The sequence below is a fragment of the Macaca nemestrina genome, chromosome X (genome assembly GCF_043159975.1).
Source record: "Macaca nemestrina isolate mMacNem1 chromosome X, mMacNem.hap1, whole genome shotgun sequence".
In the NCBI taxonomy this organism is placed as follows: domain Eukaryota; kingdom Metazoa; phylum Chordata; class Mammalia; order Primates; family Cercopithecidae; genus Macaca; species Macaca nemestrina.
In genome coordinates this window covers 138417988-138691525 of record NC_092145.1, presented here as the reverse complement: position 1 = coordinate 138691525, position 273538 = coordinate 138417988, and the positions used below count along the sequence as shown (strand labels likewise).

The 273538-nt window shown below is 40.6% G+C and overlaps 1 protein-coding gene across 2 annotated transcripts; it reads left to right on the top strand.

Annotated features, from left to right (window-relative positions):
* The first annotated feature begins 32607 nt into the window (after positions 1-32607).
* On the top strand, positions 32608-255490 carry LOC105478221 (phosphate regulating endopeptidase X-linked). Of its 2 annotated transcripts, XM_011735347.3 has the most exons (22): positions 32609-33466; positions 38795-38863; positions 47000-47161; positions 77935-78021; positions 79030-79256; positions 92636-92704; positions 96195-96311; positions 99156-99239; positions 101174-101319; positions 113743-113836; positions 116712-116840; positions 137946-138047; positions 174173-174250; positions 184442-184545; positions 198759-198817; positions 221699-221753; positions 227270-227337; positions 229830-229960; positions 234606-234671; positions 235666-235770; positions 252897-252973; positions 255388-255490. In XM_011735347.3, exons 1-22 carry the CDS (start codon positions 33349-33351, stop codon positions 255488-255490), a joined length of 2250 nt encoding a protein of 749 aa, XP_011733649.1. In that variant the 5' UTR covers positions 32609-33348. The 2 variants fall into 2 exon arrangements, with proteins under 2 accessions (XP_011733650.1, XP_011733649.1); XM_011735348.3 differs by lacking the exon at positions 252897-252973 and having other exon boundaries at positions 32608-33466; positions 255388-255477.
* Positions 255491-273538: the final 18048 nt, after the last annotated feature.

The window sequence follows — 273538 nt, the reverse complement described above, 5'->3', positions numbered from 1 at the left end:
CTAAGTGATTCAGACTGCTCCTGTCTGTTCATTGCTAAGGGACAGAAACACTCCTTGGACTTGGTCACGCACACAGCTCTACACTACATTCCATGTCCTCTTATACTTTCTAGATGTTCTGTCTTTCTCCAGTTTAAATTTGGCACCTGAAATTCCCCCTCTGTCCACCTTCCCATTGCTAAGAGGGAACTTTTGCCAACATGTCCTATGCATTGCATGGTCCCTTCAGTGTTTCTATTTTATAATCCTCATCCCATATCTATTGACCATGTATGTTTACTTTTTATTATTATACTTTAAGTTCTGGGGTACATGTACACAACGTGCATGTTTGATACATAGGTATACATGTGCCATGTTGGTTTGCCACACCCATCAACTCGTTATTTACATTAGTTATTTCTCTTAATGCTATCCCTCCCCCAGTCCCCCCCATGACAGGCCCCGGTGTGTGATGTTCCCCACCCTGTGTCCGAGTGTTCTCATTTTCAGTTTCCACCTATGAGTGAGAACATGCGGTGTTGGGTTCTCTGTCTTTGTGACAGTTTGCTGAGAATGATGGTTTCCAGCTTCATCCATGTCCCTGCAAAGGACATGAACTCATCCTTTTCTAGGGCTGCACAGTATTCCATGGTGTATATGTGCCACATTTTCTTAATCCAGTCTATCATTGGGTTGGTTGCAAGTCTTTGCTATTGTGAATAGTGCCACAATAAACATACGTGCACATGTGTCTTTACAGTAGCATGATTTAAAATCCTTTGGGTATATACCCAGTAATGGGATTGCTGGGTCAAATGGTATTTCTGATTCTAGATCCTTGAGGGATTGCCACACTGCCTTCCACAATAGTTGAACTAATTTACACTCCCACCAACAGTGTAAAAGCATTCCTTTTTTTTTTTTTTTTTTTTTTTTTTTGAGACGGAGTCTCGCTCCCTCACCCAGGCTGGAGTGCAGTGGCCGGATCTCAGCTCACTGCAAGCTCCGCCTCCCGGGTTCACGCCATTCTCCTGCCTCAGCCTCCCGAGTAGCTGGGACTACAGGCGCCCGCCACCTCGCCCGGCTAAGTTTTTGTATTTTTAGTAGAGACGGGGTTTCACTGTGTTAGCCAGGACGGTCTCGATCTCCTGACCTCGTGATCCGCCCGTCTCGGCCTCCCAAAGTGCTGGGATTACAGGCTTGAGCCACCGCGCCCGGCCGTAAAAGCATTCCTATTTCTCCACATCGTCTCCAGCATCTGTTGTTTCCTGACTTTTTGATGATGGCCATTCTAATTGGTGTGAGATGGTATCTCATTGTGGTTTTGATTTGCATTTCTCTGATGACCAGTGACAATCATTTATTCATGTGTCTGTTGGCTTCATAAACGTCTTCTTTTGAGAAGTGTCTGTTCATATCCTTTGCCCACCTTTTGATGGGGTTGTTCTTTTCTTGTAAATTTGTTTGAGTTCTTTGTAGATTCTGGATGTTAGCCCTTTGCCAGATGGGTAGATTGCAAAAATTTCCTACCATTCTATAGGTTGCCTATTCACTCTGATGGTAGTTTCTTTTGCTGTGCAGAAGCTCTTTGGTTTAATTAGATCCTATTTGTCTATTTTGGCTTTCGTTGCCATTGCTTTTGGTGTTTTAGTCATGAAGTCCTTGCCCATGCCTGTGTCCTGAATGGTATTGCCTAGGTTTTCTTCTAGGATTTTTATGGTTTTAGGTCTAACATTTAAGTCTTTCATCCATCTTGAATTAATTTTTGTATAAAGTGTAAGGAAGGGATCCAGTTTCAGCTTTCTACATATGGCTAGCCAGTTTTCCCAGCACCATTTATTAAATAGGGAATTCATTCCCCATTGCTTGCTTTTGGCAAGTTTGTCAAAGATCAAATCGTTGTAGATATGTGGCATTATTTCTGAGGGCTCTGTTCCGTTCCATTGGTCTGTGTATCTGTTTTGGTACCGATACCATGCTGTTTTGGTTACTGTAGCCTTGTAGTATAGTTCAAAGTCAGGTAGCATGATGCCTCCAGCTTTCTTCTTTTTGCTTAGGATTGTCTTGGCAATGCAGGCTCTTTTTTGGTTCCCATGAACTTTATTTTTTTCCAATTCTATAAAGAAAGTCATTGATAGCTTGATGGGGATGGCATTGAATCTGTACATTACCTTGGGCATTATGTCCATTTTCAAGGTATTGATTCTTCCTATCCATGAGCATGGAATGTTCTTCCATTTGTTTGTGTCCTCTTTTATTTCACTGAGCAGTGGTTTGTAGTTCTCCTTGAAGAGGTCCTTCACATCCCTTTAAGTTGGATTCCTAGGTATTTTATTCTCTTTGAAGCAATTGTGAATGGGAGCTCACTCATGATTTGGCTCTGTTTGTCTGTTATTGGTGTACAGGAATGCTTGTGATTTTTGCACATTGATTTTGTATCCTGAGACTTTGCTGAAATTGCTGTCAGCTTAAGGAGATTTTGGGCTGAGACAATGGGGTTTTCTTAATATACAATCATGTCATCTGCAAACAGGGACAATTTGACTTCCTCATCTCCTAATTGAATACCCTTTATTTCTTTCTCCTGCCTGATTGCCCTGTCCAGAACTTCCAACACTATGTTGAATAGGAGTGGTGAGGGAGGCCATCCCTGTCTTGTGCCGGTTTTCAAAGGGAATGCTTCTAGTTTTTGCCCATTCAGTATGATATTGGCTGTGGGTTTGTCATAAATAGCTCTTATTATTTTAAGTTACGTTCTGTCAATACCCAGTTTATTGAGAGTTTTTAGCATGAAGTGCTGTTGGATTTTGTCAAAGGCCTTTTCTGCATCTATTGAGATAATTGTGTGATTTTTGTCATTGGTTCTGTTTACGTGATGGGTTATGTTTATTGATTTCAGTATGTTGAACCAGCCTTGCATCCCAGGGATGAAGCCAGCTTGATGGTGTTGGATAAGCTTTTTGATGTGCTGCTGCATTCAGTTTGCCAGTAGTTTATTGAGGATGTTTGCATCAATGTTCATCAGGGATATTGGTCTAAAATTACTCTTTTTTTGCTGTGTCTCTGTCAGGCTTTGGTATCAGGATGATGTTGGCCTCATTTATAAAATGAGGGAGCATTCCTTCTTTTTCTATTGGTTAGAATAGTTTCAGAAGGAATGGTACCAGCTCCTCCTTGTACCTCTAGTAGAATTCGGGTGTGAATCCCTCTGGGCCTGGACATTTTTTTGGTTGGTAGGCTATTATTGCCTTAATTTCAGAGCCTGTTGTTGGTCTGTTCAGGGATTCAACTTCTTCCTGGTTTAGTCTTGGGAAGGTGTATGTGTCCAGGAATTTATCAGTTTCTTCTAGATTTTCTAGTTTATTTGTGTAGAGGTGTTTATAGTATTCTGTGATGGTAGTTTGTATTTCTGTGGGATTGGTGGTGATATCCCCTTTATCATTTTTTATTGCATCCATTTGATTCTTCTCTCTTTTCTTCTTTATTAGTCTTGCTAGCAGTCTATCAATTTTGTTGATCTTTTCAAAAAAACAGCTCCTGGATTCATTGATTTTTTTTGAAGGATTTTTTTATGTCTCTATCTCTTTCAGTTCTGCTCTGATGTTAGTAATTTCTTGCCTTCTGCTAGCTTTTGAATTTGCTTGCTCTTGCTTCTTTAGTTCTTCTAATTGTGATGTTAGGGCATCAATTTTAGATTTTTCCTGCTTTCTCTTGTGGGCATTTAGTGCTATAAATTTCCCTCTAAACACTGCTTTAAATGTGTGCCATAGATTCTGGTGCATTGTGTCTTTGTTCCCATTGATTTCAAAGACCATCTTTATTTCTGCCTTCACTTCGTTATGTACCCAGTAGTCATTCAGGAGCAGGTTGTTCAGTTTCCCTGTAGTTGAGTGGTTTTGATTGAGTTTCTTAGTCCTGAGTTCTAGTTTGATTGTACTGTGGTCTGAGAGACAGTTTGTTGTGATTTCCGTTCTTTTACATTTGCTGAGGAGCGCTTTACTTCCAACTATGTGGTCAGTTTTGGAACAAGTGCGATGTGGTGCTGAGAAGAATGTATATTCTGTTGATTTGGGGTGGAGAGTTCTGTAGCTGTCTATTAGGTCCGCTTGGTGCAGAGCTGAGTTTAAGTCCTGGATATCCTTGTTAACCTTCTGTCTCGTTGATCTGTCTAATATTGACAGTGGGGTGTTAGAGCCTCCCATTATTATCGTGTGGGAGTCTAAGTCTCTTTGCAGGTCTCTGAGGACTTGCTTTATGAATCTGGGTGCTCCTGTATTGGGTGCATATCTATTTAGGATATATGTAGCTCTTCTTGTTGAATTGAACCCTTTACCATTATGTAATGGCCTTCTTTGTCTCTTGATCTTTGTTGGTTTAAAGTCTGTTTTATCAGAGACTAGGATTGCAACCCCTGCTTTTTTTTTGTTTTGTTTTCCATTTGCTTGGTAGATCTTCCTCCATCCCTTTATTTTGAGCGTATGTGGGTCTCTGTACATGAGATGGGTCTCCTGAATACAGCACACTGATGGGTCTTGACTCTTTATCCATTTTGGCAGTCTGTGTCTTTTAATTGGGGCATTTAGCCCATTTACATTTAAGGTTAATATTGTTATATGTGAATTTGATCCTGTCATTTATTATGTTAGCTGGTTATTTTGCCTGTTAATTGATGCAGGTTCTTCCTAGCATCAATGGTCTTTGCAATTTGGCATGTTTTTGCAGTGACTGGTACCAATAGTGTTTCCTTCAGGAGCTATTGTAAGGCAGGCCTGGTGGTGACAAAATCTCTCAACATTTGCTCATCTGTAAAGGATTTTATTTCTCCTTCACTTTTGAAGCTTAGTTTGGCTGGATATGAAATTCTGGGTTGAAAATTCTTTTCTTTAAGAATGTTGAGTATTGGCCCCCACTCTCTTCTGGCTTGTAGGGTTTCTGCAGAGATATCTGCTGTTAGTCTGATGGGCTTCCCTTTGTGGGTAACCTGACCGTTCTCTCTGACTGCCCTTAACATTTTTTCCTTCATTTCAACCTTGGTGAATCAGACAATTATGTGTCTTGGGATTGCTCTTGATGAGGGATATCTTCGTGGTGTTCTCTGTATTTCCTGAATTTAAATGTTGGCCTGCCTTGCTAGGTTTGGGAAGTTCTCCTGGATAATATCCTGCGGAGTGTTTTCCAACTTGGTTCCATTCTCCCCATCACTTTCAGGTACACCAATCAAACGTAGATTTCGTCTTTTCACATAGTCCCGTATTTCTTGGAGGCTTTGTTCATTTCTTTTTACTCTGTTTTCTCTAGCCTTGTCTTCTTGCTTTATTTCATTAATTTGATCTTCAATCACTGATATCCTTTCTTCCACTTGATCAAATTGGCTGTTGAAGCTTGTGCATGTGTCACAAAGTTCTTGTGCCATGGTTTTCAGCTCCGTCAGGTCATTTAAGGTCTTCTCTACACTGTTTATTCTAGTTAGCGATTCTTCTAACCTTTTTTCATGGTTTTTAGCTTCCTTGTGATCAGTTTGAACAAGCTCCTTTAGCTCGGAGAAGTTTGTTATTACCGACCTTCTGAAGCCTACTTCTGTCAGCTCGTCAAAAGTCATTCTGTGTCCAGCTTTCTTCCATTGCTGGCGAGGAGCTGTGATCCTTTGGAGGAGAAGAGGCGTTCTGATTTTTAGAATTTTCAGTTTTTCTGCTCTGGTTTCTCCCTATCTTTGTGGTTTTATCTACCTTTGGTCTTTGATGTTGGTGACCTACAGATGGGATTTTGGTGTAGATGTCCTTTGTGTTGATGATAGTGCTGTTCCTTTCTGTCTGTTAGTTTTCCTTCTAATAGTCAGGTCCCTCAGCTGCAGGTCTGTTGGAGTTTGCTGGAGGTCCAGTCCAGACTCTTTGCCTGGGTATCACCAGCGGAGGCTGTAGAACAGCAAATACTGCTGCCTGTTCCTTCCTCTGGAAGCTTTGTCCCAGAGGGGCACCCACCTATATGAGGTATCTGTCGGCCTCTCCTGGGAGGTGTCTCCCAGTCAGGCTACACGGGGATCAGGAACCCACTTGAGGAGGCAGTCTGTCCGTTCTCAGAGCTCAACGCTGTGCTGGGAGAACCACTGTTCTCTTCAGAGCTGTCAGACAGGGTTGTTTAAGTCAGAAGAAGCTGTCTGCTGCCTTTTGTTCAGCTATGCCCTGCCCACTGAGGTGGAGTCTATAGAGGCAGTAGTAGGCCTTGCTGAGCTGCAGTGGGCTCCACCCAGTTCGAGCTTGAGCTTCGCAGCTGCTTTGTTTACCTACTCAAGCCTCAGCAGTGGCAGATGCCCCTCCCTCAGCCAGGCTGCTGCCTCGCAGTTCGATCTCAGACTGCTGTGCTAGCAGTGAGCAAGGCTCTATGGGTGTGGGACCCACTGAGCCAGGCACGGGAGAGAATATTCTTGTCTGCTGGTTGCTAAGACCTTGGGAAAAGTGCAGTATTTGGGTGGGAATGTCCAGTTTTTCCAGGTACAGTCTGTCCTGGCTTCCCTTGGCTAGGAAAGGGAAATCCCCTGACCCCTGGTGCTTCCCAGGTGAGGCAACGCCCTGCCCTGCTTCGGCTCACCGTCCTTGGGCTGCACCCACTGTCCAACCAGTCCCAGTGAGATGAACCAGGTACCTCAGTTGGAAATGCAGAGATCACCCATCTTCTGCATCGATCACGCTGGGAGCTGCAGGCTGGAGCTGTTCCTGTTTGGCCGTCTTGGAACGGAAGAGCCTATGTTTAATTTTTTAATGTCTGAAGAAGATAGTGTGCCTTGGAAAGCATACAGACACCTGGGTTTGGGTTCTGACAGCCACTTAAGAACTGGAGATTTTTAACTTTAGTGAGGGCAGGGGCAGCAAGAACTTCAGCCCAAGTCCAGTTGGCAAGAGCTAAAATGGAAGCTCTGAAAGCCACTGGGTCCCTCTTTTGCCTTTGATGCTTCGTGCATGTAGTAGGCACTTAGTCAATATTTCCAACCTTGGGAGATTGAAGCGCACTGTAAAAGGGAATTCTTAGAATTGCATTTTCCATGTAGAACGTGGAGGAAACAGGTTGGCTGGAAGAAGTTACCCATAGTTGGGCTTGTTGATGAAGAAAAGCAGTCTGTGATAATAAAGGGAGAAGTCCCTGCAAATTCATTTTGCTCAAAGGAGCAAAACTGTCTACTTGACACTAGCAAAGGTGCAGTCCTGGTAATGGTGAAAGTGCTGTGTTGGCGAAAGGGGTCTTCAAAGTCCAGGGCTTGACACTGAGTTCCTTCCTGGTTCTCCTAAGGGCTGAGGAGGAGTAGAAACTTGAAGATGTACAGTGGTCAGGCTGGAAAATGGACAAAGTGGGGGATCTGTAGCCATTTTGACTGTCAGCCATTTCTATGACTGAGTCTTCTCTCTTTTCTCCTTGTTTGCTCTCCACTGACCTGAGTCTTGAATATCTTAATTCCCCACCCATTTGGATGGAGTTACTGCACCAGGTCTCCACTTGGATCCAGGCCAGCCCACAGAGGACTGTCTTTGGCTCAGGTGCAGACACCAGTCTGCAGAGGCCAGGGTTTAAGACCACACGACTCATTTTGGTTGCTTGTGTTTAGTTTGAGCCTGGCCCTTGGCTCTCACTTGATGAATCTACTAAGGGTTTGTGCATCAAAATAATTAGGCATACTGGTAAATTATAAACGTTTGAAAAATTGGAAATCATGGCCAGGCACGGTAGCTCACACCTGTAATCCCAGCACTTTGGGAGGCTGAGGGCAGGCAGATCATGAGGTCAGGAGATCGAGACCATCCTGGCTAACACGGTGAAACCCCCTCTCTACTAAAAATACAAAAAATTAGCTGGGCATGGTGGTGGGTGCCTGTAATCCCAGCTACTCAGGAGGCTGAGGCAGGAGAATTACTTGAATCCGGGAGGTGGAGGTTGCAGTGAGCCGAAATCGTGCCACTGCACTCCAGCCTGGGCAACAGAACGAGACTTCGTCCCCCTGCAAAAAAAAAAAAATAGGGGACACAAAGGGGGGCTCTTTTTTACTTTTCAGTGGCAAGTGGCTATGGGAGAGGGAGTGCTGGAGTTAAAAAACTAGTACTTAGTAATCATAATGAAGACTGAATCAGGCAGTAATCATCCATTGGTGTTAGATAGTAAGGGAAATCTCAGCAAGGATCATATTTACATGGCTTTAAAGTATCTCCTACAGATTGCTTATGAGTTGTGTATCAGTTCCCTGTTGCTCCTTTAACAAATTACCAAAAACTTATTTCCTTAAAGTAACACGAATTTATCTTACAGTTCTGGAGAGTCAGAAGTTCAAAATGAGTCTTAGAGGGCTAAAATCAAGGTGTTGGCAGGGTTGGTTCCTTCTGGAGGCTCCTGGGAAAGTCTGTGTTCTTTCTATAATTTCAGTCTCAAAGCCAGCAGTGGAACAGCTTCAAGTCTCTCTGCTCCTGTTGTCACATTGCCTTTCATCTCTGACTCCTGTGTCCCTCTTGTAAGGCCACTTGTGATTACAGGTCCTACCTAGATGATCCAGGATTCTCTTCCTGCTTCGAGATCCTTAACCACTTCTGCAAAATCCTTTTGCCATATAAAGTAACATTCTTATAAGGTTCTGGAGATTACATGGGGTGGGGTGGGGTGGCGGGGCAGGGGCATTTATTTCACCTACCGCATGTTGCAAGATAAAAGTAACTTTACAGTGCAGAAATGGGACAACACCTTGACCAGGTAATCAAAACCAGCATCCACAAGGGCAGGTGGACATCCTGTGCCTCCAGAGGTGATACTCTGAGAAGGGTCTATCACCACCTATGCAGTATTTGGCTTAGGATCCATTACCTGAATCAAATCACGAAACCTGAGATCCCCAAAGGAGGAATGTTCTATTAAGAAAGAGGCCTGTTACAAAAGTATTAATGTCAAAAAAGACAAAGGCTGTGAAAAGATTCCAGATTAAAGGAGGCTAAAGAGACATGGCAACTAAATGTAATACCTGACCCTATCCTAGATACTGTATTGGAGGGGAAAAAATGCTGTAAAGGACATTGTCAGTTGACAAGTTAGAATGTAGTTTAATACAAGTACTGTATCCTATTTATTGAAGTTCTTATTGCAACTCAGCTTGAAGTTATTTCCAAGTAAACTGTTAAACATTATTTTAAAATAGGGGGAGGGATTATTTTGGCAGTTTATCTCCCATCTGCCTGAGGGGCATGCTGGCAAGACTTCTGGACACAGAATTGAAAACCTAACAACAATAAGGCTCAAGGGACCCTCGTCACACCCAAAGGAGCATTCTTCTGCTTTACAGTGTAGCCCAGGAGGCAGTAAGATGGCAAGCTCCTCAGGCAGCAGAAGTCCTAGTGGTTAAATTATGTCTTTGAGGCTTTCTGTCTGCTACACGAGAAACCAAAGCTGCAAGGGCTCCCACCAGAGACCACGGAGGCCAGAGGAGCAGAGTCTGCCCATGATGTCTGTGGTAGAAAACAAAAAAGGGAGATAGGAGCAAGAGAATGGTGTGGCAGCTGGCTGTACAGCTGCACTCCAGTCCTGCTGGCTTAGAAGTAAAAGGCCCCAGGGAAAGAGCCTGCTTTAAAGACTTCCTGAGCGGGAGCTGCTGCTAAGACACTGTAGAGGTTGAAGGGTTTTCTTTTTTTTTCTTTCCTTGAAGTGTGTGGCAGAAGGGAGGGATGAGTGGGTTCAAAGACTTGACTTAATGCAAAGAGCCCCACATTGTAATATTTCAAATTTGAAAGTAGGATCTGATTAAAAAGGTGTCCAATTAGTTTTACAAGGAAAGTGCCCAAGGACTTCAAGAGGTTCTGTTGGAACAGTAGTTGTCCTGCTGTCTAGAAGTAGGACTTGGCCGGGCGTGGTGGCTCAGGCCTGTAATCCCAGCACTTTGGGAGGCTGAGGCAGGCAGATCACTTGAGGTCAGGAGTTCAAGGCCAGCCTGACCAACATGGTGAAACGCTATCTCTACTAAAAGTACAAAAAATTAGCCGGGCCTGGTGGCGGGTACCTGTAGTCCCAGCTACTCAGGAGGCTGAGGCAAGAGAATTGCTTGAACCCAGGAAGCAGAGGTTGCAGTGAGCCGAGATTGCGCCACTGCACTCCAGCCTGGGCAACAGAGTGAGACTTCATCTCAAAAAAAAAGAAAAAAATAGAAGTAGGACTAGAAAACCTAGGGCAGTGCTTCTGAAACTTGAGTGCATGTGAAAATTACTTGAGGATCTTGTTAAAATACAGTCTGATTCAGTACTTCGGGAGTAGAGCCCAAGAGGCAGCATTTCTCACAGTCTAATTAGTAGATGTTGATGCTGCCAGTATATGGACGACACTTTGAGTAGTACTGAGCTAGAGTAATGGTCAATGGAAAATTGGATGGGTCACTTTGCAGAAAAATGAAGACAGCTGTTGCATGAACCATTGCTGAATTTAAATGTAAATATCAACGTACTGCTCTAAGTGGCCTTGAAAGCGATAGTGTTGCATTAATAATTGCCAAAATGAGTGTCTGTCTGATTTCCAAGGGTTGGAAATGTTCTCATGGATATGATTAAAAAGCCAATTTGACACCACCCCAAGCAATGTACAGATTCAATCCAATCACTACCAAAATACCAATGACATTCTCAACAGAAATAGGAAAAACAATCCTAAAATTCATGTGGAATCACAAAGGACCCCAAATAGTCAAAGCAATCCTGAGCAAAAAGAACAAAGCTGGAGGCATCATGCTACTGGACTTCAAAATATACTACAAAGTTGTAGTAGCAAGAACAGCATGATACTGACATAAAAACAGACATCAACCAATGGAACAGAATAGAGAACCCAGATATAAATCCACACACAGCGAACTCATTTTCAACCAAGGTCCCAAGAACATGCAATAGGGAAAGGACAGTCTCTTCAATACACGGTGCTGGAAAAACTGGATAAACATATGCAGAAGAATGAAAGTAGACCCCTATCTCCAAATCAAATCAAAATGGGTTATAGACTTAAGTATAAGATCTGAAACTATGGAACATCTAGAAGAAAACATTGGGGAAATGGTCAGGATGTTGGTCTGGGCAAAGACTTTTTGTGTAAGACCTCAAAAGCACAGGCAACTAAAGCAAAAATAGAGAAATGGGATTATATCAAACTAAAAAGCCTCACAGCAAAGGAAACAGAAAATTAAAGAGACAACCCACAGAATGGGAGAACATATTTACAAACTAATGATCTGACAAGGGGTGAATAACTCAGAAAAAAATCCATTCAAAAGTGGGCAAAGGACATATCCTCAAAAGAAGACATACAGATGGCCAACAGGCATGAAAAAATGCTCAGTAGCACTAATTGTCAGAGAAATGCAAATCAAAACCACAATGAGATATTATCTCACCCTAGTTAAAATGGCTTTTATAAAAAAAGGAATAATGGGTGCTGGTGAGGATGTGGAGAAGGGGAACCCTCCTACGCTGTTGGTTGGAATGTAAATTACAACAGCTGCAATGGAAAAGGGTATGGAAGTTCCTCAAAAAACTATATATATATAGGTATATATATCTCTCTCTATGGTGTATCTATGGTATATATCCAAAAGTAAGGAAATCAGTATATTTAAGAGAGATTTGCACTCCCATGTTTATTGCAGCACTATTCACAATAGCCAAAATAGGGAATCAACCTAAGTGTCCATCAATAGATGAGTGGACTAAATGTATTTGTACACAGTGGAGTATTATTCAGCCATAAAAAGGAAATCCTGTCATTTGCAGAAATGTGGATGGAACTGGAGGTTACGTTAAATGAAACATGCCAAGCACAGTAAGAGAAATATCAAAGTGGGAGCTGAAAAGGTAGATCTCTTGGAGGTAGGGAGTAGATTGGTGGTTACTGGAGGCCAGGAAGGGTGAGGGGAGGGGATGGAGAGAGGCTGATTAATGGGTACAAATGTGCAGTGTGATAGAAGAAATGAAACCTAGTGTTTGATCAGTAGGGTGGCTGGTTTATAATTATCGTATATTTCAAAATAGAAGAAAATAATTCTAAGGTTTCTAGCATAAATCAAAGATAAATATTTAAGGTGATGGATATACCAATGACAGTGATTTGATCTTTACAAGTCATGTGGACTTTCTAAATTATCACATGTACCCCCATAATATGTACATCTATTATGTATCAGTAAAAATAAGCACTAAAGAAAGGCAATTTGATGAACCATTAATCTGGGGCTTCCTTTTAAGCTCTCTACTCCCCAAAAGGCATGGATACCCCCAGCACTTGAAAAATTACAAAACAGTGCTGGTGGACAGAGACCCATTAGGAGAGACTTTGAAGCAACAAGCAGTGAAGAAATGATCAAGGATTCTGAAAAGGTGTGGACTCTGTTAATGTTGCAGACACTGCCCTGACAGCTAGAAGGTTCTAAACACAAGAATAAGGGATTATATCCTTTATTCGCCTAAGCATGCAACTTACTGAAGTCTGGATTGTGCTTTGATTTCGTGACTTTAGGTAAGTTTATTTCTGTGGAGAGTAAAACTGGAACTCACTTCACTTTGTGCTTGAGTCTTTTGTAGGTTTATTGAAAATACAAAGAATAATAAGGGGAAGAATTAGAGGTTATATGATTCTATCCTGATGCTATACTAGAACAGCTTTCGGCAGCACTTATAGATCACTTTTGCTGTAGCGTCTGTGTAAAGGGTCATAGACAACGTGTGGGATATGTCCACGGCAATGTGTAGAGGAAAGAACACGTGGCGCAGCCTCTTTAGCAGCAAAGAAAAATAAAAGCCACAGGGCACTAGGAGGGCTGCTGGAAATAGAAGCATGAAGGGGAAGTTAAGACTTAGTAAGGTGAAGTGCACAAGTTTAAGGGAGGGCAGGGCTGGAGGTGATTTATTACAAGTATTTTATACAACACTGAACTTTTAAAAGACACTGCAAAGCCTAATACTGTTTAACCCTGCTATAGCTGTATAAAAAATAAACTCTTAGGTTTCTCCATAACCAAAAAGCCATCAGGCTCTTTGAATCTTATTCCCTCCCCTAACTCCCCAAGCTAGAAAGATATCTGGGTTGGCGTTATAGATTGAATTGTGTTCCTCAAAAAGATGTTGAAGTACCAATCCCCAGTACCTATGAATGTGACCTTATTCGGAAATAGGGTCTGTGCAGATGATAAGATGGGGTCCTGAGGTTGAGACCTTATCCAATGACTGATGTCCTTGTATTAGTGGCAAAACAGCAGTTACTTTTGTACTAACCTGATAAAGGAAATTTGGACGCAGAGACATGTGCAGAGGAAAGATGATATGAAGACACAGGGAGAATATCATCTACAAGCCAAAGAACAGCTGAGGCTACCAGAAGCTGGGAGAGAGGGATGAAACTGATTCTCCCTCACAGCCCTCACAAGAAACCAACCTTGCTGATGCCTTCATCTGGGACTTCCTAGCCTTTAGAACTGAGACAATTTCTGTTGTTTAAGGCACCCAGTTTATGGTACTTCGTTACGGCATCACCAGGAAACTAGGACAAATGGTCTACCAAATAATTAGACAGCAGATGGAGGAAGGTTTGTGTATCAGTCAGCTGTCACTGCGATAATACTGCATAGCAAGCAAACTTGAAATGTCAACAGCTTCTAGCAACAAGTGTTGATTTTTCTCCTCAGCCATCTGTGGGTTGTCTGGGGTTCAGCTGGTCTAGGCCGGGCCCTATTTCAAACTGTGTTAGGTCCAGGTTTGCTCCACATGTCTCTCATCCTCCTTGGATCATTGGCTACCTGAGACATGTTCTCACAGCGAAAGGCACGGAGCACAAGAGGACGGGCACAATGACACAAGCACATGTCAAGCCTCTGTGTGTGCCATGTCTGTCATTCCACTGGCCATAGCACACTGCATAGCCAAACCCAGGGCCAAGAGACAGGGCAGTACCCTTTGCCAATCACAAGTCAAGGAGATGGATGATAGGGGAGTGAATAATTGGCAAAGAGATTTCAATCTACCACATTTGACTCCTGAATGTATTGAAGAGGCCAGGAGTTCAAGACTAGCCTGGCCAAATGGTGAAATCCCATCTCTACTAAAAATGCAGAAATTAGCCAGGCGGGTTGGAGGACTCCTGTAAACCCAGCTACTTGGGAGGATGAGGCATGAGAATCACTTGAACCCAGGAAGCAGAGATTGCAGTGAGCTGAGATCCTGCCACTGCACTCCAGCCTGGGCGACAGAGCGAGACTCTATCTCAAAAAAAAAAAAAAAAAAAAAAGTTCCTTTCTCAGGGATAGCAGCAGTCTAGCTTGACTCTGACAATCGTGAAGAAGACTAAATCCTGTAGCCTGGTATCACACTTTAAGTGAAGCATTCAACAGATGACCTTTTATTAGCAAAGAGATGTTAAAACCTTTGCGAGAAATAACCAAAAGCACTAATGGGCATCTTATATGTAAAATAATACTCCGAAGTGCACAGACATCCTACATTGTATGAGATGCTAACGTTTGTGGTTTCCTAGAAAGAACATTGTTCTGAAAAATGAGGAAAGGTGCCCTCTGGTGAACATATTCTTTCGGTAGTTAGAGAACCTGAAACACAGCCGGGCGCGGTGGCTCAAGCCTATAATCCCAGCACTTTGGGAGGCCGAGGCGGGTGGATCACGAGGTCAGGAGATCGAGACCATCCTGGCTAACATGGTGAAACCCCGTCTCTACTAAAAATACAAAAAACTAGCTGGGCGAGGTGGCGGGCGCCTGTAGTCCCAGCTACTCGGAGGCTGAGGCAGGAGAATGGCGTGAACCTGGGAGGCGGAGCTTGCAGTGAGCCGAGATCGCGCCACTGCACTCCAGCCTGGGTGACACAGCGCGAGACTCCGTCTCAAAAAAAAAAAAAGAGAGAGAACCTGAAACACACGCTAAATTGTATTCCATCCTTTGACATGAAAGTCAAGCGTTACAAGGCAGTGTTGTTCCTTCTCTCCAGTCCTTGCTTTTAGTAGTAGAATCAAGACCCACTTGAGAAATCATCCTAAATTTCCAGGCATAAAAGTCAATAGTGTTGTCTGTTTACTCTGTTGATTGTTTTTTCGGTTTTCTGTGTGTGTGGGGGGCGGGGGCAGGGGCGGGGTGTGTTTTGAGATGAAGTTTCACTCTTGTTGCCCAGGCCACCATGTCCGGCCAAGTATCAGGTTTCAAACGTTAGTGTAAAACCTCAGAATTTATACCAGTGCAGCCAAACTGCCTACTATGTTGTGCCACTGCTGCCTTTACAGAGGCCGGGCGTGGTGGCTCACGCCTGTAATCCCAGCACTTTGGGAGGCCGAGGTGGGCGGATCATGAGGTCAGGAGTTCGAGACCAGCCTGGCCACCATAGTGAATCCCCGTCTCTACAAAAAATACAGAAAATTAGCCGGGCATGGTGGCGCATGCCTGTAGTCCCAGCTACTCAGGAGGCTGAGGCAGGAGAATCGCTTGAACCCGGGAGGTGGAGGTTGTGGTGAGCCAAGATCAGGCCACTGCCCTCCAGCCTGGGCAACAGAGCGAGACTCTGTCTCCAAAAAAAAAGAAAAACGGATGGCAGAATCTGGAAAAATACTAATGGCCACACCCACTTCAGTATTTACATTTACCAAAACAGTTATACAAAACTGCTTTCATTTTTAAGACCTATTTAATTTCCCCAAATGCTCATTATTTTCCCTCCAATTTCTCCGTGTCCCCAAGTTCACTGGGTATGTTAGATAATAATTAAATGAGGGTAGTAAAGATGTTAGATGTCCTTGATGTATCCTGGAAGGACCCATTTAAGGGAAGATAGGGTGATCTTCCATTTGTATGTTAAAAATGGTTAAGGTTAGATATTTACTTTAAGTAGCTCTGTAAGCTCTTGAAGGGTAGGGCCCATGTCCTGTTGAGCTTTGCATCCCCAGGGTTGGGCAGGCACACAGGACCCAGTAAAAAGAAAATGAAAATATAAACCATCAAAAAGATGAGGCCGGGCGCGGTGGCTCATGCCTCTAATCCCAGCACCTTGGGAAGCCGAGGCAGGTGGATCACCTGAGGTCAGATCTGGCTCGAGACCAGCCTGGCCAACAGGATGAAACCCCGTCTCTACTAAAAATACAAAAATCAGCCAGGCGTGGTGGCAGGTGCCTGTAATCCCAGCTACTCGGGAAGCTGAGGCAGGAAAATCGCTTCAATCTGGGAGGCAGAGGTTGCAGTGAGCCATATTGCGCCACTGCACTCCAGCCTGGGCAACAAGAATGAGACTCCGTCTTAAAAAAAAAAAAAAAAAAAAAGATAATATGAAATATAAGTCATCAAAAAGATGACATATCTGATGGTTTGGCTATTGGAAGACCCAGTAAGATACCAAGGACTTAACAGGGGATTCAACATAACAGTAATAGTAGTTACTAATTTATGTTTCAGCTTGGCACAGATGTATGGAGAAAGAAATCCACATGAAAAAGATGATCAGCCGTCTCTTTCATGGAACAAATGCATTTAACTAGGCCTGAATTCACAGGCCTTCAAAATTTGGAAGACTGATGTCAATATCCTCATGGAAGAATCAGAACGCCACAATAATGTTACTAGGAGAAAGACAGTGGAGAAGTTGGAAAATATTCACATTACTATAGGGTTTTGTTATGTGCCAAAGAGCTCCTTTAAAACATGCAGCCAGCCACTGAAGTCACTGCATGTGAAGGGCTAAAAAACAAAAACTGTTAGAAATTATAAAGGTACTTGGCAAAATTTATCAGAGGTGACCTACACCTGTGCCCTTTTCCTATATTACTACCCAGTGCTTGGCTCCTGGATTTGAAATTTGTAATTCCTTTAGGAATGGTATCTCCTTGTACACTCATTTAAAAAAAAAAAAAAAAAACCCACAGTTCTTCCAGTAGCTTCCATCTTCCCACATGTCTGCATCTCCAGGCTTCAAATTTATTATATGTTGTTAAATTGCTTTTCAAAATGGTGTAGCAGTTTACACTTATGATTAGGGTTATGAGGGCTGAAAGTGCTCCATTGCCAATACTTGACATTGTAGACTTCTAAAGTTTTGCGTCTCTGCGGGGTGCAGTACAGATGACTTCTGTAATCCCAGCACTTTGGGAGGCCGAGGCGGGAGGATTGCTTGAGCTCAGGAGTTCAAAACCAGCTTGGGTAACATGGCAAAACTCCGTCTCTACAAAATATACAAAAATTAACTGGGTGTGGTGGTGGGCGCCTGTAATCCCAACTACTCAGGAGGCTGAGGCATGAGAATCGCTTGAACACAGGAGGTGGAGGTTGCACCACTACACTCCAGCCTGGGTGACAGAGCGAGACTAAATAAATAAATAATTAAATAAATAAATAAATAAATAAATCTTTGCCAGTCTGGAATATGAAATGGTCATTTCTTGTAGTTTAAATTTTCATTTACCTGAAAATGAGGCTGGGCATATTTTTATAAGTTAATTGGCCAGTGTTCCTCTTTGGAAAAATGCCTGCCTTTTGTCCGTTTGGCTATTGGGCTTTGATTTTCTTATTGATCAGTTGTACTTTAAATCTTCAGGACAATAATCCATTGTTGCCTGTATTTTTGTTACAAGTATCTACTCTCAATCTGTAGTGTGTCTTTTTCATTTTCAGTAGTATTTTTGGATGCACAGAAGTTTTTTATTTTGATGGAGTCAAATTTGTCAGTCTGTTTTCCTTTATGATATGTGTTTCTGTCTTGTTTTAGAAACCTTTCCCTAACCTGATCTTCTATATATATTCTAGTGTTTTAAACTTTTGCTTCTCGTAATGAGGGCTGTCATTTGTCTGGTATTCCTTTCGGGGTTGGGGGGCCTTTTAAAAGAAGGTAGCTGAAAGTAGAAGCGAAAAAAGGCAGTAGCTGCCATATTGCATTGATCACTTATTGCAACCCCATTCAAAATGATTCCCTTCTAAGTATTTCCAGAATCTGACGTATTTTCATTTCACCTCTGAAAAAATAACCATGGTGAGCCGAGATCACGCCACTGCACTCCACTGGGTGACATAGTGATACTCTGTCTCAAAAACAAAACGAAACAAAACAACCTTGGATTAAGTGCAGTGTTGTACCATTTTTCAAAGCATAGCCAAAGCTAGTGTCCTGATGATTAGAATATGTTATTAAAACAAAATGCATTTTAAAAAAATACTTTCAGAAGGGCATGCCTTGTCAGTCTTGTCTTTGCCACTAAATGCTGGGAGTTCTTTGTATGTCTTTCCCTACCCAGTGGGATTTGGATGGAAATATCCAAGATCTTCTATCTGGACTTTCTGATTCTCAGATTTCAAAATTTATAAAGGTAACACACTGGGTTAATTCACTTCCATGGAGAATGGACTCTGATATTTTTTTTTTCTTTTTTTTTTTTTGAGATGAAGTCTGGCTCTGTCGCCCAGGCTGGAGTGCAATGGCGCGATGTCAGCTCACTGCAACCTCCGCCTTTTGAGTTCAAGTGATTCTCCTGCCTCAGCCTCCGAAGTAGCTGGGATTTCATGCATGTGCCACCGCGCCTGGCTACTTTTTGTATTTTTAGTAGAGACAGGGTTTCACCATATTAGGCAGGCTGGTCTCAAACTCCTGACCTCAGGTGATCTGCCCTCCTCGGCCTCCCAAAGTGCTGGGATTACAGGCATGAGCCACCACGCCCAGCCTACAACTCTTGATATTCTTTATTCCAGAATAACTCTCAATGTTACATAGTTCCTGAGGACAAAAAGGTGATCATTTATTTATTTAATACATTATGGGTACTTCCTATATTTCAGGCCCTGGCATGGGTACCAAGTGAAGCAAGATGATGAAAGGCCCTCAGGAATGTCCCCCAGTCTGAGGAGACTAACGCACAGGCATAAAACAGTGGGCTGCTGTCTCCTGATGCTGCATGGTGTGCCCCATGGACATTTGAAACAATACAAGTAACTATGTAAAATGGCCCAAAAAGGGCTGGGTGTGGCAGCTCATGCCTGTAATCCCAGCACTTTCGGAGGCAGAGGCAGGAGGATCACTTGAGACCAGCCTGGGTAACATAGTGAGACCCCCATCTCTACAAAAAATTTAAAAAATGACCTGGGCGTAGTGGCACATACCTGTAGTTTCAGCTACTCAGGAGGCTGAAGCAAGAGGATTGCTTGAGTCTGGGATGTCAAGGCTGCAATAAGCCATGATTGTGCCACTGCAGTCCAGCCTGGGCGACAGAGTGAGACCCTGTCTCAAAATAAAATGGCCAAAAAGGGACAGAGGAAGGAGAGAGTGAGTGCTTTTAAGCACTCGAACGGAAACTCTGATGGTTAGGTGGAAGATACAGTCAAGGGATAGCTGTATATTTCCCAGGTTTCTTTTTTCCTTTTTTTATTCATCATCCTTTTAGATAGAAATGTTTAGGGGAAACAGCAGGGAAGGGCTGCCAGGAACATAGCAATTTGGTTTACCAAGATCATTATATTTAGTACTTTAATGTCTAGCTTTTGAGGTGGGGGTGAGGGGTGTTGGATTTAAGAAAAAGTAAACAGTTGTTCTTAATTATACCATACCATGAGACTTGGTGTGCTAGCTTCAAACAAAATAATACAGTCTTTTCACCATTACAGGAACCTCAGTGACTAAACAGAATCGATCATCTGAGTGGTTATGATTGGAAGTTATTGCTGTTAAATAATGCTAAGCCTTCGAGACAAGCAGTAAACTCCAAATGGAATTCATGGCTAATATCAGTGAGGCAGTCTACTGTGTAATGTAGTATTTATTACCTCCTTTGGAAGACAAATGATCTTTTCAGTTTGCATAATGTATTACATTTTTGAAATTCATATATCATCTGTGTTTTATGTAATAATAATATAAACGTTCCTAGAATTTGACATGTTGAAAAACATTGTCTCCTTAAATGAACATGCATAAACTATTTAAGAACCCATAACTCAGGTCTTTTCCTTTTTGCTTTAACTGTAAAGGCCCTAATTTGCAGTGGGTAGCTCATCCTCACTCTCCTTCCACCTAAGATCTGTATTTCCCTGCTTAAAAAAAAAATTCTTATAATTTAAATATAGTATTTTCAGTGGGAAAGGATTTAATATCGTAAGCTAGGGGATAAGGAGCTACAGTTTTGCCCTAGCTCTGGGCAAGAGGGACCCTGCCCTGGGTCCTGGCTTCAAGAGGGCTCCACTCTGGCTCTCCTGGGGCTATGCCCTTCGCCATGGAGTGAAGGATCTGCAGTGCCAAGGGGATGTGCCTCTGTCCCCTTCTAAAACACACTTTTTATCTCTGAGACTAGAAATTTTCAGTTTAAACTTGCTCAGAGCTCACATCCAGGGCCCATGGGGGTCTCTTTCTCAGCTTGTCATCCCATCGTCCTGAGGGAAGACTGTGGCTGGGCTCCCATGCATTGTCAAGGTGCTGCTGGGATAGGGGAAGTGAAAAAAGAAAGGGGGTGGGCCAAGGACTGGGGCCCGCTCTCCAGCGTGTTTCTATCTGAAACTCCCAGGAGTCTGAGAACTCTGAATTGGAATCTGGCCTTCCAGGTGGGTATGAAGTTTATTTCCAAGGTAGGAGGAGAGAATGTATTTGATTGAACAGTTTGTAACCTGATTTACAGCTTTAAATGGTATGTGGCTGCCCCTCCATCTTTGTTCATGGGTACGGTTCGCTCAGACCCATGTAATGGTGAGCATGGGGAATTATATTATAGTTTTTTAGAAATAGGGACAATGAGTACTCATTAAGCTATGTTCGGAAGAATAATGGCAAATTTATTATGTCAAACAAGCTCTTTTAGAGTTGAGGTCTTTCAAATGCATTACAAAACTGAAAATAATCAGTCAAAATTTGAAAATCGTATCTTAGTTCCCGTCCCCCATTTGTAGACGATGCCCTATTTTATGTCCATCCATCTTTTTTTTTTTCTTTTCCACTGAGTATTCTATTGGCAGAAAGTTCTAGAGAAGTGAGATATGTCTTGATTTGAATAAAGCTAGGCTTGGTGAACCCAGAGAATACTTGACATCAAGGAATTCGATAGTAAGTTTTTATGGCAACCCATCAGAGGAGATGTGAACCACACCTGGTAAACACTATTTTGAAAGAAAGGATTTCCTTCTCATCCTTGACCATGACTAGTAACTTCAGAGTCTGTTATTGCTCCTCTCTTTTCCTTTCTCTTCATTCTGGCTACACAAATCACATACTGAACCTAGCCTTTTCAGGCCAACTTTGGTAATCTCATTGTAATTTCAGTTGCATTCATCCTGCAATGTTAAATGCTTTCTCAGTCAGGTCCCAGAGGTATAAAGCTGTTCAAATTGTGGTCCCAACCACCAAGTGGCTGAAAGACTGGACACCTGCTGTCCTTACTACCAATAGAAACACAACCAACTACAGTTAGAGGTTGACCAGGGTCTGCAGTGAAGAGCAAGAGACCAAAGAAGAGATGATGTTTTCTTTTCTTTTCTTTTGAGACACGGTCTCACTTTGTCACCCAGGCCAGAGTGCAGTGACGTGATCTCAGCTCATCCCAATCTCTGCCTCCTAGGCTCAAGCAATTCTCCTGCTTCAGCCTCCCGAGTAGCTGGAATTACAGGTGCATGCCACTACTGCCCAGCTAATTTTTGTGTTTTGGGTAGAGATGGGGTTTCACCATGTTGGCCAGGCTGGTCTCGAGCTCCTGACCTCAAATGATCCACCCACCTTGGCCTCCCAAAGGTGATGTTTTCTTAAATTGTGGTAAAAAATACTTCCCCTCCCTACCTCTTTTCTCCTCTTCTCCCCCCAACCCCTCTCTTGTCCTCTCCCCTCTCCTTTCATTTCCTCTTCTTTCCATTATTTCTTCATCCCTTCCTCTTTTCCTCCCCCAATAAGTCTGGACTGAATACCTCCCATAGGCATAGACAGCCCTGAATAAGAATTTTAAAACACAAGCAATAGGAGACATCTATAGGCATATCTGTGGGTGACAAAACACATGAAATATTAAGAAACAGAACAATAATAATGCCTGCCATTTCTTCAGAAACCATTTTAAGCACTTCATAACTGTTAGTATCATAGTTTATTATTATCTCTCATTGCCAGATGACAAAATTGAGACCCTGAGAGATTAGGTGATTTTTTCAAGGTCACATAGCAGTAAGTAGCAATGCTAGGAATCCAATCCAAGGAGTTTGTTCCCAAATACCAGGTATTTAACCATTGTCACACTGCACTATCCTGCCTGGCAGCGTGGAAACATGTATGAACGTGAATCAACGTATATGAACATGAATGGTACAGTTAGGAGTTACAAGAAAAAGAGAAGGGAGCTCTGTTAGTATTATGTGAGAAAAGCAGAAACCGTTCTAGGTATTTCAAACAAAAGTGTATTTAATGCAGGGAATTGGTTTCAAAGGTAGTAGAAGGGCAGAAGGAACAAAGGAGAGGATGTTACCCAGAGTTCGGTGACTGCAAAAGGTTGCTACTTGCCCTTAAGGCTAGAGAATCAAACAGGGAAAAGGAATGTGGCCTAAAGTCCACATCACGCCTCGGAGGCTGCTGTTGCTGCTGCTGCTGCTGCTGAATGGGACTCCAGGAGCCACAATCCCACTGATGCTACCAGAGTCTGCAGTCATCTGCAGCCATGTGCCCCTGCGGCTGTCACATTTGTGGTCTTTATGTAGGATCCCGGAGTTTCCTGCTGGAGCCCTGGATAAACCCAGGATCAGGAAAGAAAAAATAAACCAGGCTTCTACATTCCTCCCATTTTTGAATTTCCTATTAATGCCTTCCCTTGACAGAGTCTAACAGAAACTGAGCTGGCAAGGGAGCCTGGAAAATGTAGTTCATGGGCTTCCAGCTGCCAACCATACATTGAACACACTAGAAGGTCACAGTGGGGCTGAAAGCCGAAGCATATTCAACATGCTCAGTGTTGCATAAGAAAACGTGGATACAGGGAAGAAAAAACCATTTCACTGAATCTTAAGATTCAGTTGATTGTAAGATGTACCATAATACCGCCATAATACCATTGAGAGAAAAATACCATCAAATTATGCCACATCACCACTTACGAGGTACATTCTACTTCTAGAAATGTTAAAGCTTGAGAAAAGTCCCTCTTAAAATTGATGAGATATAGTAAATGTCTGATCTCAACTTACATGTGGACTAACGGGGCAGCCTTCTGCAGAGACTTGTAATACAACCAGACATCCTGTGACCCGGTGGCCTTACTAAGAAGAGGGGTCTGGGAAGATTTTCTCGAGGAGGTAAAATCTGAGCTGAGTCTTAAAAGATGAACCTGAGTTTCCTAAAGAAATGGCTTTCCAGGCCAAAGGAGAAATGTTTTCAAAGCGCAAAAGGCTGGCTAAGCTTTAGTGCATTTGAGGACTTGAAGAGGTTTAGAATGACTGGTGTGTAGGGTGTAAACTGAGAAGCCGTGCACAGGTGAGCCTGGAGGATTGCGTGAGCTCAATCATGCAGGAACTCAGTGTGAAGCATTTTTACATTTTCCTAAAAACTGACAGCAGCCACTGAAGGATTTTAAGAACATCGAAAGTCCATTTGAAATTTGACTCAGGACTGCAATTCAGTTGGTTCGTACCAGTGTGGCTGCTGCTGTTGTGAAATAGTGAAGTATCTCCTTACTAGCTATGGATGGCTGCTCCTCTGGGCCCCCTGCAGCCTCATCCATTCCACCCTGTCTCCTAGAACTCTCCAGATCCAGCAACTAAGATAGTACCTGGCACAGTAGGTGCCACTGAAATGGGTCCCAGTCCCCTGGTCAGTGCCATGCCATGGTGGTTGTTAAATATTTTGAATAGCATCACCGTTTTCACTACATAAGTTTGATGTTTAGTTCTGTTGGTTCTTCAATCCACTTTACCATATTGCAGAGAGATTTAATGGTTGCCCTATACTAGTGGTTCTCAAAATGTTGTCCCCAGACTAGCAGCATCAGCATCACCGTGGTTAGAAATTCAAATTTCAGTCCGGGTGCAGTGGCTCACGCCTGTAATCCCAGCACTTTGGGAGGCCAAGGCAGGTGGATCACCTGAGGTCAGGAGTTCAAGACCAACCTGGCCAACATGGTGAAACCCCATCTCTACTAAAAATACAAAAATTACCCGGGCGTGATGGTGGGCGCCTGTAATCACAGCTACTCAGGAGGCTGAGGCAGGAGAATTGCTTGAACCCAGGAGGCGGAGGTTGCAGTGAGCCATGATTGCGGCACTGCACTCCAGCCTGGGTGACAGAGTGAGACTCCGTCTCAAAAAAAAAAGAAAAGAAAAAGAAAAAGAAATTTAAATTTCAGCCCATCTCAGACCTACAGAATCAGAAACTCTAGGGATGGAGCCTAGCAATCTGTTTTTTGATTTAATTTAGTTTAATTTAATTTGGAGACAGGGTCTCACTGTGTCACCCAGGCTGGAGTACAGTGGCACAATCAAGGCTCACTGCAGCCTTGACCTCCCAGGCTCAGGCATTCCTCCCACCTCAGCCTCCTGAGTAGCTGGGAATACAGGAGCTCACCACCACACCCAGCTAGTTTTTGTATTTTTTGTAGACGGGGCTTCATCATGTTGCCCAGGCTAGTCTCAAACTCTTGGTCTCAAGCCATCTACCTGCCTCGGCCTCCCAAAGTGCTAGGATTACAGGTGCAAGCCACCATGCCTGGCCACAGTTTGTGTTTTAACCAGCCCTCCAGGAGATTCTGGTGCCCACTCAAATTTGAGACCCACTTCTCTAATCCCCTTGTCCTCATAAACATCTAGGTAAGCCATCCTTGAACAACAGGGTGTTATTAATCAAGGGCATACAAACTTCTATAGGTTAATAGTCTAACCAATGAGTAGGGTGAGTGTGACCAGTTTAAGGATACAGCAAGTAAACACTAGTTGGATGAATAGTTATTACATTTTAAAATCGTTATGCAGTGGAGTGCTTTGGAAAAGGTATTAATATTATGGGTTTGGGAGCTGTATCAATCATGTTTTTTTATTTTCTATATTTTATGATGTGTTGACATCTTGGCGCCTTGCAGACCCAGGGAAGGTCTGTCCCTCCCAGGGTTAGCTAATTCCTAGAGATAGTAACTGACTTGCCTGTGAGCATGCCTTTGATATGCAAATCAACCAATCCATGTTCATATACCCCCCACTTCCTTTTACCAGACTCCTGCAGTGAAGGACCCTATACCCCTACCTCTCCACCCCACATCATCCCAGGGCTAGTTACCAGAGCACTGGAGACCACTCTAGAGACCAGAGCCTGCTGAAATTATTCATGCTATCCACCCAATCCTAAACCTGCTCAGCTCCTTACCCTGCCTTGCCCATTCCTTTCCTTGAAAACCACAATAAAGTGCCTGTGGTTTCCCTTTGCTCCTTCTGCTCCCTGATGGTCCCACATATGGCCCTGTGTGGCAAGCCATTGAAATGGGAGAGTTCCTTGATTCCCCTTGCAGGATATGAGACAGGGGTGTGACTTGCCTGTTTGGTTACCCCCGCATTTCAGACCCCTTATGGGAGGGGGAGCATGCAGATGGGCAGGTGCAGGAACCAGGGTGAGTGCTTTTGGGCTCTGGCCCCACGGCAGCATCTATGGGTGGGTGTTTGTGACTCCCGAAGCCCAAGTGGGCATGTGTTACAGTGTGTTCCTTTAGCTTTGCCATCTGCAGATGGCTTGTGTGTTAATCAGCTCAGTGGACCCTCTGCCTTATCACAAGGGCAGGGGGCGAGTGTGACAGCCTTCTGTATCCCAAGCTCTTGCCCAGTGTCCCAAAAGAATCGGATCACACGTGGGCTTGAAGGTTGAGTGCAGGGTTTTACTGAGTGATGGAGGTGGCTCTCAGTGAGATGGATGGGGAGCCAGAAGGGGGGATGGAGTAGGAAGGTGGTCTCACTCTCTTCTCTGACTGCCCCTGGCCGAACGCCCCTTGGCATCCAGATGTCCCTCCTCTTCTCTCTCTGCTGCGTCGTTCTGCCGTCACTGGTCTGCTGGTCTGCTTGCCTCCTCCTCCCTTTGCTTGGGGTTCTTCTGGAGCTTGGGGTTCAGGGTTTATATGGGGCCAGGGTAGGGGATATTGTGGACCAAAAGGCACCTTTTTGGGCGTGAAAATAGAAATGCCTGTCCTCCTTGGGGCCTCTGGTCTTCATGCTTGAGGGTGGGGCCTTTATCAGGGAACTGCCCTCTTGTACCTAGTATTTCCCTGTCTCCTGTCTGTATCAGCGTGCCTCGAAACTGTGAGTAATAAACCCTTTTCAAGGGCTGTCTCCACGTTTGTTATCTTAACCATACCAGATTAAAACAAAGTCCAAGTACATTTCAACACAGGAGCCACATAGATTTGAGTTCCAACTGGGCTCTATCATTTACCCATCATGTGACCTTTGGAATATAACTTATCCTCAGCTGGCTCCAGTGTCCTTATCTGCAAAAGATTCCTATGTTGTAGGACTGCTCTAAGGACTGATGATAATACACATAAAGTGAGCAGGCACTGAGGAAATAGTAGCTGTGTGGAAAGGAGGTGAGAAAAATCAATGGATAAAATCCCCCTTAAGGCTCAGAAATGAGCAAGTATAACACATGGATAGATAGCCTCTCCGATGTATATATCCTTCCTCATGTTCAATTACTAGCAGCAACACATCAGGAGATAGTTCGTGTATTGCTATTTTTGTTCCTCAACTGAAAAATGTCCCCCCACTGCCATATTAAATGATGGCTGCTGTTCCTGTTAAGGAAATAAAACCTGATAATTACTATTTTAAACAAGAGAATTAAAGGAAGCATAGTTTATCACTCTGCCTCTGCTCAAGTGTCACTTTGAGATGCTACACCCACCTTCACTAATTAGCTGATAAGCAAACTTATCAAGAACCACAGCAGAGAGACAAGAGGTTGGAATTTGAAACCATTCTGGCCTTAAGACAAATTCTGGCCCTGTGACCTTTGGCAAATCACTTAATAGCTTCAAACTTCAGTTTCCTTATCTGTAAAAGGAGATAAGGACACCTACCTAAGGAAGATGTTTAAAAAGATCAGATACAATGTAAGTAATGTATCTCATTAGTGAAAGGCCTGGGATTTGAACTCCTCTAGTCTGAAGGACCTGCCAGTAAGTAACAGAGCCCACCACAATCCCCAGACCTGAGCTTTCACTATTTATTTTCATAGCTCTTCTCTCCCTCTCCTCCCTTCCCTCTTCCCTCCTCCCTCCTCCTTCCAATGGATGGATGAAAACATTTTTCAGAATTTGAATCATTTCCTTCTTTCTCACTAAAATTATGGCCCACATGGGATTTTACTGCTTGAAACAGAGGACCCTGCACATCCAAATAATGACCAGATGCACTCATGTCTAGCATAAAGACGGCTTCAGCTGTCATCCCGGCCCATTAGCAGCTTGGGCCGTTGTTACTGGATTCCGTTACCTCGGGATAAATCATTGTACCTGTGAGTCCTGCAGGGAGAGTGGTAAATGCCCAGGCAAGTCCCCTCTTGGGGTGGGGCTCGGCGCATCTGGAAGCCTTCCTGTTGTCCTGCAAGCTGCCCATTCTCGCAAACATTCTGGAAGTCTTCCCAACGAATCTACCGCTCAGGGATTTCTGCTTCTCTGGGCACTGACTGCCCTTATGGTCAGGCCTGCATGCTTTAGGGTTATGTGGCCAAGTTGGGTTTCCTATACAGTATTTTCATCCCTGTTGACCAGTCCAGAACCTCCGGCATGAGTTCTTGGTCTTGCTTCACAAGGGTTTGCACAGGGCTAGGCACCTGAGAAATGCTCAAAAAACTTCTGTTGATTCATCGATTGATCCACTGAATGTCCAAGATAGTCCTGAATGTTCTTAATTGAAATAGGTGGGTGTACAGCAGACTACTAACAGACTTACCTTGCATAATGACTTTTCAATTAACTAATTTTCACAGCTCTAGAATTGTTGTAAAAAGTTTTAGAATAACGTCCCTCCCCTTTTATTTCCCAGAATAATGACTTCTCACTCCCAAACACACTAAATTGTATGCTAAATCATAATATTGAAATCATAGTTTCAATATTACAGTTTCAGGCAAAGACACATTCACCAGTTTCCCTGACACAGCAGTTTCTATTCAAAGACTCTCGAATGGAACAATTTTGAGTTACAGGTCAAGTGTGGATAAACATTTTCTTTTATGTGCCATGTAGATGGCGTGAAGATGTAGCTTTTGTTTTGTTTTGTTTTGTTTTTTTGTTTTTGAGACAGAGTCTTACTCTGTCACCAGGCTGGGGTGCAGTGGCGTGATCTCGGCTCACTGCAACTTCTGTCTCCCAAGTTCAAGCGATTCTCCTGCCTCAGCCTCCCAAGTAGCTGGGACTACAGGCACGCACCACCACATCCGGCTGTTTGTATTTTTACTCGAGATGGGGTTTCACCATGGTCATGATCTCCTGACCTCATGATCCGCCCACCGTGGCCTCCCAAAGTGCTGGGATTACAGGCGTGAGCGACCGCTCCCGGCTAGAGGTAGCATCTTTTACTACTCTTTAGTGCAGAGGTTGGTAAACTTTTCCTGTCAAGAGCCAGAGAGTGAATATTCTAAGCTTTGAAGGCCAAAATGTCTCTGTTGCAAAACTACTTAACTTTGCTCTTGCAGCATGAAAGCAATTATGCACAATCTACAAATAGGTGTGACCTTGTTCCAGTAAAAACTTTGTTTACAGGCCGGGCATGATGTTTCACGCCTGTAATCCCAGCACTTGGGAGGCCAAGGCGGGTGGGTCACCTGAACCCAGGAGTTCGAGACCAGCTTGGGGAACATGGCAAAACCCCATCTTTACTAAAAATACAAGGATTAGGTGGGCGTGGTGGCGCACCGCCTGTAGTCCCAGCTATTCGAGAGGATGAGGAAGGAGAATCGCTTGAACCCGGGAGGTGGAGGTTGCAGTGGGCCAAGATTGCGCCAGTGGACTCCAGCCTGGGCAACAAAGTGAGGCCCTGTCTCAAAAAAAAAAAAAAAAAAAAAAAAAAGTTGAAAAATAAAATGCTTTATTTACAAAAACAGGCAGTGGACCAAATTTGGTCCATGTACTCTTGTTTGCAGACCCCCGCTTTAGTCCTGTGAGCACCTATTATTTCCCTGTGCTTTGAACTTCTTTATTTTGCCCTAAAGGGTTTTTTTTTCTTTTCTTTTTTTCTGTGCTACTTTAAGTGTGGTTTATTTTGAGGGCAAGATTATCATCATCTCCTAAAAGGTTGAAAAATTAATGCAGAAAATGGCACAGAATGAACAATGTACCTTATAATGAGTGATTCTCCCACATCCTTTCCTCTGGCAATCCCGCCACTCTCAAGTTTTCCTTTATTCCTTTCGTGAATAAAAGAAAGCTTCATTACATTACATTACACAAACTATGTTTATTTTCAATATTTCAACAGTTCTATATTACTTTTATAGACTTGTTTTCATTGTTCAAGTAATACATTTTAAAATTACTTATTTTAATTTTTAATGTTTGTGGGTACGTATCAAGTGTATATATTTGTGGGTGCATGAGATGTTTCAATACAGGCATGCAATATGAAACAGTCACATCATGGTGAATGTGGTATCCATCCCCTCAAGCATTTATCCTTTGTGTTACGAACAATCCAATGGCAGTCTTTCAGTTATTTTAAAATGTACAATTAAGTTCAATGAATACATTTTTCTGTCTGTGTTTGCGTATCTTAGTTTGGGATAGAACACATCATAATTTTCCTATTACAATTAATGAAAGTAATTTTTTGGTTTAATGGCATTTCACTCAGCAGTTGACCGTTCAGGAATGAATTCCTGTTGGTAAGTGATGGGTAGGTCTAACTTCAGGGGAATCCCCAAATTCCCCTCACCTCTGGGGGAATTGCAAGTTCAAGGCAGGTGAAGGCTACTTCAGCTAGGAACTCACGGCCACTATTCAATGTGAGTGGGGACGCTGAAAGTTGTGAAGAGATTGGGAGGAGGAAGGAAAGAGGAAAGGAGTGAGTCCTGGTGTCGTGCTTGGGTGACTGTCCTCTCGCTGTGCACAGGAAGCTTTGTCAAGCTGCAGACATGCCATGTATGGCAAAGATCCCATCTCCCATCTATCCATTTGTGATTTTCCCATGCCACCTGAGGCCATTCCTTGGTTTCAGTGTCCTTATTTGTAAAACAGAGTTAAAATACCTTTGCTATCAAGTATGTAGATTTACCATGAGGTTAAAGCAAATGTTCTATGCCTATATGAAGTATCATTGTCAGCTGAGCATTTAGAAGGAATAATTAGGGCTTAGCATGTGAGGTTCCTGAAGCTGAAGCTGGTTGTTTGTTGTTTGTTGTTGTTGTTGTTTTGAGACGGAGTCTTGCTCCGTTGCCCAGGCTGGAGTGCAGTAGTGCGATCTCAGCTCACTGCAACCTCTGCCTCCTGGGTTCCAGCTAGTCTCCTGCCTCAGCCTCCCAAGTAGCTGGGATTACAGGCATCTGCGACCTCGCCCGGCTAATTTTTAAACTTTTAGTAGAGTTGGGGTTTCACCATGTTGGCCAGGCTGATCTCGAACTCCTGACCTCAGGTGATCCACCCACCTTGGCCTTTTGGTTTTTTTTGAGACACAGTTTCATTCTGTCACCCAGGCTGGAGTGCAGTGGCGCCATCTCAGATCACTGCAACCTCCACTTCCCGGGTCCAAGCGATTTTTGTGCCTCAGCCTCCTGAGTAGCTGGGATTACAGTCACGCACCACCACACCTGGCCATTTTTTTGTATTTTTAGTAGAGATGGGGTTTCACCACATTGGCCAGGCTGATCTCGAACTCCTGACTTAGAGTGATCTGCCCACCTTAGCCTCCCAAAGTGTTGGGATTACAGGTGTGAGCCACCACTTCTGGCCCTGAAGCTGGTTTTTTGTTTTGTTTTGTTTTTGTTGTTGTTGTTGTTGTTGTTGTTTTCGAGACAGAGTCTTGCTCTGCTACCCAGACGGGAGTTCAGTGGCATGATCTCAGCTCACTGCAACCCGCCTCCTGGGTTCAAGCAATTCTCCTGCCTCAGCCTCCTCAGTAGCTGGGATTACAGGCGCCTGCCACCACACCCAGCTATTTTTTGTATTTTTAGTAGAGACGGGGTTTCACCATGTTGGCCAGGCTGGTTTCGAACTCCTGACCGTGTGATCCACCCGTCTTGGCCTCCCAAAGTACTGGGATTACAGGCGTGAGCCACCGTGCCCGGCTGAAGCTGGTTTTTAAGAGTTAGTGGCTAGGGCTAACTTGGATGATTTGTATTGCTCTTATTTCTCCCTTTCACTGTGAAGGGTCAGGAAATGTCGATGCTGGAGCTGCAACATTGAACATGGTTCCTGACCTTGTGGAGTTCATGGTCTAAGATGTATTCTAGAGTCAAGTCCAAAAACTCTTGGGAGAATCTCATACTAGGGGCCAAAGGCCTGCTAAGATGTGTTATGGAATAACAGCAACAAAGTAACATCAACAACCAATGAGCACAGGATAACTACAACACACCATGATGTCATAACTTGGACAAAGACATGATCCCCTGACTTTGGTGCAACATGAAATGAGCAGAAAGTAAGGTATGTTATGGAATAAGCCCCAAAACTTGAGAGAATTCCATGCTAAGGGCTTAAGCCCTGACCAAGACAAGCCAGACAGGATCACGAATGTGTGGCCGTGTTATACTGAGCTCATCAGCACCTGCTGAGCTCCTGTGTCACCTCTAAAGCCATGTGCACAAGTTTTGCATTGAGATAATTGCTCTACCGGTTTCTAGGTATAGTTGAATTCTCTACCCCCACTCCCACTGCCCTATGACCTCCAGCAAAACAAAAGCAGGTAGGTAGTAATTGTGTTGTGAATTAATGATATCTATATCTTTAGATGATAAAATCTATATCATTTCAATGGTAGCATTGGAATATCAGTTGCCCTTCCCCATGAAGAAAGCACATTGTTATTGTTTAAATCATTATCATAATAAAAAAATCAAAGACCCAGTCATTCATCAGTCTTTCCAGTGAAGTCAACTGCCTTTGTTTTTTGTTTGTTTATTTTTGAGACAGGGTCTCTGTCACCCAGGCTGGAGTGCAGTGATGAGATCTGGCTCACTGCAACCTCCACCATCCAGGCTCAAGCGATTCTCCCACCTCTGCCTCCTGAGTAGCTGGGACTACAGGTGCTCACCAACATGCCCGGCTAATTTTTGTGTTTTTAGTACAAACAAGGTTTGGCCTTGTTGGCCAGGCTGGTCTCGAACTCCTGGCCTCAAGCAATCCCCCTGCCTTAGCCTCCCAAAGTGCTGAGATTACAGCCGTGGGCCACCACGCCCGGCCTGAAACCAATTGCCTTTGAATTCATCCTGGGGAATCTGCTGAAGTGGACACTTTATGTAAACACAAAAACATCCTAATGAATGGCTGCCTCAGTAGGAGTGGCAGACAAAACACATGGTGCACTTTTCATCAAAAACATGCAAGGAAAAAATTTTTCATCATATCTTTTGTAGTTGCTAATAAACTTAATTCACGCACTTGTGTTTTTTTGTGGGTTTTTTTTTTTTTTTTTTTTTTTTGTACAATTCTTAGTACCACAAAGAGGAAGTGCTTTTTCTCCTTCCTTTAAGAAAAAGTTCCAGTTCAAACCATCAGCCTCTGTAGGTTGTCTTAATTGCTACTTTGCACTGCACTGGACTATGACTGATTTTTGGCACATGCTATCATACACAAAGTTCCTAAAATAAAATGCTCCAGGATATCCTAGGAACTCTTAGAAGGCTTTAAAAAGGGACTCACACACTGAAAGAATATCTTTGATGAAGACAATTCAGGCAAGCAGAATGATTCTTGCAACAGAATTACATGATTAATTGAGAACCTGAAGTGGGTCCGGTGAATCCTGGCCACCTAACTTATCATGATTTGGGGGAGTTTCACGAGAATCCAGTTTTGATAAAACAATTGTTTTTTCCTCCCCAAGTGACTATACATTTAAATAGCTAAAACATCTGTTCAGCAACATAGTAAAACATGTATACTCGGAACGCTTGAGAGAAAAGCCTGCCAAACAATCGGTTGAGAGAGAGTTTGCTGAGGGAGAGCACCAAGATAAAGCAACGTTGTTTGTTTTGTCTAGTCAGGGGGAAAGCCAAGGCAACCAATATTTTGGTTTTTATAATTTTCATTTGTGAAGAATTATTTGAGAAAGGGTGGCGAGGGGAGATTTCCTGACGGGAGTTTTTTAAGCTGTCCATTAGTAGAAGAGCAAGAGAGCCTTGGATGTCAACGCCTCACTCTTGAGACCAGCCACCAAACCACGAAAAGTGACTTTCCTCTCGTGTGCTCTCTACGGCCCTTCTGATGGAAGCAGAAACAGGGAGCAGCGTGGAGACTGGAAAGAAGGCCAACAGAGGCACTCGAATTGCCCTGGTTGTGTTTGTCGGTGGCACCCTAGTTCTGGGCACGATCTTGTTTCTAGGTAAGTGGAGTGCAGGAGGCCGGGGGAACTGGGTGTGTGTCGAGAAGTTTCCTTGTGCTTTATTGTAGCAAAACTTGTCATAACACAGGTATAGGGCTGTTTGCCTGCGTTCGTAGGTGGTGCATCTTTAGTTTCTATCAAATATGCAAATGATAAAGAAGCCTTTTTTAAGGAGCCTAAATAAATAAATACACCCAAGTACCAAATGTATAGTCCAGAAGGCAAAGTGGGTGTAAGTGGCTTCGAGTAGCTGGCTGATTCTGTTGCATTGGGCGGAAAAATTTTTATGTGGTACATTTAGCAAAATAAGTGTTTATGAATTCATAGTCACATAGTTTCATTTATATTTTGAGGAAAGACTTTACATTGTGATGAAAATCATGCTGGAGTGTCTTTCCATTTGACTTTTATTAATGTTTGCTTGAACGAATCATGAAATTTAATTCACAAAACACAAATCAGTCCTTTAAAGTGTACTTTTAATGATATTCTTCAATTCCTTTCTTATCCAGTGACTCTGCTATGCAATTTGCTTTACAAATTAATATGAAGGAAAACAGAGGTTTTTCCCCCAGGATTTGAAAGATATTGTGATTCAGTTATTTTAATGACTCTTGGTGAGAATGATGTACCCAGAGAGTATATAGGATGATAGAAGTGTATTCCTATGAAAAAGAATCAAATATCTTGGAAAGGAGTGAAGGATTTTCTAAAATTCTAGGCTTGCTGAACCCTTGACTATTACCATTTTAATTTTTCTCATACAACCCGTAATACTTCATTAGCTTGAACGTTATGTAGGAATGAGGAGATTCTAGGTGCAGTTTGAAATGTAGCAAACCTGGAAACCTTCCTTGGCATATACAGGATGCAGGAGGCCATGTTTATTTTGGCAGGGGTAAACCAGTAATTAAAAGAGGTAGGGTTGTGTGGTTGAAAACTCTGCTAAAATGAGCAAACCATCTTTCCCTGTTTTCTGTGGCTGAAGATTTAGGAAATTAGATGGGTTTATTGCTTTCTGGTAAAGCTAAATCTCCTACTCCTGCAACTGAATCTGTGGCTCTTGAAAACTCTTGTGAGATTTCTCAGTACTTCGGGTTCAGATAAGTGTCCTCTGCTGAAATTCAAAATGAGAGGGAAAATTCTATGGGCCATGCCAAAAGACTACATGCTATGTGGAACGTGACTGCAAGGTTAGGTTTTGCAAATGCTCCCAAACTTAAAAATCCAAATAATTATTTTTTATGTAAAAATACGTACTCTTTTTAACGATATTACCACTGCATGAAACTTTTACAAAGCTCTACTTTTATGATTACATCCTGAGGCCGTGGCATATCCGTTGAAAGATTCTCCATGGCAGCAAATCTTTGTTCTTTCAGAGAAAATTATTCTTAGGAAACAGTGTCGATGTTCTTAGAGCAAAGTAAAATTCATCAAGCCAGACACTAGTATTATGGATAAGGAGGCCTGCATAACATATGAAAGAGAACTTTCCTGCGTGCCCAGTAACCTGGCTCTCACCTTGACTTTCTAAGAGGAGCTCAAATGATGTTAGAGAATAAGGGCAAACTAAGGCTGTGGCCTCTACAACTTTGCTTCTCAAAATGGGGTCTGTGGACCAGCAGCATCAGCATCACTGGAGAGTTTGAGCTCCACCCCAGACCCGCTGATCCACAATCTGCATTTTCACAAGACCCCCAGGGGATTGTTCGCAAATACAGGTTTGAGAAGCATTGCTTCAGGTGACCACATCTATTTGGATGTATACATTCAGGGATACTTCTTTTTGTTAAATATTTCTGCGCTATTTTAGAATCACCCCCTTACCCCCTCTCCCCATCCCTCTCCTCAACTCTGCCACCCACCTCCACTCTGCACCCAGGCAAAGCGCTTGTCTGACAAGCTCCAGGGACCTGTCCGGCAATGCTCTTCATGACAATATTCTAGTTAGGGTCGTCTTCTCTTCAGGGGGCTTCCTGGTTGACTTTGTGGTATATTTCTCTGCCTGTCCACATTCACTTACATGCCTGCAATTTCTAGCATCCCTTCTTACCTCGTCTTTGTATCTGAGGCTCCGGGATAATCTTTTCTCGAAACCTTAGTGCTTCTATAGTAAGAGTGATTGCCAGTGGCCTTGCGGTGGCTTCAGAGAAGCTACAGGGCACCGGAATGGAAAACATATATGCCTGTAACCAGTTTATTTATTTCCAAGTGTCCTTTCTTCTTCTCTTTCCCTCTCTTTCCTCCCCACAATCTGTTTCTCAGATGCACTGGCCCGCAAACTTTTTCTGTCAAGGGTCAGATAGTAAATATGTTCGACTCTGTGGGCCATACGGCCTCTTGCAACTATTCAATTCTGTTGTTGTTGCACAAAAGCAGCCACGGACAGTATGTACGCAAATGGGCATGGCTGTGTGCCAAGGAAATCTGATTTCTAGACACTGAAATTGGAATTTTATATACTTTTCATGTCATGAAATATTATTTTTCTTTTTATTTTTCCCAACCATGAAAAAAATGTAAAAGCCATTCATAGCTCATGGGCTGTACAGAAACAGGCAGTGGAGTGGGCCTACGGGCCATAGTGTGCTGACCCCTGCTTTCTGGCCATTCTTATGCTCTTGATCTGTGGATGACTCCACTGCATCCTGAGGACATTTCCTCTGGTTACAGAGAAATCTACAATGAGAAACCAAACTGCTATTTACAGGTATTTTTCAAAGCTCCTAACCATTCAAAAGTAACATCTTAATTTTTATATTAAAAATATTTTCTTTATTGTCTCTATTTCATTCACTTACACCTTCACATTATCTGGGCTTGTTGATCTTCATTTATTTGGAGGATTTTAAAATAACCCCATCCATGGAGATAATGCTCTTCCTTGAGGGGTTGGGTCTGTCAGTGTCCCAATTAATTATATACACACACACACACACACACACACACACATATATATATATTTTGAAACTGAGTCTCACTCTGTCACCCAGGCTGGAGTGCAGTGGTGCGATCTTGGCTCACTACAACCTCTACCTCCTGAGTTCAAGCAATTCTCCTGCCTCAGCCTCCTGAGTAGCTGGGATTACAGGCACGCACCACCACGCCCAGCTAATTTTTGTATTTTTAGTAGAGATGGGGTTTCACCATGTTGGCCAGGCTGGTCTCAAACTCCTGACCTCAGGTGATCCGCCCACCTCGGTCACCCAAAGTGCTGGGATTACAGGCCTGAGCCACCGTGCCCGGCCTAATTAGTTATATTTAAAACCTTCCTTCTACTCATCGTTAGATAAAGATACCTGATTTTACTTCTTCAAGGTTTTGGGTCAAGAATTATTTCTCATGAAAGGAATAAATCTTTAATGATTTTATTAGCTCTTTTGTTTTTTAAAATAAGGCTAAGATCAAGAAGATATTGTCCAGAATTATAAAAATATTATTATTATTTACAATAAAGCTTATTTTTGCATTATAAAAAAAGAACACATGCTCACTAAAGAAAATTAGATGAACATATAAAAATTGACTGTTGGGGAAAATTCCCCCTGAGGTTCTACCACCCAGGCATAGTGGAATATTGCACACTAATCTTTATGCTGCCCATATATATATATTTTTACCTTTTTTTTTTGCTTTATACAGAAATCAAAACATATCTTTTTGCTAAGAAACTTATTTTCTTAAAAATAGGACTGAGATGGACTGGGCACAGTGGCTCACGCCTGTAATCCCAGCACTTTGGGAGGCTGAGGTGGGCGGATCACGAGGTCAGGAGATCGAGACCATCCTGGCTAACATGGTGAAACCCCGTCTCTACTAAAAATACAAAAAATTAGCCGGGCCTGGTGGCAGGTGCCTGTAGTCCCAGCTACTTAGGTGGCTGAGGCAGGAGGATGGTGTGAACCTGGGAGCTGGAGCTTGCAGTGAGCTGAGATCGCGCCACTTCACTCCAGCCTGGGTGACAGAGAGAGACTCATCTCCAAAAAAAAAAAAAAAAATAGGACTGAGATGTTTCCTAGGCAGTTTTCTTGAATCTATAATGTAACACAATGCAAAGAGGCTGCTTGGAGGATGGCAGCAGAGAAAAAAGCAAAGGAAAAGAAGGCTCCATTTACAAAAACTTGCCACACTGGCTAGTAATCTATAGGTCTTCCATCTCTAGCAGAAATATAGGCACAGCCAAGCTTTCTGATCCTTCCACAGAGGGCCTTGGTCCCCATTCACCTCCCACCATCCCTCTCCCCATGGCCACATCTCCAAATGATTCATTGTTTCTGCTCACAGAGCACAGCAAGAATGAATTCCCCAGAATTTCCTCAGCTACCACAAATATTTTTGAAATCTTAAACTCACATCTGCTAATGCCCAGGTGCTACCTGGGGTTGACAAATGGGCACCCTTCTGTACTTCTGCAGAAACCTATTTAGATAATGTTGCCAGCCAGATGGGGACATTAAGCCATTGGTGAAAAGCCATTTCAATTTCAGACTTTTTTTTTTTTTTTTGGAAGAGGGGAAAGGAGGAAATAGCTGGAAGCTTGTTCCACAGAGTTGCAAATGTCTGGTAGCTAAGCTGGGCCTGGTGGGCGGAGGGTTTGTGGGGTTCAGGGCAGGCGGAAAATGACTGTTGCTACTAATAGGTGATTGAGATATGTTCAGCATATTCTTTACCCCCTACTCCTTTTTTGGTCCATATCTGTATGGATGGTTTAGATAAGATCCAGAACTCTAAAAGCCATACATGCTAGCTTTCTATTTCCACTCTGATTGCCTCCAAATGACATAGTTTAAGTTTCAATTTTCCCATCTTGAACATGGGCATGGAGTTATAACCAATAGAGTGAAAGTATGAGACTTAAACCACTGATAATTGGAGGTTGAAACGACTTTAGAGAGTATCTCGCCCAGTGGTGCTCATATTTGAGCATTATCGGAATCACCTGGGGGGCTTGTTAAACTGCAGATGGCTGGGCCCCACCCCCAGGTTTTCTGAGTCAAGATCTGGAGTGACTTTCTAACAAGCTCCCAGGTGCAGCAGCAACAGCTGCTGCTGCTCTAGAGACCACACTCTTAGGAGCTCTGGTCTAGTTATACTTATCTTACATATGAGAGAACTGAGTTTCAAAGCAACCAAGAGTCTTACCAAGGTTATGTAGCTAGCAACTAGAGTCTGGTTTCGTGACATTGAACCAACTGGGTTTTGGAATACCGTGTCAACACTGAGAAGGATGAACTGATATCAAATGTGTTGCATATGTTTCCGAGGGTGGTTTACCGGATGGCGGTCTGCTACAAGTCAGTCATTTATTTTGGTCTGTTTTTTCAGTGAGTCAAGGTCTCTTAAGTCTCCAAGCTAAACAGGAGTACTGCCTGAAGCCAGAATGCATCGAAGCTGGTAAGTCACAGTTTTCCATCCTGTGTCAAGTTATAATTATGGTACCTTGGGAAGTGGAAGAGAAGACAGGTGGTATTTTTAGTATTCTGTTTGCTTGAGGTTTACCAAGTACGAAATGCAATTTTGAAGAAATTTTAAGTTTATTTTCAAGTTTTGGTGCGAAATAGTGGATCTTAGGTTTCCTGTTTTCTTTTTCCTTGCAAAAAACAGCTGTGGTGTTCTAAGCGTTGTTGCAAGGGAATCAGGAAAGGGGCTTGGAAGGCTGAATGGCCTCTCTTAAGACCCACAGGCAGAGAACATTGGTCTCCCTATGGCTCCGCTGGCTATAGATTCCTCTTTAGCTTAAGCAGTTGCATATTTTCTGGTCTGTGGGTCTGACTTGCCTGCCTCCAAGCAAGGCTCCTTTGTAAATAAATCCATGCTTCCATTGCCAGTGGGAATCCTTTTTTTCTTTTATTTTAAACTGAGACGGAGTCTTGCTCTGTCGCCCAGGCTAGCGCGACCTCAGCTCACTGCATCCTCCACTTCCTGGGCTCAAGTGATTCTCCTGCCTCAGCCTCCCTAGTAGCTGAGATTACAGGTGCCCACCACCACGCCCGGCTAATTTTTGTATTTATAGTAGAGATGGAGTTTCACCATGTTGGCCATGCTGGTCTTGAACTCCTGACCTCAAGTGATCCACCCGCCTTGGCCTCCCAAAGTGCTAGGATTACAGGTGAGAGCCACTGTGCCTGGCTGGGATCCTTTTTTGTGTCACACATTGCAAGTCAAACTTCTCTTGAGGTGACCAGGCTGTGTATCAGTGGGTATCCCAAGGTGAAGATGACACTTAAAGTTGCCGCAGTTTTGACAGTGTCTTATCCCATCGAACACATGTCTGGAGTCGCCCCAAAAGCAGCGACAGGGAAGTTCCCATGAGGGAGTACCCCATCCCGAGATGGGGCCAGTTGGGATTCCAAAGAAAGAAGCACTCAATAAATGCCAGGGCAGCCGGTCAGTCCAAAGCATTTATTAGTGCAGCTTATGTTGAAAGTGCTGCAGTGTATCCTCAAGACAGTGAGAGAAAAGGGGTGTTCTACTTAGGGTATTAGGGTGTGAAGACTATATGACGGTTTAAGGAATTTGGCTCAGAGCCAGTACTGGTTTCTTTCAGTGTTTTGTGCATCAACCTCGATACCTTTATCAGTGCCTGGGAATGTCCAAGGGTCCAGTTTGGGCCTAAGCCTGCTGGGAAAAACCTGCAGCTGGAATTAGCCGGGCATGGTGGCTCATGCCTGTAATCTCAGCTACTTGGGAGGCTGAGGCATGAGAATTGTTTGAGCCCAGGAGGCGGAGGCTGCAGTGAGCTGAGATCGTACCATTGCACTTCAGCCTGGGTGACAGAGGGAACGTCTATCTCAAAAACAAAACAAAACAAACCGGCTGCTGGCTGGGTCACAGAGTGATCAGGGTATTCTGTCATTTTTGGTTAGCACACCGAAAGCGGCGGGGCGGGAGGAGGAGGGATACCTGGGGGTCCCACACACAGCTATTAGATTTCCCTCCTAAATCAGTGTTAGGGCCTAGATTTGAGGGAGCCAGATTCCAGCCCTCACCCTCATTCTTTAAGTGGGCAGGGACACTTTTTTTCAAAAGGAAAGTCATCAAACAAGTTAAGCATGTGGCCCTTTCACTTTCCTCTTGGCCTTAAGAGGTTAATGAACAAATTCACCAAATATTTGTTGCACATCAGGTACTGAGTTAGGTTTTGGAGATAGAGCAGTGAACCAGGTATGGGAAGAAAGACAATACGGCAATTAATACAAGAAGAAAATTATGAAACCGGGCGTGGTGATACACGCCTTTAATTCCAGCCACTTGGGAGGCTGAGGCTTGAGCCCTGGAGTTGGAGGCCAGCCTGGGCAAATTAGTGAGACCCCGTCTCTAAAAGAAAGAAAGAAAGAGAAATATCAGTCAGTGGAACACGTTACAGAGAAAATTTAACACATAGAACAATGTGATAGCAAGTGACAGGATGGCTAGATTGAAAAGCCTGAGGACATGACCTTGAAGGTGACCTTTGAATGATGAGGAGGGAAATGCTGTGTGAAGACTGAGGCAAGGGCTTTCCAGGTGGGGGGAACAGATGGGGCAAAGGGTGGATAGAAGCGTGGACTTGAGGAACGGGAGGAGCTTTTGCTAGGTGAGGTGTAAGCGATGAGGAGTCAATGGGGGGGCCCAAGTGCCAGTGAGTTTGGGCTTTCCTTAAGTACACCCAAAAGCCTCTGGAGGCTTTTATGAAAGAGAGTACATCTTATGAGCATTTCAAAAGATGTCTCGGTGGAGGGCTCCATTAGCAGGAGTCTTTCCTGATGGAGAAGAGACCATAGGGAACAAGAAAGAAGAAGGTGACTCAGGTAGGTTTATTTCCATATGCCAGGTGAGAGGCAATGCTGCCTTGAATTCAAGAGATGGAGAGGGAGAATGGGGGAAGGATTAGGAGGTAGAGGGCCTATTGAAGGATTCGATTTGGGCTGTGAACAAAAGCAGACAATTGTGGGTGATGCTTAGATTTTTGGTGATGGTTGGGCAGTGGTGTTTGTTGAGATGGGAAACACTTAGGTGAAAGAGTTTGTAAACTCTGAGACCTTATACAAAGGTAGTGGCTTAGATAATTGTGTTAGTAGAGTTCTTTTTTTTGTTCCATTCTTAAATGATCAATATATCTGTTTTAACCAGGCTGTGTGTTGAGTGACTTACAGGCACCATCTCATAAAACCTTCAAAAGATCCCCGTTGAAGTTGGTGCTATCACCATCCTCACTTCCAGATGAGGAAATGGAGGCTTCTGGAGGCTAAATAACTGCCCAGGGTCTCATCCTGAGTTAGTAGCAGAACTGGACTTCGTGTCCATGTCTGGCTCCTTTCCATCTTTTCCTTGGTGATATGGGGCCATGCCAGGCAACTCTTTTTGGCCCTGGAACCATCTGGGAACTCCCAGGCCCTTTCCTGCTGCAGGCTTGAGTAATTGACCTGGGGTTTTCTCCATTGGCGAGAGGATGTCATGGAGTAGGGTGAGAGAGCAGGCGGAACTATCAGGACAGGTTTTAGAGTTTATGTCACCCGGTGCTTTGGCTGTGGTAGGGTTCTTGCAGATGTGTGAAATGGGAATTTTTGAGCTCATAAATTTTCAACTTGAGTTTAGAACACATTTTTTTGTATGGAAGGCCACTTATTTTGTGAGTTTTCGTTCTGTATTATACATCATCATAATGCAAGTGTAAAACTTACAGCCTCCTGCCAGCTAGTGTGTTTTGCCTTGCTGTCCTGTTTTTAATTTTCACATTGGCAAATGGCTTTCTAATGTTGAAAAAATATATACTGATTTTGCTGTTTCTGTAGTGAAAGGCTCACCAAAGACACAGTTCTCTTTAGTGTAGCATGAGCCTCAGTGTGCCCAGGGGTCTGCAGAACAGCTGTTGAGTACACATGACAGGAGAATTGCGGCCAAGCCAGGGCCTTAAACAAGAGGCTGTGCGTGCGTGGGCGTGCGTGCTGAAAGTTCAGAAGGCTAGAGTGTTTGATCGCCTTCTGGACCATTTCTGAGCAGGTGCCAACCATTTCTGAGATGCCTCCTCTCCTTAACTCTCCTCTTCTCTGTGTCCTCTTATTTTAATCCCTCTTTCAAAACAAGAGCTGTACGAAGAATGCAAAGAAACAAGGAAAGGGCATGCATGCTTATGATCGCAGATAAGGGTAGACAGAGTGACTGGGTGTGAAGCATGATCTAGCTATTTACAAGCCACATGATCCTGGGCTAAATATATAGCCACCCTAAGCCTCAGTCTCACCACGTGTAAAATGGGAATAACAGTTTTTACTTATACTAGTTGTGAGAATAAAAGAAAATAATAATAGACTGGGCCCGGTGGCTCCCGCCTGCCACCCCAGCACTTTGGGATGCTGAGGCAGACAGATGACTTCAGGCCAGGAGTTCAAGACCAGTATGGCCAACATGGTGAAACCCCTTGTCTACTAAAAATACAAAAATTAGCCAGGCGTGCTGGCACACGCATGTAACCCCAGCTATCTGGGAGGCCGAGGCAGGAGAATCACTTGAACCTGGGAGGTGGAGGTTGCAGTGAGCTGAGATTGCAGGTTGAATCTGCACTTCAGCCCTAAGGGGGAGGCTGCAGTTCAGCCTGGGCAACATAGCGAGACTCCGTCTCAAAAAAACCCAAAAAATTAAAAAAAGAAAAAGAAAATAATAATGGTAGTAGCAGTAATCTAGGTTCACAATGCTAATTCTGAACCCCAAACCCAGAAAACATTGTAACCTTCAGTTGGCAAGATGGGGGCCTGATCTCAATTCCTGTGATGGCAAAATTGGATCTTAACTCATGTGAGGCTGCTTCAGATTTCATTTATCCTACTTATAAGAATATGCATATGTTTCCCAATGGAAATATTAATGCACTTGCTTCAGGCCTGCCACTCCAGCCATTGCTGAAGTATTACATGATCGGTGGTTATATGCAATGTATTTTTTTTCTAAAATCTGAAAAATCTATGAGCTCTGAAACATATCTAGCCTCAAGAGTTTCAGATAAGTGATTGTAGAATTATAGTTCCCAGATTTAGCTGAATACACACATACATACAGGATGCTCAGTGAAATTTGAACTGCAGATATACAATGACTACTTTTTTTGGTGTATGTCCCATGGAATATTTGGTACACACTTATTCTAAAAAGTGGTTGTTTATCAGAAATTCAAACTTTACCGGGCATCCTGCATTTATACGGTAATGTGCCCAACACTATTCTAAGCACTTTACATATATTTAATTTGCATCATGATTCTATGGGGTGCTATTATTATCCCCATTTTCAGGTGAGGAAACTAAGACGCAGGTTAAATCACCTACCTAAGGTGTCTTAGCTGCTGCATAGTGTTTCTGTCATTCAAACACAAGTGGTCTGGCTCTAGAGTTTGCCATGATATCATATTGCTTAAAAAGGGCTTAGCGTAGTTCCTGGCAAAAAGGAAATACTCAATATTGGTGATTTTATTATTGTTAATTATTATTATTACTACTCTCTCCCTTCATCCTTGATTAAATCTAAAGACAGAGGCTGGTATTTAGGATGCCTCCACCTCTACCACATAAACACCAGCTGGAGACTGTGTGACAATTAACCTTATATACAATGACTTGGAAGAGTACGCAGCCTGAGCTTTCACAGATTTCCTTCATCATCATATTTCTTTTATTAAAACAAGACTCTGGGTTTTCTCCACGGAGCTGAGTAGGGGGAAATGCGTTTCGGTGTCTTGACAACTATGGTCCCTTGCAATTTGAAGTCACAGTTCCCCTGCAGAAAGTGCAGCCCTGTGCCCCGCTGTGAGTTGTGAATGATGGATTGGGAGGCTGAAGCTAGAGTTTTCTCACTCAGCAGGCTTCTTTCCAAATTCAATGTGAGTGATGTATTCCCCAACTTTTGTATCAGGGCCAAGGTCAGAGCTGACCTTGCAGTTTTTCTAGGTACCTGCAAGAATACTGGCGAGATGGAGAGGATACATTTGAGGGTTGGGGGCAGGGAAAATTTGAGAAGGAGGCCGGAAAACAGTGTACTTATGTGGATAAAAATGCGTGTGAGGGCTCCTCTGTGTAACTGTAAATGTTGTGTGGGACTGAGACGTGTGATCCATGTCTCTGAGGTGTCACATAGCAGATTCATTCTGTGGCTGCATACAGTAACTGTATATATAAATATATATGTATAAATACCAACCAAAAGAAAGATTTTGTTATGTCCTAGCACATTTGCACATTAAATATTAATGATAAAATAGTAGCAGTAAGTGAAAATGTAATTAAAGACAACTGATGCTAGTTCTGAAGCATGAAAATGTTAAGCCAATTTGAAATTTATCAAACTTCCGAGTCTTTTTTTTTTTTTTTTTTTTTTTTTTTGTAGAGATGGAGTTTTGCCATGTTGCCCAGGTTGGTCTCCAACTCCTGGGCTCAAGCGATATGCCCACCTCAGACTCCCAAAATGCTGGGATTACTGGCATGAGCCACAGTGTTTGACCTCTAAACCAATTTTTGGCTAGTTTTTTTTTTTTTTTTTTCTTTTGTGTTGTTGGGGGAGGTTTGAAAATGGTGGGGATTTTGAGGGCCTATAGAAATTAGAATGTTTTTATATTATTCACTTCATTGAAGACAAAAGGCTGTTTGAAATTTTTGTAGAAAACCTAGGCTGGAGAAATATCTAGCCTTATTTTTAAACCTGAAGGAACCACACATGTAACCAAACTGTAAGATATGTATCAAAATTTACACAGATTGTACTTTTTTGGGGCAGTTCATTCATATTTAGCTGAAATCTCATTGGGTTTTCGTTACTTCAAACAAAAATATATTCTGGCATTATTTAAAGTATGAAAATTGCCCAGAATGTCATCTTTCCAATGTCATTAAAATATTGGCTAGTTTTTAAAAAGTCAGTTGGTACATATCTTTGTGCTAGAGTGGTAGCCAGCAATTGTATGGCAGTTGGAAGGGTGTTGGAGTTCAATATTGGGAATTTTGGAAACTTCTCATTTTGTAATGAAGGGTTTTCTTTTAAAGCTCATGGTTACGTATTTATGCACACATCTCCTACCTATGGGCTGTCTTCTATATGTAATTGTGTATGGGCTTATGAAAGAGGAAAAAAAAAAAGGTAGATCAGTCTATTGTGTCTTTCTGTTAACTTATACACATACTCAGTTCTACCGCTAGACCTGGGTCCCTCATTTAGAACACCCTACTTTGGCCCTCCTCTGGCCATGCCTCTCCTCCAATCAAGGCGTCTGTGGAGCCAAGTAGGCAGCCCTTTCCTTCTACACCCCAGAATTCCCTGCCCGATGGCCCCAAGCTCCCTTCCAGGATCTGTGTGGGTCTCTTCTGGGGCTTTATTTCTCTGAGAGCTACACTGAATATCAAGGAGCTCAAGAATGTGAAAATATATTGTAAATATAATTTTTAAATATTTAGCTAGATGACATATGGACTTCTGTTTCCATTAGCCTTCACTGTGAGGCAAACCACCCAAACTATAGAGGCCTGGAACAAAAATCCTTTGCTATTTCTCATGATTTTGTGTGTTTGGTGGATGGTTTCTCTGCTGATTTTTGCCTAGGCTCATTTGTGCAGCTGCATTCAGCTAGAGGGGTGCCTGGACTGGAAGGTGAATGATGGCCTCAGTCAACGTCTGGCAGTTGTGCTGGCTTGGTTCTTCTCTATGTAGCCTCTTGTCCTCCAGGAGGCTGCTTCAAAGGGCAGCTAAAGGGCTCCATTCAAAGGGAGTTAATATGGAAGGTGCAAGGCCTCTTAAGGCTTAGCTTTGAAACTCACAGAAAGTTACTTCTGCCAATTCTGTTGGTCAAAGCAAGTGACAAGGTCAGTCCAAATTCAAGGCAGGGGAAATAGACTCTACCACTTGATGGGAAGAGCAGCAAGGTCACTTTGCAGAAGGACAAGCAGGATAGAAGAAAGAGTCACAGTTATCTTTGCAAATAATTGACCACACACTCTATTTGTATTCCTGTCCCATACCCCACAGATGTTAGGGATGATCCTGCAAAAGCTGGTAGTGATAATACCACCAAACTTTTATCCATTCACTTTTTTTTTTTTTTTTTTTGAGAGACCGTTTCACTTTGTCACCCCAGGCTGGACTGCAGTGGTGCGATCTTGGCTCACTGCAAACTCTGCCTCCTGAGTTTAAGCAATTCTCCTGCCTCAGCCTCCGAGTAGCTGCGATTACAGGCATGCACCACCATATCTGGCTAATTTTTGTATTTTTAGTAGAGATGGGATTTCACCATGTTGGCCAGACTGATCTCAAACTCCCGATGTCAGGTGGTCCACCTGCCTCGGCCTCCCAAAGTGCTGGGATTACAGACGTGAGCCACTGCGCCCAGCCTGTCCATTCACTTTGAATGTAGTCATTTCATATAGTGAGGTAGATTCAGAGAGTTTTTTTAAGGGGAAATATAAATGCCAAGGCTTGGAAACTGGTTGATATGAAATCGTTGTTTAATTTGGAAAAGAACAGTACACAACATTCAGTGCTTATCATTAATCCTATGATTTTCTTTCTAAATAGCTGCTGCTATCTTAAGTAAAGTAAATCTGTCTGTGGATCCTTGTGATAATTTCTTCCGGTTCGCTTGTGATGGCTGGATAAGCGATAATCCAATTCCCGAAGATATGCCAAGCTATGGGGTTTATCCTTGGCTGAGACATAATGTTGACCTCAAGTTGAAGGGTAAGTTTCTACTGGGGTTTGGTGATACACTTTACAGAGAGCAATATTTGACAGGAAAAATATAGTTTGGGATTTGAAGCATGACTTCTCACTTTTTAACTATGCTAAATTCATTTCCAAGAATTTTTTAAATGAAAGGTTGAAAGGAAAGTTTGCAGAATTTTGATCTCCCAGATCTCAACATAAGACTAATGTAGGTTGTTATGTTCATGTTTGGTAATAGTAAATTCTGCTGAAGGATAAAGAGCATTTGATTGAGATTGCAAGCAAAGGAATAGTTAATGAAAATTGTATCAATATACTCATTTGTCTGTCGTATTCAGAGCAAACTTCATTTCTTGCTGATTGTGTCCTGGATTTTCATGGCTTACAAATTGTACTTAACACCTCATCATCTTTTGACATCACTTTTGAGAACTCTGGATGACCTTGTGGTTGTCATATTGTTCCTGTTAACTTCTAAGTTGGCTCTAGGGAGATTCACTTTTCTCCCATGGCCACTCTAGCAATGACAAGCTCACACACACATACTCACACGTGCATGCACACAAACATACATATGTGCTCAAAGAAATCCCCCCGCCCCCCGCCAAAGTTGGAAATGTCTATTATTGGAGGATATTCTGTTAGCATTGGATCTAATTTTTATGCTAAGCTATTGGAGAAGGCCACTTCAGGAGGGAAGTAGGAAGATTTCAAAGGCAGATAAGGTAATTGTTTTGAGAAGGCAAAAATAGTGGTTTTTTTTTGGCTCTTTTTGACAACTGTGAGTTACACCATGTAACTTGCATTCAGTAACACCTACAAAGAACTCCTGAGAAGTTATAAAAATCATTTTCCCTTCCCATTTACATTTCCCCAAGATTTTAAATACTTGAAAATTAAATATATATCATTTTACAATAAGTAAAACTCTTGGCAAAATAAATAATTAGATACCGATTGTCAATTATGAGGAAAAATGTGCTTAAATGTCACAACTAGATATAAATCACATGGATTTAATATTTTCTATTAGGAGACCCAAATTCAGTCTTGGTAAATTATAAATGAGAATTTACAAGGATGTCAGGGTTTTCTCCTAAACCCAAAGGAAGATTCTCATACTATAAAATCATAAATAAGACCTTGAGGAGTGAGTTTACTAATACTTATTTCCCTGTAGGACATTCATTCATGTTGGTCTGATTTACCATTCTTGTCCATTTCCTATTTACCTTATCTTGCTTTTCTTACTCAATAGACAGATGTGTACACACACATGTGCACACACACACGCACAGTCATGCGTGCAGAAACATTACTGAAGGATAAGAAAACTGCAAGATTTCCAGACATACGCTCCTTTTGCATTAGTTATAACCCAAAGATTTCTATCTTCAGGACATGAAGTGGTTAACGATAACTTAAATAACTTTTCAGGGGTGTCTGGAATTTTAACATAAAAGTTAAAATCAGTATATCAATATGCTTTGTTTGAGGAGGGTACTGTCTATAGGCTCCTTCAAAATCAATAGAAATGCGAGTAAATTGTTTAGCACAGGGTTTTTGTATTTACTAGCTTCCTTTTAAAAATCAAAAATTTTATTTCCCAGCTCCATTGAAGAAATAAAAAGAGAGCAAAAATTAAAAGAAAGGTCGCTCATAAATCCATCATAAGAAATAACTGCTAATAAAGCAGTTGGGGATATTTCTTCCCAGGTTTTGTTGCACGTGTGGGTCCATATGCATAACTTCATATGCACACCTATATATTTTAAAAATTAGCTGATATTATGTGTACTACTCTAACTTATTTTCAGAAACTATGCATTCCTCATAGACATAGATTATGTCAGTAGATACCTTTTCTTTCTTGCTTTCTTGCTTGCTTGCTCTTGTCACCCAGGCTGGAGTGCAATGGCACTATCTCGGCTCACTGCAACCTCAGCCTCCTGGGTTCAAACAAGCGATTCTCCTGCCTCAGCCTTCTGAGTAGCTGGGATTACAGGCACTTGCCACCATGCCTGGCTAATTTTTGTATTTTTAGTAGAGATGGGGTTTCACCATGTTGGTCAGGCTAGTCTTGAACTCCTGACCTCAAGTGATTGGCCTGCCTCAGCCTCCCAAAGTGCTGGGATTACAGGCGTGAGCCACCGCACCTGGCCAACTTTTCTTATTATAAATAACACTGTAATAAACATCCTTGTGTATACATCTTTATGTCCTTATCTAAATGATCTAAATATATCCTTAGGATAAATTCCCAGAAATGGAATTACTGGGTTGAAAGAGTACTCTAGATTTCTTTTTTGATGCATATAGCCAAATTGCCTTTTAGAAAGTTTCTTTCAGCTGGGCACGGTGGCTCATGCCTGTAATCCCAGCACTTTGGGAGGCCGAGGCAGGTGGATCACCTGAGGTCAGGAGTTCAAGACCAGCCATGGCTAACATATCAAAACCTAGGCTCTACTAAAAATTAAAAAATTAGCCGGGCATGGTGGTGCCTGTAATCCCAGCTACTCAGAAGGCTGAGGCAGGCGAATCGCTTGAACTGGGAGGCAGAGATTGCAGTGAGCCGAGATCGCGCCATTGCGCTGCTGCCTGGGCAACAAGAGTGAAACTCTGAACTCTGTCTCAAAAAAAAAAAAAAAAGTTTGTTTCTGGGTCTTTATATTTCTTTTTTTTTTTTGATGTTTTAAAGGATAACTTTTTCCCATCAACTGCTTTCTGTGGTATAAAGTAGAAGTCAGCAAACCATGGCCAGTAGACAAAATCCAGTCCACTGCCTGGAAGTTTTATTGGAACACAGCCACATCCATTCACTTATGCATTATCAATGGCTGCTTTTGCCCTCCAGTGGCACAACCGAATAGTTGCCATGGAAACTGGATAGCCCAAAAACCCTAAAATATTTACTGTTTGACTTTTATAAACAGTTTGCCAGTCCCTGATGCCTAGTATAAAGTAGAGCTTTGAATGTATGTATTGGATTCAATTGGAACTGTCTAATTAGTTGATAGCTCCTTGGTAGCTTCTTTGGATTTCTTAGATAGTTAATAATAAAGGTAAGAAATACTAGAACAGGCTGAGCGTGGTGGCTAATGCCTGTCATCCCAGCACTTTGGGATTACACAAGGCAGGTGGATCACCTTCAGGTCAGGAGTTTGAGACCAGCCTGGCCAACATGGTAAAACCTCGTCTCTACTAAAAATATAAAAAAATTAGCCACGCATGGTGGTTCACGCCTGTTATCCCAGCTACTCAGGAGGCTGAGGCAGGAGAATTGCTTGAACCCAGCAGGCAGGGGTTGCAGTGAGCTGAGATCACACCACTGCACTCCAGTCTGGGCGACGGAGTGAGACTTCATCTCAAAAAACAAAAATACCAGAACAGTGTTGAATAATAGCAATGATAATGGGTGTAAGTTTCTTATTCCTTGCTTGGGTGGTAATGCCTCCAGTATTTCCCCTGAAAACATACACTTTTTGTTTGTTTGTTTTAGATAGCTATTCTTTTTTGTGTTCTGTTGTTCCTAGTTTGCAAAAAGGTGCTGCCCAAGAAAAATGCCTCTTTGCCATTTATCAAGAGACTCAGATAGAGTCTCTCTTTTACCTTATCTTGATTTACCCCTGCTCAACTAAACTTATAATTTTGAAATAAATCCTGCCTATTAATGGTTTGTATTTTTTTAAGACATTACCAGAATTGAAGAAGCTAGCATTTTGTTTCACACATTTGTGTCTATATTTATGATTCATATTGGTTTGTGATTGTTTTGTGTACTAGGTTTGTCAAACTCTGTTATTAAGATTGTGCTGGCATAGTCAAACAAAGTGGGAGGCTTCCTCCCACATGTTTCTATGCTCTGGGAAAGACATAATTCAATAAATCCCAAGTTACTCTATGACAAGCACTGTAAAGGCCAAATTCACAAACTGGTTGTGGGGTTCTTGTTTCAGATGTCAAGAAGGAGAGCAAATGGTGGAAGAGGGTCTCTTAAAATTAGTGTCTTGTAACAAAAATAGGTAAAATATAAAATAGCTGGACACAGTGGCTCTTGCCTGTAATCCCACCACTTTGGGAGGCCAAGGTGGGTGGATCACTTGAGGTCAGGAGTTCAAGACCAGCCTGGCCAATGTAGCGAAAACCTGTTTCTACTAAAAATACAAAAATTAGCCAGGTGTGGTGGCAGGCGCCTGTAATCCCAGCTACTCAGGAGGCTGAGACAGGAGAATCGCTTGAACCCAGGAGGCAGAGGTTGCATTGAGCCAAGATCGTGCCAATGCACTCCAGTCTGAGTGACAGAGTAAAACTCTATCTCAAAAAAACAAAAAACAGCTGCATAAAATATCTATTAGATTTATAAACTTTTTATTTTGAGATAATTCAAACTTTGAGAAGTTGAACAAATAGCACAAGGAACATCTATGTACCCTTTACCCAGATTCCCTGATTATTACCATTTACTACATTTATTCTATTATATATATACTTTCATTGTCCATCTGTAAATGTATATATAGTGTATCATCCTCTACATATACATTTATATACTTTTATATGTATGGGCGGATGGTATATGATAAAATATATCTATAAATGTATAGATAAATACCGATATAGATACAGATGTATAGATTTTTTTCTGAACTCTGCAGGTATGTTACAGATGATTACATATTCCTAAAGTGTATAGAGGTTTTCAAATGTCAAATGTGCTAAAAATCTTACTTCTTTTCCTGAAACACTGAATCTTTAAATTTTAATATATTCTACATCTATCTGTGTGTCTGTCAGTCTATCTACCTTGTCATCCAACTATCTATTCATTTATCATTCCATCCAGGTAATACAGGCTCACTGTAGACCAACCGTAAAGAAACAACAAAAGAAGTATACTTCACCACCCAGCAGTAACAACTTTTTAAATGCAAATATAGACATAAAATTACATATCTCTTCTAAGGGACCATATAATACATTCTATTTAATTAATTTATTTACTTATTTATTTATGACAGAGCCTTGCTCTGTTGCCCAGGCTGGAAGTGCAGTAGCACGATTTCAGCTCACTGCAACCTCTGCCTTTTGGGTTCAAGTGATTCTCATGCCTCAGCCTCCCAAGTAGCTGGGATTACAGGCATGTGCCACCATGCCCAGATCATTTTTATATTTTTAATAGAGACGGGGTTTCACCATGTTGGCCAGGCTAGTCTCAAACTCCTGGTCACAGGTGATCCGCCTGCCTCAGCCTCCCCAAGTGCTGGGATTACAGGCGTGAGCCACCACACCCAGCCGGATATACTGTAATTTACTTAATCAATGCCTGTGTTATTGAGGTTATTTTTAATGTTTTCTTCATTGTAAGCCCCTTGGAGCATGAGTTTAGAAACATTGAGCTGGATTTGAATCCTGATTCCCTTTCATTTTCCCTCTGTATCACTCTGGGCCAATTACTGACCTCACCTAGTTCAGTTTTCTTATCTTTAAAATGGAGATAAGAATACACATATCCGGGCATGCAAAGGCATACAGAGTGGTGTAATAGACCTTGGATTCAAAAGGGGGAGGGTGGGAGAAGGGTGAGGAATAAAAAAACTATAGGGTGCATACAAAATACACTACTTGGTGACAGGTGCACTAAAATCTCAGACTTTACCACTATCCAATTAATCTACATAACCATAAACTACTGGTTATGTACCCTAAAAGCTATTGAAATAAAAAATATATATATTTGGAAAAAAGAATACCCATATCATAGGGGCTTTGTGAAGATTGAAGGAGATGATTTATATGAATTACCCAGTCCAGTTCCTGGCACATAGCAGACCTTCCGTAAATATTTGTCCTTTGTTCCTCGCTTTGTTTCAAAGATAGTTCTAAGATTCATGAAGTAATGTCTATCAAATGCTTTAAGTTTTATTCTGGTCTTATCCTTTGTGTAAATACCATGTGCTTTCAAAAATATTGAATACTGTCAAGATATTTTTCCTCACTCTTGATAAAAAGAGAGAACATCCCAAAATAAAACCCAGTACTACCAATCAAAAAAGTACCATTTTCTTAAGGCTGATAGAAAACACACAGATACGGCTGTCCAATTTGTGAAATAAAATGGACTTGACAGACCTGGCTGATGAAAAATTGCCCTCTACTGAAGTGAGCAACCTGGCTTTGTGAATTTTTTTCTTTAAATGGCATATAAGACTCAGATTCCTACTTGGAAAATAAAATTACTTCTTATTCTCTCCAAGAAGTGAGATTTTTTAAAAAGTCAAATATAATCAGATGTTTGTCTTAAGATCCACATTCTGTAACCCCCCCCAAATTTGTCTTCATGTGACCATGAAGAAGACACAGCATGCATTGCTTATGGATGAGCAGATGGAAATGTAGCAAATGAGCACTTATGAAACATGAGGCAATGAATGAGCTAGAACACTTATGTCACATAGAAGACAGATGACTCAAGGTACAGCCAGATCAGCTCTATTACGGAATAGCTATCTTTGCCAATATTTTGTGAAGAAATGCAATATATTATTTTCAAACACAGCTTCAGCAGAACAATAAGATGAAGTAGGGACTCTGCATTAATGAACAGATAGAGATGATTGTGATTCATAGACCATTTATTTGTAAACACCTTCTGACTGAGATTCAAATAGTTCTCATAATTAAACACCCCCCACTCCAAATAATCTTTTTTTCCTAGCCAAATCATCTTTTGCAGACAATGGGAAACTGAAAACTTCAGTTCCTATAAAGTCATTTAGTAATTAGGAAGTTCAGATTATTGAAGACAGTGAATTGTCATTTTCCTTATGTTGTATGTATAGTAGAGCTTTGACTTCATAAAGTTCTTAATTTTTAAATTATTTTAGTATTATTATTATTTTTTGAGATGGAGTTTCACTCTTGTTGCCCAGGCTGGCATACAGTGGCGCCATCTCGCCTGACTGCAACCTCCACTTCCCAGGTTCAAGTGATTCTCCTGCCTTGGCCTCCCTAGTAGCTTGTATTACAGGCGCCTGCCACCATGCCCAGCTAATTGTTGCGTTTTTAGTAGAGACAAGGTTTCCCCATGTCATCCAGGCTGGTCTTGAACTCCTAACCTCAGGTGATTTGCCCGCCTCAGGCTCCCAAAGTGCTGGGATTACAGGTGTGAGCCACTTGCATCCGGACACTTCATGAAGTTCTTTGAAACAAATATCAGACTGGTAAATGTGGGGATGCAGCGGGGAAGTGCTAAGGACCAACCATCCATTGTGGTGGGCTTTTTATTACCAGTGAAAACTCAGCCTCTGTAGTTTTGAGTGAGTCTCCTATGTAAACTGGGGTGCACCCCCTCAGAGAAGATGCCCATTTTTCTCAGAGCATGCTGGCTCTTTTTCATGTGGCCACACAGGAAGTAACCAATTGCCAAGTTACAAATACATCACTACAGTCCTATATGTGCAAAGGGGTGCTGCATGAAGATTTGGGCCTGTATCGAAGACTTTTGGAATGTGAGATGAAATAATTTTACTTGAAAAGTTTGTTGTTGTACAGGGTTTTCCTGTTCTCATACACCATTTGAGTATTGGTAGGTGTGCATGGTGCATGGAGTGTGGGGAGAAGGTAAGAAGTTGTCAGATTAGGGCCGGGGGCGGTGACTCATGCCTGTAGTCCCAGCACTTTGGGAAGCCCAGGAAGGTGGGTCACGTGAGGTCAGGAGTTCGAGACCAGCCTGGCCAACATGGTGAAACCCCATCTCTACTAAAAACACAAAAAATTAGCTGTGCATGGTGGCGAGCACCTGTAATCCCAGTTACTCCAGAGGCTGAGGCAGGAGAATTGCATGAACCCGGGAGGCAGAGGTTGCAGTGAGCCAAGATAGCACCACTGCACTCCAGCCTGGGCAGCAAAGTGAGACTCCAGCTCAAAAAAACAAAACAACAAAAATAAACCTAGTGCTAGATATGAAATATTCCCAGCACAAAATAATGATAAATGTTTGAAGCAATGGATATCCCAATTACCCACAGTTGATCATTACATTGTATGCTTGTATCAGATAATCACATGTACCCCATAAATATGTAAACTATAATGTATCCATAAACATTAAAAATTGGAAAACTGGAAAAATATAAAAATAAGTTGGTTTTTTTTTTTTTTTTTTTTTTCCTGAACGCCCTGTGGAAGATGTGAGTGTATCTCTAGGATATGTTCTCTTTCTAAATAGCTAAATGAACTAAAGAGGCCATCAGAATGACTACCGTGTGTAAAAGCTTGTGTTCTGGTAGTTCTGACAGTCAGCCTGTCAGGTTTTCTTTTTTCTTTTTTTTGGAGTGCTGGAGTGCACTGGCATGATCTCGGCTCACTGCAACCTCTGCCTCCCCGGTTCAAGCAATTCTCCTGCCTTAGCCTCCTGAGTAGCTGGGATTACAGGCACACGAAACATGCCCAGCTAATTTTTATATTTTTAGTAGAGATGGTGTTTTGCCATGTTGACCAGGCTGGTCTCAAACTCCTGACCTCAGGTGATCCGCCTGCCTCTGCCTCCCAAAGTGCTGGGATTACAGGTGTGAGCCACCACTCCCGGCCAGGTTTTCTTCTTATGTGTGCTTTTCCACCCTCAGTGCATGTCCTTGTCTTACTTTTTGACTGTTGTCTGCTCTTAGCCTTCCATTTTAAGATCTGATCTCTTCCCCTATTGCTTTAATGTAGCTCCTCTGTCATTAGTGGTTTCTACTACAAATAAGTTGGGTATGCTTGGTAAGAACCAGCTCTGTTCATTACATTTGTTCTAAATTGTATGATGTTCAGTTGGGGTAAATTCACTGCTTCAAATAGATTGAAATGCACAGCATTTTGATTGTACTAACTGATCTGTGAAAATAGTCGTATTTACCAAGCATTTACTTTTATTCCTGGCACTAATTGCTTTCAGCCATAACTAACAGACACCCCAACTCAAACTGGCTTAAACAATAAAATATGCTGACTCATGTAACCAAAAAGTCTAGTAATTATGTAGACTTCAGGTAAGGGCTGATCCAGCAGCTGAATATTAAGGATCACATTTTTTTTTTCTTTCTCTCTCTACTCTGACATCCACCATGTCATATTTCCTTCTAAGTCTGTTTGGTCATGAGATTGTTGCTAATAACCAGAATTTATACTTCCTCATTCATATCTAGCAAGAGGCATTGTGTTAGACAGAAGGGATACAGAAGTATAAAGATTAATAAGGTCCCCTAGGCTGGGCGGGGTAGCTCATGCCTGTAATGCTAGCACTTTGGGAGGCTGAGGTGGGTGGATCACCTGAGGCCAGGAGCTCAAGACCAGCCTGGACAATATGGTGAAACCCTGTCTCTACTAAAAATACAAAAGTTAGTTGGGCGTGGTGGTGGGAACCGTAATCCCAGCTACTCGGAGGTTGCAGTGAGCCAAAATCACTCCACTGCACTCCAACCTGGGTGACAGAGCGAGACTGTGTCTCAAAATAATAATAATAATAATAATAATAATAATAATAATAATAATAAGGTCCCCTAGTCTATCCTAATGGAAATTACAATCTGCACTTCACGAGTGTTCCCATAGGTACTGTAATCAATGCTCTAGAGCTGTCCTGCTCAGCATGGCAGCCACTAGCCACTGTGGGTTTTGAGTACTCAAAAATATGGCTAGGTGGAATTGAGGTGTGATGTAAGTGTAAAATATACACCAAATTTTAAATACTTCATTTTTTAAAACGAAAGCACTCTCATTAATAAATTGATGGTTTCATTTATAATAAGTAATTGCATGTATAAATAATATTCTGAGTTATAGTAAGGCAAATAAGATATACCATTAAACATCTCCCCTGTTTCTTTTTACTTATTTAAATTTAGCTACAAGAAAATTAAAAATTACATACGTGGTTTGGGTAATATTTCTACCAGAAAGCATTGCTCTATAGCCCTGAACAGGCTATTAGCAAGGTGAACTATCTGGGAATAACTCAGATGGATTTCAGTGCTAGAGAAAGCTCAGAGAACACCTTGATTTAAAATAGTCCTCTGGCTGGGTGCGGTGGTTCACGGCTGTTATCCTAGCACTTTGAGAGGCCAAGGTGGGCAGATCACTTGAAGCCAGGAGTTCGAGACCAGCCTGGCCAACAGAATAAAAAACAACAACAAAAATTAGCCAGACCTGGTAGCACATGTCTGTAGTCCCAGCCACTCAGGAGCTGAGGTGGGAAGATCACTTGAGCTGGGGAGGCCACGGTTGCAGGGAGCCGAGATTGCACAACTGCACTTCATCCAGGGCAACAGAGCGAGACTCCATCTCAAAAAAAAAAAAAAGAAAAAAATAGTCCCCTACCCAATCTCCAATTCCTTTGTATTTGTGTCCTTTGTGGTCCTTATAACCATCTGTAATGATCTCATTTGTGTACATGCTTGCTGTTCTTCTCACTTACACCGCTCCTGTAGATGTTAAACTCCGTGAGAAACTCCATTTTGGGTGTCACTGTGACTGCAGCACAAGCATAGTGCCTGCCATAGGAGGTGCTCAGTAAATACTTCCTAAAGAAAGGAGAAAAGGAATGTGCCCTCTGTGGTTGGCTGAATGCAGTTGTGGGGGCAGCTGACTGGGTAGAGAGGAGTGGCTTTTTCTTCTCCCTTTCACTCCATCTCCTCCTGTGCCCATAGTCCCGGAAGACTCTTGAGATGCAACCGGGACTTGCCCCTGAAAGGAGGGGAAGCAAAATCATCAGTCATTTTCCATTTGTGTTCTGGGCCTCAGGAAGGCAGGACAGGGACGTGGGCAATGAGACAGGCCTGGGCCCTTCTAAGACTCTCTGTTGGTGGGATCTGATGCAAGCTACATACAAGAAAAATAACTTGCAGGATGTGGTTCAAGTTTGGGTTCTGAAAAAAAAAAAAAAAAAAAAAAAGATTCTGCCACTTATCAGCTGTGTGGCCATGGGCAAACTACTTCTTTCTGAGCCTCAGTTTCTTATCTGGTAATATTGTTGGACAAATCCAATGAGATGTGTAGAAAGTCTTCTACAGAAGGTTCCATAAATGGAATCTGTTACTGTTAATTTCACAAGGGTTAAATTAATGTTTTAAAAGCCCTTGGCACATAGTAGATGCTTAAGAAATGTTCTCCAGTCAAATAAAAATAACTTATAAGAAGACCTTGACATCACTATTAAAATAAAATGTTGTGATCTAGTTTTTTTTTCTCAAACTCCCCACATGCCTCTAAATAAGGAAGCTGATTCTGAAAAAAGCAAGGCTGGAGATAAAACATAGCAGATGAGGACATTTGTACATATTCCCAACTTTCATTGCCAGACCTTGGTCATGACCCTAAACCCTGGACAGTTTCGATAATCTAATTGTCAGATAACACATTCATTGGAGGCCATGTGATTTTTAAATCACTCCTACAGGAAGAGAAAGAAGAGGAAGGGGAATTGGTAAAAATAAGAACAAATATTCTCTTATGCTTCTCTAGAGCTTCTCTGGATGTCACTTAAAAAAACTGCTACCAATTTCCCGTTTTTTTTTTTTTGGAGACGGAGTCTCACTCCACCTCCCCGATTCAAATGATTCTCCTGCTTCAGCCTCCCAAGTAGCTGGGATTACAGGCGCCTGCCATCCCACCTGGCTAATATTTTAATTTTAATTTTAATTTAATTTATTTTTTTTAGACAGAGTCTCACTCTGTTGCCCAGGCTGGAGTGCAGTGGCGAGATCTCGGCTCACTGCAAGCTCTGCCTCCCGGGTTCACGCCATTCTCCTGCCTCAGCCTCCCGAGTAGCTGGGACTACAGGCACCTGCCACCATGCCCGGCTAATTTCTTGTACTTTTTAGTAGAGACAGGGTTTCAACATATTGGCCAGACTGGTCTCAAACACCTGACCTCAGGTGATCCACACGCCTCGGCTTGCCAAAGTGTTAGGATTACAGGTGTGAACCAGCGTGCGCAGCCCCAGTTTCCCTTTGTTCTCTCTTCTTTCCCATCCCTAGGAGATCCTTAACTTAAGTCCACAGTCTTCCCACAAGAGGGCTGTCAATAAAATTCAGGTACTTGGATGGGAAAAATTGCACCTTTATTTTCACTAACCTCTCACAGAATTTTAGCATTTTGTTTACGAATGTAGGCAACAAACCCTGGTACTATTAGCAGTGCCTGTGACTTTGTTACCAACAGCAATCATGGTTATTTTTCTACCTTACTGCAGATGTTGCAGGTATCTTGAAATGTTATGTACATGTATCACTACTTCAAAATTATAGTAGTTCTCAGACTTATTAGGGCTTGGTATTTAATGAATTAATCAAATAGCATATATAAATAATTTCACACAGTAAAAAATGTTTTGCTGTGTTTTGAAATACCTGTTTTTCTTTGTAAGCCTATGTTTCTTACGCACTTAGAAACATTATTCTCAGAATGGTCCATAGGTTTCAACAGACTGCCCAAGAGATGTAGGCAGAAAAAACCATTAAGAACCCCAGTGTATATAAGGATTGCTGGAGCAAGATTCAAGAAGGCATAGTTTTATTTAGCTCCAGCTTCTTGATCCATCTTAATTCAGGTGCTGGGAGTGGCATTGGCTATTACATGGCCTCATGGGTCCACTCATGCCCAAATCTTTGAGTACTTCACTGTCTAGACTCCCTGGGTAATGAGAATGTTACTGACAGTTAATTTGTGTTTATGAGGGTATTAGATGAAACTGGGGTTTGTGCCAGTACCAACCCTTGAACTGATTAAATGCAGGCTTTATGATTGTCTATGCCATGGAACCTGTATATTTTCAGGTGAAATTACTAAGGCTTGCCATGTGCTTATCATGAAAGCAGGGCATTAAAGGTCAATTCTGGGCCTGGCAGTGTACAACTGTAGTCCCAGCTACTCAGGAAGTTGGAGAGGGAGGAATGCTTGAGCCCAGGAATTCAAGGCTGTAGTAAGCTAAGACTGTGCCACCGCACTGCAGCCTGGGTGACAGAGCAAAGCCCTGTCTCAAAAAAAAAAAAAAAAAAAAAAAAAGGTCAATTCTTATTCAAAATGATATAGCTTTTGCTGTGATGTAGTTAATAATATTTGTGAACAGTGCAAGTGATTGAAAATAGTAATACACCAAGTAGAGTGTTTATTCATAAGTAGATACATGGTATACAAAAGAGCTAGCTTGTTATTCAATATTGAAGACAGGGGCTCTTGATTGAACTTAGAAGGTTGGAGAGTAAGGGAGTGGGGGAACTGCAAACCTGGAGGTGCTAGGAGCTAAGTTCTAAGGGTCAGACCCAATATATATAGCTTGGCTTTGTTGGAAGGAAGGAATGAACAGGGCCCTTGGTGAGAGAAGACAGGAGATAAAAGATGTTGAAATCCATTGGCGAGATTTTTGACTTGCAGCAGGGAATGCTAAGGTTTCTGAGAAGTGGAGCAACAGCCTGCAAAATGCTATGCATGGGAATATTGGCTGAAAAAAATGAATGGGAAAGCAGACAAGGGGGCATTTTTGTAGCATAAATATTGCCACACATTATGAAAAGTTTCCCGTGAGTTAGCTTGAATGTTGTAGGAGGAAAGAAACATTTCACTTTAGAAGATTGTGGACTAAATTTAGGTTCCTTTGACTAAATATAAGTTCCTCAGCATGACTAATGACACAGGATATGTGCATCCTGAGAAAGACATATACACCCACAATGACACTTCTCCACCTGCCCACACCCAGGTCCTGTTTTACAAGGTTGGTATGTTTAAGTGTATTTTACTTTGCAGTTGTTCAGAAGGATTGCATATTTTTGAAAAACTATTTCCTGAAAGAGGATGACTGTTTGGAAAGGAAAGAAAAATCCTAGCTGGCTTTGGTGGTAACAGTTGGGAGGCATACCCACATGAGCTTTGGTGGTAACAATTCCTGAAGCTTCTCCAAGGATCCACGTGTTCCTGCTGTTGGTTGCCAGAAGCCAGAATAATAATGGAGCTGAGAATATGGGATTTTAGTGAGAACTTCCAGGGGCATCCAGATTTCACAGCAGAAGCAGATGACTCAGATGTCCTGCACCTTAGAGAGATAGGTGAATCCCTTACCTTTACCATACACTGAGTTGATCAAGGGCAGAATGGAAGCCCTATAAAAATTAAAAAGTTGTTTGCATGCTAGCATTCATAGTGGAACCGAGTTGAAAATTTTATCCTTGTATTCCATACTCTCTGATTAGATGGTTTCAGCTGTGCTCTCACCCCCAATTCTGAGAACTTTTCAACTGTGACTGAGGTGTGGATGGGTCAAGCATCTTTACAATGTGACAAAATCCCCATTTCTCCTCTGATTTACTACTAATGGGGAGATATTTCAATTCATTACTGTGAAGTGAGCCTTTAATAGATTTAAAAAATTGTAAGAGTATATCACCTAGGGAAGGACCTAACAGGGCTGGGCACTTTATTGAGGTGACCTTATTTAATAATATCATTAGTTATCATTTATTGGACTCTGAACTGAGCTCCCAACAGGTAAGATGTAAGATTTATCTGCCTTTTACAGATGAGAAAACAGGCACCAAGCAGTATAACTAGCCCAAGGTCACACGGCTGATATGCAATTGAGCCAGGATTAGATTTGGCCCATTTGACCTTTACCACCTGGTAAAAGCCCTGAAAACTAGAAAGGTGATATTATTCCTGTTTTACAGTTGTGCAAACTGTGGCTTAGAGAGGTGTATTAGTCTGTTTTCACACTGCTACAAAGAAATACCTGTGACTGCGTAATTTATAAAGGAAAGAGGTTTAATTGACTCACAGTTCTGCATGGCTAGGGAGGCCTCAGGAAACTTACAATCATGGCAGAAGGGGAAGGAGGCATGTCTTACATGGCAGCAGGTGAGAGAGAGTGAGCAAGAACAGGGAAAATTGCCTTGTAAAACCATCAAATCTCTTGAGAACTCATTCATTATCAGGAGAACAGCGTGGGGGAAAAATGCCCTCATGACCTAATCACTTCCCATGAGTTTCTTCCCTCAAAACATGGGGATTATGGGGATTAAAATTTGAGATGAGATTTGGGTGGAGACACAGAGCCAAACCATAACAAGAGGTTAAGTAATTTACCCATATTCACACAGTTAGTGACCGATAAAGATAACTTCCAGAGTGGTATTGTCCAATAAAAATACAATGTGAGTCACAAATGCAAGTCACATGTGATTTTATGTTTTCTAGGAGCCACATTTTAAAAAGTAAAAATAGTAGCAGTTGGAATTATATATTTTATCTAACCCAATATATCCAAAATATTGTCATTTCTACATGTAATCAATGTAGAAAACTTATCCATGAGGCATTTTCTCTTCTTTCTTTTCTACTAAGTCTTTGAAATGTGGTGCATATCTTAAACTTACAACACTTCTCCATTTGGACCAGCCAGATTGCAGGTACCCAGTAGCCTCACAGGACTACTGAAAAGAACAGTTCTAGAGTGGTGGTTCTTGACCCTGGCTGTGCAGTGGAATTACTAGGAAGCTTATAAAACACAGATGCCTGAGGCCCATTCTCAAAGATTCTCATGGAATTGATCTGGGGTGCTGCTTGGCTGTTAGGATTTTTGTTTGTTTGTTTGTTTTTTGAGACAGAGTTTTGCTCTGTTGCCCAGGCTGGAGTGCAGTGGTGTGATCTCGGCTCACTGCAAACTCCGCCTCCCAGGTTCAAGCGATTCTCGTCCCTCAACCTCCTGAGTAGCTGGGATTACAGGTGCGTACCACCATGCCTGGCTAATTTTTGTTTTTTTAGTAAAGACGGGGTTTCACCATGTTGGACAGGCTGGTCTCGAACTCCTGACCTCAAGTGATCCGCCCTCGGCCTCCTAAAATGCTGGGATTACAGGTGTGAGCCACTGCGCCTGGCTAGATGTAAGGATTTTTAACCACCTCCGTCCCCACCAGGCGTGCCCAAACTAACTGAATAGAAAACTGTAACCTTTGTACATTGGCTAAGTTTCTGTGAGTTTTCTGAGATAAGAACCATTCAAAATGACCACTCTGGCAGTATGCTTTGCTAGTTGACATTAATGAATGCCAAGCAGTGCCCTAGCTAATTTCTTAATTTCTCTCCATTTACATTCCCCAACATGTTGACCAAGTCCCCAGAATAACATAAGAAAAGAAGAGATTTTTTTTTCTCCTGCTGATTTACACATTGGTCTGGATACATACCACTGAAAGTAGATTCAGACATAAAATTTTACTCTTTTAATTGGGGTCAAAGGTGTTGGTGTCAGCCTGGAATCTCTGAGCTGTGGAGAAGAGGAAGCTGGGGTTTGAAAGCTGCAGGTGGCTGCCAGAATGAGACAAGTCTAGTGGGGAACGCGTGGGAGGTGCTGGGTGAAGAAAGGAGGCATTTGTGGTTCGCCTGAGGTCTGAAGGCTGCACAGCCCGCTGTGTCTCAGGACATTCACAAAGCTGCCCTCGCCAGAGGCCTCGTGTCCACCTTCCCACTGGACCAAACTTTTGATTCTGCCCCTGAACCCTGGATATGAAACCCAATACTCAAGAATTAAAATGTCTCATCTCACCCAGAGGTTCAATTGCCCTTAAAATGCTTTTGAAGTCATTTGGAATAATTTCTATATTGGCTTCTTTCCTTTAAATCCAAATATAACTTCAATATTTCTGACATATTTATTACTTTCCAGAATGAAAATACTAGCTCTTCTGAAGTGGTAGCTATTTAGTTATATTCAATTTTGTTAGTTATGTTTATTTGACTTCAAATTAAGCCGAAGAATATACAAACACTGCAGAGTCTTCCACAGCCTTACCAAAATTAATACTGTATTTCATCAAATCAAAAATACTGTCAACTGTAAGATGTACCATTGTTTCACATGAGCTAAAGAGTAAGCTATTACACGATGCTTTTTTATCACTTGGAATTTTATTTTGTGTTCATTGAAGTTCTTTTAGCCTTACTTAGACATTACTTTTAAAAAATATTTTAACTTTTATTATAGGTTTGGGGTACATGTGCAGGTTCATTATATAGGTAAACTTGTGACTTGGGGGTTTGGTGTACAGATTATTTAGTCACCCAGACACTAAGCATAGTACCTGATGGTTGTTTTTTTTTCTGAACCTCTCCCTCCTCCCACCCTCCACCCTCAAGTAGGCCGCAGTATCTGTCGTTCCCCTCTTTCTGTCCATGTGTTCTCATTATTTAGCTCCCATTTATAAGTGAGAACATGCAGTATTGGCTTTCTGTTCCTGCATTAGTTTGCTGAGAATAATGGCCTCCAGCTCCATCTATGTTCCTGCAAAGGACATGATCTCATTCTTTTTTATGGCTGCATAGTATTCCGTGGTATGTGTACCACATTTTCTTTATCCAGGCTATCATTGAGGGGCAGTTAGGTTGATTCCGTGTTTTTGCTATTGTGAATAGTGCTGCAATAAACATGTGTGTGCATGTCAGACATTAATATTTATCATTGTTTTACATCCATTAAAAAGGAGAACAAAAGTAAAAAGATTGCTTGAAGTACTTCTAAAATTTCTTCACAGAGTCTCTATGATTTAAAATCATCAATGTTTTTGTTTTCTCACAAAATATTGTGCTCTCTGTCTCTCATCAAGAACAGTGGCAATTCAACATTTCTTGAAAAAGTACTCCCTAACTGCCTCAGGGATTTTTGTCCAAGATGGCCTTTTTGGATATGCAGTAAGTTTTTATTTCATTGCTAAGTCATGATGAAATTTTCCTGAAGACATTTTAAGTGGCAATTTACCAGCCATGTACCCGACTCATTTGAAATGCCAACACTAAGAATGGCTATGATCAAATTCCTGTGTGGACAGGCAATGGTAACTACATTGTGACTATGCCTGGTGGATGGTTCGAAGATGGATTCCAATTTCAGTGATGTTAAGATGTGAAATAAATGTGCATCTTAAAACTGATGAAATATGGCATGTAAATTATATTTCTGAGAATCCAGGCTTTCCAACTGCTTGTCACATTCACCATGCTTATTTGCTTTAAACAATTTCGCTGAGACTTGTGGGATTCCTTGCCTCAGCATACCTTCGCTTTAGTGTACAATGGTATATAAACAACACTCCCTCACTTCCTTCTTCCACTTACTCCAATTTGTAGCTACAAAGCTGTACTTTTGCAGCTTTGTAGTTCATCTCAACCTTTAATGTACATATGAACTACCTGGGAATTTTGTTAAAATGCAGATTCTGATTCACTAGGTCTGAGAAAGGACCTGAGAGTCTTTAGTTCCAGAAAGTTCTCAGGTGATGCCCATGCTGCTGGTTTGGGGACCACACATTTAATAGCTAGACTTTAGTATGTCTAAGGACATAGTATGTCAGTGAAGAAATTCAGTACCTCTCCAGGGTACATGGATGTTTAAATTTTTCTTCCATTTGTATTATTATTTTGATGAAAACGTATATATTGCAAATTTCTTTGCCTTGCATTGGGTAAATGCAAAGACAGCAGGAATTTTGTATGTCTGATCTTACGGTACAGGGAGAGAGATTTTTTCCCCCTTAATTTGTTTTATGAAAGATTTGTTCATTTTCTTTTCCTTTGCTTTCTTTCTCAAACTTGGGAAACGAATTTATTAGGAAATCTGCATGTAATTGCAGATTAATAACCTACCCATTAATACCACATTAGTTCATCATGATTAATAGCATCTATGTGAATACTTAATGAATTTGTAATGATGGACTATTTGCTTTAAAGTATCAAGAGAATATTCCATGTAAAAAGGCACCACCCGTAACAGGAAAATTAATTATATGCTGTTTGGATAATAGCTTGTCACAAACAAGATATGTTTATTTGGAAAGCCTCATTGGTATTGATATTTGCACAGTGAGAGGTACTTTTTAAAAACATTCATGAATCGTTTAATTTGCAAAATGAGAAGGAAATTTTATTTTCATGAACAGTTAAAATAGGTGTAGGGACTGATATTTATGAAAGAGAGCAGCACAAACACAAATATGTGCTAATATACTCACAAGTTTGCCTGTGTCACTAGGCAGAAAGACTTCCTATAGTGGCCATTTAGATTAAGTTCCGAATTGAACTGCTTCTGCTACCCACTGGTCTATTCTAAATTCATAAGTCCACTTCCTCAAGGCCCAAGCATTTCTTTTTTCTTTTTTCTTTTCTTTTTTTTGAGACGAAGTCTTGCTCTGTTGCCAGGCTGGAGTGCTGTGGCACAATCTCGGCTCACTGCAACCTCCGACTCCCTGGTTCAAGCGATTCTCCTGCCTCAGCCTCCCAAGTAGCTGGGATTACAGGCACACGCCACCACGCCCAGATAATTTTTGTATTTTTAGTAGAGACGGGGTTTCACTATGTTGGCCAGGATGGTCTCGAACTCCTGACCTCGTGATCCGCCTGCCTCGGTCTCCCAAACTGCTGGGATTACAGGCGTGAGCCACCGCGCCCGGCCGGACCAAGCATTTCTTGATACTAATTTTATTTCTTTAGAGAATCATTTGTTTTCTTTATTGTCTTCACTCTAATTCTGTGATGTCAGCAGTCACCATTGTTTATTTCTGTCTTTGCCCTATATCTGAGGAAGTGAAGGTCAAGAAGATTATGTGACTTGCCCAAACTGATCCAGCCATATAATTTGTCCCCCACAGATTATGGGTCTCTCATTTCAAATGTCTCCAATTTTAACCACGGCGGAAAGAGTTGCAAGCGCAGAGACTCTGTCCAGCTGGTGCCTTTGAGGAAACCCAAGAAGCCCAGTGCGATTGGAGCTCTGAGTTGGAAGGGAAGAGGGATAAATGACAAAACTGAAGAGAAAGGTGGGGGCAGAGCATACAGGCTTTTTAGGCCATGTAAAGATTTTAGACTCTATCCTAGGGCAATGGGAAGGTGTTTGTAAATGTCATGTCGAGGGATGCAATGAGCAATATGCTTTGCTAGAGCGTGCTGCTGTCTGTGGAGAATGGCTTGGAGGAGGTAGCCGACACATGGTGACCAATTCATGCTTTTCCAGCCTCATCACACTGACCTGTTTTCTAGCTTGATATCCAAACGAAGGTAGAGTTTGACTTCCTTGTTACAGGAAATACCAAGGCATGATTGTTTATCCTTTTTTCTATTTTCTCCTTAGGTCAACATGAAAGATCATTGCTGCTTTTTTGTTGCCCTTGATTTCTTTGAACTTAGGAAGGTATTTTGTCAAGCACCCCCACTCATGGGGCAAAATCCTCCAGGGAAGCCATGGCAGCTGCTGGTGGGCATGGTAGTTAGCACTCGTTCTACCAGCACTTTTGCCCCTTTGGGTTCACTGCTTGTGCCAAAGGTGCTGTTGCTTCCCCGCTTTTGGGGGAGATGATTCTGGATAGAGAAGGAAAAGAAAGGCTTACTCCTAATCTCTCACTGTCAGAAACCCAGTTCTGGAGGAGTTAGTCTCCCTCGACCACACATTGTGGTTTGAACAGCCAGGAATAGAACCCCTCCTTCTCTCACCTCCTCACAGAAGGTGGGAGTGAAAACAGGGGTTAGTTGGGAAGTGGCTTTTTAAACCTATGTTTACAGTGTTTTGATGCCACTTTCATAGACGAGGGAGGAATTGTCTGAAGCTTAGATTTTTTAGGATTTCAGGGATGTGATGTTTATCTCTCTTCCTCTCTTGAGGGTGTGATATAAACTGGAATTGAAAATAGATAGCCGGCTGGGCGTGGTGGCTCATGCGTATAATCCCAACATGTTGGGAGGTTGAGGTGGGTGGATCGCTTGAGCCCAGGAGTTCGAGACCAGCCTGGGCAGCATGGCAAAACCTCATCTTTACTAAAAATAAAAATTAACCAGGCACTGGGGCACATGCCTGTGGTCCCAGCTACTCAGAAGGCTAAGGCAGGAGAATCTCTTGAGCCCAAGAGGCGGAGGTTGCAGTGAGCTGAGACTGCACCACTGCACTCCAGCCCGGGCAACAGAGTGAGGCCCTGTCTTGGGGAAAAAAAAAGAAATACCCTGTATGGTATTATTTCTTTCACTTTGAGAGTCTTTCTGGCATACTGTTGATATTTTTTCCACTCTTGAATCTGTGAATCAACCCTCACATCGAACTCCTATTGCATTTTACGTTTAAGAAAGGAACTTTTTAAAACTGAGGTTGGCAGAACTGAGAACTAACTTAGACCTAAATGGGCCAACGCAAGGAGAGTGTTTCCAAAACAAAACAAAGTGTTTAGTGTCCTCCTTGAAGAATGTTGACACCAAGTTAAAATGGAGCTGCAGAGTAAGGAAATCAGTAAAGACAGGACAAAAGCTCCTTTTTTTTTTTTTTTTTTTTTGAGATGGAGTCTTACTCTGTCACCCAGGCTGGAGTGCAGTGGCGTGATCTCGGCTCACTGCAAGCTCTGCCTCCTGGGTTCACGCCATTCTCCTGCCTCAGCCTCCCGAGTAGCTGGGACTACAGGTGCCTGCCACTGCACCCGGCTAATTTTTTTTGTCTTTTTAATAGAAACAGGGTTTCACCGTGGTCTCGATCTCTTGATCTCATGATCCACCCACCTCGGCCTCCCAAAGTGCTGGGATTACAGGTGTGAGCCACCGCGCTGGCCAAAAGTTCCTTTTTTGATTTGAGATAGGGTAGGAATGGCAGAGGTGGGAATCTGGGCTGGTGATGTTTCCTGGGATTGCAGGCATCAAGAAAGACCGGTGAGTGCTGTTGGTTTAAAGTAGTGATTATCAAAGTGTATTCCCCTGACCTGCAGCATCAACTTTACCTGGCAATTTGTTAGTAATGCAAAATCCTGGGCCCCACCCCAGACCTACTGAATTAGACACTCAAGTTAAAACACAGCCATTTGCATTTTAACAAGCTCCCCATTTTTTTTTTTTTTTTTTTTTTTTTTTTTTTAATTTTTGAGACGGAGTTTTCTTGTCACCTAGCTGGAGTGCAATGGCACGGTCTTGGATCACTGCAACCTCCACCTTCCGGGTTCAAGCGATTCTCCTGCCCAGCCTCCCGAGTAGCTGGGAGTACAGGCACCCACCACCATGGCCAGCTAATTTTTTTTTTTTTTTTTGTAATTTTAGTAGAGATGGGGTTTTACCATGTTGGCCAGGCTGGTATCGAACTCCTGACCTCAGGTGATCCGCCTGCCTCTGCCTCCCAAAGTGCTGGGATTACAGGCATGAGCCGCCGTGCCTGGCCTAACAAGGTCTCTTGATTTTTCCAGTGTACACTCAAATTTAGAAACCACTGGCTTAGACTAGAGCAAAATGTGAGGTCAAGCCTTGAGGACCAGCCAACTTTGTTCTGTTCTAACCTCACTAGGCCTCCTACCTCTGGTTAGGTGCCTCAGGAATCTGTGTCCCTGGTCAAAAATAGGGTGACAGGACAAAAGGAGTAGATGGCTCGTCACAAAGTCATTCCACCACTGCAAAAAGAAGTTATGATGTAATCAGGGAAGGTCTTTCCTTCAGTTATGGTGGAGAGATCTGTCGGGGAATTCCATGAGGGCATAGCTGCCTCTGGTTTAGCCACTGGGGGCCCACTCTCACAGGAAAGCAACTTGCAGAATTTTTCTGGGTATCTGATGGTTGAATTAACCGGAGTCAGAGACCTGAGTCCAAATCCAAGCTCTAACCTTTACTAACTGAGTCTCCTTGGACAAGTTCTTACAGTTTTCTTGCCTGTAGAATGGAGTTATGATATATGTTTCTTAGGATTGCTGGGAAGGTTAATTGAGGTTGTGTATTAATATAATACACCTGGCACAGAGCTGGCGCTTAAAAAATGAACACTGTCATTACTGGTCCTTGGATGTCTTAGGATTGTTCAGGAAGGACCATTGCAGGGAGTATATAAACACACATGGCTTTTTCCTTGTAACGTTAAGATGGATAAAATAGGAGTTAGAGGCCAGGTGTGGTGGCTCACATCTGTAACCCCAGCACTTTGGGAGGCCAAGGCAGGCAGGTCACTTGAGGCCAGGAGTTTGAGACCAGCCTGGCCAATGTGGTGAAATCCCGACTCTACTAAAAACACAAAACAATTAGCTGGGCTTGGTGGCAAGTGCCTGTAATCCCAGCTATTCATGAGGTTGAAGCAAAGAATAGCTTGAACCCGGGAGGCACAGGTTGCAGTGAGCTGAGATCATGCCACTGCACTCCAGCCTGGGCGACAGAGTGAGACTGTCTCAAAAGAAATAGGAGGGAGAAAAAATATATATAATTAGAGTTAGTAGTAAAAATGTGATATGAAAAAACTGAGGATAGATTTATTTTAAACCTCACGTTTGGCACAGACCTTACATGGAATGATCTGCTAAGATACAAAATATCTAAATAGGAAAGCTATTTATATTGAGTTAAAACATCAGATTGGCAGATTCATTGTAATGCTATGCTATCAAAGAATAATGCTAAAATTGAAATTATTTTGAAGTCTAACCTTGATAATTATAATTCTTACAAATTCACTTATAAGTGAACATAATAAAAGAGTTACCTTCTGTTAGAGTTTTGTAGTATCTAGCAATTTTATATAATTAATTTCATTATGGACAAAGAGGTCTTTTGTGTTAAAAGGGGACATTTTTGTGTTATTTGGTAACCCATGATTTAGATTGATTTAGAGGATATTAATCTCCTTAAAATCATCTCTGCACCTTTTTCTTAAGCTGATGCTTAATCAACAATTATCATTTATAAGATGATCATAAAAAATGAACAGAGAAAATAATTCTGACAGCTTCTATCCCTATATTTAGGTGGGAGTTTTCTAGAGGAATGAGAAATATCAACTCTTATTGGCTTTTCAGTATGTCAAACAGTTAATCCCATGCTTGACTGGCCGTGGGGCTGAGGAACCGCCAAGCTGAGCGTCACACAATTCGTGTAAAAGTATATGAGAGTTACAGGATCCACGGACCATGACTTAGTTAACTTGAATTTTATTTTTTAATGAGAATAACAACAAGCTTTGCAAGCTGATTTAGAGTCTGCAGGTTTAACTGCATAAGGGTTTAATACCTTTAACACCCACGCAGTGTGAGTTAGAAAAATGAAAATTTTCAGTATAGTAAATAAACTGAGGAGCCTGGAAACCAAATTGAAATCTGTAGCCTAGAAAATCAACAACGGCTAAAAATAGTAGGATTAGAGGCAACATTCAACCGTAGACCATCCAAAGGTAGTTTTTAAGTACCACCAAAGGTGAAAGCAGGCCATGATATAAGTTTTTAAAAAGTGTGGGTCTAGAGAACATCCTGTTCATTATGTAGATGTGGAAGCTTAAAGTATAGATTTGGTTTTCCAGAGTTTTAATTTTCCATGTTCTTTCTTTCACCAGAATCAGAGGGCACTCCCTCTAATTTCCAAAAGAGAAATGTTACCGTAATCTGCCCGAAATTGAGAATTTACCTTGGTGACATTGATGTGAAGATTTTAGAATGCAATTGCTGGCTAGGTGTAGTGGCTCATGCCTGTAATCCCAGTGCTATGGGAGGCTGAGTTGGGAGGATCACTTGAGGCCAGGAGTTCAAGACTAGCCTGGGCAATATAGCGAGACCCCCATCTCTACAAAAATAAAAATAAAACAATTAGCCACGGCATGGTGGTGTGCACCTGTAGTCCTAGCTACTTGGGAGGTTGAGGTGAGAGGATGACTTGAGCCCAGGAGGTTGAGGCGAGAGGATGACTTGAGCCCAGGAGGTTGAGGCTTCAGTGAGCTTTGATTATGCCTGTTCTCCAGTCTGGGTGACACATAAGACCCTGTCTCTGAAAGTACCCATTAAGCAAATCAAGCAAATGTCTCCGGGATTCACTGGTCTCTTAGCAAGTAGCCAGAGGACCCCTTTTAGAATAGGCACATGGAAATATTGTAGGGTCAGGAGAAAGAACACAAAGGAGGGTGCTTTTTAAGAGTTCCTGTGCTCCTGAGCCACTTCATTCAAATGTCAGCTCAACATCAAGGTTCTTGGTAGGTTGTTGCTCACAGACCTAAAACTGCATATGTGGAGTTTTTGAGAAATGTATTAGGTGGATATGTCTTAGATATTGTAGAAACTTTAAATGATTGGCCTGAGCTCCAGATGGCTGTTATGAACTCTTGACTGAGCAGGGTACTATAAAATCCTCAAAGGCCTCATCCTTCCTTTGGAATTTCCTTTTTGTATTCTAGAGCACTCAATAAATGTCCTGTCTGAGCAGCAGAATTGAATTGAGTAAGGATTGATAGTCCTCCTTCAGCTTCTGAGCATAACTAAGTATTTTTTTCTCCCCAGTATAGAAGACCAGAGCATTGGGAATGGATGATAAAGCTGAGACAATTGATGAAAATAAAACTTAGGTACCCTTAAAACTGGCATTCATGAAAACAGATGAATGAAGTCTTGGATTGCATTGTATGATATAGGGACTGAGATGTGAAAAAAAGAGATTGTGGTGTTAGTATGATCAGGGCATTGCTGATTGTAAAAAGAAATAATAAAAGTAGTCCAGCTTCTTTCTCATAGTTCTTTTTCAACTGGATGAAAGTCTCTCTCAGACTTTCCTTGTCAGGAATTCAACTCAGCGAACATTAACTAAGCACCAACCATGCCAAACTCTGGGTCCTGGGTGTTCAAACATGAATGTGACCCAGCCCCTGCCCAAAAGAGTATTCAATCTAATGGAGTATAGCCGTTGTTAATGCCAGTGTTTCATACCAACAGTATTTCTTGGTGATACTATTTGAGGCCCAATAACCAAAAATATCTTTATTATTAAAATTCTCACATGTTTCATCCCCTTTGAGACTAGGCTTGTGTTACAAAGGCATGGTTGTCCACACTGTGGTCAAAAACAAATTTTAGATGGACTATAGATCTAAATGTAAAACAATAAAGATTTTAGAAGAAAACGTAAACTATCACTGGGCGCAGTGGCTCATGCCTGTAATCCCAGCACTTTGGGAGGATGAGGTGGGTGGATCACCGGAGGTCAGGAGTTTGAGACCAGCCTGACCAACATGGTGAAACCCCATCTCTACTAAAAATACAAGCTGGGCGTGGTGGCTCATGCCTGTAATCCCAGCAGTTTGGGAGGCTGAGGCAGGTGGATCACCTGAAGTCAGGAGTTCGAGACCAGCCTGGCTAACATGGTGAAACCCCACCTCTACTAATAATACAAAAAATTAGCCGGGCATGGTGGCGCATGCCTGTAGTCCCAGCTACTCGGGAGGCTGAGGCAGGAGAATCTCTTGAACCCGGGAGGCGGAGGTTGCAGTGAGCCAAGATCGTGCCACTGTACTCCAACCTGGTGACAGAACGAGACTCCATCTCAAAACAAACAAACAAAAACAAAAAAACAAAAAATAGCCAGGTGTGGTGGCACATGTCTGTAATCCCAGCTACTCGGGAGGCTGAGGCAGGAGAATCTCGTGAACCTGGGAGGTGGAGATTGCAGTGAGCTGAGATCGAGCCACTGCACTCCAGCCTGGGCGACAGAGCAAGACTCCATCTCAAAAAAAAAAAAAAAAAAAAAGAAAAAGAAAAGAAAATGTAAACTGTCTTCTGAGTTTGGGATAGGCAGAGATTTCTTGAACAGGACATGGTTACATGTGGTAACCATGGAGGAGAAAAATGGACAAGCTGAACTAAATTAAATGATTTCAGTTTATTACAAGATACCATTAAAAATGAAGTCTATGTAATAGGGGATATTTTATAATATATTCAAAAAGGACTTGTATGTAGAATATAGAAAACGCTTCTACAAAACAATAACAAAAAGGTAGATTGCTCTATAAATATGTGATATAGACTTGAATAAGTATTTTACCATAGAGGATGTTAGTTTTCTTGGTTGGGGGTAGTGATTGGAAGGGAGCACAAGGGGCTTCTGGGGTTCCAGTAATTAATAATGCTGGTTACTTGAGCATGTTAACTTTGTGAACATTCTTCACATTATGATCTGTGTACTTTTCTGTGTGTTGTATTATTTGTGTACTTTTCTGTACTTTCATTGAAAAAGTTTACATTAAAAAAATGCTTTGTTGTCCAGGATGAAGAATGTGAGCAAAATATTTTTGGAGGTTAACACTGATTGCAAAATATGTCTCCCCATTTAGAACTGCCTCTACTATAGAAGCAGAGGAAATGTTGAGAGCATGGGGCTTTGCAAGGTGGCTAGAGCAGGTCCAGTTTGTGAAATAGTCCTACACACAGCCTGGCAGTGTCTTAGGTTAGCGTAAGTCCTTTGGCCACCAATATCCTGAGAAGCAAGCAGGAGAACAAAACCAATTATGGAGGAAGCACTGGAAACAAGCTTGATTACTTGACAGTTTTGTATAGGGCTAATTCTGCCTGTAATCCTGTTTAAGTCACCACTTATTGATCCCCGTTATCATGTGCCCAGGCACGGAGATGGGGGCTTTCTGTGCATTAAACATTTTAAATCCTCAGCACAATCCTGGGAAGCATGTACTCTTATTATTTGACTTTACAGATTAAGGAACTGGGGCTTAGAGAGATTAAATAACTCGCTAGAATTCCAGCTAGCAAGTTGCAGCAAGCTGCAGCTGGAACCCATGTCTGTGTGATTCCAAAGCACCCCCCCCCCCACGTCTATTATGTTGCCTTAAAAAAAAATTTTTTTTTATTTGATGAAACATACTTAGTTTTCAAATTTGATGATCAGAAGAACTTCTCAAACCAATTTTAAAGTCTGAGGTTTGCTGTGCTATAGTATTTTTATTTTATTTTATTTTTTGAAATACAGTCTCACTCTGTCACCCAGGCTGGAGTGCAGTGGCGAGATCTTGACTCACTGCAACCTCTACCTCTCGGGTTCAAGCAATTCTCCTGCCTCAGCCTCCCGAGTAGCTGGGACTACAGGTGTGCGTCTCCATGCCCAGCTAATTTTTGTATTATTACTAGAGGCGGGGTTTCACTATATTGTCCAGGCTTGTCTCAAACTCCTGACCTCGTGATCTGCCCGCCTCGGCCGCCTCGGCCTCCCGAAGTGCTGGAATACAGGCATGAGCCACCGTGCCTGGCCTGCAGTTTTACCAACTGCAGTTGTCCTTTGCGGTTGTAAGGTGGTAAGAAATACCTGGGTGGAGTGGGTTGGGGATTGAGAAATCCTCCAAGAAACAACACAGGCTATGATTGGAATGCCCCTGTATGGGTGACCCATGAGCCTTTCTCAGTGCTTTGGGGACATTTTAATAACTTGAGTAATTACCTGTGGTAGGCAGGCTTTGTTTTCTACTCATTAACTCTCCAGGCTACATTTTGTTCTTCTTACTGCTAATTCACATGCAGAGATACCTAAAATGGATGTTGTCAACTGATTGCCACATCACTGTCTGCATATCAATGCTCTCCTGTCTGCCTGGGCTCAGAGAGAAGGAAAGAAGAGAAGGAAAAGGGTATGACAAGGAACTTGTGATAGCCGAATCTGTTTTAAAAGCCAAATTCTGGTACAGAAACCAGAATTTTGACATATACGAATTATTGATACTCGTGCATGGCTAGTGTTTTGCGATTGCCCTATTTAGCATATGCTGGTCCTCTTTTTCCCTCCTTGTGATAGATAGCACGCCTTGGGAGCAGACACAGGTAAATGTTTCATGCTTTTAGTTCTTTTTGCTCCTGTGGCTTGTTTGGCCCTTAGGGCATTCATGCTTTTTAGCCCGTGGAGTGTTTATAGCATCAGAACATCATCACAACCCTAAATGAAATTTGGATTATTTACTTCTAAGTATGTTTCCCAAACAGTCTAATGACTGTGTAAGCAATATAGTGGAAGGGCACAGGAGCCGATTTGAATGGAAATATATGTGGATATGGCTTTAGATCTTTTTGTCTATTAAAAAAAGTCTCCTTTAAAAAATCCTTGGGAACCTGGTGCGGCGGCTCACGCCAGTAATCCCAGCACTTTGGGAGGCTAAGGTAGTCGGACCACCTGAGGTCAGGCATTTGAGACCAGCCTGGCCAACATGGTGAAACTCCATCTCTACTAAAAATACAGAAAATTAGCTGAGTGTGGTGGTGTGGGCCTGTAATCCCAGCTACTCGGGAGGCTGAGACAGGAGAATTGCTTGAACCCGGGAGGTGGAGGCTGCAGTGAGCTGAGATCATGCCACTGCACTCCAGCCTGGGCGACAGAGTGATACTCTGTCTCAAAAAAAAAAAAAAAAAAAAAAAAAAAAAAATCCTTGGGGCTAGTTGTCTTGATTTTATTATTATGATGATACACAAGAAAGAAACACCAAACAATCTGAAATAATTGAAAATACATCCAACCCAATTTAATTTATTTCACTGGAATCTATCTAGTTATATGGACTCGTTTTAGGTATAGGTGCTTATTTTTAAAAAACTGGACAGGAGCTCTGGGTTGCATTTTTTTTTTTTTTAACTGTAGAACTTCTAGTTTAGAAGGAAGATTCCTCTTCAGGAGATATATAATTATGTATTAATTTAATTAGTGCTGTACATTGTGTCTTGAAGCTGTTCAGAGTATCATAGGAACATCTGTTATACTGTGGTTATGATGGCTGCTAGGTTGTTTCCCCAAATGCCTTGACAAGGCAGTTTGACATAGTTTGGTGAAGGCAGTGACCTGGTGCTGCAGTCACCACAGGGATTTTTCATCTTGGCTTCACGTTGGTAGACTGATACTCTCAAGTATGTTCAACGTTCTCTTTTTCGGGAGACCGTTGTTTTCATTGAGTCCTGGCTTTCCTCTTTCCTTATTTAATGAAATAGTGACAACTATCATTTTCTACCTTCAAACATTATTATTAGTGATTTTATAAATAGAAAATTATTTTCCAGTTGGGCCTATGTCTGTGCTGGCAACCGTTGTATACACATGGACTCTTTTAGATGTCTAGGACTTTGCATGTGTAAATGGGCAAGTTTTCAGGCAATTCGGGTAGATTTTCCAATCTTGTCTCTCCATTTCCTGTCTAAAGAACTTCTTCCATGTCCACAGCATATTTATTCAACATTGGATAAAACTTCTAATGGGAAATTTCTTCCGGGTGACCTCCCTGAGAGACTGGGCTGTGGAGAAATCTCAAGAAACACAACCCCGATGAAATTAACTCCGTTGAGAATATTACTTGGTCCAGGAACAAGGGACAGAATTCAGTTATTTTTGATTCTTTTTTTTTTTTTTTTTTTTTTGAGACAGTCTCGCTCTGTCGCCTGGGCTGGAGTGCAGTGGCCGGATCTCAGCTCACTGCAAGCTCCGCCTCCCGGGTTTATGCCATTCTCCTGCCTCAGCCTCCCGAGTAGCTGGGACTACAGGCGCACGCCACCTCGCCCGGCTAGTTTTTTGTATTTTTTAGTAGAGACGGGGTTTCACCGTGTTTGCTAGGATGGTCTTGATCTCCTGACCTCGTGATCTGCCCGTCTCGGCCTCCCAAAGTGCTGGGATTACAGGCTTGAGCCACCGCGCCCGGCCATTTTTGATTCTTGAACAAATGAATTCTGTTTCCTTTTGTGTAGGTGGCAGAAGAAATTGACCCCTGTAGAAGATCCAGTCTCAGTTGGAAATTGAACTTTTGGTTTCTTTTGAGTTAGGAGTGCCCTGGATAAGAGAATGTAAATCTGTTTTTGTTTGAACCTCATGCAACTTGGAATCTGTTCTGTTGTCTGCATATCTTTGATAGATCTGTCTTTTCCAGGGTTGTCTGTCTTTATATTTAATTTTCTGGAGGTTGGAATTGTGATTATCAAATGACTTCCAACTTGGCAGCACATGTGGGTGGATACTAATGAATCCTTTCTTAACCTTCCCAGAACTTTTGGAGAAATCGATCAGTAGAAGGCGGGACACGGAAGCCATACAGAAAGCCAAAATCCTTTATTCATCCTGCATGAATGAGAGTGAGTGATGAAGAAAACTAAATAAAATATTTACCATACCTATCCTTTAGAGTTCTATTAATGTTTTAATATATTGTTTGAGGAAGAAGAGAACTACTAAGAATTCTATTAATGTTTAAAAGTGTTAAAGGAATGATTGTCAAAGACTGGATTTTGACTAGTCCCATCTTAGTTAATGTTGTTACTGGCTTGGTGGAGAAAATCATCTTATTTATATGGGTTGGATTCTTTGGGTATCATTTACTCCCTGAGAAACTTAGAAAAAGTCAGCAGGGCAAACTCTACTGTATCTGATTCAGAAACCAGAATCCAGAAGCCAGGCCAAGTCTGGCTTGAGAAAGAGACTGGGAGGGAGTGCACCTACTAGAGCCTAGAGAAATCCAGATTCCTAGGCATGCCAGGTTCCTGTGTCAGCCTAACAGGCATCTTTGTTGGGTCCTTAGCCCTGTCTCAACACCTTGGGTCTGATTGGAATTAGAACAGATACTGGTCACTTGACCTAGTCTGCCTTCTCAAGGCCATTGCAGGATGAAGCCAGTGCCTGTGGGAAGTGTGTCAACTGGTCTAGGATTTGGGGTATCATGTGGTGAGCTAGAAAAGAGCAATAAAAGACAGGAATCTGAAGCATCACTTCTTCGTTGGGTAGTGACTGGCTTTATTGAGGCATTCCTTTAGTTAGCGTTGTACCTTAGTCCCACCAAGTATTATTCATTGACTGGGTTCCATGTAGAGAGTCCATGTTTATTTTAGTGAATATCCAGCAGTTTCCCTGGTCAGCTGTCCTGGCAAGAACACTAGATGTAGACAGTCACATTGAAGTGTGGATTGTAGGTAGTTCTGTCTCTGTGATTATGCTCATCTCACCCCACCTCTTTTACCTACTCCCTAACGGCTGAAATTTTAAGTTGGAGCCTTATGGGAATTTTGTCTTGAGAAGATGCACTTGAATTCTAGTGTGTTGATCTAGTTTGCAATTCTAACTTTCTCTTCATATCTGCTCCCTTTCAGAAGCGATTGAAAAAGCAGATGCCAGGCCACTGCTACACATCCTACGGCATTCCCCTTTCCGCTGGCCCGTGCTTGAATCTAACATTGGCCCTGAAGGGGTTTGGTCAGAGAGAAAGTTCAGCCTTCTGCAGACACTTGCAACGTTTCGTGGTCAATACAGCAATTCTGTGTTCATCCGTTTGTATGTGTCCCCTGATGACAAGTCATCCAATGAACATATCTTGAAGGTATAATGAGGACCCATTTATCTTCTTTGCTCAGTCCTAAATTAGCCTTTTGGGGTGCCATCCTGGGGAAAGAGACTCATGCTGCCTTAGTGAAATAATAACATAAAACATTTTTATGGAATAGTAGAATCTAGAATATTCCCTTCTCCCGGATTTGCAGAATGTATGCCATTACCACACAAGTTTTGTAAGCCTTTTGGAAAACTAGTGAATTAGTTTCCAGTGATCTGTGATCTGGCCCTCCTATGCCTACTCAGAGCAAGTCTAAGGTTCCTCAATTCCAGTGGGAAGGGGACTACAGGTCTCCTGTTGTTAGCAGAGACTTTCTGTGCCCTGCTCTTGTCCTTGCCTCCTCATTCTCTTGACAGGAGACAACACATGCCATGATTTTTTGTTCCTCTTTCACTAACATTTTCTTGTGCACACACCTAAATTTTAGTTATCAAATTCACTCTGAATCTCTCCTCCCTCCTTTTCAAAGATGCAGCAAAACTTGTTCTGTTCCAAGTGCTTGCTTGCATTTTCTGTTGGAAGACTAACCATGTCTTCCGTAAAGCAATGGGCCACATGGACATACCCTGAGGCAGAGCACATTGGTAAAATCAGGAGCCTGTCCAAAAACTACCAACAGCTACAGACTCACCAATGAAAGAGCTATGCAAGAATTCAAATAACATTCGTCAAATAGTTTTGTGCTTTGATCCTGCTCGGTTTTATTTTGTTTTACTTCCACAGTTACTTTGACTGATAGTGAAAATGTTATTGCATGACTGATTTTCTCCCCAATTCTGTCCTTAGTCAAATCAGAAAATATTAATGAAATATTGATATTCAAATTTTAGACAGGTATTGCCCTCATCTCATGTATTTTAACCTTCTAAAATCCAAATCTTAAAGTTCATCTTTTGATTTAGACCAGAGATTGGCACATTTTTTGGGTAAAGGGCCAGATAATACATATTTTAGGGTTTGCAGGCCATCTGGTCTCTGTTGCAACTACTTAATTCTGCCATTGTGTCTGGGAAAGCAACTGTGGACAACAAAGGTATGGCTGTGTGGCGGGCTGGCCCATTGGCTGTAGTTTTCTCACCTCTAGGTTAGACAATGGAATTCTCAGTAAAAATCTTGGGTCATTGAAAGGACTCCCCTCTACTCAGGAGGAAATTCTGAGTTCCAGAGACAATTGTGTTTCTATGTTTGGTGATGAAATGAGCCATCTTCTAATGCTATCAGGATAAGATGTGCTATGTAAGACACAGTGATGATAACCCATCTGATCTCTGTACTGTGTTGATATATCACTCATTTTTTGAAACTAGGTTTTAAGACTATCATGATCAATTCCAGAACTATTATGATGTTCTTTCAAATACCTTAAGTGGTGTTTTGAAGTAAACTGAAGGCTGTTTTCCAAACTTGAGTTTAAGTTTATGCATTCTACTGAGTGATAGAAGATCTTGATTCACACACAGATGAATAATTGCAAATGGTAGCCATTTTATTATCTTTCTCACCTATTTCTGGATCTACTCAATTGAATTTATTTCTTTAAAGTTTTTATTATCAAAATGTGATACAAAATTAAAGAATAGAATAATAAACTCCCATGTATCCATCAACCCAACTTCAACAACTCTCAACTTTCTGCTGTTATGTTTCTTTCTGCGGTTATGTTTTAATCGAGACCCCTCCTTTTTTGGGAGGTGGCTAGAACGTTTTATAGCAAATTAAAAATATATCATTGCATAGTAAATACTTCAGTGCTTAGCTAGCGGAAAGGACTATTATCACAACCAAAAAGATAATCATAATTCCATAATTAACAGCGAATAACTAGTTAATTTTCAACTTTTCTGATTGTCTTAAACATGTCCTTAAAAAAACAAAACAGTTGGTCTTTGATTCAATCTCCAAATAAGACTCACAGGTGAACTTAGTTGATATGTCTGTTGTACTCCACAAGGGATCCCCCTATTTTTGTTTTTTTAAACCACATTTATTTGTTGAAGAAACTGGAGTATTTTTCCTGTAAACTGTCTTACATTCTGAATTTGACTGTTTTCAGGGTAATCTAATAGCTGACAAAAGTTCTTGTTTACAGGAGAATCACAGCTTAAAAATGCAGAATAAATAATAGGAAGCTATCTATTTAAGAAAAAATCCCTAATGAAAGGATGGATCTAGGTAATTACCATCAATGGCTGCTTAAAACTATTAGGTAAATGGTTGATTGGGAAATTCATGATAGAGCAGACCGATATCACCTGTACCCTAATATCAATGATAGCATCACTAAAAGTGGGGCAACTGGATATCGTGTGCCTCCTGGTATCAGTTGGAAGTGCACACTATCACCAGTGATGTTGTTGTGCCCCCACAATTGAGCCTCTAGTTTTAATACGAGCTTACAGAAAACATGAGGAATAGAGAAACATGGTAACCAGTTTTTAATAGCTTGCCTTGTATACTTAATATTCAATTAAACTGATCCTAGAAACGCTAAAATGTCAATGATAGAATACTTTCCAAATGTAAGGAGGCACCCATGTACTTATTATTGCTCTCTTTTGCCAAGATGGCAGCTTGTTCCAAACTGGTATTTAACGTTGTTTGGCATTTGAGTGTGGCAAACGTTTGCTTAAGTTCTGTTCCTGTTTGTACCATTTTACATGACTGAATATTCACATATCTGAACTAATTGCCTTCCCTCAGATATAATATAACTATAGTCTTCCTGATGACACATTTACAAGAGTTCGAGCATGTATCTAGAGGTGGTAGGAGAAGCTTTATTCTGAGAGCTACATGAAACCCAATGAACCTGATAACAAAAATTAGCGTACTGGTGCCTGCCAAAGTTGTAGAATTTGCAAGTGTTGCTTTTTTATTCATTTAAAAATAGTTAAAACTATAAAAGACAAAATCTAATTGGATGAACTATTTGGAGCCCTCTCTTATAGGTTTTATGGAATATAGTTAGAAAACTACTGGTATAGTTAAAAAAAAATAGGCTTTGGTATTTAAAAGATTGAGGTTTGCAGTTTAGCTCTGTGATTTACTCACAGAATATCCTTGTGCAAATTACTTCACCTCCCTGATCTCACTTTTCCCATGTGTACGGAAGGGTGAATTAGAATTTACTTTTAATTGTCATTGAGATTCGAATGAATTGACTTTTGTGACAGTTTTCGTGGTAGATCCTGGTCCACAGTAGCACATGATACAAGGTTCCGAACCTACTTTTCAAGGATGACTGAGCAACTGGTCAGGACCATTTGGAGAATGTTTTTCTTTGACATGTGTACCTGATAGGCCTCTCAGAGCTCAAACTCAGTTGTGCAAGGAATAGGCATTTTGTTTACTCGACCTAATCTTTGACTCTGAGCTCCCACCCAACCTTTTGGTGGGAAACTGAACCTTAGTCTAGGCATTTACCTCCCCTCTTGGTGGCCCCATTTCTCAGTCTTCTCCTAGGGTACTGGGAAACTCCAATACCAGTTATCTGGTTTCTGAGAAGAAATCCACTATGGAACCATGTAGCCCCTTCAAGTGTGCCCCTCTGATGCTGAGGTCCTGCGACTCCCATTCCTTCTCGGATCCTGCCATGTTTCGGGGACACTGATCAGTTCCTCTGCTTATGAGAATCCTTGACTTCTTTTCCTGCTTGAAAGATCCTCTTTCTGCTCTGGGAGAAATCCCTGTTACCTGAAACTCTCTTCTGTCAATGTCCTTAGGCTTCCTTTTCCATCAAATTCAATTTTCCTCGGTGTGCCTAGCTTTTCTCATCCCACAAACCCACAGGAATAAGAGAATGGCCTTCTGGGCAGGCACAGCACTGTGGGCATCCTTTTGGGTGAGCAGATGGTGCCTTTGGGTGAAGAGAGAGGCACTGTTTCTAAGGGGTAGATATAGCCCCATGCCAAAGACACGCAATTTGGCCAGCAGGGATTGCTCCAATCTATACGACGTACTTCTGCAAAGCTCCCCTTTGGCGAAATGACACAGGGTTTGCTACAGGCTTAAATGAGATAAAGGGATTTCAAAAATACAGAAAACAATAGAAGTTAGTGACCAAAAATATTATCTTGCTACACATGTTTGCATTTATTCTATGTCAGGAGATAGTAAGTATGAGGATTTAAGGTACAATAAAAGACGTGAGTATATGTGATCCTGAAAGAGTATTTGAAAGGCCAGGGTTGCCCCAGTATGTATTTGCTAGTTAATGAAGACAACAACTTAAAGTCATCATCTCTCAACAGCCCGCATTTTTCTGGCTCTCAGTAAAACTCGTAAAAAATAGCAAGGAGAAACTCTAAGAAAATTGGAAAAGTTTCTTTCTCTTTCTTTTTCCTTTTTTCCCAGGAACTGACAGAACATAGAATTTTATTTTATTCTTGTTATTTTTTATTGATACATAACTACACATTTTCATGGTACATGTGATAATCTTATACATTCATAAAATCAAATCATGGTAACTGGAATATATCCAATAATGGGATTGCTGGGTCAAATGATAGTTCTGTTTTAAGTTTTTGCAGAAATCACCAAACTGCTTTCCACAGTGGCTGGACTAATTTACATTCCCACCAGCAGTGTATAAGCATTCCCTTTTCCCTACATCCATGCCAACATCTATTATTTTTTGACTTTTTGATAATAACTATTCTGACTGGTGTGAGATACTGATGTATCTCATTGTGGCTTTGATTCGCGTTCCTCTACGGATAAGTGATGGTGAGCTTTTTTTCATATGCTTGTTGGCCACATGTATGTCTTCTTTTGAAAAGTGTCTGTTCATGTCCTTTGTCTACTTTTTAATGGGGTTGTTTGGTTTTTGCTTATAAATTTGTTTATGTTCCTTGCAAATTCTGGATATTAGACCTTTGTCGGATGCATAGTTGGCAAATACTTTCTGCCATTCTGTGGGTTGTCTGTTTATTCTGTTGATAGCTTCTTTTGCTGTGCCGAAGCTCTTTGGTTTAATTAAGTCCCGTTTGTCATTTTTTGTTTTTGTTGCAATTGCTTTTGGCGTCTTTATCATGAAATCTTGCCCAAAGCAATTTACAGATTCAATGCTATTTCTATCGAACTACCAATGACATTGTTCACATAATTAGAAAAAGGCTATTCTAAAATTCATATGGCATCAAAACAGAACCTGAATAGCCAAAGCAATTCTAAGCAAAAAGAACAAACCTAGAGCCATCACATTACCCGATTTCAAACTATAGTGTAAGGCTGTAGTAACCAAAACAGTGTGGCTGGTACAACTACAGACACATAGATAGATGGAAACAGCCCAGAAATAAAGCTGCACACCAACAACCATCTGATCTTTGATAAAGTCTACAAAAACAAGCATGGGTAAAGGACTGTGGTGCCAGGATAACTGGCTAGCCTTATGCAGAAGATTGAAACTGGACCCCTTACTTTTATCACATACAGAAATCAACTCAAGATGGATTAAAGATGTAAATGTAAAACCTAAAACTGTGAAAACCCTTGAAGAAAATCTAGGAAATACCATTCCAGACATAGGCCCTGTACTATATTTTGAAGTCAGGTAATGTGATTCCTCCAGCTTTGTTCTTTTTGCCCAGGATTGCTTTGGCTATTTGGGGTCTTTCGTGGTTCCGTATAAAATTGAGGATTTGTTTTCTCTTTTGTGAAGAATGTCAATGGTATTTTGATAGAGGTTGTGTTGAATCTGTAGATTGCTTTCAGTGGTATTGTCATTTTAACAATATTATACTAATTTATAAGCATGGAATATCCTTCCTTTCTTTGTGTCCTTTTCAACTTCTTTCATCAACATTTTATAGTTTTCTTTACATGAATCTTTTATTCCATGGGTTAAATAGATTCCTAGGTGTTTTATATTGTAAATGATATTGTTTATTGATTTCTTTTTCAGATTATTTGCTTTTGGTGTATATAAATGCTGTTGATTTTTTTGTATGTTGATTTTGTATACTCCAACTTTACTACATTTGTTTATCAGTTCTAATAGTTTTTTGGTAGAGCCTTTAGGTTTATCCAAATATAAGATCATGTTATCTGTGTACAAGGCTAATTTGACTTCTTCCTTTCCAGTTTGGAAGCCCTTTATTTATTTTGCTTGCCTAATTGCTCTGGCCAGGACTTCTAATATTGTGTTGAATAAAAGTGGGCAAAACAGGCATCCTTGTCTTGTTCCACATCTTAAAAGAAAGGCTTTTAATTTTTCACCATTCGGTATGATGTTGGTTATGTGTTTGTCAGATATGGCTTTTATTTTTTGAGGTGTGTTCCTTTTGTACCCAGTTTGTTGAGGGTTTTTGTCATAAAGGGATGTTGAATTTTACTGAATGCTTTTACAGAATATATTAGAATGATTATGTGATTTTTGTTTTTGGTTCTGTTAATGTGATGTGTTTATATTTAGTTACTTGCATTTGGATTTTCCATTTTTTTTTTGAGAAGGGATCTCACTATGCTGCCCAGGCTGGACTTGGGTTCAAGTGATCATCTAGCCTCGGCCTCCTGAGTAGCTGGTACTACAGGTGTATGCCACTGCACCCAGCATATCATGTCTATTGATTTGTGTATGTTGAACTATCCTTGCATCCCTAGATTAATCTCACTCCATCATAGTGAATGATCTTTTTCATGTATTGTTGAATTAGGTTAGCTAGTATTTTGCTGATAATTTTTGCATCTATGTTCCTAAGTCATATTGGCCGGTAGTTTTCTTTTCTCCTTGTGTTCTTGTGCAGTTTTGGTATCAGGGTAATGCTGGACTCATAGAATGAGTTTGGAAGTATTCCCTTCTCTTCAGTTTTTTTTTTTTTTTTTTGAAGAGTTTGAGTAGAATTTGTATTACTTCTTTAAATGTTTTGTAGAATTTAGTAGTGAAGACATCAAGTCCTGGGCTTTTCTTTGATGGGAGACCTTTTGTTATGGCTTCAATCTTGTTACTAGGTATTTGTTGAGGTTTTCTACTTCTTCATGGTTCAATGTTGGTAGGTTGCATATGTCCAGGAATTTATTCATTTCTTCTAGGTGTTCCACTTCGTTGGCATATAGTTGTTCATGATAGTCTCTATAATTCTTCGTATTTCTGTGGTCTCAGTTGTTATGTCTTCTTTTTCATTTCTGATTTAATTTATTTGTGTCTTCTCTCTTTTATTCTTAGTCTAGCTAAAGGTTTGTTGATTTTCCAAAAAAAAAACAAACAAACAAACACCAAATTTGTTTCATTGATTTTTTTTGTGTGTGTTTTTATAGTCTAAATTTCATTTATTTCTGTTCTAATCTTTATCTCTTTCTGTCTACTAATTTGGGGTTTGGTTTGTTCTTATTTTTCTAGTTCCTTGAGTTGTATCATTAGATTGTTTGTGAATCTTTATTTGAAGTGTTTCAACCTTTTTGATGTAGGCTTTTATTGCTATAAAATTCCTTTTCAGTGCCCCTTTGGCTGTATTTCATAGATTTTAATTTGTTGTATTTTCATTTTCATTTGTCTAAAGAAATTTTTAAATTTCTTTTTTATTTTTTTCATAGACCCATTGGTCATTCAGGAGCATATTGTTGAATTTCCACGTATTTGGCCAGGCATGATGGCTCATGCCTATAATCCCAGCACTTTGGGAGGTCGAGGTGGGTGGATCACCTGAGGTCAGGAGTTCGGGACTAGCCTGACCAACATGATGAAACTCTGTTTCTACTAAAAATACAAAAATTAGTCAGGCATGGTGGCGGGTACCTGTAATCCCAGCTACTCGGGAGGCTGAGGTGGGACAATTGCTTGAACCTGGGAGGTGGAGGTTGTAGTGAATGGAGATCATGCCACTACACTCCAGCCTGGGCAACAAAGCGAGACTCCATCTCAAAAAAAAAAAAAATTCCATGTGTTTGTGTATTTTCCAAGTTTCCGCTTATTATTGATTTTTAGTTCCATTGTGGTCAGAAAAGATAACTGATATGATTTCTACTGCTTTGAATTTGTGGAGACTTATTTTGTGGCTTAAAATATGATCTATTCTGGAGAATGTTCCACGTGGTGATAAAAAGAATATGTGTTCTGCAGCAATTGGGTGAAATGTTCTGTAAATGTCAGTTAGGCCTATTTGGCTTAGTGTCTAGCTTAATGCTGATGTTTCTTTGTTGATTGTCTAGATGATCTGTCCATTAGTGAGAATGGAATGTTGAAGTTCCCTATCATTGTATTGCAGTCTCCTTCTCCCTTTAGATCTATTAATGTTTGCTTTATATACTTAGGTGCTCCAGTGTTAGATGCATAGGTATTTATAATTGAGATAGGCAATATATTGCTATGTCTCCACTAGGTCCTTGCCTGTTTTTCTGGCACTAAATGGCACCTTAAACCTACGTTTGCTTTGACTCTAGCCAAAGATCAGAGCACTCGCAGTCCAGATATAGGGGAGATCCTAAAGAGGATATCCTGGCAGTGTGGAAAAGCTGGTTGGCGGTTGGTGTACAGGTGACCTGTGGAATGAACCTCCTCTAGCATAATGCTGCTGAATAGCCACTCTGATTTGGTATCTCCTTTGACCAAGTTATGGAGCAGAGTTTCCAGGGCTGGGTATGGTAGTCCCATCTCCCCTCTTTGTCTCTTGCTGTCTTTAGGAATATATCTCCCTTCAGGCATTCATGATGCCTTCTGTGGGTTAAGGTATGAGCAGGTCTTCTGTCAAAGAACCCAAGATGGTCGGGAAGCTGGTTGTCCACCTTGATCTCAGTTTTTCCAGTGTAGAAACTATGAGTCAGGGAAAATTTCTGCATGCTTATTGCTGGACAGATTGGTTGGAAGGGCATCATAGAGAAATTTGATTCTCCTTTGCTTGGAGCTTTTTCACTTCTCTGTGGCCTCAGCAACTGATTGATCTTTATATTTGAGTTCTGGGATATTGCTGGTGAGAATCTTAGTGCTGTATATTTGTTTTTAGTTTCCTGTGTATATGTTGGGGTGGGGAGGGAAGCCAGGTTCTGTCTCCACCACCGTTTTGAAACCTGAAGTCCAGACTCCATTTCCTACCTCATAATTTGTAAGCTCTTTCTTCTTGTATTACTACTTTGTCTTCTAACTTGAGGTTTATTATCACTGGAATGCCAGTTGTAATTGGAGAAAACATTTATATTTTTCAGTTAAATGTGTTGGATTTCCTTAAAAAACATATTTTATTTTTTGTTTACAGTATTCAGATCAGTTGTAAATGCAAGGATTTAAAAAATCTCAAATAACAGTGTCCTGATGGCTTCATGAGAAAGTCTTTTGCCTCAACAGTTTGTATGTTTCTAATGAGATTTATTTGACTGACCTTATTCAATTTGTTGGTTGGTGTGTTTAAAATGTTCCCTAGAAACCATAACAATCTGAAAGTTTATAAAAGGTCTGGTAACCTCACTTGAATTATCTAAACTTTCACAATAAGTGGATTTAACTTTATTTCACGAGAGAGAAACTTTGGCTTTCTTGATAGTATCTACACAGTTTCTTTTCCTATGAGACTCAAGCTCAAAAGATTCTTCAAGTGGTCCAAATTTAATGGAAAGCCAAAGTGTCTTAATCATAATATTGTGTTTCATGATCATGGCTTGCTTAATTTTTGGAAGAAATAGTGGCACATTGGGAATTGCAATAGGACAAAGCCAGGAAGAATTGTGACTTCATTGTTTCAGGCCAATTAGAGAGGGCTGGACAAAATAATTAGAGGATTTTAGCAGTATACACGGACAAGATGGATGTTTTGAAAGTGCCTTTTTTCCCTTGAAACAAGAGTTATGTTTTTCCTGGAATTTTTCGTAATATCACTAATTCTTAACGTGGCCTTTGTAAAATCTGTTGTATATTAAGGGCAGTTTCATGGAAAACTATAATCTTATATAAATTTATGTATTTAAGAATAAAATATTTAAGATTATAGTAAGATGAAAAAGAAGTTGGAGGAGATGGATCAAAACAATTTAAAGTCATATAAACTAATGGTATGGGCATGTAGGATTCAGTTTTTATTCAGATACTACTAATTTTTAATTTGTTATTTAGATTTTGTTTCTTATTTTGGCTTAATGTTTAATGTGTGAGTTAGAGATTTAATTTGGAAAAATCTACTCTTCTTTTTTTTTTTTTTTTTTTTTTTGAGACGGAGTCTCGCTCTGTCGCCCAGGCTGGAGTGCAGTGGCCGGATCTCAGCTCACTGCAAGCTCCGCCTCCCGGGTTTGGGCCATTCTCCTGTCTCAGCCTCCTGAGTAGCTGGGACTACAGGCGCCCGCCACCTCGCCCGGCTAGTTTTTTGTATTTTTTAGTAGAGACGGGGTTTCACCGTGTTAGCCAGGATGGTCTCGATCTCCTGACCTAGTGATCCGCCCGTCTCGGCCTCCCAAAGTGCTGGGATTACAGGCTTGAGCCACCGCGCCCGGCCATCTTCTTGAGATTCATTTTGTTTATCTTTAGTCAGTTGCTGATACTCAAGAAAGAATAAACCATAGATTTAGAGAAGGTGCTGGAAATGTTTTTAAAGTATCTTAAAAATTACATAAATTCATTTTTTGTGATGTACCTGTCTGTTTTGACAAATGCAGAGAGTCATGTAACCACCACTGTAATCAAGAAATAGAATAGTCCCATCATCCATCCCGAAATACCTCATGTTATCTCTTTGCTAAGTCAGACCTTCTCCTCATGCCCAAACCCTGTCAGCCATCACTTTGTTCCCTGTTCCTGTAAAGTTTGGCTTTTTCAGGATGTTAAGTAAAATTCACCCATGTTGTATCAGTTCATTCTCTTTTATTGTTGAGTAGTATTCCATTGTATACCACAGTTTATACTTTCATGAGTTGGAGGACATTTGAGTTGTTTCCAGTTTTGGGTGATTATGAATAAAATTACATACAGGTTTTTGTGTGACTTTTAAATTTTTTTCCTGGATAAATACCTAGAAGTAGGATTGCTGGCTCTTATGTAAATGTATGTTGAACTTTATAATAAACTGTAAAATTGGTTTCCTTCCAAAGTGGCTGTGCCATTTTGCGTTCTTACCAGCAATACATGAGTGATTCAACTTTTCCACATCCCCACCAGCAGTTGTCAGATTTTTTTTTTTTTTTCCATTTTAGCAGATCTATAGTAGTGTTTTATTGCAGGTTTAATTTACATTTTCCTAATGACTAATGATGTTGGGCATATTTTCATGTGCTTATTTTCTATTTTCATATGTTCTTCGATGAAGTGTCTGTTAGAATCATTTGCTCAATTTTAAATTGAGTTGTTTCTTTTCTTATGGTTGAGTTTTGAGGAATCTTTATGTATTCTAGATACATATCCTTTGTCATATATGTGATTTTCAGATATTTTCCCCATTCTGTAGCTTGTCTTTTTATTCTGTTAAGTTTCTTTTTTTGTTTTTCTTGAGACGGAGTCTCGCTTTGTCCCCCAGGCTGGAGTGCAGTGGCGTAATCTCGGCTCACTGCAAGCTCCGCCTCCCAGGTTCACGCCATTCTCCTGCCTCAGCCTCCCGAGTAGCTGGGACTACAGGCGCCCGCCAACACACCCGGCTAATTTTTGTATTTTTAGTAGAGACGCAGTTTCACCGTGTTAGCCAGGATGGTCTTGATCTCCTGACCTCGTGATCTGCCCGCCTCGGCCTCCCAAAGTGCTGGGATTACAGGCATGAGCCACCGCGCCCAGCCTAAATTTCTTTCAAGAGCAAATATGTTCAATGTTGATAAAGTCTAATTTATTAATTTTTGCTTTTAAGGATTGTGATTTTATTGTCATGTCTAAAAACTCTTTGTCTAACTCCTAGTAAAAAAAAAATTTTCCCAATATTTTTTTCCAGAAGTTTTATAGTTTTGGGTTTTACGTTTAGGGCTATGATTCATTTTCAGTTAATTTTTGAATAAGGTGTGAGGTATGGGTAAAAGGTTATTTTCTTTTTGCTTATGATGTCCAGTTTTTCTTTTCTTTCTCTGAGATGCAGTCACACTCTGTCTCTGAGATAGAGTCACACTCTGTCACCAGGCTGGAGTGCAGTGGCGCCATCCCAGCTCGCTGCGACCTCCATCTCCTGGGTTCAAGTGATTCTCCTGCCTCAGCTTCCCAAGTAGCTAGAATTACAGGTGTGTGCCAGCACGTCTGGCTCATTTTTGTATTTTTAGTAGAGACTGGGTTTCACCATGTTGGCCAGGCTGACCTTGAACTCCTGGCCTCAAATGATCTGCCTGCATTGGCCTCCCAAAGTGCTGGGATTATGGATGTGAGCCACCACACAAGGCCTGGATGTCCAGTTTTTCTAGCACACTCTTTGAAAAGACTGTCTTCTTTCTTTTCTTTACCTTCAAGGTGCTGAAAGTTGTTTTTTTTTGTTTGTTTGTTTTTTTCTGAGACAGAGTTTTGCTCTGTTGCCCAGGCTGGAGTGTAGTGGTGCAATCTTGGCTCACTGCAGCCACCACCTCCCAGGTTCAAGCAATTTTCCTGCCTCAGCCTCCCGAGTAACTGGGATTACAGCCATACGCTACCACACCCAGCTAATTTTTGTATTTTTAGTAGAGACAGGGTTTTACCATGTTGGCCAGCCTGGTCTCGAACTCCTGACCTCAAGTGACCCACCCGCCTTGGCCTCCCAAAGTGCTGGGATTACAGGTGTAAGCCACCACACCAGCCTAAGGTGCTGAAAGTTTTAATTCAAGAATTTATACTATACTTTTCTATCGCCATAATTCTACTTATTTAGTTGTCTGGTTATCATGTGTGTTTTTATCACTTATCCTAAACCTTCCAGAGAGGGTTCTAACATTTGCAAAGGTTTCTCAAAACAAAATTATTACTTGATTCCGTTCAAATAAAAAAAATTCAATGCCATATGTTATTTTAGAGATAAGGAGTTGGAAAAGTCTGGTTAATCAACTCCATCCAGACTGGCATTTTGCGAAATACTGCAATGGGAAAAATACTGGATCTGGTGATTGGGGACAATGATTTTAGTCTGAGCTCTGCCCAATCATGTTACCTTGGGAAAGTCACATCAATTATCTGGCTTTTGTTTCTCCTTCCATTGAATAAGGGGGAATAGCTAATAATCTCTAAGATCTATTCCAACTGAAATAGCCTTGTTGTTACTCAGTGTTGATAGGACCTCAAAAGGTTTAGAAAACATAAATTAGAAAAGCAGGGGCAGGTCTCTGATACTTTATTGTATCGGTCATTGCCGAAGTACCTATTTGCATGTAGTTCTGAGTGTACTGAATTCTTTTTGTAATGGTGACATGAGCTCAAAATATGGCTGGGATGCAGACGATTTCATCACTCTTGTTAACATGGTACGTAAGACTTTACAGTGCTAGCAGAATGCTTTCTGTTTTTGTTTTTACAGCTGGACCAAGCAACACTCTCCCTAGCCGTGAGGGAAGACTATCTTGATAACAGTACAGAAGCCAAGTCTGTAAGTTTTACTCATATTCAACTATGTGCCTTATCAGACTGCTATCAGGTCCATTACTTGTTCTAAGGTCACTGCTGCTTTATTGGAAATGAGCAGTGTGGCTATTCAATGACCATATTCCCAATACAGGAAGACTTTTATTCAGACAGATAAATTCCACTCCCTGTCTTTCTAGAAGTCTGCTCATCAAGGCTATACAAGTCTCAGTACTCAATGCCCTTATTATCTAGCTTGGGAGACAGCAGGCCCAAATGAAATAACAAAGAAATGAGCTTGCAGTCATTCATTCCTCAGAAGTGCAGAGAACTCACTATCAGTTGCAGAAATAAAGCGTCGGAAGGGATACCCAGGAGACAAATGGTTCCCAAATTGTACTGCTTTAGAATCACTTGGGAGTCTTTCATGAAATGTTGCTTCTTGGGTCACAGCTCTGGAGAGTCTGACTTAGTAGACTTGAGGTAGGGTCTGAGAATCTATATTTTTAACAGGTGTTCCAGGTTAATGGAGGTTTAATAAGAATCAGAAAGGATCAATCAAGTTAGACTTCTTGGGTTGGCTTAGAAATCTAGCAGTTTCCTGAATATTGGAAAGAGCTGGTTCATTTCTGACACTTTCAATTTATTTTGGAAAATTTATTGAACTTCCAAAGAAGCCTCAGACCTAGGTCCCCTGGGTCTATGCTGTTACTAACTTCTATACATAGAAGGCTCTGGAGGGAAGCTAACTAAGATGCTGGGCAGCTTTCTTGCCGAGGACACTCGTCAAAGAGGGTTGGCAAGTTTACCTTCCTAAAAGTAGACAGAGTGAACATTTGCCAATGTGGGGGAGGGTGTACCCCTGGTTTTCATGGAGTCTCAGCAACTAGGCTCAAAATCATCTCCCCCATAACCTATCAGTCAAGTCCTAGTGATTCCACCTTAAAAATATCTCTTCCATCCCCTTGGTCTCTCTTTTCTATCCTGACTACTATAGGTCAGATTCTTGTTAACTCTTGCCTTGGCTACAACAAGTAGCCTTTTAACTGTTACTGCCTCTCCTTCATCACATTGCCTCCTTAGCACCAGTTGGCAAGTTCCGTTCTCAAAGCACTGCTCCCAGCATGCCTTTGCTCCCAAGACAGGGTCTAAATTCTTTAGAGGGCTTTCAAGGCTGCCTCATGACTTCATCCCAAGTCATCTTTCCCATCTCATCTGGATTTGTTCTTCCCCCAACAAAAGCAGCTTGCCCATTGTATTAGTCCATTCTCTCTCCTAATAAAGACATACCTGAGACTTGGTGATTTATGAAGGAAAGAGGTTTAATTGACTCACACTTCCACATAGCTGGGGAGGCCTTACAATCATGGCAGAAGGTGAATGAGGAGCAAAGTCATGTCTTATGTGGTGTCAGGCAACAGAGCTTGTACAGGGGAACTCCCATTTATAAAGCCATCAGAGCTCATGAGACTTACTCACTACCATGAGGATATGTGGAGGAAACCACCCCCATGATTCAATTATATTCACCTGGCCCTACCCTTGACATGTGGGGATTATTACAATTCGAGGTGAGATTTGGGTGGAGACACAGCCAAACCGTATCACCTACCTCACAGGACTCTTCACTGCGTCGGAACCAGTCTCCCTCAAATGCTATGTCCCCAATTTCTCCAGGCTAGATTTTCTCTGCAGCTCTTCAGTTTCCAAGCATGTAGCAGCTTTATTAAGGAAGTTATTTTGATGTCTTTAATGTTATAGTTAATAATTACATGTTTATCTCCCTCACTGTTTGGGAACCAGACACCTATTATATTTTTGTCTGTACCACTCTTTCCTAACATATGCACAGAGGGCCTACTAAGCCACCTTGTACATTTGAGTAGGTACTCAATAAATACGTTTTTTGGTTTTTCTTTTTACATAGAGTCTTGCTGTGTTGCCCATGCTGAAGTGCAGTGGCACGATCTCAACTCATTGCAACCTATGTCTCCTGGGTTCAAGCGATTCTCAGCAACCTCAGCCTCCCGAGTAGCTGGGATTATAGTCATGCACCACCCTGCCGGGCTAATTTTGTATTTTTAGTAGAGACAGGGTTTCACTATGTTGGCCAGGCTGGTCCCAAACTCCTGGCCTCAAGTGATCTGCCCACCTCGGCCTCCCAAAGTGTTGGAATTACAAGCATGGGCCATCACACCCGGCCAATAAATATGTTTTGTTTTGAATTGAACTGGGAATAGCAAAATATTATTTCTATTTAAGACTATTTTCTTTTTTTCTTTCTTTCCTTTTTTTTTTTTTTTTTTTTTTTTTTTTGAGACGGAGTCTCCCTCTATTGCCCAGGCTGGAATGCAGTGGCATAATCTCAGCTCACTGCAACCTCCACCTTCTGGGTTCGAGCGATTCTCCTGCCTCAGCCTCCCGAGTAGTTGGGACTACAGGAGTGTGCCACCACGCCCAGCTAGTTTTTTTGTATTTTTAGTAGAGATGTGGTTTCACCTTATTGGCCAGGCTGACCTCGTGATCCGCCTGCCTCAGCATCCCAAAGTGCTGGGATTACAGGCATAAGCCACCACGCCTGGCCTATTTAAGACTATTTTCAAAGCTTGCTTACTGATTCAACAAATATTTATTAAAGGCCTGCTATATTCTAAGTACCATATAGGTCCTAAGGTCACACACATAGTAAGAATAGCTTATAGAAGCAAGGTATATGTTAGTAAATCTTATTCCCAATGCATGAGAAGTAGGTCATTTAATACCTGGTGCGTTGAGATCTCACAAATACGTCTGAAATGAGAGGTGGGCCTAAGGCAGTTCTTTAATTCCCATGATGTAAGGTCACCCGCGCCCCAACCAATGACATATGAGTAGCCCCAAAATGGGTTTATGAGTATGTAGGAAGGAAATTCTATGTTTGCTATTTGTTAGATTTCACATCATCGTTCCTCTCTTTTCTCCTTTTTTTCCTGAGCTAGGGAGCAGAACTTTGTGAAAACTGTAAAAAACTGAAAAGACACAGGACTGCTGTCACTGGTCTTTTATTTCTTAGTGTGAAGGTGGGTAAATTGAGTTGCAAGAGAATGAATCACACCTCCCACCATTCTTTATGGATCAGGCCTCCTGCTTTTAGAAACAGTTCTTTCCCATTATTTTATTAAAGCCTCACTTGTCTGGAAAGAGGACATCTGACCTTTAACTTTCTATTCTTGTCTCATTTGGAGTTATTTCATGTATCCATAATATCGACGGTTGCCAGAAAACTAGTTCTCTTGATGCTTGATGGCTAGGCATCTCTGTCTGTCATGGAAACAGTACCCAAGTAGCCATCACTCTTTTTTCTCCCAAAGTGTTATGTGGGTGGCTGGTATTGCATAATGCCTGCACCGTACTTTGAGTACAGAGTGAAAATAAAAGACATTTATTTCCGCCTGCTATTTCTGCTCTTCCGTGTCTCCGAAACATATTTTCTAATAAGCTATTGTCATGGTCACTTTGTTCTTTATTTCTTACAGTATCGGGACGCCCTTTACAAGTTCATGGTGGATACTGCCGTGCTTTTAGGAGCTAACAGTTCCAGAGCAGAGCATGACATGAAGTCAGTGCTTAGATTGGAAATTAAGATAGCTGAGGTAAGTCTTCACTGAAAATCTTTCTTTCCTTTACTTTCTTTTCTTTTCCGTATATTAAAGGCAGTATATCCTGAATGAAAATATAAATTGCAATCAAATAATAGTATTTTCTATCATTGCCCTTTGGGCCTAAGGTAGAACTAGTAGCATCGCCTCTAGGAAGTAACAAGAAGGACTGTGACAGAAGAGCTCTTCATTCCTTCCACCTCCCTGGTTTAAGCCCATTCAGTGTCCATATGTTGCTCAGCTGTGGCCAAAGAATAGCAGCAGAGAGACCCTCTGACCTTTTTTCCTGGAGAAACTCATGTTTGGCTTAAATAGAAGATAGATGTTTAATAAATCCTTAGTAATCTGGCTTGAATGGAAGGTTGCTTTTAATCCAGTCCATGTTTTATGCTATCCCCACTCAGAGTCATTCTGGCTTAAGTTCTGGGCTCAGGGAAGTCTGTCCACCAATACGGGATATAAAAGTTGATATAGAAGTAGGTAGGACATGTTGGTAAACGTTTTTAAATGACCTTTCTGGTATTACTTTGTATCTGCCCCTGTTTTTTCATTCTTTTCTTGCGCTACTTCAATGCATATCATTGTGTCATATGCATGACACAGAACTACATGTCTGTGTAAATTACCTTAACTTCTTTTTGCCTCATTGTAGAGACAAAAAGATGTAAAAACAAACTTATGGGCAAAATAATGAGAACTCCTAAATGGTTAGCTTTGTTTATGGAGTAACTTTTTTCTAGAAGAAACAAAGTGTAAAAATCTCTATATGTTCCTAGGCCAAGAGGGAACAAATGTGGTAAAATCTGCTTCTGGGGAAACCCTGTAGTGAAAGAAAATGATACTTTTTACCAAGCAACTTTTGCACATGTGTTGGAAATCTTCCACAAGAGAAGTTAGTAAAAATCTCAAGGTGAATAAGAGTCCAAATGTTGATTGGTTTTGTTTGGCGAGGTGCTGGTGGTGTGTTGAGGTATGGGAGTAGGGATGAAGGATAAGGGTAAAGAGGAATTGGTCTCTCTGTCTTTGCTGTGATGATGTTCGTGTACAGCTCTCTCCAAACTCCTACTTGTAGTGCAAGAAGTTCATTCCTGCATGTCACCTTTGAAGACTGTGAAGACTGCTGCACGTGTCTCGAGGTCCATGACTGTGCCTCTGAGCCATGTCTAGAGTCTGCCTGAATTCTCTTTGCAGGCACATAGGAGGCCCAGGACTCTGATTTGGACTAAAACTCTGAAACAGCAGGGAAGGCCTTGCCCTGAGCCAGGGATTTGGACCAAAAAGGGAACTAAAAACAGCTGGGCTGAGGCAAGACTGGGAATTGTCAAGAGGCTAAATGAAGTGACAGATCTGTTGTGTGGAGGGGAGTGGCTGGCAAAGAGCTGAAAACAGCTCTGAGGCCAAAGGTCTCCAACTTGGGGCTGTGAGACTCCGAGGGCGGAGGAGGGGCTGGTGGAAGAGGAGTGTGGATATTCTCTGAGGCAATGATTCACACAGAGCCAGGAGGCTGTTTGTAAGTTACGTGTGGTCTCTCCTGTGGAGAGTGAAGAGAGGGAAGCTAAGGACACTGAAGCATTTAGCAAAGAGGGGGCAGATATCTGCCAGTAAGCCCTCTGTAATCTTTACCTTGAAAAATCACTGCTAGTAATGCTTACCTCCATATCTTACACTACACATCACTAGGTACTTTCAAAATTAGTGGGATATGTAGTCCTAGGGAAACTTCTGAAGCTGAGAAGACAAGACAGTCCAGTCTAGCACAAATAAGTCCTTGTAAATACAGCCATGGAAGCATATACTTAGCCAATCCAGCTGGAGAGATGTGTGCACAAGGAGAGGTCTTATTGATGGAGTAGCCCTTGTGATTGGAACCAAGTGGAGTGTAATTGGAAAGGCTTGCTAGAAGCAGTGAATCTTGGGCAGTCCTGAGTCATAGTTCAAACCATGGAGGTGGTGATGGTGGATAGGAGATGTAAGAGTAGGAGAGTCATGTGTGCAGTGGGAATGTGGCAAGTTTAATGCAAGGGAATTAGATGATAGAAGGCCCGAAGGCAAAGTCATGACGTGATTGAAGGGTGGATATGGGAGCTACTGCTGGTCAATGGAAGTGATTAAGATGATCCTTCAGGAAGATAATCATTGCTGTTCTTCTTAAGTTAAACATAGTGGAGGCTAGAAGCTCAGATTTGGTGTTGGCCAAATGGCCAAGAGCATGAGTATTGGGAATGGAAAGAGTATAGAGTCAGGGCTGGAGAGAGGCAGGTTTTGAAATGTGTGAATAGGCAGTGACTGGATCCATACTCCCAGCAATGGGGCTAGGGAAATCTCAAGGTCAAAGAAACAAAAGGGGAAATGAGGGAATGAGCTGTTGACAGAATGATCACGGGGAACAGTGGCATCCAGATAGTCTTGTGTTCATCAGTGAAAATTTGCCCCTAGAGATGAAGGGATAGTCGATGGTTCATGAAATATTGAGATCATTATTTGGAGACCACAGGTGACAGTGGGATGTTTATCTCAATTGTCCAACTTAAGTTTAATTGTCAAAATTGAGCCAGCAATAGATTTTGCCCATCCACATTATAGATTGGGAGGGAGATTTTGGGTAGTTCTTTTTGTGCTGGGGACAATATTTGATGCAGAGGAGGATATGAAAGTTTATTTTCTTAATCCTGCCTAAAGTTATGTCTTTTTTTCTCTCCCTCGAAGTTGGGCACCACACCAAAACCTTGAAAAACTTTATAATACTATGCAGATGTTTTGGCACATGTAGGAAGTAATCATACAGTAAGAAATGGTTCACTTGAAAAAAAAAAAATAACCAAAATCTCTTTCCAACAGATAATGATTCCTCATGAAAACCGAACCAGTGAGGCCATGTACAACAGAATGAACATTTCTGAACTGAGTGCTATGATTCCCCAGGTTGGTGAAAACTATCCAGAGAACTTTCTCTCAACTGGTCATTTTAGGAGGGATTGGGTTTCATCTGTGTGTACATTTCTGTCTTGTAAAACCTACTCTCAGTCTTGGTTATCATCGTCTTTGTCAACAATCACATAAAATATCCCTTGTCTGTGTATTGGGATGCCTTCTGTTATAGGGAACAAAACATCTTTCCAACAGTGGCTTAGAAACTTAAAGCCTATTTTCTCACATGACAAAAGTCTAGACATAGGTAATTGTTGGCATTGGCTCAGCTGTTTAACAGTGTTGTCAAAGGCCCAAGTTCTTCCTATCTTTGCATCCTACTCTGTTTAGTGTGTTGGCTTTTTGACTTCATGTTTGATGACTCATGGCTGCAAGGTTATCCATCACAGCTCCATATATCACATCTGTGTCAGAGCAGGAAGAAGGGGAAAGGGCCAGTGATGTGTCTAACTCTTTTACTAGGAAAAACAAACAGACCTTTCCAGAACATCTCCAGATGTCTTCCCTTTATTTCTTATTGAGTAGTATTGGGTCACGTGGCCACTCCTAACCACCGGGGAGGTTGGGCAAGTGAGTAACTGGTTTTCCATTTCAACAGTGGACACAGGTAACGGAGAAAAGGTTGGGAAAAGACTTTTAGAGTAGCCAATCTAAGAAACACCATATGGTGTTTTAGGTAAGATAGGGATGCTCTGAAGAATGGAGGCATGTTACTTTCTGTGTTTTTGTTTTTTTGAGACACAGTCTTGCTGTGTCGCCCAGGCTGGAGTGCAGTGGCGTGATCTTGGCTCACTGCAACCTCTGCCGGGTTCAAGTGATTCTCCTGCCTTAGCCTCCCAAGTAGCTGGGATTACAGGTGCCTGCTTCCACACCTAGCTAATTTTTTGTATTTTTAATAGAGACGGGATTGGCCAGGCTGGTCTCAAACTCCTGACCTCAAATGATCCCCCTGCCTCGGCCTCCCAAAGTGCTGGGATTACAGGCGTGAGCTACCATGCCTGGCCGCATTTACTTTCTGTTGCTGCTTATTTCCTCTTGTTTTTTTTTTTTTTAAAGGCTGTGTCACAGAGACTAGTTATGTACTGGGGCATCTGTTTCTGTGTATATATGAGAGTGAGGGAGAGTACAGGACAGAGAAAGGGAGGGAGGGAGAGAAAATGTACAGTATAGAGAAAGAATTTAGAAGGAGGAAGAGAAATGCAAGAGAAGGAGGGAAGAGTACGGGAGGAAAAAAGAGAGTATAGAATAGAAGAAGAGTACAGGACGGGGAGAGAGAGCAGAATGGGGAGAGAAAGACAGAGGGGAGAGTTCAGGAAGGAGGAAGAGTACTAGAGGGGGCCAAGGGAGTGAGGTTGCATGTTACTGTGTTCCTGTGTGTGTGTGTGTGTATGTGTGTTGTCCAGATGTAGATGGTACAGAACACATGCTCCATTTGTGATTAAGACAATAGATCAGGCCGAATACGGTGACTCACACCTGTAATCCCAGCACATTGGGAGGCCAAGGTGGGTGGATCACTTGAAGTCAGAAGTTCGAGACCAGCCTGGCCAACATGGTGAAATTCCACCTCTACTAAAAATACAAAAAAAAAAAAAAAAAAAAAAAAATTAGCCGGGCGTGGTGGTGGGTGCCTGTAATCCCAGCTACTCAGAGGCTGAGGCAGGAGAATTGCTTGAACCCAGGAGGCAGAGCCCAGATCATGCCACTGCACTCCAGCCTGGGTGATAGAGCGAGACTGTCTAAAAAAAAAAGACAGTAGATCTGAATAGCAATGATCAGGAGTTTATTTCTAGACTTGAGTAGTTGCATCTTGAATTATTAGGTGTGAAATCAAAAGAAATGAATGACACTCAATCTATTCTATTTGCCTTTCTTACTTGCTACCTAACAGAGGTTCTCTCATTCTGTTTTGTTCTCTCTCCCCTCAGTTTGACTGGCTGGGCTACATCAAGAAGGTCATTGACACCAGACTCTACCCCCACCTGAAAGACATCAGCCCCTCCGAGAATGTGGTGGTCCGCGTCCCGCAGTACTTTAAAGATTTGTTTAGGATATTAGGGTCCGAGAGAAAGAAGTAAGAACTTTATGTGAATTTTACTGTGACTTTTGTGTTTTCTTTAAATTATAAGGGCTTCCCTTCTCACATTCTTTGAAAACTGTTTTTAAAGAATGTTACATCAAAAGAGTCATAGGGAAAATCCTGGTATCCTTTGTGATGAACTGGCCAAAACCATTGTCTGGTGTAATTTACTTGCTGCAATGATAACAAATGTTTTTGTCCTTTATTTCTGGTCTTTCTCCATGCTGTTCTCTTCGAGATCCTAAATTGTTTATGAGCTTGGGGAACAAGTTATATAATTATGTTATTTTCTAAAATTTCTGTGTGAACATCTTTTTTTTCCTCAGTTCATTCTCAATCTTTTGCTGCTTTTTTTTTTTCTGGTTCCTTTGTAACCAGTAAGTCACTTTCTGGCAATAAACAAAAGTATCTGTATTGAAAAGACACAAGACCACTTTGAGAGCGGTAGAAAAATTGCACTGATGTAACAACTTTAGGAACTGCCAGGGTTTTCTTATTTTAAAGAATGTTCTAGAATTTGTTGCTTTGCTAGTTTAGTACTACAAAGAAAAATCTTCAAAATTTCCAGGAAGGAGAATTTTACAGGTTCATTAAAGCATTCAGCTTTGACTTCAGAAAATGAATCACAGAGTTTACAAAATGAATCAACGAGTTTACAAAACACTTTACTGAGTTAATTGCTGGGCCATGATTAAAATCATATTTTCTTATTTGGACTCAGACAAGGCTATGTTGCCAGAAGTTATGTTTTTTAAAAAAGGCACTTCCAACAATTCTAGGAATAAAATGTAGCATTTATCCCCTACAGAAACACTTAGACACCTGAGAGAAGCTGCTGCTCTTTTTAAGATAATTTCTGATGATAAAAGTAATCTGTGTTCATTGTGGAAAACATACAGAAAAGGGAGAGAAGAAACAATTTACTTAAAATTATGTCATTTAGAGATAAGCCAGGATTCTTCGAAAATTTTCTAAATGAAAATTGAATCTAGAGGTAGGTAATTATATTGCAGGGTAGAGCCTTGCTCCATGGGCCAGGAATGTCAGCAGCGTCACCTCGGGTGCTTGTTAAAAATGCAGATTCCAAGGCCCTCCTCCATTGAGTCTGATACAGTAGAGCTGGAAGGGAGGCCAAGTAATCTTTATTTTAAACAAGTACCTCAGGAGAATCTTACGATTAACTTTTCTTAGGGGAGCAGAAGGGGATCACTGTATTTGGAAATTTCTTTGTAAGTACTTCCTAGCTCTCAAATACTATCAAATATGACCCTAATGATTTTCTACTCATATGCCATTGAGTTACGGAGCACATTTTAAATTTTGGTGGTAATTTCCATTGAAAGATGGAGTTTGGCCTGCTAGAGATTCATCCTTCACCTCTTGAGTCAGTTTCTTTTAGTATCTGTGTTAAAAGAGTAGGTACTTCTGAACACTGATTAATTTTACTTCCAAAAAAAGCCTAATTTACAATCAGGGGATAGATTGGAATTTGGTTTACTCTATTAGAAAAAGCATCTCTATCGTGATGATTACTTGGTAATTGCAGGACCTTTCGTAACAGTGGAAAAGACCATGATTGGAGGGAGATTTTACTCAGATTCTTGTCAAAATAATAACTTGGACAAATGTAAACATAGTGAACAACAGTAGAAAAAACATAGATGGAAAAATCACCTTAGACATTATGTACATATACAACTTCATTTAAAAATAAAGACAAAAATTGGCCAAGCACGGGGGCCTACACCTGTAATCCCAGGACTTTGGGAGGCTGAGGCGGGCAGATCACTTGAGGCCAGGAGTTCAAGACCAACCTGACCAACATGGTGAAACCCTGTCTCTACTAAAAAAATACAAAATTTAGCTGGGTGTGGTGGCTGGCACCTGTAATCCCAGCTACTTGGGAGGCTGAGGCGGGAGAATCGCTTGAACCCAGGAGGTGGAGGTTGCAGTGAGCCAAGGACACACCACTGCACTCCAACCTGGGTGACATAGTGAGACTCTGTCTTAAAAAATAAATAAAATAAAAATAAAGCCAAAACCCAAATATCTTTCACACAGTTTATCCCGCAACCACCAGTTCATAAAAAAGCAACTTGTATTCTGTGTATTCTTGTGAGATTTCAAGACAACGTACACATCATGAGAAGTCTGACAGTATTTTATTTGCATACTAGGGTGATGTTTTTCCATTGATGATCATTTTCCATTGATGATGATATGCCAGTTGCTATAACCAGCACCTCTAAACACTCACTGGCTAAATTGTACCCTCTGCTCATGGAACAGTCTGAACATGGGTGTCCGTGTAAGAGAGCTTTCTTCTAAATAGTGACTCAGGAACCCAGACTCCTTTCATCTTGTGGCTCTGCTCTCCCGTGGATGTTTGGCATCTTCTCTATTCAGCTGGAGGATGGAGAAACAGAGAGGGTGGAGGATTGTATAGGTTTTGGTGGGAAGGCCTAGAAGTGGGGTATGTCACTTCTACCCATATTCCATAAGCCAGAACTCAGTCTTGTGACTCATCTAGCTGTAGGGGAGACTGGGAAATATAGTTTAGCTATATGCCCAGGAGGAAAAGGAGTTGGAGTTTCCCTAGACATGCCTTTATCAAAGAGCATATCTCATTTTCTTGAAATGACGACTTTTCCCTCAATGGCAAATGCTTCCCTGCTCCCTACCTCTATGACACTGTGGGTACCTGATGGCAGGCACTCTTTTTTAAATTTTTAATTTTTGTGAATACAGGACATATTTTGATACAGGAATGCAATGCATAATAATCACATCAAGGTAAATGAGGTATCTATCCCCTCAAGCAATTGTCCTTTGTGTTACAAACAATCCAATTATACTGTTTTATTTATTTAAAATGTACATTTACACTATTTTTGACTATAGTTACCTGTTGTACTAGCAACTACTAGGTTTTATTCATTCTTTCTATTTTTTTGTACCCATTAACCATCCCTCCTTCCCTCCTTCTCCTCTGCTACCCTTCCCACCCTCCAGTAGCCACCCTTCTATTCTCTATCTCTGTGAATTCAATTATTTTAATTGTTAGCTCCCACAAATAAGTGAGAACATGTGAAGTTTGTCTTTCTGTGCCTGGTTATTTAACTTAACATTATGATCTCCAGTTCCACTCATGTTTCTGGAAATGACAGAATCTCATTCTTTTTCATGGCTGAATAGTACTCTGTTGTGTATATCTACCACATTTAAAAAAATCCATTTATCTGTTGATGGACACTTAGGTTGCTTCTGGCAGGCTCTCTTGTGATTGCTTTTTTAAGCATTGTGGCCTAGCACAGTGCTTCTCATGTAGTAGACACTTTAAAAATTCTAGAAGTTAACCAGATACCCCATCACCACCACAAGGAGGTGACATATGAATGGAACCCCAAAGGATAAAGAGGAATTTTCTAGGTATGGGAGAATGAAGAAAAGGGGATGGTAAGCATCTTGAGTGGTGGAACTAGTGTAAACTTGGGTGTCACCTGCAAGGCAGGGGGCTAGAGAGCTGAGGGGCCAGCTTGGGCTCAGGATATGTAGAGGAAAGGCATCAGATGAATGTTATGAGGATCCTCCCACCTCCTACCTTTCCCCTGGAGGCACTATTGAAGAAAAAGCCAGCCAAGCCTTCTCACATTGGGCATCTCTGCTGTGCCTCTGTTTTTGAGAATCTGCCTATGAAAATCATATACAGGTAACCATTATGGTTAACATCTTTGATTTTTACAATTCTATGTGTTGTTCCCACTTTACAGATGAGGAAGCTTTGGTTAAGTGACTTGGCCAAGATCACACCTCTAAGAGGAAACAGCTGAGATTCTAAATGGGGTCACCCTCATTTCTATGTCTTATCTCTTTTTTTCCATAAATGTCTTGGTGTGAAAAGAGACACTTTTCAGATGCTTCACTGCTCATTTTGGAGATACTAGCGTGTTGTACCCTCAGATAGTTAGACATTGCTAGCTTTGGCAATTCTCCTGCAATTTTCAGGGGTTCAAAGCCATATTGTGTTGGTGTCAGCTGTTCATTTCTTATTTTTTAATTTTTATTTTTATTTCAATAATTTTGGGGGAACAGGTGGTGTTTAGTTGCATGGAAGAATTCTTTAGTGGTGATTTCTGAGGTTTTGGTGTACCCATCACCTGAGCAGTGTACATTGTACCCAATGTGTAGTCTTTTATTGCTCACCACCCTCCCCCTGAGTCCCCAAAGTCCATTATATCGTTCTTATGCCTTTGCATTCTCATAGCTTACCTCCTGCTTGAAAGTGAGAACATACGTTATATATTTTTCCATTCCTGAGTTACTTCACTTAGAATAATAATCTTTAGCTCTATCCAGGTTGCTGCAAATGCCATTATTTCCTTCCCGTTTATGGCTGAGTAGTATTCCATGGTGTATATATACCACATTTTCTTTATCCATTTGTTGATTGATGGGCATTTATGTATGTTCCATATTTTTACGATTGTGAATTGTGCTGCTATAAACATGCATGAGCTAGTATCTTTTTCGTATAATGACTTCTTTTCCTCTGGGTAGATAACCAGTGGTGGGATTGCTGGATCAAACGGTAGTTCTATTTAGTTCTTTAAGGAATCTCCATACTGTTTTCCATAGTGGTTGCACTAGTTTACATTCCCACCAGCAGTGTAAAAGTGTTCCCTTTTCACCGCATCCATGCCAATATCTGTTTTTTTTTATTTTTTTTATTTTTTATTTTTTATTTTTTTTGAGATGGAGTCTCACTCTGTCGCCCAGGCTGGAGCGCAGTGGCCGGATCTCAGCTCACTGCAAGCTCTGCCTCCCGGGTTTACGCCATTCTCCTGCCTCAGCCTCCTGAGTAGCTGGGACTACAGGCGCCTGCCACCTCGCCCGGCTAGTTTTTTGTATTTTTTTTTAGTAGAGACGGGGTTTCACCATGTTAGCCAGGATGGTCTCGATCTCCTGACCTCATGATCCGCCCGTCTCGGCCTCCCAAAGTGCTGGGATTACAGGCTTGAGCCACCGCGCCCGGCCAATTTTTTTATTTTTGATGATGGCCATTCTCACAGGAGTGAGGTGGTATCTCATTGTGGTTTGGCACTTTCCTGATAATTCATGATGTTGAGCATTTTTTCATATGTTTGTTGGCCATTTGTATATCTTCTTTTGAGAATTGTCTATTCATGTCTTTTGCCCACTTTTTGATGGGATTGTTTGTTTTTTTTTCTTTCAGCTGTTTATTTCTCAATTGCTGCTTCTCCCTTCTTATATCACTCCCACTGCCAGTCTAGGAGATTAGGCCTGCCTTTCTTACTGAGTGGCTGTGGGGACAGTGGCATTGACTCTTTGGTAGGTGGTGCATGGTACAGAATTAGAGCAATGAGATCCTCCAGTGGTGGTGGTGCCAAACCACGCAGTCCAAGGGAGTAGGTGGCCAGGGAGGGACCCTTGGAGGAATGAGCTGGAGGCTGCCTGTGGGGAACAAGAGCTGGTGTTTAGGGTGGAAAGAGGGTAAGGAGGTAGTGATGATCTCTCATGTTATGTGCATCTCTTCCTAACTACGTGTTCAGTGATCTCATGTTGATAGTTTGAACTCAACCATGGGGGATTTTGACACCATGGAAACTGGCAAATGTAACAAATCATTTTTTTTTTTTTCTCAACAAGGCAGTTGGTAACATTTACTAGCACATCACTGGGTGAGGAGCTCTATAGACTTCCCTCCCTTTCTGTCCCCCCTCAATTCTCCTCCTCACTCCTGACTTGAGGCTGCCTCAGACACTTCCCATCTACTTTTATCTGAGGAGTAAGAGTGGGAGGAGGAGAGGCCAAGGAAGGTTGGCATCAGGAGGAGTTGCTGTGGTTTCCTCTTCTAGGCCAGGCCTGGCCCCATGGAGATCATCTGCACCAGGACTGTTTTCTTTTGTTGTTGTTGTTGTTTTGTTTTGTAGCAGACTGGCCTAGAGCAAACCCTTGGAGTTTTGTCAAGGACTCTGTAAGTATTCCTGTCTTTAAGTTTCTTTTCATATAAAGCAAGTACAATGTACATTAAAGTAAGATGATTCTTGTTGCATGTTCCCAAAGGATGACCTGGAAAATGTGCTGTTATGTGGACCTCTCCCGGGGGCCAGCTCTTCTGAGAGTGATCTAGGGTCTTGCTAGTCAAAGAACGGCCTACGATGAGCAGCAGAGACATCACTGGGGAGTTTGTCAGAAATGCCTATCAGGCTCTGCCCCAGACCTACTGAATCAGAGGCTGAAATTGAATAAGATCCCCAGGGGACTCATATATACATTCAAGTTTAAGAAGCACTGATGTGGGATTTAGGAAGTCCTAGTTGAGCTGTATGTGCAGAATGATGAGGAGATGGAGTTTTCCTAGACCAGCTGTTTTCAAAACTGACACGGACCAGAATCCCCTGGAGGGCTTGCTAAAATACAGTGTGCTGGCCCCCGCCCCATGGATTCTCATTCAGCAGGTCTGGGGGTAAGGCCTCGGAAGTTTCTAACAAGTTCTCAGATGATGCTGAAGCTGCTGGCTCAGGGACACACTTTCAGAATCACTGCCTTACATTTGCCTCTGGGCAGCCTGTAGGATTTAGGAAGATCTCTGGCTTTGAGAACCTTTAAGAAGAACCTCTGTGGCTCACTTCAGATAGTATGACCGAGAGGAGCAAATGCAAGCTCTGGAATCTGAAAACCCAGATGTTGGTCCTAGATTTGTTACATTCTTGGAAGTACCTTGACCTCTTACCTTCGTTTTCTTCATCTGAAAATAAGGATAATAATAATAATCACTTCACAGCAGTGTTATAAAAATCAAAGAAGGTATTTTGTGATCTCTGAAATGTAATAGAAATGTAAGCTGCCTCCAGAGGTTGAGTATCCCTTATCCAGAATACCTGGGATCGGAAGGGTTTCTGATTTTGGATTTATTCAGATTTTGGAATATTTGCATTATACTTACCAATGGAGCATCCCAAATCTAAAAATTAAAAACATCTTCCAAGTCAGAGGCTTTAGGAAATGATTTCACGTTGCTCTCTTTGTGGTGGATTCTCTTCTGAGACACTTGGCCTTTCTCTATTTTATTTATTGCCACTTGGGGAAATTACCATATGGCTGAAAATGTGTTTTTTGGAAAAAAAAGGATGTTATGTGTTATTTTCAAGGACTGTTGCTGAGTCTGATTTTTGCTTTTTGATGTATCTGAGCATTAGGTGACAGTGATTCAGTCATTATGGTTATATCTGTTCCTGGCGTGGTTATATTAGCACTCCAAAGCTGTGCTCCATAGCATTCTGTCAGTGTATTTATAACACACTGAAGAAACTCATCAGTGCCATTGTCTCGCTGTGTGAACTTCTCAGCATTCCAGCTTCCAGCTTGCAGAGGTCTGGTTGTTATGCTATCACCCTTTGTAATGCCTTGTCCAGGAAGTCCTCATAATTTTTATGCCCTTAGATTTCTGTGAAGCATCTTTGTTGGAGTGTTTTGGGGTCTCTGTGATTGGCCAGGAAATCTTAGCTGAATTAGAGGCTCGGCTAGGCATGGTGGTTCACGCCTGTAATCCCAGAAACTTGGGAGGCCGAATTGGGTGGATCGCTTGAGTCCAGGAGTTTGAGACCAGCCTGGCAAAATGGTGAAACCCTGTCTCTACCAAAAATACAAAAAAATATGCTGAGCACAGTGGCACGTGCCTGTAGTCCCAACTACTTGAGAGGCTGAGGCAGGAGGTTCCCTTGAGCCCAGGAGGTCGAGGCTGCAGTGAGCTTAGATAGTGCCATTGCACTCCAGCCTGGGTGACAGGAGTGAGCGAAACTCTGTCTCAAAAAAAAAAAAAAAAAAAAATTAGAGGCTTTAATTCATCACTGTGTGGCATAATGAAAAGCATGCAGGCTTTAGAGTTGACACACCTGGGTCTGGTCTGGCCTCCATTGTTTATTACAGTGGTTCTTCAACTTGGCCTCACGTTGGACTTAGCTGAGGAGATTTATAAGCAATATTTATGTTGGGTACCACTTCAGAGATGGTGACCTAATTGGCCTGGGGTGGTCTAGGCATGTGGACGTTTAACAACTTCCCCAGGTGATTCTAGTTTGAGACTCACCGAATATGTGATTGTGAGTTTACTTAATGGTTCTAAGCCTGAAGTTTCCTCATATGTAAAATGGGTATAATCACATCTCTCTTATAGCAGCACTGTGAGGATCATAGTTAATGTGAGATGCCTAAATGAGATGATTTCAGGGGAGCTGGAAGGGCCCCTACTTCTCAAACCCCAGTATACTTTGCCATACTGCCTCTTCCACCGCCACCATCGGGCCCCCTAACAACTTCCCCAGTTATTCTGGCTCATCACCACTCCTTTGAGGGAATACCTTTTGAACTGATGAAAGGACATCTGCTGGCTGTTGACCTCCTTCTCGTCTCCACCTATGGATCCAGCATGGTTCACATGCCTGGCAAGAGGTATTTTAGAGACAAAAAACATAAAGTCCTTGCACTAAGACCAGGATTGGCCCATGAATGTGCTAGAGACCATGCCCTGGTTGCTGTCTGCATCTCCCCAGTGTGGCTGGCCTTTCTGCCCACTTCCTTGAGTGATGATCCTGTTCACCATCCTCTCCAACACATCAGCCGATTCGACCATTATTTAGCCGGTCCAGAGTTCACGTTCCTGTTTGCAACACCAAAGCCTTTTAAGCTTTCGGCATGCTCCTCTCATGAAGCCTTCCCTTAGCCCTCAGTTTGAGATGTACTATCCTTACAGTGAAGTGTCTGGCATGCACTTTTCGGTGCTAGAGTCTACCAAATCATCATTTATGCACTTGTCTCATCTCCCCTGTTCAACTAAAAGCATCAGGAAATCAGGGACTATCCATCTCCCCAGCACGTAGAACTGTTAGTATATGTGTGGGCGCTCAGGATGTGTTGATTGAGTGAATGAAAGAAAGATCCTTTATATACTTACAGTGTGTCCCTTCAATGAAACAACCCAATTACATGAACAAGCTGAAGTCTGAAGTCCTGTGTTCCGAGCTGGACTTTGAGTTCTCTAACTGTAGGTGCTAGGTTCTTATTTCTTTACGTTCCTCATGGCATCTGGCACAATACTTGGCCAACAATAAGTGCTCAGTGAGCACTTCTTATCCTATTAAGGAGTGGAGATGTGAATGCAAAAGAGCCAAAGGAATGACCCCAAACCACTTAGTGGCCTCAACAGAGATGGACAAGGGCCAGACTTTGCTGATTAGGGCAGTGGTATCTTAGGGGAATGTGCATACCCTAACAAGATCCATTGGGTCTGAGAAGAACATTTTAGAACTTCTATATCTTTATTTAAATTTAAAAATAATTAAGCTTTATACAGAGTAATATAATGGACTTTGGAGACTCAGAAGCAGGGAGGGTAGGAAGGGGATGAGGGATTAAAAAAAACTACAGATTGGATCCAGTGTACATTACTTGGGTGATGGGTGCACTATAACATCTCAGACTTCACCACCATACAATTTTTTTTTTTTTTTGAGACAGAGTCTTGCTCTGTTGCCCAGGCTAGAGTGCAGTGGCCGGACCTCGGCTCACTGCAAGCTCCGCCTCCTGGGTTTACACCATTCTCCTGCCTCAGCCTCCCGAGTAGCTGGGACTACAGGCGCCCGCCACCTCGCCTGGCTAGTTTTTTGTATATTTTGGTAGAGACGGGGTTTCACCATGTTAGCCAGGATGGTCTCGATCTCCTGACCTCGTGATCCGCCCGTCTCAGCCTCCCAAAGTGCTGGGATTACAGGCTTGAGCCACAGCGCCTGGCCAACCACTATACAATTTATCTATATAACCAAAAACCACTTACATCCCCAAAAGCTATTGAAATAAAAAACTTTTTAAGAAAAATAATTATGCTTCATTGAGTTCTATATTGATGGCTATGGACCCTTCATTTGATCTGCGTGGAACATGTGAGAGGGCCACTGTCACCCTCACTGGCTTGTTTTCGTTCAGTATATTAAAAATAATCTCAGCTGGCGTGGTGGCTCATACCTGTAATCCCAGCACTTTGGAAGGCTGAGGCGGGAGGATCACCTGAGGTCAGGAGTTTGAGACCAGCCTGACCAACATGGTGAAACCCCTTCTCTACTAAAAATATAGAAATTAGCCAGGCGTGGTGGCAGGCACGTGTAATCCCAGCTACTCAGGAGGCTGAGGCAGGAGAATTGCTTGAACCCAGGAGGCAGAGGTTGCAGTGAGTGAAGATCGCACCATTGCACTCCAGCCTGGGTGACAGAGCGAGACTCCATCTTCAAAAAAAAAAAAAAAAAAAAAAAATCTTGAGCAGTTTACATATACCTGTGGATTTATGAATTTTATTGTCTAGTTTGTCTAGTTTACTACATACAGCATAGATAAGTGGCTTAAAAATTCTTCCAGAGAAACAGGAATTGAAATGATTATTGATGATGTAAGCACAAGAGAACAGCTAGAAATTGGCAGAAGTGACCCTTCTCCCAGGCTGGTACGCCATGTTGGTTAGCCAGATGACAAGAGAAATACAATGGTGGTCTAACAAGAACAAGCACAATAGTAATCTGACAAAGACATGCCATAAATTTTTGAAATAGTCAAGAAGACTCTAAGAAATGTGGATTTATATTCATTGTCATTGTTGTATTAACCAAATCCTATATGGACACTATGTCTTGAAGAATTAATCCAATGGTGTTTGAAGGATTAATGACTTTTGAAGATTTTTAATTTCATTTTACCTCATCTTTTGAAATTTCTGTTTTTGTATTTGTTAAAAATATTCCTAATATATTCGTCTATTAGTATATCTGTAGAAATTAAACATCCATGTATTGGGTATGTATGCTGAAAAATATTTTACTAGTAGGAGCGCATGTCCACTGTCAGAATGTCATACAAATGAGAGTGTGGTTTGTTCTTGATGGGCTTTTAGTGTCGTCATGTCATACTACTCTCACATGATTGACCAGAAAGCCATTTCAGGAATGTGTGTTATTAGTCACCATGGTAATGGCACAGCTGGGAGGGGAATGGATCATTAAAAATCCATCATCACTATTGGGTTAGAAATTAACTCAGATCACACATTCTTATGAGGTCAGGTCATCTTTTGCTTATAGAAAAAGGCAACCCTTAAAATGTAACATATTTTTAAAGATATGTATTATAGGCATTACATGAGCTTATTCATACATTTGGAAGTGAAAGACAAAACCCCAGAAATATATTTGTCAAGCATTTTGTTATTTATTTGAACCCTACAACAACCCTGTAAGGTGGGGATGATCCTCATTGTATGACAAGGAAAGATAAAATCACAGACCTTGAGTGACTTGTCCAAACTCACATATTTAGTAAGTATAGAATGAGGGTGCAAAATTAGATAATTGGTATTAGCCAATATTTAGCTGTTAGTTTCCAAAGGCAAAGAATACATAGGCATGGTATCAAGTCACCTAATCCAGTAAGTCCTCACTTAACATCATCGATAGGTTCTTGGAAACTGTGACTTTAAGCAAAATGACAGATAATGAAATCAGTTTTACCATAGGCTAATTGATGTAAACAAGAGTTAAGTTCCTATGGCATATTCCTGCTCACAAAAACATCATCAAACTTCTAAATAAAAACCAAAACACTTCTAATATTGAACACTGAATACATGTGAGCCATGCATACATTTAAGAAAGATGAATAAAAGCAAGTAAGATGATTATTAACCCAGTTATTCTAGTTCAGGGTTGCAGGTGCTGGAGCCTATCTAGGCAGCTCAGGGCAGCAGGCAGGAACCAGCCCTGGCTAGGACGCCATCCTGTTGCAGGGTGCAGTCACACACACACCATGCTCACTCACACTGGGAACGTGTAGACACGCCGATAAACCTAACAGGCACATCTTTGAGATGTGGGAGGAAACAACAGTACCTAGAGAAAACCTGTGCAGACTTGGAGAGACTGTGCAAACTCTACACAGACAGTGACCCTGGCCCAGAATGGATTTTTTTCTTATCAACTGTATAACAAAAGAATGTTGAATGAAATGATGCTATTTGAGGATCTGCTGTAATTTGAAGGTACTCACAATTTCCAGACATGAAAGGCTGTGTAACAGCGGACTTTATACCCTGAGAGTGAAAGCAAAATGTTCACTCTGAGGGCTGGGGCCGGAATCTTTCCTTCATCTATCTCTGTTGGGTGGTGAAAAGCAAGCCAATTTTGGTTGTGCTTATTGACATTTATCATCTTATGTCATTTCTCAAGTGAAAGTTCTGCATTTTTGTATGAGTAAGAGGTCCCTTGGTGGAGCTTTGCCAACCGTTTTTCTCAAGGTGTTCTGCAGAGCATCAGATATTGACCTAAAATACAATAAATGGGCATCTCTCTCTGTTAACAGGACCATTGCCAACTATTTGGTGTGGAGAATGGTTTATTCCAGAATTCCAAACCTTAGCAGGCGCTTTCAGTATAGATGGCTGGAATTCTCAAGGGTAAGTTTAAGAAGATTGCAATGTTACATCGCTGGATAACTTTACATGCTGGAATCGTCCATATATTAACTGATCCAATAAAAATCATCTTCAGGGATTAGACAGAGGGCGTTTGTAGCCCAAGCTCTATTTGTGTGTGTGTGTGTGTGTGTGTGTGTGTGTGTGTGTGTGCCTTATTTATTTTTATTTAGGTATAAATTACATACGATAAGATACACTCAAGCTCTACTTTGATGGGTTCTATGAAGATATTTAGAGAAATACTAGAGGCCACACATTGTTTTCAAACTTCCCCGTCTTATCAGTGGATTCCCATTTTCCCCCAGAGTTTTTAACTGGGCCACTGTAATTATAGTTTTAACATTTCATTGTGATATATTTGTAACTATCTTTTATTTTCAGTATTCTGAACATTTAAAATGTGCATGATAGAGATATTAGATGGTAGAATTTCATTTTCAATTTGGAAATGGAATTTTGTCTTAAACTTTGCCTATACCTACCATCTTCGCATCTATCCTCTGCTAGGTCCAAGAGGCTCTAATTTAGTTTTCTCTGAGACCTCCTCCATCTGCCCATCTGGCTCTTTATTTATTTATTTTTATTCAAGATGGGGTCTTGCCATGTTGCCCAGGCTTGTCTTGAATTCCAGAGCTCAAATGATCCTCTCACCTCAGCCTCCCAAAGTGCTGGGATTAAAGGCATGAGCCACTGTGTCGGGCCTCACCTGGCTCTTTAATCTTGGCTTCTCTCCCACCCTTGCTCGCCTCCCAGTTTATACCCATGGCACTCTCATCTTTGTTTTTGAGGCTTGTATCTGACTAATTCTCCTTCCACTAGAGGCCGTAAGGATTTTGTATCTTTGAAACAGTTTTTATTTTTCTATCAATTTAAAGTGAAGTGAATGGTGAATCTTGTAAGCTATGATTTCATTCAAGAGGCATTTTTGTTATTAGAGGAACTGTAAGTATAGAAATTCTTAGTGGGCCATTACTCTGGAAGAGTAGTGCAATTATTTTGGATATGCTTTGACCCTATAAAGTCACTAGCATATAAAGTTACTTTAGGGCTGCATGCAGTGGCTCACGCCTGTAATTCCAGCACTTTGGGAGGCCGAAGCAGGCAAATTGTTTGAGGTCAGGAGTTTGAGACCAGCCTGGCCAAGGTGGTGAAACCTCGTCTCTACAAAAAATACAAAAATTAGCCAGGCGTAGTGGCACACGCCTGTAGTCCCAGCTACTTGGGAGGCTGAGGCAGGAGAATCGCTTGAATCCAGTAGGCGGAGGCTGCAGTGAGCTGAGATGATGGCACCACTGTACTCCAGCCTGGGCAACAGAGCAAGACTCCATCTCAAAAAAAAAAAATAAGTCTTTTTCCAGAGAACAGCATAAAACAACTCTCTCTCTATATATATATGTCGTATTGATGGGTTAAGATACAAAACAAGTAGATTGTGTGTGCGTGTGTGTGTGTGTATTTTTAACTGCTATGAATCACATAAAAGATGATGCCCAGCTGCTTTCCACCCCTACTGTGAAGAGAATGAGAGAGGTGTAAGAAGCAGTGTGTGAACATTTAAGGTTAGGTATGAGGGGATGTTTCTTGAGCACGAAGTGCTAAATATAATATTGAATTGCCGAAGAAGGTTGTAGGATCTCTTTCTCTAGAGGTTTTAAAAATAGATTCATCCCTTACCTCTGAGAGAGGTTACCAGAAATCAGAGGAAGAATAGATGAAATTAAGCCTTAATCCCATTCCTCAAAACAACCTGGGTCTAACATTGTGCAAAGGACACTTCTGGCCACCGTTCTCAGGGCCTCCCTTCCTCCCTGCCTGTACCCCCAACTTCCAAGGGCAACTTACACTATATTTATTTCTCTGCTTTTATCCCCAAGAGTAAACCTCTGACCCTTCCATGTCCTGCTCGGGAACCTTCTTTCTTGTTTGTAAATGTTTTCTTGTAATGATATAATTGGGACAGATGGGCACAGCATTTACATCTGTATTTTGCTTGTTTATCAGTGTGTTTTTTGCTGTGACTCAATGTAAATATGCTCCCTCCCTATGTTGTTCATGGTGGACCGTGTTCTCCTGGTCTGCCTTGTTGAGTGCTACTCGGAGCAAGGAAACCCTCGCTGGACAGGAACTTTGCTCACCCACTGAATCTAGACCTTGTTAGTGGAACTTTAGTTCTCAGTAGAAATTAAATATTATCTGGACACTTGGATAGCATCTTCTTATGTCCCTGCTGACTGCAGAAAAGTGATGATACCATTGTCCAGATTCTTTGTTAATGGGGAAAATTGGGAAGAAAGGATAAATATATTATTTTAACTGTTAAAACACTTTCTTTTCTTCCTTTTTTTTTTTTTTTTTTTTTTTTGAGACAGAGTCTCACTCTGTTGCCCAGGTTGGAGTACAGTGGCCCGATCTCAGCTCACTGCAACCTCCGCTTCCTGGGTTCACACAATTCTCCCACCTCGGCCTCCCAAGTAGCTGGGATTACAGGCACGCACCACCCTGCCTCGCTAATTTTTGTATTTTTAGTAAGCACGGGGTTTCACCATGTTGACCAGGCTGGTTTCAAACACCTGACCTCAGGTGATCTGCCCACCTGGGCTTCTTAAAGTGGTGGGATTACAGATGTGCGCCACTGCGCCCAGCCTAAAACATTTTCATTTGGTTTGAAATATAATGGGGACAAGCAGAATTTTTTTTCCTCAGCTATTTTACCTTTGCCTCTACTATCTGATGCATATATATGGGTTCGGGTGTGCAATGTTTTGTAGACTGTTTTCTTCAGGTTGTTTGAATTTTTTTTCAGCCATGGATTTTATCCAAATGAAGTTTAATCGGGATCAATTATCTCCCACAGGTAATCCAGGGGACCACAACTTTGCTGCCTCAGTGGGACAAATGTGTAAACTTTATTGAAAGTGCCCTCCCTTATGTTGTTGGAAAGATGTTTGTAGATGTGCACTTCCAGGAAGATAAGAAGGAAATGGTGAGTGGTGCACCCCAGCTGGCAAACAATAATGACAATTTCGCCAGATCTGGAAAGGGTCTATTCAGCAGGCTAATGTCAGCCTTCCAGGGGGTAGGGGCCTGTGGATATTGTCTTCAGATTCTTTCAACTTCTAAGTGAAATAGGAAGAAAGGTCATCAAATGAGAGTGAGGATGAGTTAGCAAGTATTGAAGGTTAGAGGAGAGAGAAGGTGTGTAGTTGTCCAGGGGACTGGGCGAGTGAATCAACTGAGGGACTGTAGTGTAGCTGCTTGAAGGCGGCATGTCCAGATGTAGGTGAGGTTCGAGGTCATGAATTCAAAGAGGGTCTCATCACTGTGGCAACGTGTTCTTCCCCATCTGTTTCAACTGCACTGGAGGAAAAGATGTGTTTTTTTTTCTTTCGCCTTCATTGAGGTACATTTGACTAATAACAATTGTATATATTCGAAGTATACGGCCGGGTGCAGTGGCTCACACCTGTAATCCCAGCACTTTGGGAGGCCAAGCCGGGCAGATGACTTGAGGTCAGGAGTTTGAGGCCTGCCTGGCCAACATGGTAAAACCCCCCATCTCTACTAAAAAAATACAAAAATTATCTGGGCGTGGTGGCGGGCACCTGTAATCCCAGCTACTTGGGAGGCTGAGGCAGGAGAATCGCTTGAACCCAGGAGGCGGAGGTTGCAGTGAGCCGAGATGGTGCCACTGCCCTTCAGCCCAGGCGACAGAGCGAGACTCTGTCTCAAAAGAAACACAAACAAAGTATACAACATGATGATTTGACATACATTGTGAAATGGTTGCCACAATTAAATGAACACATCTGTTGTCACACTTATTTACCATTGTGTGTGTGTGTGTGGCGGGGGGAGGGGGTGTGAGGACACTTGAGATTTACTGTCTTAGCAAATTCAAGTATACAATACATAATTAGTAACTATGGTCACCATGCCATATTTTAGATCCCCAGAACTTATTCATCGTAGAACTTTGTACCCTTTGATCAGTATCTCCCCATTTCCCTGCCACCAGCCCCTGGCAACTACTGTTCTACTCTCTGCTTCTATATTTTAACTTTTATAAAAATTCTGCATATAAGTGAGATCATATAATATTTGTCTTTCTGTGACTGGCTTACTTCACTTAGCATAATATCCTCTAGCTTTATCTATGTTGTTGCAAAAGGCAGGATTTTCTTCGTTTCTTCATTTTTGTGGCCGAATATTCCATTCACAAAATGTGAATACATCACATTTTCATTGTGTATTCATCCATGGAACGGTGTTTAGGTTTATTCTATATCTTAGCTGTTATGAATAATGCTGCAATGAACATATACTGATTTTACTTACTTTGGATATATACCCAGTAGTGGCATGGCTGGATTGAATGGTAGTCCTATTTTTAATTTTTTGAAGATTTTCCATGCTATTTCCATAATGGCTGTACCAGTTTACATTCTTACCAACAGCATATGAGCATTCCCTTTTTTTCCAGAAATACCTTGCCAAAACTTACCTCTTAAGTTTTTGATCAGAGCCATCCTAACAGGTAGTGAAGTGGTATTTCATTATGGTTTGATTTGCATTTCCCTGATGATTAGTGATGAAAACCTTTTCATAAACCTGCTGACTGTTTATGTGTCTTCTCTGGAAAAATGTCTATTCAGATCTTTTGCCTATTTTTTAATCAGGTTGTTTTTTCGCTATTGAGAGGGTGTATTTTGAATTAGGAATTTGGATTTGGCCAGGTTTTTTGTCTGCATTTTATTTTTGATGAATTATATTTTACAAATGTCATGAAGTAAAAGATCCAGGCATGATTAATAACAATCCATGTAGTCAATCAGATACAAATATATGAGCAGCTTGGGTGCAGGTTGGTCAATAAACATTGAATTTAAGGGCAAAGGCATTGTAATGTCATGATTGTTCAAATGATTGGTGTCATGTAGTGATACATAATAATACCAAATGGTTGGTATTATGTGTCAGTACATAGTCATTATTGCTACATAATACATGATTATGTTTTATGCACTGAAGTTTGCTTTGCAATACCATATCTAAGTACATTTGTGGCAGGCCAGGTCTCACTAACACAGGCCTCCATCACAACTGTCCCAGCACGAACTGAGTAGCTAGGTTAAACATTCAAAGCTGATTGAGCCAGTGCCCATATACAAAGGCTGGAATGTAACAAAGAGCCCACCAGGAGTTTTGCCTAGGCTTTTCCTGGGCCTTGAAGCGTGACAAGATAATGAATGAATTATTAACAGGACCCTTTTAGGATTAAACAAGTTTTATTGGGGGTCTGAAGAAACTCCCCAGGCCTCCACAAACAAGTTTATTGGCGTCTAAAGGAACTCCCCAAACCTTTATGATTTAGTAGGAGACAAGATAAGGGTAATCACCCCAGCACCTAGATCCGTTTAGATTAAGTAAACTTACTGAGGCTCCAGAAGAAGGTCTTCAAGACTCAGACCTAGTTACAGATTAAAAGAAGTTTATCACTTATGTCTTTCGACAAATGCACACTTACACGTAGACATATAGTTTAGAAGGTATATGAGCTCTAGAAAACTTTGTAATTTTGAGTTGGTCTGGTGATAATTTCCAGGCTTTCTTCCTGTAACCAGTGGCAGAAAATAAAACTCTCTTCTTCCCCAGTTCATTTGCATCTCGTTATTGGGCTGTGAGAAATACCAGCCTGACCCTCAGTTTGGTCTGGGAACAAATTGGCCTATGTTAACTTGTTTTTACTGTCTAAGTAGGAGACTTTATGTTTGAACCTGAAAGTTCTCTTGCAAACAATTCCACTGAAGAATTAATGGCTTATTTCAAAATACTCGATATTCTCCTTGCATGTTTTCTTTTGCTCCTTGGTCAGAGTAAATAGTTTGAGATCTTATCAGATAATCACAGTGGTAATATTATAAGCTCTGGGAAGGCTGTAAAAACAAAGGATAAAGAAAGATTTAAAAAATTATAGCAGGAGGTTTTTTGGCAGTAGAAGAATTTTAACTAATATGAAAAGTATGTGGATTAAACTTGTTTTCCTCAGTTTTGGTGTGAAAGTCCCTTTTCCTTGTGTCAGGGTGTGACATTCTAAAATAAAGTTGATTTTGGCAATCTCCCCCCTGATTTTGATGTATTTTGATGTACATGGGGGTAGTGTGGTAGTTAGGCAGATACTCATCTCTTTAATGTAAAATTATTTGCGTCCCTTGTGCTGAAGCTGTTTGCCTCAGGGAATACTTAAGTTGGAAACTTACAAGAGAATTATCTGGCCTTTTATAGCCTTTTTTTTTAACAGGGCTTCTATCCAAGAACCACCTGGAACCACTGATTTACTTGAAAAACATTCAGAATTATTAGCTACAGTCTAAAGAAAAAGAAAAACAGAAAGATCCCCAAAGGGGCAAATTCCAAAGACCCTAACTCAGATGGAAGTCTGCCATTGTTTATTTACCAAAAAAGTCTGTTAAGCAAATGAATACAGTCAGAAGCTTAAACTTCAGGTACGTCTCAAATTTACATGTGTACACAAATCACATGAGCATCTGCTTGTTAAAATGCAGATTCTCATTGCATTTTAACAAGGTTTGTTTTGTTTTGTTTTTAAAGTTTTTATTTGGGATAGGACCCAAGAATTTGCCTAACAAGGTTCCAGGTGCGACTGCTGCTGCTGGTCAGCTGGTCGCGGACCACACTTGGAGCAGCAAGGTCTTCTCATGATTCATTTGTTTGTAAACAGCACCAAAAAAGAAAAAAAAAAAAGCCCTGGTGACTCACAAGAGCAGGCCAGGCCAGTTGACGTGAATAGCAATACTTAATTTACCAAATCTGGTTGCATTAGTGCAGGTAACTGCTTTAATTTTCAGATCATTGAAAGTTTCTGTAATTCAGATTGGTTTAAATGGACTGTGAAAAACCCTGCCTTAGGACCTCCAGGCTTAGTTCCCCACCAACTATGTAGTTATCTTTTGAAAACTGATACCTGGGTTTTACTAAGAGACTCCCGCCCCACTTCTCCTCCGTATCTCTGTTTCTAGAACCTCTTGATGACAGAGTTGGCCCAACTGCCTGTGGTTGGCACCCTTTGTTCTAGAGAGTGAGTAGGAGATAGCAGTTCACATTGAGGTTTCCTACCTATCAGGTTCTCCTCTTTTTCACTGGGGAAAACACATAATTCTACATTACTGTTTCGTTAAGACTTCCCACATCCAAGTGTGCATTTGGACACACTGATACACCAACACTCTCATACTCATTCACACACGTAACCATGGGAATTTAGCAAATTTAATTAGAAATGAGAAGAATAGCATGTAGAAAAGGAGAGTCCTTCAACAGAAAGCCACCAAAAGAGGTTATATAGTACATTCCCTTGCCATCCAGCTAGTGGGACAGAGCATTAACTCATGTGGGATTGGCTGCAAATGTTGCTTTGTCTTTGCAGTCCAAAATAGCACTATCCAATTGAACTAGAATATGAGTCACACTTGTTTTTTTGAGGTAGGGTCTCACTCTGTTGACCAGGCTGGAGTGCAGTGGCATGATCTCGGCTCACTGCCACCTCCGCCTCCTGGGTTTAAGGGATGCTCCTGCCTCAGCCTCCTGAGTAGCTGGGATTACAGACACCTGTCAACATGCCTGGCTAATTTCTGTATTTTTGGTAGAGGTTGGGTTTCACCATGTTGGCCAGGCTGGTCTCAAACTCCTGACCTCAAGTGAGCCGCCTGCCTAAGCCTCCCAAAATGCTGAGATTATAGGCGTGAGTCACCACACCCAGCCCACATATGTAATTTTAAATTTTCTAGTAGCCACAATAAAAAAGTGAAAGAACACAAGTGAAATTAATTTTAATAATATATTTTGTTTAATCCAGTTTATCTAAAATATTGTCATTTCAACACATAATTAATATAAAATTACTAATATGAGGCCAGGCATGGTGGGTCGCACCTGTAATCCTAGTACTTTGGGAGGTTGAGGTGGGAGGATCACTTGAGGCCAGGAGTTCGAGACCAACCTAGGCAACAGAGTGAGAGCCCATCTCTACAAAAAATAATTAAAAAAAAAAAATAGCCAGGCAAGATTACACACGCCTGTAGTCCCAGCTCCTCAGGAGGCTGAGGTGGGAGAATCATTTGAGCCTGGAAGGTTGAGGCTGCAGTGAGCCAAAATTATGCCACTGCACTCCAGTCCGGGTGACAGAGTGAGACCCTTTCTCAAAAAAATGAAATTACTAATGTAATAGTTTATGGGCCTTATTTCATACTGTCTTTTAAACTCCATGTGTATTTTATACTTATAGCATATCTCATTTGGGACTAGCCACATTTCAGTGTTGCTAAGTGACTCCCATATTAAACATTGCGGGTCTACATAAGAAGGATCCCTTGAGCTCAGCATGGCAGGATTCAGTCCCTAGGTGAGAGGGTACTAGTAGCCGGGACTGGGAGGGTGGCGCTTTTTGGTCCCTGGCCAACTGTTTCAAGAGGGGCTCTAATATCAGAGAGGCAGGACTCACTCAAGCAACACTAGGATTCATGGTCTGGGAACAGGAATGGGGATTAGAGTCAAGGTGCTAGTTGGTGAAGATATTTCAGGTTTTCTGGAATACCAGCTTAGAAGCAGAAACAAATAAAGGCATAGTTCTCATTGGCTCAGGGACTGCATGAACTGTAGTCTGCAAATTAGGATGTTCAGTGCCTTGGACGTACAAAGGAATCCATCAAGTCGAAGCCAGGGGTTCCAAGCTCAAATACCCTCATGGTCAATGAGTAACATTAAATAACATGCATGAATAACGCTGACTGGGTGTAGGCAAAAGCCAGGGCAAGTGCAATAATAAATGGTAATTGCCATTGAACTTGGTGTCTGGGACGCAATAGTAGTGAAGCTCGCTTGTGGGGGTGGTGAATGTGCTATGCAAGATTCAGCCACGACTTGTTTCCAGTCAACTATTTTCATGCAGAAATGCAGGGCTTTGGGGGCTAGACAGGTTTCTGGTTTGTTTTCTGAGAGAAGTCAAATATCTGGATTTTTATGTGAAATCTCTCATATTTTAAATCTTGGTCAGTATTCTGGGGGTCAAATTAAATATGTCCTGCGGATACCATTGCCATTGACTTTTTTCCCCCCACTGAGATGGAGTCTCGCTCTGTCGCCCAGTCTGGAGTGCAGTGGTGCAATCTCGGCTCACTGCAACCTCTGCCTCCCGGGTTCAAGCAATTCTTCTGCCTCAGCCTCCCAAGTAGCTGGGATTACAGGCACGTGTCACCACACCCAGCTGATTTTTTCTATTTTTAGTAGAGATGGGGTTTCACCACTGGCCAGGCTGGTCTCAAACTCCTGACCTCGTGATCCATCTGCCTGGGCCTCCCAAAGTGTTGGGATTACAGGTGTGAGCCACTGTGCCTGGCATCCATTGACTTTTATATTAACATTTTCTCCCTCCTTACCTCCCTTTCTTCCCCCATTCTCCAGAACTAAAGATCATAACTTTGTCCATCAGAGGACTTCTTTAATTTTTTATCTTATTTAGATGAAGATTATTTATAATTTTAAAACATATTCCACTAGCTAAGCATTTAATATTACTTTTGTGGAAAGTTACATGAAAGTGGGACTCCTTCAGAGAACTGATGACGTATCATCCCGTAACTAGAGAAGATGCTCTCATTCCACTGCGACAAGCCCTGATCCATATGCTCATGACCTAAATGGCAGGAGAGAGGATTAATTGTGTTCAGGAAGGATGTCTAAAGTTATCAATTGCTAATTTTCTTTTTTATTTATTTTTATTTTTTAATACTCTTGTCTTTTCCTTTTTCTTTCCTTTCTTTTTTGAGACAGAGTCTTGCTCCATCAACCAGGCTGAAGTGCAGTGGTATGATCTTGGCTCACTGCAACCTCTGCCTCCTGAGTTCAAGCCATTCTTGTGCCTCAGCCTCCTGAGTAGCTGGGATTACAGGTGTGCACCACCACGTCCAGCTAATTTTTGTTTTTGTTTTTGTTTTTTTTTTTTTTTGGGGTAGAGATGGGGTTTCCTCATGTTGGCCAAGCTGGTCTTGAACTCCTGACTTTAAGTGATCTGCCTGCCTCAGCCTCCCAAAGTGCTGGGATTACAGACATGAGCCACTGCGCCTGGCCTTGTTTGATTATTATTATTATTATTATTCATATCTGTAGTGTAGAAGTAAGTGCCCCAGATAGATACTCATGTCCACGTAGGGCAGGTGAAGATTCCAACGAAGGCCAGGGAATGAAGGGATTGTCACCATGGGCCTAGTTGTGACTGTGATGGTCAGGATATATTGGTTTTAAAATGTGGTGATGATAATAACAGTAGCAGTTAGCTTTCACTGAGGTTTAATTAGGTATCTGGTATTCTTCTAAGTGCTTTCAGTGTGCGAACTCACTTATCCTCGCAATGACTCTGTTACTGCTATTAGTGCCCTAATTTTCCAGATGAGGAAACAGGCTCAGAGAGTTGAAGTAAATTCTCTGGAGTCATACAGCTTGAAAATGGCTTTGGTGGGGTTCAAGCCCAAACAATCTACATGGAAACCAGTGTTCCATTTCCTTGCTTCTCTCTGAAGACACTTGAATCTTTGCCCATTTTATGAATATGAGGAGATCAGAACCTTCTTAATGGCTTATCTTGTAATTACCCTTGTTCGCAAATTACTTATTCTAATATTAAGATCTTAAAAAGGCACACATTTCATATTTTTTTTTAACATTTCACAGGTAGGAAACAGTTGGAATAGGTTTGGCTTCTAGTATTTCAATATTTTAAATATAAATATAGTGGAAACCTAATTCAAATCCAACCAGTTGACATCGTGTTTTTGTATTCATAAAATTCTCAGGAGAAAGACGGAAATGATAAGAAGCAAGCTACTATTGATTTAATCTAAGAACAACTTTGCAGCTATATCTTTGGCTCAGTCTACACACTGAGCTCAATTTCTCATATTTTGTACATACATCATTCTAAGGAGTGATCCCTGATGTTTGCAGTGGTAACCCAAAGGCTCTGTAAGATTTATTATCAAAGTTTAAAAAAATGTTTACCATTCTCTACTAAGGCAGAAATGTGAATACATACATCAAAGAAAAATTTTTCTATTGTGTTGATGGGAAAAAAAGGCCTTGTTGCTTTATCTCTAGTTTCTAGAAAATTCAGTAAAGTTGAAGTTCCCATGTGAACATTTTGGCTGGGCTAAGTTCTTCTGTATAAACCATGTCTTGGTTTGTTTCATTGTAGACACTGTGTCCCTGGACTACTTACCTTTATTCATATATCTCATCTCCGCCAGTAGATATTTTTTGCTGCTCCCTCAAATTTTCTGCATTTTTGTTATAGAGTAAACCCAGTTGAAGAAAATAATTATTTTGACACTTGTTAAAATAGTAATGAAGACTATTCAGGACTATTGCAAGAGGTGTCAAGTCTATTGCAACAGGGGAGAAAGGTTAGGCTCAACTCTAAATACAGCAAAGACAGCTGGAGATTTATAGCCAGTGAGGAGAATGAGGGGGTCAGTGGATGGAAAATTATGAAGAGGAGACATCAGGAGAAGGGAAATTCTTGCTAAACCAACTTAACAGGATTCTTGTGGAAGGCAGGCCAAGGTGATCAGGATGGGGATTCTTTCTAAAGTGACTTAACAGGATTCTTGCTACAACTGGACTAGGCAGGCTTGACAAGGATAGGATGGGGGTGGGAGGCTGAGAGGAGGGTAAGGGCAAGACATACTTGAGAAGAGGGCTCAGAGGAGCCTGACTAAACTTTGGTCAAGGAGAGAGTCTTTGTCAGCTCTCAGATCAAAGCTAAAGTCACTGATCTCCTATCATATGTTAAAACATTCTATATGCAGAAGGTTAATCTAGTTAAAGCAGAGCAAATCTATTACACTTCAGATTTAGGCTTTATTAAGTGAAGAACTAAAACTTGACTCCCTATGTAAAACAATTCACTAATTTCTCCTGCACTCTAGCCGGCTATTCTATTTCTCTTTAAAGACATTGTTCATGTTCCCAAGTAATGCCATGGATGACCTACAATATCTTCCATTTTTTCTGAGCTGCTCTCTGCCTGAGCAATTCCAGTAGTAATTCTTATCCTAAAGAAAGAATTCTCCTCCCACCCCATACTGCTACATCTGGTGTCGAAGACTTAAATACCCACGTGGGTCCAATTGCAGTGGCAGAGTTTGAACTTGCAACCTCAATACACTAGAAGTTCACCTCATTAGTGAGCTAAGATAATTGAATTGATGTACTGCCATTAATGTTCTTTAAGTTCTCCAATTCCCTCGCTCACTGTTTCTCTCAGTGGTTGAGTAAATGAGATGTAACTATAACGTTGATGGCAGAAGTCACATGAAAGTCAGTGTCATGCATTATAGCATTGCCCTTATACTGAAGGGTTTTCGTTCCTTGCGAATTCAGCTGCTCATAAGGGTTGTTCTCAGTAAGGCCATTGTACAGATAAAGACAATGGTCCCTTCATCACAAACTGTGAAAGAAAGGATATTCTCTTTGGCTACCAAATACCCCTGTTTCTGTTTGTCTAGTAAGTGGTGTTGGTTATTATTATCAAGATCACTTTCCAGAGAAACGTTGCTGAAGACCTGTCCAAATTAAGGCAAACCATGATGATTTGGTTTTTTTAAGGGCTTTTTAATATATTTATAAAATATTGACCTAATAAAGAAATTATGTCTGGTTTTCTGCAAAGTTGCATTGATAGCTCATAGCCCAGCTCTGCTCTTACCAACATGGGTAAATCAGTTAACTTCTTTGAGCTTGTTTTCCTGTTTATAAATGATGCAAGAGTTTCTGTTGCTATGGCAGGGCTGTGTAACAATCAATCACAAAGCCTCACTGGCATCTGACAATAAGCAGTTACTGCTGATGCATCTGGAGTCAGTGGCGGCCCCCATGCAGCTCTGCTGATTTTGGCCGGGCTGGCTTGAATTTCTGGGGGTTGGCTGATCAAGGTTGGCTTTGGCAGAGGTGATTGGAATGACTCGGCTCTGCTTCATGTGTCTTACTTCCTTCAGCCGGCTAGCCTATGCATGTTCTCATGGTGATGGCAGAAGTTCAAGTGAGCAAGTAGAAACATGTGAGGTCTCTTGAGACCTAGGCTCAGAACAGGCATAATGTAATATCCGCATTTTGTTGGCCAAAGCAAGTCACAAGGCTGGCCCAGATTTACAGACTAGGGAAACAGGGTCTGCATTTTTTTTTTTTTTTTTTTTTCTTTTGGAGACAAGGTCTGGCTCTGTCACCCAGGTTGCAGTGCAGTGGTGTGATCTCTGCTCACTGCAGGCTCCGCCTCCCAGACTCAAGCCATCTTCCCACTTTAGCCTCCCGAGTAGCTGGGACTACAGGTGTGCGCCATGATGCCCGGCTAATTTTTGTCTTTTTTGTAGAGACGGGGTTTTGCCATGTTGTCCAGGCTGGTCTTGGACTCGTGAGCTTAAGCGATCTGCCTGCCTTGGCTTTCCAAAGTGTTGGGATTACAAGTATAAGCCACCTGTAACTCTGCATTTTTAATGAGAGGATCCGCAAAGTCACACAGTAAAGGGTGTGGATAAATGAAGGGTATGGCATTAAAGCTCTCAGTGCTGTGTATCACAAATAGGGATAAAAGTAGTATGTCCCTGTTTCATTTGTGGTGAGAATTAAATGAGGTAATCTATGTAGAAGGCCTAGCACAATACCTGGTATACAACAAGTGCTCAGTGAATGTCAGCTACTCTTATTGCTAATATTGCCATGCCTAATGTTAATAATTAAGATAGAATTTATAACATCAACTTCCTGGCATGGGCTGTGGCAACTTCTGCATTTAGATTGCCTCTTTTAAATGTATCATAGAGTGAGGGAGGTGCCTGGGGGGTTTTACTGTTGCTACTCCTCCATACATGCCTAGTGTAGTAGCTTTCATTGGAATAAAGATCCTTTTCATGCTAGTGCCCTGGCCACATTCCAGAACCCACCCTATCATTTAATGCCAAGTCTGGCTCACACAAGAGTCTCATGAAGGCCGGGCGCGGTGGCTCAAGCCTGTAATCCCAGCACTTTGGGAGGCCAAGACGGGCGGATCACGAGGTCAGGAGATCGAGACCATCCTGGCTAACACGGTGAAACCCCGTCTCTACTAAAAAATACAAAAAACTAGCCGGGCGCGGTGGCGGGCGCCTGTAGTCCCAGCTACTCGGGAGGCTGAGGCAGGAGAATGGCGTGAACCCGGGAGGCGGAGCTTGCAGTGAGCTGAGATCCGGCCACTGCACTCCAGCCTGGGCGGCAGAGCGAGACTCCGTCTCAAAAAAAAAAAAAAAAAAAAAAAAAAAGTCTCATGAAATTACTCGAGGAGCCAAATATAATTTCCTTTTTTCTTTTTTCTTTTTCTTTCTTTTTTTTTTTTTTGAGACCAAATCTCACCCTGTTGCCCAGGCTGGAGTGCAATGGTGTGATCTTGGCTCACTGCAACCTCTGCCTTACAGGTTCACGCCATTCTCCTGCCTCAGCCTCCCAAGTAGCTGGGACCACAGGTGCATGCCGCCACGCCTGGCTAATTTTTTGTATTTTTAGTAGAGATGGGGTTTCACTGTGTTAGCCAGGATGGTCTCGATCTCCTGACCTCGTGATCTGCCCTCCTTGGCCTCCCAAAGTGCTGGGATTTCAGGCATGAGCCACCATGCCAGCCGTATAATTTCTAGAATAGGTACAGATTTCACAACCCTCTACAGGCTAAATCTTGTTGCAACAAATATCAGGTCCCAGTCGTGACAGCTCATTTATGCAATCTTTGGTCAAGTAACATCCAGCAAAACAAGTAATTTAGATAGCTCATTGGGAATTCTTTTGAAATAAGTGTGAACATTTACTCTTGTCCTTGTCCTTCAGTATGCTGCTATGACGATGACACATCGGCTCACCTTTCTTGTTTGTTTTCTCCATTTCTGGCTAGCATTGGGCAGTGTTGCCTTTGCCACATATTATCAGCCACAGTCTTGTCAAGCAGATCTGGTCAGACCTATGGAATGTGAAGACCCTGTATTAGAAATTCATTTACCTAAAGAAAACATTTATGCCTTCCAACAGATCTGAATGTTGGAAGTGACCAGACATAGTTACTTGCTGGGGAGAATTTACCCACAGCCAAAGGCTAGACTATTTGAGACCGATTGACTTGTAAATATTATTCTGGTTTCTGATTCATCCTCTCTTAAAGTTGGAAAGTGGAAAACAGGAAAAGATGAGTTATAAAATTAGAACACAGCCTATATGTTCATATCCAGCAAATATAAATATAAATATCTACCTGAGTCTTATGAATATATGCCTTTAGATAAAAGGACATGAGAAACTCTTCCTGTACCGCCAGAATAACCCACTTTATAGCATGACTTGGGCCCAAATAATTTGATTTTTTCTTCTTTTGCCAAAATGTTTAATAGGTATGTAACATTGCTAATCCTGACAAACTGATATGATTTATTCACTCACTTGGCTGCCAGAAACCTCAGCATTTTCTAACTATCCTTAGTTTTTCTGGTTTAACCACATGTCCCACTTCAATATAGGTCACTTTTTACTTATTTTGTTGCCATTATTTTTTATCAGGAGCCAATCCAAGGTCATTTTTATAAATAGTTACAGTATAAGTAATGAATTAATGAATATTTACTATTTATTGGTACATTGATTTATTTAACGTCTGTGTTTCTAGTAAAGTGACAATTGCCAGAAAGAAAAGTTTTAAGAGTCCCCCTGAGATTAAAGCCTATTTCTTCAGGGTTATCCACATAAATTATTAACAATGATTTCCATTTTTCACATTCCACTAATCAAGTGGTTACAACTCAAGAAAACTTGCCCTGTTCTAGAGCAATGGGAAGACTGGAAACATTTTAATCTCATGGTTTTTTCCAGATATTATAACTTCTAAGTGTATTAAAGAGGAAAGCCTACTCAACATTATGCCTTTTCGTTAAGAATTTTATTAACATTAAATTAGTTTAAGGTTAATGCACATAATCAACCTTACTGATTTTTTTCTTTTTCCTTTCTTTCCTTTTTCAGAACTCTTAGCCTATAAGTATTCCTCCTAGATATGTACTGTATTTTTAAACCATTCCTAGCTGTACCATGTTGACATCACCTATCTTAGAATGGACTAGGCTAACTTACTGAGTCATCTGATTTCCACTAACGTTTGTGTTTGGTAGTAGGCTACAGTCATTCCGGAGACATTTGCTGTGAACCTTGTCCCCTAATATAAAGATGGATTTGCTACTCACTGATAAGTTCTATTCATGGATTCAGGCTTTGAATTATTAAATCAGAGTAGGTCTCTCTTTTCAAAAATGACTTCACCTAAAAAGGGTACCATGCATTTTTTTTTTCCTTTTTCAGCTTTCATGTTGTTAAATCTCATGATCATATCTGCACAACACCATATTTTCTATGAGTGAGTTTGTTAATATTTTCTCTTTATACTATTCAAATAACTGTTATCTGTTAGCATATATGTAAGATATTTGATTCAGTTTCAACTCTGCTAGGTACCAATTGAAGGTTTCAAAAAGCATAAATTGATCAACTTGTATTTACTGAGCATCTGCTATATTTTAATATTAAGTGTGAATGTGAGATATGGACTCATATCGTGAAAAATCACATCACATGAGATATGAAATCATAAAACAAAATTTTAAATTAGCAGAATACTTTTTTGTTTGCTTACATATTCATGATCTCATTTGATCTAAATCACGGTTCCTGTTCTCAAAGCTTATGGGTCTTGTTAGGGAGACCAAATAAATATAAATGAAAAGACAACAATTAAACACACATATATGTATTATTCTGGTTTTAAGCCTCCCAGGAACTCAGAGAGGGAATTGAAAGTGTGGGTTTAAGTGTCTGGGATTCATGGGTATGAGGTGGGATTTGAGTTGCCTTGTGGGATTTCCTTATTATCAGGGACAAAGCTTTGAAGAAAACAACTGATAATGGGGCCAACTGACCCCTCCTTAAAGCAAGGTTGGCATATGTCCCTTCAAATGTATTAATAGAACCATCATGACTCATTTATACAAAGTACAGAATTCTTACATCCATGTGATAGGAGGAAGGGTAAGGAGAGGGCAAGAGAAGAGCCCTCTCTTTAAAGTAAAGAGAAGCCCTGGATGGAAGGGTAACAAGTGCCTATGCATATGTGACTTACCAATGTCTAGTGTCTGACGTAGAACACTATGGGCAAAATCCTGGGGTGCAAAGAATGAAAAAAGAAGAACCTGTTTTTAGATAATACTGGTTGAGGAAAAGAACTAAGAACTGCCCATAGATCAACCAAATGAACCATATTTTTATAGTGTGGTTCCATAAACTCTGAAATAAATGTTTTTTTGTTTGTTTGTTTGTTTCGTTTTTGTTTTTGTTTTTGTTTTTTAAAGACAGAGTCTTGCTCTGTCACCCAGGCTTGAGTGCAGTGGGGTGATCTCGGCTCACTGCAACCTTCACCTCCCGGGTTCAAGCGATTCTTGTGCCTCAGCCTCTCGAGTAGCTGGGATTATAGTTGCCCGCCACCATGCCTGGCTAATTTTTGTATTTTTAGTAGAGACGGGGTTTCACCATGTTGGCCAGGCTAGTCTTGAACTCCTGTCCTCAGATGATTCGCCCACCTTGGCCTCCCAAAGTGCTGGAGATTACAGGTGGGAGCCATCGCGCCCTGCCCCTGAAATAAATAGATATTTAACAAAATGTTGCTTTGCCTAGAGGGCTCTTAGCCTGAATATGGCACATTTTACCATAATAACACTTGAGTTAATTTTTATATGTTATATTTTGACCTTTGACTGGCTCTAAATATTTCCTATGGATAACTTCACCTTAAGACTTCCAGTTTAAGGGATTTCTATTAATGTTATATGCTGCCTGGTTGAGGTGTGAGGTCAAAGTTTAGTGAAGAAATACTGTTTCTCTCTTTTCTTGTTACTTTAAAATTACAGCAGGTTTTTGACTTGACTGAAGGCAATGTTATTGTGTGATGCTGTAGAGTAGTCTAAAGATAAAAATCAGAAGTGTTCAGTGATTTATCTTCCTAGTTCCAGCATGCTAAAATAATTATTTCTCTTATTTGCATTGACATGTCAACCAATGAAATTAATCACCTTCAAAGATTTTCCTTGTTCTTGAAGTCTGCTGGGGTAGTTCAACACCATTTTACAGAAAATGTTATACAATGAATCTGTAAAGTCTGCAAAAAAAAAAAAAAAAAAAAAAAAAAAAAAAAAGAGAGAGAAAAAAAAGAAAAAAATTGAGAACCTGAGATGGGGGATGTTGTGGGGAGTGGAGGTGCCAGAGAAGACAAGGGCAAAGAGCAGCTGAGGCTCATGGGAAAACAAAAAGTGATTTACCCACGTTTTGACAAATGTGAGAGAGCCACAAAGAGAGTTACCGAAGTGTGGATTCAGGGAAGACAGAGGTGGTGGCGGCAGGGGAGGAGGTGGAAGAAAAGGCAGAGGAGGAAGGAAGTGGCATGTGAATAAACTATTTGTCATTTTTCACTCTGGCAGTGGGCTGAAATCTTTTTTACCTCTTTTTATTTTCATTTAGAATGCCAATCAACGGGTTGCAGACAAAGAACTTTGAAAACCTTTTCTTATTTATTTATTTAGAGACAGAGTCTTGCTCTGTTGCCCAGGCTGGAGTGCTATGGTGCAATCTCGGCTCACTGCAACCTCTGCTTCCCGGGTTCAAGCGATTCTCCTGTCTCAGCCTCCCAAGTAGCTGAGGTTACAGGCATGTGCCACCATGCCTGGCTAATTTCTTTTTTGTATTTAGTAGAGATGGGGTTTCACCATGTTGGTCAGGCTGGTCTCGAACTCCTGACCTCAGGTGATCCACCCGCCTCAGCATCCCAAAGTGCTGGAATTAAAGATGTGAGCCACTGTGCCCGTCCTGAAAATCTTTTCAAAATGCATTAAATTTTAATGAATTTGATAGCCATTTTAATGCCTAGGAGATGCTGGACGGGGAGGGTCCTGTGAAACCAAGCTGCTTAGAGAGAAGTATCTAGAAACAGCCCCATTTTAGTAACAACCACATACTCCATAAAAATGTCCCAAAAAGAACAGGAGCAAAATGACCTTAAGATTCATCACAGGAATCCAAAAATTCCAAAATTTGCCAAAGATCTTTTTAGCTTGGAGAGTGCTTTTTTTTTTGACGAATTAATTTATTTTAAAATATAATAAAATGTTTTGCTTTTGTATACCTTATCCCAAATAAATATTTTCTTTGGACATGTTCAGTCTTTTATTATTTATTGGGTGCTTTCTATTATTGCTACATCCTGGCCAGGGTATTGAGAGGGAACCTTTTATTGTCCTCTTTGTCCCTATGTGTATATATAGTAATCCCCCATTATCTGAGACAGATACTTTACAAGACCCCGCTGCCCAGCCCAGTGGATGAGACTGGAGATAGTACCAAACTCTATATATACTATGTTTTTCCTACACATATATAACTATCATCAAGTTTAATTTATAAAGTAGGCACAGTAAGAGATTAACACCAATAACTAATAATAAAATAGAACAGTTATAATGATATACTGTAATAAAAGTTATGTGAATGTGGTCTCTCTTTCTCTCAGAGTATCTTATGGTACTGAACTCATGCTTGTACTTCCTATGATCTGTCTGATAACCAAGATACCTAGCAAGTGACTGTTGGGTGGGTATATACAGGATGGAGATGCTGGACAAATGAAGGGTGATTCACATCCCGGGCCAGACAGGTTGGGATGGCGTGAAACTTCATCACACTAATCAGAATGGTGTGCAATTTAAAACTTGTGAGTTGTTTATTTCTGAAATTTTCCATTTAATATTTTCAGACCACAGTTGCCCACAGGTAACTGAAACTATGGAAAGCAAAATCGTGAATAAGGGGCTACTACTGTACCTCTCTTCCTAGTAATATGTTCATGCTGCCAGGATGCACATGTGCGAAGAAATGTAATTTTTTAGAGAAACCTCCCTTTAAGCAGAAGGTCTCAATCCTATTCCATGGAGAAAAGACCCACCTTTATACCAGGACTCTCAACGTTCTACATCTAATCTTAGATTCTTCTGCATGCCTGTCTATCATTTTAATCTTCTCTCCTCTCATAAGTGTCTGTCTCATGTGTAAGGTGAATCCTTCCATATAGTCTCTGGATCCTATCACCTCTTTTGCCCTCTGAGACACCACTCATGGCTTTCTTTGTCCCATATTTTCAGTCTCTTCCTTTTCGCTGGATCCTTTCTATTGGTATTTAAACATAGTCAAATCTCGCAGCTGTTCAACAACAACAAAAACAGTAGTGGCAGCATCAGCAAGCATATGCATGAAACCCAAACTCCAAACCCTCAGACCCTTCCCTTAACCCTACATCTCCTTCTCTCCTATCTTTGCTTTTTCTCCTTCATAGACAAACTCAGTTAATTTGAGCAGACTTGCTGTCTTCGCTTCCCATACACTCTTCATCCCACTAGTTTGGCTTCTGTCCCCATCCCTCTTTTTCTTCCAGCTTTCTCAGTCTTATTGAATGGCGGTGGTTGCCCATACCCTTCTGAAGCCTAGGAATGAATCTGACTCTACTTTCCTCATTTTCCCACATAAAATGAATCACCTGTTTCCATTGGTTTGGTCACTAAATCTCTCCTTTGAGTCCACCCACTTCTTTTCCTCCCCATTGCCCCTCCCTAATTTGGGAAGATATAATTTATCTTGTTGGGCCAGCCAATGCATGTTGCTACATGGTGAGGTCCTAAAGACTTAGGGCCAGGCACGGTGGCTCATGCCTGTAATCCCAGCACTTTGGGAGGCTGAGGCGGGTGGATCATCTGAGCTCAGGGGTTAAAGACCAGCCTGGGCAATATGGTGAAATCCTGTCTCTACTAAAAATACACAAAAATTAGCTGGCATGGTGGTGCGTGTCTATGATCTCAGCTGCTTGGGAGGCTGAGGCAGGAGAATCGCTTGAACCTGGGAGGTGGTGGTTGCAGTGAGTAGTGAGCCAGCCTGAACGACAGAGTCAGACTCCGTCTCAAAAAAAAAAAAAAAAAAAAAAAAAAAAAAAGACTTAGGCTTGCCAATAGGCAAAAGATCTAGTTCCTGGAGATTTCCTTGTCATTTTAATATCCTCCTGATGTGGGTCTTCTGTTTGAAATGGTGACTTCTACATGTCTCAGTTGATTCCCTTCTACCCCCTGGCATTTCTCTCTGATTTTGGGAGGAATCCTCTGTTTCTACTAGAGGCTCTGAGCTCTCTACTGTTATTTTAGCTCTTTGTTCAGGTCCTGGCTTTGGTCCTCATTAGCTGTATGAGCTTGAGCAGATCATAGACTCCTTGATCCTTAGTTTCCTTATCTGTCAAATAAATGGTTTCCCCTGGTCTAGTGGGTCCCAGCCCTGACTGCACATTAGAATTACCTGGGGAGCTTTTTAAACCCTCCCAGTGCCCAGGCTGGACCTCAGAACAATGACACTAGCATCCCGATGCCCAGGTCTCAGGATTTTTTATTTTATTTAGAAATTTTTTTGTCAGTATTTTTTTTTTTTTTTTCGTTTGAGATGGAGTCTTGCTCTGTCACCCAGACTGGAGTGCAGTGGTGCGATCTCGGCTCACTGCAACCTCCGCCTCCCAGATTCCAGCGATTCTCCTGCCTCAGCCTCCCAAGTAGCTGGAATTACAGATGCCTGCCACTATACCCAGCTATTTTTTTTGTATTTTTAGTAGAGACAGGGTTTCACCCTGTTGGCCAGGCTGGTCTCGAACTGCTGACCTCAAGTGATTCGCCTGCCTTGGCCTCCCAAAGTGCTGGGATCACAGGCGTGAGTGACTACGCCCAGCTGTCGGTATTTTTTTAAAGTTCCTCCAAAGATTCTAATGGGCAGACAAAGTTAAGAACCACTGACTTAATGAGTTTTAAAGGACCTTTTGCTCTTTGCTCTTCTAACAGTTTGTGTTTTATCCCAAGTTGAAGTTTCTCTTCTTTTAATGGTTTGCCAAGTTGGGAAGAAATAGCTGTGAAGCTCCTCCGACCCCCTTCCATCTGCTGTTTGTTCTTATTTACATATGATGGAACCCAGCCCACTGATTTATAGCTCTGGTTCCCTCACAACTGTTATTGAACTGAAAACATAGCTGAAAACTTATTAAACAGAAAAACATTATTTTAAGCTTAGTGCTGACTATTATAGAAGCAAGGAAACATTTCCACGTCTTTTCTTCTAGAATTAATGTTAACAATTGATTGACAACACCATACTCTCAAATGAAAAAGTTCATTCTGGGGCGAAACCCAGTATTTTTTCTTTCTTGGGTGTCCCGTAGAGAAAGCCAAAGCATCTCTGCAGGAGAACTGGATTTTGAGGGGTTCGTATCCATGAACAGGCAGGGCCTCCTCACACTGCTGCAGGTGGCCTCTAATGTGACATGTCAGTAGCTCCTTGCCTCTAGTCCTCTCTTTTGGTCCACAGACACTGGCAGCAAAGCCAGGCACACACATCCTCACTATGAGTGTGGCCTCACTGTTCAAATGCTTTGCAAGAGGTCTTTCAGAAGACCACCTTTCTGTAGCAGTCCCCTTTAGGCCTACCATTTTATTTCATTATTTTTTTAGAGACAAGGTCTCACTCTGTCACCCAGGCTGAAGTATAGTAGTGCACTCATAGCTCACTGCAGCCTCAAACTCCTGAGCTCAAGTGATCTTCCTGCGTCAGCCTCCTGAGTTGCTAGGACTACAGGTGCAGGTGCCACCATGCCCAGCCTTTTAAAAATAATTTTGTTTTTATAGAGATGAGGTCTTCTTGTGTTGCCCAGGCTGGTCTCGAACTCCTGGCCTCAAGTAATCCTCCCACTTCGGCCTCCCAAAGTCCTGAGATTATAGGGGTGAGTCACTGCTCCTGGCCTATACCTACACTTTTAAATTTGAAATAACAAGACTTCTCTGAGCTGCCAAGGAGTAGAGAGGAGAGTAGGAAGATGATATAGCACAGCCGAACATTTATTTTAACCCACAGAACTAAATTTGGAAAGAACTGGGGTCCTGACATAAGTGTGATTCATATTGGTGAAGTGTCCTTTGGGGTGGTAACTCTCCCTGCCCGTTTCTCTGTGTTGACAGTTATCTCTTTCAACTGTTCGCTTTCTTCTGCAATACCTATCTGAAATGCACAGCCCATGCCTTTGCCTGTCTCTCTCAGTCCTTTATTAAATGATTAAAATTAGTACTTTGATAAGGATGAACCAGCTTAGTAGCTATAGACAGGTAAGTTATTGGTTTGTCATAATCTATGGTGAATTCCTGTCCCTGTATACCTGTATAATTCATTTTACGGCTGGGCCATCACATTATTCTCATGGAAAGAAATGGTTATCATCTTGTTTATTTATTTTTGGAGACAGGTCTTGCTTTGTTGCCCAGGCTGGAGTACAGTGGTGCGGTCATGGCTCACTGCAACCTCTACCTCTTGGGCTCAAGCAATCCTCCCACCTCAGCTTCCTGAGTGGCTGGGACTACAGGCGTTTGCCACTACACCCAGCTAATTTTTATATTTTTTGTAGAGATAGGATTTTGCCATGTTGCCCATGTTGGTCTTGAACCCCTGGGCCCAAGTGAAACGTTCACCTCAGCCTCAAAGTCCTGTGATTGCAGGCATGAGCCACCATGCCCAGCTAATTTTTATATTTTTGGTAGAGATGGGGTTTCACCGTGTTGCCTGTGCTGGTCTCGAACTCCTGGGCTCAAGTGATCCACCTGCCTTGGCCTCCCAAAGTGTTGGGATTACAGGTATGAGCCACCGTGCTGGGCCTGGTTAGTTATATTTTAGTGGTGGAAAAAAGGGAATTTTCCTGGGAAAAGAAGTGTTGCCAGAGCATGGAGTCAAGCTGAAGGAACCCCTTACTTACCATGTTGAGTATTGAGTCATTTCTCATGCAAGCCAATTTTGTTCCAGAAAACCTCGACTGAAGCTTCTTGGCTTTGACGTTTCCTCTTTGGGTATTTTCTTGTAGATGGAGGAATTGATTGAGGGCGTTCGCTGGGCCTTTATTGACATGCTAGAGAAAGAAAATGAGTGGATGGATGCAGGAACGAAAAGGAAAGCCAAAGAAAAGGTAAGGATTCCTTTTGATGAAAACAATAAGACTTCTGGTTTAATGGATTTTCATGCTTGACATTGACTGTATAGTTGGTTTTTATATTGACTGAACTGTTGACTCTGAATGACCCCAGAGTTAGCTGTCTGCTTTTGGATGAATACATAGATTTTTTTTTTTTTTTTTTCACCAAGAGGTAAGAGAAAATAATATCGGAATTTTTCGAACTGCATTTTCAAATACCTTGTAATTCTGCCTTTCCTTTCTCCTAATTGCCGTCTGTAAGAGGCACATGGCTTGCTGCCTGCTGAATTGTGTCATAAACCATCACTGGATATGGCAGAATGCAGAGCAGTGGGGAGTCACAGGGAGCAGCTGGAAGAAGAGCCCCTAAGACACCAAGAAGAAGAAAACCCATATTGGTCACATGTCCTTCTGCTCTGTGCATGATGCGTGCAAATGTCCTGGGGCAAATCCTTTCCTGTAACCAAGCATATCTCCTCCCTGACCCATCATTTGGCACAAATGACCCAAATAGTATACTTCTAGACTGTAGACCAGTGTTCTACCATTGCTTAGGACTACAAAAGTATTTCCTAATAGAAGTGGACACTTGCTGGGCCTTGTAAAATTTTCTGATACTGTGCAACACAATAAGGGATTAAAGGAGAAAAGTATTGACAGCCATGCTGTTTAAAAGTAGAAAACGGGCTGGGCGCACTGGCTCATGCCTGTAATCCCAGGACGTTGGGAGGCTGAGGCAGGTGGATCACTTGAGGTCAGGAGTTTGAGACCAGCCTGGCCAACATGGCGAAACCCCATCTCTACTAAAAATACAAAAAATTAGTTGGGCGTGGTGGCGCATGCGTCTGTAGTCCCAGCTACTCTGGAGGCTGAGGCGGGAGAATTGCTTGAGCCTAGGAGGCAGAGGTTGCAGCGAGTTGAGATCGTGCCACTGCACTCCAGCCTGGGTGACAGAGTGAGACTCCATCTCTGAATAAATGAATGAATGGGATGCATTTTGAATTCGAGAGATTCTGATAGAGCTGGAATTCAAGTGGGTAGAGCACACCTGCTAGACTCTTGATGGATGCTACTCTGCAGCTGAGAGATTCTGAAATGAGGAGCGTTTCTTGTATCTAGAGGTATTTTAGAAAGCTTCCTAAGTATAGCAATCACCTGGGTTGCCTGGACGCTCTGGCTTTCTGGGCCCCTTCCCAGCAAGGCCTGGGTTAATGGATCATGGATGCAGGCTGAACATCTGTCAGTTTAGCTAGTCTCCAGGTGATTGTTATCACTAGGCAGGTCTGGGGAAACACTGCTTGGAGTCATATTGAGTCATACTGAGCACAAATACTTTTGCCTTATGGTCAAGAAATAAAGGGGGCGGCATTCTGGGAATGCTTAACCTTGTTGAAATGAGAACACATAGAGGTTTAGCAAGGATATTTTCTAGTGCTTTAAACTCATGGTACTGGAGATGGATAAACATTGCCATAGATACTTTTGTCAATAGATGTGAAAAGGCTGTTTGTTCAGTGTTTATAATGAAGGAAGAACTGGGATGGTAGGTGGCAAGGCAGTGTTGGAGGAAGACAAAGGGTAGTTTTGATTGTTTGTTCCCCCTTCAAAAATCTGTCAAAGCTGTCTTCAGTCACATAAGGCACAAGCTGATGAAGGCAAGAGCACATGGGCTGTGATGGAAAACTCTCCAGATAGTGGACAACTTTCAACACCAACATATTGTTGTTTTATGAAGGCTTCATTTATTTGCTGAGCTAGCTTGTTACCACAAGCTGGCTGTGGAACAGGATGTGTCTTGCCCTGGGCAGTTGAGCGCTTAGTATTAAGGGCTCTTTATCCTCGCCTGACCTCACGTGGAACGAATAGGTGCTTGCATGAATTAGTACAGGACCACCAGGGTGGAGGGTGGGGTGGAGTGTATGTGTATGTATGCGTGTTGGGGGTAACGTGTTATGAATAGCTGGATGCCAGGGGAATGTTCTGGGAAGTCAGTTCTTTGAGCAGTATGGATTGCAGTTGCCTCAGGGAGTTCTTCTGAGTTGCATAAGGGAGTGGGTGCCTCACAGTTGGCCCTTCTCGGCAAGTGGCCCGTGGGTCCTTCTCGAAGCAGGACTATTCTCAGTTCTTCTAATATTAGACATGTTCCTGTTTGCCTCCCGAGTTGCTCTCCAGTCTTCTATTTTATTTCAATGAGAGCTGTCAGTTTTTCTTCTAAAAGCGCTCTTTGAACACTCTACTTTCTTTGAGTTGAGTTCAACCTGCCAGGAACTCTGCTAGTTCCACGACAGGTACAAATATCAAAGGCAAATTAGATCTCACAAAGTTCCCCGACTATATCTTGCATTTCAGAGTTCAGAGAAGTTTCTTTAACGAAATGCAAGAAAGATGGATGTTGTCGAAGCAATTTCAGCAGTTCTCTGAAGTGGGTCCTTCCCGGGACCCCCAGAAGATATAAATTTTTTTTTTTTTTTGAAAATTAAATAAACATGCAGTTCTGAAAATGACCTCTGGGTGGAGCTCGTGGTACTCACAAAGAACACTTGCGGCATTGAAAGCTTTTATGCAGCTTTCTACTCCGGGGTTGTTTTTGAAAAAAAAAAATTTTCTTGCCCTTTTTCTCTGCTGTCCTCGATTTGATTGCCTTTTAATAGTCAACAAGAAAGGAGAGACTCTGCCTAATAATTCCTTGAATCTTAGATGGAAATCTCTCACTATCTTAGGGCTTTGTCTTTCTGATACTGAGTAGCCCCTGCATTAAGAAAAGGATTTGCCTGCATTTGAAGTGGAGGTGAATAACTCGCCTGCTCTTCCTGGTATGACTTGGCACTGTTCTTTGGGCATGTGTTGTATGCAGTATATCACCCAGGCGGAAGATTTCTCATCAATAATAGTGCCCACACTGGGCCAGTGCTGAGTCACTTGGCAACCCATTGGGAAAGCTGGAAAAATGTTCTGATTTGTGAAAGGGAGAAGCTTTTCTTGCCTTCACCATGAAGGTCTGGACCGCAGCTAATTGCAGAGCCTCCTAAGAAGTGTTAACCTCAGCAATCCATAGTGACCGACCTCCTGAACCAGGCAGGTACAGAAAGCTGCAGTGCTCTGAGGCCTAATACCTTGGCTTTTGTAGCAGTGACCTCGTCTCAAAATGGAAGTGTGTGGATGTGGCTTTGTCATACTCTTTGCTAGGGGTGATCACTGTAAAAGATAAATGAGGACGCCTCTGCTCCCGTGAAGGGTAAATTTGTTATCTGTGTCTCCCTGCCTTGTCCTGCTCATCTCTTAAGAGGTCATGAGTGGTTTTTGTATTGTGAAACTGATGGTGTAGGTTTCAAGTGGAAATTCAGTATTGTGAAATAAGCACCCCCTGTTCCCTGCAAGCATGTGCTCTTATTGTAAATAAGCAGCACAGGACAGGGCATCTGTTATTTTTCTGGTGACCACAGCTGTTGAATGAGTGTCAGGTGATAAAATAATGATTTTAGGGGTGGCTTCTGGAGGATTTGCCCTTGCCGGAGTAGAAGAGGAGGATCTCAAGGTCGCTACATCAGGATTCTGACTGAGGCCTGGCAGGAGAGCGTCAGATCAGGAGGAGCAACTTCCTGAGCTTGGCTTATCTCCAGCTGGATGTGACTATATAACCAAAAGCTGGATCCCTTCGGGATTATTTGTTTCTTTGTGCTCTTTGCCCCTGGGACCTAAGTTTGTCAGGTCACATCCAAAGAAAAATAGCAGGATGGGACTCACAGGGAGGTGGCATCCTAACGATGCTGTGAGGGAGTGGCCTTAACCTTGGCCACAGCAGGTGCAGAGAAGTCGGCTGCATGGTCCTAAGTTTATTGGCATTTAACTCCCACACACAGGCTTTGAGTGAGGTGGGGAGAGTTTTCTTGCAGAGGGCAAAACAGAGGTGTAGCTCACTTCTTTGGCTTTGTTTCTGAGCTCTACCAGGCCTAGGTACTGGATTTCTCCCAGGTATTCAGTCAGGGCCCTGCCTATATCCCGAGCCTGGTGGTTCTCAAGGTGTGGTTCCAGACCAGTAGCAGCAGTGGTCCCTGGGAACTCATTAGAGATGCACAGTTTTGCATCCCTACCTGCTGAGCTCTGGGAGTAGGGCTCATTGTCTTGTGTTTTACCTGGTGATTCTGCTGCATGAAAAAGGTTGGGAACCCCTGCCTTGTCCTTACCACTTCACAGCACACCTGCCTGACTTCCAACTGCAGCCACCTGCATTTTGGCTAAGAGCATTCTCCCCCTGCTACAGCCTGCTTTGCTACTCATAAAGGGGGCCCAAAGGATGGGGAATGGCCACGCCTTCCTCAGAAGTCCTCACCCAACAGTTGATGGGAGTTGTTGTGTGTGGCCCCTGCTCCCTCATCCCTCTAGTGCATGTTCCACACGGGCTCTGGGAGCTTTTCCAGTGGGCTAGAGTTCTTATACTAGCTAAGATACTCGTTGCTGACTGCCTTTCTTTCTCTACATATTTCCTCTTTCTCCTACCAGTGTTTCTTTTGCTGTCCAAATGAACTGCTCGCACTTGAATCCTTGTCTTAGAGTCTGTTTCTGGGGGATTCCCAATTAGGACACAGCCCCTGGGGGTATACGCTTTCCTAATGCTTCCTTGCCTGTAAGGCAACAGCAGATTTCACCGAATCTGGTTACTAGCCCCGCTTCAGCAGGCTCAATGCCACAAACGTTTCTAGCACACCAACAGCATGCCAGGTGCCAAGCCAGGATTTGGACTCAGAGATGAGCAGCCGCAGTCCCTTTTCTGCGGGGACCTTCAGGCTCCTAGGAGAGCACAGGAGGCCACGGATGCAGGGCTGACCTAGAGAAGTATTAGGTAATGTGATGGAGATGCAAAGTGGTCCTGGGAATCTAGGGGAGGAGGCTTTTGCTGAGCCCAAACATGACATGTGAGGGCGCCTTACTTGGGAAGTACCTACTCTGCCCCTTTTTCTCTTCCTCTGTGTTGTTCCCACACCCTGTCTTGCAGCCTTGTGGCAAGTCTTCCTCTTCCTTCCTTACTAATCCCAACTCCGCATCTGGCTGTCACTTCCCCTTGGTACCTTCACTCCTGCTTCACCTCACTGTGCATTTTAAATTGTTTTGTAGGAGAAAACAAAGGGAAGGGCTTTCATCAAACTGTCTTCTGACCTTTCCAGTTACAGATTCTAGCACATTTGCATAACCGCTCAAGAATGCAGTCACCCTGCATCTGGCATCCACTTCAGGGCTCACCAGGGACAGTGACTGGTAGACCAACATGGAAACTGCGGGCTGTGGCTCCCTCCCATGTGCCACCTTCCTGAGCTTGTCCCTTCTCTCTGGCTCCATGTCTCTCAGTCTCTCTCACACACATGCAGGCCAAGATGGCGGCCTTCATACTTGTATCTCTTTCCTCTCACTGGCCTCAACAGGAAGTACAATATAGAGGTCAGGAGAATAGACAGGTGAGAGACTGCCTAGTTTCCAAGCCCAACTTCTACACCTTATTGGCTGTATGACCCTTGGGAAATTACTTAACTTCTTCCACCCTCAGTTTTCACGTCCGTAAACTGGGGAGATTGGTCCCTATCTCAGAAGATTTGTTATGAGGATTAAAAGAGCCAGTATGCCTAAAGTACTTAGAAGAATACCTGGAGCATGAGAAAGGCTCCCCCAGTTGTCAGCCATGTGGTCCAAACTGCTGTGCCTCTGGGAGGGGAGAATTTGGCTGGACCAGATGGTGAGAGGGGGGATATTTGTGGGCAGCCCCTGCTGAGAGGGCGTTGGAGGGGATGCATTGCTTTTCTCTGGATTTTGGATTTTGTGGTTTTGAACAAATTCAGTATTGTCATTGTGATATATATTTTAAACACAAAAGTAAATATCTGGTATAAGTGGGAGTTTGATGCATATATTTATTTATTTTTTCGAGTTAAAGTCTTGCTCTGTTGCCCAGGCTGGAGTGCAGTGTTACAGTCGTAGCTCACTGCAGCCTTAAGCTCCTGGGCTCAAGCGATCCACCCACCTTAGCCTCCCGAGTATCTGGAACTATAGGTGTGTGCCCCCACATCAAGCTAAGTGGCTTCTTTTAATTTTTTCTTGTAGAGATGGGATCTCACTATGTTGCCCAGGCTGGTCTCAAACTCTTGGCCTCAACTGCTCCGCCAGCTACAGCCTCCTCAAGTGCTGGGATTACAGTGTGAGCCACTGCCACACCCAGCCAACATATATTTATTAAAGGCATAGTACATGTGATATCTTATCGGAGTGAGTTTCCATGCTCTAGAGCCTCATGTAAATGTCATATAAGGGGATACTTTAGGTCATTCATTCTCACACTTGAGCATGCATCAGTACCATCTGAAGGGCTTGTTAAAACACCAATTGCCAGCCCCGCCCCTAGAATTTCTGATTCAGTAGGGCTGAGGTAGAGCCTGGATATTTGCATTTCTGACAAGTTCTCAGGCGATTCTGATGCTTCTGGTCTGGGGCCTGTGCTTTGAGAGCTCTAGGTGATTACAAGTGAAAATTTCCTTATGCCAAGCCTGTGTTAATAGAAGGGTATAATGTTCGTTAAGTTATTGTCTTACCTCTTACTGGAGTCCCCTTTTCACCATTTCTCACAGGTGGGTCCCCTGAGTGAGTACTAGGACACCCAGAATCCAGCCAGGCCACCTACTCTACCGTTGCTGTCTCTGCTAAAGAGCCCTTCTTGAGAGAGATCCAAAGGCTCGCTCTTGGTCATTTCTGCCCCTTGACTCTACATCTGTCCCCAGGAGCTACCCAGGTTAAGTCTTCCACATAAAAGCCCTTCCAACATTTGAAGATGTTTAAATGTTTTCCTTTTTTCTTTCTTTATTTTTTTCGAGACAGTCTTGCTCTGTGGCCCAGGCTAGAGTGCAGTGGTGCAATCTTGGCTCACTGCAACCCCTGTCTCCTGGGTTCAAGCGATTCTCCTGTCTCAGCCTCCCGAGTAGCTGGGACCACAGGCGTGCGCCACCGTGCCCGGCTAATTTTTGTATTTTTAGTAGAGATGGGGTTTTGCTATGTTGGCCAGGTTGGTCTTGAGTTCCTGACCTCAAGTAATCCACCTGCCTCAGCCTCCCAAAGTGCTGGGATTACAGGCGTGAGCCACCGCGCCCGGCTGTTTTTTCTGTTTCAGATACAATACCTTTAGTGTTTCTCATATTAAATTAACCAACATTACAGTCAGACTGGATGTTCTAAATGCTTCACAAATATTAGCTGCCTCAGTGCCCTAATATCTGTATGAGGTAGGTACTTTTTTTTTTCTTTTTTAATACAGATGAGGAAACTGAAGCACAGAGAGGGTGAGCAGACTTACCCAAAGTCACACAGCTAGTAGGTAGAAGAGCTGGGATTCCCTCCCTAGCAGTCTGGTTTCACAGTCTGTGCTTTTATCTGCAATGCCAGTGGGTCTCAAAGTGTGGTCCCCAGCCCAGAAGCATTGCCATCACCTAGGACTAGCTAAAAATGCAGATTTTTGGCTCTATCCCACATCCATAGAATCAGTAACTCTGGAAGAGACCCCAGGAATCTATACTTTAATAAGTCCTGCTGGTGATTCTGATGCCTCCCAAGTATGAGAACCACTGCTCTAAGGTGTGGTTCTGATACCTCATCCTGCTGGCTGCTCTCCAGTTTTCAATATCTTTTTTAGAAGCTTAAGTTCAAGGTTGTACACAATATTCTGGGTATAGTATAACTCACGCAGCACAATGGGAAATTATTACTGCCTTTGTCTTGCATACAAATTATATTAAGAAATCCAAAGTTTATATCATGGCTGTCTTTTCCCCTCAGCCATTCACTGTTGGCTCATAACGAATTTCTAGTCAGTTAATTTCTAGGTCTTTTTTTCCCCCTCATAGGAACTGTTGTTAAGCCCTGTTGCTCTAGTCCTAAACTTGACAGACAAACAAAAAAACCCTCATCCCAGAACTTCACATTTATTCTTATTAAAATCCGTTCAGTTGTTTTGGTTCATGGCTCTGGCTTTCAAAAAATATATTTCTGGACCTCTCCTACGTGTTTATTATTGTTTAAAAAATCTATACTCATTTAAAAAATCTGAAAAATAAAGTGCAACAGTAGAAAGACAAAAAAATGTTCTAGTTCCATTACCCAGACATAACCGCTGCTAACATTTTGATGTATCACCTTGACTTTTTTCCCATGCATAGGCTTTGAAAGGCATTCTTGAACAATGATGTTTATAAAAATTTGAGTTCTTCTTTTTTCTCTTAACATTTATTGTAAGCATTTCTTATATTATTGCATGTTCTTTATGCAAGAATATTCACTATCGGCTGGGCGTGGTGGCCCACACTTGTAATCCCAGCACTTTGGGAGGCCAAGGTGGGTGGATCACTTGAGGTCAGGAGTTTAAGACCAGCCTGGGCAACTTAGTGAAACCCTATCTCTACTAAAAACACAAAAAATTTGCTGGGTGTGGTGGCGGGCGCCTGTAATCCCAGCTACTTGGGAGGCTGAAGCAGGAGAATCACTTGAACCTGGGAGGCGGAGGTTGCAGTGAGCCGAGATTACGCCACTGTACTCCAACCTGGGCGACAGAGTGAGATTCTATCTCAAAAAACAAAACAAACAAACAAAAAGAATATTCACTATTATTACATATTCTTCTAGTGGTGGCACAGGAGATACTACTTAAACATTTCTCTATAGTTGCATATTTAGGTTGTGTTGTTATAGCTATTACTATGATTAACATCTTTTGCATAATGCCTTCTCCCTAAATTTAGGACTAATTCCTTAGAATGGCATCTCAGACAACCTTTAAAAATGTCACCTGTTTCATTCAGTGTATCAACTGCTGTTTCTATCTGTATATCATTCATAACTTGATAAGTTTGTTGTTTTACTATTATACTTCAAGTTCTAGGGTACATGTGCACAACGAGCAGGTTTGTTACATATGTATACATGTGCCATGTTGGTGTGCTGCACCCATTAACTCGTCATTTACATTAGGTGTATCTCCTAATGCTATGGCTCCCCACTCCCCCCTCCCCACAATAGGCCCCAGTGTGTGATGTTCCCCTTCCTGTGTCCAAGTGATCTCATTGTTCAATTCCCACCTATGAGTGAGAATATGCGGTGTTTGGTTTTCTGTTCTTGTGATAGTTTGCTGAGAATGATGGTTTCCAGCTGCATCCATGTCCCTACAAAGGACACAAACTCATCCTTTTTTATGGCTGCATAGTATTCCATGGTGTATATGTGCCACATTTGCTTAATCCACAATAGCAAAGACTTGGAATCAACCCAAATGTCCATCAGTGACAGACTGGATTAAGATAAGTTTGTTTTTTAGTTTTATTATTTTGGGGGGATTATTAATGGACATGCTCAAAAAAAGGGAACTGGAATCAGCCAATTTGCTTATCCTTTGGAGATGCCCTTCCAAGTTTATCTATTGAACAGAAATATTCAGGGAGAAACTTCTAAGCAGTGAGTCTTTTGTTAAGTGCCAGTCAGTTCACTGACTAATAGATTTTTGGTCTAGTTTTTCTACTTTGGATAAACTCCATGGAACTATGATTTAAATTCTCCATTTTGCCTGCAAGGAGACCATGAGATATTTAGCAATGCCTTGGTATCATCCGGTTATACTGTATTTAGGGCATTCCTTAATTTACCAATGTGTTATTCTGTTTAAAATGTAGAAACCTGAGGAAATGAACAAAGCTTCACTGGGTTCTCATTTTTCTGAAGTCCCATGTTACCTAAGTGCAGATTATATCATTCTGTGAAAACAGCCAGCTGTTCAGACAACCAAATCAGAAATCTCATTCCTTCCTCTTAGCCAACTTGTAAGCACAAATCCTGTTGCTTCTTTCTACCAGCTCTCATATTTATACCATTTCTGTTTTAGTTATTCCCCCCACCCCCACCCCCCCCCCGCTTAGCTTCTCATCCTTAAACATTTTTTTTTAATTGAGATAAAATTCACCTAGTGTAAAACTAACCATTTTAAAGTGAACAATTCTCAATTAGATAGAAGAAATAAGCTCCAAGGCTCAATAGCAGATTATAGTAACTATAGTTAGCAACAGTGTATTGTATATTCCAAAGCGGCTAGATGAAAGGACTTGAAATGTTACCAACACATAGAAATAATGAATATTCAAAGTGATGGGCACTCCAAATACCCTGACTTGATCATTACACATTCTATGCAGGTAAAATGTACTCACATGTACCCATAAATATGTACAAATATTATGTATCAAAGAAAAAAAATAAAGTGAGCAATTCAGTGGCACTTAGAACATTCATGGTGTTGTGTGATCACCACCTCTATCCAGTTCCAAAACATTTTCATCACTCTCAAAGGAAACTTTGTACCCCTTAAGCAGTCACTCCCCATTTCCCACTCACCCAGCCCCTAACAACTACCAATCTGCTTTTTGTTTCTATGGATTCACGTACTTTGGATATTTCCTATGAATGAGATCACACAACAAGGTGATTTTTGTGACTGGCTTCTTTCACTTAGCATTGTTTTCAAGACTCATCCACTTTGTAGCATGTATCTTCTCATTCTGTTTAATCAGCATCCCCATTGATAGTCTTGGAAAAAGAATAGCAAAATAAACTCTTGTAGCATTTCTGATAGTGAGATCTTTCCTGTCTTCTTTGAACTTTTTGCAGTAGCATCGTAGTGTTTATTCATAGCTGAAAAACTATTACCCAGATATATATTACTGAATGGAAGCAACCCTTTAAGGGAAAGAAGTATGTCTGACTGCTTTATTTTTGTATTTTCAGAACCTAATGTAGATGCGATGCTCCATTCTTTGACTACTGGGCAGACCTTAGTAAGAACCATGGGTTTACCAAGCACTAGCTATGGGACCTCAGGCAAGATGGACAGTTTTGGGTGCCTCAGTTTCTGCACTCATGAAATGGGAAGAAATACTTTCATCCCTATTTTTACTGAGTGGAACAATTAAACAATATATGTGCAGTGGCTAGCACAGAGTAAGTGCTCAGTATTAGTAAGATGACATGTTCATTTTTTTCCAAGTTTCCTCTTACTGCCTCCCTCACTAAATAACATGCTCCATTATAGTCTCTTAAAATTGGGAATGAAAAAGTGATGCCAATTACATTGTTTTCTTTGGGGCAGAAGTACAAAATAGAATTTTATTAACCTTTGACTCTAATATTTAAAAAATTTTTATGGAAATTTAAAAATGTACACAAAAATATACATAACTAATCCCCATATACTTATCACCCAGACTCAGCAGTTAGTAATATTTTATCATGCTGATTTCATCTACTCCCCTACTTGTTTTTATGCTTGAGAATTTTAAAGCTAATTCCATCTATGAAATCATTTTACTGTGATTCCATATCTGACACCATTTTACTATGAATATTTCATTGTGTATCTCCAACAGATAAGGAATTAAAAAAACCTAACTATAATACCATCAACATACTTGACAATATTAACAATAATTCCTTATTAGTATCCTGTCTGTGGGCACTTTTCTGTAATTATCTCAAAATTGTTTGCTTCTTTTTTTTTTTTTGAAAAAAAAGGTTGATTTGAATCAGTATCCAGACAAGGTCTATGTATTGCAGTTAATAGGTACATCTTTTAAAGCTTTTTAAATTTTAAGAGTACCCCCTCTCCATCCATGAAATTTATTTATGAAAGTAATTGGGTCATTTGGTAGAATTTTCAACAATCTTGTTTTGCTGGTTATTTCCTATGTTGTCTTTTAACATGTTGTTCTCTCTCTTACATTTTCTGTAATTGGTAGTTCCATCTAGAGGTTTGATTAGATTCAGGTTCAATTTTCTTTGGGCAAGAAGACTTCATAGGCAGTGCTGTGAGCTTCCTGTTGCATCTATCAAGAGGCTCACAATCCCACGTTGTCCCACTTCCAAAGTGAAGGGCGATCTGTGTGTTCAGGTGTTGTCAGTCTGATCCTTTCATTTGAACTTTCTTACCAACCCTCATGCAGCCATCCTGTTTCTTGACTGTACATTAGAATCACCTGGGAAGCTTTTTAAAAATCCTGAGGCTCAAGCCACACCCCATATGCAGATCAGACTCTTTGGGAGTGGGACACGGGCATTTTCTAAAGTTTCCCAGGAGGGACCCAGCACAGAGGCTCACGCCTGTAATCCCAGCACTTTGGGAGGCCGAGGTGGGTAGATCACTTGAGGTCAGGAGTTTGAGACCAGCCTGACTGACATGGTGAAACCCCAGCTCTCTACTAAAGGTACAAAAATTATCCAGGCGTGGTGGCATGCGCCTGTAATTCCAGCTACCTGGGAGGCTAAGACAGGAGAATTGCTTGAATCCAGGAGGTGGAGGTTGCAGTGAGCCAAGATCATGCCACTGTACTCTATCCTGGGTGATAGAGCAAGACTCTGTCTCAAAAAAGAAAAAAAGTTACCCAGGAGGTACAAATGTGCAGCCAGGGTTGAAACCACTGACTTAATTGTTTCAGTGGTCATTGATAGTATTTCATTGATTCATGATTCCATTCAGTGTTGCAGTGTTTGATTTTCAAATTCTATCATTCTTTTTGCATTTATTAGCAAGGCTCTTTTTATAAAAAAAGATTTTCCCTCATCAACCACTTGAATACTCTGACATATAGTTTATATAAGAAAGACAGAATAAATGGCTATCTTTGTCTCGATTAATTTTCACGAGTTGGTGCCCTAGGCACCTCCAGAGGTGCCAAAATAGTTTACTTCTTAGTATCACCAACTCAGGGAATCTTATGTATTTGATGTGTTTGAATTTATTATGATCATCATTCACTGAAGTTCAAATTATCCCATCTTGGCCAATGTGAAGCTCTTCCTTTAGTGAATTTTGACATGACCCTAGTTGTTTTCGAAAGCATCTTTACCTCCTGGCACAAGATATCCTCTTTAATGTTTAAATTCTATTTAATCATAAGCTGTTTTGAACAATTTATAAATCAGTGCCTAAATTAGTTCTCCCACCAATGAGCAGTATATTGAATTTTTTTCTGATGGGGAAAGGGTCGTACCTTACCGACTTGAAATACAGCATTTCATTAATGAGCAAATTTGCAGAAATATCTGTTAGAGACTGATGTAAATTATCTTTTGTAAGGGGCAATAGCTTATATCAATAGAAATACATGTAATATATACTCCATGGTTTTTGAAAACCTCTGCAATGTTGCATTTTCAGTGTTGATCATCAAGAATACAAATATGTATATAACCATGTCATACATTTTAAAAACAAATAATGCTAGTGTTGAGGAATATAACTAATTTCAAATTTGTGGAACAGTGGGACTATATTAAAAGATGAGTCCAGGTGTGGTGGCTCACATTTGTAATCTCAGCACTTTGGGAGGCTGAGGCGGGTGGATCGCTTGAGGCCAGGAGTTTGAAACCAGCCTGGCCAATGTGGCGAAATCCCATCTCTACTAAAAATACAAAAATTAGCCAGGCGTGGTGGCACACACCTGTAATCCCAGCTATTTGGGAGGCTGATACAGGAGAATCGCTTGCACCCAGGAGACAGAGTTTGCAGTGAGCCGAGATTGTGCCACTGAACTCCAGCCTGGGCAGCAGAGTGAGACTCTGTCTCCAAAATAAATAAATAAAATAAAATAAATAAGTTAATTTAAAAAATAAAAGATGAAACTTGGAATAATACTTAAAAATTCTAACAATATCAACAAGTAGCAATAGTTTAAACATGCACTGTAAAAGTGTTTTGTTTTTAAGGGTATGTAAGAGACTGGTTGTCTGTGGGACTTTGAAAGCAGTTGGGAAATGCCACAATAGCCTCAGGATAAAATTCTAGAGACCCAAAGCAGAGAGATGCCTCTTAAGAATTATGGAGGATATTTATTATTTTTATTCATGGGGTGGGTGGTGGTGATTTAATGCCTGTCTCTTTTTTTTTTTTTTCCTTATCCAAATCCAAATCCAAATTCTGTGAGGAATTCACTTAAAAATACATGTTTAGTTTGGTTTAATAAAAATAGTCAGTTTTGATGTATTGACTTTTAATCTCATGGGGGAAAGAGTCCTTTAGGAATGTTCAGGTTTTCTGTGTATATTTTGTGTTGCTCATTCTCTTTGGCCCAAGATGAAACTAATAGCCACAATGTGTCTGCTTCTGTGCTATCTCTAGGGTTGCGTCTGCTGCTGTCAGCTGCACCCTTGTTATCTGGCTCCTGGTCCTGCTCAGTCAGTTGTACAGGAATGTCAGTTCCATTAATAACCCCAGGGCCGGACAGGCAGATAGTGGAAGATGGGTGAAGAGAGAGAAATTGTATTTAACCCAGTGTTCTGAGTTGTCATTTTTGAGACCCTAGCATAGCTGGGTAAAGGCAAGCAGAGGGCATGACAGCAAATCCATTTCTGACAGAATCTCATATGCAAACTGGAGAAACAGCCTGAGAAGAAAGAGTGAAAGAGAAGAAAGAGTGAAACATACTGGGAAAAAAGGGAAAGATTTGGGGTTGGAAAAGTCAGAGGAAACAGTGTTAGGAAGAAATGACATGAGCAAGTATTCTGATAGAGGTGCTGACAACTTAGCAAAATAAATTTAATTTTCATTTTAAAATACTATCATTCTTGGTGTTTCAAATGAACAAAATTCTTTTTTAAAAAAATGAAATTTATGTAAGGATTACTCATAGAAGATTTTGGAGTTTTGTGCTGTTATTTTCTTCTTCTTTTTTTGGTTCTGGATCAGTGAAAGGCCCAAGGAACAGAGTAGGTTTTATTTTTTTTCCATCTAGGTGGAATGACTCAATTACTGTAGTCTGTGTTTTGATTATCTATTGCTTCATAACAAATTACCCCAAAACTTGCTGGCTTAAAACAAGTATTTTATTATTTCCTATGATTCTGTGAGTTGGCTGGGCTCGGCTGGGTGGCTCTTGTGCTGGTTTTACCTGGAGTCTCTTAGGCAGTTGCAGTCAGATGGTGGCTGTGGCTGGACATCCAAGGTGGCTTCTTCACACATGTGTCTGGCACCTCAGTGTTCCTCATGTGGCTTTTTCAACAGGGTGCTGTGGTACTCCTACAGGGTAGCTAAGAGTGCCAAGAGGAGAAAGCAGAAGCTGCTGGTCCTCTTAATGTCTGTTCTCAGAAGTCCCAGAATATTTCTTGTGCAGTATTCTCTTGGTCAAAGCCAGGGACAAGGTCAGTCCTAGCCTATCCAAGGGCAGGAGAAATAGGCTTTATCTCTTGATGTGAGAAGCAGTATGTGCACACAAGGAGGGGAGGAGTTGTTTGCTGCCATCTTTGGAAACTACCTACGTACAATCAGCAATCAGCATCCTTTAGCTCTCTCATCTGTGTTTAGTTTTTCTTTGATTACATTAGAGAATTTTTAACTATCTTCACCTCCTCCTTTAACATCTCACCACTGAATGTTATTACATTTTAAAATTATTTTTAATTGAAAAATAATTGTATATATATATTTGGGGTACAATGTGATGTTTCGATGTACATATACATTATAGAAAGATTCAATCAAACTACTTACCATATCTATCACTTCACAAACTTTTTTTTTGGGGGGTGAGAGCATTAAAAATCTATTATTTTAGCAATTTTGAAATATATAATAAGGCCGGGCATGGTGGCTCACGCCTGTAATCCCATCACTTTGGGAGGCCAAGGCGGGCGGATCACAAGGTCAGGAGATCGAGACCATCCTGGCTAACATGGTGAAACCCTGTCTTTACTAAAAAATACAAAAAATTAGCCAGGCATGGTGGCAGGCGCCTCTAGTCCCAGCTACTCAGGAGGCTGAGGCAGGAGAATGGTGTGAACCCGGGAGGCAGAGCTTGCAGTGAGCCGAGATCGTGCCACTACACTCCAGCCTAGGTGACAGAGCGAGACTCCATCTCAAAAAAAAAAAAAAAAGAAAAAAAGAAATATATAACAAATTATTATTCACTCTGGCCACCATGCGGTACAATTGGTTACTAAAACTTATTCTTCCAATCTAATTGAAATTTTGTGCCCTTTGACCAAAATCTTCCCTTTCCCTATCTCTCCCCCTCCCTCCAGCCTTTGGTAACTACCATTCTACTCTCTGTTTCTGTGAGAACAACTTAAGATTCCACATGTAAGTGAGATTATACAGTATTTTTCTTTCTGTGCTTTGCTTAGCATATTTTTTTCTCTTTTTTTCTGTTTGGTTGATTAGGTTATTTTTCATTACTGATTGAATTATTTTTTTCTGCTTAGCTCAAGACCAGTGTATACATCGACTCACAGAAGTATTTGAGTAAGCCTAATCATTGTTGAACTGTGATGGGGAAAGGATTCAGCCTTGGGACATGTGACCTTTGTGTACAGGTATAAGAAATTCCTACTAAGTTTTAGGTCCCAGAACTGGACTAGGCCATGAGAGACCCAACCCATCCTAGTAGGCAAATCATTTTCCAGTTTTATATTTGAGTTCATTAGTAAATAAGTTTACTTTCCAATATAGACACCCCCTCCACTGCGCCATAACCAGAGACTCAGCATTGAAAAGGTGATGCTCCACTCTGTGTCTTTGCTTAGCTAAGGTGAAGGGGACAGGTCTGCCACCCTGGTATATTTTGGTGTTCTCTCATTGGCAGTCTTAGTGAAGGCTCATGAGAGCTTCCTCACAGAGGTTTGCGAGGATTAGAACTGAGTGGAATAGACCTGTTCCAGGGAAAAGTGAAGCCGAGGATAACAGTGAGATTGAGTCCTTTAGGACCACAGACCAGAACCTTTACTCAACTCTGATGTTAAGCTATAAATCTACTTTAGAAGTTTATGGAACAATTCAGCTTGTTCTTCCAGGCTTTTGAAAATGAAGGTTAAGGCTGGGCACGGTGGCTCATGCCTATAATCCTGTAATCCCAGCACTTTGGGAGGCCGAGGCAGGTGGATCACTTGAGGTCAGGAATTCGAGACCAGCCTGGCCAACATGGTGAAACCCTGTCTCTACTAAAAATACAAAAATTAGCCAGGCATGGTGGTGCCTGCCTGTAATTCCAGCTACTCGGGAGGTTGAGGCAGGAGAATCACTTGAACTCGGGAAGCGGAGGTTGCAGTGAGCCGAGATCACGCCATTGCACTCCAGCCTGGGCGACAAGAGCGAGACTCCATCTCAAAAAAGAAAATGAAGGTTAAGTTTTGGCAAAGTGATTTGTATAGATCTGTAATACATCATGTTCTAATGAGGGCCAATGAGTTGTTCTAAGTAATTTCTGATTTCCATTAAAAATGATTCATGAAAAAATAAGCTCATCAGAGAGAGAGAGAGAGAGAGAGAGACCACTTTTGAAATGAGAAAAATTGACAGAATAGAAAAAGAGAAAGTCTCTTTTCTCTCTTCCTCCCCAAGCCCCCCTCATCACTGGTTACTTATTTGAGCATCCTTTATCAGCATCTAATGAGAATGAGAGCATAGTGGGATGCCATGTGACCTTTTGAGTAGGAGTTAGAAGCTCTTACGAAGTTTCCAGCCTGATGTCACTTCAGATCCAGGTCCTTAATATTTAAAAAAAAAAACAAAAAACAAAAAACAAAAAACAACAACAACAACAAAAAAAGAAACAAAAAAAAAACTCTTAGGTGATTCAAATGAGCAGCCAAGTTTGAGAAGCAGAGCTCTACTGGAGCAGTGCTTCTGCAACTTGAATGTACATGCAAATCTCCTGGGGACCTGGTTAAAAATGCAGATTGAGTGGAGCCTGAGAGTCTGCATTTCTAACAAGCTCCCAATGGAGGCTGATGCTGCTGGACAATGGACTGTGGACCACACTTTGAGAATATAGAGCAGAGGGCAGGAAACTTTTCACATATGAAGGCCTGAGAGTAAATATATTGGATTTTGCAGGTCATGTGGTCGCTGTTGCAGCAACCCAAATATACCTGTAGTACAGAGCAGCAATAGGCAACAGGCAAACAAATGGGTGTGGCTGTGTGCCAATAAAACTTTATTTACAACACCTGGCAGGATCCTGAATTTGTCTTACAGACCCTGAGCCAATAAAACTTTATTTATAACCCCAGGCAGTATCCTGAATTTATTTTACAGACGGTGACTTGCCAACTTGGTCTAGAGCTTTCCTTGTCTCAAGTTTTTGACCAGTATCTTGCTTCTTCCCTGTTTTGTTGGGCTGAATCTTAGATAAGAATTAAATGGTTTTGAAAGAGGTTACTCAATGGCTTTGTTGAACTGATGAATAATTGATGATGACATTTAGGCTGTGTTTACAAACAGCCCCAATTGTCCCTTGGTTGTGGCTCATTGCTTTGCCTCGAGTATAGGTGGCCTTTCTGATTTCTCTCCCTAGACTGCCTCTTCAGAGGTGGATCCAAACAGAGCTAGGGTTTATGCTGAAATGTGGCCCATGGGCATCTCAGAATAAATAACCAGGTCTGAACTGTGGAGGCAGAGGCTGGCTTCACGTCACTTTTCCTTGACCTGCATTTTACAACTCATCTCTGGAGTTTTGTCTAAGGCGACAGAGGCTGGTATTTTGGCTATCTGAGAGGTAGAGAGCAGAGAGGTTCCTGGACATGTACAGTTTGTGTTAAGATAGGTCATACCCCAGATATGGCTATTAATGGTAGTAGAGGGTTAAATGTTGCTGATAATATATTCTAATAAGTAGATAATACAGAAACAAGTTGTCAGAGTTTTGGGGGGACCCAAATTTGGAACCAAAGACTCAAAGCTCAGAAGAGTTCCCTCTTGTGGGCTTCAGGAGTGAGGTGCAAAGTTCCTGGTCTGCTGCTCATGGTAAATTTCCTGCATTTCAAACCCCAAAGTCAGGCCTAAGCTTCAGGAAAGTTTTCAGTTTAATTGCTTCAAAACGGAAACAGACTGTCATCTATCTTTATGACAATGCTAGGATTCCTAAGGGAGAGGTGTTACTCCTCTTCTGAAATGGGAGGATGTGGGCCAGGAATCCTTGGGTCAGGGATGCTAATGGTAGACTCCATTTCTCAGCATGGTTTTGGCTGGGAATTTCCTCCATGAGATTGACCCTTCTCTCCCTGAGGTGCCATTTTCTGGAATACCGCCTTCTCTCTGCTGGTAAAATCTAATTTACCTTAGTGCCTTGACTGGTCTGCAAAATAAATGTTCTGACATTTTCTGACAGGAGAGCCTGTCCTCTCTCCTTTCTGCTTCTTTATCATTCTTGTACTTTCTTGCCTGTCCTTTTCTGTTTTGACCTTCCCTCTTGGCCAAGTCTTGTCTTCCAGGGGCTCTTGGTCAAAGTTTAGTCCCACCGATGTCCAGAACCGAAAGCTCAGTGGTATTACTTTTAGAGAAGGAGGGAGAACCTCTTAAAAGCATACTTAAAATTCTATCTGTGTGTGTCTTTTCATCCTTATATCTGAGAATATTATTTGTCTTGGCATGTTGAATATGGTTATTAATGCAGATGTGGTCTGTGCCTTACATGTTATTCAGTTGGTTTTGATTTATAAAAAATGAATAATAATTATATAATAGAATATTATTTTTAATCCCTCAGAAGACAATATATGTTGGGAAAACATGAACTTTGAAGTCAGATTAAGGCTAAATTAACCTGGGTGAGAAGTTGGTTTTGGCCCTCGTTGCCTGTGTAGACTTGGGGTGAGTTGTGCTCCTTTTCTGAGTCTCAGCTTATCAGCTGTAAAATGGGGATGATCTGTACCTACCTTGTACAGTTAGGGTAGGATTTGGATCTGATGATGAAGTAAAGAACTTAGCACAGTACCTGGTATATAGTAGAGGTTTAATGAAGAGCATTACTTTTGTTATTTAAAAAATTATGTCTATTGTTTCTGTGTCTGTTTAGCTCTGAGATCTCCTCCTCTTTGAAAATGTCCTTTCCACAAGGCCCTTCCCTTCCCATCCATTCCATCTCATCCTCTACCTTCTTCTGTTTTATCTCTTGCATCCCATTCTCTACATATGACCAACTATGAACTCCTGAGGGAAAGAAATCCACTTTATTAAACTGTGTGTTTTCACTCCTTCTAAACACAACAACATGGATAAATTTCACAGATGTATTGTTGAGTGAAAGAAGCCAAATACAAAAGAGTACACACTTTTTTTTGAAGTTCAAGAACAGGAAAAAGTAATTTATGGAGATAGAGATCAGGATAGTTGTTCTTTTGAAGGTGGAAGGGTTATTCACTGGGGAGGTACCCAGAGGAGTCTTTGGGATGCTATAAATGTTTTAAATCTTGTCTCAGACCTACTAACACAGATGTGTGTATGTTTTAAAAAATATTTGATAGTATTTGTACACTTTGTATGTTATAGCGCAATAAAAATTTTAAAAGATGTTTCCCAGTATGCAGGGCTTATTTGCCCTTTGGTGATCATTCAGTAAAAGGTTGAATATTTAATGGATGTCATGATGAAGTAAGTGATCAATTTTTTTTTGAGACAGGGTCTTGCTCTGTCACGTAGGCTGGAGTGCAGTGGCACCATCACAGCTCACTGCAGCCTTGATCTCGGGCTCAAGAGATCCTCCTGCCTCAGCTTCCTGAGTAACTGGGACTATAGGCATGTACCACAATGCCAAACTAATTTATTGTTTTGTAAAGATGGTGTCTCCCTACGTTGCCCAGGCTGGTCTTGAACTCCTGGGCTCAAGCCCCCACCTTGGCCTCCCAAAATGCTGAGATTACAGGTGTGAGCCACCACACCTGGCCCTAAGTGGTTAATCTTAATCCCCATGTGACCAAGACCAAATTTTAAGGAAGAAGTAGCATACATTTTGGAGAACATGGTAGACATAATTCTTAATTTATAGCCCGAATTCACGCTGTTATTCACAGCACTACTTGAATCTTCACATAGCTGTTTCAGAAAATATAGTAAATGCAAATGGAAGGACTTGCAATTTCAGACAGTTTTTGCAGGTGGCGGGGCAGGGGACACAGAGTGGAGATACAGTCCCATCAGGCTGGTGGAAAACATCATTTTTAATTGATTGTCTATTGCATATATGCCCCTCTTTTCCCACCCTCCCTTTGTCCTTCTATTAATTCTACTTGGAAATAAAATCTGCAACTCTAATAGATACTACTGACACTTGTGCGGCAATTCTACCAGATGGCATTCGAATCTTGGGTGTTCTATGAAAAATGGAAAGACCAAACACATGCACAAATAAATGAAGGTTGAATTAATCTTTATAATTAAACGGAATATTACCCTGCTATGACTGATTTTTGCTTTCAAACTGGATTGCGTGCTAATTTTTCAGTGAACTGTAATTGTATTAACATGGCTTTTTAGATGCCTGAAAGTACTTAAAAATAGATTTTGCCAAGTTACTGAGAGAAAAGTTATTAGAACTTTTAATCTAAACATCTCTAAGATCTTGAGGTATATTTATATCCTGACTTACAGCTGCAAAGCACTTTCCAATAGTTTTTTATTATTTGTCCCTTATCATCCTGGGATTTAGGTGGCATTGGCCAGAAATTGGGTTGAATTACAAGTGCCTGAGGCACATTAGAAATTTGATGTCCTACTATGTACCACAAAAATTAAAAATAAAAATTAGAAAACAAATATGTACAACTGCTATGTACCCACAAAAATTAAAAAAAAAATGAGTGGGAGGGAAGGTGGTAGTGTTTTCTCCATAAAGTGAACCTACTAGCTTAGTAGTGGTGACTATTAGTGAAATCCCTAAGGATTATTGAAGCAGAGGATGAATCCCCTACTTCTGAACTGATAACACAGTGTTGGGGGTTCTCAGAAGTGGGTCCAGCAGCCTTGGTACCATGGCAAGTACCATGATCTAGAGCAGAGAGTATCTCAAACTTGAGCAGGCATGAGAATCCCCTATAGTAGTGGTTTTCAACCCAGTGATATTACACACCTGGAGACATTTGGCAATGTCTGGAGATATTTTTGATCACAACTGGGGGGACAGAGGGTGTTACTGGCATTTAGTGGGTAGAGGCCAGGAATGCTGCTAAATATCCTACAATCCACAGAACAGTCCCCATAGATAAGAATGATTCTTTCCCAAATGTCAATAGTGCCAAGGTTGAGAAACCCTGCCTCACGGTAAGGCTCATTATAATGCAGATTCCTGGGTCCCGGTTCAGAGGCATTCTAATTCAAGAGATCTAGTGTTGTCCCACAAATGTGTGTTTTCAACGAGCTCCCACGTGACGCAGATGCTGCCAGTCCAAAGACAAAGCTTTGGGAAGCCCTAAGCTAGAGGATGCCAATGTCAAAGGAACAAGCCATATATGTGGGCATTGGCCCTATGACATTCCCCTCTTTTAGAAAAATGATATGAAAATTCCCACGTGCATTTATTGATTGATTGATTGAGACGGAGTCTTGCTCTGTTGCCCAGGCTGGAGTGCAGTGGCATGATATCGGCTCACTGCAACCTCTGCCTGCCGAGTTTAAGCAGTTCTCCTGTCTCAGCCTCCCGAGTAGCTGGGATTACAGGTGCATGCCACCATGCCTGGCTAATTTTTGTATTTTTAGTAGAAACGAGATTTCACCATATTGGTCAGGCTGGTTTCAAACTTCTGACCTCAGGTGATCCACCCGCCTCGACCTTCCAAAGTGCTGGGATTACAGGTGTGAGCCATCATGCCCAGCCCACACTTGCCTAATTTAATAATTCACCAAAGTTATCTCATTTGATCTCTCCCCACCACTTTATGAAGGAGGTACTTCACAAGGTTTTTAGGTGGTAAAGAATTGTTCATATAAGAGCTAACCTTAAAGGAAAGAATGACAACAATTCCCGCTTGAACTGTTGATGAGACAAGGGGATATGTTTATCTAAGTTAATCTCCATCTTGCCTCCTGTTCAAATAAGTAATTTAACAATTGGAGGAGGATTAAGTAGCTGATTAAATTTCTCTGAGAAATGTTAGGTGTTAGGGCCTTGGTATTTCAGGTGTGTTTCTAAGCCCTTTCATCCTTGACATTTGAACATGTTTTAAAATAATTTGTAAGTATTTTTTCCCATTCCCCAAAAAAATGCATTGATTTATTTCATAGCATCTATTCCCATTTTGGTTAATATTTCTATACTGGCTGTGTTTTAAATGTAGATACTTACCTCAACACAATATGTATGAGTATTACAGCTAATTATACAATTATTTAGTTAGTATTTAATTATATATTTCTATCTTGATGAAACTTTCCGAAAAGATGAACTTTTGTGCCTCATTTTTCCCTTGCTATCTTTACTATCGGTTTTGAAAAATGGGGAAACCTCTTGTGTAGAAGAGGGGCTGGCAAACCATTTCTGTAAAGAGACAAATAGTAAACATCTTCGGCATTGTGTGGGCTATATGGCTTCTGTGGCAACTACTCAAACTCCGCTGTTGTAGCATGAAAGTGACAATAAACAATACTTAAATGAATGTGGCTGTCGTCAGAGAGAAAAAAGAAACTTTTCCTTTACCACTTTAGGTTTAATATCAGGGCCTGTGAATTAAACTATAAAAGATGGATTAACGAGAGAAAAACAAAGTTGATTCACTAACCTGCATGAGAGCTTACAGAAAACAGATCCCAAAGAAACAGAATTGGGGGCTTATATATTGTCTTAAGAAGGGGTAGGGCTAGGATTTCAAGGGACAATAAATGGTGGGAAATGACTGAGAAATATGTGAGAGGAACAAACAAAGTCAGGCTGGCTTTAATAAGGTCTGTTTATGTAAGTTCTCATCCTGGCGCCAACTCTTTATCGCCTGTGAGAGGAGTTACTCCTTCCCCCGGTGCAGGAAGTCTCTCTTAAAAGGGGGATTTATGACAGTTGAATTCTTTTGGAAGGCTCTGCTTGTAGGTAGATAAGGGAAGCATGGAGAAAGCCTCTTTCTGCTTGTCTTGATTCTCAGATACCTTCAGCACAAAATAATCCTTTGCTACAGTGCATATTCTGGACCAATAAAACTTTCTTTCCAAAAAGCAGGTGGCAGACTGGCTTGGGCTGTTGTTTACTGAGCCCTGATATAGAGCTCTGTGAGTGAGACAGAGACAAACATAATTTATTTTGGCTCATATAAAAGCCTAAATGTGATATAGGATTGTTTCCACTCTTGGGCTGTTATCATTTTGGTTATGTCTGGATAAATGGGCTTAGCTAATTGAGGCTTAGGGTATTCATTTGAATAGGTCTAGCAGCTGTTCTATTTGCAAACTTTGTGAGCAGTTAACCACATATAATCAAAACTAATAAAAACATTGATTTAAAAATTTATTATTTGGCCACTGTCCTGCCTAGTTTCTTTTCATTTTTTTTTTTTTTTAAATTTTTATCTTTTGGGACCGGGTCTCACTCTGTTGCCCAGGCTGGAGTGCAGTGGCACAATCTTGGCTCACTGCAACCTCTGCCTCCCAGGTTCAAGTGATCCTTCTGCCTCAGCCTCCCAAGTAGCTGGGACTTCAGGTGCAAGCCACCACACCCAGCTAATTTTTGTATTTTTAGTAGAGACAGGGTTTCACCATGTTGGCCAGGCTGGAACTCCTGACCTCAAGTGATCCACTTGCCTCAGCCTCCCAAAGTGCTGGAATAACAGGTGTGAGCCACGGTGCCCAGCTCCTGCCCAATTTTAAAGGAAATAAATGGGCCGGGCATGGTGGCTCACACCTGCCATCCCAGCACTTTGGGAGGCAGAGGTGAGCAGATTGCTTGAGTCCAGGAGTTTGAGACCAGCCTGGACAACATGGTGAAACCCTGTCTATATTAAACAAACAAACAAATCAATAAAGGAAATAAATGACAGTTGCCTCTGTTTTGATGGTAATATTGCTACCACTCTCAGGAAGATGGGTGTGTGGTTTTATTAATTAGTCACAAGGTGGCTTTGGGTTCTAAAGTCTACTGCTACTACCTGCTCCATCTATTTACCAAGAAAACTCAAATATTACTTTCTTTCTTTAACTTTGTTCAGTACAGGGTTCACCCAAGAACGAGGAGCAGCACAAAGACACCAGGGAAATGTGTAGTGCCAGTATGGCAAAATTAAGATTTACTTGTGCCAGAGTAGTTTCCTTTTGCAGACTGAAGAAACTGCCCACCTCCAAGACACATTGAGTTGATGTTTTAGGAGAAAGTGTGGATGGCGCTGGTTTAGAATTTGGAACATGCCTTCATAGAACGTTGTCTATCTCAGAGAGTAATGAGGGTTTTCTGCTATACTGGGGCATTACTCACATAGGGTTGAGGCTGGATGACCTGAAATCTGATCTTTCCTGTCTTCTAGTTCTTGTACTATTAGAACTGTGATTTTCACTTAGCCCTCTGAGTCATGGAAGTGCTTATCTATCTTCTACCTCTGCATGATGCATCTGCTTGTGGACCACACCCAAAAGCAATTTGCAGAATTCAAGTTTTTGAAGAGTCATAATAAATCAGTGCAATTTTTATCAAGAGAATACAATTTGATTAATCAGATAACTGCATTGTTATTATTTGTGGGATCCTGATAGACCCAGAGGATATTAAAGCCTGTTCCCTTGACTAATTTTCATCAATACCATTAGCTCTGCCTAGGGCAGTATCTTCAGCTAAGGCATCTATACTAGTCAATCATTTGTTTGGCATTAGGGAAACTGCCATTGTTTTGAATGATAGTGTAATTCATGTATAGTATCCTGAACTTCTGGGTGCTTAAAGCTCAGAATTTTGATTGATGTTTAATAGTTATTACAGAACTCATCAGAGAAAATGAGCCCTTGGCATGATCGAGCCTGACTGAAGCTTTCAAAGCCACTGCAAGCTTAGGAAAGTTGCCCTATAAATTTTTTATGAAAGGGCAGTGATCAGTTGTTCCATTTTTTTCTTATGTTGGTTAAATTAATAAAAAATAAAAAATATGCTATGAGACTTAACCACGTATACTAAACATACAGCTATTTAATTAAGTGATTAAAGGGATCTCTTTGATGTGATACATGCAAGACATTTGAGAATTTATCTGACTCTCCTAAATAGCCAAGTCAGTGGGGATTAAAATAAATGAGCTTTCTGTCTTCCTTTCTGTAGATCAGCTTAATACTAAGTGGCTTTGAAAATTCAGGAGTAAAGCAGTCAACCTAGCCAATCTTTAAATCAGTTCACTCACATGTATAAAAAGTAGATGCCATTTCAGAGCTCACAGCTGAATAAAGCAGAATTATGCCTGATTCTGTTCTTACCACCAGCATTATCAAGTTGTAGTATACCGTATTGAAAATTCTGGGAAGGTGGGGGTGATTTGAGAGTTTAAATCATGTTGTATGTTAGGTTTTCAATGTTCTTCATCTTTCTGAGTTCATTTGTGATAGCTATTGTCTCTCTCTTCGAATAATAATCTTTGCAAACTCTCTGTTGTCTCCATGGAAATGAATTGTGATTTTTAAAGCTCTAGCCCTAAGACTTTAGGGCAGGGAGTCAACTCCCAAGCAACTGAGGTCTGTTGCATGTAAATGGTAGTAATAGCAAAGAGCAAAACAGAAACAAATAAAAATCTTGATAGCTAAGCCATGCATGCACGTGTACACACATGATGCTGTTGATCATGGATCAGTGTGGAAGCACTGTTAAGCACTTACTGTGTACTAGCCCCTGTGTCATGAATTGAGGCAACTCAGTGAATAACCTAGCTTTATTTAATTATCTGTGTTGGCTTAGTAAGCTATGGCCCTTGGGCCATATTTGGCATTCTGCCTGTTTTTGTGTGAACCACAAGTTAGAAATGGATTTCACATTTTTTCAATAGTTTAAAAAAATCAGCTGGGTACAGTGGCTCATGCCTGGAACCCCAGTATTTAGGGAGGGAGAGGCAGGAGGATTGCTTGAGCCCAGGACTTTGAGACCTGCCTGGGCAACGTAGTGAGACCTGGTTCTCCACAAAAAGGAAAAATACAAGCAAAGAAACAACAACAACAACAAAATGACAAAAGACAAAAAACACGCCAAGTGTAAACAATCAAAATAATAATATATTATGATACATGAAAGTTGTATGAGATTCAAATTTCAGTGTCTATAAAGTTTTATTGGAACAGAGTCACAGCCATTCCTTTCTGTGTTGTTCTAGCTTGTTTCTGCTTTCTCAGGTACAATGACAGAGCTGAGTAGTTGTGCAGAGGCCATATGGGCTGCAAAGCCTAAAGTGTTTACTATCTGGCCCTTTACAGAAAACGTTTGCTTATTCTTGATCTGGGTAAGGTAAACTTCATAATTCCTTTATTATCTGAATACTTCTGTCAACTCTGTATTTCACTTTATTGGTATTAGAACTAAATGTATCCATATTCTACAGATGAGGAAACTGAGGAACAGAGAGATTCAGAAAATTCAGGTATTGCTAATACCTTATATGATGATGATAACTTGTTATAGAATAGTTTTCCTCAGCTTTTTAAATAAAAATGCAGTTAAGTAATGGATAATATTACGTTTGTGTGTTCTTTTAGCATTAAGGAGAGTCCTGAGCTTAGATTTTATGTTCAGTAAGTGTATTAGTCTGTTATCATGCTGCTAATAAAGACATACCTGGGACTGAGTAATTTATAAAGAAAGAGGTTTAATTGACTCACAGTTCCACATGGCTGGGGAGGCCTAACAATCATGGCGAAAGGCAAACGAAGAGCAAAGTCATGACTTGCATGGCAGCAGGCAAGCAAGAGAAAGCATGTGCAGGCTGGGCGTGGTGTCTCATGCCTGTAATCCCAGCACTTTGGGAGGCTGAGGCAGGTGGATCACCTGAGTCAGGAGTTCGAGACCAGCCTGGCCAACATGGTAAAACCCTATCTCTACTAAAAACACAAAAAATTAGCCGGACGTGGTGGCAGGCGCCTGTCATCCCAGCTACTCAGGAGGCTGAGGCAGGAGAATCACTTGAACCCAGGAGGTGGAGGTTGCAGTGAGCTGAGATTGTGGCATTGCACTCCAGCCTGGGCAACAAGAGTGAAACTCCGTCTCAAAAAACGCATGTGCAGAGGAACTCCCCTTTATAAAACCATCAGATCTCCTGAGACTTATTTACTATCAAGAGAACAGCACGGGAAACACCCATCCCCATGATTCAGTTACCTCCCACTGGGTCCCTCCCATGACGTGGGAATTATGGGAGCTACAGTTTGAGATTTGGGTGGGGACACAGCCAAACCATATGAGTAAATATTTGTTGATTGATTGAAATAGCTTACATAAAATAAATAGTTTTGTTTGCCACCAAGAATTAATTGCATTGGAAGCTGACTGTGGTGGCTCACACCTGTAATCCCAGCACTTTGGGAGGCCGAGGTGGACATATCATTTGAGATCAGGAGTTCGAGACCAGCCTGGCCAACATGATGAAACTCTGTCTGTACTAAAAAATACAGAAATTAGCCGGGCATGGTGGTGCATGCCTGTAATCCCAGCTACTTGGTTGGGGGGTTGGTGGCTGAGGCAGAAGAAGCTTGAACCCAAGAGGCGGAGGTTGCAGTGGGCTGAGATTGCGCCACTACACTCCAACCTGGGCGACAGAGTGAGGCTCCATCTCAAAAAAAAAAAAAAAAAAAAAAAAAATTAATTGCAATGGATTTTATACCTTGCTTAATTTTCCAGAATGTTTTATATGTTCTCACAAAATCTCTCGTTTCCCCCCTTTTTTCTCTCCTGTGGTAAGATCAGTGTTAATATTGAAATATACCTTAATGTTAGCTGGGCATAGTGGCACATGCCTGTGATCCCAGCTACTTGGTAGTCTGAGGCACAAGAATTACTTGAACCTGGGAGGTGGAGGTTGCAATGAGCTGAGATCGTGCCACTGCACTCCAGCCTGGATGACATCATGAGACTGTCTCAAGACAACAAGAACAAAACCCGGGGAAATGTACCTTGGTGTGAACAGCACTGAATGATGTTTATGATCACATGTTAATCCTCTTATATTTAAAGGTTAAATGTAAAATCTAGCTTTTTATATTTGCTGATACTATTGATGACATAGATCAGAGTGGGTTTATCAAATTATTCATTATATGAATTAATATTTATTGAGTATTGGTCGCTTGCTATGTTACCTGTGGTAACATGGTGATTAGGTGGAATAGGCTATTGGTTTAATTTGAATAGTATTAGAAGATTCTCTCAGCTACAAAACTTCTCATTTAATTGTATTTATTCCTTTGGCTAATAAACTACTCTTTTAAATAAAAGTATTTCTGCCGAGTAAATATATTAGATTGCTATTAGTCACTTACATTCTATTATAAACTAGTTTGAGGCCCCAATGGCAGCTAGTGGATTAGCAACCTTGAAGAATTAATAGTTTTGATGGATGAGAAGGAAAGGGGGAGATTTCTCTGGAGCACAGAGCACAGAAAGGCCAACTAGGGTATGATGGTATTGCAAGTGGTATGAACACATAGGACCTGCTAGGTATTGAAAGGAACAGATACAAGAAAGCGAAAGAGGAGGAAGGCAGAAACCAAGATGGCAAGTGCTAAAGGCAACCTGTATCTTTAATTTTTTCTAGGGTTAGGTTTGGTAGTGTTTCTTGTGTCTGTTTTCAGAGGTGTGCCAATAGTGGCTCTCAAAAGAGTCCTCCAACTTTTAGGGGGCTGCGAATAGCCTGGATTCTTTTGACTCATATGCAGAGTCTGGCTTTGCTAGGAAAATCTCCTACTGTGCTCCAAGAAGCTTGTACATTTGTCTTCCATTGATAAGAGGGTTGCATCAATAGCTTTTCTCCCTAGGCATTTCTTTTCTCATTATTTTTTCTCTCACTAAAAGTGTGGTCTTCTGAAACTGGACCTATGACTAAAGACAGTGACATTATTTCTCAGGGGTTTCAGGTTATTTGGTTAGGAGTATAAGATGACCTGGACTCCTCTGGAAGACCCTCCAAACAGACACACAACAGTTATTCCAAATCCTTGGAAGAAGTCATGTTTCTACTTTCTTGGTGTAGTCTATAACTAACATTTGCTCATCATGTACTCTGAACCAAGGGAAAAGAAGTGTTTTACATGCGTTGTCATCCTGAACTCTTGCAGATAACGCTGTGAAGTAGGTACTAATTTTTAGTATTTTTTTTTTCAACATCTGATGTAAAGGAGAGTGTGTTAGGATTACATTAGCTATTGGAAAACATGGCACATAATGCCTCAAACAAATAAGGGCTTTATTTTCTGTATGTCATGAAGGGGAAAGAGGGAGGCAGTCCAGGTCTAATATGCTGGGCTTCAAATGCCATCAGCTTTTCATCCCACCATCTTCAGCATGTAGATTTTTCCTCATATGTGTTGCCTTTTGATTACTAGATGGCTGCTCTGCCTCTGGCATTGCATCAGCATTCCAGAAAGGAAGAAGAGGAAAGACTAAAGCAGTAGTTCTCAACTGGAGCTGATTTTGCCACCAGCGGACATTTGGCAATATATGGAGATATTTTTGGTTGTCACAACTTGCGGAGCGGGGCATGGGTTGCTCCTGGTATTGAATTTGTAGAAGCCAAAGATGCTGCTAAACATCCTACAATTTACAGGACAACCCCCACAACAAGAATTATCTGGCCCAAAGTGTTGAGAAACCCTGGACTCAAGGCAGAAGGCACATGCTGATGAATCTGTCCCCTTTTAAAATGGATTATTGGAAGCGCAACAAGAAGTTTTTCTTAAATGTCATTGGCCCGAATTTCATCCCGTAGCTGACTCCAGTTGTAAAGAAAACTGGGCAACATAGCTATTTTGTTGTTGTTGTTGAGTCCATTGTCATCCTGAGCAGAATTGGAGTCCTGATAGTAAGAGAAGAAAGGGAGAATAGATATTAGGTAGACAGTAGGCAGTGTTTATTTCAAAAGTTAAGTACTCTCCCTAAGGTCACAGAGGTAGTGAAGATCAGCAGCTGCGTAAACCTCCTCTATTGAGGAAGGATGTCCAGCTGTCAAGTGCAGCTTCTCTCCAGATGTCTGTATGAATAAAGCATGAAAATGCATGCACTGGGTATGGAAAGCCCTGGAGTTTTTGATCAGCCACAGACAGCCTAGGAAATATTTCTTGCAGGATATAATATACAATCTGTTAAATATTTATATCACTGCTCTCTCAGTATTTACAGTGGGACTTGCCTTTCCTTTTTGTCCATGTAACCAATAGGGTAATTAATCTCAGACCTGACTCACTAATACTTTGCCCTTCAAGCCATCAAACTATTGGTGCTTCTCTTCTCCCATTCTGAAAAATTAAAAAGCGATGTGATTACTATTTGCCTTACTTAGGGTTCATTCAGGAAAACAGACACTCTTCTAAGTATATCAACCAGCAAGACATTTAATATAGGGAATTGGAGGCTTAGGCAACCACTCCGAGGGCTGGGGAGTGAAGGGCAGAGTCTGCCAATGATCTCTGCTGCTTATACACCAAAGAGGTCTTTCTAAGGAGAATGCCTGGAAGTTTCTGGAAAAGGGCTGTATCTGCTGTCTGCAGATGCCCACATGTCTGTATATGGCTACCAACAGCAAATGAATGGCATCTCCTCTTCTACCTCTGGAATTGCCTATGAGTGCTCCTCATTGGCAGTCTAACCTGGAGCCATGAGATATTGCAAGATGTAGTTCTGAAGCTTCTCAGGGAAAAATGTAGGATGAGGAGAAGTTGACAACGAAGTCTGTGGCAGAAAAAAACATTTGAGTCTGAATAGAGGTATACATATATAGCACATTTTAGGGAGAAGAACACTCTAGTCAGATGTTGGCAATGTTGCTACTAGTATTATTACCTTATTCTAGGTATGTATCTTTGGGAGGTAAATAGGGATTCTTTATATCTGTTCTGATTGTTCTGATTCTCTTCAAGTTACGGTGATGCTACATAAATAATAAAAAAGGATTCAATAACCTGCATAGATGGTGCAGAAGGTAACATATTCTGTGAGGCTCTGTGGTGCAGTGGGGGGTCCCAGAGATGAGGTTTAAAAAACAGTGCATAATTCACCAGCATGCTCTGGAAAGACCAGTCTTCAGAAAACAATTGTGAATGACTCAGCTTGTTCGTTCGTTCGTTCTCTTTCTTTCCTTCTTTCTTTCTCTTTCTCTCTCTTTCTTTCTCTCTTTCTTTCTTTTTTCTTTCTTTCTTTCTTTTTCTTTTCTTCTCTCTCTCTCTCTCTCAAACTGTCTGGAATTCTTGCTATAGTTATGCATATGACTTATAGTGAGCTGATAAAATATAGTGCAAAGTTAAATACGATGCAGGAAATAATAGAACAATCTCAGAATGAGGTAACCTGTAGACATACGAACTAGTTTGGTGTTGGGGGTAGAGTTGTAACCTCTAGTTATCTGCTATCTGGGTCACATCAAGCTTTTAGTGTGTGTAACTCACAGGGTTTTGAAGGTATAATTTGATCTGTGCTATACTTGAGTCTCTGAAACAGCAAAACCCATTATGACTATGTCCTACAGCCCTTGTAAAATCCTAAGTCTTGAGTTTCAGGATTCTGCTGATATTTAATATTTGAATTATTTCAAGGAAAATAAGGAAACTGTACTATCTTATTCTGTTTATTTCTTGAGTGAGGAAAATCGAAAGGGACTAAAGAACTCGTTGCCAAGAGCAGCGTCCAAAGGTCACTGGTTTTGCTTTGCGGCTTTGCTGGAAAAAAACCAATGTGTTTGGGGTTGCCTAGGTCTTACGTTAGGTCATCTGGAGGCAGATCTGGAGATGAGAATTCCTGTGTAAGTGATTTACTAAACAAATACTCCCAGGAGAAATCAGTAAGGGAATGGGAGAAGCAAGACAGGGAGGGGTGAGAGTCCAATTTCAGGAGACATCTCAGAACTAGTCTGATCCTGCAGGGAACTTTGGAAGTACAAATTATACCTCAGAGTTTATCCTGAATTGAGGCAAGGGGGCTGTGCTTTCATATTGCTGCTTAGGGCCGCTTGGGCGGAGGCGGAGGCGGAGGCGGAGGCGGAGGCGGAGGCGGAGGCGCGGGTGCGGGTGCGGGTGCGGGTGCGGGTGCGGGTGCGGGTGCAGGTGCAGGTGCAGGTGCAGGTGCAGGCAGGGTGGGTAGAAGGCAAATAAACTCCCAGGAACTAGCTGTTTTTGATTGCAGGCAAGGAGCTCCAGAAGCTCCTAGGGCAGGCCTTCAAAAAGTCTCAGGTGTTGTCCATTAGAAAAGAAAACCAGATGCTGGAGGGAGGCACAGAAGTTATAAAAGGGATCCCACGGAATCTGGTCAGAGCCCTGACAGTGTACTTGTAAGCTTGTCTTTTGCTTTTACGAAACCCAGAATCTGGGGAAGGGAGAGAGAAATTTTTCACATGGAACTGTGAAGTTTCTCTAAAGCAAGGGTTGACGAACTTTTTCTAGAAAGGGCCAGATAAAATATTTGAGGCTTTGTGGGCCACAGGGTGTCTGACCCGATTATTCAACTCTACAGCTGTACTGCAGAAGCAGCCATAGATGACAGGTAAACAAATGAGTGTGCCTATGTTCCAATAAAACTTTATTTATAAAAACAGGGGTAGGGTAGCTGGATTTGGCCCAGGGACCATATTTTGCAAATCTCTGCTCTTGAGGTTCTTCATATGTGCCTGTTTTTCCTTTATTTATACCCTATCTGTTATAAAACACAGAGGATCATTAGTACCTTTGTCTATCTAAATGATGGTTACGACATTATGATGTATCTTAAATTATTCTAGACCACTGCCTCCAATCTTCCTGGCATCCTGGCCATCTTTCACAATGTTGCAAAGATAATCTTCCTGAAGCATGACTCATCTCCTTTTATTCCCATGCTAAACATATTTAGCTCTCTCTTAGCTGTAAAATAAAATTTAGGCTTGTTAACATGGCACTCAGGAATCCCTGTGATCTGACCCCAGGCCAATTTTCCTGCCTTATTTTCTGCTCTCCATCCTCATGTACTTATAGTCCTGCTACATTAAATTACTCGCCCTCTCTTCAATATGCCATTATCGTGTGTGTTTGCTATCTCCTTGTAGTTTTTTTCATTTTTATGTATTTAAGCTGACTACATATATATACTGACAAAATTATATATATATATGATGTACAACATGATGTTTTGATACATGTATACATTAGAGAATGGATAAATTAACATATCCATCACCTCATATATTTATCATTTTTGTGATAACATTTAAAATCTACTCCCTTAGCCATTTTCAAGTGTACGATACATTGTTATTAACTATAGTCACTGTGTTGTACAATACATCTCCTAAACTTATTCCTCTTATCTAACTGAAATTTTGTATCTTTTGACCAACTCCCTAACCCATTCCTCCACCCCTGGTAACCACCATCCTACTATACTGTCTCCTATGAGTCTGACTGTTTAAAATTCCACATGAATGAGATCATGCAGTATTTGCCTTTCCGTGCCTAGCTTATTTCACTTAGCATGAAGTCCTACAGGTTCATCCACGTTGTCACAAGTGACAGGATTTTCTTCTTTTTTAAAGCTGAATAGTATTCCATTGTGTATATATACTACATTTTTAATCCATTCCTCTGTCGATAGACATTTAGGCTAATTCCATATCTTGGCTATTTTGAATAGTGCTTCAGTGAACATGGAGGCGCTGATATCTCATTAGCGTACTGATTTCATTTCCTTTGGCTATATCCCCAGAAGTAGGATTACTGCTTCGTATGGCAGATATATTTTTAATTTTTAGAGGAACCCCCATAGCGTTTTTCTTTTCTCTCTCTTTTTTTTTTTTTTTTTTTGAGACAGAGTCTCACTCTGTCGCCCAGGCTGGAGTGCAGTGGCGTGATCTCGGCTCACTGCAAGCTCCGCCTCCTGGGTTCACGGCATTCTCCTGCCTCAGTCTCCTGAGTAGCTGGGACAACAGGTGCTCGCCACCATGCCCGGGTAATCTGTTTTTTTTTTTGTATTTTTAGTAGAGACGGGGTTTCACCGTGTTAGCCAGGATGGTCTCGATCTCCTGACCTTGTGATCTGCCCGCCTTGGCCTCCCAAAGTGCTGGGATTACAGGCGTGAGCCACCGCGCCTGGCTTCCATAGTGTTTTTCACAGTGACTGTATCAAATTATATTGCCATCAACAGTGCTCAAGAGTTGCCTTTTCTCCACACCCTTGCTAACACTTACTATCTCTTGTCTTGTTGATAATTGCCATTCTAACTGGTGATAGGTAATATCTCATTGTGTTTTTAATTTTTATTTCCCTGATGAATAATGATGTGGATCATTAAAAAAATATGTTGACCATTTGTATGTCTTCTTTTGAGAAATGTATTTTCATTTTATTTTCCCTTTTTAATTACTTAACTTATTTATTTATTTTGAGACAGGTTCTTGTTCTGTTACCCAGGCTGGAGTGCAGTAATGTGATCATAGCTCACTGCAGCCTCTACCGCCCAGGCTCAAGTGATCCTCCTGCCTCAACCTCCCAACTAATTGGAACTATAGGCAGGTGCCACCATGCCCGGCTTATTTTTATTCTTTATTTTTGTAGAGACAGGGTCCCACTGCATTGCCCAGGTTGGTCTTGAATTCCTGGCCCCAAGCAATCCTCCTGCCTCAGCCTCCCAAAGCTCTGGGATTACAGGCATGAACCACTGTGCCCGACCTCCTTTCCCCATTTTTTAACCAGGTTATTTGCTTTATTGATATTGAGTTGAGTTTTAAATATATTTTGGATATTAACCCTTTATCAGATGTATGGTTTGTACATATTTTTGCCTCCATCTTTGCCCCTGTTTCTTCTCCTGGAATGTTCTTCTAGCTCTACATTTTGAAATCCTAACCATTCTCTAAGACTCGATTCAGTCACCTTCTCCATTAAGCATTTTCTCCATGCAGAAACAGTCTCTGCTCTGGACTTTGATAACAATATTGTCTATTTCTATGAAAATTTTTATTTTGTTTACATTGTACTGGACAGTTATTTGCTACATTCACTACATTTTTAGTATACCGAGGTTTTTCAGTATATATCTATCTACTTTTGCCCTTCACAGTGGCTTGCATATAGTAGATATTCAGTAAATGGAGTTTTCAGATGAAGGGCACACTTCTACATCTTGTGATTATTAATGATTTAAGTGCTGAAACTCTGACATTATTTTTCTTTTTCCTTTTTATAGGCGAGAGCTGTTTTGGCAAAAGTTGGCTATCCAGACTTTATAATGAATGATACTCATGTTAATGAAGACCTCAAAGCAGTAAGTGCTATATTTATTGTACTTTTTTTTTTTTTCCCCCTGGCAAGTTTTACTGGCCTTGTGCCTTTCAACTAACCCAAGTCCAAGCAATTAAAACTGGTGATGCCAGAAAACACCAACTTTTGATTAATTCCTTGGCTAGATATGAGCCTGAATATGCCAGGCAGATCACAAGATTTAGGGCAGATTCAAAATAAAGGAAGTGTCAGAAACGATGCATAGCTGAGTGGGTACCATAAAACAAATGGACTTGGGTTTGGCCTAATTTGATCATAAAAGAAAGAATTAAGCAAATTGAGTATTTTACAATTAGTGAGCATGTTCTAATGGCAAATGCATCATGTTTGTTGTTAAACACTTTTTATTTGCTTCATTCATATTAAATGAATAGTAATAAATCTGCCTACTGGGACTTAACTTCATTAAACTTTATGAGTGTTTTGGCAAATTAAGTGCATATACATATGACTCTGTAATTTATTGTGAATTGGATTGTGTATTTGCAGTAAGTTACTGATGAAAAATAGTCATAATTCTTTTTTATTCCAATATTTTTGGACATGTATTTTCCGGTAGGTATATTAATTATAGGCCTTTCTAATCACAACGACTGTTATTTCCTCTCCTACAAATAGTTCTGATCAACGATTTTTCTTCCTCATTTAAAAAACCTGTTTTTACCATTCACTAGATTGTCTTGAAAACGTAGTCTTTTGAAATTCTTTAAGTAACTATGCTTCTGAGGTATAGCTCTTTCCTGAAATTGTGGCTCAACAAGTGGCATATCTGAAAGCAATCCCAGCTTTGGAGACGAGCATCAAAATTTTACAAGACTATTCAAAAGTGAGAGAAAGCATTAATTAGATTCTTCCTCCATTGGGCTCTAAGATATAGCCTCCCAAAATATTGATACAGTTGCTCTGGAAGAAAATAATTATGCCTCATAGCATCCTAAAACTCAGACAGTCTATCTTATTTTGTTTTGATGATGCTGAAAATTCCATTATTATTATCATAACTAAAAATGTTGAAGCACTTGACATATTCATGTACATTAACTTTTAATTCCTTCAGTGATTCTGTGAAATAGATGATGTTCATTCCCATTTTGCAGAAAAGGACATAGAGACTCAATAATTTAAGTGAGCTCCTCAGTTGCACACAGAGTTTCAGAGCCAGGACTGAAATCTGGGCTCAGGAAGCTCTGCCTGTAATCAGAGAAGGGGTTCTTGAGGGTCCTTTTTAGGCAGCTGTGCTGGAGTAACAGAAGCGTCAGGGTGGAGGAGACTTGGTGGGGGCAGTGTGACCAGAGCTGTTGGAAGAAGAGCAGAGGGAAGGCCATATTATCAAACAGTTAAGAGCACAGGCTCCAGTATCATGGGCCTGGGTTTGAATTCTGCTTCTTCCACTGACTAGCTGTTTCATCCTGTGTAGGTTACTTAACTTCAGTTAGCGTCCCTTTGGTTATCTGGCTACTGGAAATATCATAATCAAGTCTTAGTATTGTTGGGAAGATTAGATGAGATTATATAAACGTAAAAACACCTGGCATAATACTCTGACACAGAGTATAGCCTACTCCCTATAAAGGGGAGCTTTAATATGGACCATCTGTGGTCCATTTTCAAATCAGCCTTATAAAATATTCCATTTCATTGATCCTTAATAGAAATAGACTGCAGCGTGAATTTACAGGAAAGCAAAAAGCACACTGGGTATTTTAAACAGGGAATTTAATATGGGAAATAGGTTGGAAGGCAAGAAAAGGGAAAATAGATAAACCACAGGTTAACCTGCTGTTGCTATAAGAAGAATATCACCAGGGCACAAAGTACCTTAGCAGGAGAACCTGGGTAACTCCATACAATTGGTACATGTTCTGAGTCAGGATGTGGATGAGAAGGTTTGAGAGACAGTTTGGTGTAGAGGTTATAAATAGGGACCCTGGAGTCAAAGTGCCTGGAGTAAAACCCCCAGTCTACCATGTACTACCGTGTTACCTAGGGTAGGTTATGTATCCTCTCTGTGCCTTTCTTCATCTGAAGAATGAAGGTGATATCCCTCCCATATAGCATTTCTGGGAGGATCAAATAAGTTAACATATTTAAAGTGTTTAGAATGAACCCGAGCATACAATCAGCACAATGTAAGTGTTAGCTATGACATCCTCAATTCACACTTGTGGTAGTGGACATTTTGGTTTGAAAAAGTCCTCATGAATTAACTCATACACTGTCCAGGTCCCTCAAATTGATTTAAAAGGGTATACAGATGGAGCAGTCTCAAGCTTTAATCGAATAAGGTAGCACTTAAGGCTTACTCACAATATTTAGTTGATCAAGTTTTGTTGGCATTCTGTTGCTAAGTTGAGAGCCCCAAATTTAAGGACCCATTGAATGCAATATCTTTTGTGAAAAGAAACCAGATGCCAAACAGGATGCCATGTTGGCTATGCTTCTTTGTTTCTCTGGGGCCTGAACTGAAGCGGTTACACACCAAGATTTTTAATCACTTCTTTGAAGAAATGGCTTTCATCTGACTCATTGCCAAAACAGACACAATTACACCCAAGAGTTTGAACAGTTTAAAAACCTGACAGTGAAAAAAATTCCAGGTACACGAAGTAAAAAGACATTTGTATTCAGAAACCGATGGTTTTAGTCCATTTTCACATTGCTATAAAGAAATACCTGAGACTGGATAATTTACAGAGGAAAGAGGTTTAATTGACTCACAGTTCCACATGGCTGGGGAGGCCTCAGGAAACCTACAATCATGGCAGAAAGTGAAGGGGAAACAGGCACCTTCTTCACAAGGCGGCAGGAGGGAAGAATGAGAGTTCAGGAAAAAACTGCCACTTTAAAAACCGTCAGAACTTGTGAGAACTCGCTATCATGAGAACAGCATGGGGGAAACTGCCCCCATGATTCATTCATCTCCCTTCCTTGACATATGGGGATTACAGAGATTTGGGCTCTCTCACTTTCTCTCCCCCTCAATCCCTGCCCTTTTCTTTTTCTGACAATGGCTTCAGTCCCTCCTCCAAAGCTCAGCTCTGGAGTGGCAGTTCTCCTCTACTCTTCTAAGTGACGGTACCATCACCTCCTCCGTTTTGTGACACTAGACACAGGAGTAGCAGCTGTGCTACTCCCGTGACTCTCACAGAGCCAGATCATATCACTGATAGATGAAATGAATAAAACCCACCCTAAAAGGTAAAGGATGACATTGCAGTATTGTCACTGAGGGCAATAGCAAATAGACTGAAGTATTCCTGGTACACAATGAGACTGTTTTCAGTTTTAAGAAACATGTGGATAAGGACTCCTGTGAGAAATTTCTGGTAATACGAGCTCTGAGCATAGAGGCTGTTACAAATGAAAAACAGCATGCTGCATTGGAGACAGGTGGAGATATGATTCATCAGGCACAAATGCAAAAGGAAAGAGGAGCGAAATTACCTGATGGATCAGATGAAGGTCAAGGAAAAATGCTGAAAATGGAAGTTGGGCTTATGTGGAAATAAAAGCAAATGAGATAGAATTAAGAGGTAAATATGCAAAAGAATCAAATTTTTTTGATGACAAGGTAAACTGAGGTACTCAGCAAAGCATTTCTGAATAACAATCCTGTGGTTTTGGAAAAGAACAAGAAGAAATAAAATGCCCTTTATTTGAATCCCCATCAACATGCAGGGAAGCCTATTAGCCTAAATAGGTAGGCATCGGCCCATTTTCAAATCAGCCTAATAAAGTATTCCATTTCGTTGATTCTTAATAGAAATAGATTCAAGCAGTGAGTTTCTACCAATTTTGGAAATATTTCAATATTAGCGAGGAAAGCAAAAAGCACACTAGGCATTTTAAACAGTGAGTTTAATACATGAAATATGTTGGAAGGCAAGAAGAGGGAAAAATGAGATAAACCACAGATTAGTAACTTTAGAAAGCAGCTGCTACTCCTGTGTCTAGGGTCACAGAAGGGAGGAGGTGATGGTCCCGTCACTTAGCAGAGTAGAGGAGAACTGCCACTCCAGAGCTGAGCTTTGCAGGAGGAACTGAAGATTCTTCCAGAGTCACTGTCAGAAAAAGAAAAGGGAGGGAGTAGATGGGGAGAGAGAGTGAGAGGCGGCAACACAGCACCCTTTTCTCTCCTGCAACCCACTGATTTCCTCTAGCGCCTCCTATTTGCAGGAAGGTAATTGGCAAAGGAGCTTGGGAAACAGTTTTCAGATTTCCAGTCCCCAGCATTACGGAACAGAGTGAAAGGGTAGGCAGCACGTAGCTGAAAAACTATAGGTAAATAACCAGCACAATTAAGGACATTACTCATTCTTGTGAAAGCCAATGGAGAATTGCAGTAAGGACTAAAGTCAGAATCATGGCTGGCCTCCATTTACTTAGGAGAATTGGAAATGAGAAATGTTTCAGAGGCCAAAGTTTCTGGTGAGTGATACACACATATATACATATAATGTGCATATAGGGATATGCAGATATGTGAACCTGTGTAAGATTCTCTGGGGTGGGTCTGGTCTGCTTTGGCCAGTGAAAAGCTAGTGTGTATGTGCGTGTGTGTGTGTGTGTACATGACAGACAGTGCTACTATGCAAGAGTGAGGTGATATTCAGATGGAATGCTGCAGAAAAAGAGGTTGTTAAAATATTAAAATAATTATTTACTATTTGTTAACAAAAAACATTGCACTCAGCTCTTTCAAGGGACCCCTGGCCATCATGGCACTGGAGAGCTAAGGGTGGGCATTGGAGGTGGGGCACCCTGGTGCCCCTCAGCCTTCCAGCCAGACCTCTGTAACTCTCTCACATTGGCCTTTATCCAGACTGTTCCACTCATCAGAGCAGACCAAGACCAGCCCCAGTGTGGAGGTGGGATATCTGGTTCCAGTGCTAGTGTGCTGGCTGGAACTCCCTCAGACCCACCTTCACATAGCTGTTTGTGGGAATTGCATCCTCCATGGTACACTGTATATGTGGATTATTAAACATTTTGAACATCATCCCAGTATATATTAGGTTGGTGCAAAAGTAATTGTGGTTTTTGTCATTATTTTTTAATGCCAAAAACTGCACTTACTTTTGCACCAACATAATAAGTATGTCTACATGTACAGACACACATTACTTTTGGGCAAAGCCATCTAAACACACCCATCTTGCATATTGATTTGTTGTTTGAATAAGGGAACATGTAGATATGAAATACAAATTCCATTAAGTATTCAGAAAATTCTTTGGTTGCCTAACACAAAATCTTTCTAATAGATATTTGGATATATCTCTGAGTATCTTTAAATGGATTTAAATTAAATGAAAGGTGTCCTAGAATTTACACATCCTACTGGCACAGTAAGGAAAGTACCACAATTAGTGCTTCAGTATTTTTCATCTGCCTGTTCTTACATGTAGGCCGAGGGCTATACTACAGATCATTTGCATTCCTATGTACTGTCTTATAAACATGTACTTATCCTACAGAGAAGCTGAACAGGTTTCCTTGTTATGCGCTTACAGGTTCCCCATCTTTGGGGTGGTGGTGGTGGTAATAACTTTATTCTTCCATTTAGTCTGTGGATCTGGGATAGGATATTCAAGAAGAGAAATGTAGGCTCTACTGAATTTTATGATCAGGACAGCTATTCCTAGGAAATGACACAAGAGTCCCAATTAATTCCCCAAAGGTCACGCAATTGAAAAGTCAAGAGATGGAATTGATTGAAAGTGATCAACTTGACCTAGACTTTTTCCAGTAACTGAAAGGACAAGAGGCTTTTGAGCCAAGTATTGTCTCTTGCCGAATTTAATTTTTTCATTTTGGAGATTACAAGCGGCTTTAAAATATTCATGTGAATTCATTCTTGTTTCTACTTCTACAACAAACAGAACTTTCCTAATAGTTGTTGGGCTTCAATTCTTTTTCTCATCCAAGGGCCTTTTGAAATATTTAAAATTATCAAAATATTATTGCAATTAGCAAGTCTTCTAAAAGTAAAAACTGATCCCACTGATAATATTTTTTAAAAGTCAATATTTTTGAAGGAAATTCCTCTGAGAAAATTTCCCAGAAAGTATTCTGAGCCCAATAACATATCTGAATTTTCTATCAGTTACAATCACATTCTGAAGGTTTTGGCAGAAAATTTGGGAAATAGAGAAAACACACTCATAATATTGCTACATAATATATATACATATACACCATGGAATACTATGCAGCCATAAAAAAGGATGAGTTTGTGTCCTTTGTAGGGACATGGATGCAGCTGGAAACCATCATTCTTAGCAAACTATCACAAGAACAGAAAACCAAACACCGCATGTTCTCACTCATAGGTGGGAACTGAACAATGAGATCACTTGGACTCGGGAAGGAGAACATCACACACCAGGGCCTATCATGGGGAGGGGGGAAGGGGGAGGGATTGCATTGGGAGTTATACCTGATGTAAATGACGAGTTGATGGGTGCTGACGAGTTGATGGGTGCAGCACACCAACATGGCACAAATATACATATGTAACAAACCTGCACGTTGTGCACGTGTACCCTAGAACTTAAAGTATAATAATAAAATATATATATATATATACTTCTGTTACAGTTTATTAATTTGTTTTTCTCTATTTCTGTACAGCTGTAATTGATGTTTATATATAATTTGGTATACCAGCCTTTACAGTTAACATATTGTTTTGTTACTGTCTTTATAGCCTTTGTTACCATTATTTTAACAGTTGTATAGCATTTCAAGTAAGTTGTGTCATGATTTATTTAATCACTGCTTCTACTCCCATCCTCAATCTTAGTTTGTCCTTGAATCATTGGTTTACTTATTAAGACCAATGAAAATAACATTGGAGTCAGAGCCAAATGACTTGGACAGTGTAGCTTTGCCAAATTCCATAATCTCCTTAGCCCTGTTTCCCATCTATCATATGTGAATAACAGTGACTGGCCCCTGCCTACCCCCAAACACTTAACCTGTCTCAAGGAAAAGAAGTAAGACCTGTCCTCTATTACTTGTGATTTCCATTAAATAAATGGAATAGATAATTAAACCAGGCTAATACTCTCAACTTAATAATGAAAACAATTTTTAAATTATCTTTCTAAACATAGATAAGCTATGGCAAATTGTAATTAATTACCTCTGAGTTTTGTTTCCCCCAATTATTTTCAGGGTTCTGGTAGGTCCTTACTTATCTAAAGTATTTTTAGACTTGGGACCCTTTTCTTTACAAGTTTTTTTTTTTTTAAGACAGAGTCTCACTTTATCGCCCAGGCTGGAGTGCAGTGGCAAGATCTCAGCTCACTGCAACCTCCGCCTCCCGGGTTCAAGTGATTCTTCTGCCTCAGTCTCCCGAGTAGCTGGGATTACAGGCATGTGCCACCACACCTGGTGAATTTTCATATTTTTAGTAGGGGTGGGGTTTCACCATGTTGGCCAGGCTGGCCTCGAACTCCTGACCTCAAGTGATCCGCCAGCCTCAGCCTCCCAAAGTGTTGGGATTATAGGTATGAGTCACTGCGCCTGGCCCTTTAGAAAGTTTTGAGATGGCTTTCTGTTTAATGTCTGTAGACCAACCTGAATGTCAAGGGATTTTGTTTTTCAGATGGAACAGTAATGAAAGTATCACAATTAGCAAGCTTTCTAAAAGCAAAAACTGACCCCACTGATATTATTTTTAAAAAGTCAGTATTTTTGAAGGAAATTCCTCTGAGAGAATTTCCCAGAATGTGTTCTGAAGCTGAGAACATACCTGAATTTTCTATCAGTTACAATCATATTCTGAAGGTTTTGGTAGAGCTATCTTGGAAACAAAAGCTGAAAAAGGCAAAGGGTTGAACAGTGGACACATCTTTTAACCATATGATCTGGGAATGTCTTAGGATTGCTAGTAAGGTTGCTTTCTATAGCAAGGTGCTTACTCTGTTTCTTCTCAGGCTAAAATAAACCTTTATCTTAAAATACAATCAATTATAAGATTTTGGCCAGCGTGGTGGCCCACACCTGTAATCCCAGCACTTTGGGAGGCCAAGGCGGGCGGATCACTTGAGTCCGGGAATTCAAGGCCAGCCTGGCTAACATGGCAAGACCCCATCTGTACTAAAAATATAAAAATTAGCTGGGCATGGTGGTGCATGTCTGTAATACCAGCTACTCAGGAGGCTGAGGCACAAGACTCGAATGAACCTGGGAGGTGGAGGTGGAGGTTTCAGTGAGCTGAGATTTCATCTCTGCACTCTAGGTGTCCAAGGGTGACAGAGTGAGACTCTGTCTCCAAAAAAAAAAAAAAAAAAAAAAAAAAAAAAAAAATATATATATATATATATATATGATTTCTTTTTATTTTGAAACATTTCAAATGTCGGAACATGAGTAAAATAATTTGAACACATCTATTTTAGCACATATTAAACATACTGCCATATTAGCTTTGTACATGCACACACACATTTTAAATGAATGAAAGAGATGCGTTTGAAATTCTGTCTGTAATCTTCCTTGATCTAATCTCCTTCCTCTGTGTCTATCTCCATCTCTGCATATAAACACTACCTTGAGTTCAGTCTTATTATTGTTGTTCCCATGCCTTTCTTTATGCTTTTGCTACATAGGCATATGTCCATAAACAGCATACAGTGTTGTTTTTCATGTTTAAAAACTTTAAATTTCCTCATAGATATAACTTACCTTATTCACTCTGCATAATTTTTAAGATTATTTCATGTTCATGCACACAGAACAATCATTTAAACTGTTGGGTTGCCTTTCATTATGTGAATATACCACAATTTGTTATCAGCCCCTCTTCTCCGTGCAAGCAGTTTGAGGTACAATTTAAAGTCATAGCTTTATAATTTGTTGGCCAAGCAGAACGCAGACGATGCCAGGAATCAATACTTTTATTTCTGCCTTTGTCCATGTGCCTTCGGTTATTCTACTCCTTCCTTTATATTTTGGCTTGGTCTCCTGGAAAGATTGTTAAGATGACTCGTTAACAAAAACTTCTCCACAGACATGAGTACCCACTCTGTGTTAGGGAGGAGCTAAATGTGAGCCAGACATTGGTCCACAAATAGGTGACTGTCAAGCCTATTACCATCAAATTGCATATATACATTCATATCTATAATGTAATGCCTGTGGGTTTCATATACATGCATATTTTACTTTTTGCTTTTAAAAGACTATTAAAGTTATAAAAATTACAGTTAATAAGAATTTGGTTACCTTTGGTTATTTCCTTATTCAAAGGTGCATTTTTCTTAATTTCCATAGTAATATATTTAAAAACCAAAGCACTGGAGGTCACTACAAACTACTACATTAACAGCTCCACAGATCTTGTTTGCAATAAATAGCTAGGTTAGGTATTGCTAGTTTTGTAGATGGAGTGCCTATAGAATGGAAACTGTCTGCCATTCTCCTTCCAAAACAAGAAAAGGAACGAAAAAATCAATTGTATCTGTTTCCCTGTCTTAATAGACAACATTGTTGTGAGCTGGTACCAACTTCCGGTGTTCCCATGCAAGCTATAATCTATGATTTGCCTCTGTAATTTCATTAATATTTAGTGACCAGAGACTTTTTGAGTGTTAACAGATACATTCTGTTAATAATTATTCTGGTGACTTCATTGTGCTTATGGTAGAAAATAGGTCCCTGAATCACATTTATTTTTTTCCTTTATGAACAACTACCAATTATTTGACTAAATCATTGTCTGTAAGCTAAATGAGTTTTCAGCCAACTAAACTGCATGTTACTAAAAAAAACTTATGTGACAAATAAATAAAGTACACATTTTAAAAAAGATCAAGGACTTGTGAGCCAAGAAATTTCAAACCAAAGATAATATGTTTTGTAAAGGTTAAAGTAGATTTTTCAATTAGAATGTAAATGGAATGCATTGTAAATGACTGCAGCTTCTCTTATGTTTTTACTGTGATCCAGAAATGACTGTATTGATTTTTGAAGTTTTTACGTTAAAAGAAAATCACTGAGACTAAATTTCATGGCTTTGTGAATTCTGGGTTAACTGATGACAGCGGAGAGAGGCTGTGACTGCTGCAGCTTCTCTGCTAGTTGCTCCTTCCTATGCTGAAGAATGTTTTTAGAGCCATCTTTTATCTTTACTTAGAACAATGATGTTGTGGTTTGTTTTATTCAGATCAAGTTTTCAGAATCCGACTACTTTGGCAACGTCCTACAAACTCGCAAGTATTTAGCACAGTCTGATTTCTTCTGGCTAAGAAAAGCCGTTCCAAAAACAGAGTGAGTATTAAAAAAAAGTTAAATAGATAAATACATTGGTGAGAAGCGGAGTCTCTTTAGATTAAACTTTGTAATTCCCCTCAAGTCAGAGTAGCTGGCTTGCCAGTTAACTTGTTTTTAGCAAAATCTGTGTCATGTTTTGCCAACTCTTATTTTTTATATTATGTGATTCAGATCTTAAGTCTAATTACAGGTCCCCCATTTCTAGCATCAACACGTATCAAGAGAAGGCTTATTAGGATGCAAACATTAAAGTTATTTCTAGATCTAGTTATGAATATATAGAGAGGGAAAAATTTCTCTGGATTTTTACATTCATGTAGTAACTTTCGAAGATCTTAAAGAATAAATACTTTAAAAAAACCCTATGATTAGAAACGACAAAGTAAATGTATAGAAGCAACTAGAAAATATTTGTTGAGGTAATGCCTATCAAAGAACTGATAGCTATATTGTTTTTATCTAATAGCAGTTATGGTTTATTTGCCTTCCTCTCAGCTGCCTATAGGAGTTTTTCCTACAGATAGGAGGGTTTCCTTAGGTACTTTTAGGCCCAGGGCCCACCAGCTATGATTTCTTCCCTTAGCAAAATGTCAGTGATGATGACAATGATGATGGTAGCAGCTAACAATTATTATTTGTTTACATCGTACCAGAAAGTGCTTTACAATTTTTAATTCATTTTATCCTCATAGGAATTTGGCATGGTATAGATACTGTTATCCCCATTTTACAGGAAAATAAAAGGCTTACAACTGAGAAATTCTTCAGCTTAGGTTTGGATCACATTTTGTTCTGTCTGCTGCTGCTTTTGATTCCTGGGACTGGATTCTGTTGTGCTAAGGCCCACTTCTCCAATGCTTTTTTTCTCTCTCTTCTCCAGATTGGATGATGTCTATTGATCTGTTTTCAACTCCAGAATTTCTTTTTAAATTTAATTGTATTATTATTTTTAGACTTAGTTTTTATTTCAATAGGTTTTGGGGGTATTGCGGGATCTGGCCAGCAGCCCACAATGCAACGGGGCTCTCTCTTTCCAGGCGGGATCAGCAGGTCGAGAAATAATAGACACACACGAGATAGTGAAAGCTGGGTCCAGGGGGGTCACTGCCTTCTGGTCCCGCGGTGCCAACAATGCACTGGATATGCCAGCATTTATTATTAAGTTTAGTGAGGGCGGGGGTAGGTTGGTGAGGGATTTAGGGTCATTTGATTATGAGGTGAGATGGTCACATGGGGATGAAGTAATTCTTTAACGTAACATCCGTATGCAGAAGTACAGTATACAGAGGTAAGAATTTACAATATAGTGCGTGCATCAGTCATTTCTAACAGAGCCTTAAAACAGAAACACAGTCTTTCCATAACCTATGATTAGCAAGATATTAATCAGCAGTAACAGTTACAGCAAAGGCTGGTTACAAATAATTCATAGAGACAGGATGTGAAGTTAGACAACCGGTTAGACCAGAATTTCTCAGAAGGGAGTATGTCTTAACCCTAAAGAGGCCTAGAAGAGCCACAGCAAGATGAGGGCATTTATAGCCCTGTCTTATCCATGTGGACAGGCGCCCCCCATGCATCCATTTATAGGCTCTCCACGAGCGTCACATTCCATTCCCAGAGCTATGAACATCTGCTTTTCTGGGATAGGAATCTTGGTGATGTGAAACCTCCCTGGCTACATATCCATTCACAGGCTCTCTGCAGGGGGAAGCACATCACGCACTGTTGGCTCATTCTGGCAGTCCAACCTGCCATTGTCTTTACACAATCCTGCATGCAATTTTATATTTACAATAATCAGGAGCATTTCATCTTTTATTCCATAGCAATAGTTTCAGGGGGTCTCCCTACATGGGGGAACAGGTGGTAGTTGGTTACATGAATAAGTTCTTTAGTGGCGATTTCTGAGATTTCAGTGCACCCATCACTTGAGCAGTCTACATGTACACTATATTAGTGTGTAGTATTTTATTCCTCATCCCCCTCCCACTCCTTTCCCCAGGTCTCCAAAGTCCATTGTATCATTCTTACTCCTCTGTGTCCTCATAGCTTAGCTCCCTCTTAGGAGTGAGAACATACAATGTTTGGTTTTCCATTCCTGAGTTACATAAGATAATGGTCTCCAATTCCATCCAGGTTGCTGTGAATGCCATTATTTCATTCCTTGTTATGGCTGACAACTCCAGAATTTCCATTTGTTTTTTATAGTTTCTATTTTTCTGTTGTAATTCTTTGTTAAGTCATTGTCATCATATTTTTCTATTTATTCTTTGAATAAAATTTATTTTAATTATTTAAAGTCATCTATAATAGCCACTTTCAAGTCTTTGCTAAATCTAATATCTGGGCTCAAACTAACTGGAGTTAGTTTCTATTGATTGCTTTTTTTTTTTTTTTTTTTAACAGTTTTTCCTTTGCATAACATTTTGTTGTTGTTGCTAATGACAGTTTAGATAGTATGTTGTAGCAACTCTGGATTCTGATTTATTTTTCTGGGGTTTTTAAAAGCAAACAAAAAAAAGTAACTGTCCTAACATACTGCAGAATAGATCTTCTCTGTAGTATGCAGCTGTCGATGTCTCTGCTCAGTTTTTTAACTCTTATTTGTAGGTTTTAGCCTCACTTCCTAATGGTTGTCCCTGTGTCTACATAGCTCAGTGCTCAGTGATTAGGTCAGAGCTTGTGCTCAAACACCTTGAGTCTACAGGGTTTCTACCCTCTGCCAGTTGCTCTGTGTGTGGGTTGGGAGCACCTTCAAAATTACAGCCAGTTCTCAGTCCACCTTCAATTTCACCTTCCACCAGGCCGTCACTGGTCTTCCCTACACATGTGCCTAGTTTCCCAGTCAGCCAGGGATGTATGGAGTACTTATTCAGCTCTTCTATTACTATGTCAGTTACAGGATCTCTCTTTTAAATTTCTGACTGGGTTTTCCTCATTGGTTTTTTACTAAGTTGGTCATTCAAAAATTAAAAAAAAAAATTGTGGGTACCTAGTAGGTGTACAGATTTATGAGGTACATAAGATATTCCAATACAGGCATAGAGTGTGTAATAACCACATCAGGGCAAATGGGGTATCCATAGCCTCAAGCATTTATCCTTTCTTTATGTTACAAACAGTCCAATTATACACATTGTTATTTTTAAATCTATAATAAATTGTTGACTGTAGTCACCCTGTTATGCAATCAAATACTAGATCTTATTCATTCTATCTAACTATATTTTTGTACCCATTAACCATCCCCACTTACCTCGACCCAGTACCCTTCTCAGCCTCATTCTACTCTCTGTCTCCATGAGTTCAATTGTTTTAATTTTTAGTTCCCACAAATAAGTGAGAACATGTGAAGTTTGTCTGGGGCTGGTTTATTTCACTTAATATTCTCTAGTTTCATCCATGTTGTTGTAAATGACAAGATTTCATTCTTTTTTGTGGCTTAATAGTACTCTATTTTATATATGTACCACATTTTCTTTATCCATTTGTCTGTTGATGAACACACAGGTTGCTTCTAAATCTTGGCTATTGTAAACAGTTCTACAATAAACATGGAAGAGCAGATGTCTCTTTGATATACTGATTTTCTTTCTTTTAGGTATATACCCAGTAGTGGGATTGCTGGACTGTAAGGTAGCCCTATTTTTAGTTGTTTGAGGAACCTCCAAACTGTTCTCCATAGTGGTTGTACTAATTTACATTCCCTCTAACAGAGTATTGAGGGTTCTCTTTTCTCAACAGCCTCACCAGAATTTGTTTTTTCCTGTCTTTTGAATAAAAGTCATTTTCACTGGAGTAAGATGATATCTCATTGTAATTTTTGATTTGCATTTATCTGATAATCATTGATGTTGTGCACCTTTTCATATACCTGTTTGCCTTTTGTATGTCTTCATTTGAGAAATGTCTATTCAGATCTTTGTGTCTATGTGTCTGTTTTTATGCCAATATCATGCTATTTTGGTTACTATAGCTCTGTAGTATAATTTGAAGTCAAGTAATGTGATTCCTCCAGTTTTGTTGTTTTTGCTTAGGATAACATTGGCTATTCTGGATCTTTTGTGGTTCCATATAAATTTTAGGATTTTTTTTTTTCTATTTCTGTGAAGAACGTCATTGATACTTTGATGGGGATTACAGTGAATCTGTAGATTGCTTTTGGTACTATGGGCATTTTCACAGTATTGATTCTTCTAATCCATTAACATGGAATAGCTTTACTTTTTTGTGTCCTCTTCAATTTCTTGCATCAACGTGTTTATAGTTTTCATTGTAGAGACCTTTCACTTCTTTGGCTAAGTTTATTCCTAGGTATTTTATTTCATTTGCAGCTATTGTAAATGAGATTATTTTCTTGACTTCTTTTACAGATTGCTTTCTCTTAGAATATAGAAATGCTACTGATATTTGTATGTTGATTTTGTATCCTGCAACTTTACTCAATTTGTTTATCATTTTAATAGTTTTTTGGTGGAGTCTTTAGATTTTTCCAAATATAAGATCATATTGTCTACAAACAGGGGTAATTTGACTTCTTTCTTTCTTTTCTTTTCTTCTTCTTTTTTTTTGAGACAGAGTCTTGCTCTGTCACCCAGACTGGAGTGCAGTGGTGCACGGTCTCTGATCACTGCAAGCTCCGCCTCCCAGGTTCACGCCATTCTCCTGCCTCAGCCTCCCCAGTAGCTGGGACTACAGGCGCCTGCCACCACGCCCAGCTAATTTTTTGTATTTTTTGTATTTTTTTTTTTTTTTAATAGAGACGGGGTTTCACCGTGTTAACCAGGATGGTCTCGATCTCCTGACCTCATGATCCACCCACCTCGGCCTCCCAAAGTGTTGGGATTACAGGCGTGAGCCACTGTGCCCGGCCAACTTCTTTCTTTCTAATTTGGATGCCCCTTATTTCTTTCTGTTGTCTGATTACTCTGGCTAGGACTTCTAGTACTATGTTGAATAACAGTGGTAAAAGTGGGCCTCCTTGTCTTGTCTAGATCTTAGAGGAAAGGCTTTCAGTTTTTCCCCATTCAGTGTGATACTAGCTGTGGCTCTGTCATATATGGCTATTACTGTGTTGAGGTATATTCCTTCCATACCCAGTTTTTTCAGGGTTTTTATCCTGAAATGATGTTGAATTTTATTAAATGCTTCTTTAGCATCAATTTACGTGATCATATGCCCTGTGTTTCTTCCCACTGTGATAGGACAGCACTGAGTTCCAGTGCAAAGTCCCACAATCACTGTGCTCTCCTTCCCCCAAGCACACAGATTTTTCTCTCTGTGCCCATGTTGCTGCTGCCGGGGAATAAGGGAAGGGTGGTGTAGGCAGTTCAGGACTGGCTTTCCTACCCTCTTCAGTGCCTCTTTCCTTGATGTGATGTTAAAACCAGGTATTGTGATTGTTCACCTGGATTTTGGTTCTTATGAAGATGCCATGTGTGTGTGTGTATGTGTGTGTGTGTGTGTGTGTGCGCGCGCGCACGTGCGTGCGTGTGTTTGTGTGGCTAGTTGTTCAGTTTGGTGTTCCTGCAGGGAGGACACTTGCTGGAGGTTTCTCTTCAAACTTCTTGCTCTACTTCATCCTCTATGTTGGCCAATTTTATCTGACAAAGCTGTGGCTTTTCACTCCCACCCCCAGTTGAGTCTTCCCACTGGGGCAGCAAAGCTGCTGATTTCCCAGCCAGCCTTTTTCTGACAAATCTAAGGGGTCTCAGTGAGCTAGGAGGGACAGGAGTAGTCTCAGGCAAAAAGGCCATAGTGCCTGCTCTAGTTAATGCCAAGCTCTACCAGTTTTTAAATATTAAATTTTGCTTAATTTATTGCTCCCCCTTGATCAATTCCCAGATTCCTAAAATGGCTGTTTGTTGACAGTGTTGTCCAGTTTTATACTTGGTTTTTGTAGAAATGATTTGTCAACCTTCTCATGCCATTATAACTGCAAGCCTGGCTTCCATGGGTTACAATTTTTTTTCATGGTCCACTTTTTAACCTTGGCTAATATTCTGATTTCTCGATCTTTGACTGGCTCTTTTTATGCTCCCTAGTCTCTTGCCACTCTCCCTTTTAAGTCCCTGTTCTGTCCTGGCTTCTAGAAACTCTGAGCCCCCGTGCTTTCCCTTGGCTTAAGTGATGATTACCACTTCTCCCTCTTATGTTTCCATCCGGCCATCCCTGATCTCTGTCTTTCAAACCTTCCTATAATATGCACCTGAAGAATTCACTGGCGGTTACTGACTTTAAGAGGTAGGCCTAAAGCTGAATCTCTCCCCTGCCTATCCCTGACTCCAGTCAAAAGCACAAAGGAAAAAAGCAGAAGGCTTTAGAACTGCTTTGAAAAATGATAGATAATGGTTTAAAGCCATTTGCTCCACTGTCTTTGGTTCTTTCCTGTCATCACATTATTTCTCAGTCCACCTATCCTGTTTCATTCCCAATCTAAATTATTCAATAGTTTTAGATTTAGACTTCTTAAATCCAATACTCAAATCTGATGACTTCGGCAAATGATTTCCAGTATCCCTATGACCATCTACATGTAATATGGTAGTCACAGATCTGTATAATCTTGCCCTTTAATATTTGCTTCAGATCAGTTCCAACTCTTTTTTTAAAAAAAATCTGTGGAAAATGGAAGCGTTTCACCAATTTTTTGGTGAATTTTCAGGGGCTCCTGCATATTGGCAATACAGCCAGTCTAATTCTTTGATTTCAAAATGTCATTATTCATTTAGGTGTGTAGAAAGGCCTGGATTAGTAATTGGAAAAACTCCTAAATGTGTTATCTTTAACATCATCCTGGGATACTGATGAACTGTCAGATTCTAATGGTCTTAACTATTTCTAATATTTTATTCATGCCTTAGAAATATACTGCTTTGTCACTTAGGCAAACTGAGATTTGTGTGGTTTTCTTTTCTGTCACTGAAAAACAAATAGCTCTTTCACAAGGGTATTAAATTGGTTAACTTTTGGGAAAAGTTCTCCAGAAATGAAAATCAGTGCAATGCTTACAATTCTTGTTTCCTCAGTCTATATGTCTATTTCAGGGAAATAGCATTTAGAAATTTAAGGTCTTCTTTGCATAGTAAAGGGATATGAGTAAATTCCTTTTCTTTTTTTAAAGGAAACATCTGGCTGTTCCTTTTCAGGCATTGTAGAGAATTTTAGCCTCATGATACTCATTGGCTTGAATTGACATCTTTCAGTTCTGAAACTTCATGAGTTAATCGAGTGGGGATGATTCTGGAGTAGCTCTACTACACTAGTTTACTTTGAACAGCACATCACGATTATATTTTCACAAAGCCCTGAAATAACATTTTGCTTCTTTGTGGGTGTAAGAGATAAAGACCCTTTATCTTTCATTCTCATGGAATCCATTTTAGCTGCACTAATGTGCATTAAGAAGTTTCTAAGGCAATGGGAAATGTCAGCAAGAATGAAATTAATTGGGTGGCCATCCCTGAAGGTACATATTTAGGGGTTGGTTCACAGAATTGTCACTTCATCAGCTTGCTTAAAAATAGAGGATTTACTTACTGCTCGGCTTGAGTTGAAAGTAATTTCTTTCCCTCAGGATCACCTTCTTTGACAGAAATTATTTTAAGTCAGTCTCACTATTAACTCACTCTCATTCTACTGTGACCAAACATGTCTGAATTCTCTATCTTTTGAAAAAAATGTAAAGATATATTAAATGTCTTTATAAATTATGTTCCTGCCCAGAACTTTTGTTTGGAAAAGCATTATCTATAGCATGGAATGGGAGTGATATAATCTGCAGGATATTAATAAGAAAGCAATAAATACACTATGGCTTTTCCATTCCATATTCCCTAGACTACCTGTAAGAGTTGATAAGAAAAACGTAAAACTTTAGCCTGATGTATATCTATTTTATATGGTCCAAAGAAATAGGAGTACCAATGTCTTTTTCTTCAGATTCTTGTATTTTGGTATTATATTCCTTTTATGTATCTCATTCTCCAGTATAATTTCGTCTCCATTATTTTGGGATTTGAAATTTCTGTGAGACCTCTCCCTACCTTATCCACCAAATCCTTTCTCAAACACAGACTGCAGAAGTACCCTAAAGACATAGTAAGAAGAATTTAAAGCACTTGAATGATATTCTGTGTTTATTCAAGTGGATGTATACATAGCAATAAATTCATTTTAATGGATTTGTGATCTTCTGTTCAGCACATACCATTTGGACAGCAATGTGTTGTCCAATTGGAAGCTACTCTTTGTTCTCAGAAGGCTTTATCCAGTCCTCATACATTGCCCCTACATCTTAGAGCCAGCAGAGTGTCAAAACCTTCTCACCCCGGACTATCCCTGCCTTCCTGCTCTGCAGTGGCTCCTCCGACTTCCTCCTCTGTTGCATCTCTCTGATTCCAGCCAAACAAGGTTGTCTGCTTTAAGGGCTTGTGCTTGGATTTAGCCTACTTGAATAATCCAGGATAATCTCTCTATTTTACAGTCCTTAAGCTTAATTACACCTGTAAAGTCCTTCTTACTATGTGATGTAACATGTTCATAGGATCCAGGGATTAGGACTTGGCCATAATTTTACCTACTACAGGTAGCCAAGTTAGGTCAATAGAGGTGCTTTCCCGTTTACTGTTTCCTCAGGAAAGTAGGCCAACCAGCAGTCAAAGCCCATAAGCAACTTAAAATCTTGTTGGGAGATAAGCTGTGCAAACTCAGATGCCTTCAGAGGCCAGCCAGTTAACAAATGGTTGACCTACATGGGTGTAAACAACAGGGAGTGTTGGGGACTGTGGAAAACTAGTAACTACACACACCACTTAAATAAATTCCAATTCAATCGTTTGTTAAGCCATTGTGTTCGGCAAGCAAAACAGTTTTCTGGGAAGATTCAGCCCATTGGGTTGGACTTAGTCTGTGGATAGCCAACTTTTCAGCACTCCATTTATCTATTACTGTGTGACAAACCTCCCCCAGATTTAGAGTATTGAAACAGCAGTAATTATTTTTCTCTCTCATGGTTCTGGGGATCACTAGGCTCAGCTGCATGGTTCTTGTTGGTGGGGTTTTGTTTGTTTGTTTTTGTTTTTTGTTTGTTTGTTTTTCACAGAGTCTCGCTGTGTCACCCAGGCTGGAGTACATTGGCGTGATCTCAGCTCACTGCAACCTCCGTCTCCCAGGTTCAAGTGATTCTCCTGCCTCAGCCTCCTGAGTAGCTGAGATTACAGGTGCCCGCCACCAAGCTCAGCTAATTTTTGTAGTTTTAGTACAGACAGCATTTCACCATGTTGGCCAGGCTGGTTTCAAACTCCTGACTTCAGGTGATCTGCCCATCTCAGCCTCCCAAAGCACTGGGATTACGGGTATGAGCCACTGCACCTGGCCATTTGTGGTCTTTCATGTAGTTCCAGTCAAATAGTGGCTGGGGCTGGTGTCATATGGAAGGCTACCTCTCTCACATGGCTAATGGTTGATGCTGACTGTTGACTAGAACATCTACATATGGCCTCTTCATGTATGTTGGGTTTCCTTACAGCATGTTGATTGATATAGAAACTTCAAAGAGCAGCTTTTCTGAGAAAGAGGGAGGGAGGGAGGGTGTGCTTATATGCATCAGGGGGAGGTTGTATCACCTTTAATTACCTAGCCTTGGAAGTCGCACTGTCATTTCTGCTGCATATTATTCTTTAGAAGTGAGTCACTAAGGCTAACCCATAATCAAGGGGAGAGGAATTTGGATTCCATCTCTTCATGGGAGGAGTGTAAAAAAGTTCACAAACACATATTAAAACTAGCACATGTAGCCTTACATTAGAGAATAGTAAAACTAAATATATAATAAACTTGGATGTAATACGGGAGATATACAAAATGCTTAACAGCTGGTTTGGCATGGGCCCTGAACAAATAGGAGAAATAACAGCATCAACAACTGGTAGGATCTACTGGTGCAGCTGCTTAATATCAGCTCTGGGTATTATCAAGGCTCCAAATGTGCCCTAGAGTCAATAAGAGCCCTGGGAGCTCAGGAATGGTAAGATCATGTGTCTGAAATAAGATGTTTTCGTTATTCTTGTTGAAGCTTCAGAAGCCCCATTAAGTTCTCGTTTCAGAGATTGGTTGTTTGGTTTGCTTTGTCTACCTTTGTCTACCAGCAGTTAGGAACCTTTTCCCTGCATAGCCCTTACCTGAATGTTTTAAAAGTTTGTTATTTTAAAGAGAGGGGAGTTGGGAAGAACAAAAAGAGAAGGGACAAGCTCTAGGAATACACATTATCTTTTGTATATATTATGATTCAGTCCAGTGCTATTTAGAAGCCAAGGCACCCACCTGGATTTTCCCCTTTTGACTTAGAAATGTTGGGTTCTTAGGATAGTGTATTAGTTTCCTATTGCTACTGTAACAAACTCCTAAAACCTTAACAGCTTAAAACAACGCAGATTTATTATCTCACAGTTCTCTAGGTCAGAAGTCTGGGGTAGCTTGGTTGTTTCTTTGCTTTGGATTTCATAAGGCTGAAATTAAGAGTGTCAGCCGGCTGGGCTTTTATGGGGAGGCTCTGGGAAGCATCCCCTTCCAAGGGGATTCAGGTTGTTGGCAGAATCCAGTTCTTTCTGGTTGTAGGGGTAAGGTCTTTACTTCCTTGCTGGCTATTGCCTGGAAGCTACTCTTTGTTCTCAGAAGGCTTTATCCAGTCCTCATACATTGCCCCTACATCTTAGAGCCAGCAGAGTGTCAAAACCTTCTCACCCCGGACTATCCCTGCCTTCCTGCTCTGCAGTGGCTCCTCCGACTTCCTCCTCTGTTGCATCTCTCTGATTCCAGCCAAACAAGGTTGTCTGCTTTAAGGGCTTGTGATTGGATTTAGCCTACCTGAATAATCCAGGATAATCTTTCTATTTTACGGTCCTTAAGCTTAATTACACCTGTAAAGTCCTTCTTACTATGTGATGTAACATGTTCACAGGATCCAGGGATTAGGACTTGGCCATAACTTTACCTACTACAGGTAGCCAAGTTAGGTCAATAGAGGTGCTTTCCCGTTTACTGTTTCCTCAGGAAAGTAGGCCAACCAGCAAGTTTATGTTAAACACTAGGGCTTCATTGAAATACCCTAAATTTGAAGGAAAAGAATATGCATTTTATGGAAATATGTCTAGGTTTCGGTTTTTAAAAGAGAGGAGGCACTCTTTCTTGATTTCCAGTAATGTCTACAGTATAATATCATGCTTAGGAGAACTGATTTGAAGTCAGACAGACCAGGCCTTGTACAAGTACATAATGCTCCTAAGTCTCATTATCCTCATCTGTGAAATGGGCTAATAATTCCTGTGTTGCCGTGGGGAAAAACTGATGAATAGAAGGTGCTTAGGACATAGTAAGTGCTCAGTGAATGTTAGCTAATAATAAGGACAATGAAAACAGAATGACATATTCTTAGACTTCTTTATAGTTGGGGAGAAGGTATGAGTTTATCAACTAGTGTCAACAATTGGATTTCACATTAGTTTCATATTAACCTGACATAAATTAATTTGTTAGTCTGACATAATTATTTTATTAGAGATAAATGAGTAAAACAATTGTTCTAGAAAGAGATTTATACACATATTTTTTTCTTTCTTTCCTTTTTTATTTTTTTAGACTCGAACTTCTGGGCTCAGGCAGTCCTCCTGCCTCAGCCTCCCAAGTAGCTGGAACTATATTTGCATACCACTGCTGGGCTTATGAGTTTATTTTTAGTAATTTAGCTTAAGATGAATTGCTTGGTTTTAATCATAACGAGCAGTCACTGAAACTTACAACCATCTAAGTCAGGGGTTGGCCACTATGCCTGTGGGCTAAATCTCACCTGCTGCCTGTTTTTGTATGGCCCGTGAGCTAAGAATAATTTTTAGAGATAAATGTTTGCAGTTGGTTTGATGATGGGGAAGCCCTAACTTCATTTGGTTTTTTGTTTTTGTTTTTTAATTAAAATAATTTTTGGTGGTAGGTAGTAGTTGTAAATATTTATGGGGTACATGAGATATTTTGATACAGGCCTGCAATGCATAATCACATCATGGAAAATGGGAGTATCTATCCCCTCAAGCATTTATCCTTTGTGTTACAAACATCCACTTATATTATTTTTGTTATTTTAAAATGTACAGTTATTATTGACTATAGTCACCCTGTTGTGCTATCAAATACTAGATCTTATTCATTCTTTCTAACTATATATTTTTTGTACCCATTACCCATCCCCACTTCTCCCCGATTCCCCTACCGCCCTTCCCAGCCTCTGGTAACCATGCTTCTACTCTCTATCTCCATGATTTCAATTGTTTTGGTTTTTAGATCCCACAAATACGTGAGAACATGCAATGTTTGTCTTTCTGTGCCTGGCTTATTTCACTTAACATAATGATCTCCAGTTCCATCCATGTGTTGCAAATGACAGGCTCTCATTCTTTTTTCTGGCTGAATAGTACTCCATTGTGTATATGTACCATATTTTCTTTATCCATTCACCTGTTGGTGGACACTTAGGTTGCTTCCAAATCTTAGCTATTGCAAACGGTGCTGCAACAAACATGGGAGTGCAGATATCTCATCAGTTATTTTCTTTCTTTGGGTATGTACCCAGCAGTGGGGCTGCTGGATCATATAGTAGCTCCATTTTTAGTTTTTTGAGGAACCTGCAAATTGGATAAGCATAACTTAGAACCCCAATTAAGCAAAATGTTATCTCACCCCAAAACAATTCCATTATTTTCATTGATAGGCCTGTAGTAGAAATAATTGTACTCAGCTGGGCATGGTGGCTCACGCCTATAATTCCAGCACTTTGGGAGGCTGAAGTGGGCGGATCACTTGAGGTCCGGAATTTGAGACCAGCCTGGCCAACATGCCGAAACCCTGTCTCTGAAAGAAAGAAAAAAAAAGAAATAATTGTACTTGATTACTATTATTATTTTTTGAATTTCATCAATAAAATTTGTGGACAATTTGCTCTTAAGTACCTTCATAATATCCTTGATTTTGCCTCTTTGCCTGTAAAGCCTAAAATATTTATGATCTCACCCTTTACAGAAAAAAATTTGCTGGCTGCTGATCCAAGTAACCTATTGTGCATTTAAGATTTGGGTGTAGACTCCTCTTAGATAGAAGGGATCCTTAAGATGTCCTAATGCAATGCCTTAATTTTATAGCTAAAACTAAAGCCCAGGAAGGTAGGTGACTCTTCCCACACAATTCAGCTAGTTAGTGATAGAGGCAGTACACTTTCCACTGGAGCAGGCAGACCCTCTGGGTAGCGTAGTTGGACTTTATTCATCTTTCTTTAAATGAACCTCTGTGCTGTCACCAATCCAGAACTTTTTAAAGGACAGGCCAGAGGTGATGCAGCATAGAAACACAGTTGTCCATTCAACCCATTGAATAGGGTCTGGCAAATATATACTTGCTGTGTTTCCATTTCAGGGAGCGCCCTTTAGATTCTAGAATTTCTCATTAAAACTTTTTCCATCAGTGACAGACTGGATTAAGAAAATGTGGCACAAATACACCATGGAATACTATGCAGCCATAAAAAAGGATGAGTTTGTGTCCTTTGTAGGGACATGGATGCAGCTGAAAACCATCATTCTCAGCAAACTATCGCAAGAACAGAAAACCAAACACCGCATGTTCTCACTCATAGGTGGGAACTGAACAATGAGATCACTTGGACTGGGGAAGGGGAACATCACACACCAGGGCCTGTCACGGCGGGGGGAGGGGGGAAGGATTGCATTGGGAGTTATACCTGATGTAAATGATGAATTGATGGGTGCTGATGAGTTGATGGGTGCAGCACACCAACATGGCACAAGTATACATATGTAACAAACCTGCACGTTATGCACATGTACCCTAGAACTTAAAGTATAATAAAAAAAAAAACTTTTTCAAAAGCACTGGTATGCTGACTTTTTTATTCTGTTAAGTTAGTAACAATAAATAACTGTGCTTGTTAATATATTCTCATTGAGCCGTGTTCAATTCAGGATGAGATTGTTCATTGAGCAGTACAGTCACCCTAAACTGAGGGAATAATTTCCCCTCATGTCCAACATCCCCATTGTTCCGTGGTTATCTGCTAATAAACCCAGCCATGCTGTGTTTGTCTTTGCCTCCCTCCTGCCTGTATAATGATGATTACTCTCTGGCATTTGTTTCTTTTTCTACAGGTGGTTTACAAATCCAACGACCGTCAATGCCTTCTACAGTGCATCCACCAACCAGATCCGTAAGTACTGGTTCCTTGTCTCCTTGGTAATCTGGTATAAAATGGAAGGAACTTTTCCGTGACTATGATGGAGGGTAAGGCATTCCTTATTTCCCCCAAAAGTGGCAGGGTATGCTGGTGAAGGAAGGTTGTTTTCCTACCCATATGCCAAATTTTCCTCACTCTCTTCATCTTACTAGTTTTTTTTTTAAAGCTTTATGTCACCATTGATTGAAAAAAAATCAACTACAGTAAACCAGATTAAACCATAATGAAGTTTGCCATGAAAAGGAGCAAGTTTCCACTTTCCTCTCATAATGGCCTTACTGATTTTGTCCATACCATTTTGTTCGTTCCTAGGATTGGTGGGGAAAACAGCAGGTAACTGAGCAGATTGTAGAACCTGAGAGGACGATCTGTATGTAAGAAAGAAGCTTGGAAATGTTGTTATTAATGCTAGGAAGTTATGTCTTGAGGTTTTCTACTTACATGTATCAGGTATATGTAATTAAAAATACCATGATAAATTTTAAAAATTATTATTTTTATTATTTTTTCAAGACAGAGTCTCCCTCTGTCACCTAGGCTGGAGTTCAGTGGTGTGATCTTGGCTCACTGCAACCTCTGCCTCCCAGGTTCAAGTTATTCTTGTGCCTCAGCCTCCTGAGTAGCTGGGAGTACAGGTGTGCACCACCACGTCCAGCTAAATTTTTTTTATTTGTATTTTTAGTAGAGATGGGGTTTTGCCATGTTTGCTAGGCTAGTCTCAAACTCCTGGCCTCAAGTGATCTGTCCACCTTGGCCTTCCAAAGTGTTGGGATTAGAGGCGTGAGCCACTGCACCTGGCCTTAAAACATTATTAAGATCTGTTTGGCACAAATAAAAAGTCTGACAGCATCCAGCCTTGGCAATAAGAACACACACTCATTGCTGGTGGCAAGATAGATTGGCTCATCCACTTTGCAGGGCAATTTGACAATATCTCAAAAAGCTGCAGATGTCCATGCATACCTGTGACCATGACCTGTGCTCCTGGAATGTGCTCTAGTGCTGTGATTCTTGAAATGTGGTCCTTGGACCTGCAGTAATAGCATCATGGGGGATCTTGTTAGAAATGCAAATTCCCAGGCCCCACCTTAGATCTGTTGATCAAACTTTGGATGTGGAGCTCAGAAATCTGGTGCCATAAAACCTGCAAGTGATTGTAATATATGCTAAAGTTTGGGAACAGCTACCCTAGAGAACTCCTGCACAAGGCATAAAGAAGCCCAAGCGAAAATGCTCATAACAGTATTTATAATACTAGAAAAAGCAAAATAACCTACGTATTCCTCTGCAGGAAGGTGAGTCAAATGTGGCATATTCACACAAAGGAATACCATAAAGCAGTGAAAAATGAGCAATATATATTAACATGGATGAATTTCACAAGTATTAGGTTGTGCAGAAAAATACAACTTGGGAAAATATATCAAGTATGATATATGATACAAATAAAGTTGAAATTCATGCAGAACAATTCTACACATTGTTTGGCGGTCCATCCATTTGCAGTGTAAGTGTAAAGACATTCATGAGAATGACAAACATGAAATTCTGGTTGGTGGTGGCCTGTCTTGGGGAAGGTGGGCAACTCCTGCTGAAATCCTTGCTGGTTTCTCCTCATCTCCTATATCTCTTAATGATGGCATGCCCCAAAGCTCAGTCCTTGCACCTTTTCTGTTCTCTTTTCTCCATCTTTGCTCACTTGCTTGGTGATAACATCTAATCTCATGGTTTTAATCACATTTCTATGGTGTTGAATGCAGGGGATGGAATTTACCACCCTTGTTCATACCACTACTATCTCCCACCTGGATTATGGGAATAGATTCTTCATTGGCTTCCCTGCTTTGTTCTTACCCCCCTTCAGTCTATTCTAAATATAATATTGTAGCAATTTTAAGACTTTTTACAATCATATCATGTCAGTTCTTTGCTCAAAAGCTTTTGTCAACATCCCATCTAACTCAGAGAAAGAACCAAATTATTTATAATGGCCTTAAGGTCTGTTATCTTTCTGCCCGTAACTCCTGCCACTCTCCCTCTTCCTCCCTCCTCCTGTTCCAGCCACACTGGCCTCCTTCGTGTTTGTAGAGCACATCTGACACGCTCTGCTCTGGGGATATTTATACCGGGGGTTCGCTTTCTCTTGGAAAACTTCCCCAAGTGACCTGCCTGGTTTATGCTCCCATTGCCTTCAAATCTTTATTCAAAGGCCAGGCCACCTCCTCAGGGAGGCATCCTGCCTTCCCTCTGGCCAGTCAGCCAGTCTGCCGTGGGTCCTCCATACAGTAGGCCGTTGTTCCTACAGGACTCTGGTCAGAGGGGACAGCCCGAAGGCTGTGGCTGCCCACTACTAGCTGGCACATCTTCTTAGAGCCGCCATCGTGTGGCCACTGTTAGGAATAGCAGTCTCTGCCCGACTTGGGTCTGAGAGAGAAATGAACAGAAAGAAGACAGACAAGCAGATGGCGGGATTTTTTTATTTATACGTTAATTTACATAACCAAGTAAGTTGTTAAATATTTTGAATGTCACTTCTTACTATATAAATATTCATTATCACTAAGCTACCATTGCTTTCTTAAGGTCCTAAATGCCAACTTGAGAACTAAATTGCATGTGTTATATGGGAACTTATGATATTTGAGTTATTAATTATAACTAATACTTATAATTTAATATATTATTAATTATAATCACATTTACAATATTCTCTTGGGAAATAGAAATCGTTTAGATTATTCACTTAAAAACGTTTTATTGCCTAATATTTGGTACATGTGAAAGAACATATGTAGCATTTTGGCACATATAAGTTATGAAGAATATATGAAAACATGACAAAATTAATATGTGCCTATGACGCCCTCACCCAATCAGGAACCATCCCTCCCACTAACCACAGAGGTAACAGTCTTCTCATTTGAGGGTTTATCATTTTTTTTGTTTTTTAAAATAAAACTTTAATTATATAGGTATCCCTAAACAATATGTAGTTTATTTTTACTTGTTTCTTAGTATAGTAAAAATGGTATCTTACTGTATGCAATCTTAAACAACTGTGTTTTTTCAGTCAATATGTTTTTAGGATTTGTCCGTGTAGCATGTGATGGTAGGCTGTTTTCATGTTCACTGCTGTATAATATTTCATGACTGTACCCCCAAATTGTTTATTGTCCAGCCTATGTGTCCCCACACCGAGGTTTTTGCTTATGAACAGTGCTGCTCTGCATATTCTTGTGACTGTCTCTTGAAACAAGTGTCTGAGTGTATACACCCAGGAATGGAATTATTGGCTGATAGGAAGAAGTTATCTACCAGATAACATTAAATGTTTTCCAAAACTGGTGTTCCAAAATACAGAAGTGTTTCTGTTGTTCCTCATTTTCATCAACTCTTGGCATTGGTAGACTTAATTTTCACCAGTCTAGCGAGTGTAAGAGATCAGCTCTTATGCAAGAAAAGCCAATGTTTCCGCATCCACTTTAAAATGTCACTGAAGGCTTACTACTCCTTAGGGTACTTAAGTGTGTCTAATAATAGTTCCATCTCCAGGGTTCGCCCCTGCTCAGCCTTTTTCTTGCCTGCGAAGGGCTAATCCTATCAGAGGTTTGCTGAGGAAGAAGCCATTTCAGGGTAAACCAGTGGTTTCATGAAAGCTCATGGGCAGAGGGGTTTTCAACATGAACAATTTGAAACAGTATTTTAATTAAGAGATTCAAGCTGTTTCTGTTTTCCTAATGACCAGTGCTTGCTCTCATTGTAAATTATATTCTCAGGCAAGATGACAAGGAATCCTTTGGGGGAGTTTTATTTTCCCCTCTCTCCTTTCTGATTTTCTGGACTACAAATTAAGACAGGTGGAGTTTCTTCTTACACATTTCCCCACTGGGTTTCCTGGGACTTCCCCCACCCTACAACTGCCTTCTTTTTGCTTCACTGAAGAAGTGAAAAATTGAGGTGATTCTCTAAAATGAACATCTTTATTGATTAGGGGCTGATTCTGACAGCATGTGGCCATCTGTTTAATTGGGTTTTACATCTAACATGTAACTATACTTAGTAACGTGATTTATGACAATTTCATTCAGTTCCCATTATCACTTTCTGATTTATGCCACTTAAATCTGCTTCTGCATGCAATACAGACTTGAGTAGAAAATAGAAAAACCTGTAGTTTTTTGTTTTTTTGTTTTTTGTTTTTTTTTCAAATCCATGCCTTTGTGTGGAACCCTATGATTTGTGGCCATCTTTCAATGTTAGATTTTTACAGGGTGGTTACAACTTCTTATTTTTCTTCCCTTGTCAAGCTGGGTAGCAACATCTCTAGACATGGAGCATAGTGTGAAATTATAATGATTTAAATCTGCTGTACGAGGAGTTATACTCAGTAGCTGTCATCAAATTTAATTATATTTGAATAAGGTGGTTAAAGAGGAAAACAAAGATCTGAGATGGTTGGTGCTTAACCCTAACTTTGTGATAACTGTGACACTGATCTCGCTGCTTTTCAGAGGGGCAAGGTAAGAACATCAATCGGAGATCTAGTTTGTATGGCCTTAGTCAAGGTTTTTATCCTTCCAGACCCCTATTGTCCTGTCTGCCACATGTTGAGGCTATCTAGCCCATAGGGTTTAGGGGAGGATTTAATGAGATGAATTTGTAAAGTGCCAGCACATTGCCAAGCTCAGGGCTTGTATATCTAAACCTGGCATGCCAGGAATCCCTGCGATAACCATTGTGTCACAGGACAAACAGCAAAATATAAAGATTGGCAGGGGGGATTATTTCAAACTTTTGCCCTCAAGAGATCTTAGGCCGGGCATGGTGGCTCACGCCTGTAATCTCAACACTTTGGGAGGCTGACACAGGTGGATCACCTGAGGTTGGGGGTTTGAGACCAGCCTGGCCAACATGATGAAACCTCATCTCTATTAAAATATAAAAATTAGCCAGGCTCAGGAGGCTGAGGCAGGAGAATCACTTGAACCTAAAAGGCAGAGGTTTCAGTGAGCCAAGATTGCGCCACTGCACTCCACCCTGGGCGACAGAGTAAGACTCTGTCTCAAAAAAAAAAAAAAAAGATATATATTCAAACAACATTTTTGAATATTAATAAGGCACAACCAATTTGGAAAAGTGTTTGACAGTTTGTTGATATCTCCTATTACCCAGAAATTCCACTCCCAATAAAATAAGCAGATCTGTATGCCTACCAAAAAACATGTACAGGAGTGATCAGAGCAGCTTTATTCATAACAGCAAAAACCTGGAAAAAACCTAGTGTCCATCAACAGAAGAGGTAAATAAGTTGTGGTATATTCTTATAATTGAATCTTATACAGCCATGAAAAAATGAACTGTTCCATATTATAATATGTATGCATGCCACTGACTAAATGCTGAGTAAAAGAAGCCAGGTGTAAGACTAAATATTGTTCTGTTCCATGTGTATAAAGTTCAGGCACAGGCAAATAAATCTATATGATAGAAGTAAAATAATGACTACCTTTGTTGGGGGTATTGACTGAGAGGAGGTGTGTGACACATTCTTTATCTTGATCTCAGAGGTGGTTACACAGGTGATACAAGAGTAAAAACTCACTGTGTTCTATCATTAAGATTTATGTCTGGCTGGGTATGGTGGCTCACGCTTGTAATCCCAGCACTTTGGGAGGCCAAGGTGGGGGGATTGCTTTAACCCAGGAGTTCGAGACTAGCCTGGGCAATATAGCAAGACCCTGTGTCTACAAAAAAACAACAAAAAATTAGCCGGGTATGGTGGCATGCGCTTGTAGTCCCAGCTACTCTGGAGGCTAAGGTGGGAGGATTGCTTGAGCCTAGGGGTTTGAGACTGCAGTGAGCTATGATTATGGCACTGTACTCCAGCCTGGGTGACAGAGCAAGATCCTGTGTTTAACAACAACAAAACTTTATGCTTTTACTGTATGTTAAGAGACACCGCAAAATAAATGGGAAGACTGCTCCTTTTCTCCATAAAAATGTTTGGAACAGCATATGGTATGCATGGACATCTTGAGCTAATAATAGGTTGCCTCAGGCTAAGTCTCTAGAGGTATAGACCAGGGACTGGCAAACTTTTTCTGTAAATTGCCAGATAGTAATATTTTTGGCTTTGCAAGCCATACTGTCTTTGTTGTAATTTCTCAACTCTGCCATGGCAGCCATGGACAATTCATAAACCAATGAGCCTGGCTGTGTTCCAGTAAAACTTTATTTATAAAACAGGTGGCAAGGCTGCAGTTTGCCAGCCTGTAGAGTAGCATGCTTTGAGAGAATGGGCTCCAGTGTGCCATTGAGGAATGTTCTGACTCAGCTTCCATGGTTCTTTGGATCTATTCAGGTAGTGGTAGTGGTGGGAAGAGTGAACAGCTCATATTTGGTTTTCATTTCTACTAACATAGATTGATCTTTAGAAGAAAATTCATGTTAAGTATTCAATATCAATGAATATTTGAAAAGCACCTCATTTAAGTATTTAGTTTGTATTTTCATACATCTCAAATCAAGTTAAAGAAGTATTTTAAACAGATAAGATCTTGGCTTGAAAACAAGCATGGCCTAAGGGCTAAAACCAATGATTTTATTATCTTTGCTGTTATACACAAGGGATTTTTTTCCCTCAGTTTAATCACAGATATTCTGCTAAAGAAGATAAGCCTTTGTCCAGAGGCTGGGCTTATGCTGGCATCGAATTATGGAACTAATCTGGAAATCAAACATAGATTTGTTTTGCTGTTAAGGATATAACTGTGTTTCAAACTGGGAGAATTTCTCATACTTCATTGGCTCTACCTGAAACCATAAAGTAAAAGCTAAGTTAGCAAATACTCACCTGTGGCTTCTCTTGGAATGTAATGAAATTAAATCTTTGAATCCACTTGATGCTGCATTTGGGGACATGGGAAAATAAGGCTCATATATAGAATTTGAGAGTAATCTTCCATTGTTTTTAGAGCTAGAAAGAAACTTAGTGGTCACCTCATCCAAATTTCTCATTACCTAAAAGAGATCCTGACACTCAGAGCATTCTTAGTAATTTTTTTCCACTTTTTCACTTGATAAGGCCCCAGTGATTTTCACTTCCTGGTATTCATGCCCCTGTCCAGTCAGTCCCCTGCCACACTGAGTAAGGCTTACCACGGTAACTAATAGGATGCTATGGGAAATTCTGGACTACGACTTCTGAGGCTGGGTCATGTTTTTTGGATTGTTCACTCTGGAGGAAGTCAACCACCACATTGTGAGGGCATTCAGGGAGCTCACAGAGAGGTCCACATGTGAAGGAACTGGGGCCCCCTGCCCATTAGGAGCACCATGTGAGTGCATCATCTTGGAAGTAGATCCCCAGGACAGCCAAGCCTTCAGATGACTGTGGCCCAGGCTGACATCTTAGCTGCAACCTCCGAGACACTGATACAGAACCACCCAAATAAGCTGTTTCCAAATTCCTGACCCAGAGAGATGGGGAGATAGCAACAATGTCATGATTTGTTACACAGCAAGAGGTAACTAATAAAGCTATTAGAGCATGCCCCGGTGCTAACTGAGTTTGGTAGGAGGGTATATAACATTGTGTGGTGTAGTGGTTAAGAGTGTGAGCTCTGAAGTATGACAGTTTGATTTTGAATCTTGGCTTGGCCACTAATAACTTGCAACCTTGGGCAAGTTACTTAACATCTTTAAGCTTCAGTTTAATTATCAGTAAAATGGCGATAATAGTAGTAACCATCCTATAGGGTTGTTGTGAAGATTAAATGATACTATATATATAATATCTAATGTTATCTAGTATGACATTTTATAATCTAATATTAGATATACAATATATAATATTAATATATAATAATAAATGTTAATTATATCTAATATTAGTATACATTTATATATTATAAATTATACATATAATATATAATATAATATATAATATATATCAATATGTAATATATAAGTATATATTAAATTATATATAACTTCTATATGTTAATATTATATATAATATCATTTAATCTTAACCCTATAGGATGGTTACTACTATTTTATATATGTGTATATATATGAATATAATGCTTGGCATAGAGTATGGTTCATAGTAGGCACTCAATAAACATCAGCTATTAGTCCTTGCTTTTGAGGAGCTGGGAGAGAGACACTTGTTACCAGGTCATTTAGAGGACATCATGGTGAGTGTGCAACAGAAGGGTGTGCAATGCATTCTGGGAGCCACAGTGGAGGGGCAGTTAAGCCTTGGGGAGTCAAGATTGGATTTCCAATGAAACTGATGTTTGAGTGGACTTTGGAAAGAAAAAGAAATTTCTCTGGGCAGAGAAGTGAGATTAGGGCATTCAGGAAGAAGCACTGTTGTTTGATGCAAAGGCAGCAGACATGGCTGAACATAGCACAGAACAGGCTGTGAGATGGCCACAAATGCTGGGGCACAGCTTACACTGGTGGAAGAGACAGCAAAGGGAATAATGGGAGATGATATGTGGAAGGAAGGCTTTGTGGGTCGTGTCAAAGAATGGGCCAGAGAGAGCTAGTATAGTTTTTGTCGGGGGAGGGGGGCACAAATAACTTAAGTTTTACTTCTGTATTAGTCTGTTTTCACACTGCTAATAAAGACATACCCAAGACTGGGTAATTTATAAAGGAAAGAGGTTTAATGGACTCACAGTTCCACATAGCTGGGAGGCCTCACAATTATGGTGGAAGGAGAAGGAGCAGCAAAGGCATGTCTTACATGGTGGCAGGCAAGAGAGTGTATGCAGGGGAACTCCCATTTATAAAACCATCAGATCTCATGAGACTTATTCACTATCATGAGAACAGCATGGGAACAACCTGCCCCCATGATTTAATTACCTCCCACTGGGTCCCTCCCACAACATGTGGGAATTATGGGAGCTACAATTCAAGATGAGATTTGGGTGGGAACACAGCCAAACCATATCAACTTCCTTAATCCTAATATTAGAGATCATGGCCTGGAGAGGGACAGATTGCAGCCACTAAGACCAGTTAGGAGTTTTGCAAATGACTCAAGAGAAGGACGGGGAGGGCCTAAACTTAGGCAACGACAGGGGTGAGGAGGAGTAGGAAGTGGATAAATCAAATTCTAGGAGATGATTCTCAAATAACTGCATAATGATAATGCAGATAGCACAGTGATCCTCCCTTATCCATGGTTTTGCTTTTCATTGTTTCAGTTACCTAGGGGCAACCAAGTTCTGAAAATATTCAGTAGAAAATGCCAGAAGTAAACAGTTTGTAAGTTTTAAACTGTGTGCCATTCTGAGTAGCATGATGAAATCTCTTGCTGTCCAGCTCTGTGCCGTCTGGGACGTGAATCATCTCTTTGTCCAGTGTATCCATGCTGTATATGCTACTTGCCTGTTAGTCATTTAGTAGCTGTCTCAGTTATCAGATCAACTGTCACAGTGCTCGTGCCCAAGTAACCCTTATGTTACTTAATAATGACCCCAAAGCATAAGAGTAGTGATGCTGGCAATTCAGGTATGCCAAAGAGAAGCTTCCTTTCAGTGCGAAGGTGAAAGTTCTCCACTTAAGGAAATTTTAAAAGAAATCATATACTGAGGTTGCTAAGATCTACAGTAAGAACAAATCTTCGATACATGAAGTTGCGGAGGAAAAATAAATTTGTGCATTGTGTACGTGTGTGTATTGGTTTGGTACTATCTGAGGTTTCAGGTGTCCACCAGGGGTCTTGGAACATATCCCCCAAGGACAAGGCAGGGGACTACTGTAATTTTCTAACCTTTCCACTAGGGCTTTACAAGACTTCCATCAAATAGAGATTATAACTGTTCTGTGCAGCTACACTTTGCTGAGAAACCATTAATATGCCAAGCATTTTGCCAGGTACTTTAATGTATGTTATCTCTAATCTTCACAGTAGTTCTATAAACTTGGCATTATGGGCTCATTTTACAGAAGAAGAAACTGAAGCTCAGAGAGGTGATGTAACTTGCAAAAGACTGCACAACTAGCACATTGCAGAACTGGGAGTATAACCCAGCTTATCTGATTGCATCCTGTTTATCGTCACACTACACTGTTCAAAACTGGATAGGAAATGTGAGAATTACAGTCATGCGATAGGCTGGGTGCAGTGGCTCACACCTGTAATCCCAGCACTTTGGGAGGCTGAGGTGGGTGGATCACTTGAGGCCAGGAGTTCAAGACCAGCCTGGCCAATGTGGTGAAACCCTGTCTCTACTAAAAATACGAACGTTAGCTGAGCATGGTGGCCAGTGCCTGTAATCCCAGCTACTCGGGAGGCTGAGGCATGAGAATCACTTGAACCTAAGGGTGGAGGTTGCAGTGAGCTGAGATCGTGCCACCGTACTCCAATCTGGGTGACAGAATGAGACTCTGTCTCAAAAAAAAAAAAATAAATAAATAAAATAAAAAATAGCTATGAGATGATATACATGAACACACTCTGAAAAGGTTAAGGGTAAGATATAAATGTGTTAGAATAATCATTATTATATCATCCCCTCACCCATGCTGCTCTTTCACTAGTTGGGGGATTGTTTCTCTTCTGGTATGGAAACAAGATATTATAGAATGTAGGGCAGCCAGGAGGTGAGAGTGAGAAGTTCAGATGGTCCCCAAGTCCTACTGATTTCATGTCCAAAAGGGCAGTGGCATCGAGCAGCTCATTATTGCCTCTTCTAAGAGGGCTGTTCTCTGCAAGCTTTTTGGCTAAGCCTGTGATCTCCTTGGGTCTTTAGCTTATGGGAAGAGTGGAGGAGGGGTTATTCCATAAGCTAGCTTAAAAGGAGTATTTAGATATACTCCCCTAAAAGGCTTTACTTTCCAAAATTTACACTGAGATTTTACAAGTTTTGTTAAGTGAAGTCATGAACAAACTTCGAGTAGTTTGTGAAATTGGCAGATGATGCACTTAGCAAGGTTGTGGAACACCCGCTACAACTTGTTTTTGTTTTTGTGACGGAGTCTCACTCTGTCACCCAGGCTGGAGTGCAATGGCGCGATCTTGGCTCTCTGCAACCTCTGCCTCCTGGGTTCAAGCGATTCCCCTGCCTCAGCCTCCTGAGTAGCTGGGACTACAGGCGCTCACCACCATGTCTGGCTATTTTTTAAAAATATATATTTTTAGTAGAGACAGAATTTTGCCATGTTGGCCAGGTTGGTCTCAAACTCTTGACCTCAAGTGATCCACCTGCCTCGGCCTCCCAAAGTTCTGGGATTGCAGGCATGAGCCACTATGCCCAGCCCTGCTACACCTATTTTAAGGCATTCTTGTCCTGGTCTAGTTGAGGAATTTGGAGGTCCTGATACAGCCCCCCAGTTTCTGAAGCCTAACCAAGGAGGCTTCTGAGAATGGTGTTCTGGGTAGTATCACAGGAGGACAAAGGTAGCCTCATCTGGAAAGCTCTGCAGTCCCATGGGATTCCTGTTACCATGGTAAGTCCCAGAACCAATGCCTGTAAGGATGCAATTTGCCACTTGCAGGGTATTTCTAAATGCCGTTTTCAGACACACTGCACTGGGCAGGTTGGCTGCAGGGCTGGTAGTAGGAAAGCATGAAATGATTATCAGAGTCACCCTGATTAAAGACAGGGTGTGAGTGGGGCACTCACTGGCAACTGCCTGGATGTAAGTAAGCCAGGGTGAGGTGAGCATAGGAACCTAAAAACCAGCCATGGGAACAGGAGACAGGATGTCAGGGAGAAATCTCATTGATTGACCTTGATGGTCACAATCTCATTTGTCTTCTCTTTAAAAAATAAATTGTCTTTTACCCTTATTACAAAAGTAGTTCATAATTATTGTAGAAAATCTAGAAAAATTTTAGCTGAACTAAAAAAATTTAAAAAGTTAATATCATTTAAAGATAGTCATGGTTAATACTTTTGTTGAATACCACTGAAATGTACATTTATCTACAAATGTTTTACGGTTTAACTACGGACTCATCCAATAGTACTACTTTTTCCCCACTGAACATTGTAACATGAATATTTTTTTCCATTTATTACATATTCTTCTAAGTCATTGAGTGTAGTGTTCAACTGAGAAAACACCTTATTTAATTACTTCCTAATGGACATTTCGGCTGTTTCCCTATTGTTAACCCTCTGTATTGATAAGTTTTGTGACTTTTTGTATAAAACTGAGACCATTTCTTTAGAGTAAATTCCTAGAAGTGGAGGATTTCCTGTGTCAAATGGTGTGTCCCATTTGAGGGTTTTGAAATGTGTCTTACCCAACTTCTCTCAAGAAAGCGGTACAAATTTGTATTACCACTAACAACAGATGAGATGGTTTAACCTTTAATGAGTTGCATCTTAAAGATACTGTTGGAGGAAATGAATAGAGAGACTTAGTTTTTTGTCTAATTGATATGGGGAAAATGTTAGTCACATTTCATTCTTGAGACTATTATTGCATAACCAGATACCGTTCAGTGAACCCACATAAGCATTTGCCGAGTACCTACCATGCTCCCAGGACTGGGCTGAATATCCCTGCTGCTAGTGTCAGTTTCAAATACTTAGTACAGCAATCAATAAATGAGAAGACCTGTTGGAATATAAGTAGAATATGAGACACTGAGCTTCATAGTGGAAGGAAATTAGTGTTTTCTTTGCCAGATGTTGAACTATAGCAGTGGTTTTCAAAGTGCGGTCCCTGGATCATCAGCATCCCTTGTGATAGATGGGCATTATCTGGCCCTACCTACTGAATCGGAGACTCTGGGATTTGGGCCCAGCAATTTATGTTTTAACAAGATCTTAACTACCAAACTTCTGCAAGATGCCAAAGATTGAGAACCACTGAGCTATAAAAATGCAGCAAAGGCAGAAGAGGTCAGACTTGTTGGGTAAAGGTGTGGTGACTAACTTCTGGTTTGCCTGGGACCATCCCAGTTTTAGCACAGAAAGTCTTGCATCCCAGGAGCCCCTTCTGTCCCAGCTAGATAGGGATGGTTGGTCACCCTGGTAAAGGGTGGCAGGGGTGAAGGAAGGCTCTCTTCATTGCAGCCTAAAGGTAATTATGGCAGAAAAAGAATAGAAGGGCCAGCAGAGAAGGTTTCAAGATGGAGGGCAGATTTCAGAAGCTGCTTTCTGCTTGTCAGCTCTATGCTGATAGATGTGGTGGCAGGAGGTTACCTGCAGGAAGCCAGCAGATGGCTAAGGCATCTTGCTGAATCCCTTGACAGGAGTCACAGCTGTTAGAACTTGATACTTTCTGGAAAGGGGAAGGTTGGCATTCACCAAACTACTGCAAGATGCCAACTTGAAAAAAAATCCATGATTAATCTTAGCAGTGATGACAATGAAATCATTTTGCAGCAAAAACCATAACCAAAAGTGCTTTGTAATTGCAGCAATTTCCATGTCCTGACTGATGGCATCAGATTCTAGAATGGTGTCCAGCTTATCTGATTACAAGAACTAATCCTGAATAAGATGTAACATTCATTCTTAGAGTAAGCATTCATCCTGGATTTTCTAAAGCAGGTGCAATTTAAACTCTTCTTGTTCTTTACTGGGAGTCATAATGTATAAGGCATGTAAAGTTTCAGTTTTGAAAGTACAGTGTGCAAAACTGTAATAAAAGTAATCATATGTTACATTGTTACATGCATGGTGTTGATGACAGGAGGGCCGATTTATAGATCACTTAAACATACAAAATTCCTTATTTTTCCTAAATCAACAGTTCTGAACCTGTTTGCATAGTCCAATTACCTGGGGAGCTTTTAAAAAATGCTTATGTTCAGGGTTCCATCCCAGAGATTGTGACTTAATAGGTTTGAGGCAGGGGCTTGGACATAGATATTAAAACAAACAAACAAACAAACAAACAAACAAAATTCCCCAGGTGATGTGCATTTGGGGTTGAGAATACCGTACTTACCCTGATATAAACCAATGGGTCCCAACTTTAGCATGTACCAGAATGGCCTGAAGTGCTATTCAGTAGGTCTGGGGAGGTGGGGGTGCAAACATTTGCATCTCTAAGGAGTGCCCTCGTGATGCTGATGCTGCTGGTCTGCAGACCAAGATTTGAGCACCAGTTTCCTAAACCATTCCTACTCCAAACCCCAAATAATCATACAAACCACATCTATCACCCATTAGCTAGACATGCGAATAAATAACTCCCTCTCAAAACATTTCTGCACATCTACTCCCACATATCCGGTATTTCTTTTTTTTTTTTTTTTTGTGACGGAGTCTCGCTGTGTCGCCCAGGCTGGAGTGCAGTGGAGCGATCTCGGCTCACTGCAAGCTCCACCTCCCGGGTTCACGCCATTCTCCCGCCTCAGCCTCCGAGTAGCTGGGACTACAGGCGCCCGCCACCTCGCCCGGCTAGTTTTTTGTATTTTTAGTAGAGACGGGGTTTCACCATGTTAGCCAGGATGGTCTCGATCTCCTGACCTCGTGATCCACCCGCCTCGGCCTCCCAAAGTGCTGGGATTACAGGCTTGAGCCACCGTGCCGGGCCTCCGGTATTTCTTTTATCTACTGAGTTTAAAACATATTTCAATTAAAAAGCATACTTTAGAAAGCTTGGTATAGGTTTACCTTCCTCTTTAGGTCTTGCAAAATAGGATTATTTGTCTAGTGGTATCCTTTCTCCCCCACTAGATTGTAGGTTCTTTGAGGACATTTGTATGTTCAAAGCTTGCCCATGTGGCTTGGAACATCATAGGTGCTCAGTAAATGTTAGTAGTCAATGGTTATGCATAGAAATTGCATCATCATAACCAAACCCTACTATTCCCAATAGTTTTTATAATGGGATCTAAATAGACTGACACTCCAAAATTAGGATCATAAAATATATTCACTTAGTGAAGTGGACGCTATTGCACAGGACAAGTAAAATAAAGAAGTGAGCAGAAGGTAACTACAAGTGAATTTCACCAAGAAGTACAATAATGTAGATAAGATGATATATCAGCAGTAGCTCTGAAATGTGGACTAATACATAGAGTAGTTTAGTAATACAAGCACACACTTAAGGCTTTTGAAAAAAAATAACTGTCACAACTTGTGCTAAAGCCACATTAATACATCAAAAAATCCACGCAAACAACCAAATATCCCATTGTTTGACAAAACTAATAATGCAATAGAATGTATTGACATAGTCCACCCCTTAACAAAACTATCACAAACATCCGCACTGAAAGAAAACAGACACAGGTACACACTTAATGAAAAACCCAAGTATATTTCTGGAGAAAGCAGCTACGGCAAATATGGAAACAGATTTAGTTCAATAAACAGCTGAATGTGTATGCTGGTCCACACATCCTCAAGCCCATTTAATTTTCCTTTGGAATTTTCCCTTGGTCACCTTTTTTTGGACTTAATTTACTTTGTCATTTGCCCCTGGCTCTGTCACTTCTGTCCCAGAGGCTGCTGGAGGGATCCTAAATGAAAAAAATCAGTAATGCTAATTCTTTCAGAGGAGTCAAAAGAGATGTTGAATTTAAGAATGAAATGCTCCTAAAGGTAGATGAGTTCAAGTTGTCTTGCATTGTGTTACTATACTTAAAAAAGTTTGCTATAGAGAAAGGGAAAAAGCACATGGTCTGGGTTTCTGAAGACCTGGCAATGAAAGTTGGAGGCTTCCTATTTTGTAAAATCTGACCAAACATGGAAATAACAGGAAAAGATGTCTGAGTCTGGTTCACAGTTGTCTAACATCATCAGCATTTGTAAGGGTTAATACTAAAAAAAAAAAAACCTCCAAATAACATAAAATTTTGAAAGGTAATGTTTTAAAAATATTTTCTGCATAACTTTTCTGAACCATACACTTATGAATATGGAACTTAAATTTAATGCTGCAGTAAAGTGAAAGCAACAATGAATGTAGGGAAAATGGATTAAATTAGTTCAATATTCTCCAGGCCAAAGGCCTTGGATCAATATTTTGTCTAATTTTCTCTTTTCAGCATATATCACAAACATAAAAAGGAAGAATATTCCACTTTTATTGGGGGTCAGCTGGGAGGGCTAAGAGGATACAGGATTGATGGAATTTGCATAAAACTGGGCAGGACTTTTTAGCTTGTTAATATCTGTATTGTGATTGAAAGTTTATTGGAAAAATGTGCTGATCTCAAAACTACACTAGTTCTGCCATGACAGCAAGAGAGTGGAACCAACAAATTCTTTCATCTAGAAAGAAAATGAAAACCAGAACTTGAATAATGGAATGTATCTCAGATCTGGTACTGAATGTGGAAAATTCGAGAAGTAATACATTGGTACTACTAATAGTATCATGTACGGTTTTAAACTTTGGCTAACAAGATGTACTCATAATGGTAGGTAATGCTTCAACCCCAGTCATCCGTCTGAGTTTCACAAGATACAATATCAGTTCATTCAAGTATTTATTGAGTGCTTACCATGAACCAGGTATTGTTCTAGCTCTGAAGATATCACCATTAAAGAATAGTAAAAAATAAAAATCCCTTTTGTCATGGAACTTGCATTCTAGTCGGGGAAAGACAGAAAATGCATACAAAGTAAGTCAAATGTAAAGTATCTTAGATGGTGGTTAAGTGTTATGATGAGTTACAAAGCAAGAAAGTGGGTAGGAGAACATCCTGCCCCTTAAAAAAGCACTAGGGAAGGCGTTAATGAAAAGATGATCTTAGCCTACATACCTGAAGCGAGCCATACAGATAGTGGCGGAAAGTAGGTTCTAGGTTAGGGGAAAAGAGGGGTAGGGCAAAAGGAAGATTATTCCTTTTTTTCCATGTCCTTCTATCCAGTGTGAATTTGCTAGGCCTGAGTATATTTATTTATTTGTTTTATTGACATCTGAGCTGTGGAATAATGGGCTACATTTGTTTTCTTCTCTATACTTGTTTGTACTAAAAAAACTCTAATTAATGCAGCTGACAATAATGTGTACTGAAACCCAGACACATTGAGGTATTTAACTTTTCTGGGAAAGCTGTAGCTACCGTCGGCGTATGATTTATGACTATAAAAGTCAAATAGTTGAACCTGGGGTAATCACCCAGTGAATGCGATTGGTTCTTTGGCAATTGTGTCCTAAACAAAAGCACTCTGTCTTTTATGATCAGCATTTTGCTAAGCTCCAACTAGGTTACTCCACATTTACTGATAGGAGAATTGTAATGAGAAACACCAGTAAAAATGAGAGGTTGACCCCAGTAGAAAACCAAAAGCAGGTTCTTGTGGCTTTCCCAGGTGCAGATTTGAAAGAGACACTATTACTGATAGATAAATAAATAATTAGGTTATTACAAAGAGCAATATTTTCTTTTGTCAGAATTTTAATCACTGAAATGGTATAACCACAATTTGTATTTTTGCCTGAAATAGGAGTGGAATTTGCTGGTGTTAACAAATGCAAGAACAAAATAATACTATGTAAGCTTAGTTAACTGTTTTTCAATAGCCTTTAGAAGAATTTTCTATAATACACACATACTTTTTTTTTGAGATGCTAAAATAAATTTTAATAATTGTTACATAACATACTGTGTATCTATTTGATGAAATCTACCTCTGTGTAATAATTATTAAAGTAAGTCTTGAAATGTATGATAAGAATATATTAGTTTTTTGGGTACAATTTCCATGAAAATACGTAAATAAGAAAACAAATAACTAAAATAAGAAACAGGAGGTTTTTTTATAATACTGTTGTCATCGTATGAAATTACTCTATTAACTAAATTAACCTGACATTGTCACTCTTAAAAGCAAGATCTAAACTAATTCTCAAATTTATTTAATTTTAGCAATATATTTTATTTAACTGAATATATCCAAAATATTTTCATTCTAATATGTAATCAATATACAAAAATTATTAAAGAGATGTTTTATATTCTTTTTTCATACTAAGGCTTGAAAATCCAGGGGGTATTTTATTTCATTTATGTATATTTATTATACTTTAAGTTCTAGGGTACATGTGCACAACCTGCAGGTTTGTTACATAGGTATACATGTGCCATGTTGGTTTGCTGCACCCATCAACTTGTCATTTACATTAGGTATTTCTCCTAATGCTATCACTCCCCCAGCCCCCCAACCCCCGACAGGCCCCTGTGTACACACACACTTATTTCTAAAAGAATTAATTTTAATTACACAAGCCGATTATCTTTGGATAATCAAATTTAAAACATGACATTTATGTGTAGAGCCCTTTTTATCAGCCACCACCCCAAATCCTGATTTCCTTCAAAAGGTAACCACTGTGATCACTTTGATATGTATTTTATGACTTTTAAAGAATTTACATATGTATACACATATACACACAATACATGTATATGCTCACACTGGTAGGATAGTTATGTAAGAAAATAAATGGTATTTATATATCTATATCTGTACCTTGCTTTATGCCAACAACATGTCTTGGGGGTTATTTCCCATGCTGGAATGTTAAGACCTACCTCTTTCTTTTCACTTACTGCATAGCAGTTCACAATAGGGTTATACCATAATTAATTGCCCTCTTATTTGGACATTTAGCTTGTTGCACACTTCTCAACTACAAGCCATGCAGCAATGAACTCTGTAGTGCCCTTGTGCAAGTGATTGGGCAGTGGTTTTCACTGTGGCACCCAGACCAGTAGCATCTGCATCACCTGGGAACTTGTTAGATACAAATTCTTAGCCCTACCCTAGACTTACTGACTCATAAACTGAGGGTGGGGCCCAGCAATCTGTAGTTTAACAAGCCCTCTGGTGAATCTGATGCATCATAAAATTTGAAAACCACTGGCAGGCATGTCTGTATGTACAGACATACATGTGTGGATACAGTCAGTTCTATAACGTAACATATGTGTTCTTAAACACCACTGTGCTATGCAAAAGTATGTACTAAAAGGCCACAGGGCTTATGAGAAAAATGAGGTTGGGGCACAACAGTTAAAAACTTTATCAGTGACACATTAAAAACAAAAGCTGGGAGCCCAATACAGATGATAGCGCGGTTTTATACATGTTAAATGGGTAAATACACAAATGCTACAGTAAATATGGCACCTTCCCTTGAAAAGACCAGAAGTTTGCTTGTGTAAGTTGGTATTGGAGGGGTTGTCCCCTGTGAGTTTTTGGGTAGCGGCGGAAGGAGTAGTTATATGAAATTGGAAGGTAAGTTGGTTTAACATCAGATGTGGTGAGTGTGGCTCCTACCCCACGTGGTGAACTGAGGCAGTTGGTCATGTTGAGGTGTGTGCGTGTGTGCATTTTGTGTATTCCTATATGGCTCAGTCCATTTGGGTGCAGTTTTCTGCTTTTTTCTAGCATTTCCTGTGGATAAGCAAATGTGAAATTGGAGTTATGTTCAAATTTTCCCCCAATGTATCAATTTCCTTGGAATACATTTGCCTTTTCAATACAGGTGTCATAGCTGTATGTATGGATGCTGACTCTTTTGCATACATTACACAAAATAACTCCATACACTGTACTGAATGCTGTTTTTCACTGAATATTTCTTAGAGCTTTTTCCATATCACCACATAGTTACTCATTTTTTTTAATGGCATTTGAAGCATTAAGAGATGACTAAATTGATCTCCAAAATGCTTGCAACAACCTACACTCCCATTAACATGCTTCCTACACTTTGGCCAATATGACCTATTATCACATTTATTAACTTTTGCCAACCACTAATTAAATGTCTCTCTCCTTCCTCTCCCGCCCTCTCCTCCCTCCCTCTCCTCCCTCACCTCCACAGAGACATTTACATTGTGAGGAATGACTCTCATAAGTACACTGATAGAAAAAGAACTTTAAAAGTGTGAAACAGGTGGCGAGGTGGTGTTGAAATGCTAAAAAAAAAAAAAAAAAAAAAGGAAATGGATATGAAGAAAACATAAAAACCTATTAAAAAGGCAGAGAAAAGGAATTTCCTTTCTACTTATTTTTCACTTCCACCTTTGCTAAATACATCTTATCCACTTTATGAGATAAGATATTGAGTTGACCCTGTAGGGATTCCATCTATCACTCTAGCTGGTTGACGTCTCCAAAAATGCAGCTTACACTATTAATCCATTCACTTCAGCAAAACATGCCTAAGGGCATCCGATTCTTCTGTTTATCAGTATTGGGTTCCTTGGCCCCAACAAGCTCAGCAGATACAGCTGAACAGAGTGATGTGATGGCTTCAGCTCTTGAGTCTGGGGCTTCTAACAGCAAAAGTGACAGAAAAAGTGGCTCATGCAGGTGTCAGATGTTTTCCTGTAAAGAGGTTGGCAATGGATGTAAATGCTTCCAGCTGAGCACATTACCAGGCAGGATAAGCCATAATGATTTAATAATGAAATCACATTGGTTTATGATCATTGTTCTTATTAGGAAATATCATTGCTTTTTGATGATTTATTATGTGAAACTGAGTTTTCATATAAACACTGTGATTTGCATTTATATGTAATATATATTTGCATATGTATATATATCTGAGTCAGAATGACTTACTAAAAGTAATCACCAAAAAAAAAAAGAGGATGCAATATTGATGTAAATATGCCAAAAATATTTAAGGAAATGTAGAAATTATGAATATTATTATGATGTTGCCGCTTCAAAATAATATTAGATGCATTTTCCTTTATGTGAAAATGGCAGAGAACTAGTAGCCGGAACAATCCCTGTTTTGCAATAAGGCTTTTGCACCTTGAAATCACAAACTATGATATTATTAATAAAATATAAAGAATATATATGAGGGTTATATAGAACCACCATTTCCCTTCTAAATTAAGGACTTGCTTTCCTGTCCTCGTTTCTCCTCATGTGTGGAGAAATGGAGAGAGAGAAAAAAAGTTTGGAGGAGAGAGAGAAAATGGAGGAGAGAGAGAAAAAAAGAAGAGGGAGGAAGAACATTTTGACTTATAAAAGAGCTTTCAGTCTCATAGGGCCTAGAACAGTTGCTCTGGAGCAGTGAAGGACACTACAGAAGGCTTCTCTCTCTCTCTCTGGTCATGATTCTTTGCTCTATCAGCTGTGATGACTTGTAAGTACAGTTCCTAGGATCAACCCAGGGTGCAAAATTTAGTGGTGAGTTGCAAGGCCAAAGCAAAGCATGTCTCTCACTCATCTGCACTCAATGTCAGGTACATAATTTGGGAAGCCCAGTGCAAAATAAAAATGTGGGGCCTCTTGTTCCAAAAGCAGGAAAAAATGCAATTGAGGGTGCTAAAATATAAAGCCTTGCCCTATCTTTCATGGCTTTTGTCTTTCAACTTGTCATGGTATTGTTTTATTTGCTATTCAATGCTATTATAAGAAAAATTAAAGATTTAAGTCATTAGCATGAGTGTTACTTTTCATCTCAATATTGTGCAATGTCAGTTTTAAATGCAAACATAAAAGCATTTAACTTGTACGTGGAATCACCAAAATTACACAGTTTGTATTTTGTAGCTTGTTTGTGCATAGGTGTTTTGTTCTTACCAGCATGGAGGAAATGCTGAACAAAACTCAACTTTTTATTTCACTTCTTAATACATGTTCATTCTACCAATACTCTCTACCTTTGGTTTACTGATGAGTAAGGAAGGACTCAAAGGAAAAGAAACTATAGGTTATTGTATAAGTCTGTTCTCCCACCCACTGCTAATAAAGACATACCTGAGACTGGGTAATTTATAAAGGAAAGATGTTTAATGGGCTTACAGTTCCACATGGCTGAAGAGGCCTCACAATTATTGTGGAAGATAAAAGAGGAGCAAAGTCATGTCTTACATGGCGGCAGGCAAGAGAACTTGTGCAGGGGAACTCCCCTATATAAAACTACTGGATCTCATGAGACTTATTCACTACCATGAGAACAGTATGGGGGAAACCACTCCCATGATTCAGTTATCTCCACCTGGCCCCACCCTTGACACATGGGGATTATGACAATTCAAGGTGAGATTTGAGTGGGGACACAGCCAAACCATATAATTCACCCTTTCTCTGTCCTTTTATGTCATCATTTTCAGTGTAGGTGTTTGGCCAATACAGGGAAGTAACAGGTATAAGAAAGGTTATGACAGGATTCCTTGGACATTCATGTTTCTTAGAATGCCACTAACCTTCTTTTGGTCATTGAAGCAAATTCTGGTTCGAATGAAAAGTATGGCCTCTTAGGCCTATCAGAGCTTACTCAGTTCTAGATGTATCATATTTACCTTGTATTTGTTTGGCATCTCACTAAACTCCTACGCACTGTGGGCCTGATGGAGTCCTGTGCTCCTGGGGCATTGTGAATGCTGTGTGAAAATGGGGCTCCTAGGAACAGCAGACACATATTGTGCACATTTTCTCTGCTCACACACACATGTTCCATTGTCTCCTCAGGCTCCACTAAAAAAATACAAGTTCAAAGATAAAATAGTTATGAATTTCAAGACACTGGCAGGAGAGGATTACATTAAGTGCAGAACCCTTCTCTGTGTGGGGCCTGTGTGACTACACAGGTTGCACGCCCACAGAGCCAGCCCTTTCTGTATCAGGCAAAGCTGCTGGAAAGCCTGAAGCCTCATTAGCATGCCATGTATGAAGGAGCCCAGCTCACAGCAGGCTGGATGTTGCCAATAGTGTACCAGTGCAAAATAGTTTCCCTGAAACCATTTAATACACTTATTTCAAACTCAGTTGAATTGATATCACTGAGACAGCTAGGTCTCTTAGAGTGCTCCCAGTGCCAGGAGGAGTGCCTTTGAGATGGGTCTTTGAAACCTCAAAGTTATAGCTAGAACCAGGTACTCATCATTGAATCACTCTCTCTATATCTCTTAACATTTTTTCTTTCTCATAGGATTTCCAGCAGGAGAGCTCCAGAAGCCTTTCTTTTGGGGAACAGAATATCCTCGGTGAGTAAATGAGTAAAGAAACCAGTTACCAATTAGGAAGAACATGTTGCTTTGGTAGAGGACAGAAGAAACAAAGTCAGTGGTTATTCAGCAGAAAGATGCCGTGGAATCTGGCATGGGTCGGCTGTACTCTTTTTGGGTATTTGTTTTCTGATCCTTATTACCAGGGTGTATGACTGGACAGGAAGGCCAACTTGCACATAGGTGGCTTTCATTTTTATGCATTTATTCTCTTACCCATTAACTCATACTACCAGTATTTGGACATTGAAGGATTGTTGGGATTTGAATTGATGGGATGAGTCTAAAACCATTCCAGAGAGAAGAAACAATGTGAGATAAGGAGGAAAAAGTGTTTCTATAATGGCAGAGTCTAGTTTGGCTAGCCAAATGGTACATGAAAGGAAGTAGTGGAAAAGAAGATTGAGGTTTGATATTGGAGGGCTCTGCATGTCAGGTAAGGAGCTTGGATACTAATAGGCAATAGAAAATATTGAAAGTTTTGAGCAAGTTAGATAATTGAATTTATCTTTAGAAACATAACCTAAGAGGGTCCTTCTGACTCTCATCTTCTGTCTCTCCCTTCTACTTATAAGGACCTTTGTGATTACATTGGGACCATTCAGATAATTCAGGATAATCTTCCTGTTTTAAGGTCAACTGATTAGCAACCTTAATTCCATCTGCAGCTTTAATTGCCCTTTATTGTGTAACATAACATATTCACGGGTTCCAAAGATTAGCATATGGACATCTTTTGTAGGCCATTATTCCACCTACCACATGTGTGTTACAAAGTCAGTTATCACCATGGGCAACTGGAGCTCAGTCTTGCTGGGGAACTGTAAAACATGCTTCAGAGTGATCCCACCTCAGGCACATGGGAGCTGGGGTATTTATCTATCCTCCAACTCACCTTCCATCATTGATTGAGTGCTCCTACCAGGGGTACCTGGCAGTGCCCATCCTAGGCCAAGAGGGCTCTAATGGCTGGAGAAAGTCCTTAGGCAACTAGTTTCAGGTGCTGACATTTGAAGGCCGTCAGATTGGTGAGCTCAAAAATAGGGCTAAGAGGACATGGGCAGTCATCGATAAAGCTTACTACAGGGAAGCACCATTGTTAGAATAAATAAAAATTCCAGGTTCTTATTTAACCAAATCCATTAATAATATCCCAGACCTCAGCTGCATAGTTTTCTTTGATGTTCAGATGTTTGGAATCAATTTGCCCTGCTTTTAAGTTTAGAAATATATATAATATATATTTCTATAATATATAAAAATTTAATATAAATTTATATTTATATAATATATATAAATTTAATATAAGTTTATATTTATATTTATAAAATAAGTATAAATATATATTTATATTATATATATATTTCTAAAAAATTAAAGGTTTAGGATATTCTTTAAGTTCCCTTCAAACTAAAAAAGTCCTAGAATTCTTTGATTCTGCTTATTGTTGACAATTTAACTGAGCTTCTATTACCGTGATTATATAGCTGGAGATTAGGAAATAGTCTGGTTAGATTTTTGGAGTTATTGATTAAGTGATTTGTTTATTGGGTCTGTGAGCATGATTTTCTGATATAAAAGCTAAGATCATCAAAACATAGGAGTTAATGTTAGTGTCTATTTGTTTGTACCTTAGGCTAGGTCATAGCTAATACTTGAGTGTGAAAGAGAATTTTTTTTTCCTAAAGACTTCTTTGTCCTCATCCACTTAATGAATAGCTATTATGTATCATTTGGGTTCCCAGCATTGGGAATATGAAGATGCTAAAGACATGAGAGTCACGGTCCAGTGAGATGGCTTCCCATACGTTCATCTATTCTGTATTAATAAATGGATAGCCTCCAGAAACAAGGGAGTGGGTATCCTTTCTGCTCACAGTGCTCAGCTTAGTCCTCACCTGAGTGTTGAGTCCAATTATGAGGCATGAACAAGTTGAATTATTTCCAGAGGAAAGAATCAGGACTGTAAATAGTTGAAGACAATGTTTCTCAAAGTGTGTGTTCCATGAAATAGTAAGAGAGGTAAGTCATCCTCCCCTTCCCTCAGTTCTGGGGAATCATAATAATTATCACCATAAAAGTTTCCTAGAAGCTCTGCAAGAAAGAAACCTATTTAGATGTGTTTAATACAACTACCTTTTTGGTACCCATTAACCATCCCCACTTCTGACCCCAGCCCCCCACCACCCTTCCCAGACTCTGGTAAACCATCCTTCGAAATGTAGAGGTTCCCAAACTCCCCTGCGTTTTGGGAAATGCTGATCTAGAATTCATGACTGAAGAATAAGAGTTGAAAGAACTTAATAACACTTGAAGGGGAACCTCATAACTGTCTGCATATTTTTGAAGGAAAGTTAAGGTGGTAGAATGACTTATTATATTCAGGAGATTCAGCAGGTGTTCAGTTAGAGGCTACACTAGACCAATAGATGGAAGCCATAGAAAAGACATTTCAGATCAGCATTATGGAGAGCTATTATGTTTAGACCTGCCCAAAGAGGGAATGGGTTACCTTAGAAGGGGATGAGCTCTTGGTCATTGGAAATACCTAAGCAGAGTATTATAACCATTTGAATGGGTTTTTCTAAAGGGGGCCCATTCCTCTAGTAAGAAGTTGGACCAACCATTTGAATGGGTTTTTCAAGAGGGGACCCATTTCTGTAGTAAGAAGTTGGAGTAGATGACCTCTAAGCCGTTTCCAACTCAGAAATTTTTATGAATTTATGATTCAGGCATAGGGCAACCCTTACTTGATAACAGTGTGAGTTCATGGTTAATCTAGACAGCGGTATAGTTGTTTTGTTGTTGACAGCAAATCTGTGTGCATATGTTAAACCCACTGAGTAATAAGAACAAAAGAGAAACTGAGTAGGTAGTAAAAGTGGTGCCTTCTCTATTTTATTTTTGCAAGACTAGATCTTCAGTGCAAGAAATCTTCCAGTTTCTGGCCAGCCAGTCACGGTTGCATTTTAAAAGGGAGAGTTTATTTTTTTATGCTTATTTATTTATTTATGAGATGGAGTTTTGCTCTTGTTGCCCAGGCTGGAATGCAATGGCGTGATCTCACTGCAACCTCTGCCTCCTGGGTTCAAGCGATTCTCCTGCCTCAGTCTCCCAAGTAACTGGGATTACAGGCATGCACCACCATGCCCAGCTAATTTTGTATTTTTAATAGACACGGGGTTTCTCCATGTTGGTCAGGCTGGTCTCGAACTCCCGACCCCAGGTAATCCGCCCGTCTCAGCCTCCCAGAGTGCTGGGATTACAGGTGTGAGCCACCACGCCTGGCCAATGACATGCTAATTTAAATACTCTTCATTGATAAAATAGAGGATGTGAATCTAATATTATGAAATATTATTATTGTCAGGCTTAGTCATATAAAATTACTTTTTCTTTGTCTCTTGTCCAAAGGATTGTGATTAAGTAACTGAGAATTGAAACTTACAATGATTCAATCATTTTCTGAATTCTCTATTACCTTTTGCAAATAGGAAGCTTGTTGGAGCAGCCCCTCTTAAAGGACATTCATTGCACAGCAATTTCTATAAGCTTCCATTGTTCATGCCTTCAATTCATCCAGTCAACAGCATTGACTGAGGGTTGTAGAGGACCAAGTACTTATTCTCAGAGCTGAGAGACCTGGAAAAACTAAATGTTGCAATCTGCACACTGATAGCTACTGCCTCAAAAATTAACACTATGTAAAATTACAAGTTTGTCCCACACTGCTATGATAGCTCTATGATTGAAATGCATAATTTCACTCTTACTTCTTTAATGAAGGTTTGCAATGATGGAAAAACAGTAGGAAGCATTTTTTTTCAAATGCAAATTACCTTACGGGAAAGAAATAACAAAGGAAAGAATTGCCACCAAGGGGAAAAATTAAATCTTACACCACTTCCTTGGGTGTAGTTGAGACAAACAATTAGCATGGTAAGGATCATTATGTCCTGTAATAACATGCCACTTAAAAAATTTCCATTCCTTCCAGTTATGGGTCCTATCTATTTGCTGGGTGACTTTGATGTTGCATGTCAGGAACTAACTGTGAGATATTTTTAGCATTATTGCAAATCTCATGAAGAATCTTCACAATAAGGATTCTAAGTGGTGTGTAATTCTCATCCACAGGTTAAATGACTAAATTAAGATACATATAGATCTGTCACTTGCATGAGATGGTAAAGTTAACTAATCAATTAGTTAAATCATTGTTACTTTCTTACTCTGCACAAAGTATAGAGGATTTACCAATGAACAAGTAGATAAGGGAGTGGCCTCAATAGAACTTATATTTGAGAGAGAAAATCCCAGGCACATATATGGAAACCTCATTATTGATTTCTTCATATATTCTTAATATGCTTTGCTATGTAACAAAGCACCACCAAGCAACCATTTATTAGCTCATGATTCTGTAATTGGGCAGGACTGAGTTGAGACAGCTGGTCTCTGCTTTGTATGGTGCTGGCTGGGGTCACTTAAGGAGGGCTGGAGGATCTAAGGCGACTTCACTCACCTGTCTGTGCCCCGGTTGGGCTGGCTCTTGTGGCTGGGGCATGGCAGGGCCTCTCTCTCTTCCTTTGGAGTCTCTCAACTTCTGGGGTTTCTCGCTTTCTTCATTTGGCCTCATTCCCTCTAGCTGGGTAGTTGAACTTCTTTGCAAGTGACTTCCAAGAAGGTGGAAAATGGAAGCTACTTTCTTAAGGCCTAGACCCAGAAGTCATACCTGACCCCTTCCACTGCATTCTATTGGTCATAGCAAGCCCTAAGGCCAGTCCAAATTTAAGCAGAGGGAAATAGATTGCCTCTTGATGGGAGGAGGGGATGTGTGCATTCAGGGGTAGGTAGAATTGTTGGTGGTGCATTTTATAGATAATCTACCACATGCTTCTTCAGAGGTGAAGAGAAATAAAGTGGCACCTTTTTCAAATCTTTGCTATTCAGTTGTCATCTTGTCTACAACAGAAAGAGGAACGTGACTACCTTTGAAAATAGAGTGATCCCTTTTAATCTCTACTCTGTTCCTTTTTTTATGACTACATTTGGAAAACAATTTAACTTCTAAGATTATAGTGACTTCTCAGCAAGTTTCCAGGTAAAAAATAAATTATATATTTACTGACAGGATCTTTTCTGCTCTGTTTTAGGTGTTCATAAATATATAGCTACAGCAGATATAAAATCATAGAAATCTTAAGGCTGAAAGGGACTTCAGAAATCATATCTTTCACATCCCTAATTTCACAGAGTAGGGCACTATGGTTCATATGTGGTCATAATGACAATGTTAGAATTTGTATTTTCTTTGTCTATTTCAATTGGAAGGTATGTTTAGATTTTTTACAGCTTTTGGGTATGGTTATTAGATTGTTATTACCATGGTGACTAGAAAGCAGTTTATCTTGGCTTTCCATTGAAAAAATTAAAGGATTATGCTCTGAGATTCATGCTTGTAATTGTCTCCAAATTATGTATTTATGCCATAGATCTCTGAGTTATGGTGCTATAGGAGTAATTGTTGGACATGAATTTACACATGGATTTGATAATAATGGTAAGTACTGGTTCATTTTCTAAGCTGCTGCTTTTGTAATAATATTGACTATATGGATGTTAATTGTTATGATTGTCTTTGCATAGCAGCAGCATCATAGCTTGAAGATTATCCAAAGCAATATGATTGCTGATTGAAAACTTTTCCTCGTGTCTTGCTGTGATGGCTTGCAATAAATAAACAATTGTTCCCATTGGTGATTGGGGTAGACTTTAAAAAGCAGCCTTGTAATTTCAATAAAATTAGCTTTGCATTTAGATCAGGATTGCTGTAGCTGCCACAATAGTTACAGGGACTGATTTATAGCTTCTCCCTTTGTCATTTATTCATCGTCTTGAGATTTTCTCCCTGGAGGAGCAAGCTCTGCTCCAACGATGATTATACATGCTGCCAAGTTAGGACTTGCTGAGTTAGGACTCTGGAGCTTGTCTGACTGATTCCCTTTTACGATTTCGAAAATTATGCAATGCTTATTCTCTATTTTTCTCTATACTGGCTTATATTCTGATGATTATTATTATTATCCTTATTGAGACAGAGTCTAGCTCTGTCGCCAGGCTGGAGTGCAGTGGCGCAAGCTTGGCTCACTGCAACCTCAGCCTCCCAGGTTCAAGTGATTCTCCTGCCTCAGCCTCCCGAGTAGCTGGGATTACAGGCATGTGCCACTATGCCCAGCTGATTTTTTGTATTTTTAGTATAGACAGGGTTTCACCATGTTGGCTAGGATGGTCTCGATCTCCTGACCTCATGATCTGCCCACCTAGGCTTCCCAAAGTGCTGGGATTACAGGTGTGAGCTACCGCACCCAGCCTATTCTGATTATTTTAAAGTCTATACTTTCCTAATAATCTATGTAATAGGATATACTTTGTATCCTGATGACATTTAAACAAAAGGAAAAAGCAGAATATGACATAAACTAAAGAAATGGCTTCCTTTGAGAGTCCTCCTCATTGTTGATCAGCACTCTTCTCCTTTAACTTTGGAGTATTATTGGAAAGCCACATGAAATCTCTGAAACTTATGGATTAGTAGCAAATGACTATCACATCCACACCCACACAATGATTTACAGGCAGTCTCAGGAACCAGCTGCCCTAAGGCAACGTTATATAGAAGGGGACCTCTTTCTTCCATCCCTGTAGTATCTCCAACATCCTTTCCTGGATGCCTACCCCAGGGCCAGAGACCCTCTGGCTCTTCTAGAAAAGTCTTCCTGTACTCCCACCAGCCCTTCCTTAATCACCTAGATTTTTTTCTCCCCTGGTCTTCCCTTTTCTGTTAAAATGTGGCTAACTTGTAGTTATCTGACTCTGCAGAGCTAGACTTTCTGCCTTTGGGTGTTTGGGTTATCTGAGATGAGAGTCTTAGCTAAGAAATAAAAGCTAATAGTCCTTTCTTCATTCTGGGCCTCTCGATAGGGAATTTAAGTACAGTTCCTCCCCAGAACCTTCTGGAGAACTTCTGGAGTCTTTCTCAAAGGACTGAATCTAATGGTGGCAATTTCACTCTGTAACCAATGCTTAGAACAGTGCATTGCACATATAAGTACGTGCCCGGTACCTATTTAATGATTGGTTGGTTAGTGGGTAGAGGACAGTGACTCCATACTATCCCAGGGGGTGGTGTTAGTAGTAGGTAGCCTTGCTGAAGAGTTTTGGATTGTTCCAATTAACAGCTTTACTTAGGGGACTTTTTTTGTAAGCTGTGTAATTAAATTTAAACGATGCCTCTGATTCTCATAGTAACCTTGAATATAGAAGACAGTCTAGCAGCATCCAAATTTTGTTTCAAAGGATGTAGAGAAAATGAAGAGTGAGCACATAGCAAGAAAGCATGTATAATCTTTCTTCCCGTTATGTTTTGGAGATTTTCATTCTTATTCCAAGTTTTCTTTTTAGAGCAATCTTCCTTGTCTAAGTAGGACAAATGGGTCTTCTATCCACACTAGTGGCTGTGGAATGATTCATAACAGAGGTTTTATGTGTCTTTCAGCTCCTGGCAACTTGGAGGAAATAGGTTCTTATAGGGCTGAGTCAGGGTCTATGATCGCACAGTATGGATGACTCACTGGGGCTACTCCTATGGATCGTTTGGAATTTCACTGGTAGTAGTGCTCTGATTGCCTCCATGGGCTTTCTGAATGAAGCCATTTTATTTCATAATCCAGTGAACATTTTGGGTCAAATCAGGTGAAGACACAGAATCCAAGATTGGATAAGACTAGTATATGTAATAAATTGATGAATCTCATTTTTAAGGTGCTCTTTGTTCCTTAGAAGGAAAGCACTTCCTCAATTGTCTTTATCCTTTTCACCCTTTTTACAATTAACCTGTGACATTGGAGAGAATGCAGGAGCTGATCTCAGGAAGAGTGTTCCCTGCTGTTATGACTGTTTTTTGAAGGCTTGTCGAGGTGAGGGAAAGGGAAGATGAATTTACTTTCCATAAATAACACAAATGTCTTCGAACTTTTTTTTTTTTTTTGCTAGGTAGAAAATATGATAAAAATGGAAACCTGGATCCTTGGTGGTCTACTGAATCAGAAGAAAAGTTTAAGGAAAAAACAAAGTGCATGATTAACCAGTATAGCAACTATTATTGGAAGAAAGCTGGCTTAAATGTGAGTACAACTGTGGCTAAGGGGGCACCTTGTGGTTCATTTTTCCTCATTTGGACATTAGCTTGCTTTAAACCATTGGTTCTCAAAGCGTATTTACAAGATCAACAGCATCTGTCTTCCCTGGGAACATTCTTGAGTCCTACCCCATACCTACTGAATCAGAATCTGGTCATCCCTTAACCAGGCATGAACTTTGTCCTGATATATTGCTAGGGCTGGAAAAATACCTCAATCCTTGCTATGCCTCAAATCTATTATACTTGTAGATGAATTTAGGTAAAAATCCATGTGCTTCTCTTACAGGGAATGTTTATAAACACTGACTTGGTTCTCCTGGTTCTTAAACCATGCTCAGCCCAAGTGAGACCACTGCTCATTCAGGCAGAGAAACCAGGGTCAGTATCCTTGAATGGTGTCTAGCACTTTTATCAGTGTCCTGGACAGCCATTTCTCTACCTATATTTTTTAAAATATCTACAACTGTGACATGTGAAGACCTAAAATGGGTGCTTCTGTGTATCTCTATATAGTACAGGGGTTTTCACACTGTGAAAATTTATCTGGAGTATATGTTGCTTCAAGAAAAGCATACAGAAAAGGGTTCTAGAGTCAGATATGGGTCCAAATCTAGGTTCAACTAGTTTTATGAACTTGGGTAAGTTACTTAATGTTCCTGAGTCTCAGCATCTTCATCTGTGAAATGGGTCAGTGTTTCTGAACTCATTGATTTGTTGTAAGAATTAAATGAGCAAAGCAATGCGAAACACTAGCACAAAGCCTGACACAAAGCAAGTGATCAATGAAAGATAGTTAATATTCCTGATCCTTTGTGAGATACTCATTAGTACCTTATCCCAGGAAAAAACAAAGCCAAAGATTTTTGGGTTAAACCCCCTCCCCCCAAAATAGAACAGCTTTCTTGGGGGAAGGGAATTTATATTTCCTTTTGATTATTATATACAGGCACGAAGATGAAACTTTTAATTGAAACAAACGTATCCCCATACTAGCCCTGAGAGATACAGATATTACTAAGTGTACAGGTTTTACATATGAGGGTCAAAGAAATTAAACTGAGGTTCAAAGAGATTAAAACCCATGTTAGAGTCTAGATTAGAGTTTATGTCTGTACGACTCCAAAGTCCATACTCCTTCCCCTATATCATGCTCGGGTTCTTATTTTAAATTCATTTTATATCTGGGTGATGTGTGGGTGGACTGCTCTTCACCATTCATTTTGGCCAAAGTGTCAGAGATTGAAACTTAATTCTGACAAATGTGTACCTTTGTCACAAGGACGATAGAAAGGGCATGCCTGTCTTAGCATAAATCCACTTAACCATCAGAAAACAGCTTCAGTTTCATTCCCACAGGAGAGTAGGTGGCTTCCTTTGTGGATATAAGGGCCATGCTTTATTTTTCTGGCTTCATTTACAGGAGCCATTCCTTTGTGCCTGAATCTTGCTTTGTAATGAATTCGGGGGAGCTCAGATGGGGCACTACAGATGCAGACTGTCAGCAGCTGTTGAGTCTTTTGTTGTTGTTGTTCCTTTTTGTAGCTGTTGAGTCTTGAGAGTCCAACCTAGGGCCATGTGGTCTACTGAGGCAGAGTTCAAGGAGCCAGAGGATGAGGCTGCTCCAAAAGGCTCTATTTTAGATATAAAGCTTAGACTGAATGGCTGGGCATAGTGACTCATGCCTGTATTCTAAACGCTTTGGAAGGCCAAGGTGGGAGGATCACTTGAACCAAGGAGTTTGATACCAGCCTGGGCAACATACGGAGACCCCATCTCTACAGAAATTTTTTAAAAAAATCAGCTGGGTGTAGTGGTGCATGCCTGTAGTCCCAGCTACTCAGGAGGCTGAGGTGGAAGAATTGTTTGAACCCTATAGTGAGATGTGATCAAACCACTGCACTCTAGTCTGGGTGACAGAGAGAGAGAGCCTGTCTCAAAACACACACACACACAACACACACACACACACACACACACACACACACACACACACACACCTCAGAGTAAAAAGGAAGGAGATTAAATTTAATCTTCAAGAGCCAAGAGGAGTTAGGACTTGAGAAGGTAGCATATTAGGAAGCAAAGGCTCTGGAGACAGAAGACTGCTTGGGTTTGAATCCCAGTGACAAGCGAGCAGTTTACTTCATCACTCTGACTTAGGTTCACTAGAAGCAGAGCCCAAGAAGGGGTTCCTTAGGTCATTGATTTTTTTGAGACAGTGTCTCGCTGTGTCACCCAGGCTAGAGTGCAGTGATGTGATCTCGGTTCACTGCAACCTCTGCCTCCCTAGTTCAAGCGATTCTTCTGCCTCAGCCTTCCCAGTAGCTGGGATTACGGGCGCCAGCCACCATGCCTGGCTAATTTTTGTATTTTCAGTAGATATGGGGTTTCCCCATGTTGGCCAGGCTGGTCTCGAACCGCTGACCTCAGGCAATCTGCACACCTCGGCCTCCCAAAGTGCTGGGATTACAGGTGTGAGCCACCGCACCCAGCCTAGGTCAGTGATTTATTCAGAAAGTAGTTTCAGGAAAAACCTATAATGGAATGAGGGAAACCTGTTGGTTTCAGGAAATGTTGAGCCTCACCCTGATTCCACAGAGGATTCTGGAGCACGAAGTGCACCACAGAAATTGTTCAGCCCAGGTACTGGGCTGTTCAAATTGCACATCAGTCAATTACTGGAAGGTGGGTTATAACCTCCCAGCAGTCTCCAGATGAGGTGACTCCCATAAGCTAAGGTTGATCTGGCTGTTAGCAGTTTTGGGAATGGGTGTACAGTTTAGGTAGAAAAGGGGATCTGGTGGGATATCAACATCTGCTACACACTCAGCTTTAGATCCTCGTTTGTTGAGCAAGGATGGTGGTAATTAGCACTTACCTCATAGGATTGTGGATAACAAAGAATATACATAAAGCAGGAATGATAGCTTTTGTATACTGAAGCTAGGAGGGTCCTGAGTGATTACAGTGAATAATAGTTTCCAAAGATTTATTTTTATTCCTTGATATTGCTTGATACCTGGGTGACTGGGCTAGCTAAAAAGTAAAGAGTTGGTAAGATCCATGGCTTGAAAGTTTCAAGCAAGATATGTTAGTTTTCTGCTGCTTGCTATAACAAGTTACTATAAACTTACTAGCTTAAAAGAACATAAATTTAATTTATTAGCATACAGTTCTGTATGTCAGAAGTCTGACATGGATCTCAATGGCCTAAAATCAAAGTGTCAGCAGGGCCACATTCCTTTCTAGAGGTTGTAGGGGAGTATCTGTTTCCTTGCCTTTTCTAGCTTTTAGAGGCTGCCCACATTCCTTAGCTCATGGCCCCTTCCTTTTTCAAAGCCAGCAATGGCCAGTGGAGTCTTCTCATGTTGCATCACTCTGACAGTCTCTCTCCTGCCTCCCTTTTCCTCTTGTAAGGACTTTTGTAATTACACTGGGTCCACCTGGACAATCCAGGATAAAGTCTGCATCTCGAGATCCTTAACTTAATCACCTCATGTAAGTCTCCTTTGCCATGCTTTATTTTTCCAGCTTCATTTTGTAGGGACCATTCCTCTGTGCTTGAATCTTTCTTTGCAGTGAATAAGGTAACATATTCACAGATTCCAGGGATTAGGATGCAGACATCTTTGGGAGGCCGTTATTCTGCCTATTACACAAGAGTTGAAAGACTTTTCTGTAAAGGGCCAGATAGTAAAAAATTTAGGCTTTGTGGGGTGTATGGTCTTGTTACAATATTTAATTCTGCCATTGTAGCAAGAGAGCAACTATAGACAATACATATATGAGTGGGCATGACTGTGTCCCAATAAAACTTGATTTAGGAACACCAAAATTTGAATTTCATATAATTTTCATGTGCCACAAAATATTCTTCTTCTTTTGATTTTTCCCCAGTTGTTGAAGTAGGTAAAATCCAGTCTTACCTTGCAGCCTGTACAAAAACAAGGAGCAGGTTGGATTTGGCTTGTGGGCTGTATTAGTTTAGAATATTTTTGTCCTAGCTCATTTAAAGTTTTAAGAAACAATCTTGAATATTTGCAATAATTTCTTTACCATGCTTGGCTGGTTGTCATACATATTGCAGACCTCAACCTTCTGATCTGTACTCCTTCTGTTTGATTTTTGTTCCCTGGGAGAACCACTTTCCTTTTAATTTTTCATGGAAATTGCTGAAGGTAAAATGATGATAGTTGGTCTATGAAATCTTGTTCCAGTGTGGATGGTAAATTTTTGGAAACACAGGCACAATGAGAAGAATACTGAAATTATATGAGTTAATCAGAGAAAGTAACCTGTGTATTGACATTCCTATTTTTTCCCATTAAACCAGAGTCACTCAGAATATTGTTAACATTTTACTGGAGCTGGCTAGATTGGTTAGAATGAAGAGGTAGGTGACAAAGAAGTGTGTAGCATAATAAAATAGAAAGTATTATATTCAGGAGCACCTTGCTGAGGATAGTGTGCCATCTTACAATATATTATGCCTACCTCTGATTTATTGGATGTGATTTTCTCTTTAAAATATGATACTTTTCTTGCTATAATACTCATGCCCCTTGCTGAATGATAGTTGAGCATGAAACACTGATTTTTTTTTTTTTTTCCTTTTTTCTTTCTGTTAGGTCAAGGGGAAGAGGACCCTGGGAGAAAATATTGCTGATAATGGAGGCCTGCGGGAAGCTTTTAGGGTATGCGTTGCTACATTTGCTGTGGTTCTAAAAATCAAGCCATAAAACACCATATGGGTGTCCCTCAATTCATACCACAGCCATGTTCTTGAGGAGTTAGATATTATGGAATTTCTGTAAATAGAAGTGTGTCTCCCTGTTGACCCTATTATATAAATAGAACTATATTTCTTTCTTTTTGGGGTGTAAAGTCACCCTAAAGAATAATATTTATTAAGAATCATGTATTTAAAGAATAGCTTTTAGAAAATACATTCACCATCAGATCGAAGCATGCTACGGCAATCTCCTTGGGGCTAGGTTCATTTGTTTTCCTGAGTACAGGTGTTTCTGTAGTCTTCCTATAAATTTCTCTGAAAACATCAAACTTCTAAATTATGACCAGAGGGCAGTGGTTCTCATATACTGGGCCAAGTGATAGTTCCTAATAACGTTTTCATCATCCATTAGTTTGTGGTCAAATAAGAAGCATAAGGATAATGCAGAAAGATTTCATAAAGCTAAATGCATTCAATTTAATGACCAGACTGTTATTCCCGGTTATATCCTTCCTATATTCTAGTTGAAATATACTTTATTTTATAAAATGAGGGCACTAGAAGATGATAGTTTTTCTCTTATGTGTCAAAATGAAAAAAGGTGATATGCAGACCCCAAAATGTATTGCCATAGGGGCCTTGCCATTGTATTAGATTTGTTTGTCCCCTGGTAGGAAGAGAAAGAACAGCTTTATTTCCCCAAGAGTTATTTAATATCTGAACGCTTTGGTCCAGCTGCTTTGGTATACATTGAGCATAAGGCCTTTCTGCAGGTGTACCTGCCTCACTGGTAAGCAATAGGACATGGACTTGTTTCCAGGTGTTTCTTTTCTTAAAGAAAATTTTGACATGATGCATTTTGCACGTGGCAGGAGTAGATATTTACTATTCCTGTGCTAGATGAGAAAAGAGAAAAACCCACCATTGCAGAGACTCATCTCTTCTTCTCTCACCAGGCTTACAGGAAATGGATAAATGACAGAAGGCAGGGAGTTGAGGAACCTCTTCTACCAGGCATCACATTCACCAACAACCAGCTCTTCTTCCTGAGTTATGCTCATGTGAGTAGACTGAGGAAGGGGCATCAGGGATGAGATGCAGGACTTGAATTTGCTCCCTTGATCAAAGATTTCAAAAAGTTTAATGGTATGACTTTGATTTTTAGCAAAAGTTTTATCTTGCTGATTATTTTTAGGGTAAATCTCACCTCCTTAATGTTCTATAGTACATAATTAATTAACTGATTGAATCAAGGTGTATTGGTATTTTTTAAATCAAATGGGTTACTAGCCCTGCGGTAATTCATTTGATAGTTCCTCAATGTATCTTGACTTCTTAATGTGTTTGATACTATTTGTAACCATTTCTAATAACTTGTTCTTTGGCTTTCATGGGCCTGCCCTTTCCTATATTGCTTCTCCTTTGCCTCATTTGCTGACTTTATGCCACCACTCTCAGCCTGTGGGGGACCCTCAGGGTCATGTTCCCAACTATCTAATGCATATGCAGAGACCCTTAGAGCTGAAAAAGAACAAAGGCAAGGAGAGTCATGTCACTCTTTTGTGAGTTTAATAGGCTCTTGGAGCAGAAATTGAAAGGAAGATGTGCACGAAATACAGCACAATTCTGAGTTTGAGTCTCTGGCTAATGAGGCAAGTGCCAAATCTTTATTAGTTATTACACTGGTTCATGTCATAAACATACAGGCAACCTCTTCAGTCAGGGATAGGACAATAAAGGTTTTCTAATGAATGGCCTCACAGTGGGCAAATGTGTATGTGTATGCTCAAAGCTAGACAAAAATTTTCATCAGTACAACCTTTTGTTCCTAAGTCTTTGCTTTCACTGCTAAGTAAGCTCATTCTCACACAGGTCTTTGCTCAAAGCTAGACAAAAATTTTCATCGTACAACCTTTTGTTCCTAAGTCTTTGCTTTCACTGCTAAGTAAGCTCATTCTCACACAAGTCTTCTATAATTCACTTTGGTCAAAGGATTCTTGCTTGCCTGGGGTCTTTTTATTTCTTAAAGCTAATATAAAAACACTAAATAAATTATTATTTAGCATCCTGATGTCAACCAAACTCTAGTCAACAACATGACTTACCTTTTAGTCTTCCTGTTTCTATCATCTCATCCTATATTTAGATTTTCCTGGTTAGAAAGCCTGGATTCTTAGGTCTTATTTGATGCATCTGTCCTCATTTTTATAACATGTATTCCAGAAGCCAGATGTTTCATACTTTTTAAAAAATTATACTTTAAGTTTTGGGGTACACATGCAGAACGTGCAGTTTTATTACATAGGTATACATGTGCCATGGTGGTTTGCTGCACCCATCAACCCGTCATCTACATTACGTATGTCACCTACATTAGGTATTTCTCCTAATGCTATACCTCTTCTAGCCCCCAACCCTCCAACAGGCCCTAGTGTGTGATGTTCCCCTCCCTGTGTCCATGTGTTTTCATTGTTCAACTACCACTCATGAGTGAGAACACGCGGGGTTTGGTTTTCTGTTTTTGTGATCATTTGCTGAGAATGATGGTTTCCAGCTTCATCCATGTCCCTGCAAAGAACATGAACTCATTCTTTGTTACGGCTACATAGTATTCCATGGTGTATATGTGCCATATTTTCTTTATCCAGTCTGTCATTGGTGGACATTTGGGTTGGTGCCAAGTCTTTGCTATTGTGAACAGTGCTGCCATAAACATGCGGGTACATGGCATCTTTACAGTAGAATGATTTAAAATCCTTTGGGTATATACCCAGTAATGGGATTGCTGGGTCAAATGGGATTGCTGGTTCTAGATCCTTGAGGAATTGCCATACTGTCTTCCACAATGGTTGAACTAATTTACACTCCCACCAACAGTGTAAAAGCGCTCCTATTCCTCCACATCCTCTCCAGCATCTGTTGTTTCCTGACTTTTCTAATAGGCTTGAGGTGGTATCTCATAGTGGTTTTGATTTGCATTTCTCTAATGCCCAGTGATAATGAGCATTTTTCCATATGTTTGTTGGCTGCATAAATGTCTTCTTTTGAGAAGTGTCTGTTCATATCCTTTGCCCACTTTTTGATGGGGTTGTTCGTTTTTTTCTTGTAAATTTGTTTCAGTTCTTTGTAGATTCTGGATATTAGCCCTTTGTCAAATGGATAGATTGCAAAAATTTCTCCCATTCTGTAGGTTGCCTCTTCACTCCAGTGATAGTTTCTTCGGCTGTGCAGAAGTTCTTTAGTTTAATTAGATTCCATTTGTCAATTTTGGCTTTTGTTGCCATTGCTTTTGGTGTTTTGGACATGAAGTCTTTGCCCAAGCCTCTATTCTGAATGGTATTGCCCAGGTTTTCTTCTAGGATTTTTATGGCTTTAGGTCTTATGTTTGTTTAAGTCTTTAATCTATCTTGAGTTAATTTTTGTATAAGGTATAAGGAAGGGATGCAGTTTCAGTTTTCTGCATATGGTGAGCCAGTTTTCCCAACACCATTTATTAAATACGGAATATTTTCCACATTGCTTATGTGTGTCAGGTTTGTCAAAGATCAGATGGTGGTAGATGTGTGGTGTTATTTCTGAGGGCTCTGTTCTGTTCTGTTGGTCTATATATCTGTTTTGGTACCAGTACCATGCTGTTTTGGTTACTGTAGCCTTGCAGTAAAGTTTAAAGTGAAGTAGTGTGATGTCTCCAGCTTTGTTCTTTTTGCTTAGGATTGTCTTGGCTATATGGGCCCTTTTTGGTTCCCTATGAAGTTTAACGTAGTTTTTTCGAATTCTGTGAAGAAAGTCAGTGGTAGCTTGATGGGGATAGCATTGAATCTCTAAATTACTTTGGAAAGTATGGCCATTTTCACAATAATTGATTCTTCCTATCCGTGAGCATGGAATGTTTTTCCATTTGTGTTCTCTCTTATTTCCTTGAGCAGTGGTTTGTAGTTCTCCTTGAAGAGGTCCTTCACATCCCTTGTAAGTTGTATTCCTAAGTATTTTATTCTATTAGTGGCAATTGTGAATGGGAGTTCACTCATGATTTGGCTCTGTTTGTCTGTTATTGGTGTACAGGAATGCTTGTGATTTTTGCACATTGATTTTGTATCCTGAGACTTTGCTGAAGTTGCTTATCAGCTTAAGGAGATTTTGGGCTGAGACGATGGGGTTTTCTTAATATACAATCATGTCGTCCACAAACAGAGACAATTTGACTTCCTCTCTTGCTATCTGAATACCCTTTATTTCTTTCTCTTGCCTGATTGCCCTGGCCAGAACTTCCAACACTATGTTGAATAGGAGTGGTGAGAGAGGGCATCCGTGTCTGATGCCGGTTTTCAAAGGGAATGCTTCCAGTTTTTGCCCATTCAGTATGATATTGGCTGTGAGTTTGTCATAAATAGCTCTTATTATTTTGAGATACGTTCCATCAATACCCAGTTTACTGAGAGTTTTTAGCATCAAGGGGTGTTGAATTTTGCCAAAGGCCTTTTCTGCATCTATTGAGATAATCGTGTGGTTTTTGTCATTGGTTCTGTTTATGTGATGGATTATGTTTATTGATTTGCATATGTTAAAACATCCTTGCATCCCAGGTATGAAGCCAGCTTGATCATGGTGGATAAGCTTTTTGGTGTGCTGCTGGATTTGGTTTGCCAGTATTTGATTGAGGATTTTTGCATCGATGTTCATCAGGGATATTGGCCTGAAATTTTCTTTTTTTGTTGTGCCTCTGCCAGGTTTTGGTATCAGGATGATGCTGGCCTCATAAAATGAGTTAGGGAGGATTCCCTCTGTTTCTATTGTTTGGAATAGTTTCAGAAGGAATGGCACCAGCTCCTCTTTGTACCTCTGGTAGAATTCGGCTGTGAATCTGTCTCATCCTGGACTTTTTCTGGTTGGTAGGCTATTAATTGCTGCCTCAATTTCAGAACTTGTTATTGGTCTATTCAGGGATTCAACTTCTTCCTGGTTCAGTCTTGGGAGGGTGTATGTGTCCAGGAATTTATCCATTTCTTCTAGATTTTCTAGTTTATTTGCATAGAGGTGTTTGTATTTCTGTGGGATCAGTGGTGATATCCCCTTTATCATTTTTTATTGCATTTATTTGATTCTTCTCTTTTATTCTTTATTAGTCTGGCTAGTGGTCCATCTATTTGGTTGATCTTTTTAAAAAAACAGCTCCTGGATGCATTGATGTTTTTGAAGGGGTTTTCATGTGTCTATCTCCTAAAGTTCTGCTCTGATCTTGGTTATTTCTTGTCTTCTGCTAGCTTTTGAATGTGTTTGCTCTTGTTTCTCTAGTTCTTTTAATTGTGATGTTAGGGTGTCAATTTTAGATCTTTCCTGTTTTCTCTTGTGGGCATTTAGTGCTATAAATTTCTCTCTACACACGGCTTTAAATGTGTCCCAGAGATTCTGGTACTTTGTGTCTTTGTTCTCATTGGTTTCAAAGAACATCTTTATTTCTGCCTTCATTTTGTTATTTACCCGGTATTCATTCAGGAGCAGGTTGTTCAGGGTTGTTCAGTTTCCATGTAGCTGTGTGGTTTTGAGTGAGTTTCTTAATCCTCAGTTCTAATATGATTGCACTGTGGTCTGAGAGATTGTTTGTTACGATTTTCTTTCTTTTGCATTTGCTAAGAAGTGTTTTACTTCAAATTATGTGATCAATTTTACAATAGGTGCAATGAGGTGCTAAGAATGTATATTCTGTTGATTTGGGGTGTAGAGTTCTGTAGATTGCCTATTAGGTCCGCTTGGTCCAGAGCTAAGTTCAAGTTCTGAATATCTTTGTTAATTTTCTGTCTCGTTTATCTAATATTGACAGTGGGGTGTAAAGTCTCCCACTATTATTGTGTGAGAGTCTAAGTCTTTTTGTAGGCCTCTAAGAACTTGCTTTATGAATCTGGGTGCTCTGTATTGTGTGCATATATATTTAGGATAGTTAGTTCTCCTTGTTGCGTTGACACCTTTACCATTATGTAATGCTCTTCTTTGTCTCTTTTGATTTTGTTCATTTAAAGTCTGTTTTATCAGAGATTAGGATTGCCACTTCTGCTTTTTCCTTTCCATTTGCTTGGTAAATATGCCTCCATCCCTTTATTTTGAGCCTATGTGTGTCTCTGCACGTGAGATGGGTCTCCTGAATACGGTACACCGATGGGTCTTGACTTTTTCCAGTTTGCCAGTCTGGGTCTTTTAATTGGAGCATTTAACCCATTTACATTTAAGGTTAGTATTATTATGTGTGAATTTGACCCTGTCATTATGATGCCAGCTGGTTATTTTGCCCATTAGTTGATGCAGTTTCTTCATAGTGTTGATGGTCTTTACAATTTGGTATGTTTTTGCAGTGGCTGGTACCAGTTGTTCCTTTCCATGTTTAGTCCTTCCTTCAGGAGCTCTTGTAGGGCAGGCCTGGTGGTGACAAAATCTCTCAGCATTTGCTTGTCTATAAAGGATTTTATTTCTCCTTCACTTATGAAGCTTAGTTTGGCTGGATATGAAATTCCTGGTTGAAAATTCTTTCCCTTGAGAATGTTGCGTATTGGCCCTCACTCTCTTCTGGCTTGGAGAGTTTCTGCCTAGATATCCTCTGTTAGTCTGATGGGCTTCCCTTTGTGGGTAACCCAACCTTTCTCTCTGGCTGCCCCTAACACTTTTTCCTTCCTTTCAACCTTGGTGAATCTATTATGTGTCTTGGGCTGCTCTTCTCGAGCAGTATCTTAGTGGTGTTCTCTGTATTTCCTGAATCTGAATGTGGGCCTGTCTTGCTAGGGAGGGGAAGTTCTCCTGGATAATATCCTGAAGAGTGTTTTCCAACTTGGTTTCATTCTCCCTGTCACTTTTAGGTACAGCAATAAGACATAGATTTGGTCTTTTCACATAGTACCATATTTCTTTTCACTCCTTTTTCTCTAATCTTGTCTTCTCGTTTTATTTCATTGAGTTGATCTTCAATCTCTGACGTCCTTTCTTCCGCTTGATCAATTTGGCTGTTGATACTTGTGTATGCTTCACAAAGTTCTCGTGCTGTCTTTTTTAGCTCCATCAGGTCGTTTATGCTCTCTAAACTGGTTATTCTAGTTAGCAATTGATTTAACCTGTTTTCAAGGTTCTTAGCTTCCTTGCATTGGGTTAGAACAAGCTCCTTTAGCTCGGAGCAGTTTGTTACTACCCACCTTCTGAAGCCTACTTCTGTCATTTCATCAAAATCATTCTCCGTCCAATTTTGTTCCCTTGCTGGCAAGGAAGTGTTCTGGTTTTTGGAATTTTTAGCTGTTTTGTGCTGGTTTCTCTGCATCTTTGTGGATTTATCTACCTCTGGTCTTTGATGTTGGTGACCTTCAGATGGGGTATTTTAGTGGACGTGCTATTTCTTTCTGTTTGTTAGTTTTCCTTCTTACAAACAGGCTCCTCTGCTGCAGGTCTGCTGGAGTTCTACTCCAGACCCTGTTTGCCTGGGTATCACCAGCAGAGGCTGCAGAACAGCAAAAATTGCTGCCTGTTCTTTCCTCCAGAAGCTTCGTCCCAGAGGGGCACCTGCCAGATGCCAGCCAGAGCTCTCCTGTATGAGGTGTCTCCCAGTCAGGATACACGGGGGTCAGGGACCCACTTGAGGCAGTCTGACCTTTAGCAGAGCTCGAACGCTGTGCTGGGAGATCTGCTGCTCTCTTCAGAACTGTCAGGCAGGGACGTGTAAGTCAGTCTGCTGAAGCTGTGCCCACAGCCACCTCTTCCCCCAGGTGCTCTGTCCTAGAGAGATGGGGGTTTTAATTCCCTGACTGGGGCTGTTGCCTTTTTTTCAGAGATGCCCTGCCCAGAGAGGTGACATCTGCAAGTCTGGCTACCGTGGCTTTGCTGAGCTCCTCCCGGTTCAAACTTCCCAGTGGCTTCGTTTACACTGTGAGGGTAAAACCACCTACTCAAGCCTCAGCAATGGGGGATGCCCCTTCTTCTCCCACCAAGCTCGAGCATCCCAGGTCGATCTTAGACTGCTGCTGTACTGGCAGTGAGAATTTCAAGCCAGTGGATCTTAGCTTGCTGGGCTCTGTGGGGTTGGGGCCCGCCAAGCCGGACCACTTGGCTCCCTGGCTTCAGCACCGCTTTTGATGGGAGTGAATGGTTCTGTCTTGCTGGCGTTCCCACCACCACTGGGGTATCAAAACAAACAAACAAACAAACAAAAAAACCACACACACAGAAAAACAAGAACAACAAAAAATCTCCTGCAGCTAGTTCAGTGTCTGCCCAAACGGCCACCCAGTTTTGTGCTTGAAACCCGGGGCCCTGGTGGGGTAGGCACCGGAGGGAATCTCCTGTTCTGCAGGTTGTGAAGACCATGAGAAAAGTGCAGTATCTGGACTGGAGTGCACGGTTCCTCAGGCTGAGTCCCTCATGCCTTCCCTTGGGTAGGGGAGAAAATTCCCTGACCCCTTGCACCTCCTGGGTAAGGTGACACCAGACCCTGCTTAGGCTCACCTTCTGTGGCCCTGCACCCACTGTCCAACCAGTGCCAATGAGATGAACTGGGTACCTCACTTAGAAATGCAGGAATCACCCACTTTCTGCATTGATGTAGCTGGGAGCTACAGACCGGCGCTGTTCCTATTTGGCCATCTTCTAGTTCTTCTCGATGTTTTATACTTTTAAATGCTTTTCAGATTCAACATCTTCTCTCCTGTTTTAGACAGTTTAGGCTGCTATAACAAAGTGTAAAAGTGTCATAGACTAGGTGGCTTATAAACAACAAATTTATCACAGTTCTGGAGGCTGGAAGTCTCAGATCAGAGTGCTAGTGGGATCGAGTTCTGGTGCGGGCTTTCTTCTGGGTTACACACAGCCAATTTTTCTCTGTGTCCTCACATGGTGGAAAGAGCTAGCTAGCTCTCTGGCCTCTTATATGGGTACTAATCCCATTCATGAGGGCTCCACCCTCATGATTTAATTGCCTCCCAAAGGCCCAACTCCTAATACCATCACATTGATTAGGGCTTCAACATAAGGATTTTGGGGGGCAGAAACATTTAGTCCATAGCATCCCCATTACCCTATCTCATCACATATGGGCATAATCTTAATATCCTCTACTCTGGATTATCCCAACAGCCTTATGGAATGTTAATCTGACTTCAGCATTTTTTTTTTTAACCACTGTTTTACATACCATTGAAATCCCACTTTTATTTCATTACCAACCTGCTTGAAAGACCTACAGTGGCTCCCAAATGCCTACCACATTGAAGCCAAACACCTCCATCTGGCTTCCCAAATTTCCAACTCCACCTAATCCAATTCAATTTCCCATAACTTCATTGGGTGAGAAAAAAACTCAGCCTTAATGGGGCAAGTATCCTCACTTCTACCCTACAATGTCATGCCCATTACTGTCTCTCTGGCTTTGCTTCTGATTCTCCTTCTATAATGCAACCCTTCCTACTCTTCCCCCTCAGATGATTATTCAGTGTAAGCTTCATCCTTTAGGATCCATATTGAGTTCCATTACCTCCACATATTCCCAAGGACTCCAGTCCTTATTATTTTATTTTATCTTCAACTCCTTTTACACTTACTTTCATTACTATGCAGTTGAGTACCTAACTGCTCTCCAAATGTTCAAGAATTTTAGTTTTCATAGATGGAACTTTCTAGAGTTGGGATTGGCAAACTAGGGCCAAATATGGCCTGCTGTCTTTTTGTAAATAATGTTTTATTGGAAAGCAGCCACATTCCTTCATTTATTCATGATCTGTAGCTGGTTTTGTGCTACAGTGGCAGAGTTGAATAGTTGAAACAGGGACCTTATAGTCTTCAAAGCCTAAAATCTTTACCATCTGTCTCTTTCCAGAAAAAGTTTGCTAACCCCTGCTCTAGAGGACAAAGTACAGTGATCTATCAGTTCTTACTGTTTACATCCTAGCCCACAACATCTCTTTGTAAAAAAAATAAACTAATTGATAGTGATGTTACTTATAATTCTGAAATGTTTCCAGATATAATACCAAACTATATCTGATTTATTTTAAACTAAAGAGATTTGGCGGGGGGTTGGAGGGACGGGGAGTGGAAAGCTATTTTATATCACTAGTGAGAAATTTATCTTGGATCTTTTCCCACTGACAGAATGAGGAGATTTTTCAATCTTTTGCACTTTAAAGTAAGTCTGCTTATAAGGGGTAAAATTACTTTCCCTCCTGGGAAGGTACTAAGAAAACAGTAGCAGGCATAATGTGTTTTCCGAAGTCTCTTAAGTGATATATTAAGCAAAGACAATACTATATTATAGTGTAAGAGTATAAGAAGAAATAATATAAGAAAAGAGGTTAAAATCAAATGCCAGAAACTACTTCACATTAGCCAGCTTCTGAGGAAATTAAGGAATCACATTACAAAACATATTCAAAGTCGAATTCAGAACCAATGTAACTGGTGGTTTATCTTCATCAAAAGCAACAACATCATATCACCTTTCCTGCTTTCTATATCCCTACAGTTGCTGAGACCTCTCATTTTTCTCAGATATTCTAATCCTTCTACTTCTTTCCATTCTATTTTCTACTTATTTAGTGGATATCCATTCTTCCTGGCATCTATAAATAATCTAACTAGTCTCTAATTTCTTCCTTCCATTGTACACCCCTGCCAGATAAATCTTTTTAAAAATCTGGATTTTATTATTTTCCTACTCAAGAATGACTTTTAAATATAGTTTAAACACTCTGGCCAGCTGTTCAGGACTTCAGAAATCTGACACTGTCCTTCCTCTCCCACTGCTGCCCGTTATGCACCATATACTCCAGCCTAGTTGAATGTCTTGTTCTCTTTCCCCTCAAACATATCTTTGCTCCCATTTCTCCCTCCACTTAGAATATTTTTTCCATATTTATGTGTCCTAGTTCAATTCATAAAGACCATATCATATCTCAAGTCATATGGCAAGTCAGGATAAAGTAGGTTATGCTGCAGAAACAACACAACAAAAGTTTATTTCTTGTTCACTCTCCATGTCCAACAGGAGTCAGCAGTGGGGCTCTTGTAGTTTTTACTCAAGAACTTGGGTTTTGGGCCGGGCACAGCCTGTAATCCCAGCACTTTGGGAGGCCAAGGTGGGTGGATCGCCTGAGGTCAGGAGTTTGAGACCAGCCTGGCCAACATGGCCAAACCCCGTCTCTCCAAAAAAAAAAGAAATACAAAAATTAGGCAAGATGGCCTAATAGGAACAGCTCTGGTCTGCAGCTCCCAGTGAGACTGACACAGAAGGTGGGTGATTTCTGCATTTCCAACTGAGGTACCTGGTTCATCTCACTGGGACTGGTTGGACAGTGGTGCAGCCCACAGAGGGCAAGCCGAAGCAGGGTGGGACATTGCTTCACCCCAGAAGCACAAGGGGTCAGGGGATGTCCCGTTCCTAGCCAAGGGCATCCATGAGAGACTGTACCAGGAGGAAGAATGCACTCCAGTCCAGATACTGTGCATTTCCCACAGTCTTCGCAACTGGCAGACCAGGAGATTCCCTGCAGTACAGGGCTTGGCAGGTCCCACCCCCATGGAGCACAGCAAGCTAAGATCTACTGGCTTGAAATTGTCACTGTTAGCACAGCAGTCTGAGGTTGACCTGGGATGCTTAAGCTTAGAGTTGGGAGGGGCGTCTGCCATTGCTGAGGCTTGAGTAGGCAGTTTTACCCTCACAGTATAAACAAAGCCACTGGGAAGTTTGAACTAGGCAGTTTACCCTCACAGTATAAACAAAGCCACTGGGAAGTTTGAACTAGGCAGAGCTCACAGCAGCTCAGCAAGGCCACTGTGACCAGACTGCCTCTCTAGGCAGGGCATCTCTGAAAAAAAGGCAGCAGTCCCAGTCAGGGAATTATAAATAAAACCCCCATCTCCCTGGGACAGAGCATGTGGGGGAAGGGGCAGCTGTGGGCACAGCTTCAGCAGATGTAAACGTCCCTGCCTGACAGCCAGTGCAGCAGTCAAGCTCTGCTAAGGGTCAGACTGCCTCCTCAAGTGGGTCCCTGACTCCCATGTATCCTGACTGGGAGACACTTCCCATTAGGGGCCGACAGACATCTCATACAGGGATAGCTCTGACTGGCATCTGGCAGGTGCCCCTCTGTGGACAAAGCTTCCAGAGGAAGGAGCAGGCAGCAATCGTAGCCTTTGCTGGTGATACCCAGGCAAACAGGGTCTGGAGAGGACCTCCAGCAAACTCCAGCAGACCTGCAGCAAAGGAGCCTGAAAATCCACGAAGATGGGGAGAAACCAGTGCAAAAAGGCTGAAAATTCCAAAAACCAGAATGCCTCTTCTCCTTCGAGGATCATCAGCAAGGGAACAAAACTGGACGGAGAATGATTTTGATGAATCGATAGAAGTAGGCTTCAGAAGGTGGGTAATAACAAACTGCTCTGAGCTAAAGGAGCTTGTTCTAACCCAATGCAAGGAAGCTAAGAATCTTGAAAACAGGTTAAATGAATTGCTAACTAGAATAACCAGTTTAGAGAAGAAGAACATAAACGACCTGATGGAGCTAAAAAAGACAGCACGAGAACTTTGTGAAGCATACACAAGTATCAACAGCCAAATTGATCAAGCGGAAGAAAGGACGTCAGAGATTGAAGATCAACTCAATGAAATAAAACGAGAAGACAAGATTAGAGAAAAAGGAGTGAAAAGAAATGAACAAAGCTTCCAAGAAATATGGTACTATGTGAAAAGATCAAATCTACATTTGATTGGTGTACCTCAAAGTGATGGAGAGAATGGAACCAAGTTGGAAAACACTCTGCAGGATATTATTCAGGAGAACTTCCCCAACCTAGTGAGGCAGGCCCACATTCAAATTCAGGAAACACAGAGAACGCCACAAAGATACTCCTCGAGAAGAGCAACTGCAAGACACATAATCATCAGATTCACCAAGGTTGAAAGGAAGGAAAAATGTTAAGGGCAGCCAGAGAGACAGGTCGAGTTACCCACAAAGGGAAGCCCATCAGACTAACAGTGGATCTCTCTCCAGAAATGCTACAAGCCAGAAGAGAGAGGGGGCGAATATCCAACAGTCTCAAAGGAAAGAATTTTCAACCCACAATTTCATATCCAGCCAAACTAAACTTCATCAGTAAAGGAGAAATAAAATCCTTTATAGACAAGCAAAGGCTGAGAGATTTTGTCACCGCCAGGCCTGCCTTACAAGAACTCTTGAAGGAAGCACTACTATTAGTACCAGCCACTGCAAAAACATACCAAATTGTAAAGACCATCAACACTATGAAGAAACTGCATCAACTAATTGACAAAATATCCAGGTAGCATCATAATGACAGGATCAAATTCACAGATAACAATATTGACCTTAAATATAAAGGGGCTAAATGCCTCAATTAAAAAAGACAGACTGGCAAATTGGATAAAGAGTCAAGACCCATCAGCGTGCTGTATTCAGGAGACCCATCTCACATGCAGAGACACACATAAGCTCAAAATAAAGGGATGGAGGAAGGTCTACCAAGCAAATGGAAAGTAAAAAAACAAACAAAAAAGCAGAGGTTACAATCCTAGTCTCTGATAAAACAGACTTTAAACCAACAAAGATCAAAAGAGACAAAGAAGAGCATTACATAATGGTAAAGGGATCAATGCAACAAGAAGAGCTAACTATCCTAAATGCATATGCACCCAGATTCATAAAGCAAGTTCTTAGAGACCTACAAAGAGACTTAGACTCCCACACAATAACAGTGGGAGACTTTAACACCCCACTGTCAACACTAGACAGATCAACGAGACAGAAGTAACAAGGATATCCAGAACTTGAACTCAGCTCTGGACCAAGTGGACCTAATAGGCATCTACAGAACTCTACATCCCAAATCAACCGAATATACATTCTTCTCAGCACTACATCACACTTATTCCAAAACTGACCACATAGTTGGAAGTAAAACACTTCTTAGCAAATGCAAAAGAACGAAAATCATAACAAACAATCTCTCAGACCACAGTGCAAACAAATTAGAACTCAGGATTAAGAAACTCACTCAAAACTCCGCAACTACATGGAAACTGAACAACCTGCTCCTGAATGACTATTAGGTAAGTAACAAAATGAAGGCAGAAATAAAGATGTTCTTTGAAACTAATGAGAACAAAGACACAACGTACCGGAATCTCTGCGACACATTTGAAGCAATGTGTAGAGAGAAATTTATAGCACTAAATGCCCACAAGAGAAAGCAGGAAAGATCTAAAATTGACACCCTAACATCACAATTAAAAAAACTAGAGAAGCAAGAGCAAACACATTCAAAAGCTAGCAGAAGACAAGAAACAACTAAGATTGGAGCAGAACTGAAGGAGACAGAGACACGAAAACCCCTTCAAAAAATCAGTGCATCCAGGAGCCTGGTTTTTCAGAAAGATCAACAAAATAGACTACTAGCCAGACTAATAAAGAATAAAAGAGAGAAGAATCAAATAGATGCAATAAAAAATGATTGATAAAGGGGATATCACCACCGATCCCACAGAAATACACACCACCATCAGAGAATACTATAAACACCTCTATCCAAATAAACTAGAAAATCTAGAAGAAATGGATAAATTCCTGGACACATACACCCTCCCAAGACTAAACCAGGAAGAAGTTGAGTCCCTGAATAGACCAATAATAGGCTCTGAAATTGAGGCAGCAATTAATAGCCTACCAACCAAAAAAAGTCCAGTATGAGACAGATTCACAGCCGAATTCTACCAGAGGTACAAAGAGGAGCTGGTACCATTCCTTCTGAAACTGTTCCAAACAACAGAAAGAGAGGGAATCCTTCCTAACTCATTTCATGAGGCCAGCATCATGCTGATACCAAAATCTGGCAGAGGCACAACAAAAAACGAAAATTTTAGGTCAGTATCCCTGATGAACATCGATGCGAAAATACTCAACAAAATACTGGCAAACCAAATCCAGCAGCACATCAAAAAGCTTATGTTGGCTTCATACCTGGGATGCAAGGCTGGTTTAGCATATGCAAATCAATAAATACAATCCATCACATACACAGAACCAATGACAAAAACCACACGATTATCTTAATAAGGCATTCAACAAAATTCAACACCCCTTGATGCTAAAAACTCTCAATAAACTAGGTATTGATGGAACGTATCTCAAAATAATAAGAGCTATTTATGACAAACTCACAGCCAATATCATACTGAATGGGCAAAAACTGGAAGCATTCCCTTTGAAAACCGGCATCAGACACGGATGCCCTCTCTCACCACTCCTATTCAACATAGTGTTGGAAGTTCTGGCCAGGGCAATCAGGCAAGAGAAAGAAATAAAGGGTATTCAGATAGCAAGAGAGGAAGTCAAATTGTCTCTGTTTGTGGACGACATGATTGTATATTAAGAAAACCCCATCGTCTCAGCCCAAAATCTCCTTAAGCTGATAAGCAACTTCAGCAAAGTCTCAGGATACAAAATCAATGTGCAAAAATCACAAGCATTCCTGTACACCAATAACAGACAAACAGAGCCAAATCATGAGTGAACTCCCATTCACAATTGCCACTAAGAGAATAAAATACCTAGGAATACAACTTACAAGGGATGTGAAGGACCTCTTCAAGGAGAACTACAAACTCCTGCTCAAGGAAATAAAAGAGGACACAAACAAATGGAAGAACATACCATGCTCACGGATAGGAAGAATCAATATTGTGAAAATGGCCATACTTTCCAAAGTAATTTAGAGATTCAATGCTATCCCCATCAAGCTACCACTGACTTTCTTCACAGAATTCGAAAAAACTACGTTAAACTTCATAGGGAACCAAAAAGGGCCCATATAACCAAGACAATCCTAAGCAAAAAGAACAAAGCTGGAGGCATCACGCTACCTGACTTTAAACTTTACTGCAAGGCTACAGTAACCAAAACAGCATGGTACTGGTACCAAAACAGATATATAGACCAAGGGAACAGAACGGAGGCCTCAGAAATAACACCACACATCTACCACCATCTGATCTTTGACAAACCTGACACACATAAGCAATGTGGAAAATATTCCGTATTTAATAAATGGTGTTGGGAAAACTGGCTAGCCATATGCAGAAAACTGCAACTGGACCCCTTCCTTACACGTTATACAAAAAAAATCAACTCAAGATGAATCAAAGACTTAAACGTTAGACCTAGCACCATAAAAATCCTAGAAGAAAACCTGGGCAATACCATTCAGGACATAGGCATGGGCAAGGACTTTATGTCTAAAACAGCCAAAGCCAAAATTAACAAATAGAGTCTAATTAAAGAACTTCTGCACAGCAAAAGAAACTATCATCAGAGTGAACAGGCAACCTAGAGAATGGGAGAGAGTTTTTGTAATCTACCCATCTGAGAAAGGGCTACTACCCAGAATCTACAAAGAACTTACACAAATTTACAAGAAAAAAAAAACCAACCCCATCAAAAAGTGAGTGAAGGATATGAACAGACACTTCTTAAAATAAGTCATTTATGCAGCCAACAAACATGAAAAATGCTCATTATCACTGGTCATTAGAGAAATTCAAATCATAAACCACAACGAGATACCATCTCATGCCAGTTAGAATGGCAATCATTAAAAAGTCAGGAAACTACATGCTGGAGAGGATGTGGAGAAATAGGAACACTTTTACACTGTTGGTGGGAGTGTAAATTAGTTCAACCATTGTGGAAGACAGTATGGCAATTCCTCAAGGATCTAGAACCAGCAATCCCATTTGACCCAGCAATCCCATTACTGGGTATATACCCAAAGGATTATAAATCATTCTACTATAAAGATGCCATGCACACGTATGTTTATGGCAGCACTGTTCACAATAGCAAAGACTAGGAACCAATGCAAATGCCCATCAATGATAGACTGGATAAAGAAAATGTGACACATACACACCATGGAATACTATGCAGCCATGTAGAAGAATGAGCTCATGTTCTTTGCAGGGACATGGATGAAGCTGGAAGCCATCATTGTCAGCAAACACACACAAGAACAGAAAACCAAACACCACATTTTCTCACTCATAAATGGGAGTTGAACAATGAGAACACATGGACCCAAGGAGGGGAACATCACACACCAGGGCCTGTCAGGGGGTGGGGGACTAGGGGAGGGATAGCATTAGGAGAAATACCTAATGTAGAGGACGGGTTGATGGGTGCAGCAAATCACCATAGCACATGTATACGTGTGTAACAAACCTCCACGTTCTGCACATGTACCCCAGAATTTAAAGTATAATAAAAAAAAATACAAAAATTAGTTGGGCTTGGTGGTGTGCACCTGTAATCCCAGCTACTTGGGAGGCTGAGGCAGGAGAATCGCTTGAAACCAGGAGGTGGAGGTTGCAATGAGTCAAGATTGTGCCATTGTACTCCATCCTGGGTGACAGAGCCAGACTCCATGTCAAAACAAACAAACAGACACAAAACTTGGGTTTTAGAGTCTGTATCTTGGCATGTGCTTCTGTGGATAACACAGAAGTAGAAAAGAAGGATAAGGATGTGTGCACTGGCCGTTAGTGTAGCATCTTCAATTGTTCTTAAGGCTCTTAAAACTTCTGTCAGGTTTTAAAGCTTCTGCCAGGAAGTAACATATATTACTTCGGCTTCTGCTCACACTTCATTGGCCAGAACAAGCCATATCGCCATGCCCAACTTCAAAGGAGATGGAGAAGTGTACATCAATCCTAGGCCCAGACTAGGGTGAAGCAAGCAAGGCACTCAGGGGCAGACTACTAACTTCTCATCACCATCCTCAATAATGGGTGGCTGATTCATTTTATTGATTTGAATGAGTATGGTTAAATTTGAGAAGGACTATTTCAAACATTAAATTCATTGAATGAATACACTAGTGGATTCCTGGGCACATATACGATTCTCTTGATTTAAAGCACTTGTCTGAAAACCTTTCTCACTTACTCAAATTGTGAAATTATTCACATTGATAGAATCTTCTACTCTGGGGATCAGAATAATAGATGTTATTACCAATGACGGTTTTATTTGATCTACTAAAACTGTTTGTCATCCACTGATTCTAAAATTATTCTTCAGTATAATTTGGAGCATTTAAGACAGTAGAAAATACATAATTGGAATGAAAGCTCATTTGTTGGGATGCTTTTCTCTTCTAGGTGAGGTGCAATTCCTACAGACCAGAAGCTGCCCGAGAACAAGTCCAAATTGGTGCTCACAGTCCCCCTCAGTTTAGGTAAATGGGCAAAGGGGTGACGGCAGTTTTTAACAGTGCATCTCCCCCCTTTCTCCCCCACCCAGCCATCCAAGGGCTCTACCAGATAGGTGATCTGAAAAAAATCGCATATTGTGAACTGTATGATTTCCATTTTGCAGCCAAAAAATATCTGGCCACACAGAAACTAAGTATCTTCTTTCATTAGTAGTAAGCTGGTTTAGTCAGCACTCTCTCACCTGAATTTCTGCTGGTGGGTACTTGTACATATCTCTAGTCTAGTGCTACATTAAGTGCCAATGAGACTATACAAGACTCCAGAGGCAATTTGGAATCCAAATCATAGCTTTAGTATTACATCGCATTATCTTCCAGTTTTTGAAAGAGTCTCAGTAAACTGCATTATTGGACTTACTCAACTGCTTACTCTTTTGGTCCAAAAAGCCTTTATTGTCTTAGGCAAGGATGAGATTTGATGTACTCTGCCTTAAAACACCTAGAGCTATGGTTTACTTTGTTGTAAAGAATATCCCCTTTAATACCTCTTCTTCTTTCACACAGTCAAACAGCAAACATGAATGAATGGCCACTTTCTAAATAGCTCTGAACACAAAGGAGGATACATAGTATTATTTAGCAATTATAATTTATATCTAGAGTTAGAGAGTCTACATTTTGGCTTGCACTTTGGATCATATTTTGAAACAGTAGCTTATACAAAAAGGGAAGAGGATTATGAATTACAGTCTTATTTGTCAGAATGTATAAAACATTAAGTACAAATAAAATTAAAGTTAGTATTACTCACCCTGTACTCGGTCCTATAGGTTGACAGAAATTTTCTGTAGTAGGGGAAAGATAAGTATGATGAGAAATGCAAAAACCATAACAATTTATATGTATTCATTCTTTGTTTAGGATATTATATCTGGATATCTTTATATTTAATGTTTAAATGAATCCATTAGCATATTGCAAGAAAGCTATCTAAAATTTCTTCTATATTTTAAAATCTTATTCCTAAGATCTTGCCTTAGAAATGCTTCAGAAATTTATTATAAATTACCCACTAGCATAAAAATCTAATCACTGTGTTGGAAATTTCTCCGCCACTGGGCTAAACTGTCATGAAGGCTGACGGTCTCGAATGTACTAAAATGTGTTCCCACTGACAAATGGTGCAGATGAAACCACACAGTAGATTAATTACTCAACAGATACAAGTTTTCAGAAACTTATTTCCTTTAACTAGTTGCCTGTAATGTTGAATTTTACAGTGTATGCTTACTAATTATCAGCTATATTCTATCTTTAACACTTGCCTAGGGTGAATCATACTATGAAATATGCATCCCTACCCATATATTCAGCTAAAACACAAGCGGTTATGAGGATTTTTTGGATATAGTGCATTACATTTATTCAAATGCCCGTAGGTAACAAAGTCATTAGGGAAGAAATAGTGACTGAGAATGCTGAGTCTCTAGTCAACCCTTTGAACATGGAGTTGAGTAAGAAGTAGATGAAAGGGGGAAGTTTTTTTGTGTGTGTGCTGGCTTGTTACTGAGGTCTGCAGTAACTAATTGTAGATTTTGAGTGCAGCAGAAATCACACAACGGCAATATCACTTCCAAAAGACAGCTGCAATCAAAGTACTGCATAGGAATCCAGTCTTTACTGTAGTTGGAAGCCTATAAGAATGTAGGCTATATTGGAGCTAACTCCAGTGAAGAATTATTCATCAGTAATAACTAGATACCATTCATTAATTGATTGTTGCATTAATCAAATTCTGGGCAACTATGAGCTTCCATACCTAACACTAATTCAGAGAAAATGTTTCTGTAGATTGAATGAATTCTTTAAAAATAGCGGGAAATGCAACAACATGGATGACTCTTACAGACATTATATTCGGTGAAAGAAGTCAAAGACCAAACAGTACATACCGTGGATTCCATTCACATGAAGTTCAAAATCAGGCAAAGCTATGGCAATAGAAGTCAGAATAGTAGTTATCTTTGGAGATGCTGTTGGTATGGAACAGGCGGGAGCCTACTGGGTGCTGGAATGTCTTGATCTGGCAGGTAGTAATACGGGCACATACACACAAAAAACTGTCAAGTTCTACATGTAATATTTTGTATAGGTCCGTTATATTTTCTATAAAGTTTTTAAAAAGTTAGAAAAACTAATACTGGTGACAATACAGTTTTATAAGAATTTGAAGACTGTTGGAAGAGTAATGGGGCATTTGCTTGGCATTCAGGAGATGCTGGTTCTAGTCTGTTCATTTTTTTTTGAAAAGTTGTCTCCCTGTAAATAGATTAAAAGAATGGCAACATTCTTTTTAGCAATATTCTGCTATAGTTTTATACAGAACCTGTTGATGTGCAAGAATTGTATGACATATGCTTTGACATACCTTTTTTCAGGGTCAATGGTGCAATTAGTAACTTTGAAGAATTCCAGAAAGCATTTAACTGTCCACCCAATTCCACGATGAACAGAGGCATGGACTCCTGCCGACTCTGGTAGCTGGGACGCTGGTTTGTGGCATCCTGAGACAGTTGCACAGTGCCAGCAGAGGCTGCACTGAGCCTTCATCGCCCATTGCTTTAGGCCTGGAGACTTTCATTTTTAGTGCATTTTCATTATTTGGGTAGGTGACCTGCTTGGATCTAGACAGTATATGTTCAAAGTTGTAGAGCTTATAAAATGGAATACAAGCATGAACCAAGTATGTTTTTTTAGAAAATCAAACCAACAAAAATAAATCCCTAGGCTACTTTTGTTAAAATGCTATCTGCTAAATTGTTGCTATTGTCCATTTTAGTGTGTTAGCCACAGTTATGTGGTACATACCATTTCAATCTATAGCTTTGTGGGAAGCCTAAATTGATGTATCCATTAAAAGTTCAATCTATTAAACTTGTAGCCTCTCGTAGAAGACACGTGCATGAACACCTGGGAGGGCGTGCTGCTCTGTGGAATGCAGTGCAAGTTTTTATGGACAGTAATTACACAGCATTCCTCAACTCTAAGGTAGTTAAATTAGAAATATGTTTGATCTCCATTTTACAATTTTTGATGAAGTTCTTGCCTTCAGCTTTGGAGTCTATTGGAATGAAAACGTGTCTCACAGCTTGCATCTGATGTAGCAGATTGCCCTGTTCAAGTCAGCATGAACAAAGCTGGCAGAAAGGCTACTAGGTAACGGATTTGAGTTTATTAAATAGAAAAAAGGGAATGAGGATATATCTTTAGGTCCCAGAAGAAGTAAAACCTCCTAGTTACATAACAGCAGGGAAACTAGGAGATGAAATCTCCAAAATTTTGTCCAATCTGTATGAACTGCAGTGATTGTCTGCTAGACACTTTTTTTAGTCTAATTCTTGTTTGTTTCATTAGCTTCACATGTGTGCATTGTACTGGTTTTGAAATGAGCAGACATTGAGAAAACAATTTTCTGATTCCCCATTAGGAACATATGACTTTCACTCCCCTTTAGTGCAAAGGAACAAACATCACATTGAGGAGGGAGAAATGTGCCCTTCTGTTTCAGCTTAATGTTACCTCTCTTTAAAAAAATTCTTTTTAAAAAATTTCTTGATTGATGACATTCTGGAATTTACTGATTCAATTTAAAATTCCCTGCATAGTCCACATAAACATAATTTTTACTCTTCAAGTCATCTAAAGAGTTGTGAGAAAGAGCAGTACTATGTGTTTTATCCTTAGAGCATTATCCTTCTAAGTGAACTCCTTTCTTATTAGTGAGTGTGTGTGTGTGTGTGTGTGTGTGTGTGTGTAGGATAAAATTGTAATGGCCTTAAAGTTGTTACCTGGCATTTTTGGTCTCTTAAAATAGGCATCCCCATACCCCCTTTACATTATTCATTATACATGAGGTGCTGGGTTAAGTGGGCCAATAGGAAAATCTCAAAAGCAAAATGACAAATTCAGATTAACCACAGGAAGCCATTTTATGTCCCTGCGATTTGTGATTCTTTTTAAAATATATATATATGTATGTGTGTGTGTGTGTGTATGTCATGTCCTTTTGTAGCCATGGGAACGTCTGAAGGGAGAAAAATGGAGGGGCACCATCATGAGGAAACAATTATACTGCATTAGTCAGAGGAGAGCAATTTTCCCCTTGACTTCTTCCTCTCTGAATGGATAAACTTGTGAAGGGCAGCTACCTTCTCCTCCTCTTAACCTGGCTTAATATGACCTTAGTTTGTATTTCTAAAAACAAGCAGTATTAGGTTGGGAATGTATGTGTCTTTTCTCTGGAGGAAGCATTCTGACTTGGTTTATAGACATATAAGATACTCTGTTTTATTCCTGCACTTGGGTGTTTGTTTAAAATCAGCTGAGGTTTGTCATGCTTATATGAATAGTGTTTCCCTTCTAGATTTCCTTTATAAACTCCAAATAAACACATTCCTGCAGGTCAGAGAAAGTGTTTGATAAAAGCATAGAGTTATGGCTTTGGAAACAGAAATTAAATCACTTGTTGGTTTAGCAAAAGTGGTTGGTGATTAGTTGGGGCCCTCACAGTTTCTAGATAAGAAGCTTACCTTATCCTGATTCACTTTACTTGCTGTAACTGTTGTTATACTGAAAATTGTAGGTAGGATGTCCATTACTAAAACAAAGCAAAACAAAACAACAAACCAAAAGCAGCAATACCAAATCATCACTACTAGCTAGAACAATTAGAAGGATTGAATTTCCAAATATATGCTCATGTTTAACTCTTCCAATTACATTCTCACTGTCCTTTCTCTTAGATACAGATTGCTAAGATTAACAGACACTGATTAAGTGGTAGAAAGAGAAAGGTAAAATGCAACTGGAAGGGAAAGAAAAAAGTAGGGAGACGCTGGCCTATGGATGTGGCTCTGAAGAGAAGACAGGATCTTGGCATTCCTTGCTAAGCACATTCACTGGAGTAGAGCCATAAAGTTTTAAAAAAATGATGGTAAATTAAAAGGATATTAGATATTAGATATCAGACTAGGGCTGCTATAATACAGTTCTCTGATTCACACACCAGATGTTCTGCCAGTGAACTATTGTCTGGGCATTGGAAGGAGTTAGGGTTTTTGTGTTTGTGAAAATCTCCTGGATTAGTAAAAAATTATTTTAGATATAAAGTGGTTTTATTTGGGCTCATCACCATTGCCCAAAGTATACTGAGCTTTTCACTAAGTGCTCAGCATTGGCCTCCTGTTCTCATTTATTCATTTTATGAGATGGACTTGGACATCACTAATGCAAACACGATTCATAAATTATCCTGAAGTTTATTTAGTGCCTTGCCTCAATGGAGCTTAAGCATAGCACATAAATTTTATCTTATTTAGCCCTGGAGCATCACTAAGAAGCAACTAGGAACTATGGCTTGCCAGACAGATTATGCTTGTGCCAAAGAAGTGGAGAAGCCTGAAATCTCTTGTCAAGTATCCCACAGGAAGGAAAGGTAGTCTTTGGGCTTTGGTCTACTGACCTGTGGATTAACCTCTATCCCTTAGATTATCCCATTTCTAAGTAAATTTATTCAATCAGCATTTCTATAATCACTTAGCATTTGATAGGCTTCATCCTTGATACATTTAACATAATGCCTCAGTTGCATATTAAATTATGGAAGAATATACGATTGCTTCATATAACAACATTCTCATCACCAGTGACAGTGTCCTACTGGTTTGAAGAGAGATGTTCTTGGATTATACATTTTATATCTAAATGGTTATTGTGAGACTGGTTGTATTTTCTTCTACTCATGAAACGATGTAAACAATCATTTTAAGGACAATAAAAAGTTGGTTGAAGGCTTTCTGTGTCTTTCTTTTTTAAAAATATTAAAATCTATTAGATCTGTTAACATATTCCATCCTGTTTTACACAACATTTGCCAAAAAATAGTGTACAATAACTGTACTATATTAGCTTTCTTGGCTTAGAAAAGTGAGATTTGAATGCAGTAACTTTCTCCATAGACAAGAAGGTATTTACGAGGTTGTCATTATATTTTCTTCCAGAATGTAAGTCAGCAGATATGGTTTACTGCCTTTGTAATAATATTTCTATAGAGAAAGAGATGCCTCTGAGGAAATTATCAACGGTGATAGGGGATAGGGCTGATCTCACAAAAGTGACAATGAACATCACAGTTACTATCAAATCAAAGAATCTCTGTGTTATCATCATTCTTGAACAATCCAGTCGATTTATAGTTATTCATTCCCAGCACACAGTAACTGAGCACTCATATTTAAATCACTAAACCAGCTATATTTAGGTGGATAATATACAGTGTCTGGGCTTCAGTGAACAGTCTGGTCTAACATGGGAGATGGATATATAAACTGTTTCAATAACCCTACTAAGTGATTATGATATATAAGTCAATCAGGTTGTGGTTTGGAACACAGAGAAAGAATTATTCAGCTTTTGTCTGGTGGATACTATTGGTGTTTCCTCTGCACAGATCCCAGCAAATTCCTTTTACTGGGTGCCCTTACCTCATTTTCGCTCTGCTTTTTTTTCTAATTGGCTTTGACTCGCTAGGATGGCTGCCCTCATGCTACTGGAGCCTTTTTGCCCGATGTACTTTCAGAGAACTGGAAGTGTCTGGTGACCGTTAGACAATGACTGAGTGGTATGGGACTCTGCATGCCTGACTGCCTCCCTGAGTTCAGACAAATCCAGAGGCGTACAATAGAATTTATACTGATTTCTCTGTGGTGTCTTTTAGGGTTATGCTGACAGTGCAAATTGAGTCCCCTGTTGATTATTTTAAACACCTTTCTGGCACTGATATGTTCTAAGATCTGGAAAAGTACTGGTTTGTAGGATCCCAGGTCAGCCCTTCTATGTCATAGCTCATACCATCATCATGTACAGGAAATGGACATCACAGGGCACAGAAATTGTGGGTAATAAGCAGCCTGTTGTGCCCTTCTTGGAGAGTTTATTCTAGTTTCTAAGCTGATCCATGAAATGAGAATTTTTGTGTATAGGGAAGTGGCACAAGGAAAGATGCATATAAATGACAGTGTTAGATATGTATCTAAGTGGACCTGATCAAAATTTGCAAGAGGCTATTTCCAATTAGGTTTAAGATATTTGCATGCGCCTCAAGTTCACTTGCTTTTTTTTTTTTTTTTTTTTTTTTTATTAAGATCACACTAGCTGTAGAAACAGATAATCTCAATGGCTTAACCCAGTTTATTTCTTGTTTTCATTACACACATAATGGGTATTAATTATCAGTGAGTTTCTCTCCTCTAACTGGTGACTCAGGGACCCAGTCTCCTTCCATATTATGGTTCTGCCATTTTCAACACATGATTGAAAGTATGCTCATCTATAAGAAGCCAGTGGAGGGAAAAAGGCCATGGAAGATATTGAGTGGAAGATTTGCGATAGTCCTTGAAGTTGCCTACATTACTTCTGCTCATATTCCATTGGCTAAATCTAACTGCAGGGGAGGCTGGGACATGTAGTCTAGCTGTGTGCCCAGAATGAAGAACAAATGGGTTTAGTTCTCAGGGAGCATTCCTAGTCACACCTTATAAAGTGAAGTACGGGGCAGTAACTTCGAGTTCTTTTGAATTTAGAAAATTGCTTTTGAGCACAGCGCAATGAAAATTGAAAATGCCATTGGTAGCCTGCAGTTTATTCTGTAGGAGTCTTTTTAATTAACAGCTTAATTGGATAATTTAATTCCCTTTAGAATTGGAGATATGAAAATGAAAATGAGATACTCCCTGTGATCTGACAATACCGTGCTTTAATAAACACACCAAAGTGAGCCCGGAAATGAGCACCACAAAAGCATTACCATGATTTGTGATCAGTGAAAGAAAACCTGATCTATAATTTTAATTATTCCTAAATGGTTTAGATACATGTTTCATTTGAATGTGTATTTTGTTTTGTTAATTGGTTCAATTAGAAAGGCAACTGAACATAAGAATCTGTGGCAAAGCCATGAATTTATAATATGTTCTAAGCTTTTAAAATATATACCATTGATAAAGTAACTAAAATATCCTACAAAATATTGTTGAAAGTGCAATATTTTCCAGTATTTTCAGAGAATTTATATATAATAGTTTTTACTTCTCCATTGATTATGAGATGAAAAATACTACTCACCATATTCTTGTTATATGCTTTCTCCACTTGAATGAGAAATTGAGGCTCAGAGTCCAAGAAATGAAGATGAGTGTCCATGTACAAGCCACAAAAGTGCTGTTCTAATTAATTCTGGCCAGAGACTCTACTTTACAGAGAAAGAAAAACTGCATAAGTTAAAATCCCAGTGTAAAAAGCTACCTAAAATACTGAGTATCATTTTCCCTGCCAGTTTGGCTGAAATGTCTGCAAATGTCCTAGACAAAAAAAGACGTATAGTTTACCATTTAGAAGTACACTGTGTTAATTTCCAAATTGATTTAGAAGTCAGTGGAATCCCAGTACTTGGATAACAGTCAGACAACCCTCCCACCCCAGTGATATTTGATGAATGGCAAAAATAGCCCAAAGCATATTTATTCCAAAGTTGATCACATTTTCAATTGGCATTTATAATTTTTTTTGGCCTAATAATAATCATAGTGAAAATGGCTTCTGTTTGTTGACACCCACTATGTCCTAGGCACTCTGCTGGGGCATGCCTGCTTTATGGCCAATCCTCGCAACAATCTTGCACATAGTTGTTGCTATTCCAACTTCACAGGTGAGAAACACGTGACTTGTCAAGATCACATTAGTAATTGCAAGAGCCAGAAATAGTCAATTTTGTCTAACTTCAGAGCCCATTCTGGAATGTTCTCCCGACCAAACGTGATTGTAACCTGTGACTTACTGAAGACTTCAGGTTATACTTCTATAGTAATCTGTTAGAAAATAATGTAAAGAAAGGAGTCAGTTTACATATACTTAATGGTAGTTTCAAGTCCTTCAGAAAGGATTCTAGACCCTGCTCTTTACTGATAATGCTTGCTACCATTTATTATGTATAATGTGCCAAACATGTACTAAATACCTTTTTTATATTATCTAATTTAATTATCACAACAACTCAGATACATATTATTATCTCTACTTTACAGGTAAGAGACCTGAGGCTTGAAGAGGTTAATGACTTCATTCATGATCATTTAGCTAGCAACTGGCAGCGTGGATTTGAATCCAGTTTGGTCTGAGTGCTTTCTTAGGCAAACATTAACTATGGTGACTCTAAGTCCTGGATGTCCAGGCTGGGGCATCCCCTCAGTTCAGTTGGCAGACCTCCCTGAAATCTACCTGTGTTCAGCCCCATGATTACCCTCACCCTCTCTGTTCAGTCCCTGCAACCGAAAAGTTTGCAGGTTACTTTCTCCAGAGAACAGAATCTTTGTGGTCCTGCCTATGGGTAGTTGAGAGAGTTTTAAGCAATCACCTTGGTTTTGACTCTATGATGCATTCTTTTTAATTATTTTTTTAAGATTTGACAACACTGTATTTATCATGTACAACATGATGTTTTGAAGTATACATACACATTATGGAATGGTTAAATCTCACTAACGATTGCATTACCTCATGCAGTTATTTTTTGTGGGGAGAGCACTTAACATTCACTCTCTTTGCATTTTTCAAGAACATAATAAATCATCATTAACTACAGTCACCTTGCTGTACAATAGATCTTTTGAATTAATTCCTTCCATCTAACTGTAATTATGTATCCTTTGAACAACCTCTCCCTATATTCCCCACCCCCCAGTCTCTGGCAGCCACTATTCTACTCTCTACTTCTATGAGAACCACTTTTGAGATTTCACCAGAGTGACATCATGCAGTATTTATCTTTTTGTTGTCTGGCTTATTTCACTTAACATAATGTGCTCCAGGTTCATCCATGTTGTCACACGTAACAGAATTTCACTATTTTTTATGGCTAAATAATTTTCCCTTGTGTATATATACCACATTATTCCTGCCTTGATGGATGTTTAGGTTGATTCTACGTCTTGGCTATTGGGAACAGTACTGCAATAAACATGGGAGTGCAGATAGCTCTTCAACATACTCATTTCATTTCCTTTGCGTATATACTCAGTAGTGGGATTGCTGGATCCTATGGTAGTTCTAGTTTTAATTTTTTAAGGAACTTCCATACTGTTTGCCATAATGGCTGTATAATTTACATCCCCACCAACAGTGTGTAAGGGTTCCCTTTTCTCCACATCCTTGCCAGCGCTTGTAACTTTATCATGCATTCTGACATTTACTGTTACCTAGAGCTTCCAAATTCTGAGTCTTTCTGGTATTCTACAGAGTATTTCAGTTTGCTTCTAGTAGGGGGTCCATTATTTTTGTCTATGTGGGCTTATACCTTTCAAAAAATATATTTTTAGCTTTTTTGTGTGAGAGAGTGAGCGGATCTACATCCGAGTCTCCTACATTCAACTGGAAGTCTACATTTCTTTTTTTAATGGGAATATTTAATAAAAATTTATTTGGAAAGAAATGCTGCTATAGATACAGTTCTATATGGAATTATTGCCTTTCCCCAGTAATGTCTGTAACTAAAGAGTCTAAAGTTTCCTTTAAACTGTTGAATACTAGGAGATTTGATTTAACACAGAAACCCATCCTATTTTTTCTTAGCTAATTTAATAAAATAAACACACATGAACATTTGGTATTTTTCAGTTCTCCTAAAGACATAGAACTTAGCCTTTGGAAAATTCATTTGAGATTAAAGGAACCTATCTCTGTGTGCCTTCCAAAGTTGCCTCGGAGTACATCTAGGAGAATGCTAGAGTGGATTTGTCACAAATGCTCTGGAGGAAAATTTTACATATCAACAAGGGCCAAGCTTGCTCCTTGGAGATTCACATTTCAACTCTCATTTGCACACACATAGAGTCTCTGGTGCAGATTGAGTTTGAGTTAATGCACAGAGCTTGTTGGGAAGAAATCAATCAAAAACCTCTTTGAGGATAAATGGTTTTTTAGGAACAGAATGTTCAGTATCTCAATTTTATTATAAGCATTGAATAAAAACCATTTTAAAACATTCAGCATATTAAAACTACAAAAGGTGGTAATAATAAAGGTATTCCCTCACCTAGGTCAGTTGGTGATATGTACTAAGTGATATTTAGAATAAGGAAAAAAATCAACTGTCATTTAATGTCTGCCTACAACACATGAGGCAGAGTGCTAGTTGTCATATTGCAATTTGAGTAATCCAGGACTCTGGTGACTTTAGCCCAAAACTTCACGAACAATATTACAACAGCCTTGTCATTCCTCTGCTTAAAAAACCTTTAGCAATTTTTTTTCATTGTGTTTACAACAACATCCAAACAACTTTCCCTGACTTAAAGGGCCTACAGGACCTGGCTCTCTGCTTCTGCTGTCACTTCTTCATAGCCTTTTTCTAGCTACATTGGTGGTCTTTCTGTTTCTGTAAATTTACTAAACTTTCTCCTACCTTCTCAGTCTCAGGGCCTTTGCTGTTTTGCCTGGAATGCTTTTTGTATGTCTTTCACATAACTTCGTCGAAGTTAGGCCCCTTAACTATGTGGTCTATCACCTCACCTGGCTCGCACCTTCATAGATCTTACCACTGTTGCTAGTTTTCTCCTTCCTTCCTCCCTCCCTCCCTCCTTTCCTCTCTCTCTTCTTTCCTATTGTTTGTCTTCCTCCACTGTCTTGTAAGTCCCATGATATTAAAACTTCCTCTTGGGCTAGGCATGTTGGCCCGCACCTGTAATCCCAGCACTTTGGGAGGCCGAGGTGGGAGAATTGCTTGAGGCCAGGAGTTTGATACCAGACTGGGCAATATAGTGAGACCCAGTTTCTTTAAAAAAAAAAAAAAAAAAAAGTCAGCTTGGCATCGTGGAGCATACCTGTAGTCCTAGCTACCCAGGAAGCTGAAGCTGGAGGATGGCTTGAGATCAGGAGGTTGAAGCTGTAGTGAGGTATGATTGCGCCACTGCATTCCAGCCTGGATGACACAGTGAGACCCTGTCCCTAAAACAAAACAAAACAAAACAAAACAAAAAATAAGCCTTTCTTTTGTTTATTACTATATTTCTAGTATCACTACTATATTTCTAGCACTCAGCACAGGGTCTTAAAAATAACAGGCCCTTGAATAAACATTTAGTAAATTTGTTCCTTCATTTCACCAATAAATATTGATCATTTACTATGTGCTTGGCACTCTTTAGGGGCTGCTGAGGATATTGCAGTAAACCAAACAGATAGAAGGTCTTGCTTCCATAGAGCGTATACTCTAGGAGTCAGAAAATAAAATAAATAAGTGAAACGTGATATAGTAGATGGTAATACTTGTTATGAAGGAGAGAGGAGGATATAATATGTGGATGTCAGAGTGTTGCAAATTTAAATAGCATGGTCAGGAAGATGTTTGAGCAAAGAACCTATCTTGCAGAAGAGGCTTCTAGGCAGAGGCAGGAGTGAGTCCAAAGACTTAGAAGTAGAAGCGTCCCAGGACATTTGTAGAAGAGCAAGGAGACTAGTGTGGCTGGAGCAGAGCGAGCAAGGAAGGGTGCAGAATGAGATGATGTCTGGATGAAAACAACATTCAGCTTGTCCATGGTCATACAGACTGCTGTAAGAACTCTTTTTTTTTCACTCTGTGTGAGATGGGAAGCCATTGGAGACTTCTGAGCAGAAAAGTGACAAGATCCAACCTGTGATTTCCATGATGACTCTGGCTGTGTTGAGAACAGACTGTGGTTGAACAGGGGAAGAAGCATGAAGATCAGTTAGGAAGTGGTTGCTATCATCCCAGCAAGAAATGATGGTGGCTGTGTCCAGGAGAGGAGCGGAGGGGAAATGAGTGAATGAATGATAATAAAATTTAAGAAAGAAGCTCTGCATCATCCTGTTACTTTGAAATTTCCACCTATTTCTTCTGTATTTGTGTTTTCCCATGGCCCCATGTATAATTATATGGCATAATTTTATTCTGAGGATAATATGATTTTGAATCTTTTTCATCTAATAGCATCGGCCTATATCCATAGGTGCTTCAAAGTCTTCTGTTTTTTTTGTTTTTTGTTTGTTGTTTTTTTTTTTTTGTTTTTTTTTTTTTGTTTTTTTTTTTTGAGATGGAGTCTCACTCTGTTACCCAGGCTGGATACAGTGGTGCGATCTCGTCTCACTGTAACCTCCGCCTTCTGGGTTCAAGTGATTCTCTTGCCTCAGCCTCCCGAGTAGCTGGGATTATGGGCACATGCCACCATGCCTGGCTAATTTTTGTATTTTTAGTAGAGATAGGGTTTCACCATGTTGGCCAGGCTGGTCTGGAACTCCTGACCTCATGATCCGCCTGCCTCGGCCTCCCAAGGTGCTGGGATTACAGGAGCCACCACACCTGGCAAAATCTTCCACTTTGAATGGCAGAATGATATTCTTTAGAGTTTCTGTGACATAATTTGTTCAACTGTTTCTATTTAGAAATTTATTGATTTCATTTATCACTATGGTAAATAATAGAAATGAAAATATTAATATTTATTAATATTTATTTTCTTTATTTTCTTTCCTATAGATTGTTTCCTTAAATACTTAAGAGTGAATTTACTTCATCAAAGGAGGCATGTATATGCTGTTGTGGCTTTTGAAATGCACTAACAAATTGCATTCTAATAAGGTTGTATGCATGAGGGTACCTACCGGTTTTACAATAGGACTGGATCAGAAGTAGGTCCTGCTCATAAGAAAGTTACAATATAATGTGGGAAGAAGATGCGTAAACCATCAGCTCTAATAAAAAGCACAATGAAGAACAGCGTAAGAAGGTACCACATTTACAAACCTTATCAGCTTTAGATGTTATTAATTTCATTTTTAGTAATTTTTGCATCCATTAAATAAATAAGCCTGAATGGAATGGCTCACGCCTGTAATCCCAGCACTTTGAGAGGCTGAAGCAGATGGATTGCTTGATCCCAGGAGTTCAAGACCAGCCTGGGCAACATAGTGAAACCCCATCTCTACCAAAAAATATAAAAATTAGAAGGGCATAGTAGAATGCGCACCTGTAGTACCAGCTACTGGAGAGGCTGAGAAGGGAGGATTACTTGAGCCCGGGAGGTTGAGACTGCAGTGAGTCATGAATGCACCACTGCACTCCATCCTGGGTGACAGAAAACCTGAAGTAAGTAGGTAAGTAAGTAAGTAAGTAAGTAAATAAATAAATAAAGTGTGACTGGTCGTTTAATTTTACCAATTCACTTTTTTGTTTTTACCTCTCTTGATATAAATTACCCACATATCAAGGCCCTTTACCCATTAAGCTATTAAGATTTTGATTTTTTCTCATTCTACTATAAAGACACATGCACATATATGTTTATTGCAGCACTGCTCGCAATAGCAAAGACTTGTAACCAACCCAAATGCCCATCAGTGATAGACTGGATAAAGAAAACGTGGCACATACACACCATGGAATACTATGCAGCCGTAAAAAGGATGAATTCATGTCCTTTGCAGGAACATGGATGAAGCTGGAAATCATCATTCTCAGCAAACTAACACAAGAACAGAAAATCAAACACTGCATGTTCTCACTCATAGGTGGGAGTTGAACGATGAGAACACAGGGACACAGGCAGGGGAATATCTCACACACCGGGGCCTGTTGGTGGTGGGGGGGCTAGGGGAGGGATGGCATTAAGCGAAATAGCTAATGTAGATGACAGGTTGATGGGTGCAGCAAACCACCATGGCACATGTATACCTATGTAACAAACCTGCACATTCCGCACATGTATCCCAGAACTTAAAGTTTAATAATAAAAAATTTTTTTTTTCTTATCAATTAGGTAAGTTTTTGTTGCTTATTATTCATAGACACTTACTTAACTAGAAAACAATTCTGCTATTCTCTGATCCTCATCTTTGTATGTTTGCAAGTAGCAGTGTTCCTTTGTAAGGTAATGGAGATGGGCAGAATAATTCACACAATTTGTCTTACTGAAATAAACTTTATACAGGGAAGTACAAAACAGTTAACACAAATTTAGGAGGAACACAGTGTTAAGTGTATATCAGTTAACTGAACAAATATTTATTGAAGCACTTAATAGATATTATTCTAGGGTTGGAAATATGATGAATTAGGTTACAGTTTCCAATCGTTTAACAATTTGAAAATTACTGTACTCATAAGGAACAGTAGATATATAAATAAAATTTCAGCAGTGTAATATATAACTGGATAGAGGTGAACACAGAGTTCTTTGGAAATAAAATTGGATAAAAGTATTTATAGAACTAAGCAATGAAAACATTCTAATGCCCTCAGCTGTGAAATAAAAATAATACAAAATGAATAAGGCAGACAACTCAATAGAAAATTGGGCAGACGACTTGAGCTAACCACAAAAGAGGATATTCCAAATTGCCAAGAAATAGATGGAAAAGTGCTTAACTTCACCAGTCATGAAGGAAATGCAAATTTAAGCCACAACATGATTCAACTATTTACCCCCTCCCCACTAGAATGGCTAAAATCAAAAAGCATTTAGACAAGCAGAACTCTCATAGATTGCTAGAGGGAGTATACGTTTGTATGGCCACCTTGGAAAACTATTTAACAGTTTCTTCTAAAGCTGAATATACTTGTATCCAATGACCCAGCAATCCACTCCTAGGTAGTAAGTTGTCATCTTAGTAGGTAAACAATGGTTGAATATTGGCAATTTTATATTGTTTAACCTAATGTTTACCCAGCAGAAATGCACACCTATGTTCACCAAAAGACGTGGAAGAATTTCATAGAAGCACTATTTATAAGAGTCCCAAAACAGAAAGTATCCAAATGCCCATCAACAATAGAGAAGGTAAATAATTGAATATTGATCTACAATAACAAGAACAAACGAACTGCAACTACATGCAACAAGATGAGTGTTTCTCACAAACATAATGTTGGACGAAAGAAGCCAAACACAAGAGAGAAGATACTTTATGATTCTACTTACATAAAATATAAAAATATGCAAAACCAGTCTGTTAGAAGTCAGAGGAGTGGTTACCCCTTGGGGATTAGGAACTGGAAGTGTTCACAAGGTGAGGCTTTTGAAGTTCTGGTGATGTTGGGTTTCTTGATCTGGATGCTTTCTACATTAATGATTTGTGCACTTTTGTATATGTATGTGTATTGCATCAAAAAGTTTTAAAAAAATTAACGTTAAATACAAGAAAGTCCAAGTAAATCCTCATTTTTTTCCCCACAACAATCACTTTGATGCTTTTCTAGGGAAATACTGAATATCAAATTCTTTTAAAAAGGTTTTCTCCCCTCATTTTTGGAGCCCTTTTCTGCTGGCAATGGTAGGTAATGCTGTACTTGTTGTAGGAACATAGGTAAGAGACTAAACTTGGTGTGGGGTCCTGGCTGGGAAGCTTTCCTGGAAGAGATGAAGCTGGACCTGAGTTGTGTAGCATCCATTAGAGACAGCCAGGGAAGGAAGTGGATGGCAGACAGTTCCAGGGAGAGAGGCCAGGCTGCTCAAAAGCAAAAAGGTGTGGTAGGGAAAGAAAGAGAACCCACTGGGAGGGAGTGGACAGAGCTTGCTGGAGCTAGAGCTTGGAGAGTAGCTGAGGAGGGGTTAATGATAAGCAAGAGAGTTTGGCAAAGGCCAGAGAAAGATCTTAAAGGGTCATGATACTGAGCTTGGACTTAATCTTGTAGGCATCAGGGAACCACTGACCAATTTAAATCAAACAGGTGACACAATTAAGTTTCTACTTAATAAAGAGTAAGAAGGTGATGGTGTGAGAAATACCTGAAGAGGGTTAAGAAGACTGGAGCCTGGGGTACCAGCCAGGAGGCCATTGCAGTAATCCATGGGAGACATAACAGGCTGGTGGTATTGGATGGAGAAGTAGGGACAGATATGAGAGCTATTGAGGAGACAATTGTTCTGACAGGACTCAGTAATTGATGGGTTTGAAATTGATATGTAGGCATGGTATTTTTTTTTTCTAGTAAAAATATGGCAGAACCTTAATTTTGATAAATGATAAAACACACGTGGCCTTTGTCCTTATTCCCCCCCTTAACACCTTTCTACAGGTGTATCCATCAAAGGATGTTGCCATGACGAACAAGAGAACGCTTACCAGTGATTTTCCATTGCTGCTTGGAATGAAAACCCAATGACACATTTCAAAATTTTGCAGTGGTGAATCATGTAGGTCATCTTATTGCACTACCATGCAAACTTCTTGATTTTGCCAAATCAGTCAGTTAAGAGAAAAAAGGAAAAAAAAAAGTGTTACCTATATATACTGTCATATACTATTGTAAACAGAAAACAATCTGTGTATGTGTTTATGATTATATAGTACAAAACTATGTACACACATGAAAAAACATACATGTATGTATATACACACTAGAAACTTAAACAGCTATGTGACACTCTTGAGATTTTATATACAGACATTATCAAGGTCTACAAAAAATAACAAATGTTTATTTAATTTTCCCTGTCTTTTTAATGGTTCCATTTGGGTGGGGGAGGATCCAGAGGCTGTTTTCCTCACTTTAATTACCTCATTGCATTTCCTTCTTTTCAATTTTGGCTTTTATAAATGGGAACACTGTGTTAATCCATTCTAATTAAAACCCAGCCATGCAACCCTTCAGTTCAAGAAACAATTTTTGAGTCTGCCTAGGATATCATTTAGTCAGAAATTACCTCTATGGCTTTTAAAATGATCACCACTACAGTGCTCTGGTAGCCACGGGGGCAAAGTCTTTACAGGCTGATTTTCTAAAAATACCAGGAATTTGCCAAGAGCCCTTGTTCTGGAGAAGGGTTCAGAGTTCTTCCACAGGGGCCCAACAGAGTGCAGAAATGTGTATTCCTATAGAAAAAGAAGAGGGTAGGAGTTATGGAAGGGGCAACAGCAAATGACCCAAGTTCACCTCCTGCCTGTCCACAGAACACCTCTTTGCCGTCCGGCTGCTGGAGGAGCTATGCTATTCTTAGCCATCTCCCGTGAAGGCAATTACACAAACCCCGTCTGAAACCCATTTCCACATTTGTTCAAGAAATTCTTTTATCTTACGTAAATCCCCCATGCTGTAACTAAGCCCTTGGTCTGCCCTTGGCCAGATGGGAGGGCAGCCAGGCTTCCTCTCTCCAGCAGAGCCCTTTCTGTACCCAAAGATGATTATCTCATCATCGTGCCATCCTCCCTCCCATTCTCCAGACTGAAAATTTTCATCTTTAGCTTTTTCCTTTCCTTCTCCTTCTTACCATTTCTACGATCTCCTTTAACTGTAGCCGAACGCTTTTCAGAACTGAACCTAGTACTATGCAAAAAGTCTATCTGATCTTGTTCTCCAACTGATGGGGACAAGGCAGGTTGAAAAATGTTCTGAGAAAGCAACAGGGAGAGTGGAGGTAGGTGTTGCTTGCCCACAGCTGTGGAATAAAGCTGAGTACAACTGAGTCCAAAACCAAGGCCCCAATCCAAGGCTGCATCCTCAAAAAACAAGAAAGCCAAGCCCGAAGTCCTTGCTGGTTCAAAGGCCCAGGGAGAATCCAGAGGAATTGTTCTGTAAGGGGAGCAGGCCTGGATGTGCGCTGAGCAGTGAGTGGGCAGCTGCAGCCTTTGCAACAAATCCAGATCTTACCGTCCTGGGCCGGGAAGGGGCAGGCATCTCACGAACAGCTGAAGAACTGACCAGCAGTAAGTTCAGGAGACTGTTCAGATTACGTTGTCAGACTAAGTCAAAACTCTTCCATGTCACTAAACATGTGCCTCAGACCTTGTAGTGGACTAGGATCAAACTTAAGAGGGTGTAGAGGAAGCAGATGGGCCCCAACCCAAATGGTCCCTCCCTCGTTGAACCATGTGACAGTCTCTTGGGCTTGAAAACTTTGAGTCCTCTCTCTTTCCCTCCTCTCCATTGCCTTAATCACCAAACTGTGACTCTTCAACGTCTCTCACGCTCATTCCTTTTTGCTTCTATTTTCCCCAGTCAAACCTGAACAATCTCAGTCCTGAACTGTAAATTGCTTCCTAATAGGACTTTCAATTCCTATTCCTGTTTGCCAATCTACGCCACATTCTGCTGTCTTTCTTTTATATTTTTACTTGAGGATTTTGAATTACCTATAGGGATAAGTTTTTATGCTTCTTAGTCCATCCAGACCCTCCAACATTTGGCCCTAAACTAGCTTTCCCAACCACATCTCCCACTGCTTCTTCATGAGTCCTCTATTGAGTCAAGTATATTGCCCTTTCTATGTCTGCCTTTGTCCATGTCGTTGCCTGACTTGGAAGGTCAGTGACTCTCCTCTCTGCCCATTTAAATCCTATCTTGAAAGATGAAGATCTGATCTTAGTTTATCTAAGATCACCTTGACCAAAAGTTCTTTATGTCCCCAGATCTCTTATAGCACTTTCTGTCAGTTTCCCTCATCTAATCTTCTATTGTACTGGGCTGTTAGTTGGCTTCAATATGTATCTGTTGTCTTCCCTGACTAGTGTCTTAAATACTTGGATGGCAAAGGTGGACTTTTAGAGTTAAGGAAATCATTCCAAAGAGCTTAGCATTGTTCTGGATGTACTGAGTTTGCTATGGCTTCAGCGTAGTTTACAATGCTACGGTGCGGTGATTCTCAATATTCTTCAAGATGAAGATCTCTTTGTTCCCTTTCCATTGTCAATAAACAAGTGTGTTGTGGTTCATTGATTAACATTTTTAAAAATACCATGATGATCAGATGCTTTTATGAATTTGCTAATGCTTTACAATGAAATTTATTTAGGTATAGCATCACCACCATGTACTCAAAAATTAGTAGTGCTGTAACTGTATTTAAGATGTTTTTATTTATTTGGTCGAATACTTAGCCAGCATGTGGCTTTGCTCACCCTTACAATGATGTTGGCTCTTTATGTGTCCTGCTGCCCCACTATTTGGTCATATTATTATTATTATTACCTCACAGGGCTGTTGTGAGGGTTAAATGAGATATACATGTTAAGTACATGACACAGTGCTTGGCTGAAAGTGATTTTGATCTTTCTTTCCCTTCCTCATGCCACCATCAGCTAATTTAGAAGATGGGAATGTTCCGGGACCTCTGGGACAGAGCTTAGGGCAGTGGATGAGGGAAGGGATGGCGCTGTCTCTGGAAGAGAAGGGCATTAAAGATCACCTAGAGCAGCAGTTCTCAAACGTTTTACTTGCAGGACTTCTCTACCCTACCCTCTTAAATATTATTGAGGACCCCAAAGAGCTTTTGTTTATGTGGAATATGTCTCTCAAGAAACTTAAAAAAAAAAGTTTAAATTTAAAAATAACAATAACAAACCCATTATACATTAATGTACATAACACATTTTTATGAAAAATAACTATATCCTTCAAAACATTAGTGAGAAGAGTGGGATTGTTTTAAATTTTTGCAAATCTCTTTAATGTCTGGTTTAATAGAAGACAGCTGATTCTTCATTGTTTCTGCATTCAATCTCTTTTAATACAGATGGACCCCAACT

Bases quoted from the DNA above. Each gene is read 5' to 3' on its own strand.
- LOC105478221 (XM_011735347.3), top strand. From the start codon at position 33,349: ATGGAAGCAGAAACAGGGAGCAGCGTGGAGACTGGAAAGAAGGCCAAC. The intron at 78,022-79,029 runs GTGAGTGATGAA...GCTCCCTTTCAG, and splicing joins TTCATCCTGCATGAATGAGA to AAGCGATTGAAAAAGCAGAT. The intron at 113,837-116,711 runs GTAAGTTTAAGA...TATCTCCCACAG, and splicing joins GATGGCTGGAATTCTCAAGG to GTAATCCAGGGGACCACAAC.